Source organism: Gorilla gorilla, chromosome 14, assembly GCF_029281585.2.
Source record: "Gorilla gorilla gorilla isolate KB3781 chromosome 14, NHGRI_mGorGor1-v2.1_pri, whole genome shotgun sequence".
Lineage (NCBI taxonomy): Eukaryota > Metazoa > Chordata > Mammalia > Primates > Hominidae > Gorilla > Gorilla gorilla.
Window position 1 is genome coordinate 128,570,260 of NC_073238.2, and position 274,741 is coordinate 128,845,000.

Here is a 274,741-nt window from a genome sequence, read left to right on the forward strand (position 1 = left end):
AGTTCTGGAGCTCTGATACTGCCTGCCCCTGCCTGTTTGCTCCCCACCCAGAGAGCACCAGCCTCCTCTCAGGGGCTCAGTGTGCGTGGCCCCGTAATGGTCACAGCTCCACATGCAATGAGCTTCGGTGCCTCTGTTCCCGCGGGGCTGCAGTGTCTGACGGTGGCGGTGCACGTGTCTCATGCCCACCTGCCTGCAGGGCGGCCCTGCTCCCTGTGGTCAGCCTCGGCCTCTGGCTCTGCAGGGCTGAGCTGGGATGAGGGAAGGCATCCAGGGCTATTCTTGCCTGCCTGGTGCTGCTGCACGTGGCTCGGTGCCCTCCGGGCAGATGTCTCTATGGACTCTTCATCTGGGCCCTCTGTTGTGGGCAGTCTTGGGGTTTCAGGCCCCTGAATCTGGGCAAATACTCTCTCCTCAGCGGAGACGACCCCCTGCTGCCCTCCCTGGGCTCTCTCTCGGTGCTGCCTGGACCAGCAACGCCCCGCTCTGCTGCCCAGGCAGCCGTCTGGCCGGTCTGGGTTTGTAATCTCCCTGGGGGTCAGCAAAGGGTGGGACTGCACATCAAGAGGCCCAGGCATCTGGGCATCTGGCTGCAGTGAGGCAGGCATAGGCACACCCTCTGCAGAGAAGCTCTCAGCTTCAATCCTCTTATCCTCAATGTGGGCCACGGCCAGGGCTCCTCAGAAGCCCATGGGAATCCCTGCAAGGTGGCTTTGTCTCATCCGCGGAGGTGGCTGATGCGATCGGCTCATGCTGGGGCCAAAAACATGGCAAGAAACGTCCCACTGTCAACCTCCCGGGCAAGCGTGTGCACCTGCAGCTCAGGGCCAGCCCACCGCACTGCCTTAGTCACACTGCAGCCGGGGGAGCCACAGGCTGCCAGCAGGCTGAGGAACAATGCCGTGTGACCTTTCCTTTTGTAAAAAACAAAAACTGCAATTTTTATTCAAATAAAAAAAGGGTAAAAATAAAAGTTAATAAGGAAGAGTGAGTCCCTGGATTGTGATATGATTTCCAACTCACATACTTTCCTTCAGAATTACACACAGGTGCACACATGCACACACACACACACCTCTACACACATACGTGCATGCGACATGCCTTCATTTTCATCTCCATATAGCTGGCAGATGTCAACATTGTCGGTCAGGGCTGAGTCCCCAGGGCCTGCACTTGCTCACGCGTCCTCCTTGTTGCAGTGAGCACCGGGAACTTCACCCACATTCACACTGGCTCAGGGCTGTCCTGAGGGAGCTGCCTGCTTTCCCTCTGCCTCTGGCCTCCTCCCCTGGAGGAGAAACGGCTGGAGCTGCAGGCACCTCTCGCGTCCCTTCTGTGCTGCAGTGGTGCTGGGCACTCCCATGAGGGCTGGCAGAGGGAAGGAAGCCAGGGCTTCCCAGGAGAGACCGTGGAGCTCAGCATGGATGCATGAGAGGCCGTGGAGCTCAGCGTGGATGCAGAAGAGGCCATGGAGCTCAGCGTGGATGCATGAGGGGCCGTGGAGCTCAGCGTGGATGCGTGAGAGGCCGTGGAGCTCAGCGTGGATGCGTGAGAGGCCGTGGAGCTCAGCGTGGATGCGTGAGAGGCCGTGGAGCTCAGCGTGGATGCGTGAGAGGCTGTGGAGCTTAGCATGGATGTGCCTATGGGGCCAGCTGGCCTCTGGGGAGGGCCGTGCCAGAGACAGCCTTGCAGGAAATTTGGGGCCGGTTCTGATAACTCCAGCAAGGGCTGCAGGCTCAGCACTTCTTATTTTATTCCTTTACTCAACTATTTATGATATTGTCAGAGTGGTGGTTCTTTCTTTTTTCCTGTCTGCGGTCTGTGGGTTTGCTGAGTGTGGAATTACCTCAACGTGAGCTCCACCACAGTAAGTCCTCGAAAAGCTGGCAGTCTCTGGCTGGGGCCGGTTGTGTTTTGTTTTACAATGGGGGTCTGTCCCCTCTGTGAATGTTTAGACAAGTAAATGGGCCTCAATTGCAAATAAAATGTACAGATTACAGGCATTATGCCAGTCAATGGAAGAGCAGTTTTGAAAGAAAACCTCAATCTGATAACATGAAATTACAAATAAATATGAGATTGATTCTCAGTTTCTATCTAGGCAATTTAAAATGGAGATAAGAAGCCTTGATTTGATTTTTAAAAAACCAAGCCCCAATCCCCCAATTACAGTAGTGAAATGTTCTTCCAAGTTCAACCTTTTTATTTGCAAGACAAATGAGCTGAAGGCTGAATGTTACCAAGGGTGAGGCATTGTGCTGGGGTTTGAGGGCGACAGCATGGAGAGCGATGTACCTGGCATTCTCCCGCTGGCATGGGTGGGATGGCTCGCTGAGCCTCAGCTCTCGGTCCCTGGCATTCTTCGGCTGGCCTTGTGGGGGCGACTGGCTGAGCCTCAGCTCTTGTCCTGTCACGTGGGTCCCAGGAGCCCCACTGCCACCCCGGCCTGTCAGTATCCAATATGCACTGTGTGCTTGGAGGCGAACTGTCCAGCGGGTCTGGTTTCACAGCTGTGAAGGGCGTGGCTCTCTCCCTGCAGTGGGGTGATGCAGAGGCTGCTGCACTCTGCACTTTAGAAAAATGCCGCCTAGAACAGGAGGTGCTGGTGAGCCGCCGTTGCCCAGCTCAGGGCTGCGAGAGGGTGGGCTTCAGGCTTCCCGGGGGGTGTAATTCTGCCTTTCCTGCTGGGAGCCCTGAAGAGGTCCCCGGTCACATGGTGACAGAGGCGTTCTAGCAAAGTGCAAGGAGTGTGTTTAATTTTTAAAAATTCATATCTCTGGGGGCACCTCCTGTCTCCTTCCTGCCCTCACCCCACACCCTGTACAGACAGGCGGGGCGGCCCCTCCCGCTCCCTCATGGCTCGGCTTACATTATTCATCCCCTGCTCCATTTCATGGGCATTTTATTACAGGAAGGGTCATGTTTTGCTGCCAGCACTACTGACCCCTGAGAGCTGAGAGCCAGGCCACGTGCACACACGGGTGCCTCAGCAACGACTCCCACCTGAGCTGGGGCCAGGATGCGGAGGCTCTGAACAAACGGGAGGAACTGAGCTTCACGGTTCATGTAATTGCCACCTTCTTAGAGCCCACGTCATTGTATGAGTCTTGTTGACTCACATCTGCTCAAGCCAATGGGTATTCCCAGCAGTCAGGCCCCCGTGGGTCCCCCGTGTCCTCTGCCTGGGGGCCGTGGTGGGTATGGGTAAGAGAAGACCAGGCGTCCCCGTGGCCCTGGCCCAGCAGGTGCTGGTCTGAGTTTGGCAGTTTGGCCTGTATGGTCCTCCTGCGGCTTTTGTTCAGGGAGTGCCTCCTGTGAGAACTGGGGCGAAGGTCCCTGCCCTCAACGAGCTTCTTTTGAACTCAGTGTGCCTCGGCCACCACACCCCCAATTCCTCCTGCCCCGCTTTTATGCAAAAAAGCCACAGCTTTTGACTCTTAGAGCTCCACGGGAGGCCCATTCCCTTGGCAGGCCCCAGCAGCTCCTTCCCCCAACAGGGCTGTGTGGTTGGGGAGGCCCCTCTCCTCAGGTGGAATCAGGCCTAATCGCCTGCCCTGATGGCCCTATCGGGTGAGTCTGGAATCATCCTGATCATTTTTCTGGAGGCTGCATGTACCTTCTTCCTCTGCTTCCTCCCCCGTTCCAGTGGGGGCCAGTAGAATCTGGGGCTCTAGGGAGGGGTCCGTGTGGGAGCTCCAGGCAGGTCTTTCTGTTTTGGTTTCTCCAAAGTCTGAACCCTAAGGAGGAAGAAGCAGGGAAACAGGAAGAAAGGGGATTCACAGGCCTGCGCAGAAAACTAGGAAGGGCTTCCCTCGGGAGGACGGGACGGAGAAAGGGTGGCAGAGCTGGAGCAGGCGATCTCAGCAGCTCCCCAGCCAGGCCTCGCTGCAGACTTGGGGGTGCAAGCACCGGACCACACAGCACGCCCACCCTCACTGTGGCTGGAAGATCAGAGGCATGCTGGCCGTGAAAGGCTGCCTGAGCCCCACAGTGGACACTGTGGCAAGTGTGGACCAATGGCCGATGTCTCAGCCCCACCCACTCCGGCCACCACGACACTGCACAGCCTGGACCCAGGCCAGTCCCTGTGTGAGCGTGTGTGCTTGGTGGCGTGTGTGCAGGCCTTGTGTGTGTGAGCATGTGCACTCTCAGTAGTGCGTGTGTGAGCGTGTGCATATGTGTGGGGGCGCCTGTGTGTGTGAGGGAGGCCCACGAGGTTAGCAGGCAGACGGGGGTGGGGGTGAGAGGAGAGGCACTGTGCCCTAAGACCAGCCTTGGGAGGGTGGGAGGAGAGGCGCTGTGCCCTGGTGTCTGGGGCCTGGGCCCGCCCTCCTGGAGCTTGGGGTGCATACTGGGCGGGTTCTGGGACAGGGCGTCTTCCTGGTACTCATGCTGGAGAATCTACTGTGGGCCGCAGAAGGAAGAGGAGCTGCGATGAGGTGTTGCCAGGGCCAGGATTAGGGTTAAGGTTAGGGTTTGCCCCAGAGCCTCCTGGAATTCTGCCCACTCAGCACCATCTTCCAAGGCCTGACAAATGCAGCCTCTGCCTGGAACCACTGTGGACCCCCAGGGAGTGGCTCACCAGCTGCTCCTCTCCGCCCCCCGGGGAGTGGCTTCACCTGCTGCTTCCCCAACCTCGGGGAGTGGCTCACCTGCTGCTCCTGTCCGCACCCCGGAGAGTGGTTTCACCTGCTGCTCCCCCCACTCCAGGGAATGGCTCACCTACTGCTCCCCTCCACCGGGAGTGGTTTCACTTGCTGCTCCTCTTTGCCCGCCCCCAGGAGTGGTTTCACCCACTGCTCCCCCCCGAAGGGAGTGGTTCACCCACTGCTCCTCCCGCTTGCCTGGGAGTGGTTTCACCAACTGCTCCTTCTCCCCCAAGGGAGTGGTTTCACCTGCTGCTCCTCCGCATCACCCCAACCTCACCCGCTGCTCACCCCCACCACCCCCTGCAGGCCTGGCTACTTAGAGAACCACCTGGGGAGCTTCAAACATCCACCCCCTCCAGAGACTGATGTGCGGGGTCCGGCCGGCCTGTGTCCTGAGTATCTGGGTCCTTAGCAGCCCCTGGGGGACCCTCAGGCGAGGCCACGGTTGACAACCCCCTGCCTGATGTGTTGATCGGTCAGTGAGCTCCTGGTCTGCACACGGGCCGGCCACATCCTGGACTTCCCCGTGAATTCTCCAGCAGGGCAGCTGTGTGGTGGGATGCTGTCACCGCTGTCTGCTTTGTCTCATTATCGTCTGTTCTGTTTCTCTTGCTTCTTACTTTAACTATGGATTCTTACAGGGCAGAACTGCACGAGTCATCTTTGCACCTTGTCTAGTGTCCTGCACGTAAGGAAATCCAATACATGTGTGTTGACTGAGTGAAAGATTAACTTAAAAGTGTACATACAGATAAATGCATGCTTTCCCGTTTGGAAGATGTGGTTATGTTTTGAATCAGACTTACCTGGTTTATATCTTGTTTCTCCCATTAGCCAGCTATTTGACATTGAAAAAAGTTACTGAATTCTGCGTGATTCTGTTTCATCATCTGTGAAATGGGCGCCACACGGCAAGGCTGGGATGAGGCAGAAAGTGAAAGTGGCAGCCACAGCGTGAGGCATACAGTAGGCGCTCCATCCACGCTCATCCCATCTCCCAAACCAGCCACAGCGTGAGGCATACAGTAGGTGCTCCATCCACGCTCATCCCGTCTCCCAGACCAGCCACAGCGTGAGGTGCACAGTAGCTGCTCCATCCATGCTCATCCCGTCTCCCACACCCCGATTTGCCCGAAGCCTTCTGAAGGGTGTGGGAAACTTTCAGGAGTCTCTGTTGTTTCTGGGGCAACATCGGGGCTGTGAAAGGAAAATAAAATCTGGGGACTCCAATTCACTGCCAAAGGAACCCTTAAAGCTGGAAGCTGAGCCCTGTGAGGAGAGGCCTTTCCTTGTGTTCCTGAGCAGGGAGCTGCCCAGCAAAGGCTCAGCGTCTCCACCGGCAGCTGCTCTGCGTTCCCCTGGCCTAGTGCAAAGTCCGACTTTCTGAGCCCAGGACAAATGCATCATTCACCATTGTCCTGCCTGTTCCTTTCTCCTGCAATGCATGGGTTCAGTCACGCAACCAAACCTCCCTCTTTCCCCTCCAGCCTGCATTTCCCCTTTAAAATATTGAAACCCTCAAAATCATCTTTGGAGAAAGTCACAGAGCTCTCTCCCAAGTGTGCCCTTAACCTTGGCAAATGAACTTCTCAATGGATTGAGGCCTGTCTCTCATGCTTTCTGGTTTACAGGGCCCATGTTCATGTGGAGAAAGTCAAGGTAGGAAACCTCAGGGCACTTTCATTTTCCTCTAGGCAGGAAGGAATCTGGAATTGGGAAGGACAGCAGGCATTTTTTCTAGCGGTTCTAGCGAATTATCTTCTTACTGTCAATAACAATTTATCCAGTCGCTCTAACTATCTGGCGGAAGACAGATTTCCTCATCTAATTGCCTCTTGGAAGAGCTAAAGTAAATTAAATTTAAAAAAATACCCTGATCCCAGGTGACCGCCCCTGCCGAGCTGATCTGGGATTGCAGGAGAGGCGCTGTGGGCCACTAGCTTGGGGCCTGGGGCAGGAGCGGTTCCAGTGGCCGGATCCTAGCCAGCGTCCCTGCCCTGCAGTTAAGCACACGGGCTTTGGGGGTCCGTCCTGGGCCACAACAACCAACCTCCCAGAGCCTCAGTTTCTCGCCTTTGAAGGGGGACCGTGCTGGGATTGTTCAGGGATGGCTTTGGTTTCTGTTACTGAGGCTAAGGCCCGAGGTCCCGGCTCTTAACAGGTTTTGCTCATGTAGCCCTCAAAGAATTTTCAGAAATGTGCCATGTCAACTTTGCATCTAAAATACTTTTGGTTTAGTTGGAAAGGGCATCATTTCTGGCGACGCAGCAACGTACTCACATGCCGTTTAATGCATTTCCCACAGAACGGGGATCCACAGACGAGGTCCTTTCATCTCGGGGCTCGTGGCAACACGGGCCGTGTGCGTGAGCCTGGTCGGTGCCTGGGTCTGCCCCGGCTCTGCCACTGCCTGCTGTGTGACCCTGGGTTGCTCACACCACTGCCCGGAGCCTTGGCTTCCTTATCTTACACGGCAGTGGTGACAGCCCCTGACGCAAGGCTGTGGCGAGTTTGAACGTGGTGCCTGGAGCAAGGCTTGGCCGGAGTTCACCAAACAGACGAAGGCGACCTGGCTGGGGAGCCAGTCAAAGCGGTTGGCAGAACCGATCTGGCTTCTGTCAGAATTGTTAGGACATCGGGAGGTGTCCAGTGACGACCCCTCCCTCTGGGTTCTCCGGCCCTGGCGGCTGGGCATGGATGAGGAGAAGGCTGGGCCCTGTGTGAATCCTCTGGGCACAGAATCCGCCAGGCACAGATTCCGCTGGGCACAGAATCTGCCAGACACAGAATCTGCCAGGCACAGACTCAGCGATTCTCCCCTGGAGCCCGGCCTTGCCCCATGCTGTGACTGCTTCTGTGTTTGGGGCCCGAGGGTCACGCAGGGAGAGCTGCACCTCAGGAAGGCTGGGCTGGGGATGGGGTTGGCTCCTCTTGGTGGCGGTCGGGTGGGAAGGGGACGCAGTGGACCTGGGGCCCTGGACTCACCCAGATCTACTGTGGGAGAGATTGCATCTGGAAATCAGGGGTCTGGAAGTGATTCCCTTAGGCAATTGCACCACCTGGAAAATCTTGGTACGCCCCCAGCATGGAGGTGTCCAAGACGCCGGGACCCTCAAGGTACTGTTGTGCGTCAAAGCCTAACACACACACGCTTATCCCATTACAGCTCTGGGGGCCCAAGTCTAAAACGGGGCTCACAGGGCTAAGAGGGATGTGTGAGCAGGGCCACACTGCCTCTCCTGGCTCAGGCAAGAGTCAGCACCTCTGGCTTGCAGCCCTGCCGCCTCCCTGACGCTGTCCTGCCATCATGTGGCCTCAGTGTCGTCTCTGGTCAAACCTCCCTCCGCCTCCCTCCCTGGGGACCTCTTGGTTACATTCTGTTATCACTTGGACAGTCCCAGATCAGTCCCCGCCTCAAGGCCCTGACCCTAATCCCATCTGCAAAGTCACTGTCTCCGTAGCAGGTCAGGTGCCCAGGGACAGACACGAGATCCTGAGTGTGCTGGGATCTTCACTCAGCCAGGCACCCCCTCAAGCGAGGGACTGAGGAAGGAGTAGTAAAGGCCACCCAGCCACGCGCATAACCACGTTTCTCCCGTAAGATCGCGGTGCTGTGCTTTTACTGTGCCATTTCCAAGCTTGGATGTGTTTACATGCACAAATGCTTACTACAGCTCCTCCAGGGATCGGCGCAGGCACCTGCAGCACAGGTGTGCAGCCAGGGCCACACCGTGAAGCCTGGGCAGGCAGTGGGCCCTGCCCTCCAGCCGTGTGAGTCGCTGCGATGCTTGCACAGCGAGGGGAGCACAGCGAGGGGAGCACAGCCATAGGAGCACAGCCACGGGAGCACCTCAGGACGCCTCCCTCAGCCATTGCTGTCCTTAGGCTTCTGTGGGAAGAGACTTAGGGTGTTGGTTCGCACCCTGGGCCCTGTTCTATCCCATTCCTGAGGGCCCAGGGACAGGGCTGTTCCCACGTCCGAGGAAAGCAGCTTCCAGTGGAGCAACGGAGGGGCCTGTCCCTGGGAGGGGCTCAGCCAGGCCGCAGGGATCTCACGAGGAGGCCTGGGATGAGGACACTGTCACCTTCCTCCGCCCCTTCATCTCCTGCTGTTGCCTGACTCTGTGGGTGCCCACGGGGCAGGCTCCGGGCCACTCCGGAGCGCAGGGCGGGTGGAGGAGGAAGGGTGTGGGGGCAGGTGGCGGGAACCACACAGGCCTCAGTGGAGCCGGTGCCTTCATCTCAGAGGTCCTCACGGCAGCACTGTTGCCCCGGGAGGTGTCTGGGGACATGTGTGGGGGTCAGGGTCTTGCCACAGGGCAGGGGCACCATTGGTGTTCGCTGCGGGGCTGGGAGGCTGAGCCTACACCTGGGCACAGTCCTGCAGACCTAGCACCCATGAGCCACGGCCGCCTCGCCTGCCCTCATGCTGGCCTCAGGCACCCCTCACAGGTTGACGCACCTGGCTCACTGTCCCCAGCACCACACTCCTCGGGGATGGCTGCGGCTGGCGTGGGTACTCTCTGCAGCTGTGCTGACCCCACAGTGGGGTTGGCTTTGTGGGAGTCGAGCCCCAAGTACGTCATCAAGGGCTTCCATGCCCTGGGCTATGTTGCTGCTGGTGGGACTGAGCCCTTGCTCAGACTCTGGGAAGAGCCACTTCAGGCCTCACCCCTGAGACAGCCCAGAGGCTGGAGTGGCCTCTCCCCACCAGATCTGTGCAGGTCTGTGCCCCAGGGGCCCCGCTCACCCAGGAACAGGGTGGCTGACTCCCTGCACCCCTGGGGGCCCCGTGAGGTGCTTCCTTCGAGGGTCATGGGGTGGAGTGGGCAGAACACGGCTCCCAGGCGCAGGCCCGTGTGCCTCCCTCCAGCCCCCAAGTGCTCCTGGAAGTTTTCCCGGGGTCTCCACACGTCTATTTATGTCTGGCTTGTTTGAAACAGGACCCAGCAGGGCTGTGTCCGGCACCTTGTTTATCTGCCCAGACTCTTCGGGCTGTGCATTTGTTGAAGCGTTGGCATCATTTGTTCCACAGAACAGCAGTTCTTCACGTGTGGTCCTTGGGGTGTTTTCAGGGGGGTCTCCAAGACCAGCACAGTCATCTCGGGCCCCTTGCCTTTTTCTCTGTGTTGACATTCGCGGCAATGGCAGAGGGCTGATGGTGGGACACCTGCTGGTGCCTGGGCCCAGATCAAGGTGGCTTTGAGCTCGTGAGGCTTCTCGCCACCATCGCCAGCAGCATTCGGCAGTGACGTTCCTTGTGATGGAGCTGGAGGTTTGCGCACAGTGCTTTGTGTGTGCCATGTGGGCGTCTGGCAGCCAAGCTGAACCAAGCTCCTTTATTCTTGCAACACCAGTTTCCATGGAACAAACAGCGAACAGCCCTGCATACCCAGGCTTGGGTGTTTTCCTGAAAACAAACAAGTAAGCCCATCCCTGTAAGGAAAACAGCTGGGAGTATCTGGCACCAATGATAGAATGTTGAGCTTTCAAGTGACAAGAGGAATTTTTGAAAACTTGTTTCTTGCATTGTGAGTGTGACAGCTTCCGAATAATTCTCCACATGACCAGCGTGTGATTCCTCAAAATCATGCACAGGTAAAAGACCCATTCAAAGACCAAGGGGGGCCAGTGGGTTTTCATGAACAAAACTCACGCTCAATGAATGCAGAAAGTTGTCTCCGCACACAAGCGTTTATGTGTTTGTGAATGTGTCTCTGTGTACGTGTGTGTGCATGCGTGTGTGTGCACGTGTGTGCGCATGTCTGTGTGTGGTGTGAGTGCATGTGCACGTGTGTGTGCATGTGTTTGTGTCTGTGTGTGCATGTTTGTGCAGTGTGGTGTATTGCGTGTCTGTGTGCATGCATGCATGTGTGTGTGTGTGACTGCGTGTGTGTGCGTGTGTGCACGTGTATGTCCATATTTGTGTCTGTGTGTGCATGTGTATGTGAGTGCGTCTGTGTCTCTGTGTGGTGTGTGTACATGTGTGCATGCATGTTTGCACGTGCATGTGTGCATATCTGCATGTGTGCATATATGTGCACGTGTGTATGCACATGTTTGGGTGTGTCTGTACGTGAGTGCATGCCTGTGGTGTGTGTACATGTGTGCGTGCATGTTTGCATATGTACGCATGTGCACGTGTGTGCATATACGTGTGCATATATGCATGTATGTACACATGTTTGTGTGTGCATGTTTGTGTGTGCATGTGTGATTGCATGACTGGTGTGTGTACATGTGTGTGCATGTACATGCGTGCATATCTGTGTGTGCATGTATGTGCACCTGTGTATGTCCATGTTTGTGTGTGTGCATGTCTGTGAGTGCATGTCTGTGGTGTGAGTACGTGTGCATGCATTTGTGCGTGTGCACATGTGTGTGCATGTGTGTGTGTGCATGTGTGTGCATGGGCACGTCTGTCTCTGTGGTGTGAGTGCATGTGTGTGCATGGGCATGTCTGTGTCTCTGTGGTGTGTGTGCATGTGTGTGTGCATGTCTGTGAGTGTGCATATGTCTGTGTCTCTGAGTGGTGTGTGCACACGTGAATCCTCCTTGATGCTAGCTGCTCTTACCAGAGCCAGTTCTTGTGGGGAAGCTGAGTGCTCTGTAACTCCCGTGTCTCAGCTCCCTTGAGTGGCCCCTAGAGGCAGACGTGGGAGGAATGCCGCAGCCTCGGGGAACCAGGTCTGGCATTCTTGGTGCTGGTCCCAGGGTCCCGAGGCCTGCTTTCCACAGTCACGCTGTAGAGACAGCTCCTTGTGGAGACGCCTTCTGTGTGCAGGCACGAGGTTTCTCCCCTGCCCCAGGCTTCGGTGCGGAGTGTCTAGGGGGACAGAGCCACCAGATGTGAACGCTGTGCTAGTCACTCTCTCTGGTCTCTCCCTTGGCGTGGCCAGACTCCCTGGTGCATCTGGACATCGTGGCGGGCAACTGCCATTTACAGACACGGGAGGACGTTTCGCATGACCCGCCTTCTGTGTGTTTTCCCACTCTTTGCAAACCCATTGCTTTTCAGCTCGGAGAGTTGCTTTCCAGTTGTGCCGGCTCCGTGGCTGAGGAGGCGGTTTCTTTCGGGTTCTGCCGGCTCTGTGGCTGAGGAGGCGGTTTAAGGTCTTTTCTGTGCTGATGTTTTAGCTTTACTGAGATTTTGTTGCTTATCACACAATTCACCACTGAAGTGTCCTGGGCTGATCTGATGCCGATGGCCTCCGAGTCAAATGCTCTCTAAAGGAAATTCTCAGAAGATCTCCGGGGAAAAGCACACATAATTTACAGAATTAGAAAGCAAAGGATTTATAAGACATCACAAGGAATTCAGTTACCAGTTAGGACTGGTCACCTCCAAACTTAGGTACAAAGAACTTATTTACTTCTTCCAAGGAAATTTATTTGGGGGATTTTTTATGTGGTCTCAAGAGGGCAGTTCTTGGCCATGATGATGATGTCAGTGGCCGAAGCTGCATTCTGGCAACTCCAGATCCTGGGTGACTTTGCCTAGCTCTGCCCGGCCTGGTGTTGCAGGAAATACGCTAATTCCAGGCACGGAAGCTGGGAGTGCATCCGGTCTAGGGAGACTTTGCCTTTCTAAGAGGCTCTCAGTGCTGTTGATAGTGCACATTCGACCTTTGAGACTTGGAGAAATCAGATTGCAGAAATGATGCAGAGCACCTGAGCAGAACCAATCTGGCGTGAGACACACACACACACACACACAATCAGGCGCACCCACCCACACATATACACACAGGTACTCACACAGTCACGTGCACCCATCCACATACGTGCAGTCATGCACACACAGTCCTGCACACAGACCTACACATACACATGCACGCACACAGACATGCACACACACAGTAGGGGCCCTAAGCAGGCGTCCTTAGCCTTTCTGCTCTGAGCTCTGCAGCATCAGAACCTGCTGCCATAACTGAGCCAAGTGAACTCCTGAAGCAGGAGCATCCCCGGGCGTGGCAGGGGAGCGCCCACCACCAAGACTCTGCTGCTGTGCTCGGGGGCAGTTGTGCCTTTTCTGTTTTTCTTTCTTTCTATATTTCCAGGAAATCATGACATTAAAAATGACTTTTTCTTATGACGAATATTCATTGTAGGATATTTAGTGAAAATTCACACAATAAAAACTGTGATTCGTTTGTGCTCTCCAATTTTCTGGGTTTCCTTGCATTTTTCTGGCAGCTTCTATTCTCTCTGGGTGCCTCCGATGCACACATCGCAGATCCCAGGATGATCTTCCTGCCTGGTACGGCTGCCTCCTCCACGCCACCCCTCATTACCTGTGGTCTAGGAAGACTTCAGCAGTTCCCTTTCCAAGCTGCCCAAATAGCTGCGAAATATCTGCTGAAGTAAGAGGAAAAGGTTCGTTATCTTTATTATCGCTTGTTCACCTTCCAGCCTCCCTGTAGTGAGGGTCCTGTCCTGACACAGTGATCCCTGTGGCAAATTCTATTTTCCCCGAATGACCACATCACCTTTCTATTTCCCACACACAGGGAGAAGCTCTTCCTTCTTCCTTTGAATTTTGTCACCAGGCTGCTGAAGAGAAGGCGGCAGAGGTGACACAGCGTGAAGCTGAGGCTGGGTTGCAGAAGGTGCCACAGACTCCACCCGGCTCTTTCTCTTGCCCAACGTTCCTGGGAGTCCAGCCCCCATGTCATGAGGAAGCCCACGTCACCTGGAGAGGTTACAGGCACAGCCACAGTCAGCCACGCGCCAGTCCTGGGAGCCACCCTAGCTAACCCTGAGTGGAGCAGAGGCAGGGTGTCCACTCCTGGCCTTGCCCAAATTTCAACTCCAACTAAATAAATGTGGTTTTTTAAGCCACTGAGTTATGGGGTCATTTGTCCCACAGTTGTAGTAACCGGAATGACCTCCAAGGACCTGTCCCACTGTAAAGATTGGCAATCCTGTGACTTCTGTCTCCTGGACTCCTCCCAAGCCTGAATCCCTTCCCGGACGCTCACAGGTCGCAGCGTATCTTGGGTAACCCCATCCACTGCCCCCATCAAGCCAGCCCCCGGCCTGTCTCCTGTTTCCCGGAGCTTGCTCAGAGATAACAGATTCATCCGATCCTCCAGGAAGGGCCCAAGCGGCCTGGCTCCCTGCCCTCCAGCTCTTAGCTCTGTGTGTCTCTCCTTGCGGGAGCCCTCCCTGCGACACCTCCCGCTGCCTCTCAGCGCTGAGCTTAACACGGTGGCATCACCTGGGAGGGCTCAGTCTTACTGTCTCTTCTCCATCAGCCTCTGAGCTCCATCAGGGCCCCAGGTAAGTGATCACTCCTGTGCTTCCACAGCCCAGCGCCAAGCCCAGCCCTGCTCTGGGCCTGGACAATGCTCAGGACAGGACAGTGTGGGAGTCAGCCCCTGGCCCTGACCCTGGCTCTCGGAGCCAGCGCTGTTGCTTCCCTACCTCACTGGATGTTGCAGGAATGGGTTAGAGATCTGAGGACCACGGAGAGTTAGGGGTGAGGGGAGGATGAACCAGTCATGGGGACCCCCGGTATCTCTGAGTGAGTAGAGAAGGAAGGTGGTGCTGGCGGGAAGGAAGGACAGGTGCTGGCTGTGGGTTCCAGCCACTTCCGAGGTGCAGGCCTGGGGAGAGGAGGCAGGTGGGGCCTGCTCAGGGAGCCCCTGAAGAAGTTCAGAGTTGGCTGTGCTCCAGTTGGCCCCTGCACATTCCCCATGCCAGGCAGGCGCTTTTTCTCCTCTTTAAAAAGGCATTCCCTGAGCCTGGTGGAATGAGGCAAACATGGAAATCCCTGGGCTGCTCTCAGTGGTGGAAGAGGTTGGGCACCCTGGCGGCTTAGGGTGGGACTTGGCCTGCAGAGCCGAGCAGGTGCCCTTTTTCCTCCTTTTCTTTTCCTTTTGTCCATTTAATTTTTAAAATGTAACAGACTGTGGCCGGGCACAGTAGCTCTCGCCTGTAATCCCAGCACTTCGGGAGGCCCAGACGGGAGGATCACTTGAGCCCAGGGGTTTGACATCAGCCTGGGCAACATGAGGAAACCCCATCTCTACAAAAAGTATAAACCGTAGCTGGGTGTTGCAGCACACGCCTGTGGTCCCAGCTACTTGGGAGGCTGAGGTGAGAGGATCGCTTGAGCCTGGGAGGTGGAGACTGCAGTAAGCTATGATCATGCCACTGCACTCCAGCCTGGGCCACAGAGCCACAGCATGTCTCAAAAAACAAAAAAGTGACAGACTGCAAACAAAGGCACACCTGGGTAGAGGATGCACAGGAGCTCCTTGCACTATCCCTGCAAACCACCTTTAGGTTTGAAAATAGATAAAAATAAAAAGTTACAAAAAAGTAATCATCTGTTTCAAACATCCAGAAAAGTATAGAGAATAATATAACATCCCTGTCCACACCATCTAGCCTTAATGGTATCTCAACATTCCCCCTTTTTTTCCAAGTCTTTTAACTTTTTTAAAGAAAGAAGATTTCACAAATAAGAGTTTAAGCCCCTAGACATAGTTCCAAAGCTGTTCAGCTTGTCCACCCAGACAGAGAATCACAGTTCTGGATGAAGCATGCACTCTCCCCCAGCATGTTCTCCTACTTTACTTACACAGTATCCATGTATCTGCACACATGACTCACAGTGTCCATGTATCTGCACACACGAGATGGTATCCATGTATCTACACACATGACTCATGGTGTCCATGTATCTGCACACACGAGACGGTGTCCATGTATCTGCACACGAGACTCACGTCTGTGTATCTGCACACATGACTCATGGTGTCCGTGTATCTGCACACATGACTCACGGTGTCCATGTATCTGCACACATGACTCACAGTGTCCATGTATCTGCACACATGACTCACGGTGTCCGTGTATCTGCACACATGACTCACGGTGTCCGTGTATCTGCACACATGACTCACGGTGTCCATGTATCTGCACACGCATGACTCACGGTGTCCATGTATCTGCACACGAGACTCACGTCCGTGTATCTGCACACATGACTCAACGTGTCCGTGTATCTGCACACATGACTCACGGTGTCCGTGTATCTGCACACAGGACTCACGGCATCCGTGTATCTGCACACAGGACTCACGGTGTCCGTGTATCTGCAAACATGACTCATGGTGTCTGTGTAATCACCTCCTACTGTTTCATCATATCCTATAACCAGTTTCTCAGCTTCCATTCTGCTATCCTACAACTACTCTCCAGTAATCCTATGTGTAGGACCCTCCAATAACCCCCACATCACTCGGAGCAAAGGCCAGAGGCCCTGCAGCTCACCCCTGACGTCCTCCACCTGGTCCCCACAAGCCTCTGGCACCCTGGTCTCCTTGCTGCTCCCCCTGGGCCTGGATGGCTCCACCCCAGGGCCTTTGCATGGAGGTTCCTTTTTCTCAGACCCTCTGCCCCAGATGTCTGGGTGAGCAACCACCTCCACACCCTCAAGCTTGGTCTTCAACATCACCTGTCAACAAGCTCTCTTTTCACTACTTAAAAACCACAGCTCGCTCCCTCTCCCACACTATACTTTCTATTTTGTTTCTTTACCTCTCTTTCCTTTTTCTGTGGCCTGCATTAACTGGCTGTGTATGTATGTATGTGTGTATGTGTGTGTGTATGTATAAGTGTGTATGTATGTGCATGTGTGTGTGCATGTATAAGTGTGCATGTGTATGTATGTGCATGTGTGTATGCATGCGTGCATGCGTGCATGTGTGTATGCATATGTGCATATGTGCATGTATGCACGTATAAGTGTGTATGTGTATGCATGTGCGTATGTATGTGCATGTATGTATGCACACATGCATGCATGTGTGTATATATATGCGTGTGTGTATGTATGTGTGTGTGTATGCATGTGTGTATGTCTGCATGTGTGTATGTGTATATGTGTGTGTGTATTCCATAGCATGTTGCCCTCTGACATGCTGTGCATTTTTCTTGTTTATTGTATTATTATTCATGGCCTCACTTCCCCACCAGGATCCTTGTTTACGTTGCTCATTGATACATCCCAAGTACCTGGAACAGTGTCTGGTATATCGCGGATGTTTAGTAAGTCTTGAGAGGCTCACTGAGAGAACAGTGTTAATTTTCATGGTTTAAAACTTTATATAAATGGTACCATACTCGCTGCCGTACTTGCTGTCGTACTCGCTGCCGTACTGTGCACTTGCATTTTTGCTCCACGTTCCGTTTTTGGCATTTATCCACATTGATCCATGTAGCTCTCATTTATTTTAACTGCCATGTGGTATTTCGCTGTATATGCCCATTTCTTTATCGCTTCTCCCCGTGTTGGATATTCAGGGTGTGTCCGGTGCTTTGGACACACAGTGTTGTGAAGAATATTCTGTATGCATCTTCTAGCACATGCATACTTCTTGTGGTAGTTTCTCTCTCACAGTGGATGGCCTATTAGAATGACTAGGGAATTCTTAGCTATTAGTTTGTTCCCAGAAGTTCTGGTTCCATTGATCTGGTCTGGGTTCAGTGCTGCAGAAATGTTTTTTCTTTTAAAGACATTCCTGGATTACTTTAACGACAGCCGGGGTTGAGAACCACGGCTCCTGGCTCGAAGGAGCAGATCTATGTTTGTGTTCCTGGGCATATCTAGAAAGAGACATGCTTTCTTTCTGGCTTGTCATCTACTTGCTTCAATTTTCCTAAAGGTTGCTTTCAAAGTGGTGGCACCATGCGTGATCCCAGCGGTGAATGCAGATTCCCACGTTTTCATTAACATTCTTTAAGTTGTTTGACCCTTGGGGTTTTCTGATAGGATGAGGGTGAAACGCATCCTCTTGTTCCCACAGCGTTCCCCTAATTCCAGGGGCTGAGTTTATTGATCGTTCAAGCATCTTCTTTTGTGACGGGGCTGCTGATGTCCTTGACTCAAAGATGTTAAAAATACATTTAGAAGGATCTTTATTTTTTCCTGCTGCTGTACGAGGCACCCTTTCTGGCCCCGTGTTTCCTTGCCCTTCTTTCCAGCAGCAGATTTTACTCAGAACAACTTCAGTGCTGTGGACACAAAAACGCAGGCCTTGGAGAGGCGGGTCAGCCCTGCCTCGGGGCTGCTGAGTGAGGTGCCAGATGCGTTTGTTCCTCATTTACTCATTCCTCGCAGACTGGGTCGTAACACCATGTACCACCCTCTGAACCCAGAGATCAAGGGCTGGCTGGCCCTGTAGCCCCAAGGAGCTCCGTCACCGGCTAATGGGGAGGCGAACCCGTGGTGACCCACCCAGCGGCACTGCCAAGGGCTGAGCGTGGCGCCAGCGGCGGGAGGCCCGGGGTCACCGTCCCAGGCCGGGGCTCCGACCCCGACTCCGCAGGGTCCTCTCCAGGCACCTTCCATCTGGGGTCTGGCTTCCACTCCCGGCCGCGGCGTCCCGATTTCCAGAAACCAGGCGGCCGCTGGAGGGGGTGGAGGGGAGAAGGGGGAGCGGGGGCAGCGGGGGAGGGAGGAGAAGAAACGCTCGAGAAGGGAGAGTAGAGCGAGGAAGGACGCGAGGCGGGCGGAGCGCGGGGAGGTGCAGGGGGCGGGGAAGGGGCGGCGCCGCGAGGGCGGCTCCTGGCGGCGGGACTGTGGCTGTGGCCCCGGGAGAGCCGGGTGGGGCCTCGGGATGCAGCCGCCGGTGCCCGGGACCCTGGGCCTGCTGGACCCCGCAGGTGAGCGCGGGGCTGGGGGCTCATCTCGGCTCCTGCGGGGGAGCGTGGGGACCCCGGGGCTGGGAGTACAGGTCCCCGGCCGGCCCGGGCGGAACCTGTGCAGAGACGCGGCCCGGGGTCTGGTCCCTCCGCCTCCTTCGAGCTCTGTCTTTGGAACACTTTGCATTTCGCACTGGGGTAGGGCGTTCGTCCTACCGGTTCGTTCATTCATTCTCTTTCTCTCTCTCTGTCTCTCTGTCTCTGTCTCTCTCGCTCTTTCTGTCTCTGCCTCCTCAGTCTTTGCCCTTCTCTGACTCTGTGTCCGTTCCTCTTGGCCTCTCTCTCCCTGTTATGTTTTATTATGAGGAACAGGCGCCCCAAAGTGCGCTCCTTCCCCATCTCTTCCGTTTATTCCAACCTACACAATTTTCCGGGAAAACTTCGTTTGGAAGAGCGAGGTAGCCTTTTCCTGTTGGAACGTGCAGAGGCGCTCACAGAACTGGACAGTGTTGCTTGGTTTCAGCTCGCCCCTCTCTCGTGTTCCTCCCCGGTGTGTTCACGGAATCTCCAATTCTTCCACTTCCCGGATCAAGCCCGCTGCAGCCTCGGAGCCAGGCAAACGCTGGGAAAACAGGAAACCTGTTGCGTGTTCACCAGTTCGCAAGCCGGGCTCGGGGGCTCTGCTGGGAAGTGGCCAGGACTGGAAGGATGCCGGGTGTTTTCCTGAGGGGGAGAGGGCTGGGCAGATTTCAAAACAAAAGAGAAACAGAGTTCCCTAGAAAGTGAAGCTCTGACGGCTGGAGGGAGGGATGGAGTGGTGTCTAGGGGGCTCTGCCGCTCCCTCAGAAATAATCCAACACAAACTTCTGGGGATTAACCTCACAACCCTTTTACTGCGGCATCGTTCGGAACCGGACGAATTACTGTTACTTAAAATAATCAAATAATTTGGCTTCTTTCTAAAAGAAACCGCTATATGCCTTCCAATCTAAAGCAAAATGCTCTATGGTCAAATGTATTAATGTGGATTAGTCTATTGGTGTTTAATAATGATGACTATTATTATTTATTAACTAGTTTTATCATTATTAGAATGCCTTAATGTTTAAAAATAGCATCTGACTTAGATTTTCTTCTGACAAAGAACTTTAAACCTTAGAACAATACTTGGAGCTGGTCTTTTTAGTATATGAAACATTGGTGTATCTGGGTAGGGTTATGGGTCTTTTTGTTTGGAGCTGGTCTTTTACTAAAATGTATAAAGCATTGGTGTGTCGGGGTGGATTATGGTCTTTCTGCTTTGGGGTATCTGGGGGTGGATTATGGTCTTTCTGCTTTGGGGTATCTGGGGGTGGGTTATGGTCTTTCTGCTTTGGGGTATCTGGGGGTGGATTATGGTCTTTCTGCTTTGGGGTATCTGGGGCTGGGTTATGGTCTTTCTGCTTTGGGGTATCTGGGGGTGGATTATGGTCTTTCTGCTTTGGTGTGTCTGGGGGTGGGTTATGGTCTTTCTGCTTTGGTGTGTCTGGAGGTAGATTGTGGGTTTTTCTGCTTTGGGGTATCTGGGGGTGGACTATAGTCTTTCTGCTTTGGGGTACCTGGGGGTAGGATTATGGGTTTTTCTGCTTTGCCCTTCTTTGTTCACTACCCTGGGCATGTGTAAAATCAGGACGAAAGAGGAATTGATGGCTGAGTGATTACAGTTTTACCTGGGATTGTTACTTGGACACCATGACTGGTGTCCCCACATGATTAAATGGAACTCACTCTTCTTTATGGGCGTTCCAGGTTCGGCTGGCAGGAAGGCCGGATCTTAGAACCCTTCCAAGCAGTGCCACCTCCCATGCTTTGTGACATTCCCCTTCCTGGCTCTGTGGAGTAGAGGAAGTGGGTCTGAGGGGCAGGGAGAGCCTGACCTCCAGCCTCGCGTGTCTTCCAGGTAGGACCTGGCGTGGGCACAGGCTCCTGTGTTTCAGCTCCTCCAGCTAAGGCTGGGGAAGGAGCCAGGAAGGGGAGAGCAGGTCGGGTGGGAGAAGTGGGGGCTGGTGGGGAGTGACAAGGTGATATTCTGAGATATCCTAGATGGGCTGCACCTGGGGAAGACTAGAATTAGAAAAATCAGCGCACTTGATAGCAGAGAGGTAGCTGTTGGCCCATTCAGCTTCACATCTCAGAACTCCTCCTTGCAACTCCAGTGGGAGAAATGCTGGTTAAGAATAACTGCTATGCCATCTTAAAGTTCACACCACCCTGATGATTAGCACATGCATTACATTTACAAAAACCTATATGAGAGCCGACGTATCATGTCTCACTGGACGCTTATCACAATCTCAAGAGGTGGGTGAGCAGGTGGTTCTCATGATTTCCATCCTACAGGTCAGGAGACTGAAGTGCCTTCATTCATTCCGTACCAGGAGATGAGTGTCTATGTCGGATCAGGAGACGGAAGTCCCTTCATTCATTCCGTACCAGGAGATGAGTGTCTATGTTGGATCAGGAGACGGAAGTCCCTTCATTCATTCCGTACCAGGAGATGAGTGTCTATGTCAGATCAGGAGACGGAAGTCCCTTCATTCATTCCGTACTAGGAGATGAGTGTCTATGTCAGATCAGGAGACGGAAGTCCCTTCATTCATTCCGTACCAGGAGATGTGTCTATGTCAGATCAGGAGACGGTAGTCCCTTCATTCATTCCGTACCAGGAGATGAGTGTCTATGTCGGATCAGGAGACGGAAGTCCCTTCATTCATTCCGTACCAGGAGATGAGTGTCTATGTCAGATCAGGAGACGGTAGTCCCTTCATTCATTCCGTACTAGGAGATGAGTGTCTATGTCAGATCAGGAGACGGAAGTCCCTTCATTCATTCTGTACCAGGAGATGTGTCTATGTCCTCATCTGAGCCCCGGGAACCGGCGACAAACAAGAGACAGAGCTCTTGGCTCTCACAGGGTTCTCTTCTCCCAGGCTCAGGGAGATTAAATGGCCGCCCAAGACCACACAATGGGTCTGGACAGACCCAGAATGGTTTGGGTCCAGTCCCTGTAAGCTGCCTCTGCAATAGAAACCTATTGGTAGATATTTTAATTAATAGTTGGGGCACTTAGGAGCACTTTAATTTTCACAGTGCGTGTAATAACAGTATTTCCGGGACAGGAAAAATCAAGGAAATTATTCAGGCGATTTTAATTATCTTTCTTCTAAGTGAAAGCCCCTTTCTCTTGAAAATCTGACCTTATAATTATCTATTATGCTAATTATAAAGATATCCCACCTTCTTTTCTTGAGTTTATTTTTTTGTCTCATTTTTATGCTGTGTCATGTATTTATAAAATGTATTTAAGGTTGGGAGTCTTCTTTTTGTTATCTCTATTATATCTGGAGTCAAAATATCACCATTGTGTAATTGAATGAGATGATTTGCAACCATTGCTCCCAGTGCCCCATGTAAGTTCTGCTGTCTTTCTAGACTTGTATTAATCTAGGAATCTGTGATAGGAATGCTGATAAAAGGGTGGCTCATACCTTCTGCTTTTTATTTTGTAGCAGATGGGGGGGAAGTTAGACTCAGGAAAGAGGGGTAAACATAGCAAAGTTAGGTTGAAAACGGTTTGTAGGAGGATTTACCTGGTTTCAGAGGAGACGTGTCTAACTCTTCGCATAGTAATTAACAAGTCAGCATGTTACCGATGGACTTGACAAGGGCAGTTAGCCCAGTGGGTCTTGCTGGGCCCCCACTCTTCATGCCAAGGAACCGAACAGAGCTTCCAGCTTTAAGAACCAGAATCCAGTCACAGGGTTCCTGACAGACGGACGCCCACAGGAGGCTGGGACAGGAGCCCCACGGAAGGTTCTACCTGTGGGTCGAAGCAGACGCTGAGTCATCTGGTTAACTATTTTGAGCATAATATTATATGCATGCAGTGCGTTTAATTAAGAAAAATCGCACAACAAAATCCTTTGAGAAGGACAGCATTTGTCTGATAATTTTCTCAAATACTTAGTCCCATAAAATTTAGTTTTAGAAATTGTATTGCTCTTAAAATACATTTAAACAGTCAAAAGATTGGAATGGGAGCCTAAGGAAAAGCAGGAAAGGCTGAAGCGGGAATTGCGTGAGTTGAAGGCACCTGGCATTTGGCTGCATTGGCAGGTGTTACATGGAGGCTGGTGAGGGCCACCTGGAGCCTCTGGTCATGATCAAATGAGATAAGGAAGTTAGGCTGCTCTGAAAATCGACACACAGCCCAATCCCTAGATGGTGTTATTATCATTAATATGATTATTTTGTGTAATTCCACAATAGCTGTTTCATTAACTTCCAAAATGTGGAATTGCATATATTTTTAAATTTTGTGTCCATTTTTAAAAAGTTTACCTACCTTTCTAAAACGAATCAACCAGAACAGAGTTTCACCCACGGGAGGTGCCTGCCTTCCTCTTGCCCACTTGCTCCCAGCGTGGCTTTGCCGTTTCTCACCTCGACTTCCCGACAGAGACCCGGGATCTGTCGCCATCGCTCCTGTCTCTCGGGCAAACGACCGTGAATATATAACCTTTCAGGTTTTTAACAAATTGCAAGATTTCAGTGAAAAAATTACTATAAAGCATTGTGGTCCTAATTTAAGAAAAAAATGTTTTAAAAAGTACATAGTGCATTGAAAGAAGACCATAAGATTTTATACCTACTTGTTAATTTGGGTTACCATGAATTTTATTTTCCCTTTTGCATTTTTCAGTACTTTATGAGTGTTCTATAAAAAATCACTTTGCTCTTCTGAGCAGCGTAAAAATCACACTTTCCAACATATACCCACTGTCTCCCTTTTCCTTGTAAGAATGTCGTTATCATCTTCCCAACCTTTTCCAGTCCAACGAGGGTTGGCTTTTAGTTCAGAAATACCATGAGAGACACGGGGAAGAACTGTACGAGTTAGACGTGGGGAGGAGGAAGGAAGCCTGAGGCTGAGAAGCCAGGGACTGAGAGGCAGAGCTGGAGGAGGCCTCGGGCCGTGTGTTCCGGCTGGCAGGTGCGGCGCCCATCCCCTCATGCAGGGCAGGTGTCTGGTGCCTGGGCCTCGGTCACTTGAGGGGAGTGTCCTCCCCATCCAAAGACAAGAAAGGACGTGCTCCATGCACACGGGAAGGCAGGTGTGGCCTGGGGTGGGATGGGCCGGGGCGTGGGTGTGGGACACGGGGGCACGGGTTGGGGCTGGGGGAGCACAACTTTAACAGACACTGGGTGATGGATGTGTAGGTGCCAGGTCCTGGGCCGCCAGTGTGGCCTTGGGGCTCCTGGTGCTGTGCCAGCCCCTGCACCCACCTGCTTGTCACCCCTCTAGGCTTATTCAGCGTGACCCCTGCAGAAGCTGCCTTGGGGACCCGGAGGGCGCAGGTGTGGCCCTGGCTGCAGGGACCCCGAACCCCAGGGCATGTTCCTGAGGCTGGGTGTGGGGATTGCTCCCTGGCCCGCACCGGGCTGCAGCCTCTGGTGTCTCAGGAGGGTGGCTTTCAGAAGGAGGGCCTCACTCCACACTGGTGGTGCTGGGCTGAGGGTGCACTGTGCCATCACCAGGCCCCCCAGGGAAGGCTCTGCCCTCTGCCCGCTGCCTGTGGGTGACACATCCGGAGCACCCTGTCCCCAGCCCTGCTTAAGTTTTCTCCACTGAACTTGGCCTTTTCCAATGCCTGCAGCGTGTGCCTCTGTCTGGCGTCCCCTCTGCCTCTCACACGTGAGGATGCTCTGCAGGGGCAGGGGTGAAGGGGTGACTGTGGAGAGCACAGGGGTGAGTGTGGCTACTATACTCAGTGTGTCTATGCAGCAACATTTAAGAGAGGCCTTCAGGGAGTGCTGGGAGTGTCTAGCTGGAGACAGCAGGTGCAAAGGCCCTGTGGATGCCGCAACAAGCCTGCCTCTAAGGAGGCAGGAGATGGGGCAACCAGGGAGAGGCTGAAACCACTGCCTGTGGCCTGGAGTATAACACCAAGGACAGTGCCACTGGCCGCCTCGGTGCAGCGGGTCCAAGACGGGGGCAGCCTGGCTGGCTGGTGGGAGCCGATGGTTTATTACGTTGGCGAATGGAATGATCTGGTCCCCTCCAAGGTGGAAGGTAAAAAGCTATTTAGGATGAGATTCTTGGGACAAGTGTATCTTTGCAAGGGTCAAGAGGCAGGCAGGGTGGCTGTGCCGGGGGCTGTGCTGAGTCCAAGAGGGCCTTGAAGGAAGGCCGTGACCAAGGCCACACCCTTGCTGGGTCAGCTGGATAAAAACGGCTCTCTCAGATCAGCAGAGCAATTCTGCATCTGCACATTGATTTATAGTTTTGTGAAACTCATTTCTGAGGATGTAACAATCCCTTCCTTGGGTGTGATAACCTTGCCTTGCCATTGAGCTCTGCTGATGGGATTGCAGAAGCGTAAATCTTCAGATGCGGACCTTCTAGGGTGTGGACAATGTCTGCATGGCCGTCCTCGCTGCCGGTGGCTCTCCAGTGTGCGGTCGGTCTGCTTTCCCTGCACACATGCACTTACACATGTGCACACACACAAATGTTGATTTTCAAACTCTTGGAGTAGGAAGACCTTACCATGGTTTTTTAAATCCCCTATTTTGTTTGGAGTCACACAGGGATCAAGATGATTCAGTTTTCAAAAAATAAAACAAAGCAAAACAGATGGCACAGCTGGACGGCTGCTGTGTGCGTTCCTCTCTCCCTGCCCCTCCCCTGGTGGCAGCCCCCTCCCCCTCTGGGTGTGGCTGGGATAGGTGGGTAGAGAGGGTGTGTCTGTGAGCGAATGGTGATGATAAAACAGTAAACAAAAGATGCTCTTGTCCTCCTGGGGACACCAGGGGGAGAAAGTCAGATAGAGGAAGAGGCAGCCAATAGGAAGGAGTCCTTTCTAGTTTGCTTTCTTGAGTTCTGTGACAGTTAGAATTAGGTTTGGCCGCAAATACCAGGCTATCCAGTATAGTTGCTTATGGTCCAGAGATTTTATTCTGTTATCTAATGGAGGTTGGGGGTGGTCCCCTGAGGTGGGCCTGGAGGCAGGAGGGGATAGTGCATCCCAGGACCCCTGGGTAATGGAGCACGGCCCAGAGCCTGCTGGCCTGATGCCCTCCTGAGCCTGAGCCCTCACTGACAGGTCCTCGCCTTCCTCCCCACAGAAGGGCTTTCGAGGAGGAAGAAGACATCGCTCTGGTTTGTGGGGTCTCTGCTGCTGGTGTCCGTCCTCATAGTGACCGTCGGGCTGGCTGCCACCACCAGGACGGAGAATGTGACCGTAGGGGGCTACTACCCGGGGATCATTGTGAGTGCGCCGGGTGGGCGGCCTGGGCCGGGGAGGGCAGGGTGGTGTGTGGCTCTCTCAGGGTGGAGTACACGCCAGCTCACAGGGCTGGGGCTGAAGGTGGGGAGGCTTCGATCAGTGCCTGTGGTCGGCAGGGTTACGGCCCCCACAGACATGCACATCCCAATCCCCAGGACCTGGGACAGTGGCAGGTCCAAGGCAGAGGGGAATTGGGGTTGAGGTCCAAGTTGACCTTAAAATAGGGCCAGGTGCCCTCCATTGTCTGGGTTGGCCCAATGTGGTCACAGGGTGACCAGAGGGCAGGAGGGGGGCCAGAGCCCGGCAACAGGAAATGTCCAAGGTGGAGGAGGGGCCAGGAGCCCAGGATGTCCAAAAAGGCCGGACAGAGCCTCCCCAAGCGTCCTGGAAGGATTTTACCCTGAGGGACCAGGTCGACCACCATAGCCCATGGAAGGGGAAAGTAACTTTAAACGATTCCTACCAAGAAGCCGTGGGTCAAAGATGGTATTAGTGACGTGATCGTGTGGGAACGGCCAGAAGGTGGTGGTGCTGACCTCATCCACCCGTCAGGCCAGATTTTGGACAGTAAGGCGGCGAGGTAAATTGATGGTAACCTAATTGGCAAGAATTGGTCACCCAGATTCAAAAGTATCAAGGTTTTTTGAACTATGAAATTACATCCTCTGTCGTTAGTAAAAGAATTCTCCTAAGTGCCTGCATTCTGCACAGTGAACCTCTGTCGGAGTGGCTTGGATCAGCTGCGATGCCCTTCACATGCCCCAGAGCCTGGTTGCTACGTCATAAAGTGCTAAAGCAAGATTTTAAAATGCGGCTTCTTCAATCTCATTACTCTCACCTAAAGTACTACCAAGATTGGTAATAATATTGATGACAATCAGCAAAGATGAAAAATTTTTGGCTCTCAGTATTTAGAAATATTTTACAAATATTGTTTATTTCACCATTATATTTTCCTTTGTTTATATCTTAGGGTGTGCCTTAGACATCTACACTATCTACCTGTGTATAGTTTATGAATAAACATATACAAATAGTATCTGTGCAGAAAAAGCTTTATCAGTAAAATTGCAAGAGGCCAATGGTGTGGGGACCTTGGCCTCATGTGAGGGGCTTTTCTGCTTCCTGGGCAGAAAGGGGAGCCCAGAGGGCAAGTGGCTGTGAGGAGGGACCTCCAAGTGATTTGCGAAACATCAAGATCAGCCTTGAGTGGTTGTTTTTTTTGGTTTGTCCTCAAGCTTATTTAAGAGCTCCCTCAAAATAACATAATGAAAAACATCAATGGCTAATGCTCAAGCTATGCTCTGTAAAGAATCTACCTTCTGGGCAATGAATTAGTGCTGTGCTGACCAGATTGAAATGACCTGTAGTACAGACCGTTCTGAAAGCAAACTAGGGAGACGACAAATAAAAGCAGCTTCAAGGAAACGTGGCTAAGAGTCACTTCTGTGGAGACTTTCTGCCAAGGTAGAGACTTAAAAAGCTGATCTCAGAAGAAGCGGCCAGAACGTGAAAACATCTCAACATTTTCAAGAAAGGTGTGGTTTTTTTCAAATCCCCAAAAAATAAAACGTAGTGAAACAGATGTATTTTAATACATGTATATCGAAGTGAAATGTTGATATTTCTGACCTGTGGAGTTGAACTGCAGTATTTTGAAGCTCAGCACGTGAAGAAATATCCCTGTTATCCCTGGAGAATTCTCAAACCATTGGTGAGAGCCACATGTGTGCGTGTCTATCACCACAGACGCACAGACAATTACAGAAAAGGCAAAACTATTTACATAAAGAAGTCCGGTTTCCAGTGCATTAAACTTGACACCACGGCCCCAGCAACTCCAAGGCTGTGCTGGGTGGGCCACCCCTTCCAACAGACACTCACTGGGAAGTGCGACCGGCCCGGCGCACCTGCGTGCGAGCAAGAGCCGTCTTAGGCCTCGGCACGATCGCTGGCAGCTCCAGGTTGGCTGCTCTGAGCCAGATTTTCGGTGGGTGTTGCTGAAATGCATGTTCTTCATACTGATTTTAAAAATTCCTCTGCCAGGTGGGCGTCACCTGCCAGGACGGGCCCTGGGTGGAGGGTGCGGATGCCCGGCCGGTGGCCTCTGTTCTAAGACAACACAGTCGCATGTCTATTTCCCGACATCCCGGTATCATTTTCTGCCCAGAGCTGGGGCTTCCTCTGGAGCAAGAGGGCTCCGTCGGACCCCTGGTGGCCTGTGCTGCAGCCCGGGGCCCCCTCTGTGCCTGGCCCAGGTGCCCTTTCCCCACACCTGGCACCTCCCTGCTAACGGTCTGCCCTGCTCACTCTCCCGAAGCAGCAGCCCTCAGAGTTAGGCCGTCTGAGCAGGGGTCACAGGTGGCCCTGGTGCCTGGCAACCCTTCTTTTGAAACACGGCTGTAGTTCCCTAATACCTTACCCAGGAGCCATGCTCAGGGGCATCTCAGACCCGGAGAAGACGGGACAGATGGTGGTGCTTGGTGGCCCTGGGTCCCCGAAAAGATGTTGTCTCTGGGGGAGGAGTGGGAACTTCTCTTACCCCAGAGTCACAAGCCAAACAGCTGCATCATTAAAAACCTCTGAGCAGAGAAGACAGGACAGGTGACGTTGCAGAGACGCCTGCCCAAAGCCAGCAGACGCACCTGCTGCTCAGTGGTTGAGGTTCTTGAGGTAGGGATGTCTGGCCTTCGTCCCTGGATAAAATGCCTTTGAGGGCGGGATTATTTGCTTTAAATGTCAGTGTTAAGCTTCCAGGCACGTTAATGAGTGTTTCTCTCTCGTTCTTCCTTTGGTTTTAGCTCGGCTTTGGATCTTTCTTAGGAATTATTGGCATCAACTTGGTGGAGAATAGAAGGCAAATGGTAAGAAAGTACATGGGGTGGTGGGGAGCATGAGTCCCTCATCAGGGGATGGTACAGCTGCACTGGGGCTCTGAGAAGAGTCAGCCCTGCCTCCCCAGCACATTGGTGTCTACAGGACCAGCTCTGAGGTTCCCGGGCTGTGGCCTGCACAGTCCTGGATACAGGGTTCAGCAAGTACCATTCACACCTTAGTCTAAGCGAGCATGGCCCTGGGTTGCTGGTGCATCAACCTCACATGGTGTGCAACCACCAACGGTGAGGCCTGGGAAGCTCAGAGAATGTATGAAGTTTGGGAGGGGGGTGGCAAATTAAATTAAGTCCTAGTGTGTAAAGTTCAGGCAAAAACATGTGCATAAGCCTCTCTTCCTTTTGAACCAGTGGCTCTAGAGTCTTGTTTTCCGTCTGAGTTTGGTTAATGTTTATCTTGCCCAGACTAAGAGGAGAGGTAAAGACATAAAACCAGGAGGAAGCCCCTGGTTCACATGGCAGCAATGCAGAGTGAAATCTAGACACTGCCTGTCCATGATGTTCGTGGCTGTATGCACGGCAACAGCGATCAGGTTCAGCTGGAAGTCTGTTTTGTTGATGCACTGTTTTGGGGACTGTAACTTTAAAAACAAAAACTGGCTAATTTTGTCAGTTCATGGTGGCAGCCAGGATTGAATTTTAAGAGCAGGGTTTAGAGGGGAGGTGGTTGGGCCATTTCTGCCTCATCTCCCAGTTGTTGCCTCAGAGCAGGCTGGAGTTCTCAGCTCTTCCCTGCACCGGCTGTCATGTTACTGTATCATCCAGTGTGCAAATGACCTATGTCGGGCCCCCAACCCCTGCCTGTTCCCAGTTCCCAGGCCGAGAGGGAGGGTGAGATGGCTGGGCCGCGGTGTATGCCCTCGGAACCCCGTGTGTTAGTCTGTTTTCACACTGCTGATAAAGACGTACCCAAGACTGGGCAGTTTACAAAAGAAAGAGGTTTAATTGAACTCACAGTTCCATGTGGCTGGGGAAGCCTCACGATCACGGCGGAAGGTAAGGAGGAGCAAGTCCTGTCTTACGTGGATGGCAGCAGGCAAAGACAGAGCCTGTGCAGGGAAACTCCCCCTTGTAATAACCATCAGATCTTGTGAGACTTACTCACTAACATGAGAACAGCACGGGAAAGACCTGCCCCCATGATTCAACTGCCTCCCACCAGGTCCCTCCCACAACACATGAGGATCCAAGATGAGATTTGGGTGAGGACACAGCCAAACCATATCAGCCCGCATGGGACCCAGCAAACTCCCACTGCTGCCCAGGAAACTGACCCTTGGGCAGATGGAGCCTGACCGTGTGAGGGTGGGAGGTCCCTGGAGGGTTGGGGGGTGGCTGCAAAGACACTGGGATTCTGGTGGAGCAAAGTGCTCTGTTCTGCATATTAGAGACAGTGTGCACTGCAGGGTGAGCTGCCGTTCTTGGCTAGCAGTTGCAAAGAGGTGGAGAGATAGGCCCGGCATTTCCTCTCCCACCCACCCCCTGTTGTTGGCTCCCGAGGGTGGGCGTCACAGCTGACCAGGGTGGGCAAAGGCCTCACACACACCAGTCACAGAATGGTGTTGGAAACAGAGGCCACCTTTGGGAGCCAGCATGCCCCCATGATGGTCTCTAGACAGCATCTCTTCAGAGTCTGGAGCTGCTTGGTGCCTGCAGGGAGGTGGGTGGGCCTGAGGATGGAAGGCCTCCTGAAGACTTTTCCATAAGATTTCCCCAAAGAGGCAGAAGCTGGGTGTGAAGCTGGGCTTTGGCGATGCACAGGATGGGTGGACAGTGTGGGTCTGTTTTTCTTTCCTTTTAAAAAAATGGCTTTAATGAGATATAGTCCACATTCCATATAACTCACCCATTTAAAGCACACGATTCAATGGTTTTTAGTGTATTCGCAGATATGTGAACCATCAGCACAGCCAGTGTTAAAACATGAATCACATCAGCAAGAAACCCACACCCTTCTCTTAGCACCCTACCTACCCAGCCTAAGCAACCAGGAATCAACTTCCTGTCTCTGTAGATTCCTACTCTAGGCTTGCCTGCGGAGGGAGTAATGTGTGATATGTGTTCTCTGTAGATTCCTACTCTGGGCTTGTGTGTGGAGGGAGTAACGTGTTATATGCAGTCTCTGTGTCTGATGTCTGGGCTTGCGTGCGGAGGGAGTAACGTGTTATGTGCGGTCTCTGTGTCTGATGTCTGGGCTTGCGTGCGGAGGGAGTAACGTGTTATGTGCGGTCTCTGTGTCTGGTGTCTGGGCTTGTGTGTGGAGGGAGTAACGTGTTATATGCGGTCTCTGTGTCTGGTGTCTGGCACTGCGCATGGTGTCTTTAAGCTTCCTTCGAATTTCCTTGCTTTCTATGGCTGAATAATAATCCACTCTATGGGCCGGACATGGTGGCTCATGCCTGTAATCCTAGCACTTTGGGAGGCCAAGGTGGGCGGATCACGAGTTCAGGAGTTCAAGACCAGCCTGACCAACATGGTGAAACCCTGTCTGTACTAAAAATACAAAATTAGCCGGGCATGGTGGCACATGCCTATAATCCCAGCTACTCAGGAGGCTGAGGCAGGAGAATCACTTGAACCTGGGAGGCAGAGGTTGCGGTGAGCCGAGATTGAGCCATTGCACTCCAGCCTGGGTGACTGAGCAAGACTCTGTCTCAAATAATAATAATAACAATGATGATAATAATAATAATCCACTGTATGGATGGGCCACACTTATCCATACACCAGTTGATGGACATTACAGCTGTTTACAGACTTTGGCTATTGTGAATAATGCTGCTGTGAACATTTGTACATAGGTTTCTGTGTGAAAATGCATTTACATTTCTTTTGGGCATGTACCTAGGAGTGGAATTGCTGGGTCATACAGTAATGCTGTTTAATAGTTTGAGGAACTGCCAGACTGTTTTCCAAAGTGGCTGCCCCATGTTACATTCCCACAGACAGGCATGAGGGCTCCAGTTTCTCCACTCCCTCACCAGCACTTGTCACTGACTGTTTGATTCTAGCCATCTAATGTGTGTTAAGTGGTATCTCATCGTGGTTTTGATTGCATTTCCCTGATGATTAGTGATGTCGAGCATCTCTTCATGTGCCTATTGGCCATTTGCATATGTTTTTGGAGAAATGTCTGTTCATTTCCTTTGCTCATTTTTACATTGGGCTGCCTTTTCCTGTTGAGTCATCAGAGTCATTTATGTATTCTAGATACAAATCGCTTCTCAGATATGTGATTTGCAAATATTTCCTCACATTCTGTACATTGCCTTTTCACTTTCTTAATGGTGTCCTTTGAGGCACAAAAGTTTTTAATTTTGATGAACTCTATTTTTTCTTTTGTTGTTCATGCTTTTGGTGTCATATCTAAGAATGTTTTACAAATCTAAGGACATGAAGATTTACCCCTAGATTTTTCTAGAAGAGTTTTATAGTTTTAACTCTTCCATCTTGGTCTGTGATCCACTTTGAGTTAACTTTTGTGTATGGTATGATGTAGGAGTTATTATAGTTTTAACTCTTCCATCTGGTTCTGTGATCCACCTTGAGTTAACTTTCTTCATGGTGTGAGGTAGGGACCCATGTTCATGCATTTACGGACATCCAGTTGTCCAAGCACCATTTGCTGAAAAGACTGTTCTTTTCTCATTGAATGGTCTTGGCACCCTTGTTGAAAATTAATTGGCCATACATATATGGTTTATTTGTGGACTTTTAATTCTGTTCTTTTAATCTATATGTCTTTGCTTGTGCCGGTACCACAGTCTTGATTACTGTAGCTTTAGAGTGAGTTTGAAATAAGGGCTTGTGAGTCTTCCAGCTTTGTTCTTTTTCAGGATTACTTTGGCAATTCTGAATCCCTTGCAATTCCATATGAATTTTAGAATCAACTGGTCAATTTCTACAAGGAAGCCAGCTGGGATTCTGGTAGGGATGTGCTGAATCTGTAGCTCAGTGTAGGGAGTGTTACCATCTTAATGTTAAGTATCCCAATCCATGAACATGGAATGTTTTCCCAGTTATTTAGACCTTCTTTAGTTTTTAAAACAATGTTTTGTAGTTCTTAGAGTATAAGTTTTGTATCGAATTTACTTATTTTTCAGTATTTATCAAATGAAGTACTTACCAAATTAAATTTATTCTTAGGTACTTTATTCTTTTTGAGGCTATTTTGAGTGGAATTGTCTTCTTAATTTAACTTCTGGGTTGTCCATTGCAAGTGTTTAGAAATACAGTTGACTTTGTATGTTGATCTAATATCTGCAACCCTGTGGAACTCATTTCTTTGTTCTAGTAGTTCTTTAAAAAATGGATTCCTCAGGATTTTTTATCTACTAGAGCATGTCAAATAGAAACACTTTTGCTTCTTCCTTTCCAATCTGGATGCGTGGGGACCATTTCTATGGCTTCGGTAAAAACACATGGGTACTGGAATGACAGGATAAAGACCCAAGAGTGACGGCCACTGCCAGAGCCGTGTGGTGTTCACCTGTCCACGGGCTTCCCTCACCTGGGTGAGGAGGGCACCTGGATGCCCCAGACCAGAGCCTCTGAGGGGTTGTCTGTGATGCCTGTGCAAGCTCATTTCTGCCTTTTCAGGAGAGGCATTCTTCTGGGCTGATGTTGTATGGTGAACCCATATTTCACAATCTCACATTAATTTAATACTTGTGGTAGCTGGAACCTGGCTGTCCGTGAGTGCTGCGTGATCGTAGGAAACTTACTGAAGCATTTCAGCCTCAGTTTCTTCATTTGCATGGTGGCTGGGAACATTTGAGCCAATGCACATGAGAATGTCTTGTTCATGACAGGTTTCGAGAAAGTGGTGGTCATTGTTATACACTGGTTTTAAGTGCATAGATGTCAGAACATTCAAGTTATTTCAAAAGGCAGCAAGGCAGGCTGTCAACGTCAGCTACAGAGAGAACGAGTGTATTTCCAATGCATCCAGACACACATGAACACTTTTTTCTCGATTTATTTTTATTTTAAATTTTTACCATAGAAAACTTTAAGCACATACAAGGGTGGAGAAAATCGCATAATGAACCCTCCGTGCCCCCCACCCAACTCCATCACTTGTCCTGTTCACCCCCCGCCTAATTCTTCTCTTCTTTTGTTGTTTAGAAGCAAATGCCAGACATGGCATCATTTCATTTATAAAGATTTCACTCTGTTCACTTAAGGGATGAAATCTGATCATTAGGAATGGCTTCGCCATTATCCCTACCCATTATCATGTTAGTCTCCGGTGACATCTGAAGAATGCCCCAAATCACATCAGCTTTAGATATTTTTCCACTGCTGAATGAGTTACTGTTTGCTCCTCACCCAAACAGACATATGAATCATTTATTTCAGGAAGAGCTCTGTAACCTGGCACAGTCCCATAGGCCCCACAGGGATGGGAAAGGGAAGGGCATAAAACAGTGTTAACTGACAATTCTCCTGTGCCCCACGTATGTGCACACACAGAGACACACACGATACACTCCACACAGTACAAAACACATGCATGCCACACACCACACACACACAACACACATGACACACACACCACACAATACACACCACATATACCACACACCACACACACTATACACAACACACACCACACATAAGACACACACACCACACATGACACACACACCACACAATACACACCACATACACTACACGACACCACACACACTACACACACCACACACCACACACAACACACAATACACAATACACGCTCCACACAATACACTCCACACACCACATCCAACACACACTCCACACACAACACACAATGCACACCACATACACCACACACAACGCACACCACACACAAGACACAATATACAACACACACTCCACACAATACACTACTCACACCACACACACTGCACACAACACACGACACACACCACACAATGCACATCACACACACCACACACCACACACTCCACACAATACACAACACACACCACACATGACACACATCGCACACACAACACACCACACACCACACACACCACACACTCCACACACACCACATACACCACACACAGCACACAACACACACAACACACAATACACAACACACACTCCACACAATACACTACACACACCACATATATGACACACACACTACACAATGCACACCACATACACTACACAAACCACACACCACACACACCACACATACTATACACACCACACACAGAAGTGTTTGGTCTGGACTGAGCCCGTTTTCTCCATTCCTCTAAGTGCTGGAGGGTGAGGTCTCGGCCGCCTTCCTTGCGCCCTGCTTAGCTTCTGCTCAGGGCCTCGCTGTCGTGGGAGCCCCATCAGCCTTCCTGGGGCGTCAGGCCCTGCACCTTCTCCTGTGGAAGCTGTGAGGGTCTCCGCCCCTTTGGGTGGGGCTGGTGGAGAGTGGTTTCTGGGATCCCTGGATGGCAGTGTTGGGTGGCTCTGCGGGTCACCGGTGAGGACACTGTGAGCTGCCCAGGGCAAGAGCCCGTGCCAAGGCCCCACGGCCCCGAGTAGGTCCCACAAGGGCCGGGTGTTCTGGAGGACAGGCGTTGAGTGGGCCCCATCCACTTGCCATCCAACCCTGGATCCCACGACCTCACCCACAGTGGGGGAATAACTAAGGGAGTGGAGCACAGGCGGAGCATGGGCACAGGCGGCCACACTCGCTGGGCACCCAGCTCGGGGTTGGTCCTGCCGGGCCCACAGCCTCACCACCGAGGCCTCTTTCCCTGAAGCTTGTGTGGCCCTGATGAGGCCCCAGCTCTCCGTGCCTGTCAAGCACTGGGGGGTGTTTCTCTGAGGCCGGTGGCCCCGCATCCCCGCCCAGGGACCATGGGACCCCTGCGGCCCCACAGGTGGCTTGAGTCAGACTTTCCCAGGTGCACGTGGCCTGTGGCATCGGCAGGTCTCTGTGTGCAGCCATGTGCGGCCTGTGAGCTGAGGCTGAGTCTTCCGGGCCGCTCCTCCTGGACTGTGGTGGGACCTGCCCAGGACACCAGTCCACACCTCCTCCATGCAAACGCCTCAGGCCACACCTGCAGGGGACGGGGTGAAGTTCAAAGAGGACCCTGTCTCATCCCCCACTCTCTGCTCAAAGACACTGCCACCTGAACCCTCCAGACTTGGGTTAATTTTGGGAGAAGGGTGGGCACTGGCACAAGGGTGGGTGAGTGGAGCGACTTGGGGGCCGCCCGCCCTGCCTTCTTTTCTGGCTGCCTGGGCATCTGCCACAGAAACTAGGTCTAGTTACAGGAAAATCAACCAAGTCCCAGGTTTTAGGCCCCTGAGCTTGGAGGCCTGTGGGATCGTGCACCTGCCACTCAGGGGCCGACTTGGCGGCTCTGGTTTCTTAAACGCACCTCTTTTCTGTGGGTGGCACCTGCTTCCTGTCGTCCTCCCGACAGCCACGTCGAGCCCAGACAGGCTGGAGCCGGATCCCCACCCTGCTGCTGTCCGAGCTGTGAGCTGTACACGTGACCCCGCCTCAGAGCTGCTGGCAGCGTCCCACGGCCACAGTGGGGCCCTAGCAGGCCCTCGCCTCAGGACGCCTGCTTTTTTCTGCTGTCTGAGCAGCCTTGCCTCCCTGGGCACGCCTGGTTAGCAGGGGCTGGAGTGCAGCCTCCCGGACACGTGGGGCCGAGTGTGACACTCAGAGGGGTCGCTGACCTGGAGCTTCCCGACACGGTGGGCACAGGCGACCTGTTCCCACCTTGGTTTTCCCTTGGTTGTCTCCCATCCTGATGCGTGAGCCGGTGGCGCTGACGCCCTGGTGAGCAGGAAAAGCTCCTCCTCGTTCTGCAGCAGAGCCACACCCCATGCTGAGCATCCCTGACGCCCACCCACAGGTCCCAGGAGCCAACGCCTATGGATGCATTGGTTACGAGGTAGAGCTTTGCCTAGGGTCACAGGTGCTTGGGCTGTCTGCTTGTAAAGTGCCCTGTCTGAAACCAACACCTGGAATTTCTATTTTTGCTGCCACAGAAGCTGCATCCACATCAGCTTGTTTGGAAAATCCAACTCATTTTCTGGCTGGGTCCAAATATCTGCATATTTTTGGACAGGGCCCTGGAATTTCTAATGGAAAGCCACAGCCAGATCTGTTTCTGTGGCCACTCCGCAGGGAGTTACATGTCACCGGAGCCTCGGCGTCTGTTGGAAGATGTGGTGCACTTTGGGGATCTCTGTCTCCCTCTAGCTCTGTCTCCCTCTCTATCTCTCTGTCTCTGTCTCCCTCTCTATCTCTCTGCCTCTCTTTACACCAGCACATCTGGATTTGAACCCAGACCCAGCCTCTTGCCAGCTGTGTGACCTGGGCGGGGCCAACAGTGCCTGTCAAGCCTGGTGGAGTGTCTGCCCGTTCCCAGTGCAGGGCTGGACAGTGGCGGAGGCTGCCAGCTCTACCCGCTGACTGTGCACCCCAGACTGCTGTGGGGCCGAGGAGAGGCGCGGTGGCCCCGGCTGTGTCTCTGGGAGCAGTTCCCCCAGCGCTGTGCTGACTCCAGACTCAGCCCAGAAGGCAGGGACTGCGGTATGTGGGATGCACGTGCTTCAGCACCTAGAACAGCTCCCCCCCGGGTCCACCAGGCTTTGCTGAAAGGAGGATGGTCTTGGGAAGGGAATCCCCAGGGTCCCTGCACCAGGTCCCTTGTCCTAAGGAGGGGGATGAGCCGTCTCCCTAGGTCATGGGGGGAGCGAGGGCGGCGCTTCCTGCCACTGCCTTTGCCCTGTGCAGCCTGGGCGGCCTCAGACAGAGCCTTCCTGGGTGGGTGCTGTGGCTCTGCCTACCCCTGAGTGCCTCCTCCTTGGCTGACCCTGTCATTCACCACCTGAAACCATTGCTAACAATAACCAATCCAGGTGGTGCCGGGCAGGGCTGCGTGGTCTCTGGGGGTTTCCTGGACGACTGTGGACCGGTCAGGGCTGGCCAGGGTCACAGAGAGGAGCCCACAGCTGCCTGTGCCAGGGTGGAGGGCCTGAGGGGGTGGACAGCACAAGGCTAGTCCTGAGCTTGTCAGGAGACGTGGATGGAATGCATTCCTGTAGAGGAAGGCTCGGAACAAGCTGCCCTCCAGCAGGATCAGTGCAGGACAGGCATGTTCCTGTCTGGCAGAACCCTGCAGTATAAAAAGCCGGCTGAACAGGAATCAGGTGATTTTGGACAGGGGTGGAGATGTGAGGGATGGAAAGGGGATCTTTAGCTTCAGTATGTCATCTCCCAGCAAGATGAGAGTCTGAACCTGTGGTGTAGCTGGGTCTGCGACAAGCAATGGTATCAGCTGCTGTAACGATGTGATGATGATCACCTGTGGTGCCATGGCGTCTTCTCCCAGGTGAGTCTCGATTTCACCTGCTGTAATGATATGACGATGATCACCTGTGGTACTGTGGCGTCTTCTCCCGGGTGAGTCTCGATTTCACCTGCTGTAATGATACGACGATGATCATCTGTGGTGCCATGGCGTCTTCTCCCGGGTGAGTCTCGATTTCACCTGCTGTAATGATATGACGCCATGGCATCTTCTCCTGGGTGAGTCTCGATTTCATCTGCTGTAATGATATGACGATGGTCACCTGTGGTACTGTGGCATCTTCTCCCGGGTGAGTCCCGATTTCACCTGCTGTAATGATATGACGATGGTCACCTGTGGTACTGTGGCATCTTCTCCCGGGTGAGTCCCGATTTCACCTGCTGTAATGATATGACGATGATCACCTGTGGTACCATGGCATCTTCTCCCAGGTGAGTCCCGATTTCACCTGCTGTAATGATATGACGATGATCATCTGTGGTGCCATGGCGTCTTCTTCCGGGTGAGTCTCGATTTCACCTGCTGTAATGATATGACGATGATCACCTGTGGTGCCATGGCGTCTTCTCCTGGGTGAGTCTCGATTTCATCTGCTGTAATGATATGACGATGGTCACCTGTGGTACTGTGGCATCTTCTCCTGGGTGAGTCCGGATTTCACTCAACTGCCTCACTAACCTGACATTAGGTTTTTGTTGATCTTTTTCTAGCCTGGGCAGGGCCTCCACTGACCCATAGAGAAACACCCACAAATGCTCACTCCTGGCCACTGGCTGTAAGAGTTGAAGAAAGAAGAAACATGAAAAGCAGCTCAATAGTCAAAAACAGGTTTATTTTGGAGAATAAACCCTAGAGGGGCTTCGGGCCGATTTAGGTCTGGAGTGTTCTCTCTTACAGACTAAAGGTATTTAAGGATTTAGGAAGTGGAGCTTGTCGCAGGTTCAGAGTGTTTTTGGGTGGAGGGAGTTTTATGGCAGGGTTGGAAGGTTTCGGGTCAGAGGGGAGTTTATCTTGGGGTCGGCATGTTTCTGGTCAAAGGTGTCATTTGTGGTTTATGGTCACGCTGATATTAGACATTAGGTTGATGTTTTTGGGCTGGATTTTGGGGGTTTTTAATCAAGGGGAACTTAAAATGGTGGTGTTTGTCCAAGATGGCGATGTTCCTGCTCTGTCAATCCAGACCCTGTAGTTGAAAAGGACGAGGGGTGATGTGTTCTTTCTGGCTACTTCCTGCTGAGAGAGAGTGGTCCTTACGGGGCACCGAATGCGGCACTGGACTTTTGGGGGCTTAGAGGCAGCATCTGCTGATACATCTAGGAGTGGAAGAGGTGGATTTGTTCCCGGAAGCACTCTCTGTTTTGGGGGTGTAGAGGGAGCATCTGCTGATACATCTAGGGGTGGAAGAGGTGCATTTGTTCCCGGAAGCACTGTCTGTTTTGGGGGTGTAGAGGGAGCGTCTGCTGATACATCTAGGAGTGGAAGAGGTGGGTTTGTTCCCGGAAGCGCTCTCTGTTTGGGGGCGTAGAGGGAGCGTCTGCTGATACATCTCGTCTTCAGCTTACGGGGCTTTAAGAAAGCACAGCTTAGGTTTCAGTGATTTCCAGTTAGAAAAGTGGGGAAAAAGGAAAAATTGAAAACATTATTTTGGAGACTCGTAGCCAGAAAAATTAGAATTTAATCTAAACTGTAGAAAATAATAACAATTGAAAAACATCAGACAAGACTGGAATTTAACAACAGGTGTGCTATAGTTTTTGAAACAATTTTCTCTCTCCAGTTTTCCATTTTTATTAAAAGACACATGGTAGGACTGGTTTACTTTATTATACTTGGCTTAATTATTTGTATACAGTGCAGCAAGAATAATTATTTTTCACATAGGCCTTTTAAATTGTCTTTGATGGAACTTTGTTTTATAGAAGGAATCTGAGATAAGACTTTTTAAAGCTGAGCCCAGCCATGGAATTGTACCATTAAATACCTATGAGTTGGGTGAATTCCTCTCCTGTTGAGGTTCCTGGCCTGTCAGAAAGTGACATTCTTTACTTACCCCAGATCAGAACCCCTGTGCAGGGACTGTGTACACAGAATAGGAGGCCAGTTTCCAAGGCCTTTCTTGGCTTCATAAGTCAAGTTTGATTCCTTAAAGGAAAGCACACCATTCCAACCAAAGTCTTGGTAAAATAACCAGTTTCTCCAATTGTGTCCTGTTACAAAAGAAAACAGATTCTTATTGCACTTATGCAAATCACTATATTGCCATAACTTAAGAATAGTCACAAATACTTTCCAAATTCTGGAGAAAATCAGGTAGAGAGGAACAAATAAGCTCCAAATTTTGCTCATGGGAGTATACTAAATTGTTAAAAGCTGTCAGTAGCTCGCAAGACGTTTCCTTGACTCTGAAAAGCAAAACAAAGGATTAGCAACATTTTAAGCAAAATGTCAAAATGATCACTCCAATCTCCTGTTGGTTCAGTTCATGTAGTTAATTCCTGTCCTGCCTGATATTAATGAACATTTTAGCTCTTCAAGAGTCCTGAACATTTTTCCTCTATTCTGATGTCACAGCCTTCAAAGTTATCAGAAACCTGCATTGAAGAGCACCTGGTAAAGCTTTATAGCTGATTATAAAACCACCTTCTAAACAGGACCAAAACAAGACGACAATTGCCAATGGATGACAAAATGTTTTAGGGTGGCCATAGTTAAAGACACAATTGACAAGGAAATCTGTTACCTTGTGGCACTCAATAATTTTAACGTAACAATGATAATTATTGCTGATAATGTACACTAAAATATATCAGAATTATAGAAGTATCCCATAACTTTGGAACACATACCAATAACATATTTATACAAACACAGCCCAAAGAAAGCCAAACACCATTGCATATTTGACAATGCTTCCTGTATAATTTTTATACCAAATAAGCCGAATTTCACCTTTACATTAGTGTACTATTAATGTTAAACCCCATTCTTAATAAAACTTTATAGACCTATTTACCCAATTTTAATGTTTGATCATAAGGTAAGATTTTTATAGACCTTTTATAACTCCTTACAATTTTTGTTAAAGAGCAGGCTAGTGCTCTAAGAGAAACCCATTGTGCTTTTATTTTAATGCTTAATTTGCAGAAAAACTGGAGGATACCCCTTTAACTTTAGCCAATATGTTTACAAATAGAATTTCCCTTACAATCAACCATTCACAACTTGCTTAAACCTTCATTTTTATTTTATCCAACTTAAAACAACCCTTTAACCTTTTAATCTAGGCAAAAATTCACATTCCCGTGCCCCCTTATAATCTTTTTACCAAAAGTATATTTTGCTTTCCTTACACACCTTGCATGTAAACTGTTTCTTCAATAGTCTTAAATACATGTAACACTGTTAACTCTTAGCAACCTTCACTTTTGGTGAAGACCTTGGTAAGTTTGGGATTTTAAATGATGTACTAGGTGTGAAGCCTGGGACTTAGACAGAAGTGCACACAAGGTCTGATTCATTCCAGCATCAAACTCCGTGTGTCCCAGGCCTTACCTAGATATAAAGCAGGCAAGTTGTACAGCTAAGAGTCATAGTGGCATTTTATAAAGCATTTAGGAGGCCTAATCACCTTTAAATTCTACATCATTTCTTGCATAAATTCCCTTGTATAAATTCTTTTATGACTACGCAGACAAGCTACCACATGCCTTGACTTCCTGACTTGTCCTAAACATCCCTGTCTTCAAACAACCAGTTATTTTACTTTAGGACAAAAATTTACCGTAGAAGATCCTTTCTTATATAAATTCTCTTTTCTTTAATACCTTTTTGCATAGCTAGGGGGCATGGCTAATTTCTTATATCCCCAGGCCTTATCTAGAATTTAACACTCCAAAATAAATTGAACAATTTTTAAGTCAAAGAACCAGTTTATGATCTAAAAGCATTTAATAAACCTAATATTTGACCTGCATAATTTAGACCAACTGTTTACATTTTTGAAGATATTTTTATTTTACCAACAGTCTTTACAACTTTTTAGTTTTGTAACTTTCTTTATATCTCTCTTATTTCCTGGTTTCTTTTACCTTGTTTTATATAAAACCTTTAAATAAGCTTTGAATTAGACACAAATTATTTAACCTTTAAAAAGGATACAATTTTTAGAAAGAATGCTTTCCTACAATATATTTTTATTGGAAAAACCTAAATAATGAAATAGCTGTAGTTTAATTTAATATAACTTTAGATTCCAAATGATGACAAGTTTGTTTACAAATATTTGTCCCATTACATTTATCTAATTATTTTAATCACTTGCCTAGATCATTTACGAAAACTGTGGTAATCATTTAAAGTTATGAAACTGCCATTGCACAATTATGACTGAGACAGTGAAAACGATCTGAACTGACTCCGTCTTGCTTCTGACCTACGGATACCGTCCCAGTTACCCTGGGTTCCGTGGACTCACTGGACATGGGGGCGCAGGATCCGGGCACCCTCAGTCCTCCGTCGTCAGCGCCGGCAGTGATGAGATTTCCTCCTGTGATGGTCGGGGTGGGGGGGCTTCATTATGAGCCCCACCTGAACGGGGAAGGTGTCCTTGTTGGGAGCCGTCCATTTTCCAGTGTCCCCAGAGACCACAGGTTGGGCACAGTTTGGTGGGGGCAGGGGTTTAGGACAAGCCTTTGCCCAGTGTCCAGCGTTGCCACATCAGAAACAGACTCCCAGAGAGGTGGGGGACTTTTCTTTCGGGTTATCAGGAGGCTTTTTGTGGAGCTGACTTTTGGACAGCAGAGGTGAGCATCTGGTATTTATATGGAGACGTTTGTCTTTTTGAATTCTTTTTTCCTCGTTTGTGTTGTTAAAGACATGGAAGGCTGCATTTAGGAGGTCCCACTGAGATGTCTGGGGACCCTCCTCTAATTTTTGTAATTTTTTCTGGATGTCTTGGTGGATTGGGAAACAAATTGGAGGGGGAGAAAAGTTTGACCTTCTCTAGATTCTGGGTCCAAATTGGTATATTTTAGCATCACTTCAGTGAGGTGTGGTAAGAAAAGGGCAGGATTTTCCTGGGGCTCTTATGTAATTTCTCTGAGTTTTTCATAATTAGCTGCCTTATGGGCATTTTTGTCCATGCCTGCGAGGGGACAGGTGATCATGTGGTTTCTTTGCCTGAAGCCAGTGTCTCCCTGTTGGTAAGTCCAATCTGGATCTCTACGGGGCCTGCATCGTTAGCCACTGGGTTTTATATTAGGGTTTGATTATGGAGTTTATCTGCGTCGGCCTCAGCTGAATGCCATACTCTCCTTTTCATCAGGAGTGAGGGTGGAGTTAGAATTATATCAATGTCACGCCAAGTTAAAGTAAAGGATTGGGCTATGTGCAGGAATTCCCTGTGATAATGAGAGGGATTTTCAGAGAAAGATTCCAGGTGCTGTTGGATCTGTGACAAGTCAGACGTGGAGAGAATCAGACGTGGAGAAAGGACCATGAACGCAAGCAGTGCCTTCAACCCCAGCTACTTCCTGGAGAGGGAGAATGGCAGAGGTGGCTTGACTGGCTGGGGTAGTTTCTCAATGGGTGACTGGTGGAGGAGGATGGGTGGAGTTTGGGGCTAAAGGCTTGGGGGTAGGAGGGGCCAACAGGGTGGAGGATTTGGTCTGGGTGAGGAGCAGATGCAGAGGGTCGAGAGTACAGAGGGGGTTCATCTGCAGGGTCAGAAGGGGTTTCGGAGGAAGGGATTTCGGAGGAAGGGAAGACCTGGGGAGGGTTTTCTTTAAGAAGAAGGATTTCATGAGGGGTGCAAGCGTGACATAGGCAGGGCTGAAGAAAGCCTGAATATAGGGAACCTCTTGTCATTTGCTGCTCCTGGTTATAAAGTTGTCAAGGTCCCTGAGAATTTGAAAGTCAAAGATGCTGTTTTTGGGCCATTGGCTGTCGTTATCTAGTTTGAATTGGGCCAGGCCGTGTTACCATAAAAAACTAAACGCTTTGGCTTTAGGCTCCCCTGTAAGCCAAGTTTGGTGAGGTTGTGAAGGAGACAGCCGAGCGGGGAGGGTGTAGGGATGTGGGATTGTTGAGCACCCATGTGAGCTGGTAAGAGGAGGCCGAGGGTGTCTGTTTTTGTTCTAGGTGTCTCCAGAAGAAAGACAGAGACCCAGATTCCTGTTTATAAAGAGGACAATTAACCTGAGAAGAGACTGGGAGTTCCCAAGATTTTCCCCAGCTTAATCCCACTGGTCCTCTGAGGACCAGGACAGCAGATCTGACTTTCCTGGGTACCATGAGAAAGCCAGGGGAGGGCAGATCTTACCAGTCAGCTGGATTTGTGTCTGGTGTTGGATGTTCCAGTTGGAATTGGCAAAGCGCCTCCCAGACTGGAGCCATGTGAGGAAGACAGAGAGAGAGAGAGAAGGAGAAGAAGAGGAAGAAGAAGAAGAAGGAGGAGGAGGAGGAGGAGGAGGAGGAGGGAGGAGGAGGAGAAGGAGAGAAGGGTTGGAGAGTGAAATGCCGATTGTGAGCAGTTGGAGGTGGATTTCTGAGACCTGAGGATTTTGAGAGCCCACTGGGGAGTAGCCCCGGCCCAAGCCTCACAGTTCCCTTCGGGTCAGTTGTCCTCCTTATGCAAATTGCTCGGAAAGTAAAGTGAGAGAAAAGACAAGGCAGGTGGCCAGAGGCCCTCAGGATCTAGGAATTAGCCTGGGACGAGCTGCCACTGCCCACGGCTTCCTGGGTTGCAAGAGAGCCTCTGGCCCCAACACCTGTCCTAAGTTTTGGCACCAAATGTAAGAGTTAAAGAGGAAAGAAACATGAAAAGTGGCTCAACCATCAAAGAGAGGTTTATTTTGGAGAATAAACCTGAGAGGGGCTTCTGGTGAATTTAGGTCAGGAGTGTTCTCTCTTATATAAGAGTATTTAAGGGTTTAGGAAGCGGGGAGCTTATTGCAGGAGCAGAATGTTTCTGGGTGGAGGAGAGTTTTATTGCAGGGTTGGAATGTTTCTGGTCGGAGGTGTCATTTGTGGTTTATGGTCATGCTGACATTAGTCAGTAAATTGATGTTTCTGGGGCTGGATTTAGGCAGTTTTTAGTCAAAGGGAACTTAAAATGGCGGTGTTTGTCCAAGATGGTGATGCCTCTGCTCTGTCACTGGCAAAGTGCCCAGGCTGAGAGTCATTTCCTGAAGTTCACTGCCCTGCACACAGGCACTGGCTTTGCCTTCTGATTTCCACCTGCACTTCTAATACCATGACAGAGGTTGCCCTCCAGGCAAAACACTGCAGGGCAGAGAGGGAGGCTTGCAGGGTTCCCTCACCCCCAGCTGTGGTTTCTGACTCAGCTGGCACTAGGGTCTCATGTTTGCTCCTCGTCCTACCTCTCCTGCTGTTGTCTTTAGCAAACGCATGAGCAAAGAGAGGTCCTAGACCACTGACAGAGAAATAGACCCACCGGAGGAGAGAGGCTGGAAAGCTGAAAAGTTCAATTAAAGAAACTTCTAAGTCAGCAGAAATTTAGAAATTCAGTCTCCCCAACATGAGCTTTCCCTGGTTTTGAAACCTTTAGGTCACTGGTCAGGGTCAGAAGTAGGAACGGTTGCCGCTGGGCTTGGAGACCCCACTCTGGACGTGACTGTGGGTGCTGGACGTCCCCAGGCCTCCCTGTCCTCGTCTCGATGAAGGGATGATAGGGTTGCCCTCAGGGGCTCAGGAGAGGCAGGAAAAACACCTGGGATGGTGGCTTGATGTACTCACACATCCCTGTGTCTTCTCGGACACTCCCGGAGCCAGGTGCTTCTCGGAGTGTTTTGGATTTTAGGGAACGTGGGGATGGGCCAGACCGTTTGATTCCTCCAGTGGAGTCTGAGGCAGCCTCCCACTTCCTGTTTCCAAAGCAAAGCACATGAACATTCACGCAACATGGGGTAAATGCAGGCTGTGCGTGGACTTCTTCAGACCAGGGCATGCTTTGCTGTAAAATGAATTCAAGCATCAAACCGTGAGGGCTCTGGACTTCGGGATTCTAGCCAGAGAACCATGGGCCACCATCATCACCATCCCCACTGTCATCACAGTCTTTACTATCCCCACTGTCACCATTGTCACCATTGTCACCATCCCTACTGTCATCACTGTCATTGCCATCGTCACCATCCTGTCATCACTGTCATCGCCATTGTCACCATCCTCACTGTCATTGCCATTGTCACCTTCCCCACTGTCATCACCATCCCCATCACCATCACTGTCGTCACTGTAATTACCGTCTTCACTGTCATCACCGTCACCATCGTCACCATCTCCACTGTCATCACTGTCATCACCCTCGTCACCATCATCACTGTTGTCATCACCATCACTGTCACCATCATCAGTGTCATCACCATCACTGTTGTCACCATCATCACCATCACCATCATCACCATTGTCACCACCGTCATCACCATTGTCACCATCGTCACCATCATCGTCATCACCATCATCACTGTTGTCACCATCACCGTCATCACTGTTGTCACCACCATCACCATCATCACTGTCATCACCATCACCGTCATCACTGTCGTCACCAGCAGCAGCTGCTTCCTCTCTGCTGGGGAGTGAATTTCCTCCCTGGCATCCACATCAGAGAGCAGGCAGAGGAGTCATCGGAAGAAACCTTTACGATGGATTTCTCATTTCTTGGTTTGGGCTGGTGGTGTTGGAGATCATCTGTAGTGGCCTCTCATTCACTGAGAAGGAGGCCACGTCTTGGTTTTTGAGGGGGAGTGAGCCCTGTCCCAGGCTCACTAGTTACACATGTGACATGCACGGGGCATGCCTTCACACAGGAGACCACATTACCCGCAGCAATGGCAGGGCATGCCTTCACACAGGAGACCACATTACTCCTGGCAATGGGCCCCATAAGGCACTTCTGAGAGGTTCTAGTTGTTTGTTGTTTCATACCTGGACCTGACACTTTAATGAACAGAACATGTGAAAATATGTCATAATTAAATAATTTTAAAATTTTGTCTCTAATAGAGAAAACTTACAGTAGGCCTCGTGCAAACCTGCTAGCTCCACAATCAGTCACGTGCACGCGCAGGGGTGTTGGTGGAAGAGCTACATTGGGCATCTTCCAGAGCCAACGGTCTGGATTTTAATTTGGTTGCTCTCCTTTATCACTTATTTATTAGCATTTGAAAAACATGTATTCTAGACTAAAATAATGCCTGATTGGTTTAAGTTGAAAAACAGTTTTTAAATGTTCTAAGAATTTCTTCAGTGTGTGGGGAAGGCTTAAAAGGACAGAGGCTGCCTGTTGCTGACCTGAGTGGTGCGGCTTCTCTTCTCCGTTTGCTCACAGAAACCGATGATAGGTGAAATGAGCAGGTCAAAGTTCAGGGTCTTTGGAGGGTGTGGATGGTGTGAGTGTAGGGTGTAGACAGTGGCGACCATGTGGGGAGCCCCTGAGTTTTGTGGTTCTGGGACACCCGCATGGCAGGTGTGCAGGTCAGACGTGAAGAAGGGAAGCTGGAGACAAAATTGTTAATGAGCTGAAATTGTACATGGCTTAGAACTGTGAGCAAGGACCTGCTTGTGAAGTGAATTAGGTTGTGCCTGGGAAAGCAGTGGGGAGGGGAGTGTGAGAGCCGCGAATGTGTCAAATGCTCATGGTGAATCACGTCAGCTGGGGCTGAGGGTGACCCCTGGATTGATGGCAGGCAGGGCATGGTGACCTTGGGAGGGGCAGATTTGGGCTTGGTGACCCAGGAAGGAGGAACCAGCTGCAGGTGCCGTCCACTCTCTCCAGGAGGTTTACTCTAAAGGAAGCGAGGTGGAGGAGAGGGCATGGACGGGGAGGAGGTGTCGAGAAGACATCTGTGGTTAAGATGGGATGGGCAGCTCCAGGTGTCGGCCAGGGGCACCATGCTGCAGAGGGGAAGGCGGAGGGAGTGGGGATGGGCAGAGGGGAAGGCGGAGGGGGTGGGGATGGGCAGAGGGGAAGGCAGAGGGGGTGGGGATGGGCAGAGGGGAAGGCGGAGGGGGTGGGGATGGGCAGAGGGGAAGGCGGAGGGGGTGGGGATGGGCAGAGGGGAAGGCGGAGGGGGTGGGGATGGGCAGAGGGGAAGGCGGAGGGGGTGGGGATGGGCAGAGGGGAAGGCGGAGGGGGTGGGGATGGGCAGAGGGGAAGGCGGAGGGGGTGGGGATGGGCAGAGGGGAAGGCGGAGGGGGTGGGGATGGGCAGAGGGGAAGGCGGAGGGGGTGGGGATGGGCAGAGGGGAAGGCGGAGGGGGTGGGGATGGGCAGAGGGGAAGGCGGAGGGGGTGGGGATGGGCAGAGGGGAAGGCGGAGGGGGTGGGGATGGGCAGAGGGGAAGGCGGAGGGGGTGGGGATGGGCAGAGGGGAAGGCGGAGGGAGTGGGGATGGGCAGCAGAGGCTGCATCAGGTGCCTCTCCCAGGTGGAGCTGCTGCCCTGGGTGGGGGCTCAGGGGTCGCACTGCCTGCGTGGCCTGGCACTGGTGCAGCAGAGGCTCCTCTCTGCCCTCGGCTGGTGGCTCCCTGTCTCCTCCTGCCACACGTGGCCATCCTAGTGCTGGATTTATGGCGTACACAGCCATCTTAGCCGTCATCGTGTGGGTGATAACAGACCTGTGAGATGGAAGCGGCTGCTCTTGCCCATCCGGGCCCTGCCTCTGTGCCGTCATCAGCACGGTGTCACCGTGTGGCCGCCCTCCACTCGTTTGTCTCTGGACACTCGACCTGTGTACTCCGCTCGCGCTTCTGGCCCTCACCATCGCCGTCACCTCCTGCCTGGGCCCTGCCGCTGCCCTCACCCCAGCCAGAGTTCTGGGAAACCCCAGGGCAGCTGGCTCCCCTCCCACTGACCACTGCACCTGGGGGCCGCGCCTCCCTCCCTCCCTCCTGCCCCACTCATCCTGCCTCGTGGAGGCCACCGACCGACTGCCCTGGTGCTCCTTAGACCCACATGCTGTGCTGTGGGGCCTTTGCAGGTGCTGCTGGGTGGCCTGGGCAGGGTCTCCACCTTGTTGAGTCTCTGCTCGAATGTCCCAGACCACAGAGACCCAGCCGCCCTCTTGAGGTAGCCGCACCCGGGCCACTCTCCCTCCCCACCTTATCCGCTTCCTTCTTTTCCTCTGATCACCACGACCTTATGCTCAGTGTGGGTTTTTTTTTTAAATCTACTTTCTTCTGTTGGAATGTAAACTCTGAGAGCAGAGGCATTTGAAGGTGACCTTTGCTCAAGAGAAGATGCCCCAACAGAATGCAATGAGATCTTCACAGCCTTCAGTCCAGATCCCTGTGGCTGCAGTGCAGGGACAGAGTTTCTCCTGGCAGTGGCCATAGACATGCACAGTCCTCATGGGCTATGGAGAGCGGGTTGCTTGTGTCTGTGGAGAATTGATTTGGTTCCTGCTATGCACGTTCTAGGTCACAAAAAATTTATCTGAACAAGAGTTAACAATGCCTGGAGAAAAGTCGTGACAGAGCCACGCAGCCCAGGGGGATGTGGGCTGTTCCCTGAGGCAGCTCTCGTGAGGCTGGTTCTGGCAGTGACTTGCGGACTTAGCCAGAGGAGCTGGAGGAGGCCATTCCCAATGTCTTTCCCAACACCACTGCTGGACTCGGGTTGAAGCACCATGAGAAGCTCTTGGCATTTTCATGTTTCTGGCTGTCCTAGTGCTGACTGCCCAGGCACATGGACATCCTAACACTGAACTGACCGTGCACACGGACATCCTAGCACTGAACTGACCAGGCACGTGGACATCCTAGCCCTGGACTGACCGTGTACATAGACATCCTAATGCTGAACTGACCGTGTACATGGACATCCTAGCTCTGGACTGACCGGACACGTGGACATCCTAGCGCTGGACTGACTGGACATGTGGACATCCTCGCACTGAACTGACCAGACACGTGGACATCCTAGCTCTGGACTGACCAGACACGTAGACATCCTAGCGCTGGACTGACCGGGCACGTGGACATCCTAGCACTGAACTTGCTGCGCGTGGCCACACTCTCGCTGAATTTCGCTGAATTTTACCTTTCACACTGAAAGAGCGGGAGGAAGGACAGCCAGGCAGAGCTGGGACGTTTGCGGGGACGTTGGCAGGGTGGGAAGCGTTATGCGTGACCAGGTTCGAATGTGTTTGTGAAACATGGGTGGTGGAAGGTAGACCCTGCAGTTTTTAGGGATGCTCTAACAATTCTGTGTTTCTGTGAAGTTTCGGGTGAAATTGGGTGGGGGTGAAATATGAACACCTCTCAACGGTCTGGGCCTGGGTCCTGCCCAGGGCTGGGTTGCAGCGGGTTCCCGGCTCCATGGCATTCATGAGGGGTTACTGGGTTGGAAGGTGAACATCCAGGGCCAGCACATCCTGGCAGAGTCTCTGCTGCACGCATTTATGGTGAGAGACTCAGCAGAGCCTGGATGAGTCACCTGCCACCCACTTCTGAAAGTGGCCGGGGCATCTAGCGGGTGGCACCTGCCGGCCGCCGAGCTGGACAGGGACGCTGGATCCTCCTGGGTTGGCTTCGGCTCCCACTAGGCAGATGTGGGCTTCCTAACATTGGGCAGCCCCAATGAATCTGGGGGACCACACTGGTCACAGACCCCTCAGGGATCTGAGGGAGCGACGTCATGTGGACAGATGTCCCCTTGGGGACACCAGTGGCTCTGAGGGTGATGGGCTCAACCAGGAGCAGGGAAGGGGTGCTTGTGCTGCTGAGCTGAGGCGCTGTCTGAGCGAAAGATGTTTAGAGCCCCAAGTCCTTACAGCCGCACCTGCAAAATGCAAACTGTGATGATGACGTCACAGTTGTGCCGATTAGAAGGATGGGCCGAGCGAAAGAACTTTGGAAGCTTTAAAGTGATTTTATTCATCTTTAAGTCTTTTTTCCTTCTGCCTCTTTGGTTGGGAATTGTGCCCAACAGAAACTGTGGGAGTTCTTAAGGAGAGTGCGCAGTGGTGACGGGACCACGGCCCCTCTGTGTCCTTGCATCTATTGCTGGAAGCATGTCTGCAGGCACGATGGGATGTGACGCCGCTCTCCCTGCAATGCTAGAGCGAGGCGCGCAGCCCCCGATCCAGGCCGGCACCCACGAGAAGGGTGCACTGCGGGGCAGGAACATCCCCTGGAACTCCGGGAGGCCCCAGAGCTGGGGACGCGGCCCCGCTGGAGTCCGGCTTTCATCTTCCTCTGGGAAGGTGGAGGGGCTTGGCCCCGACTGGGAAACCTCGAATGTTGCCCTCTGAGCCGTCTGTGTGTGTTTTTATGTATTTGTTCAAACAGTTACATTTTTAATGTATTTTACGTATTTATCTAACTGAACGTAGGAAATTTCAGTTAGGTGTAATTTCTGCCCGCTGTTTTTACACAGCTCTGCATAATAATCATTTTACTTGTATGCAGCAGTTTCACCAGGAAAATGGGAAGGTGAAGGAAGTCTCTTGCCTTCGGCCACACAACCTTGGCATTGGCGAGCTTCTGACAGTAACAAGGTGGCTGCAGCTCACCCCCAGCCCTGAACATCGTGGCCTCTGCCCCACCTCAGTGGGCCCCAGTCCCACCGACGTGCAGCCCCCAGCGCCTTCCCCGTCTCCCCTTGAGGAAATTCTGTTTATTCTTCCAGGACTAGTTCAGGCCTTCCTTCTTTCTCAGGGTGCAGTGAGGCCTTCCTTGTGTGTACACCCAGAGCCCTGGCTTATGCTTTGCTATGGTGGCCGTCAGACAGGGTCAGCTGTTCAAGGGGGAACCTCCCTCATCTGTCTGTTCCTCCAGCACACTGGGCAGCTACACCATGCGATGGGCTCCGTCATTTAGCCAGTCGAACCAGAGCAATTAGGCAGAAGAGGAGATTTTTAAATTGCCACAGCCTGTAGAAAGTCCAAATAGAAATAAGCTTTTGGTTCAGACCCAGGCTAATGCAGCCATGGTTTTCTGCACAGCTTCCTTCTGGGAGCACCTCAACTTTCTTTTAGGCAATCGATGATAAAATGCCAGAAATGTGAGACGCGGGAAGGGCAGGGAAGCGCCTGTTTTGCTCATGTCTGCGCCTGCAGCACCGGGCTGCGTATCCTGTGGGGACGCCGGAGCGTCCGTGACACTTATGAATAAGTCAGTGAGCCCAGCACCTCCCTTTCCAGAGGGGGGACCAAGGACCACTAGGGGCAAGTCCAGCCCAGCAGTTCAGAGAACGCTCTGGAAGGACTCAGCTTGCCAGCTCTGCTCTGCTCTGCCTGGGGAGGTGGAGGGGGGATGCGAGGGTAAGGGCTCCGGTCCAAGGCCACCCCGAGAACCCTTGTGCTGCCCTTGGGTCTGGTGGCCACGTCCCCCTCCGCCCCCTCGCACAGCCACTGGGAGCTAGAGCTCAGGGGTGTCGGCCAGCTGCATACTAACTGCCCGGACTTTGTTCAGACCTGCCTCTTCTCGTAAACCTAAAGTATGTATTTTGGAAGGGCACGTGCTTGATGTCTGAGCTCTTAGAATGTCTCGTCTGATCTGCTGTGGTGGAAAGTTACCTTAGAAGAAGAAAGGTGCCAGCAGGTGGGAGAACCATCTCTCTGTAACTCACGCAGGGACCGTGCCGGTCTGGGACCCACCCGAGGACGCACTGACTTCTGTGGACTCGCTCTCCGGCCCGCTGCCCCAGCCCTGCCGCCTCATCACTCACATTTAATGCAAGGTGGCATCGGTGACTGCCAAGCGTGGGTTCACCAGGAAGCCCCCAATTGACAGCTCTTCCTCTGCTGAAGGATAAAAACACCCAGATTCGCAGTGAGGGTGCCCACTGTTTAAAAAAGAAGCTGCACTTTCCTCCGCAAAAGGGCTTGGCCAGCAGCGTGGTGCGCCCTGGACCGGCTCTGATGGGGCTTCCAGGGAGGACCCCCAGCGGGCCTGTGGTGTGGAGGGTCAGAAGGAGAGGGAGGAGCAGGCGGCCACCACTGGTCCATGGCCTGAAAGGTTTGGGCCTGCCAGCCACCACCCCCCGCCTTCTGCTGCTGTGGGGCCTGCTGGGAACGCGTCCCACCTGCGAATCCAGCGGGTAGCATTAGAGCCGTGGCAGATGGGCTGGATTTGGCTTCTCTTTGGGTTGCGGGTGACGATAGGTGTGCAGCCTGGGGCAGAGATGGACACACAGGGCCACGCTGACATCGGGGGAAGAGGCCACGGCAGTTCCACGTGAGGGTCACGGTCGATGGAACTCCTCCCTCCACATACTTGGCTCCCCAGGGAGAAGGAAGGTCGGGGTGCCTCTGCCGGGCGTCGTTGCAAGCGTGAGGAGGAGACCACTCTGCTCGGTCGGCTCTGCTCTGACGAGAGCTTTGTGGTCTGGACGAGCACCCACGCTCGTGCCTGGTGCGCAGGACAGGTCCGAACAGACTCAGGCTTCCCCTGTCCCTGTGTAGCACCACGGTGCCAGAGCCGCAGGCCCTCCCTCTGCTGTCACCGATGGGTTCTGCTTGTCACTGGGACCTCTTTCCCGAGCCGACAACTCATCCATCGGGACGGAACCAAGCGAGATGCCAACTCGGGGCCACAGTTCTCAGTGGCCATTCAGGAGGGTCTGCTCTGCCCAGTGTGGTACCAAGCCAGGCACCGAGAAAAGAATGACAGCACCCGCCCTCTGGTCAGGGGTCCACGGGGATGGAGACTCCCTGCTAGTTTTTAGGGTTAGGGCAGGGCACCCAGCTTTATAGCAGAGTTTGTAGTGGCAAGAAATTGCCAACTGTTTATCCATCAGAGTGCACTGGTTAACTAACGCACTATAAACCATTCCTGGCTCCAAGCTCCAAGACCATTAGGTAGGAAAAGCAGGTTGTGCAACAGTGTGTGAAGCTGATCCGATGACTGTAAAGGCCTGTGTCAAGTGTGCACATGTGTGTGCGTGTGATGAGCACACATTAGGGTTGGGCACACGGCCTGCCGTCCGGGGTTGCTTCTCAGAGGCGCGTGCCGAGGGCCCGGGGATGGCAACGCCCTTCCGTGCAGAAGGCGCCTGGGTGGGTCTTGCGGAATAGACGCGTGAGGACGACCCGCAGGGTGGAGTCCGGCCTGGCCAGGGCTGGAAGTCATGGGACGAAAGGTAGAGGTGAGAAGAGGCAGTTCTGTGAAAGAAGCCCCAGCCTCGAGCTGGGACTTTGAATTGGTTTGCGTTTGAAAACCAGGGTTGGTAAAAGTTGGGCACCCACACCTCTTCTTCCCTTGCAGCTGGTGGCAGCGATCGTGTTTATCAGTTTTGGCGTGGTGGCCGCCTTCTGCTGTGCCATCGTGGACGGCGTATTTGCAGCACAGCACATTGTGAGTACATTGTCATTGTGTGCACGGTCGCTTTCTGGGGCTGAAAGAGTCGACGTGAAAAAAGTTCAATTTCATTTTGCAGATCTCAGCTCAGACGGCTTCACAGTCAGTCTCCACGCTGGGGGTTGCCAGTGACTGTCTCTCCTCTCAGCAAGTCTCATTTCCTACACAACGAACTTCCCTCTCCACACAGACTACACACACCACACAACACACAGAGCACACAGCACACACCACACAACACACAGAGCACACAGCACACACACCACAACAGAGCACACAGCACATAACACACAGAGCACACAGCACACACACCACAACAGAGCACATAGCACACACCACACAGAGTACACACCTCACACACCACACAGAGCACACACCTCACACACCACACAGAGCACACAGAGCACACACCACACAGACCACACACCACACAAAGCACACAGAGCACACAGCACACAGAGTAAACACCTCACACACCACACAGAGCACACACCTCACACACCACACAGAGCACACACCTCACACACCACACAGAGCACACACCACACACACCAGAGTACACACCGCACACACCACACAGAACACACACCACACATACCACACAGCACACATACCACACAGAGTACACACCGCACACACCACACAGAGCACACACCACACAGAGTACACACCGCACACACCACGCAGAGCACACACCACACACACCAGAGTACACACCGCACACACCACACAGAACACACACCACACATACCACACAGCACACACACCAGAGTACACACTCCACACACCACACAGAGCACACACCACACATACCACACAGCACACACACCACACAGAGTACACACCGTACACACCACCACACAGAGCACACACCACACACACATACACACCACACCACACTCTTTTCACCTCTAAATGAACAGGTTTTCTCTAAAATCGCAGGCCGAGGAATCGTTTCTGTGTCCTCCTGAGGTGCGTCCTCAGCCTCCGGTGGGCTGCGCCATCCCCCCTCCTCCCTGGCTGGGCTCCTGGGTGGGCTCTCACCATCTGGGCAGCAGCTGGTCCCCGGGAGCAGCCGAGTTGCTTGTCATGAACTCTCAGACCAAACCTGTGATTGTTTCTCCCTCTTTTTCCATAAATCACACTGAAAGGCACTGAAGGTTGGTGTTAGGCCTTTGTCTGCCCCAACGGTTTCATTATATGAAGGCAAGTGTGGGAGCACATTCACAAAACACACGTGCGTGCACACGCAGGCACACACCACGGCTCACACGCACACGCACACACACACACACTCCCACGGAGGTGCGTCACGGGAGCTTTCTCAGCGGGTGGCTGGGTGACTTGCTATTCTACAGCTTCCAGATGGTGGTTTCCACTGTGCTCCAGGCGCCCGTGGCCATGGCCCCGCTGAGGAGCAGGGTCCAGTCTCTGACCGCAGTCGGGGGTGTCCCCAGGCTCCAGACCTCGGGCGCCTGTCCACTCTGGAGGGCCACGCGGGGCATGCATCTAGGCAGGCGTGGGAGCCTCTTGGTTAGAAACAAAGCAGGGCCCCTGGCCGGGGCCTCCCAGGGCTGACTTTAGGACGAATGCACAGACAGCACTCACTGGAGCTCAGATGCCATCGAGGAAAATGTGGCACTGCCTCGTGTGCTGCTGAGGAAGAAGACAGACGGTGAATTACAGCTCTAAGGGCGTCATATGGGGAGGTGCGTGCCTTCCAACTGTTGAGAGAGGCCGAGGACACCGTGCTGCTAGGCCTCTGTCCCCATGGGGTTTGGGCACACCGCCCTCCCTCCCAGCAGGAGCCTCTGTCCGTGGGGTTGGGGTGCACTGCCCTCTCTCCAGGAAGGAGCCTCTGTCCCCTTGGGCTACTCATTGTTACCTGTGGTCTCATGTCTGTCCCCTCAGGGGAAGATAAACACCCAGAGACAGAGACTTGTGTCTGCTTCCTCCATTGCTGTGTCACCTAGAACTCATCCGGCCATAATAGTACTTCACCAGTGGGGGCCCAAAGGACCGATGAGTGATTCTCATTCTCATCTGTTGCAGTGTTACTAGTGGTTTCTAATACTTTTCTTTGTTCAGAACTAGGAGCCTTTGAGAAATACTAATAAAACTAAACGTGGGCAATGCGACCCTAGCTTATTTGCAGGTGATGCAGTTTTGTGGCATTTTAGTTTTGGTACTTCCTGCTGTCCTCTACCATAGCAATTATAAGCACTTTGCAATGGTCAGTTTATGGGTCTGTCTTCTTCACTAGTCTATAAATCCCTTAAGGGCAAGAACTGTGTCTTGTTATCCTTACCATTTGGCACTGTGTCTGCTCCATGAATGTTGCAGATGGTCGGATGGATTGATAGTTGGATAGGGCCACAAATGGGTGTATGGCTGAATGGTTGGATGGATGGATAGAAGGATGGATAATGGGTGGATGACAGAGGAATGGATGGATGGGTGGATGTGGATGAATGGAAGTATGGATGATGGATGGATGGATAGAAGGATGGATGATGGATGGATGGATGGATGTGGATGAATGGAAGGATGGGTGATGGATGTGGATGGATAGAAGGATGGATGATGGATGGATAGATAGGAGGATGGATAACGGATGATGGATGGATGGTGGACAGATGGAAGGATGGAAGTATGGATGACAGATGGGTGAATGGATGGATGTGGATGAATAGAAGGATGGATAATGGATGGATGATGGATGATAGATGGATGGACAAAAGGATGGATGACAGATGAATGGATGGGTGGATGTGGATGAATCGAAGGATGGATAATGGATGGATGATGGATGGATGGTTGGATGATGGTTGGATGGATGGATGTGGATGAATGGAAGGATGGATGATGGATGTGGATGGATAGAAGGATGGATGATGGATGGATACATAGAAGGATGGATAATGGATTATGGATGGATGGATGGAAGGATGGATGACAGATGGGTGGATGGATGGATGTGGATGAATGGAAGGATGGATAATGGATGATGGGTGGATGGATGGAAGGATGGATGGATACATGGATGGATGGATGGATGGATGGAAGGATGGATGACAGATGGGTGGATGGATGGATGTGGATGAATGGAAGGATGGATGATGGATGCATGATGGATGAATGAATAGATAGATGTGGAGGATGGAAGGAAGAATGGGTGGATGCACAGATGATTGATTGGATGGATGGTTGGGTGGGTGGGTGGATGATTGGATGGTTGGAGGGATGAGTTTATTAGTCTGAAATCCTTCTTGCTACCTTCCTAGTAGAAGAGACAATATTTTCTTTTATGAAACGATGCAGGAGCCTAACACCTGTGATGTGGGGTGGTAGGGATGCCCCTCAAAAGGCCAAGCACCTGTCTCCCTTCTGCTGCCCTTGTTGACTGATGGAGAATATGCATGGCCCGAGGTACCCTCCCATGGGGCTTTCTGCTGTCTGGCCTCCTGGATGCAGCAGCCCAGCTGCTCTGCAGGGAGCGTGGAGTCTCCCATCTTATGTTCTCTGTCTGGGAGGCTCAAGTTGGTGTTGGCCTTGGTCCTTGAGGCCCTGAGCCTGAGACCCACAGGCCTGAAATTGCCTCTGGCCTCTCCCTCCTGGAGGCACCTGTTTTATTCCATCTGTGTTTATCTGTTTCTCTAGGAACCGAGGCCCCTCACCACGGGAAGATGCCAGTTTTACTCCAGTGGGGTGGGGTACTTGTACGACGTCTATCAGACAGAGGTGAGCAGGAGCACTGAGATTCACGTGAGTTTTGCTCAGCTAACCCCGCCGACCCCACGCGGTTTTTCCCTGCACACAGGCGTGGTCTGAATATTTTGATTCTAATAGTTCCTGGGGGTCTCCCCTGCAGCTGGTGAACCGTTGATGCCCCCTGTGTTTGGGGCCTTGACATTTCGATGTGCTGTATTTCACTCTGGAGTCAGAGTTCCGGACTTGCTTCATTAAATCACAACAGTCTCAGTTTCATGTGTCCAGTTCTGTATGGCTCTTCCAATTAGCATTTTTCTAACTTAATTATTGCAATAAGAAGCAAGGATAATACATTTACAGTGTCTGAGAAACTTCTGGATTTCCCTGAGCCACCGACAGCGGCAGTGTGACCTCATTTCTCTTTCCAGGTGAGTGAGATGCGGGGAGTAATGACCCGCGGGCGGCCGCCGCCTTCGCCAGGACCGTCGGAGGGCACAGCTCTGTGACGGCGCTCTCTGTGTGTCTCGCGCCTGCCCTGTGTGGATTCCTGGCTTTAACTAAACGCAGCCTCTCATCCTTAGCACGGGTGTCAGAGGAGGAGGAGCTGGAGGCCGTCTCAGTGGCCAGCACCTGCCAGCTTGTCTGGGACTCTCCAGCAGCTGCTGGGAGGCGTCGTGTGTGTGTGTGTTTGTGTGTGTGTGTGTCGGGGGGGGTGGGCAGGAGGTGTCCCGTGTGTGTGTAGGGGGGAGGCGTCCTGTATGTGTGTGTGGGGGGGGGAGTAGGCGGGAGGCATGCCATGTGTGTATGTTGGGGGGAGGCATCCTGTGTGTGTGTGTGTGTGTGTGTGTGTGGAGGTGTCCTGTGTGTGTGTGTCAGGGGAGGCGTCCTCTGTGTGTGTGTGTGTGTGTGTGGAGGTGTCCTGTGTGTGTGTGTCAGGGGAGGCGTCCTCTGTGTGTGTGTGTGTGTGTGGAGGTGTCCTGTGTGTGTGTGTCAGGGGAGGCGTCCTCTGTGTGTGTGTGTGTGTGTGTGTGCGTGTGTTGGGGGTGTCCCCTGGCCAGGGCTTTCAAGGTTGTCACACGGAGGTGGCAGGTGTCTCTTCCGAGGCTGCCAGTGCTCAAGCCTGGGGGGAGAGCGCCCTGGGACGGGGCCTGTTCTGCCGCCCTCCGGGCTCTCAGGCTTCTGTGCACCCCAGGCCGAAGGCCTCCTGGGCTCTGTCCTTCTGCCCACGCACCCTGATATTTCCCTCTGCTCCTGGGATCATGGAGAAGCAAGGCCTCTCCTCCAAGCCCCGATTATCCGGCCTCTGGGACCAGCCTGTGCCCCTGACCCCTCCTGCAGGAAGGGTCCTGGCCCCCGAGCCCCCAAGCCTCTGTGTCTGGAGTCGGGGGAAAGTCAGGAGGGGCAGCTGCTTGGCTGGGCCTCAGTGGCCGCTCCCAGCTCCCACGAGGCAGCCCTGCCGTTGGTGGGGTGGGTGAGGTGGTGGGCACCGGCGTGTGACCTGACAAGGCCTCTCTGCCCCAGGTCACCTGTCACTCCCTGGACGGCAAGTGCCAGCTGAAGGTGAGAAGCAACACCTGTTACTGCTGTGACCTCTATGCCTGCGGGAGGTGAGGAGCGCCAGGGACCCCCATATCTACACCTGCGGGAGGTGAGGGGCACCGGGGACCCCTATATCTACACCTGCAGGAGGTGAAGGGCACTGGGGACCCCCGTATCTACACCTGTGGGAGGTGAGGGGCGCCGGGGACCCCCGTATCTACACCTGCGGGAGGTGAGGGGCGCTGGGGACCCCTGTATGCGCCTGCAGGGGTGAGGCTTCCATCCTTCCGCTCCCGACATCACCCCCCAACACCCCTGCACCTACATCGTCTCCTTTACTCCTTAGATGTTTACATGAGGAAAGGACATTGAGTCCATTTCACAGATGAAAAGACAGAGGCTCTGAAAGGTTGATCTGCCCAAGAGGACACAGCCCATGTGTGTCTGGCGAGAGTTTAAACCTGGCCTGGCCTCTGAGGCCCCAGGCATGGCCCCCTCTTGGGACAGGGGCCCGTGACCCCGACGGCCTTCCCATCCTGGCGTGAAGACAGAGATGGCTCAGCCGGGGCCCAGACACCCGTCCTGCCAGGCCATTGAGGCGGAGGGGCGGGCCCGCCAGGCCCAGTTGCCGCTCTTTGCCACTGTGGGCCCCAGGTGGGGAGCCTCACAGGCCAATCCCGTCAGACATGGGTTTGATCTCCCAGAGCAGCGCAGGGACGGGCGTTGACTGGGCTCCAGCCCTGATTTCCTCCCCCAGCCCTGCAGGGCTCAGGTCCAGAGAACACAAGTTTAACTTGCGGGTGGTCACTTGCCTCGTGTGGTGACACCGTGGTGCCCTCTCTGTGCAGCACAGAGCCCTCGCCTGCCTACTATGAGTTCATCGGCGTCAGCGGCTGCCAGGACGTGCTGCACCTGTACCGCCTGCTCTGGGCCTCTGCGGTTCTGAACGTCCTGGGCCTGTTCCTGGGCATCATCACCGCCGCCGTCCTGGGGGCCTTCAAGGACATGGTGAGGCCCCTCGGTGGGACCTCCACTGCTCACTGGGAGCCGGGGCTCCGGGTCCATTTCCCCGGGGTGGGCTGGGGGTCCTCCAGCCCTCACTTTACAAATGGGGCACTGAAGCCCATGCGTCTGTCAGCAGGGTGTCAGGGTGACAGCTGGAGTGCACCGACTCACCTCGGGGCCGTCCTGTCCCAAGCCTGTCACAAGAATCACCTGATTTAATCCTTGCCTCCCCGCTGAGGTGGGCACAGCCGTCCCCAAGAAACAATGTTCAGCTCCAAGAGGGAGGCCCAGCCCTTGTGCACTAAGCTCCCATCATTAGCAACTGCCTGGGGCTTCAGATGGGCAGGTCTGGGCTGGGGCTGGGCTGATGCCTTAGCAAACCCCAGAGGCGAGACCCATACAGCCAGGATTGGCCTTGGCAGGAGGAGGGAGGGAAGGGGCCCCTCGCGGGAGGTGGGCTGGACCCATCCTGGAAAGGCCGGCCCTCGCGCCCGGGAAACCACAGGGAAATCACTGGCCCGGGCCGGCTGTCCTCTCCCTTCTCCCTCCTCTGCCCTCTCCTGGCGCCTGTTTCAAACCAGATGTTCTCGTGGTGTGCGGCCAGCAAACCCCGCCCCCTGAACTTGCAGAGAAGCTGTAAGGGATGGGCAGCCAGGAGTGAGGGAGCCCCAACCCCCAGAATATCCAAACAGCAGCCCAGGGACGAGGGGCGCCCCCTCTTGCACCCACATGAGGAGGCCTGGCAGCACCAGGCAGACGCACAGCCTGCAGGCCAGACCCAGCCCAGCGCGGCAGCAAAAACACTCCTGAGCGGCTTCTCCATGCCCTATTCGTCCCAGAGACTGTCCATGACTAAAAATTAGCTCAGCTTGGAACCCTCCTGCCATCTGCTTCTCAGCTCCTCCTTTTCTCAACACTTTTGTGCTTCCAGACAAAACTGGTGAAGCTGAGAGTGACCCTGGCATCCCGAGGTCCAGCCCTCTGGCTCCCCACCCAGTGGCCCCCCAAGCCCCACCCTGGGCCCCCAGATGCCCGCACACCAACACAAGACAGGCACCTCCCTTGGGAGGTCCTTGCTCTGCAGTGACAGCCAGCCGGCCCCTGTGGTGGGAGCAGGAGTCTGGGGTTGGGAAGGGTCTCTGCCGGGATCTTGCGGGCTCCAGGAGCGGGCTCCAGGCGCCTTTGGCGTCTCCTCAGTGCAAGCTTCTCTGCCTCGGCAGCTCAGTGTCTCCTCTCAGCAGCCGTCCTAGGAGGAACTGCAGCCGGATTGTAGACAGGACACAGAAACGCTTGTCTGGTGCAGGCGCCATGCTCGCCACACAGGCCCGGGGTGTCCAGGGTTTTCCGGAAGGGGCTCGTGTGTGCATTAAAGCCCTTGATAAAATGCTGGAGTGCAGGATCGGGAGCAGGAGATACCTCCAGGGCCAGCCCACAATGCAGAGCCACACCGGCTCCAGGAAGTCTTCCTCGAACCCAAAGCTCAGGGGTGCAGAGCAAGGAGAGGGCTTGCTAACCTTCACACCCACCAAGCAGGCCCTCTTGTGAGTTTAACTGATTTTGCCATTTAAACATTTTGTTAAGGAATGAAGATGCTTCCTTCATCCCTTAACATTCCAAGCTGGACGTGCCCTTCAGAGACGAGGGCAAATTACTTGTGACGGGTACATGGGAGGCACTTAACATGCCGGCAAGGGCAGGCGGCCGAGCCAGCCTCTCAGGGGCCTCCTCCGCGTGTGACTCCGTGGCCCCCGTGTTCTCTGGTTTCTGTGCACTTGCCCCGGCCCCATCCTCAGGCCACCCCCAGCTCAGAGGCCTCCCCACCCCTCTACCTGTCAGAGCTGCAAATCTCCTGCCCCTCCCTCACGGAGCATGACCCTCCATGCCCATCCACCTCCCAGGCCCACCTCGGCTGCCCCCCTGCTCTCTGCAGGGTCTGTGGCAGAAGCACGGCCTCCTGCACATGTGGACCAAGGACCAGCTGCCCAGAAGGCCCTGCCCCTTCCCACCTTCCAGTGCCCACTGGGCAGGGGGCTCCCTCCCAGCCCCAGGGGTGCGGGCAGCACCGTTGTCTCCTTGAGGACACTTCAGGCCTGGGGTCATCACCCTGTCCCGGGGTTGTCACCGTATCCCGGGGTTGTCACCGTGTCCCCGGGTCATCACCCTGTCCCGGGGTTGTCACCATGTCCCAGGGTTGTCACCCTGTCCCGGGGTTGTCACCCTATCCCGGGGTTGTCACCGTGTCCCGGGGTCATCACCCTGTCCCGGGGTTGTCACCGTGTCCCGGGGTTGTCACCGTATCCCAGGGTTGTCACCGTATCCCTGGGTCGTCACCCTGTCCCGGGGTTGTCACCGTATCCCGGGGTTGTCACCCTATCCCGGGGTTGTCACCGTGTCCCCGGGTCGTCACCCTGTCCCGGGGTTGTCATCATGTCCCGGGGTTGTCACCCTATCCCAGGGTTGTCACCGTGTTCCCGGGTCATCACCGTGGCCAGCCCCTCGCAGCAGCTCCGGCCTGGCTTCCCCGCCTTTGCCATCTTCCCCTGGCTTCCCTCCAGGGTGCTGCTGAACCTGGGGGTGGGGGCTGGGGAAATTGGAGGGGCACCTGTGTGAAGGTGGGGAGGGAGGCGAAGCCCGGGTGCCCTCGGCCCAGTCCCCCCGTTTCTGGCCCGGGGAAGCCCTGAAGCTTGTGTGAGCCATGGGCCCCTCCCTCTGTAGGGGATGAGGCCGGCCGGGGCCTGAGTTGGAGCCAGCACCTTCTTTGGAGAATTTTAACTGCCTGAGTGAGTCAGTGAAAGTGTGGACGGGAGCTCAGGAGACTTTGGTTTTGTTCGCATTCCCCAGAAACCCTATGCTGGTTGGGGCACAGGCTTGGGGAAGCGAGAGCCATCAGCCCGGCGCTAAGAGGACCCTCCCCACCTGCACCCTTCTGTGCCGAAAAAGCAGACTCTGGGGCCCGGAGAGAAGGAAACCAGTGCTTTTTTTTTTCCCCCCAAAAAATCAAAAAAGTAAAAGAGAGCCCAAGCCAAGCGGTCACCCAGTGTGACTAGCAGGTGGCGGGGCCCTGGGACCAAGATGTAGAGAACCTGAGTGTAAAGCTATGCCAGGCCGGGGTTAGCTCCAGCCTGGGTATAAACGCACGCCAGGCCGGGGTTAGCTCCAGCCTGGGTATAAACGCACGCCGGGCCGGGGTTAGCTCCAGCCTGGGTATAAACGCACGCCGGGCCGGGGTTAGTTCCAGCCTGAGAGTCGGGGGTCGGGGGTGCTGGGCTTTCTAGGAAGGCTGGACAGCCCCTCCCTCCACTAGGGGGTACACGCCGACCGCCCGTCTCCTCTCCATGGCAGGTGCCTCTGTCCCAGCTGGCCTATGGCCCAGCCGTCCCACCACAGACCCTCTACAACCCCGCCCAGCAGATCCTGGCCTACGCAGGCTTCCGTCTGACGCCCGAGCCTGTCCCGACCTGCTCGTCCTACCCTCTGCCCCTTCAGGTAGGGCCAGCATCACCTGCTGGAGTCGGACGTGCTGGTCACAGGCAGTGGGATGGACAGGACGGGGCTGGGGTCGGAGGGGATGAGGTCTTGCAGCCGCCTCACCTTCTGGATTAGGGATGGGAGGTGGGGGGCAGTGACAACCCGGCCGTCAGGGCACAACCTCCCTGCAAGTATGGCCGGGGACCGCGCCAGGTGGCCCTGGTGACCCGCCACCATGCTCTGCCGGCAGCTGGCTCTTCTGACCCCGGGGCTGGCCCCGCACAGGCCTGGGCGGCTCCGCGCTGCGGTGGTGGAAGCTCCTGCGTCTGTCTGCTGGTGGACATCCTGTGGGCATGGCCAGGTTATTTAGGTGGGGCCATATGGATCTGCCAAAATCCAACCCCATTTTACCCACAGACGTGGAGACATCATAGGGTTCATCCTGACATGATGCTATTGACCTTGGAGATGACGGAGGGAGAGGCCATGGTGGGGGGCGAGCAGGACAGTGGCCCCTGCCTGCCTGTCCGATTTCCACTCCTGGGCATGACCGCTTTCTGTGCCACGAAGCTCTGTGCTGTGCCCATGGGTGAAACAGACCGGGCCACGTTTCTTACCTCGGCACTGCAGGCATTCAGGGCTGGCCAACCGCCGTGCTGGGGCACCCTAAGTGCTGAGGGTGCTGGCGGGCCCTGGCCTCTGCCTGCGGCATATCAGAGCCACCGGTGTGACAACCCAAACTCTCCGGACGTGTCCCGTGTCTCCTGCCTGGACGTGCCGCGTGCCCCCGGGGACACAGTTGAGAACCCTGGTCCTGATAAACGTGGGCTTCCTTTCTGGGTGGGAGGCACTGCCCACATGCCCAGCTGACTGGCAGGTCCTTTTGCGCGAGTTAACAGCAGCCTCTGCAGAGAGAGCTGTGTCAGGCCCAGCCCAGCGAAGCTGCAGATTAAAGCAGGCACCGTGATGTGTTTCTGTGCGGGGAAGGGCAGGGTGAATGTGGGGAGTCGTGAGTTCTGAAGTCACGCATGACACAGGTCTTCAGATATTCCACAAGAGGACCCTCTCCTGACACATGACGTTGGCAGGAAGAGACCTTCCTTAGAGGGACATCCGGGGGAGGCCTGTGCACACTCTGCCCTCACGTCCAGGACAGAGAGGGCTCAGGTTTGAGTGGGGCCCGAGAGCCACGACTTTCTCAGCTTACCCTGGGGACCTGCACCGGGGACCCCGAGGAGGGAGCAGGAACCGGCACTCATGGAGATGGTGCTCCTGGGGGTCCCTGGGGTCCAGGGGCCTGTGGGGCTGCTGGGGGTCCCTGGCGTCCAGGGCCTGCTTGGGTCAGCCACCTTCAGCCATGCCCGGGACACAGCAGCTGTTGGGCTCAGTGGAGATGACCAGGGCCTGACAACATCTCCTCGTGGAGGGATCCCTGCACCTCATACCTCAGTCTCCCCTCTCACTTTGAATATAAAGCTGGGGCCCTGCTCCCTGGGAACACAAGGCCCCTGCTGGAGGTCTGGCCTGGAAACATCTTTTCCATTTCTGTGACGGGGGAAGATGTGGTCCCCAGGGTCAGATGGCGGGAGCTTTTGCCAGCAACCCTGCAGTGGTCACTCCTGCAGGCAGGCGCGTCTGCATGGTGCCACAGGCAGCTTCATCCTTCCCCAAGCCTCCTGCCCCTGTCCCAGGGACGTCCCCATCATGGCAGGGACCGTGCCCCCAGGGCCACAGCCCTGTCCTGGGGGCTTCTCTCTGGCCTCCTGGTCTCCCGTGGGAAGTTTGCCAAGCCCAGAACTGGAGGCCCGCAGGGTTAGAAGGAGGAGGCCCGCAGGGGTGGGAGGAGGAGGCCCGCAGGGGTGGGAGGAGGAGGCCCGCAGGGGTAGGAGGAGGAGGCCCGCAGGGGTAGGAGGAGGAGGCCCGCAGGGGTGGAAGGAGGAGGCCCGCAGGGTTAGGAGGAGGAGGCCCGCAGGGTTAGAAGGAGGAGGCCCGCAGGGGTGGAAGGAGGAGGCCCGCAGGGGTAGGAGGAGGAGGCCCGCAGGGGTGGAAGGAGGAGGCCCGCAGGGTTAGAAGGAGGAGGCCCGCAGGGGTAGGAGGAGGAGGAGGCCCGCAGGGGTAGGAGGAGGAGGAGGCCCGCAGGGGTAGGAGGAGGAGGAGGCCCTCAGGGGTAGGAGGAGGAGGCCCGCAGGGGTGGAAGGAGGAGGCCCGCAGGGGTGGAAGGAGGAGGCCCGCAGGGGTAGGAGGAGGAGGCCTGCAGGGGTGGAATGAGGAGGCCCGCAGGGGTAGGAGGAGGAGGCCTGCAGGGGTGGAAGGAGGAGGCCCGCAGGGTTAGGAGGAGGAGGCCCGCAGGGTTAGAAGGAGGAGGCCCGCAGGGGTGGAAGGAGGAGGCCCGCAGGGGTGGAATGAGGAGGCCCGCAGGGGTAGGAGGAGGAGGCCCGCAGGGGTGGAATGAGGAGGCCCGCAGGGGTAGGAGGAGGAGGCCTGCAGGGGTGGAAGGAGGAGGCCCGCAGGGTTAGGAGGAGGAGGCCCGCAGGGTTAGAAGGAGGAGGCCCGCAGGGGTGGAAGGAGGAGGCCCGCAGGGGTAGGAGGAGGAGGCCTGCAGGGGTGGAAGGAGGAGGCCCGCAGGGTTAGGAGGAGGAGGCCCGCAGGGTTAGAAGGAGGAGGCCCGCAGGGGTGGAAGGAGGAGGCCCGCAGGGGTAGGAGGAGGAGGCCCGCAGGGGTGGAAGGAGGAGGCCCGCAGGGTTAGAAGGAGGAGGCCCGCAGGGGTGGAAGGAGGAGGCCCGCAGGGGTGGAATGAGGAGGCCCACAGGGGTAGGAGGAGGAGGCCCGCAGGGGTGGAAGGAGGAGGCCCGCAGGGTTAGGAGGAGGAGGCCCGCAGGGTTAGAAGGAGGAGGCCCGCAGGGGTGGAAGGAGGAGGCCCGCAGGGGTAGGAGGAGGAGGCCCGCAGGGGTGGAAGGAGGAGGCCCGCAGGGTTAGAAGGAGGAGGCCCGCAGGGGTAGGAGGAGGAGGAGGCCCGCAGGGGTAGAAGGAGGAGGCCTGCAGGGGCAGAGGTATCTCCAGGGACGCTGGGCCTGCAGGTGCTCCCCAAGCGGCTCTGCACACACACAGACTTGGAATCGCATGGGTGCCAAGAACGTGCAGCCCAGAGCATAGCCTCGGTGGCCCATGCTGTCTTCCATCCTCAACCTCAGCCGCTGCCCCTCGGGGCCCCAGAGGAGAGACAACACGTGGTTCCATCAGCCCCTTCCTCTTGTCTGGCTCTAGGGCTGGTTTGGGCCGCCCTGGTGCTGGGGCCCGGCTGTCTGAAGCTCTGGCTGTGAGGGGCCCGGCTTCTCCAAGTTTGCATTCTGACTTGGGACCTTGGAGAGAGGCTTTGTGGAGGGAGGGGCTGGTGACTCCCTCAGGCAGGTGTGTCCTCCCTGCCTGTGAGCCCCACGGAGGTGTAAGATGTGGGGGCGATCCTCCCTGTCACACGCGGGCTTACGGGATGTGGGGGTGGACCTTCCCGTCACACGTGGGCTTACGGGATATGGGGGGGCGGTCCTCCCCATCACATGCGGGTTTATGGGATATGGGGGGGTGGTCCTCCCCGTCACACGAGGGCTTATGGGATGTGGGGGGGTGGTCCTCCCCCTCACAAGTGGGCTTACGGGATGTGGGGGGCGGTCCTCCCCATCACACGAGGGCTTACGGGATGTGAGGGGCGGTCCTCCCCATCACACGAGGGCTTACGGGATGTGGGGGGCGGTCCTCCCCATCACACGAGGGCTTACGGGATGTGGGGGGTGGTCCTCCCCATCACATGAGGGCTTATGGGATGTGGGGGGCAGTCCTCCCCATCACACGCAGGCTTATGGGATGTGGGGGGCGGTCCTCCCCGTCACATGCGGGCTTACGAGATGTGGGGGGGTGGTCCTCCCCATCACACGAGGGCTTATGGGATGTGGGGGGCGGTCCTCCCCATCACACGAGGGCTTATGGGATGTGGGGGGCAGTCCTCCCCATCACACGCAGGCTTATGGGATGTGGGGGGCGGTCCTCCCCGTCACATGCGGGCTTACGAGATGTGGGGGGGTGGTCCTCCCCATCACACGAGGGCTTATGGGATGTGGGGGGCAGTCCTCCCCATCACACGCGGGCTTACGGGATGTGGGGGGGTGGTCCTCCCCGTCACACGAGGGCTTATGGGATGTGAGGCGCGGTCCTCCCCATCACACGAGGGCTTATGGGATGTGGGGGGCGGTCCTCCCCATTACACGCGGGCTTAAGGGATGTGGGGGGCGCAGGGGCAGATCCACTTCATCCCCATGGTGCTCCATCCTCATCCACCCTGGGGCTCTGGGTTTACACAAAGGGTGGATGTTCCCCTCTTCCTCTGGGGAGGCCTGGGGCCCTCAGATGGCCCAGCCAGCCTTTGTGCCAGGCCAGCGTGTGTGGGAGCTTAATATACGCACGCTGATAATTGGATTTCAGAGATTGCAAATCAGATGAGGCTCATGTGCTCCTCAGAAGAACAACAGAGGAGGGGCCCTGCTTCCACAGAAATGGAGAGAAAATATTCAGGGTGTTCCATGGAAGTCGTTAGCAGCAGAAAATACTCCCACTTGAGACAGTGGGGGATGGGGAACAGTGACTTGGTGGGGGAGGTTTTGAGCGGTTAATAAAAAGGACAATTTAAAGAGATCACCTTCCTTGCACCCAGCAGCTTTGCCAGGCATGAAGTGCAGGGGAGGACGTGGCGTCACAGCAGAAGATGAGTTCCTGCCCCGTTACTAAGAAACATGCCCTCCCTTCCCCTATGAGATTACCCGTGGGCAGGGCTTGTCCCTAGGGGGACCCTGTCCATTCAGTGGTTAACCCCGTGGTCCCAGGGTTTACTCTGTGGTTCCTGGGGGTTTATTCCATGGTTCCTGGCGGTTTACTCCATGTTCCTGGGGGTTTACTTTGTGGTCCTGGGGGGTTTACTGCATGGTTCCTGGGGTGTTTACTCCGTGGTTCCTGGGAGTTTACGCCATGGTTTCAGGGGGATTTATTCCGTGGTTCCTGGGTGGTTACTCTGTGGTTCCTGGGGGTTTGTTCTGTGGTTCCTGGGGGTTTACTCCGTGGTTCTTTGGGGTTTAACTCTGTGGTTTCTGGGGGTGTAACTCTGTGGTTCCTTGGGGGGGGGGGTACTCCATGTTTCCTGGGGGTTTACTCCGTGGTTCCTGGGGGTTTACTCTGTGGTTCTTGGGGATTTATGCTGTGGTTCCTGGGGGTTTGCTCCATGGTTCCTGGGGGTTTACTCTGTGGTTCTTGGGGATTTATGCTGTGGTTTCTAGGGGTTTACCTCTGTGGTTCCTGGGGAGATTACTCTGGTTCCTGGGGCTTTACTCCATGGTTCCTTGGGGTTTACTCTGTGGTTTTTGGGGGGGGGGGTTATGCTGTGTTTCCTGGGGGTTTATTCTGTGGTTCCTGGGGGTTTAACTCTGTGGTTTCTGGGGGGGGGGGGGAGGTTACTCTCTGGTTCCTGGGGGTTTACTCCATGGTCCTGGGGGTTTAACTCTGTGGTTTCTGGCAGGGGGGTTACTCTGTGGTTCCTGGGAGTTTACTCCATGGTTCCTGGGGTTTACTCTCTGGTTCCTAGGGGTTTAACTCTGTGGTTCCTGGGGGGAAGGGTTACTTTGTGGTTCCTGGGGGTTTACTCCGTGGTTCCTGAGAGTTTACTCCGTGGTTCCTGGGGGTTTGCTTCGTGGTTCATGGGGGTTTACTCCATGGTTCCTGGGGGTTTAACTCTGTGGTTTCTGGCGGGGGGTGGGGTTACTCTGTGGTTCCTGGGGGTTACTCTATGGTCCTGGGGGTTTACTCCATGGTTCTTGGGGATTTATGCTGTGGTTCCTGGGAGTTTACTCTGTGGTTCCTGGGGTTTACTCCATGGTCCTGGGGGTTTACTCCATGGTTCCTGGGGGTTTAATTCTATGGTTCCTGGGGAGGTTACTCTGCGGTTCCTGGGGCTTTACTCCATGGTTCCTCGGGGTTTACTCTGTGGTTTTTTGGGGGAGGTTACTCTGTGGTTCCTGGGGTTTACTCTGTGGTTCCTGGGGGTTTAACTCTGTGGTTCCTGGGGGTTTACTCTGTGGTTCCTGGGGGTTTACTCCATGGTTCCCGGGGGTTTAACTCTGTGGTTCCTGGGGTTTAACTCTGTGGTTCCTGGGGGGAGGGGTTACTCTGTGGTTCCTGGGGGGAGGGGTTACTCTGTGGTTCCTGGGGGGGAGGGGTTTACTCCGTGGTTCCTGAGTTTTACTCCGTGGTCCTGGTGGTTCACTCGGTGGTTCCTAGGGAGTTACTCCATGGGGTTCTGGGGTTTGCCCCTTAGTTTCCTTAACTGCTCATCTGCTGTGAAGAAGAGTGGGTGCTACAGAGTTGGAAGTTGGGAGCTCCAAGCAGACTTGAGAGAATGTTCCCTAGTGTCTCACTCTGTCGCCTGTGGCCAGAAACCTGTGTGAGTTTCGGGGGAAGAAAGAAATGAGGTTGGCAGGTGTCCCTGAACCACTGGATCCCATGAGCCTGGGCTGTCAACCTCAACATTGCAGTCCCTCTGAGGAAGGGCCCCATTCTCAGCCTTACCTACACCTGTGCAGAAATTCTGCTGTCAGGATCCAGAGGTCCTGCTAGCTCCCAGGGCGTCTGCAGTGCAGAGCTCTCCAGGGAGAGGCTCAGACAGGCAGCTGGCTTCTCTGGGGATGCTGAACACGCAGGCTCAGACAGGCAGCTGGCTTCTCATGGGACCCTGCAGGCTGGGGCAAGAGGAGCACAGAGCACATCTGGTAGCTTGGAGTTTGAAAAACTCTTCCTGTGTTATTTCTTAGAAGGAGTTTGTTTGCTTTATTTATTTAAAATTTGATTAGAAATTCCCCCTCGAATTTAAGGGGAAAAAAAGAAAAGAATTAAGATGTGTGTTAGCCGTTGGAGAAAAACTAGAATGTATCAATTTAAAATCTGTGCCGTTCTTCGCTTTTCTGGTCTCAGAATTACTTGAGTGCGTCTATGTGTGTTAGTCAGGGCTCTCTAGGGAAGCAGAGCCTATGGGAGAATACAGGTACCTACATATGAAGACAGAGATCAATCCATCGATTCTGAATGACTGGCTGGCGACTGTGGGCTGCAGGTGCACAACCACAGGGAGGGGGCAGGCTGGAGGCAAGGGAGGGTGACGCTGCCCCTGGAGTGCCTAGGCCACTGGGGCAGAGTCCACTTCTCCTGGGGACCACAGCCTCTTTCCTTAACGCCTTCAGTGGAGAGGAGTGGCCGTCCGTGTCCAGGGGCTGAGGCACTGTACGCAAGGGTGTCAATCACACCTGAAGATGCCTCCACGGCAACACCCAGACGCGTGTGTGAGCCGCTGAGTCAGCCACGGTGACACTGAACCAGCCACACGCTGCTGGACGTGTGGACGCGTGGGGTTCATACGTGGGGCCTTTCCTAAATATGAAGAGTTGGGTGAGCCCAGGGGCCCCGGGCCTGGTGGACCCTGACTGTCGGTTTTGGAGTCAGGTCAGAGGCTTGCTGGCTGTGAGGAAGTGGGATGTGGTCTGAGCACACCCTTCCTGGGGCGTCCACCCCCCGCCCCATGCAGCTGTGGAGGCCAAGGTTGTGCCAGTGAGGCCCCGGCCACCCTCTCCTGTTCTGCCCAGGGCTGGGGCTGCTCCTTCTGGTGGCCCTGGGTCTGTGGGGTGGGGGCCCGTGAGAGTGGTCCTGGGTCTGCGGTGGGGGAGTGAGGCGTAAGAGTGGCCCTGGCTCTGCGAGGGGAGGAGGGCGTAAGGGTGGCCCTGGGTCTCCGGGGGAGGGGAGGGCGTAAGGGTGGCCCTGGGTCTCCGGGGGAGGGGAGGGGCGTGAGAGTGGCCCTGGGTCTGTGGGAGCCCGTGTGAATAGCCCTGAGTCTGCGGGGGGCCCTGTGTGAGTGGCCCTGGGTTGGCGGGGTGGGTGGGGAGCGTGTGAGTGGCCCTGGTACATGTCAGGCTTCCCTGTGGTCCGGCACGGGGTGGTCTCACCTGCTAACCCAGGGCCCTCTCTGTTTATTGCAGCCCTGCAGCCGCTTCCCAGTTGCGCCCTCCTCTGCCCTGGCTTCGTCTGAGGACCTGCAGCCCCCATCTCCAAGCACCTCTGGCTCTGGGCTTCCCGGCCAGGCTCCGCCGTGCTACGCACCCACCTACTTTCCCCCGGGGGAGAAGCCACCCCCCTACGCACCCTGATAGAGGTGTGGAGTAAAAGATAATTTGTTTGTTTAAAAAAAAAAAAAAAAGGCAGCCTCTAGAAATCCCGCTTCTGTGGCCAACCTCCTAGAGAACCCAGGAGAACGTTCCAGAAGTCTGTCCCCTCCTTTCCTCCCTGGGCACACTGGTGAGGGAGGCTGGAACCAGGCAGGGAGTGGGGCCCTCCAGACCCAGGCTGGTGACACCTTGGCTCGGGCTCTGCTCACAACAAATGGCGCTGAAAGTTCCCACCCGGCCTCCTCCTCTGAGAGCAATTGTTCTGGTGTTTTCACATCCCTTAATTAATTAGCTATTATTATGATTTTGCAAAGAGGGTGTGGCCCCGGCCTCCCTGCCTGTGTGTTCTTGTTTGTGGACATGTGTTGTGCGTTACACGTTCATGTGTGCATCTGTGTCCTGGAGAAGGGCAGGGCAGAAGCCACCCGCCCCTCGTGCTGTGCTCCTGACGTATGCCAGGAAGGGAAGGACGCTTCGGCTCCAACGCCCAGCGCTGTGTCTAACCGCCTGTGAGTTGTTAGAATCCGGGGGCCCGGTTGTCTTTCCCAGCCCCGGATGCAAATCTGCCTGGGCCACTGGCACGAGGGTCTTCCCCTGAGCTGTCTCCCAGCTACGGCGCCTGGGCTTCCGCTGTCCTTCTGCGGCTTCTCCCTCACCGCACCGTGTCTCAGGACCCCCGGCCGCTGGGATAGTGGGGGACGGTGTTTCGGGGTCCTTTGGCTCAGGGTCTGGGGCCGCAGCACTCCCTGTGGAAACCAGCTTAGCTCCCCGCGGGCCCAGCATGCACCTGCCAGGCACACCTGGGGAGACAGGTGAGCACGCCTGGGAAACGGCAGGTCCCGGGTGGGTCACAGGCCCCGGATGGGTCACAGGACAGGTCTCAGGTGGGTCACAGGTCCTGAGTGGGTCACAGGTCCCGGGTGGGTCACAGGCCCCAGGTGGGTCACAGGACAGGTCCCGGGTGGGTCACAGGTCCCGAGTGAGTCACAGTTCCCGGGTGGGTCACAGGACAGGTCCCGGGTGGGTCACAGGTCCTGAGTGGGTCACAGGCATCCTGGGTGGGTCACAGGCCCCGGGTGAGTCACAGGTCCCAGGTTGGTCACAGGCCCCAGGTTGGTCACAGGTCCTGAGTGGGTCACAGATCCCGGGTGGGCCACAGGTCCCGGGTGGGTCACAGGTGTCCCAGTGACAGGAGTTCAGGATGCGCCACCCCAAAGTAGCCGAAGTCTCTTGAAAAGTGTTGGATGTTGGGAGAGGCTTTCTCTGAACTCCTGAAGTCAGATCTTCAGGGAACCAGGGACTCCCAGGGCAGGAGGGCGGGCGAGAGGTGATCCCATTGCTCCCCCACGCGCCACAAGACACCGAGTCGCCGTCTCTGCTCTGTGGGCCGCTCACGGTTCCCCAGTCACTCCCTCTCCCCTCGGAAGCTGGCGCCCCCAGGCCTCACCGCTCTCAGGGCCTCATGTCCCTCCCTGCAAAGCCCCCCGTGCCTACGATAAACAAGTACCGCTCTTCTCCCGAGTGGGTCTGAGGTCTCCAGCTTACTTCATGGAACAGCACCCGCCTGGGAGGTGGAGCGGGGACTTTCTCCCCTGCCCAGTCCTGGATCTGGGAGAAAAAAGATAAGGTGGAGGGGAGCCACACTCGTGCAGACACAGCCTCCTGCCCCCTCCGCTGCCCGGGAGCCTCCCTCTGCCCGACGGAGCGTCTCATCCTGTGTCCAGCGCTCCTGGACAGAAGGCCCACAGCGCACATCCACACATGAACGGTGGCTGGCTGGGCCCAGGGGCGCCAACGGGCCTCTGAAAGGCCTGCAGCCAGCTCTGGTCTGTGAACCCGCCACTGCTTGTCATTTTTATCTTATAAAATCCAGCCTCACGAGCTTGCTGTCCAGGAGAATGTGGTCTTGGCCTCTCAGGGCTGACTGGCCTTGAACCAGTCCGGGAGGTGGGGCACGAGCCAGAGGTGCGGCGTCCTGTCTGGAAATCACCGCCCGGTTCCTCCAGGTCTGTGGGTGCCTGGCTCCGAGTAAGAAGCTGAACAAGCAGCAGAGACCAAGAGGTTTCTGGAGCGCCGGGAGATGCACTCACGAGCGCCTGTGGGGGAAGAAGTGTGCCACGGATTTCCCGAGTCCCCAAGGCTCTCACTTTACCTCAGGGAAGGCTCTATGGGCGCCGATGGTGCCGTGGTCTTGTGTGGGCAGTTCCTGGGCACCCCGGAGCTTGGGCTGTGCCCCCGAAGCTGCCTGGTGCAGGCCCCAGCGCCTCTTGGTGTCCTAGGGGTGCGAACAGCAGAGAAGCTGAACTGCAGGTCTGGGCAGGGAGTCTCTGCCCCCTGGAGCTCTGGCCAGCAAAGTCACAGGAATAACCCTCCTTCCCCTCATGTCAGCCCTCGGTCGCAGGGTGCGGTGTGGGGGCATCAGAGTGCTTCCCCGAGGCTGCACTCACCAGCTTTCCCCAAACACAACATCGATCTTTCCTGACTTTTAATCTTGTCTAGAGTCAAAAGCTGTTCAAAAATATTCAACTCCAAGGTCAACAGTTTTGTTCTTGCCACAAAAATGTCCTTATCCTTTATCCCGGCCACAAAGAATGTGAACAATTTGACTCAAGGTTCGTGGTGGCTGGAGGGTCCCCCAGGTCCCAGGGCAGCTCCCACCTGGCGCAGGGCTCCGGCCAATGCCTGGCCTGCAGTGTGGGCGGCGGCTGCTCTCGAGGTGCACCTGTCTCATGTGGACGGAGCCTGTCTGGGGCCACCAAGCTCTGCCAGCCTGAGTCACGGTCTGATGAACCCCCTCTCTGGGCTCCGCTGGGGCCTTCTCATCCCAGCCTCCTCTGCAGGGATGGGCTCCCAATCCCGCCCTCGCTTGGTTCCCACGCACAGCCGAGGTCAGTGAGACCCTGAAGGCCGTGGGAGAGGGGGTGGAGGGGATGGTGGGGCAGGGGGTGCTGGGGGGTTTGGGGGTGCTGTGGCCCCGGGGCAGGGGGTGCTGGGGGGTTTGGGGGTGCTGTGGCCCCACCTGCACTCCCTGCCTCACTGGGACAGCACAGGAGACAGGCTTCTCCTGCAGCTCAGAGGTGGGGGCCTAGTGCAGCTGCAGGTTGTGCCTGAGGAGGGCAGGGTCAGAGCATTGCCCTGGGTAGGGGTCCGTTGAGACTGGCCCCACCTTATTAGCTTGGGACCTTGGGTTACAGGGAGTCTCCTCCTGCCTCAGTTTCTACATTTCACACAGCAGCACTGCTCACAAGAGCTCCCAAGCAGAGGCAACTACTGAGTGGGGGAGGGACACAGTCCGTCCACATGGGGCCACCGGCCACGGAGAGAGGAAGGGACATGGGTGACGGTCCGTCCACATGGGGCCACCGGCCACAAAGAGAGGAAGGGACATGGGTGACGGTCCGTCCACATGGGGCCACCGGCCACAAAGAGAGGAAGGGACATGGGTGACGGTCCGTCCACATGGGGCCACCGGCCACAAAGAGAGGAAGGGACATGGGTGACGGTCCGTCCACATGGGGCCACCGGCCACAAAGAGAGGAAGGGACATGGGTGACGGTCCGTCCACATGGGGCCACCGGCCACAAAGAGAGGAAGGGACATGGGTGACGGTCCGTCCACATGGGGCCACCGGCCACAAAGAGAGGAAGGGACATGGGTGACGGTCCGTCCACATGGGGCCACCGGCCACAAAGAGAGGAAGGGACATGGGTGACGGTCCGTCCACATGGGGCCACCGGCCACAAAGAGAGGAAGGGACATGGGTGACGGTCCGTCCACATGGGGCCACCGGCCACAAAGAGAGGAAGGGACATGGGTGACGGTCCGTCCACATGGGGCCACCGGCCACAAAGAGAGGAAGGGACATGGGTGACGGTCCGTCCACATGGGGCCACCGGCCACAAAGAGAGGAAGGGACATGGGTGACGGTCCGTCCACATGGGGCCAACGGCCACAAAGAGAGGAAGGGACATGGGTGACGGTCCGTCCACATGGGGCCAACGGCCACAAAGAGAGGAAGGGACATGGGTGACGGTCCGTCCACATGGGGCCAACGGCCACAAAGAGAGGAAGGGACATGGGTGACGGTCCGTCCACATGGGGCCAACGGCCACAAAGAGAGGAAGGGACATGTGTGACGGTCCGTCCACATGGGGTCACCGGCCACGGAGAGAGGAAGGGATATGGGTGATATGGTTTTGCTGTGTCCCCACCCAAATCTCAACTTGAATTGTATTTCCCAGAATTCCTGCACGTTGTGGGAGGGACCCAGCGGGAGGTAATTGAATCATGGTGGCTGGTCTTTCCCATGCTATTCTCGTGATAGTGAGTAAGTCTCACGAGATCTGACCAGTTGATCAGGATTTCCGCTTTTGCTTCTTCCTCATTTTCTCTTGCTCCTGCCGTGTAAGAAGTGCCTTTTGCCTCCCACTGTGATTCTGAGGCCTCCCCAAGCATGTGCAATTGTAAGTCCAGTTAAACCTCTTTTTTTCCCAGTCTCAGGTATGTCCTTATTAGCAGTGTGAAAACAGAATACTACAGTGGTCCATCCACACGCGGGTCTCACCCAGCCACGGAGAGGGAGAGGACACGGTCCGCCCACACAGGGTCACGCGGCCACAGAGAGGGAGAGGACGTGGCCCATCCACACGCGGGTCACCCAGCCACAGAGAGGAAGGAAGCTCTAACGGGTGCTGGGGTGAGGCTGTAACACACAGTGCTCAGGGAAGGACACCAGACGTGAAGACTGTGTTCTGTTTATATGCAGTGTCCAGAGAAGGCGTGTCCACAGACAGAGGCTGACTGGGAAAGGAGGTGCAGTCACTGCTCATGGACACGGGTTCTTTTCGGGGAGCCAAGCGTGTTCGCAGCGTGTTCTGGATGGGGAGAGGTGCAGTTACTGCTCAGGGACACAGGTTCTTTTCCGGGAGACAAGCGTGTTCGCAGTGTGTTCTGGATGGGGAGAGGTGCAGTCACTGCTCAGGGACACGGGTTCTTTTCGGGGAGACAAGCGTGTTCGCAGCGTGTTCTGGATGGGGAGAGGTGCAGTCACTGCTCAGGGACACGGGTTCTTTTCGGGGAGGCAAATGTGTTCTAAGCGTGTTCTGGATGGGGGAGAGGTGCAGTCATTGGTCAGGGATACGAGTTCTTTTCGGGGAGGCAAGTGTGTTCTAAGCGTGTTCTGGATGGGGGAGAGGTGCAGTTACTGGTCAGGGATACGAGTTCTTTTCGGGGAGGCAAGTGTGTTCTAAGCGTGTTCTGGATAGGGAGGGAGGTGCAGTCACTGGTCAGGGACATGGTTTCTTTTCAGGGAGGCAAGCGTGTTCTAAGCATGTTCTGGATGGGGGAGAGGTGCAGTCACTGGTCAGGGACATGGGTTCTTGTGGGAAGAGGAGTGTCCAGGAGCCAGATGGAGGTGATCGGTGGACGGCCCTGTGGATGGACTGACCACCAACCCATGCTCTGCACTCATGAGGCGTGGCTATTGCTGTGTGAATCACATCTCCATGGAAACGGGAGTGGGAGAAATGGGCCCCAAGGATGTTGTGAAGATGGCCTTATGGGGCTGCACTAGTGACTTGGACAGTGCTGGCCACCGGCCCTGCTCAGTGAACAAGAGCCATGGTCATCACCCTCGCCACACAGAGCAGCTCCTCCTGCAGACTTGGGGACCCCGTGGCCACCAGGCCCCGCAGTGGGAGCAGAGATGCCTCCGAAACTCTGGAGACCCACAGAGGCAGAGGAGGATTCCACGAGGGCGGGGCCGTGAGCAGATCCTCAGACGGCGCCACGCGCCACTTCCTTTTCTGTTTCCTAGACCTTTTAACTGATGGAATTCAGTAAGCAGAAAACGTGCTTGAAACAAGGGCACCATGGAGCAGACCCTCCCCCTCTCCCCTCGCAGAGACCTTGACCCTGGGGCAGGTGACCCTTCTTGCTTTGCAGGCAGGGGCTGTGGCTGGAGCTTCTCCTACAAACCGGCTGTGCTGGGATTAGCCCGGCTGTACATTTGCTTTATGCTTCCGTTGGCATTTAAAAACCTGATGTTCATATTTTCTGTATTACGTGAAGTAGGACGAAACGTTCCTTTTTGCTTAGAACAGTTTTCCACAGAGGTGCCCGGGCCCAGGGGACAGTGGCCAACCTCTGGAGACATTTTGTGTTGTCATGAGGCTAAGTGTCCAGGAGGGGGCGCTGGTGCATCTGCTGTGCACAGGACGCGGCCACATCAAAGGACCCCACCTGCAAAACACATGCCAAACCTCCTTCCTCCTCCCCAGCCCAGAGTCAGGGCTGTCCCCCCTCCCTCCAGGGGACATATCCCTCCTCCCTCCAGGGGACACATGCCCCCTCCCTCCAGGGGACACATGCCCCCTCCCTCCAGGGGACACATCCCTCCTCCCTCCAGGGGATACATCCCTTCTCCCTCCAGGGGACACATCCTCCCTCCCTACAGGGGACACATCCCCCCTCCCTCCTCGGGACACATCCCCCCTCCCTCCAGGGGACACATGCCCCCTCCCTCCAGGGGACATATCCCTCCTCCCTCCAGGGGATACATCCCTTCTCCCTCCAGGGGACACATCCTCCCTCCCTCCAGGGGACACATCCCCCCTCCCTCCAGGGGACACATCCCTCCTCCCTGCATGGGACACATCTCCCCTCCCTCCAGGGGACACATCCCTCCTCCCTCCACGGGACACATCCCTCCTCCCTCCAGGGGACACATCCCTTCTCCCTCCAGGGGACACATCCCTCCTCCCTCCAGGGGACACATCCCCCCTCCCTCCAGGGGACACATCCCTTCTCCCTCCAGGGGACACATCCCCCCTCCCTCCAGGGGACACATCCCCCCTCCCTCCAGGGGACACATCCCCCCTCCCTTCAGGGGACACATCCCCCCTCCCTCCAGGGGACACATCCCCCCTCCCTCCAGGGGACACATCCCTTCTCCCTCCAGGGGACACATCCCCCCTCCCTCCAGGGGACACATCCCCCCTCCCTCCAGGGGACACATCCCCCCTCCCTTCAGGGGACACATCCCCCCTCCCTTCAGGGGACACATCCCCCCTCCCTCCAGGGGACACATCCCCCCTCCCTTCAGGGGACACATCCCTCCTCCCTCCAGGGGACACATCCCTCCTCCCTCCATGGGACACATCCCCCCTCCCTCCAGGGGGCACATCCCTCCTCCCTCCAGGGCGCACATCCCTCCTCCCTCCAGGGGACACATCCCTCCTCCCTCCCCAGGGCACCAGCACTTGCACCACGTGCTCTGTCTTCCCGTCCTCTTGCACACCCCAGACATGCCTGGTCGTGGAGGATGCCAGGTCGCCAACGTGACAGGCCTGGCTGGGCCTCTGTGTTGCAATTCCTAGCACCATTGGTTTTGCTTGTTTGGGACAGTGGTTATTATAACTTTTGGCACCCCCGGAACTCTAAGAAAACAATACTAGGAAACAGAAGTTCCTGATTCCTCTGGAGGCAGAGCAGAAACCCAGGCGGAGGGTTGTGTCCTGAGGACACTGGTGACTGTAGCCTGTGTCTGTGGGGGCCTCCCCACGTCCCTGTCCCTGAGGCTGGCCGTTGCCTGTTTTTGCTCCTGGCCATCTTGACCTCGGGAGGATGGAGGCTGGGCAGGAGCAGGCTCCCAGCCGGCCAGGGAACATTCTGGGAGAGCACTGGGGGGCACCCACCAGTGTGATCTGATGGACGCCGCGGTGCCGGGCTGGAGGCCGGGATCTGACGGACGCCGCGGTGCCGGGCTGGAGGCCGGGATCTGACGGACGCCGTGGTGCCGGGCTAGAGGCTGGGATCCCAGCGGGCGGCTGTGGCCCCTGTGGCCGTGTGAGGCCGTGCTGTGGGCAGTGCAGGGCTCTCCTGGGGCCCAGGGGGCTGTGTTCCACGGGCTTCTTGGAGTTCTGGTCCGCTGGCTCTGGCATCGTCGGGGTCAGACGAGTTGGCCTGCTTAGCGAGCCGTCAGCATCCACGCCGGGGCCTCCCAGAACTGGGCTTCTGTGCTGATGGCCAGATCCGAGCTCTGGGCCCGACCATCCTCAGCCCAAACAGCACCTGGACATCCCGGAGCCAGCGTGGAGGCCTGGGCTGCGGGTCCCCGACCGTGTGAGCAGCCAGTGGCCACCTGTCCCGGCCCGAGTGGAGAAAGCGCATCTGCCTGCGGAAGGTCCACGTGCTGCCGGGCGAGGCTGGCGAGAGCCGTCACACACACGCGGGGCCGCTGGCGGCAGATGGACGTTTCCGAAGGGAGCCGGCAGGAGCCTGACGTCTGCCCTCTGAGGCCAGGGCCTCCCCTGTCAGTATTTTCTCACGGTACCGAAGCGAAAGTTGCCTGCAATACCTCTTAGACTAGGTTGAAGTCCTGAATTCAGGCTGCAGCCCTGAATCAACAGAACTTCTGCCCAGATGCTGCCAAGATTTTGGGAAGAACAAGAGGCCCTTGCCCGGCGTGTCCAGAGCAAGTGGCATCATGCCCACGATGGCGCAGGGTCATGGGATGTGGCCCGAGGAGCCCATAACTGGCACCGGTCAACAAGAGCCCCAGAGACACAGGATGGGTCTGCCAGGGACCCTCAGGGACCACCAGGGCCTGGAGGCTCCAGCGTAGATGAGCTGGGCGGCTCTGGACGGCAGGGGATGGGGCCCCCTGTGCATGGCCCCTGGCAAGGTGCCTGGCTGGCCGTCCATCCATGGGGTGAGCTCGGCCCAGGCGGGCAGGGTCCCTCCAGGTGGGCATGAGTGTTGCTGGCTCCCGAGCCTTGGAGAAGCTCTGCCCATTCCACAGCCGTCAGGCCGGGGGCCAGAGGGAAGCCGCTCCTTCCCGGCCCGGGGCTGCCCCTCAGGAGCCCACTCGGCCGATGCCACCTTGTCAGTCCAGCCAGCGGGGCCTCCCGTGTGGCCTTCAAAGCCACAGGCCTCTTTCTAGAAACCTCTTTGCAGTTCATTTGTGGCGATTTATCCCTGGACGGGTTCTCGGGGATTCTATCCTTCTTCTCCACCCGACTTTTCTCTAGGTCAAGTGCTGACCCCAGCCAGGCAGAGGCAAAGACGCCCCAACGCACAGCCTGTCCTGCCCGGTGGGCGCAGCTCCGGGACTGACTGGTGGGAGGTGGGGCTGCTCCGAGCTGCCCCGTGTCTCACTCCTCCCCAGGGAGCTCCGAGCACGGGTGAGGGTTTGGTCTTAAAGTGGAATCCCAGTTTGGGCCTCAGATGCTGAAACCCTCCCTGATCCCCCGTGTGGCCCCTGCAGTGACCGCATCCACCCTGGGGACCCATGTTTGGCCCAGACAGAGGCTCGAGCACAGGCGGCCACGTCCCACGGGAGCGTCAAGCCACGAGTCTTGGTCATCCCCTTGGGACCAAGGAGAAGCAGTGACTCTGTGGCCCCCACCAGCTGTGTCTCCGACATCCTTCCAGGAGGCAGGCGGGGTCCCCACCAGCTGCGACTCCGACATCCTTCCAGGAGGCAGGCGGGGTCCCGACTGCATTTCAGGCACCTGCCTGGCCACGTTCCGGCTGCCCTGACCTTCCCTGCAGACTTGTGGCCTGCTGGGGTCAGAGAGCACCAGTGACCGCTCCACCCCTTGCAGACAAGGAAGCTGAGGCTGAGGGACATGGGGACCCTGCCAGTGGGGACGCGGGAAGCAGGGCTGGCTTTGCTCCTGGCAAGCTCTACCCCAGACCGACACAGAGAAAGCAGTTTCCCTTTCTCAACAGAACACACTTGAGGCCCGGAAGCAAGTGGATCTGTGCAGGAGGGTGGGGATGGGAATGGCACAGGGGTGCAGGCGCTACCTCGGTGTCTTCCGGCCCTCGGTCCCAGCTCGGGGTCCCTCCCAGGCTAGCTCAGAGGCCACTGCCCCAGCAGCCTGCGTTTGTGTGCCAAGCCCTCACCGTGCCCTCCTCACTCAGCAATGACTGGCTGCCTGTGGTGGGGGCTGAGCAGGGCTTTCTCCGCATTTACAGAACAAGTAAACTGAGGCTCCAGCCCCTGCCGCCACTACCAGAGGAGTCAGAGGCTCCTGGGGAGCAGACCGTGGCCACCCAACCAGGCTGGGAGCAGAAAAGAGGGATCTTTGGAGCGGCTGAGCGTGCGGCCTGGAGCCCTGGCAGCCCCGCTCATCCCAAACGCTGCTACGTGTGGAGAACCCCGCGGGGAGCAGATGACGGCCAACACGGTGTTACAAAGCTTTCTGTAAATATTTTATTTTCCATATTTTAGAGTCAGAAAGAAGCGCTTGGTAATAAAAATAATAGAGAATTATTTTCTTCGAGCCCACTCTGCCCTGCGCCAGCCTCCCCGTGCCCGGGCCCACGGCTGAGTGCGCAGCGTCAGGGGCCCCAAGTCCATCTCACTATTTACAGATATGATACAGGCCGGGACGGTCACAGAGGAAAGCCCGGCTCTCAGCATGGCCCCACGTGGTGAGGAGACCCCAGGCTCCTCCCGGCTGTTTCGGACAGAGACTGAGAAGCCTGCGCGTCCCGTGGGGGCCTAGGCTGCGGCGGGCTCCACGGGGGGGCAGGAGTGGGCCGTGATGTCGCTGTGCTTGTACGCCGCCTCGTCCAGGTCCAGCGGCCTCCGGTTGACCTCCAGTGTCATGCAGCCGCGGTAGAATGCGGTGACTGGCGCTGAAGTCACCGGCACATCTGGGCCGCGGGGAGAGAACAAACATATCTTAGCAGGCCCAGCCTGGGTCCCAGGGCTCGCCACGTGGCCGGCCCCTGCCTGGCCCCCCCACCCCCGGCAGCGCTTGTGGCCAGCCCTGGGTTCCCTCTGAAAGGGCAGGATTTCCCTTTCTTCTCTAACTTCTCTGTCCCCGTTCATTCGGCTGCAGACCCGGCAGACAAGCAGGAGGCATCTGCCAGCCTGGGCTCTGCAGACGCCAGCCCTCCCCCGCTGGGAGCACAGACAGTCCCATCGGTTAAACGTGATCTTCTTCTGTGCCCAGTGAGTCATTCAGGCTGCAGGCCTCTTGGCTCGCTCTCATCCTCTTCAAAGCTCTGTTTATTAAAACTAAGTGGAGTCTGTGTCTGGCAGCCAAGACAGAAATCCTGCCGTTTGCCGCAAGTGAAAACCTGCGGGCAGCCGAGGACTTGCCGGCTCCCACGTGCCTTTCCGCTGACCCTCCCAGCTCACGGCAAGGACATCCCCAGTCCCAGCCTCTGTGCTGTGAAGCCCATGGGACATGGCGGGACGCCCTGCTGGACATGGGAGGGGCTGGCGGTCACTCTGTTCGCTGCTAACAGCTGTGGTGACAGCCGCGGGTCCCAACTGCAGCCTGGCCCGAGGTCTGCCCAGCCCTCTCCCCCGGGGCTGGTCTGATGGGTGTGGACGAATGCTCCCTGAAGATGCAGGTTCGTGGGGCCTGACTCAGGCCAATGCCGGCCCCCGTACGTGTTTCTCAGCCTCAGCCAATGACCTGACCGGCACCGAGACACCATAATGGCCACTAACGACCCACCTGGACTTCTCCTTCCTCTTAAAACACAAGTCCTCTTCCGCATTCACTACCAGAAACGCCAGCCTGTCCAGGTTAGATCTGGGGTGACCAAGCTGGGCCTCCCTGGAGCTCTTCACCCGGGTTGAGCGGAGCAGGGAGCACCTACCTGGCAGGCCGCCGGCAAAGGTGAGCACGGGGCTCCGCAGGTGCCTCTCGAGCACGGCCAGCCTCTCCTGCAGCTGCGCGGCGCTCACCTCGCTCTGGCCCCTGGTGCCGTCCACCTCCAGGGTGGCCTCACCGTCCCTCAGCGAGACGGTGACCACGTGCTCTTGGCCATCGCACACCTTGATCTCCATTAGGGCCAAGGCCACGTGCTCCACGGCCAGGACCACCAGCTGCAGGAGACCGAGGTGTGGTCAGGGCCTGCCGGCCGCCCCTACATGAGCTGTTAGGTCCAAGCTGGTCCTCACAGCTGCTGGCCACCCCTATGCCGCATGCCTGTCTCCGTCCAGGGTTCCCTGCAGCCCTGGGTCCAGATGCTCGCTGACTGTGGATGACACCCCCACCCCACCTGGGGCTCAGCTTCTCTGCACGTAAAGCCAGGGGCCAGCCTGGGAGGCTGTAGGGGAACAAGTGTGGCCCCCAGGTTGGGTGTGAGAGGGTCAACCCCAGCCCCAGGCACCAGGCACACACAGGACCGAGGCTGCACTTGACCAGGAACTGGGGTGGCCCTGATGGGGACCCAGGACCCAGCCCTGCGGTGGTGGCCTCCCAGCCCGGTGGGCACTCACGCTGGCACCGTAGCCCAGCAGCCCAGGGGTCAGCTGTTGCTACATAACAGCAGCTGTTTATTCCAGATGCTGAGATTGAGTCTGGCCCTGGTAACGAGCATTTGCATGAACCAAGCCTGTCACTGTCGTATCCCAGCAAGCGGGAGGGCTCTGTGGCCCCGGGGTGGGCAGACTTGGAGAACGTGAGCCTCTCTGGTTTGACCCATGTCTCCCTCCTTAGCACACGAGCGAGAGAATAAAACCTGTTTCTGTCACCTCTTGATTGTTCTGTGGGGAAAACAGCATGAGTCCCCCAGCCCAGGACAGCTGACTCATTGTGAGGACCGGGGGTTGGGGGACCTTGTCCAAGGGGCAGCTGCACTCAGCTCCACCCGGTGTCCCCCAGGGAAAGACGCTGTTGGGGGCACCGGCCAAGGTCACAGATCCGACTTTTCCAGGGAAATTGGAAAACTGAGTTTGTTGCTGAAATCATCTGACTTAAACACGAGAGACTAATTCAGATTGCTGTGAGCCACCATCTGCCCAACCGAACAGGGGAAAAGCTCCCGCACTGTGGGCCGAGTGTGGCTCGCAGGCGCCGGCCCCCTCAGCTGTGTGGCGGTGACCTGGTGTCCAAACAACCCCCGCAGCCCGAAGGGTGGCCCACGCCGGGCTTGGCTCATCAGACCTCTGGTCAGAGGCTTTGGGGGTCCCTGGGGATCCCACTGCGGGCCCCCTTCGTCCCCTGCCAGGGAGTGCGGCCCACGTACCCGTGGGTCGAGCCGGTCAGGACGCCCTGGGTGGCGGAGGCCCTACCTGCTTCTTGAGTTTCTTCGTGGAGTGATAGTCGACCAGGGCCACAGAGAGAGGCACGGCACGGAGGTCGGGGACCCAGAGCGCGAACAGCACACCTGTGTCTGCGGCTGGGCGGATGTGAGCCACGACTTCTATTTCCCAGGCTGATTCAGTCCCGACATCCAGAGGGGTCCGCACTGCAATGGAAGCGGTGCATTATAGGGTGGTATGCACGGTGGAGAGGCCACAGTGAGGTTGGAGCAGGGCCACGACAGATGCAGTCCCAGCCGCGGTGGGAAGCTGTGCAGACAGCCCCGGATCTGGGACGTGATGGAAAACTCAACAGACTGGTTCAGATCTTGGCCCGGAGCCCAGAGGCACCAGGGACCCCCAGGCTGTTTCTCCCTGGCCACACCAGTACCCCACTTCTAAATGCCCTGTAGGTGACCACCAGGCCACACAGACCTGTCTGAGGGGCCACAGGCTGTGCACCATGGGACGCAGGCCTGTCCCTGCCTCCCTCCGATGTCCTCTTGTTTCAGGAGCGCCTGGCAGCTCCTTCCTCAGAGCGTGCGTGGCCTCGTGCCTCGCGTCTCACCTGCAGCTTTCAGGTAGCAGCACAGGGCCCAGTGTGGGCCGAGAGTTTAAGACAGCATGCGGACAGGAGCCGTCATAAGCACAGTGGTCTGGGGTCTGAGCTGTCAGGAGCACGCGCGGTCTGGGGTCTGAGCTGTCAGGAGCACCGCGGTCTGGGGTCTGAGCTGTCAGGAGCACGCGCGGTCTGGGGTCTGAGCTGTCAGGAGCACCTGCGGTCTGGGGTCTGAGCTGTCAGGAGCACGCGCGGTCTGGGGTCTGAGCTGTCAGGAGCACGCGCGGTCTGGGGTCTGAGCTGTCAGGAGCACGCGCGGTCTGGGGTCTGAGCTGTCAGGAGCACGCGCGGTCTGGGGTCTGAGCTGTCAGGAGCACGCGCGGTCTGGGGTCTGAGCTGTCAGGAGCACGCGCGGTCTGGGGTCTGAGCTGTCAGGAGCACGCGCGGTCTGGGGTCTGAGCTGTCAGGAGCACGCGCGGTCTGGGGTCTGAGCTGTCAGGAGCACCTGCGGTCTGGGGTCTGAGCTGTCAGGAGCACCTGCGGTCTGGGGTCTGAGCTGTCAGGAGCATGCACGGTCTGGGGTCTGAGCTGTCAGGAGCACGCGCGGTCTGGGATCTGAGCTGTCAGGAGCACGTGCGGTCTGGGGTCTGAGCTGTTAGGAACATGTGTGGTCTCCCAGGGAGAATACCACGGCATATCCTCTCCACGCTGAGCCCTCCGTGGACTAAGAAGCCAGAAGAAAAAACTTCCGCCCTGTTTTCAGTGTTTCTATCTCACCCAGAATTCCAAAGTCCTGATAAAGAAGCTGTTTTAGGAAAAAGGACCCCAAATCACTGTGTGTACAGACTTGTGATCGGGCGCCTCGCACTGCAGGCTGAGGTTGGGGTCAGAGTGAATTGTGCTGGTTTCCCTGTCTCTTTCCCACGGGGCTATGTGCGCCTCAAACCCACATCGCCTGTCCTGCCTGTCCCTAGCTGGTACCCGCCACATCAGTTCTCAACAACCATTTATGGCACTGAAACACACAAAATCAGAAAAAGTAACAAAAATATTGCAACAGAATCAAAAAGTAACAACAAAAATTCTCCTGTTTGCTGGTCTTCCCATAACCTGTGAAGGGAGAGATGATGGTGTTCTTTAAAATGGAAGCTCCCAGCCGGGCGCGGTGGCTCATGCCTGTAATCCTAGCAATTTGGGAGGCTGAGGTGGGTGGATCACCTAAGGTCGGGAGTTCGAGACCAGCCTGACCAACATGCAGAAACCCCATCTCTACTAAAAATGCAAAATTAGCTGGGTGTGGTGGCGCATGCCTGTAATCCCAGCTACTCGGGAGGCTGAGGCAGGAGAATCGCTTGAACCTGGGAGGCGGAGGTTGTGGTGTGAACCTGGGAGGTGGAGCCGAGATCGTGCCATTGTACTCCAGCGTGGGCAACAAGGGCGAAACTCCGTCTCAAAAAAAAAAAAAAAGGAAGCTCCTGACAGGAGGCTAGGCACATGTTGGCCATCGGGGCTTCACAAGGGCACCGGCCTCTGCTCTCCTCTCCCCGGGAAGGTTTCCCGGCTCCACGTGGCCCCTTGCATGGAGGCCGCACAGACCTGGAGATCTGCAAGCCTGAGCCCAGCAGAGTCGCTGCAGAGTGAGCCAGGCCAGTACTACCATTCCCAGCAAGTCTCCTCTGTCTTGTAAGAGACGTTACTGGTATAGTTTGAGATTCACTGGAAATGCATGGAGCTGTAACTGCTTCTGTCCGGATAGACCAAAACGGGCCGGCAGACGCGGCCGGCAGTCACTGGAAATGGCCCCTGTGATGCCTGCATAAGGTTACCCCTGAGAAATGTGTATGACATTAAGTGGAAAAAGGATTTGAGCATTTCATATGACATGATTTCGTGTCAAACATTATGATGATGCTCTAGATTTGTAAGTCCAAAAATCAAGACTGAGGGAGAACGCGTGTGCACAGTCAGCCCGGCCAGTGGCAGACGGCGCTTTTCTCAGATGCCTTTCCTGACACGGTCACGCTTTTGACACCCAGGGGGAGACGGTGACACTGGATCTGGCTCAGGATGGGGCAGAACCCTCCCCTTTGCTCCACGTGGATCCCCTTGAACTTGGGGTTCCCGCTGGGTGCTTGAGGGCCGGCAGCCCTGAGATCTGACGGAGGGGGCACTGCCTGCCTTCTGTGTGTGGGGGCTTCACCATAAACAGCTCGGTGTTCAAGAATAGGGCAGGGCTGTGGTGCCCCAGTGGGGTGGGAATGTGAGGCAGGGTGGGGCCAAGCAGTAACACTATCCTCACAGCAGCCCCCCAAGCCTGCACCGGGGAGGGCGGCAGCATGGCGTTGCAGGACTGGGCCAGCAGCTCACATCCACCCTGTCCTCCCTTTTTCAGGCCTAGGTTCACTGTCCCCCAGGCAGCTTCACTGCTGTTTTTAGACACCTCCCATTGTAGCTGTCTCACCGGATCATCGGTGACCGCAGTGTCCACCATGTTACTGAGAGCTTCCCTGTGCCCCGGACGAGTCCTAAGGCTGTGCTGTCTCTGGACTTTCTGCAAAGGACCCTGTAAGGCTCCCAGCCTCCCCGGCCTCGCAGGCACCTTCTCTCCCTGGCCTCCCAGCGCCAGCCTCGGCCTCGCAGGCACCTTCTCTCCCCAGCCTCCCGGCACCGGCCTCGCAGGCACCTTCTCTCCCCGGCCTCCCAGCCTCGGCCTCGCAGGCACCTTCTCTCCCCGGCCTCCCAGCGCCAGCCTCGGCCTCGCAGGCACCTTCTCTCCCCGGCCTCCCGGCACCGGCCTCGCAGGCACCTTCTCTCCCCGGCCTCCCAGCCTCGGCCTCGCAGGCACCTTCTCTCCCCGGCCTCCCAGCGCCAGCCTCGGCCTCGCAGGCACCTTCTCTCCCCGGCCTCCCGGCACCGGCCTCGCAGGCACCTTCTCTCTCCGGCCTCCCAGCGCCGGCCTCGCAGGCACCTTCTCTCCCCGGCCTCCTGGCACTGGCCTCCCAGGCACCTTCTCGGCACATCTCTCTCATTTCTTCTTCACTGGCTGACTCTGAACTGGCAGCCTCTGCCCGCACCTCCGCCCACCCCGCCCTGCCCTGGAACCGAAGGAGCCTCAGCTTGTCCTGACGCTGCCATCTGAGGCCGTCTGCTTGCTTTCAGTGTATGCCTGTCTGAAGGTGCAGCCACAGCCACCCCAACGGTAAGAGCCAAGACTTACTGTAGTCCAGGCTGTAGAAGGCGAAGCCACTCCCGGGGTAGAAAGAGCCTCTCTCCGTCACCGAGAAGCACTGCATCCTCGTGTTCACTTTCACCGTTTCCTGGATGGTGGTGTCTTCTCCGTTCAGCCAGTTCCAGCTCCTCATGCAGCCATCCAGACGAGGGTTTATCTGGAAAGGCAGAGAAATCTCCGTGGCTTCCTGGGAGTGAGAAGCCCCATGCCGGATGCCCCAGTCCCATCGGTGGTGGCCATTTCACAGAAGGTTTCTTCACTTTACACAACGACTCACTGCAGAATACCTATTTCCACCGGTGTATGCTCAAGAACTAAAGGTTCATTTTAAAGCTAGGAAAGGACTGAAAAGGCCAAGTGGGTCTAAGGTGGAAGAGTATGGATTGTTCAACCACCCAACACCCACGGGAATTATTCAATATTCAATATGGCTGTGGGCAAATCAGGGCAACCCCCTTATCCGTGAAACGAGGAGGGTCCAGCCAGGCAAAGTCCCAGCACCAGGCAGTCTGCGGGCCTGGGAAGCAGGTGCCCCTCACAACACCGAAGGTCCCGGCACCAGGCAGTCTGCGGGCCTGGGGAGCAGGGGCCCCCTCACAACACCGAAGGTCCCGGCACCAGGCAGTCTGTGGGCCTGGGGAGCAGGGGCCCCCTCACAACACTGAAGGGGTGGCTTCAGCACAGGCACTGCCGACACTCAGCACCCAAAGACACGAAGACATGCGTGCCTTTCTCCTGCCTGGTGTGGAAGTGAAAATACCCAGGATGAAGGCTTAGACATCAGCGCGTGGGGGCTGGAGACACAGGTCGGGGGCACGGGCGTGTGCTGTGCTGAAGGGGAGAGAGGGCGGGACCTGGAGGAATGGCCCCCACTGACCGCCCACCATGGCTGTCTTCCCCTTATGAGACTCACGGCAGAGTTACAAAACCCAAAATGTTCTTGGAAATTGTCCAAAAAAGTTTACTGTTCTGTTAAAGAATAATTTCGGCCGGGCGCGGTGGCTCACGCCTGTAATCCCAGCACTTTGGGAGGCCAAGGTGGGCAGTTCACGAGGTCAGAAGATCGAGACCACAGTGAAACCCCGTCTCTATTAAAAATACAAAAAAATTAGCCGGGCGTGGTGGCGGGCGCCTGTAGTCCCAGCTGCTTGGGAGGCTGAGGCAGGAGAATGGCGTGAACCTGGGAGGCAGAGCTTGCAGTGAGCCAAGATTGCGCCACTGCACTCCAGCCTGGGCAACAGAGCAAGACTCCGTCTCAAAAAAAAAATAATAATTTAATTGTGTCTTATCTCCATTGAAAAATAGACAACTTTATTATCAATTCAGATGAAAACTTAGGTCTCATAAAAAGAGATGGTAAAATTAATGACATAGCTGTACAGTGACTTTGTCAAACTCTAGGAAACCTTTCCTTCCTCTAGGTCCTCCCCACACCTGGTTAATGGTAAACACAGGGCAGGGTGTGACTGAGGCTTCCTGACACCGTTCCTGGGATCCCAGCACACAGCGCGTCTACACAGGGACAGGTACAGTACTCACAGGCTGCACGAGGTCCTTCTCATGGAAGGGAATACCTCCCACGGTGAGGTTCAGATGATACAGTCCTCGCTCCGGTTGGAACAAGTCCCCGGCCACCGCGATTTTCATGACAGCGTCCCTGTTGACCTTGATGACCAGATTCCGTGCCAGCTCCTCAACAGAGATCTGAAGAGAGGCAGCGCCATGAGAAAAGATGGGAGTGCACGTTCTGAAGGGGCTCCCAACTGCAGAAAAACCACACTCATCCTCTCCTGAGCCAAGAGGGTCCCGACCTCGGGGAGGCCACCTGATCCTCACCTGGGCCAAGAGGGTCCCAATCTCAGGGAGGCCACCTGATCCTCACCCGGGCCAAGAGGGTCCCAATCTCAGGGAGGCCACCTGATCCTCACCTGGGCCAAGAGGGACCTGACCTCAGGGAGACCACCTGATCCTCACCTGAGCCAAGAGGGTCCCAATCTCAGGGAGGTCACCTGATCCTCACCTGGACCAAGAGGGTCCCGACCTCGGGGAGGCCACCTGATCCTCACCTGGGCCAAGAGGGTCCCAGTCTCAGGGAGACCACCTGATCCTCCCCTGAGCTAAGAGGGTCCCAATCTCAGGGAGGCCACCTGATCCTCACCTGGGCCAAGAGGGTCCCAATCTCAGGGAGACCACCTGATCCTCACCTGGACCAAGAGGGACCTGACCTCAGGGAGACCACCCGATCCTCACCTGGCCCAAGAGGGACCTGACCTCAGGGAGACCACCTGATCCTCACCTGAGCCAAGAGGGTCCCAATCTCAGGGAGGCCACCTGATCCTCACCTGGGCCAAGAGGGACCTGACCTCAGGGAGACCATCTGATCCTCACCTGGGCCAAGAGGGTCCCAATCTCAGGGAGGCCACCTGATCCTCACCTGGGCCAAGAGGGTCCCAATCTCAGGGAGGCCACCTGATCCTCACCTGGGCCAAGAGGGTCCCAATCTCAGGGAGACCACCTGATCCTCACCTGGGCCAAGAGGGTCCCAATCTCAGGGAGGCCACCGGATCTTCACCTGGGCCAAGAGGGTCCCAATCTCAGGGAGACCACCTGATCCTCACCTGGGCCAAGAGGGTCCCAATCTCAGGGAGGCCACCTGATCCTCACCTGGGCCAAGAGGGTCCCAATCTCAGGGAGGCCACCTGATCCTCCCCTGAGCCAAGAGGGTCCCAATCTCAGGGAGACCACCTGATCCTCACCTGGGCCAAGAGGGACCTGACCTCAGGGAGTCCACCTGATCCTCACCTGGGCCAAGAGGGTCCCAATCTCAGGGAGGCCACCTGATCCTCACCTGGGCCAAGAGGGTCCCGACCTCGGGGAGGCCACCTGATCCTCACCTGGGCCAAGAGGTTCCCAACCTCAAGGAGACCACCTGATCCTCACCTGGGCCAAGAGGGTCCTAATCTCAGGGAGTCCACCTGATCCTCCCCTGAGCCAAGAGGGTCCCAATCTCAGGGAGACCACCTGATCCTCACCTGGGCCAAGAGGGTCTCAATCTCAGGGAGGCCACCTGATCCTCACCTGGTCAAGAGGGACCTGACCTCAGGGAGACCATCTGATCCTCACCTGGGCCAAGAGGGTCCCAATCTCAGGGAGTCCACCTGATCCTCCCCTGAGCCAAGAGGGTCCCAATCTCAGGGAGACCACCTGATCCTCACCTGGGCCAAGAGGGTCCCAATCTCAGGGAGACCACCCGATCCTCACCTGGGCCAGGAGGGTCCCAATCTCAGGGAGGCCACCTGATCCTCACCTGGGCCAAGAGGGTCCCAATCTCAGGGAGTCCACCTGATCCTCCCCTGAGCCAAGAGGGTCCCAATCTCAGGGAGTCCACCTGATCCTCCCCTGAGCCAAGAGGGTCCTAATCTCAGGGAGACCACCTGATCCTCCCCTGAGCCAAGAGGGTCCCAATCTCAGGGAGACCACCTGATCCTCCCCTGGGCCAAGAGGGTCCCAATCTCAGGGAGACCACCTGATCCTCACCTGGACCAAGAGGGTCCCAATCTCAGGGAGACCACCTGATCCTCACCTGGGCCAAGAGGGTCCCAATCTCAGGGAGACCACCTGATCCTCACCTGGGCCAAGAGGGACCTGACCTCAGGGAGTCCACCTGATCCTCACCTGGGCCAAGAGGGTCCCAATCTCAGGGAGACCACCTGATCCTCACCTGGGCCAAGAGGGTCCCAATCTCAGGGAGACCACCTGATCCTCACCTGGGCCAAGAGGGACCGGACCTCAGGGAGACCACCTGATCTTCACCTGAGCCAAGAGGGTCCCGACCTCAAGGAGACCACCTGATCCTCACCTGGGCCAGGAGGGTCCCAATCTCAGGGAGGCCACCTGATCCTCACCTGGGCCAAGAGGGACCTGACCTCAGGGAGACCACCTGATCCTCACCTGAGCCAAGAGGGTCCCAATCTCAGGGAGGTCACCTGATCCTCACCTGGACCAAGAGGGTCCCGACCTCGGGGAGGCCACCTGATCCTCACCTGGGCCAAGAGGGTCCCAGTCTCAGGGAGACCACCTGATCCTCCCCTGAGCTAAGAGGGTCCCAATCTCAGGGAGGCCACCTGATCCTCACCTGGGCCAAGAGGGTCCCAATCTCAGGGAGACCACCTGATCCTCACCTGGACCAAGAGGGACCTGACCTCAGGGAGACCACCCGATCCTCACCTGGCCCAAGAGGGACCTGACCTCAGGGAGACCACCTGATCCTCACCTGAGCCAAGAGGGTCCCAATCTCAGGGAGGCCACCTGATCCTCACCTGGGCCAAGAGGGACCTGACCTCAGGGAGACCATCTGATCCTCACCTGGGCCAAGAGGGTCCCAATCTCAGGGAGGCCACCTGATCCTCACCTGGGCCAAGAGGGTCCCAATCTCAGGGAGGCCACCTGATCCTCACCTGGGCCAAGAGGGTCCCAATCTCAGGGAGGCCACCTGATCCTCACCTGGGCCAAGAGGGTCCCAATCTCAGGGAGGCCACCGGATCTTCACCTGGGCCAAGAGGGTCCCAATCTCAGGGAGACCACCTGATCCTCACCTGGGCCAAGAGGGTCCCAATCTCAGGGAGGCCACCTGATCCTCACCTGGGCCAAGAGGGTCCCAATCTCAGGGAGGCCACCTGATCCTCCCCTGAGCCAAGAGGGTCCCAATCTCAGGGAGACCACCTGATCCTCACCTGGGCCAAGAGGGACCTGACCTCAGGGAGTCCACCTGATCCTCACCTGGGCCAAGAGGGTCCCAATCTCAGGGAGGCCACCTGATCCTCACCTGGGCCAAGAGGGTCCCGACCTCGGGGAGGCCACCTGATCCTCACCTGGGCCAAGAGGTTCCCAACCTCAAGGAGACCACCTGATCCTCACCTGGGCCAAGAGGGTCCTAATCTCAGGGAGTCCACCTGATCCTCCCCTGAGCCAAGAGGGTCCCAATCTCAGGGAGACCACCTGATCCTCACCTGGGCCAAGAGGGTCTCAATCTCAGGGAGGCCACCTGATCCTCACCTGGTCAAGAGGGACCTGACCTCAGGGAGACCATCTGATCCTCACCTGGGCCAAGAGGGTCCCAATCTCAGGGAGTCCACCTGATCCTCCCCTGAGCCAAGAGGGTCCCAATCTCAGGGAGACCACCTGATCCTCACCTGGGCCAAGAGGGTCCCAATCTCAGGGAGACCACCCGATCCTCACCTGGGCCAGGAGGGTCCCAATCTCAGGGAGGCCACCTGATCCTCACCTGGGCCAAGAGGGTCCCAATCTCAGGGAGTCCACCTGATCCTCCCCTGAGCCAAGAGGGTCCCAATCTCAGGGAGTCCACCTGATCCTCCCCTGAGCCAAGAGGGTCCCAATCTCAGGGAGACCACCTGATCCTCCCCTGAGCCAAGAGGGTCCCAATCTCAGGGAGACCACCTGATCCTCCCCTGGGCCAAGAGGGTCCCAATCTCAGGGAGACCACCTGATCCTCACCTGGACCAAGAGGGTCCCAATCTCAGGGAGACCACCTGATCCTCACCTGGGCCAAGAGGGTCCCAATCTCAGGGAGACCACCTGATCCTCACCTGGGCCAAGAGGGACCTGACCTCAGGGAGTCCACCTGATCCTCACCTGGGCCAAGAGGGTCCCAATCTCAGGGAGACCACCTGATCCTCACCTGGGCCAAGAGGGTCCCAATCTCAGGGAGACCACCTGATCCTCACCTGGGCCAAGAGGGACCTGACCTCAGGGAGACCACCTGATCTTCACCTGAGCCAAGAGGGTCCCGACCTCAAGGAGACCACCTGATCCTCACCTGGGCCAGGAGGGTCCCAATCTCAGGGAGGCCACCTGATCCTCACCTGGGCCAAGAGGGACCTGACCTCAGGGAGACCACCTGATCCTCACCTGAGCCAAGAGGGTCCCAATCTCAGGGAGGTCACCTGATCCTCACCTGGACCAAGAGGGTCCCGACCTCGGGGAGGCCACCTGATCCTCACCTGGGCCAAGAGGGTCCCAGTCTCAGGGAGACCACCTGATCCTCCCCTGAGCTAAGAGGGTCCCAATCTCAGGGAGGCCACCTGATCCTCACCTGGGCCAAGAGGGTCCCAATCTCAGGGAGACCACCTGATCCTCACCTGGACCAAGAGGGACCTGACCTCAGGGAGACCACCCGATCCTCACCTGGCCCAAGAGGGACCTGACCTCAGGGAGACCACCTGATCCTCACCTGGGCCAAGAGGGACCTGACCTCAGGGAGTCCACCTGATCCTCACCTGGGCCAAGAGGGTCCCAACCTCAGGGAGACCACCTGATCCACACCTGAGCCAAGAGGGTCCCAATCTCAGGGAGACCACCTGATCCTCACCTGAGCCAAGAGGGACCTGACCTCAGGGAGTCCACCTGATCCTCACCTGGGCCAAGAGGGTCCCAACCTCAGAGAGTCCATGCTCATCATCTGGGCCAGGAGGGCCCTCGATGCATCAATGTGGTCACCAAAACCTTTCCTCATAGAAAACCTATAAAGTCGAACGCTAGATATGCTATATTCCTGAGCTTGAGAAAAATATCCTTCTTCCTGTGTGAAAACACCTTTCAGGTATTTGGGTTTGAACTGAGTCACAAAAACATGGTACAAATTCGGGTCAGCTGGGTTTGGGGAGCAGCTAGAGAGGGTGGAATTGGGGAGGGGTCCTCATGAGGTACCCCTGATGGGGAAGGGCCTGTCTTGGTGGGGTGCTGCGGACGCTGTGAGTCACTGGGCGGGACTACACTGCAACACCGCTCCCCCAGGTGACCCCGCCTCAGGCCACCTGCCCTGGGCCCCTCCTCCCCGTGGCTCCATCCCCTGCAACACCACTCCCCCCCAGGTGACCTCGCCTCAGGCCACCTGCCCTGGGCCCCTCCTCCCCGTGGCTCCATCCCCTGCAACACCGCTCCCTCCAGGTGACCCCACCTCAGGCCACCTGCCCTGGGCCCCTCCTCCCCGTGGCTCCATCCCCTGCAACACTGCTCCCCCCAGGCGACCTCGCCTTGGGCCACCTGCCCCGGGCCCCTCATCCCCATGGCTCCATCCCTGAAACTGCTTCTGCTTCCTTTGCTTTCTGTAGCTTTGCTGAGAACAGCCTCCTGCTCTTGGAGATGCTGCTCCTTTAAGGGGTTGGGAAAAATGGAGCGAGGCATTGCTTTGCAGGATGGAAATACAAGTCTACAGTGTTTCATCTGCAGGGACCAGGGTGAATTTTTCCACTTCATCTTCACTTCTGAAGGGCAAGATGTGCTTTCCACCTTTCTTCCCAACGTTTCCTTCTGCAAGCCCAGTATGGTGAGGGAGGCCCAGCGCTGTGGGCGGGAGCCTGGTTGCTTACAGGCCCTCTCGCTCCACGGATGGGGATGTGGGGTGGGCGCGTTTTACCGCTGCCCACAGCTGCCCAAGTGCAGGTCTGCCCAGGACCCCTCAGGTTGCCCATGGGGCTGGGGTCCAGGTGGTCAGGACGTCTCTGGCAAGGGGCAGCTCCTGTGAGGTCACCTGGACCCTTGGCATGCATGGCCGCACTGACCAGCAGGCCCTGGGAGCCAGGGCTCAGGGACAGCAGCATCCACACCGTCCTACAGGGAAGGGTGGGTGGGCGGCGCCTGGCCTGGCCATGGCCAGGGAGACACGTATAGCAGGAGCTCTGGGCTGTGGTGCAGGTTCAGTGGCGGCTTCCTCCCCTGGTGGGGCACCCTGCGTGTAGCGCCAAGCAGCCCTGGCTTCTGTTCCCCACTCCGCTCAGGATAAACAGCATGGCCTCCAGACACAGCCCAGGGTCCCCTGGGGCTGAGAACCACGGGTTCTCACCTGAGCCAGGGTGACCAAACTCAGGGTTGGTCACCTGAGCCAGGGTGACCAAACTCAGGGAGACCAAACTCACAGGTTACACTCAAGGCCCCTTTCTGAGGGAGCCAGGCTGATACGTGATGAAATAGCAGAGAGGCCTAGAGCACCACAGTGAGCCCCCAGAACATGAACTAAACAGGGCAGGGGTCCCCGTCCCCCAGAGCATGAACTAAACAGGGCGGGGTCCCCGTCCCCCAGAGCATGAACTGAACGGGGCAGGGGTCCCCATCCCCTGGAGCATGAACTGAACGGGGCAGGGGTCCCCGTCCCCCGGAGCATGAACTGAACGGGGCAGGGGTCCCCGTCTCCCGGAGCATGAACTGAACGGGGCAGGGGTCCCCGTCCCCCGGAGCATGAACTGAACGGGGCAGGGGTCCCCGTCCCCCGGAGCATGAACTGAACGGGGCAGAGGTCCCCGTCTCCCGGAGCATGAACTGAACGGGGCAGGGGTCCCCGTCCCCCGGAGCATGAACTGAACGGGGCAGGGGTCCCCGTCCCCCGGAGCATGAACTGAACGGGGCAGGGGTCCCCGTCCCCCGGAGCATGAACTGAACGGGGCAGGGGTCCCCGTCCCCCGGAGCATGAACTGAACGGGGCAGGGGTCCCCGTCCCCCGGAGCATGAACTGAACGGGGCAGGGGTCCCCGTCCCCCGGAGCATGAACTGAACGGGGCAGGGGTCCCCGTCTCCCGGAGCATGAACTGAACGGGGCAGGGGTCCCCGTCTCCCGGAGCATGAACTGAACGGGGCAGGGGTCCCCGTCCTGCCCGCACGCAGCAGGTGCAGGCCCCAGAGCTCATCTCCTAACGGTTGCATGAGCGAGTGACAGCTGGGTCTGGCTCAGGGAGAACCCCGTGAGGCCTGGAAGGGGCGGCTGCCGCACACTCACTGTCTGCCACATGCCATGGTTGATGACCGGGCCGCTGCTGGTGACACGGCCGACACCGTTGTAGCGCAGCTGCAGCTCCAGCCGGCCAGCTCTCAGGGCCAGCACGATCCAGGTGCTGTCCTGGTGGCCTCCGGCGAAGAGGAGGATGCCCTCGGGGTCAAAGGTCCGGAAGTCAAACTCAGCTACGAGCCTGGGCACCCACAGGAGAAGAGTCAGCACTGGGCACAGGCAGATGCCCGGCCCCTCCCTGCTGGCCGAGCCCTGGCCCGGGCCCTGTGAAGCCAGCGTCTCGGCCATTCTAAGTTGTGTTGCCTCCTGTGGACACCTCCTCACCTGGTGGGCTGCAGCCTCTTGAAGCGCAGTCGGATCACGGGGGTCCCACTGAACATCCGGCCCAGGTACAAGGACTTCACACTCTTGGCCACGCTGAAGGGCACGCACGGCAAGATGTCCTGCCACGGACGGGGGCCACGCCGGTCGGGGATGCGGCCTTCACTCCTGCTCCCCTGAGCCCCATGCCCCGGCCGCGCAGCGGGTCCACTGTCCCTCCCGTGCCTCGGGAGTGGCCACCCCGCCTCTAGCTGCTGAGACCCCAGAGGCTGTCACACCTGCCCCACTGGGACTCCCAGGTGAAGGGCGGGCTTGCAGCAGCCGCTTCCCACAGGGCTTCTCGGGGGTCCCCGTCATCTCCTTCCCTGCTCATTTCCCTTGACCCTTTATTTTTAAATTATGAAATATTTCAAGCATACAAAAATTACAGAGAATCATTAAAAAGTATACACTATTATGAAACAAATATGGATGCCTTGAAGATGGCTGTTCTGGAAAGTTCCCTGTTCTGGGCTGTGGTTTCTCCACGCTGCCCGAAGGGGGACAGAACCAAAGCCGGTGTGAGCTGACACCCCTGGAAGATGGAGGGGCTGGGGCTGAGCCAGGCCTGCCCTGCCCACCGTAGGCAGCCAGGGTGAGCTGGACACCTCGCAGGGGTCCGACACCCTCTGCATGAGTACATGAGGCAGCGAGGCAAAGAACCTCAAGGCGAGGGCTGGCTGGAAGCCCTGAACGTCGCAGCCCAGACCCAAGAGCCCCATGGCTGCATCCCAGGTCTGCGACTCCGAGAAGCTGTCCTGGTGACTCTTTTCACCTGTGGTTTTGCTTTTTAAATAAATGCTCACTCTCATCAACCCCCAGGCACAGGCCCAGGGTGAACAGGAAAGACAAGGGCCGCCCTGCCCAGAAACGTCCACATGTGGGTACTGCATTCCTACCGGTGTGACAGGTCGGTGTGACAGGCACTGGTGTGACAGGTCAGTGTGACAGGCACCAGTGTGACAGGCACCGGTGTGACAGGTCGGTGTGACGGGCACCGGTGTGACAGGTTGGTGTGACAGGTTGGTGTGACAGATAGTGGTGTGACAGGTCGGTGTGACAGGTCGGTGTGACAGGCACCGGTGTGACAGGTCGGTGTGACAGATACTGGTGTGACAGGTCGGTGTGACAGGCACCGGTGTGACAGGTCGGTGTGACAGGCACCGGTGTGACAGGTCGGTGTGACAGATACCGGTGTGACAGGTCGGTGTGACAGGCACCGGTGTGACAGGTCGGTGTGACAGGTCGGTGTGACAGGCACCGGTGTGACAGGTCGGTGTGACAGGCACCGGTGTGACAGGTCGGTGTGACAGATACTGGTGTGATAGGTCGGTGTGACAGGCACCGGTGTGACAGGTCGGTGTGACAGGTCGGTGTGACAGGCACTGGTGTGACAGGTCGGTGTGACAGATACTGGTGTGACAGGTTGGTGTGACAGACTGGTGTGACAGGGTGTGACAGACACCAGTGTGATAGGTTGGTGTGACAGGTCGGTGTGACAGGCACCGGTGTGACAGGTCGGTGTGACAGGCACCGGTGTGACAGGTCAGTGTGAGACACCGGTGTGACAAGTCAGTGTGACAGGCAGTGGTGTGACAGGCAGTGGTGTGACAGGCACCGGTGTGACAGGTCGGTGTGACAGGCCCCGGTGTGACATGTAGGTCATGCTGTGATAGGCACTGGTGTGACAAGTCGGTTTGACAGGCACCGGTGTGACAGGTCGGTGTGACAGACACCAGTGTGACAGGTCGGTGTGACAGGCACCGGTGTGACAAGTCGGTTTGACAGGCACCGGTGTGACAGGTCGGTCACGTTGGCTCCCTGGCACACGGCAGAGTGGGGACCGTGCCCCCGTGAGTGTCACACTGGGGTCCACACCAGGCTGATCCACTGTGAGTTGGGAGTTGCCATAGAGACTATAAATACAACCAAACATCTTCCAGGGAACAGAAGCGTTTCTCATCCCAAACCTCCACATGGCCCTGGAGATCCCCAACACCTTAGCAAAGGCCAGGTCTTCACGGAAGTGTTTCTCCCGAAAGCCCCCACCGGCGAGGGCCCCCGGAACCACCATGAAGGGCCCGCGGGGCCAGGGGCTGCCTACCTCACAGGTGTCCATGTCCTGGGACAGCTTGAGGCCCCCACGCCCGTCACAGTGGCAGGTGTAGCTCCCTGGGGAGTTCACGCAGACCTGCTCACAGCGGCCCTGCAGACACTCGTCCACATCTGCCAGCCAGAGGGAAGCGGCGGTGAGCGCGGGAGGCCTCTACGCTGTCCCGCCGCGGGATCACACCGCGATTGCTCAAACCACACACAAGGTGCGCTCAAGGAATTACATGCAGATTCTAACGGGGGCGGCTTGGGGGTCGCGTACCCCACTGGAAAGCTAGGTTGCACCCTCGGCCTGCTCCTGCCCGGGCTCTTTCTTGAGGGAATAAAAGTGTCGCAGGTGTCCCAGGAGGGTGCTCCCAACGAGCCAGACCCACCCCCGCTGCCGGGCTGGTGTGGAAGGCAGGTCTGGGAAGCACAGGGTCTGGGCTCTGCAGTGAGGTGTCCCCCGGAGCACAGAGGGGCCGACAGCTGTGGTGGGAAATGGAGGTCAGTGCAGGCAGCCTGGGCTTCCCCACCCTCTCTGTCTGCCTACTCAGCCCCACTTTTCCCATCACTGGGGGCACGGCCCCTCTTAGAGGCTCTACGGCCAACAGGGCCCCCCCATGGCGGCTGGAAAGAGAGAACAGTAGAGGGAGGCTTGCTGCTCCCCGTCCCTTTGGGGAGAGGCCCCGTCTATGCAGGTGGAGAAGGGTACACACGTGTGTACATGCGGTGTATATGCATGTGTGCAGTTCGTTCATGTGCACAAGGGGCATGGGTGCCTGTGTGTGCTCACGTGTGTGCGGGCATGGTGGTAGAACAGGCCATTACCAGGCTGATAGAAACAGGGAGAAAGAGACTTTCTTTCACCAGAAGCACCTGGTTGTTAGCAACCGGCTCAGGCAGTGACTGGCACCCGTGTCTAGACTTGGGCGTCAGAGAAAGAGAGGGTGACCGCGTGGCGTGGGTACCTCGGCAAGCCTTCTCCTGGGAGCTGTACGCAAAGCCCTCGTCACAGAGGCAGGAGTAGGAGCCAGGCAGGTTCTTGCAGCGCGCCTCCCCGCAGGCCTCCGAGTCTGCGCACTCGTCTATGTCTGCAAGCAAAAAAAAAACCGGCCAACCGCAGCACAGCGGCATGTCAGACGGGGCTGGGGCAGGCGGCTGCAGGGACTGGCCAGGGCACCACCCGGACGTCGCACCCAGACTCTGTGGGGCGCCCTGGCCCCATTTCCCTGCCCTCCTCCCCTGACCGGGCAGCTCCCGGGGTGTTGGGGCACGCTTCTGATCAAGGCCCGGCTGGGAAGGCTGATTTCAGCCCAGCAGATGGAGAGCTGGGAAGGGCCCTGCTTGGTCGAGGGGTGGGGGGCGGCGGTGCACGCTGTGCTGTTCCATTTAAATGACGGTGCTACAGGACACGGGGCAGTAAAAAGTAACCCCCTGGGGGCATTTGAAACTAAAACCCCACCCCCAAAGAGAAGCATTTACTGGTTTCAATCAATTTTCACTACGGGGTTAAACCACAATCCTAAGACTCGAGCATCTAATGTGGGACAGAGGCTGTTTACGGCCAAGCACCCTGGGGTAGGAGGGGCAACTCTGAAATGAAGAGCCCTTTAGTCACCAGAGGAGAGCAAAGACAGGGGCACGGAGAAAGGTGGGGGAGGAGGAGGGGGAGGAGGAGGGGGAGTAGGATGGGGAGGAGGAAGGGGGGGAGGGGAAGGAGGAAGAGGAGGAGGAGGAGGGGAAGAAGGGGGAGGGGAGGAGGGGGAGGAGGAGGGGGTAGGGAGAGGATGGAGAGGAGGGGGAGGAGGAGGAGGGGGAGGAGAAGGGGGAGGGGGAGAAGGGGGATGGGGAGGAGAATGGGGAAGGGAAGGAGGAGGAGGGAGGGGGAGGAGGAAGGAGGGGGAGGAGAAGCAGGGAGGAAGAGGAGAAGGTGAGGGAGGGGGTGGGGAGGGGGGAGGGAGGGGGTGGGGAGGGGTGGGGGAGGAGGAGGAGAGGGGAAATAAGGATGGGGGAGGAGGAGGGGGAAAAAGAGGAGGGGGAATGAGGAAGAAGAGGGGAATGAGGAGGAGGAGGGGGAGGAAGAAGATGGGGAGGAAGATGAGGAGGGGGAGTGGGGGGAGAAGGAGGGGGAGTGGGGGGAGGAGGAGGGGGAGTGGGGGGAGGAGGAGGAGGAGTGGGGGGAGGAGGAGGGTGAGTGGGGGGAGGAGGAGGGGGAGTGGGGGGAGGAGGAGGGGGAGTGGGGGGAGGAGGAGGGGGAGGGGGAGTGGGGGGGAGGAGGAGGAAGATGGGGAGGAGGGGGAGTGGGGGGGAGGAGGAGGAAGATGGGGAGGAGGGGGAGTGGGGGGAGGAGGAGGGGGAGTGGGGGGAGGAGGAAGGGGAGTGGGGGGAGGAGGAAGGGGAGTGGGGGGAGGAGGAGGGTGAGTGGGGAGGAGGAGGAAGATGGGGAGGAGGGGGAGTGGGGGGGAGGAGGAGGAAGATGGGGAGGAGGGGGAGTGGGGGGAGGAGGAGGGGGAGTGGGGGAGGAGGAGGGGGAGTGGGGGGAGGAGGAGGGGGAGTGGGGGGGAGGAGGAGGAAGATGGGGAGGAGGAGGAGAGGACGGGAATGCCTCTGTCACTGTGGGCAGTAACTGTGAGCCTAGACTTTGCCGGGAGTGCCCGACCGGTGCAGGGACCCATGGGAGATGCTTTAGATGTCATCTCTCAGGATCGGCCTAGTCTTCACCTCTCTTTAAACCTGGGGTGCTGCTGTCTTCCAGGTCAGGGATAGAGCAGTGATGGGAGGGGCTCTGTCCTCAACGGGGAAATGGGTTTATGTGTTAAGATGGGAATCACGTCATCTGCACACAGGACTAACTCCTGGGTGGTCAGGGAAGGGAACCACCAAAGTGGACACAAATAGCAGCTGCCTTTTGAAATCGGGGGATGGGGTGTGACCCCTCCTGTCTGGTCAGATTCACTCTCCAGCTCCTGGGGCTGTTTCTCCCTGAGCAACTGTCTGTCCTGTCCACGCAGTTCGGTGTCCTAGACAGTCAGCAGCAGCGCTAAGAACTATGCCAGAAACTCTCAGGGACACGCCTGGGCATGTCCAGATACAACGTGGGGAGGGAGGAGGAAGGTGCTCCCCCTGCAAAGTGGCAAAGGGCCAGTGGCAGCAGCAGCACCTGGAACAGCGTCGGGGACGCGCACATTCACAGTGACTTTCTGGGGTGTCCTGGGGCTCCCCAGCTCTGGCCCTGGGCTGAGGGAACCCCAGACTGAAATATGAAAGGAAGTGGGGAGGGCAGGGCTATATTTAGGGGACAGAGGGAGACCAACAATGGGGTGCTTCTGGGGATGCTGGGGAGAGTGGACGGCGGGGGGACCCTAGCCTGGAGCCCTGACCCACAAGCTCACTACACAAGTGCCTGGAGCACTTCCAGGCTCTGTGAGGCTCTGGGGAATGGACGAGGCCCTACAGCCAGCAGTGTGGCCTCATGGGCTGGGCCAGCCCCCTGAGTCCTGGCCCTCAGATGCCGGGTGAGTCATCCTGGTGTGGTGCCGAGCAGCTCCCTGTGCTGCGGCTGGCCTGGGCTTGTGTAGTCTCTGCAGGATGCCCCATCCCATCCAGAACCACAGGAACCCAGCCAGCAGCAGCCGCTTGCAGAAGAGCAGACATGACCAAAAATAGAAGGTGGGGAGAGGAGAGAGGAGAGAGGCCTCACCCCAGGGCCTTACCTTGGCAGGTCCTGCCATCAGAGGAGAGCTCGAAGCCGCTGTGGCAGGAACAGTGGAAGCTGCCCGGCTTGTTGTGGCAGATCTGGAGGCAGCCCCCGTTCTCCTGGCTGCATTCGTTGACATCTGGGAACAAGCACGGGCCTGAAGGGGAGCCCAAGGGTGCACAACCCCTGGCTACGGTAGGAAGAGATCCCAGAGGTGCACAGCCCAGCCCTGGAGCAGGGAGGGAGCCCAGAGGTACACAGCCCAGCCCTGGAGCAGAGAGAGATCCCAGAGGTGCACAGCCCAGCCCTGGAGCAGGGAGGGAGACCAGGGGTGCACAGCCCAGCCCCGGAGCAGGAGGAAGGGACCCCGGGGGTGCACAGCCCAGCCCTGGAGCAGGGAGGGAGCCCAGGGGTGCACAGCCCAGCCCCGGAGCAGGAGGAAGGGACCCCGGGGTTGCACAGCCCAGCCCTGGAGCAGGGAGGGAGCCCGGGGGTGCACAGCCCAGTCCCGGAGCAGGAGGAAGGGACCCCGGGGGTGCACAGCCCAGCCCTGGAGCAGGGAGGGAGCCGGGGGGTGCACAGCCCAGCACTGGAGCAGGAGGAAGGGACCCCAGGTGTGCACAGCCCAGCCCCGGAGCAGAGAGAGATCCTAAAGGTGCACAGCCCAGCCCTGGAGCAGGGAGGGAGCCCAGGGGTGCACAGCCCAGCCCTGGAGCAGGAGGAAGGGACCCCGGGGGTGCACAGCCCAGCCCTGGAGCAGGGAGAGAGCCTGGGAGTGCACAGCCCAGCCCCCGAGCAGAGAGAGATCCTGGAGGTGCACAGCCCAGCCCTGGAGCAGAGAGGGACCCCAGGGCTTGGACCTCACACCCCCCTCAGCAGCCCTACTGTTTCATGGCCCCTGGTCCTGGCCTTGCGTGTGGAGGTAGATGGTGGGAGGGCAAAGGGGATCCCCAGCTGTGGTCTCAGCCTGGGGAGCTGCTGGCAGTCACAGCCCACAGGGCTCAGCTCCCTGGATGCCCATGTGCTTGCAGGAGGAGGCTGCAGGCCAGGAGTGACCTCTGGGTGCCGAGGACAGACAAGGCCAGGCCAGAGCTGGCCACTCCTTAGCAAAGCCCTCCCAGGCCACCTGTGGGGTGGGACTTGCCAAAGGGGACAGGCTGGCCTGCTGGGCTCTCCACTATGGGTCTCCACCAGGCCCTGGAGCTATTCTTCCTCCAGGGTCTTCACTGACACCACAGGTCTGCACTCAAGGATGGTCAGAGGTGAAATTTCCCCCCCGCCTTTCAATCAGTGGGTGCTGAGGAATCACTTGGTGTTTCCTTTCCTTCCAGCCCTGCTCCCAGAAAGGAGACCGCAGCTCCTCCCAATTCTCCTGGGGCTCCAGGATACCTCAGGGCTGCAGCCTCCTTGGGGCTGTCGGAGAGCAGCCTGAGGATGGCCGTGCCCTGGAGTGGGAGTGAGGAGCGGGGATCAGGGCAGGGCCGGAGATGGAGGGAGACCCCGCCTTTGTCTTCAGCCTCACGTACCTTTGTCGCAGAGCCGGCCCCCCCAGCCAGCTTTACACAGGCAGAAGAAGTTGCCCATGAGGTCCTGGCAGGCTTGGGTCCCCTTCCTATCGCAGGGGTTGGGCGTGCACTGGTCAGGCAGGTCTGATTGGGGACACAAAGCGGAAAATCATGTTCAGCTGCCCCCCCGCACCCAACGCAGCTGAGATCGGGGCGGCTGTGGGGTCTCGGGTCCAGTCCGGAGGAGCTCTGAGGGGCGCAGGCTGAGGCAGGCCCCGGGCACCCGAGCCCTCTGTGCTGGCCTAGGGCTGATAGAATAGGCTGGCGGGCCCTGGGGCCGGCTCCAGGAAAACTCAGATCAACTGGGAGGGAGTGCCAGCAGGCCTGGACGTGAGGTGGGAAGGGCCGAGGGCAAAGGAGCAGGAACTGCCTGGCGTGAGGCCTGGGAGCTCAGACCTCCCAGGGAGTAGGCACACAGAACCCCCAGCTGACCTGGGGGCTTCCAGGCAGACTCGGAACATTCTGCCTTCCCTGGCCAGCCCTAGCCCATCTCTGGTGAACTCTCCCTGCTGGGTGTGGCGGGGAGGACCCCAGGCCCAGGCTGCACTGCCAGAGGGGTCCCCCAGGAAGCCCCCCTCTTTCTGCTTAGCTGCCCCCCTCTCCACGTGTCTTGATGGCTTTAGGCCAGGTGTGTTCTGCCCTTTCTCAGGGTGGTCACCTGGGCTCAGCTCCTGCAGGGCCAGAGGTCAGGGGAACGGGTGAGGGCCTGAGGGTGGAAACCCATGCCAGTGCAGCTGCTTCCCAAGCAGTCCCCCATCCGAGAAGCTGCTCACAAACACGTTCATATGAGGAGCTGCTCACAAACACGCTTCCAGGACACGGACCCAAACCACGTCCCAGAGGCAGGCAGGGAAGCCCCCGACAGTGCAGTTACGCAAGCCTGAGCCCCGGGAAGTTGGCAGAAAGAACGACAATTACACCCGGAGCTCAAAGAATCCTTTCATGGCTGCTGGCTGAGCAGAAGCAGCTCGGGGCTGGGCATGGCAGTGCTCAGGGGCACGGTCCACACTCAGCTCAGCCCCACATGAGGACTCAGCCACGCTCAGCTTAGCCACACAGGGCTCCGTGGGGAACCCTCGGTAGGGCCCCCCTGCTGGCTGAGAGAGGGCTCCTTTCCATTGATTCCACACAAGTTCAATAAGGACCAGTCCCTGGGAAAAGTGCAGGCCGGGCCAGCAGGGCCCTAGGGCACTGGGCCAGCATTGTCCTAAGGGGTCAGCCCTGGTGGGGGCACGTCGAGTCTTCAGTGCATGGGCTCTCACTGCCAGTGTGTCGCTTCCGTTCCTGAGGCTCCCAAGGTGACATTTCCCACCAGGTCTGTAGAATGTGGCATTTCCACCAGAGGGTCTGGGCTCGGCTGTCAGTGCAGGAGCCACTTCACTCCCCACCTGGCCGGGGTCAGGGGTGCCCGGTGCCAGGGTGAGCGGCGGGCGGGTCTGTGGTTCACAAAGCTGAGTTCCTCCAGCTCATCCAGGGCATACAGTCACTGCCTGTGGCCGGCACAGACACAGCCCCTGTCCTCCTAGGCGGGTCCGGGCACCGAGCTCACCAGAGGCCCCGGCTACGAGTCCCAGGCTTCTTGGGGAAGCTGCCCAACCACACTGGCTTCTTTCCGCGACGCTTCGCCGTATGCCCCACGGCGTTTCCTCCGTATGCCTCACAGTTTGCTCCGTACACCCGAGTTTCCTCCGTATGCCCCAGTTTCCTCCCAACGCCCCACAGTTTCCTCCATACACCTCAGTTTCCTCCGCATGCCCCAGTTTCCTCCATACGCCTCAATTTCCTCCATACGCCCCACAGTTTCCTCCCAACGCCCCACAGTTTCCTCCCAACGCCCCAGTTTCCTCCTTACACCTCAGTTTCCTCCATATGTCCGTTTCTTCCATACGCCCCAGTTTCCTCCATACACCTCAATTTCCTCCATACGCTTCAATTTCCTCCGTACGCCCCACAGTTTCCTCCATACGCCCCAGTTTCCTCCGTACGCCTCAGTTTCCTCCGTATGCCCGTTTCCTCCATACGCCCCCATTTCCTCCATACGCCCCCATTTCCTCCATACGCCCCACAGTTTCCTCTATACGCCCCACAGTTTCCTCCATACCCCTCAATTTCCTCTGTACGCCTCAGTTTCCTCCATACGCCCCAGCTTCCTCCATATGCCTGTTTCCTCCATACACCTCAGTTTCCTCCGTACGCCCCAGTTTCCTCCGCACGCCTCACAGTTTCCTCCATACGCCCCAGCTTCCTCCATACGCCTCAGTTTCCTCCATACACCTGTTTCCTCCATATGCCTCACAGTTTCCTCCGTACGCCCCAGCTTCCTCCATATGCCTCAATTTCCTCTGTATGCTTCAGTTTCCTCCATACGCCTCAGTTTCCTCTGTCTGCCTCACAGTTTCCTCTATAAGCCTCAGTTTCCTCAGTATACCCCACAGTTTCCTCCCTACACCTCCAGTTTGCTTGTTTTGCACAAATGACTGACAACAGAACACTTGTGGGTGTGGACGGAGCTCGCGTCTCGAAGTGTTTCTAAGATGCTATTTTCAGCAGGTCACTATAAATGCTTTCTACTCTGAAGCACACAGGGGCTGGGGCTGGCCTTCGGAGTTACGAGGAAACGAGGACCAGGACCAGGGATTCTGCATCAGCACATCCACCAGGAGCCGGCCGGGGCCCCATCCCTGACACTGCTGTCGCCCCGCCGTACCTGGGTGCTGTGTCCGCGGGGCGTCTGGAGACGTCGACGTGGTCATAGCAGGGCCTGGAACGGGGAGGTCTGGCCTGGACTAGAGAAATGAGGGGCGCATCCGCTTCTCCACCCTGGCCTCAGATGAAGAGGCTCTGGGGGCAGGAGGGAGTCAGACACGTGCAGGGCAGGCGGCCTGTGCAGGGCCCAACCCTCCGGCACCAGAACCTGACCTCCTCAGAGGCCCCCACCGTGGAGGGATGTCTGGGGGATGCTGTGCGCTGCCGCTACGATGTTTGGTTAGAGATTAAAGCCATTTCAGAAGTGGACACCTGCCCATGTGATGCAAAGGGCTGGGAACCCGGTCTTGACTTTGCCTGGAACGCCTTTCGGAAAGACCTCTGTCCCTGAGGCTGAGGGACAGTGCCTGCTCCTGCCAGGTGCCCAGATCTTAAGCGGTCCCCAGTCTCATGCCGCCTGCCCCGGGGCCTCCCCCAACTCATTTGTTTATTTCCCTATTGGGAATGTATTGATACCTCTAGGATGCAAGGACGGAACCACACCTGAGGGGTGGACAGTCAGCCGGTGCCCAGCAAATATCTGTGGAATTTCCTCCACACAACAGGGAAAGCAATGGAGACAAAAACCTCTGCAGGCCCCCGAGGGCACCCACTTCCCTGACCCCGCCCACCTCCCTGATCCCCGCCCACCTCCCTGACCCCCATCCCGCAAGCTGGGCCTAGGGTATCGGTGGCCTGGCTGGTCATGCCCTGGGCGCCAGCGCCTGCGGAGAGTTCAGGAGGTGAAGGGTTTATCTCAGCTTGGCCCATGACTGCGTTGAAGGACAGGAGGGAGCGGCTGTGGCTGTGGCTGGAATCTGAAGCCGGTGCGGGCGGCCAGGGCCTTTCCCTGGGTAGTGACCAGCGAGGACCAGAGCCCTGTCTGCCCGAGGGAAGGGTGAGGGGACACTCCCCGTGGCGGGGGTGGGATCCTGGTAGCCAGGGCTCAGTGACCGCTGCCTGGGCCACCGCCTGTGGGGACCTGACCTTCCTGGGGAAACCCATGGGTCAAAGGAGCCGAGAAATCCAAGCACCAAGTGGCCGCTAGGGCAGGACGGGCGTGTTCGCAGTGGAGAAGCTGGATGTGTCCGTGGGAAAGGAAAGAAATGGAAGCAGAAGCTCTTCAGGGGCACCTGGGAACGCAGCCTACACTCTTCCCAGGCCTCCTCCCTCCGTCCACTGTGCCGCCTGGGTCCTGGGACACCCTGAGGGCCACAGACTCTCATGCAAGGCCCGCTGGGGGCCTGCTTGTCTGGGGCTGAATTTGGACTTTATGGGGCTATGGCTTTAATTTCACAATGACCGATAACCAGTGAACTGAAGCCAGGACAGCACCGTGAGCACCAAGTCAGAGAATTTTCATGAGGGAACCGATGAACAGGAACAGAGTGTGAGGCTGCCCCAGCCGCATCCTCCGGGAGGCGCCTTCCCAAGGGAGTGCAAGGCTGCCTGCTGTGGCCAGGCCACCAAAGCACCTTCTTCACCGCCAGGCATCTTTTGAGGCACGCGAACATCAGAGGCCCCAGCCACGTGCTCTGGAGGAGAAGCTGAGAGACCCAGGCCACAGGCAGGGCAGCCTCTGAGGGCCGGCTCAGGGTGAGTGGCCGGAGCTTCTGGCCTGGGGCAGGTGGACCCGTTAGAAACTGCATGTGTTGCCTCTGGCACCAGCTACAGCAAGAGATTCTCTTCCTATCACACAGGGAACAAACTCAAGGATCTTGACCGTGCCCTCCTCTCCCCAGCTGGCCGCACTTGGGGATGCTGATACCACAAAGGAAACAATAAACCAAAACAAGATAACTCTACTGGGCGGCGGGAACAGAAAGGAACATGTAGCAATCACTCCTCTTCATCCACGCAAGGAAGCGAGGCGATGCCTTGAAAAGGACGGCCTTCTTTGCTGCAAATAGCCAGAAGTGAACTGAGCAAAGGAAGCACGGGATGCACAGGAAGAAAAGTGCTCCAAGGGACGGACAGGACGGTGCCGGGGTTAGGAAAGCGCAACGCTGTTCAGACACAGTCTCCGATATATGAATGGCAAGCCCAGTTAAAAATATCTAAAGGGCTTTTTTAGGTTTTTAATAATATTTTTAAGGTTTAGTTTTATTAAAAAATAAGCAAGACAACCAGAAAAAAGACTGAGGAGGGCATAGGAGACCCACCCACGTGCATGAGGCCGAGTCTAAAGCTGCGGCCACGGCCTGTGGAAACCCGGCAGAAAATCTCCCAAATACCCAGCATATGAGGACGGCAGCAGGGGAGGCACTGGGGTGAGAGAGACTCAAATGTGTGGTGTTGGCAGCAGGGGAGGCACTGGGGTGAGACACACTCAAATGTGTGGTGTGGCAGCAGGGGAGGCACTGGGGTGAGACAGACTCAAATGTGTGGTGTTGGGACAGCAGGGGAGGCACTGGGGTGAGACACACTCAAATGTGTGGTGTGGCAGCAGGGGAGGCACTGGGGTGAGACACACTCAAATGTGTGGTGTTGGGGCAGCAGGGGAGGCACTGGGGTGAGACAGACTCAAATGTGTGGTGTTGGCAGCAGGAGAGGCACTGGGGTGAGACACACTCAAATGTGTGGTGTGGCAGCAGGGGAGGCACTGGGGTGAGACACACTCAAATGTGTGGTGTTGGGGCAGCAGGGGAGGCACTGGGGTGAGAGAGACTCAAATGTGTGGTGTTGGCAGCAGGGGAGGCACTGGGGTGAGACACACTCAAATGTGTGGTGTGGCAGCAGGGGAGGCACTGGGGTGAGACAGACTCAAATGTGTGGTGTTGGGACAGCAGGGGAGGCACTGGGGTGAGACACACTCAAATGTGTGGTGTTGGGGCAGCAGGGGAGGCACTGGGGTGAGACACACTCAAATATGTGGTGTTGGGGCAGGAACTGAGCCTGCAGTCTAGATCCCCACCTCATCCATCACGTCAAAAGAAATTACAGGCGGGTCACAGATGAAAACACCTAACAGCAGGTAACTGTTTTGCAATCTTGGGGAGAAGCCTCAAGCCCAGGAACTAAGAGACTATAACAAGTGTGAATACAGAATTTAAAAGAAGAGATTGGTTTAGCAATCACTAAGATAAAACACGCATGGCAGGATCTGCTTGTCTCCTCTGAGCGCGCAGGAGCCTCTGCCCCAAATGCAGACATTGGGCCCTACGTGGCACCTGGCTACTGTGCATGGTTGCAGGTCAGGGCAGGCCAGGCCACAGGGCAGGGCCACCCTCCCATTCCCATGTTTACACTGAGCATTTCCTCTGCCTGTGGCTCTTGGGCTGGGGTCTGTGATACAAGTCCGGGAGGCCAGAGACACCCACGGACAGCGCGTGGGGCTTGGGGAGCGGGACTGAGCCACCTCTGACTCCTTCTGCTGACTGGGATCCAGCTCCAAAGCCATGCCTGGGAAGAGACTCCTGCCTCTCCCAGGATGACTCCGTCCCGCCACGCCTCCGCTCTCGGCGCCCACGGGGACTCACCAAGGTGGGCTTTCATCTAAGACTAGACACAGGTGACGCCAGCGGACCACAGACCCAGTGCGAGGGGAGCTGTGTGGGTTGTGCTGCAGGTATGTTAAAATTCATACAGGACATCCAAAACAATCAATCTTATTGCATGATAATTTTAAAATAATAAAAAAGACTTGTGGCAAGCTGAAAAAATTTTTGATAACTTTACTACCAATGGCTAATTTGCAAACTCCTACAAATTGAGAAAAACAGGCAAAAAATATAAACAACAGTTTATAGGAAAAGAAATACACAGTTTTTAAACCTATGAAGCACAGCTTTACTCATTAGTTAAACAACAACAAAAAAAAAAACCTGAAATGACTGATGTCATTTCTCACCTCTTACATTGGAAGAGATCAAAAGTTTAAAAAAACAGTTCATTCACCCCTGCAGGGGCGGAGGCTAAGGCTGGCTCTGGGATAATTTGGCAGTATCTGTATCCAAAGGAAACATGAGGACTGCCTCTGCGATTCCATCCTTGGGAACGCATCCCGCAGACACTCAGACGTGTGGGAGGCAACAGGTGCATGAGGATGTCGCACCAGTTTTGTTTATAATGATGGAAATTGGAAATAACCTGGACATCAGCCAACATGCATGGGCTAAGCTCGCATGATGCACCGGCTGGAAATGCCAGCGTGAAGGTGAGACACGCTAAGAGAGGGTCTCCTGTGCAGACAGAGTTGCAGAGGCACGGGACAGACCGCGTGCGCTAAGCCGCCACGCGTGTGAAGAGCGGAAGGCCGCTCACACATGTTCACACGTCTAAGCACAAGATTCTTGGAACTGTAACTACGGTGGTGTCTGGACGACTCAGAGGCGGGGATGGGCTTTCACATCACACCCTGTGAAACATTTACATTTTGTTCCATGTGCATTTATTGCCTATTGCTAAAAACGTCAAAATTTACTTGTTTAAAAAAGAAAGTTTGGCGAAAAGGGAGCAGGCCTCGGCAAGGGACCACAGCTCCTTAAAAAACAGAACTATTCAGGGCCCTCCACAAACCACAGCCAAGCCTAAAGCCGCCCAAACCCACAGTGCTCCCAGGAAGGCGCAAAGGAGGCCGACTTACTTTGCACGCAGGTGGCGAAGCCTGAGTTTTTGGTGTACGGAGACCCATACTTGTTGATGCAGTCTGCAGGAAGAAAGGGAACGGATGTCAGTCATCCTTATGAGACCGGATGGACTGCAGAGCCTCCGCTTCTGAGAAGCTCTGGAGAGGCAGTTACTCTGCTTACCTGGGGTGCTATCATCCTCCAGAAACAATGCCGCTTAGCTGGTGTTAATACAAAACATTTTAGCCCCAACCCCGACAAACAGGAAACCGCCTCCACCAACTCAGCGGAGTTGTGCATCCCAGTCGCTAAGTGCGTAAAGCACCGCCCGCCGTTTCGAGGGGGTTCCTCCTGCCGTATGGGAGAATCACCGGGAATGCTCACTAAGTTCCTGACGGTACTCGGAAAGCTAAACTTCATTTTCCAGTCGACCCCCGTTGGGAAACGCTGTGCTTAACTGGAAAGCCACTCTGCTTTGGAGAAAGCCCCTCCATGCTCTCTGGCTGGCTGGACACAGCTTGACAGCAGACATCCCGCTAGGGCGGCGGGGGGAGGCGAGGCCTGGCACATGCACATCCAGGGATGACCCGAAACGTGAGATTGTGCAGAACGGTGTGGGACCTCTCGACCTGGCCCTTCAGCGGGTTACTGTTGCTTATCCAGGCGCAGAAAGGCATGGATGAACAGCGGAAGGCCTCCTGTGGGTGTGCTGTGGACAGCTGGCCACCCCCTGCTTCAGAACTCAGTCCTCGCTGGTGCCTGGGCTTTCTGGGACAGTGCCAGACCCACTGTGTTTGTTCCAGATATGGACCCGGGGAAGGACCCTTTAAGAGGACATTTACTAAAATGCACTTTGCAACACTAAAAAGGAAGACCCTGGAATACATTTCTCTCCTTCTAAGTGAAATGCACTCAAAGAGCTCTAAGATGGTGTCAGTTTAACAGGCTGACCCGGGGTCTCTGGGTTTCACTTTCTTGCTGTCCTCCCTTCCCAAGTATACAGTGGGGGTCTCCAGAGGCTGCCCCACATGCACCAGCTGCTCTGATGGCTGAGATAACGTCTGTGCATTCCCGTTCTTCAAATTAAACAGAAACACTATTCGGTGTTTTCGGTTTTAATTAAGAATACGGTAAATATCAGTCAATACAGCCCACATGAACATGGACCCCTTTGGGGTCCTCAATGACTTCAGAAGTGATTAGTGCTGAGATCGGAAAACCGGAGGACAGAATCAATTACACGTCCTGACAAGGAGCTGAGCCTGGCATCAACTCAGAGAAGGGGTTTGCAGATAACAGCATTCACCTGAGGTTCCACTAACACGGAATAAAGCTGTGGTATAAAATAAACAGAGAAACTTGTGTTTCTGACCTGCATGTTCCGGACAGTTCCACGTGCACCATGTGATTAAGAATCTTCCTTCCAAGAGTTACGTGGTGAGGAGATTCCTCCAACATGAAACACGCACCCCCAACTATGCCTCTACGACAACCAGAGTAGAGAAGTAATTGAGACTTACCTAAGTATCTTGGGTAAAAATAATCCTGTGGAAAAAGAAAAAGAAAAGGCAAGCATTGACCGGCACACTACGAGGGTCTCCGAACAACATAAGCATCAGCTGGTTCATCAGAGGCTGCTCTCGGGGCAGCCGGAGGGCCGCCCCACCCGGGGAACTGAGGGGAAGTGACCGGGGCACGACTGCTGTGAGACCAACAAGCAAAGGCAGGGCCATTTCCAGCTGCGTAGGAAGCGCTACCCGGTGTGTCCAGGGGAGAGGCCTGCCCAGGAGGACAAGAATGCTTCCAAGTAAAACCCCACTCTTAGTTCCCTGTTGACATAATGGTCTCTAAAACCCAAAGACCTTAGTTCCCTGTTGACACAAAGGTCTCTCAAAACCCCAGACCTTTCTTTTGGCACACGGGCATTGATTTGCACTTATAGTATTGGTGAAACAAAATTGGTACTGGATGAGGATGGAGGCTGTAATGAAGGCTCTTCTTATCCATGAAAGCACACTGACGAGGTCCACATTCGACACAAGTGAGCTGTCGAGTCCTGGAACCACCTGCCTGTCACTTGGCCAGCAGAGGCCGGCCGGAGACTTCTTCAGGATCCTTTTGCCATGGCCCACAGATTCTAGGGCCATAGCCTGGTTAAAGCAGCCTCCAATCTCCAGCTTAGGGTCAACCATGCCAGCAGTTTGGCCCTAAATGCTCTAAACCAAGAGACCACAGTCATGGCAGAATAGTCCCAGCGGCCTCTCCATGCTGGGTATGAGTCAGCATTTTTACACTATTTTATGAAATCCTCACAAATAACACCCAGGAAAGTCTTTTTAATCCCATTATCAGGAATGCGGAAACCCGGCTTCAGGATGGTTGTGGGATTCACCTGGGGGCATGAAGGTCAGGATTAGCAGGCGCTGGTAGCATTTTGCAGAGTAGCAGACAGAGGCGGTACCCAGCGTCATCTGCAATGCGCCTCTGGCTTCATGCGCTGGCTCTGCACAGCCTTTCTGCCTCCTTCCCACCTCTCTCCCACACTTGCTGGCCTTGCCACACCTTTTGTGGGAAGAGCCTGGAGGCCCCGCCCCAGCCTTGCCAACACCCTCCTGAGGCCTGCTTGGATGTGTTTTCACAAAGTTGTGTTCTAGGGAAGATGGGATGCTCTTAAACTCTTACTCCCTTAAGAGAAAGGAACGGTCAGGGTGAGCTGGTGTTCAGCTCATGTGTCTGTTGGGAGGGCGGCCGCCCTGAAGGTCAGGAGGGCTGCAGACCTGGAACACACACCCTCATGCCTGCCCTCATTTCTCTCACTTCCAATTTTAGTCATGGGTTGGCAAACTCCAAGAAAAGGCAAGAACAGCCATACCAAGTGAGCCTTGGTGGAGTCCTGGAGCAACACGAGGTGGCACCAGGTTTCTAGGCTTGGAAGGAGAAGGGAAGTGATGGGGCTTTGTCTCAAAGCAGGAGGCTCTGGCTCTGAAATAAAAGACTTGCGAGGGATGCAAAAGGTGTCCTTTCAGGTTTAGAAGCCAGGGATTGAAAACAACTAAGAACTAGTGAGCAAACGGCCTAACTATACACAAATGCTTGCATTACCACAGCTTTACAGCAAGTGTGTTCTATTTTTCAAAATCAAGACTAGTCATACTACTTAATGTGTAATCTGTATTAATACCACGTTTTATTGTTGCAAAAAGGCATTATTCATGGAAAAACTATGCCAATCTCCTCTCAGTTCGCCACACCTATGGGAATGGGGTTTCTGAAACCACAGGGTTATAACCCTGGGCACTGTATCCTAATTTGCATGTTTGATTATTTGAGACAGTAATGGAGGCAGAAAGCATATGCTAATTCCACCGGCAAACTAGGGGAAAGATGGTTAAACCACGAGCAAGAGAAAAGCTAAGATGAATAAACCTAAAAACGCTATACACTCCTGAGAGAAAGAAAAAGAGACATTTCACATTTTCCTGAGAACATTCTGGTACACACTCCCAAGAAAGAAAGACATTTCACGTTGTCCTGAGAACATTCTGGTATACACTCCTGAGATAAAGACATTTCACGTTGTCCTGAGAACATTCTAGCCAAAGATGTAAGACCCAGAAATGGCTTTGAGTAAAGGCACCCAGATAAGCTCCCTGACCTGCAGAACCAAACACAGAGCACTTTGTTCTCAAAACCCTCCCACCCCTGTCTGCACTACAGCTTGTTCAGGTCCATAAACCTTGGCCTGAAGCCCTGCATTAGCCAACTCTCCAGAGCAGCACCCCCAGGAGTCCCCATGGAGCAGAGGCCACCACTCAGGAGGCCGAGATTTAGAACCAGGAGCTCCTTACGTACACGCTGACTCTCTTTCTTCTCAACCTAGGAAGAGCAAGACCTGTGGTAATGGGTTGGCCTGCTGGGGTTAGGTGAGGGCAACAGGGGGAAGAAGCTGGGATTCCCAGGCTGGAAATGGCGCCATTTGGCCCCTGGAAATCCTTTCCCCGGGGATCTGCTTCTGTTTTATTTGAACAGCTACAGATAAAAATAAGTGAGCAAACCCCAAGCCACTGCACTGTTAGCTGAAGCTTCAAGAGGAAAAAGACAACATCTACCTGCCCAGCACCGAGCCTGGTGCTGACTGTCCCCCAGAGGCCTCAGGAGCCGTCACTGAACACATGGATGGATGACAGATGGACAGTGGATGAGTGCGTGAAAGAATGGATGGGTGAATAAATGAGTGGATGGGCAGATGGATGCATGAATGAGTGGGTGGATGGATGGATGAGTGAATGGATGAATGACTGAACAGATGGACTGATAGATGGATGGATGGATAGATGCATGTATGGATAAATGCACAGATGAATGAATGAATGGATGGATGAGTGAATCGGGAGATAGATTAGTGAGTAGGATGGATGAGTGAGCAGACAGATGCATGGATGGATAAGTGAGTGGATGGGTGAATAAACAGATGAATGAATGAATGAATCAGTGGATGAATGAGTGAATGGGAATGAATGAATGGATGAGTGGATAGAGATGGATGAATGAACAAATGAATGAGTGGATGGGTGAGTGGGTGGATGAAAGAATGAATGAGTGGATGGATGAGTAAATGAATGGAGATGGATGGATAAATGAATGAGGATGGACGGATGACTGAGTGGGTGAATGAATAAATGCGTAGATAGATGGGTGAGTGGATGGATGGATGAATGAATAAAACAATGAGTGAATAGATGGATGAGTGAGTGTATGAATGAATGAGTGAGTGGGTGGATGAGTGAGTGTATGAATGAATGAGTGAGTGGGTGGATGGGTGAGTGAACGGATGAATGAATGAAAGAATGAGTGAGTGGGTAGATGAGTGAGTACATGAATGGATGAGTGGGTGGATAGGTGAATGGATGGACAGATGAATGAATGAATGAGTGGGTGAATGAGAGTGAGTAGATAGATGAATACATGAATGAATGAATAGGTGGGTGGGTGAATGGATGAGTGAATGGGTGGGTGAGTGAGTGGATAGATGAGTGAATGAATCAGTGGGTGAATGGGTGACTGGATGGAGATGGATGAATAAATGAAGGAATGAGTGGATGGATGGATGAGCGAGTGCATGGATAGTTGAATGAATGGGTGGGTGGATGGGTGAATGAATGAATCAGTGGGCAAGTGCAAGGTCCTGCAGTTTTCACTCCCACAGAGCACTGAATGCTCAGTTTCACTTAAATCATAGATAAGTACTCGGAAGAAAAGTCAAAATCAATGCTCCCAGTCTGTTTCTTTTAATAATATGGAAGTGTTTGTGCTGTAATTCCTCAAGTTTACAAACCCCCACGTGATTTTAAAACTTACATCCTTGTTATTAACTGACATCAGCCAAACCCACTCTTCTAGGTGACAATCGTGGTGCCCACTGCACGAAGGATGCAGCCATTAGGTCTCTCGGAGGTTTGTGTGCTTTGCTGTTCCTGGCAGGGACGACTTGGAGGGCAGCAGCTTCCTGGTCAGTGCAGGGCCCCGTCCCTGGGTGAAGCAGGGCAAGTGCTCGGCCCATGCTCCCGAGGCTCTGGCGCAACTGTGAGTGGCCCAGGATGGCCATGAATGCAGCCCAACATAAATTCGTAAACTTTCTTAAAACATGAGCTTTAGGCACAGACCTTCTTTTTAGCTCATCAGCTACTGTTAGTGTTAATTTTATGTGTGGCCCAAGACAGTTCTTCTTCCAATGTGGCCCACGGAAGCCAAAAGATTGGACGTCCCCGTGCTGGGGGTTCCAGGGCTGGTCGAGGCTGGGAGCCCCGTCTGCAGAAGGTCCCGGTGTGAACAACAGAGTCGGTGCCTCCTCTGACGCCTCCCTGACTGTGCCCGTTGCCCTTCGGTTTCGTAAGCATGGAGGAAACTGAACCTGAAGCAGCTTGGAGGGAGCTGAGCCCCAGGACAGGAGCCTGGTCTGGCTGGGGTCTAACATGAGGCCCCAAATTTGTTATAAAACTACAGAAAGTGTCTGATGAGTAGATGCCGCCTCCGGACCCTGGCATCCGCCTCTGCTGCCTTTGCTGTGCTCAGGAGGGCAGTGGGTGCCGACAGAATCCATGGGAATTGGTGCAGTGTCACAAAGACCCAAGCCCACCTCCGCCCCTGCCCTGCCCACCACCAGACCCAGGTCTCCCCCGCTCAAAGCCACCCACAGGGCAAAGGTCAAGCATGGCAGGGAGCTGCACACAGGGTTCCCAGGATGGGTCGGCCTCGGGGACCAGGCTGTAGCCTGGCCACCCATGCGGCAACCCTACCAGCAGGGCACTGCGGTTCTCACGCCCCAACCCCCAAATGGCCTTTAACCTGGTGACAGGCTTCCTCACCCAGAGCTGTGGTTCAGAACAAGGTGGGGTGACCTCCCCACGCCACCGCAGGAATCAGGCAGCACCCAGCACGTGAAGAGACCCTCCAAGGGGCGGGGGGGACTCTTCCCCTAGGCCTGCTCTGGGGCCCCTGCCTACCTGCCTGCAGCTTGGTGAGGGTTTCCAGTGGTCTCTCGATCCAACTAGACCCTGGGAGGGCCCATTCACTTTTTAAAAATGGCCAAAACCTCCATGCGGTGATGGCACACAACACAGCGCGTTAACAAGACAGGAAACACTTTTGGGCCCAAAGTACACTGAACTGGAAGCACCTCACGCAGCCTAAAGTCAGCTTGGAAGGTTCCAGAACATTTCCTAAACACCTTCATCTCTGAATACACTTTAACTCCTTGGGTCCCAGCAAGGTCTCTGCCTGGTGGTGAGGGGCAGCCAGGGGATTAAGGGCACGGCCCGACCTGACACTCACTCATCCTTGGGCCACAGTCCCCTCAGAGCTGCAGTGAGGATCAGAGGTCAGTGAACGTGGAGAACCTTCTGCAAACACCCGATGTCAGTCCTGCATAAATCTTTTTGTGTGAGTTTCATCTGCATTCATACAGCAAATAGTGGTTATTTTTCAGAGTGTGCTAAGAATGTATTACTCTCTTTAGCAAATAACAGCCATAAATTTTGTTTCCAAAAATCTTTATCTTACTTGACAAGTGGGTGGAGACTGCTGAGCACAGGGACTCTGTTTATCAACACCATAACTTTCTCTGATATTTTCCATGGGAAATGGTCACAAGAATTCACTAACCCTTTGACCATAGTGCTGTCTTCCAAGAACTTGACTTCTACGAGAAAACTCAGAGTAACGCCCACAGGAACTGCCCTTGGGGAGCCTTCCTTTCTCAGCATTTGCAGAGTCTCTGAAGAGCCGCCGTCTTACAGACCCTTGGCCTGGCAGCCCGGCTCTATTCACGTTCTTCTAGCTTGGGAAGTGCAAAATCCTTTCCTTCCTTCCGAATTCGTTTCCTAAGTCTTCACACCCGCAGCAGCCTGCTCTAGCCCTGAGCAAAGTGGAAGTGCTGATCCCACTGCCCACAGGAGGCAGTGCATGGCCCCCAGCCCAGAGGACCCCAGGCTGACCTGGAGGGAGACAGGCCCCAGGAAAGCACAGTCAGTACACCCGGCGTGCCCATCTGCACCCAGGGTCAGCGGTGACAGGTGCCTCTGCCCTCCTCCAAGCTCACACCCAGGTGCGCCCTCCCTTGCTGGGAGCCCTCTTCCTGGGAGCTCATCCTGGGTGTGACTGCCCGGTCAGATGTGGATGCTGGGAAAGGCCTCTGCAGCTGACTGCACAGCTGTGAGCACCCTCCATGCCTCACAGCACCGACGTGGTGCCTGACCCGGTGGGTAACCAAGCTCTTCTCACAGAAGCCCCGAGACACACATCAGTGTCTCTCATGGGCTTCATGGCAAACGAGACAGAGGAGCTCGAGTGGCTTCCAGCAGCTGCACGGCGGTAACGCCGAGACTCGCCCCGCATGGCAGTGACGCCGAGACTCGCCCCGCACGGAAGTCATGCTGAGACTCAACCCTGCACGGCAGTAATGCTGAGACTCACTCTGCCCGTCTCTGCCCCAAACACAGAGCATGCTCCCGACAGCCCCCAGCAGGGTGTCCCGTGGTGCACAACATTCAGCATGTGAGCGTGGACGCAGGGAAGGAACAGAGCTGCAGCCCCCACAGGCCCTGGGCCAGCACAGGCTCTCATCGAGGAAGGCCCGCTGTCTTTCAGGGCAAGCCCCACTGAGGGCTGCCTGCTTTGAAGTGCAGAGCAGTGACTGTCTCTGGCCATTTGGCAGCATCCTTGCGGGCCCTGAGAGAAGCCAGTCAGGAAGCCACACAGCTGTCGGATGGGAGGGATGCTGGCCACAAGAAACACTACAAGGAGAGAGGCCCAGGACACGCCACTGTTTGCACGTGGTGGGCAGAAGGGAGCCTGGGAAAGTGCTGACTAAAGACAGGCCAGTCTGCGGGGGAGCAGAGGGCGGGGAGGAGGAAGGAAGAGGGTTCCTCCGTGCCCACCCCGGCCCCGGTGGCATCGCTGTCCTGGGAGCAGCCTCGTGCCCGCAACAGCTGCCGTGGAGAGGAAGTGGGATGTCTCACTGCAAATGCTTTGGGAAAAACAAGACAGTGTACTTTGTGATCATATAAAACAGCACAATAAAACAGTCGTGGGCACAGGGCCAGTGATTCTGCAGTTAGAGCCGTGTGGACTCGGTCCCCACCTCCGGTGAGGGCGTCTCCTGCACACGGCACCCACGCTTCAGGTTGCACACACGTGCCTTGGACCCAAGTTCACCTTTGGAGGTGTCAATCCCTCCAAGAAAATGTGCTAACCTTGGAGTTTGGGGCCTAGGCTTCCATCAGAGTCTTCCCCACAGAAAGCGAACCGGGACTGGTCCCTCAATAAGCTACCGGCCTCTGGGACTGGTCCCTCAATAAGCTACCGGCCTCTGGGACTGGTCCCTCAATAAGCTACCGGCCTCTGGGACTGGTCCCTCAATAAGCTACCGGCCTCTGGGACTGGTCCCTCAATAAGCTACCGGCCTCTGTTCACAGCAGCACAGGATGAGGACGCCTGGGTCTTGCCAGCCACCACGTTCTATGATCCCAGGACAAACATGATTGCAAAGTTCGTGTGTGTTCCCGGCTTACAAATGGGGAGGTTTATTTACGGCCTCTCCGGATCCACGGGGAGCTGCTCCATGGGACGCTGGACAGCTCAGTTCCCTTGAAAGGATGGCTGCACCATCGAGCATGACTCAACCCAAAGATCCAACCCACAGGGGCCTGGCAGGGACAGCTGTGCTCGGGACGCCGGTGTGCCACTGCCGCTTCTGCGCCGGGAGTCACGCCCCGGCCTCTCCCACTGGGCTCCCAGCCCGAGCTCTGCCCAGCTGGTGTAAGGACAGTAAAGGCAACCAGATGCCCTGACTGCGACCACCACCAACAGTCGCCAAGAGTGCACACAAGCAGAAATCACAGATGCCCCGGCAGCTGCCTGAGGGACAGGCTTCTCCTCCGGCTTTATGCAAGTTGAGCTGGTCTTCGGCCAGACGACCAAGCTCAGGCCCCAAATTCACCTGGGTTGCTCTGAGGTCTGGTGAGACTTAAAGGTCACTTGGACTCCTCCAGTGGCCGGGACACATGTCTCTCTAGTGGACTGGTTGCCTTCCGTGTTGTGAGGACCGGTCAGGCCTGCAGGTTGGTGCCTTCCTCTGGCCTCACTGAGCAGCAACACTCAAGTTCAAACACAAAGCCACCATTTATGGTGGAGCCATGGGCTCTGTAGCCCAGCATGACGCACCTGGCAGACCATGTTCCCGAGACTAATGCTCGGAGCCACTGACACACACCCAGCTCCCCGCAGCCGCCCTGTGCTTTATGCGCCCACACCAGCACCACTCGGCCCTCACATGGGTGCCAGTATGCTCACAGTCACCTACACACAGAGGAGCACACAGTGGGGCCGGGGGTGCTGCCGCGTCCTGCTCTCCCCCAGTCCCAGCGAGCACAGGAGTTAATGACAGAGTGTGGGGCTCAAATGCCCAGGACACACTGTAGCCCTCCACAGCCTCTCAGGGCCTCAGTTTCCACATCTGTAAAATGGCTCAGTGACAGCTGTTACACAGTTGTCGTGAGGATGTAACAACTTCACACATGGAGACCCTGAGAACAGCACTCTCAGGAGGACCCGTGCACGATTCATCTTTCAGACTAACAGACAAGCTGAGCGACGGACGAGCTAAGCGATGGATCTGAGAACGGGAGTGACCAGGAAGGGAACAGTTTCATCATCTGCTGCTGCTATTCAATTGTCAGGGTTGAAATAAATGGAAAGCCGGCCTGCCCGTAAACACTGTCATGTGTTTCCCACAAGTGTAAAAAGGAAGTCAACAGTATCTTCCAGGTGTGGTGGAGACAGTCCAGACACATCCAAAGCCCACTGTGCCTCCCTGAGAGCTCCCGCGTCCGGGCTGCCCTCATTTGGAGTGGGCAGGAATGCCACACTGCAGCCCTCTCTGCTTCTGCAGGGACGGTCAACTTAGCAATTCAGAAAAGAAACAATGTTGACTCAGAGAGTGGCCTTACTGTACTGTGGACAGTTGGTCCTGGATGGGAGCCAGTCCCAGCCCGGCCGAATGTTTGGCCTTTGTATGCTGAGAATCCGGCCACTGCAGTGACCGGCCCAGGCTCTCTGAGGGCTGGCTGGGTCAAGCTGTGTGTTTTCCATGGAGCCCCAAGTTCCAAGGGGAGGGCGTCACAAAACTGGGTCTAGCAGGTTTGTGGACAGATGTGGAGAAAATGTGTTTTCTTATCATAGGCACTAACACTGGAAGGAAAAAAATTTCACCTATAATTTGAAAACGGAGCCCCAGAAAATTAGTAGAACATTAACAAGGCCCAATGCACTTTACTATTTCTTTTGAATATTATACTTTTAATCAACACCCATCAGTCAGAGCAGACAGTGCCTCTGTCAGAGTGAAATGCAAAACTGATACTGTTCTTAACTTATTCCACTTCCAGCTCCCCTTTAAAATTTATTTTAAAACTTTTAAAATGAACCTTTCACTTGGTCAGGGTCAAAATTTACAAGGCGTACACACCAGGTTTGCAATGAAATCACTGGAATATAAAAACCATGGAAGAGTCCAGAGCATTTCCAACATCAAATACGAAACCCTTAAACAATCAGCTTTGCATTGGAGAAACAGCTCTCAATTTTAACCTTAGAAAACAGGGGAAAATGAAGCATGAGGAAACCTGGATGCCTGTCAATCGCTCTGGGGTAAAGCCATAACCTGGGAAGTGCTCAGCATGCCCCAGCTAGCAAGCTTAACGCCCCTTTACTCAGAATCTCAAGAAAGAAGCCATAAGCACTTGCTTCCTAAAAGGGTGTTTTGTTCCTAAATAACAAAGGGAGACGTTCAGCGTTTCTCAAAACGTCTTTAATTAGAGTTTTCCACAGATGCGAAGCTCTCCGGCTCGGGTGAGGGTGTCGTGTGCAGGGCCTGGCACTCGGCTGCCTCTGAGAAAGCCCCGGAGGAGCCTGGCACCAAGTGCCTGCAGACGCCCGGGTGAAAACAAGCATCTGCACAGGTGCGGGCACAGGAGAGGGCTGCGGAGCCAGCACGGAAGACGGCCTCAGAGGAGGCCAGGCCAGGGTCCACCTGCAGGCCTCAGGATGGGCCCAGGAGGAAAGGCCTTGGCCACAGGGCTCCAGCCCCTCAGGCAGGGGGCTCTGGGAGTGGAGAGACCCCGGGGGTCTGAGGAAGCTGGGGCCACAGAGCCCCTGGACCTTGTGTCACTTTTTAGTGATCCTGATGCAGCTGTCAGTGGTCTTCTGACCCCAAAGTTGTAGAAAGAGAAAAGTGTGTGAGAGGGTGCACATGTGTCTGTGTCTGCATGCATGTGGCTGGGCATCCATGTGTGCCTGTGTGTGTATATGTGTCTATGTGACTGTGTGTACATGTGTGCATATTATGCATGTGTGTACATGTCTGTCAGTGTATGACTGTGTACGTATGTCTATGTGAATGTGTGCATGTATGTGTACATGTCTGCTAGTATGTGCCTTTGTGCATGTCTGTGTGTGCCTATGTATGCATGTCTGTGTGTGTGACTGTGTGCATGTACATCTATGTGAATGTGTGCATGTATGTGTACATGTCTGTTAGTATATGTGTGCCTTGTATGTGCATGTCTGGACAGTGTGTGACTGTGTGTACGTATGTCTATGTGAATGTGTGCATGTATGTGTACATGTGTTAGTATGTGTGTGCCTGTGTATGTGTGTGCATGTCTGTCAGTGTGTGTACGTATGTCTATGTGAATGTGTGCATACATATGTACATGTCTGTTAGTATGTGTGTGCCTGTGTGTGTGCATGTATATCTGTGTCTATGGGAACATATGTACATGTGTGCATGTGTCTAGGTAGGTGCGTGTGTGTCCGTGCACACCTGTATCCATGAGTCACCACCTATCTGTGCGGGTGTCCATGTGTGAATGTGTGTGCATGTGCACATGTATTTGTGTGCATGTGTCTGTGTGTGGGAGTGTGCTGCAGCCTCTGTCAAGGCAGGGCAGGGGAGGTCTCAGCCTGGCCATCACCTTCCCCACCAGGCGCCCCCACATTGTACAGCCCTCTCCTCCAACAGGGACCTCCCTTTAGGCCATCCCAACATCTGGGCCTGTGTCCCAGCCAAGTGGCTGTCCCCAAGTGGGGACTCAGAGGGGTTTTCATTTCCATAAAGGGTACCCCTTCCCCAGCTGTTCGCAAAGAATCCACAAGGTCAGGGAAAAGATGCTTGGAGGGCACATGCCGTTCAGGATGAGCCAGCAAGTTTGAAAACGGATGCACCAACATCCCATGCGGAGAATTCCTCACCACCAGCAGTGGGGAGAAGAGAGAGACTGGGACAGAGAGAGAAACACAGAGGGAGACAAAGAAAGAGATGGGGGAAGGGAAACCTGGCCTCGGAGCACAGGCCTGGCCACATGTCGTGCAGGTACGGGTACAGGTGCAGGTTGCTAATACAGGCCAACCCTCAGGGAAGGCCACCAGCCCTTGGTGAATATTGTGCTTTGTATCTCAGATAAAGCCAGGTGATGGGATCAGGAACCACAGCCTGGATGATTTTCCGGCAGGCAGGCTGGGGATCAAAGTGCACAAACAGGCTCCCAGGCAGGCACCGGAGGACCTAGGCGGTAGGGCTGGGCTGGGATAAGTCTCTAGTCTCGGATCATTTCTGGAATCAAGGGGTGATTATGGAGACTTTAGCAGGCCCTGGAACCTGATGGCCTTCAAGGATTTAGTAAAAAGTCACTGGGCCTGGGAAGCTTTAGCAGAGACACCGTGGGGAGTTACCCAGTCTTCTCTGAATTAGAAACTCGGGCAAGGAACCCAGCAGGGAGAGGCAAGGCCAGGGAGGGAGAATAACAATATAAAAAGGAAAACAAGATAAGGAGAAGGTCTGGGCAGTGGAGAGCAAGGAGGCATGTGGGGGTGGCCCAGCCTGGAGGAATGTCGGGGGAGGGGCACAGCTCCAGCAGAGAGGGCTGGGGAGGTGGGAGGAGTGTCCCCTCCAGCAGAACAGGGCTTGAAACCAGCAGAGCGGGCTGGGGAGGTGGGAGGAGTGTCCCCTCCAGCAGAACAGGGCTTGAAACCACAGGTGTGTGGTGAGGGCCAGAGCCTGGGAGGGGTGCTGGGCTTAGTATCCGCCTGCTGGAAGGTGGGGGTCTGCAGAGCAGGCACTTCCCTCACAACCAGGAAGCAGCCCCAGCTTGGGGCAGTGGGACACGCTTCAGGCAGGTTAGCAGGTGGCCAGGTGGGCACAGCGGTTAGCACACAAGTGAGCTTGGAGCCTGGGAGGGGTGCTGGGCTTAGTATCTGCCTGCTGGAAGGGCTGCACAGCGGGTGCTTCTGGGAAGAAGGCGCAACCAGGAAGATGCCCCAGCGAGGGGCAGTGGGACACACTTTGGGCAGGTTAGCAGTTTAGCAGGTGGACATGAAGGTGAGCACACTGGAGAGCTGGCCCCAGCTGTCCCTTCCCTCCCTCGTAGAAGCCTGCCCAGGGCAAACAGCCAGGGCTGGGTGGGTGCTTGTTAACTAACGGCGGCCAGGCACTTCCCACATCCTAAAACGGCAGGGGGCTGGGACCACCTTCCCTACAACCACCCGTGGAGGACCACACATCAGGACCCTGGGCCTGGGGAGGCCAGGGACCCAACGATGCTCTGACAGTCACCATGGCCAGGTCCTCGTCACCTCTTGAGCTCAGGCCACAGCCCTTTTCCTCAATCAGCCTCACTGCACAAAATGTAAAGTGAGCAACATTTCAAAGACAAGGAGCCCCTGGCCTTTGACAGGGAGAAGTTCATGGATGATTTTCATGCATTGGCAGGAAGTTGTGCTTGGACGGTCCCCTCGGGCCGGGGGTCTTCCAAGAGTGTGGCAGAGGATGCAGTGGAGACTAGGGTCCCGGGAGGGGTGGGCCTGGTGTGCTGGAGCCGGCTGGGACTCAAGCCAGCCTCTGGACCCTGCCCCTGCCCCTGCCCCAACCAGGCTGTCCCCAGCATCCACCTGCCAGCAGGAACCGGAAACAGAAACAGAAACAGACAGCAAGCTAATGGCCAGATCCAAAAACCAGAGGGAAAGCGGGTTGTTATCATTTGGCGTGGGGGCTGGGAAGGAGGGCAGAACTCTGGGAACTGAGATGACGCTGAAAAGAAGCCGACAGAGGCTGCTGGGGCCAGGCTGTGAGAGGACGGGAGGGATGCCTCCCGGGCACCAAAGCCACTCAGCCACATGCAGGAGGGTGAGGAGATGAACATGCCAGCACAGAAACCATGTGATGCAACCGCAGTTGTATTAAAGCGATGGGGTCCTGAGTGCTGTTTTCATTTTCTTATCTTCATTTCACACCTTTGTAAATAAAGTTATTAAATTAAAATTGGAAAACCAGGTAGGGGACTGACTTGGGAAGAACAGCACAGTACGTCCAGGCAGCGTCCAGTCTGATTGACATGGGCCCTGCAGGTCCTGGAGGACAGCGAGGAGGGGCTGCGGCCGGGCCTTGCAGGGCTGCGCGGAGCGGGTACTGTGGGGTGGGGGTGACCCTGCTGCCCTCAACTCCCATCACCAGCACGCCCCATGCCACAGTCCCTGTGCACGCAGAATGTTCCGGGTGAGGACACTGTTGGAGGACACTGCACCAGCCACACGACCAACCCCACAGCTGGGCGGCGACTCCGAGCGACCAGGGCACACAGGCCCACCTGCCTCAGCCAGCAGCACAGGCCAGGATTCATCATTAAAGAAACGGGAAAGCAGAGAGGCCGGGGAGAGCGACCAAGCTAGGCTGCGCTGAAGGAGGGCACGGGCCTGTGGGGCTGTGGGCAGCCCCCGGGCAACAGCCCCAGGTGCGTCATCTCTGCAGGGATGAGCTATGTCCACAAGTGCACAGTGGCCATCTGACAGACTCAGAGCTTTCAGAAAGGCAGATCTAAGAGGGGTCAAGTCAACCACTAGAAATGTAAGCGGAAACAGGCCTCCATGGTTCATCCAGAACCACTCTTTCATCTCGGGTGACATTTATTCCACCCCAGGAGAATTCTTTAAAAGGAACATTCCAGCAGAACGGAAAACTTCGCTATGAAATCACCCTGACTTCAGGGCGGGAGGGACATCAACGGGAATCCACACCTTCTCGGACTTTCCAAAGTCACCCGCTCCCGAGCCCGCAGGATAGAGTGGCCAGGCCGTCCTCACACGGCGGCTCCTGCGGGAGGCGGCCCCGGGCGCCCCGCCTTCTCCAAGGACATTCCTAACCGAGGTGCCGGGGCCAGCACCGTCGGGCTCCTGAAAGCACCCGCTGCCTCTAGGAGAGCACCTGGCAGAAAGGGGCCGCGGAGCCGCCCTCCCCTCCCGCATGCGGCCCCGCTCGATTCCTGGAATCTTATTTTTGGACCTGCTGCCGCAAGCAGTTCCCGCCCTCGGCCCTTTCAATTCCTCTTTCGGGAGGGGACTGCTCTCCACCCCTCTCAGGAGGACGAGGCGCGGCCCGGGGGTTCCTCACCTCCAGCCCAGCAGAGGCAGGGCCGCGGGGAAGCGGTTTGGGTTTTAACCATTGTGTTTCTCTCGCACTTTGGAAACGGACTCCCGGCTTCCCCGCGGGGAGGCGTCTGACAGCGAGCGTTTCCCGGACAGCCCCGCAGCGTCTCACCGGCCTGCGCGGGGATCCTGGGGTCGCCGGGGGATGGGCGTGGGGGACGCGGGGCGGGCCGGGGCTCCTGGGACCCTGAGGCCAGGCCTCGCCGGGCGGAGCCGGGGGGCGGCAGCAGCGCTGCCTCTCGGGAGGGGTTGGAGGAGCGCGGGCGCCAGGGGTTCCCCCGCATCCCGCCCGCCGGCTGCTCACCGTCTCGGGGTCGTTCTCGAATACCTCCCGCGCCTCCTCGCGGCTGCACAGCTCCTCCACGCACTCCCTCTCCAGGTGGCCCTGCTTGGCCTCCTCGAAGACCTGAAAGGCGCGGCGCTGCCTGGGCCGCAGGAACTGCGTGGCCTCGCGCGCCGGCAACAGCGCGGCTGCCCGGAGGGAGAGAGGGGGACGCGTCAAGCCGCGCCCGGAGCCTCCTCCCGCCGCCCGGGGACGGGGTCTCGGGCCCGCGGGACTCACCAAGCGCGCACTCCGCGGCCAGCAGCAGCAACAGCAGCAGCTGCGGCGCGCGGCGCAGGGCGGCGGGCCCGGGCGAGAGCGAAGGGGCCATGGCGGGCCGGGGACGCGCGGTCAGAGCGCCCGGGAGACCGAGGCGAGCCGCGGGCGCCGCGGGGCGGAGGCTCCGGTCATCCCGTCCTGGCGGCCCTGAAGGTCACATCGCGGCGGCGGCGGCGGCGGCGGCTGCGGCACCTCAAGCGCTCGGTCTGGGCGTGTTCGGGCGGCTGCGCGCGGGGAGGCGGCGGGGGCGGGACCAGCGCGCGGGCGGGGCGCGGGTTCCCGGGAGGATCCGGGCGCGGGGAAAGCGGAGCGTCCGGGGCGCGGCGGGACTCGAGTGTTTCGGAAAAGGAGCGTCTCCCCAGGCGGTGGTTGTCTTCACTAGCGATGGGGTAAAAGGAGAACGCGATACCTGGTTCAACTTGAGAAGGTACATTTTGACCATATTCCAGGTGTCATGTGAAGATTTAAGCCTCTTTCCAACCCCCACTCCCCCCGAATCTACTGCATCCTTTTTGGAGTCTTCATTCTTAGGCACATTTTGTCAAGACTTAAAACCTACCAAAGAAAAGATACACTGAGGTCAGATCCAATCCCACTGGGGGCCAGCGAATGAAATGCGACCGTTTCCTTTTGTAATCTCTGTTTTTCATAATGATGACATTAAAAATCTTGAGGTTTCCCAGTAGATATTTAACCTGAAAGCAACATTGTGCTTGTCTTCAGAGACCAAGACTTTCTGGCTCTTGTCTTGGAATATTTCGCAAAGTCATAGGCAAAACACACACAAACAAACAGAACCAAAACACAGCAGACCACTCACGGGGGACCGAACCAGGCAGTTAGCCCAGCATCCCCCTGCTGCGGGAGGAGGGAGCTTGGATACTCCTCTCTGGAGAATCCTGCTCTGGAAATCCCCACACCCCAAAATGCAATGTAGAGGGGCAGTGAGTCAGCACCCCACCCCAAATGGATGGCCGTTCTGCTCAGCAGGCTCAACGCTTAGATCCCCAGATCCAGTTTCTTTGCTTTCTGTGATTGGAAGAATGGAATAGGATTGCTGCTAGAAATCTTTGAGGTCACTGGTTTGAAAGTGGGATTATGAGCATGAATTTTTGTTTGTTTGTTTGTTTGTTTTCAGACGGAGTCTCGCTCTGTTGCCCAGGCTGGGGTGCAGTGGCGTGATCTCTGCTCACTGCAAGCTCCGCCTCCCAGGTTCACGCCATTCTCCTGCCTCAGCCTCCCGAGTAGCTGGGACCACAGGCGCCCGCCACCACGCCTGGCTAATTTTTTTTATTTTTAGTAGAGACGGGGTTTCACCGTGTTAGCCAGGATGATCTCGATCTCCTGACCTCGTGATCCGCCCGCCTCGGCCTCCCAAAGTGCTGGGATTACAGGTGTGAGCCACCGCGCCTGGCCGAGCATGAATATGTTAATTTAAGCAAATGAATGTCCCTGGGAATGATCTTCAAAGAGAATTAAAGTGGAATAGAGAAGTCATCTGTCTGCACCTGTGTCTGAACCAGAATGACGAGGCACTTCCATGTCAGCTAGTTACTGGAGCAGGCGGAGTAGGGAGTACCCCTGGGCTTCTGCCCCGAAACCACCACGGCTACTTCAAAACAATATTACATTAATTTTCCTGCTTGTTCTTGAGAAGCACTGGTTTCAAAAATTGGATGGGGTGATACATGTTTTAATCAGTATTTACAAGGCTCCTTAATCACTTCATCAGACAAACAATTCATTGAGCACCTACTATGTGCCAGGCAGTGTAATTCATTGAGCACCTACTGTGTGCCAGGCAGTGTCTGAGGCACTTCTAGCCATTATTTCCTAAGGGTTCCAGCAGCCCATGGATAAACTTCAAAGAGTGTAAGCTCCTAAAAATTGTTCGTATTTTCTGCATATTTTTGTAGTTTTGGAGAAGAGAGTTCATGGAGTTCTTGCCATTCTCAGAATTATTTGATCCCTTTAGGAATGAGCATCTCTAGCCTCTGCCTGTTCATCTGGGACAATCTGCACCTGGGCGTGGGCCAGCTGCTTCAGATCAGTAGGTATCAGAATGAACTCAGTTGGATGGGGCAGTTCAGGACCCCTGGCCTCCTTTTAGTCTGGACCCCACTCTCATTCCTCATATTCTCAATTCACTCTTTCTACTGAGTTACTATCCTAGTAATGACAATGCCTCCTATCATCTAGAGACTTGGTTTGATACAATGCATTCACATACAACTGCTCGTTTTGATTTCTATAACTGGGGAATACAGAAAGCAAATATGCGGTGCAATGGAGGATGTCTCCATTACCCCAGATAACTCCAAAATCCTTCACCTAGTTACCAGTGCAGGAAATTCGTTCGAAGGCAGAAATGGAAAATGAATAAGAAACAATTTGGATGTGTTCCAAAAATGGAGAGTTGTCAGGCACTATATTATACAACCTGAAATATCAATGGTGAAGTAGACAGTTCACCTCCACAGGGGGCAGGAGGTTGGACCCAGGGCAATGGATGTTTTATATGGATGGTTAACCGGTCTGTGGCCATGAGGTGGAAAGCTGTGTACACCTGTGAAGCCATCATCGCAATCAAGTTAGGGAACATATCCGTCACCCAAAAAAGTGTTCTCATGCCCTTTGGTAATTCCTCCCTCCTAAATGTCCCCACCCTACCCCACATCCCAGTTTCTATGCAAAAACCGCTGACCAACTTTCTATCACTATAGATTCGTTTGTATTTTCTAGACTTTTATATAAAAAGAATTATACTGTATGTACACTTTTTTGTCTGTTTTTTTCACGTAACATATTTATTTTCAGAATCATCTATCTTGCTGCAGGTGTATTCCTTTTTATTGCTCAGTAGTATTCCACTGTATGGATATAACACAATTTGTTTATCATTCACCTGTTGAGGGACATCATACTTGCTTCTAAATTTTTACTATCACAAATAAAGCTGCTGTAGGCATTCATGTGTGTGTCCATCGTGTGGACATTGTGTGCACATGTGCTTCCATTTCTCTTGGGGAGATATCTAGGAGCAGAGTGTCTGGATCCCATAGTAGGTATTTGTTTAACTTTTTAAACTGTTTTTCAAAGTGGTTATACTGTTTTTCATTTTCACCATCAATGCATGAGGATCCCAGTTGCTCCACATCCCCACCCATACTTTCTGTGGTCACTTTAAAAATTTTTAAAAATTTTTTTAAAAAAATTTTTAGCCGCCCCATCCGGGAGGGAGGTGGGGGGTCAGCCCCCCGCCCGGCCAGCCGCCCCGTTTGGGAGGTGAGGGGCGCCTCTGCCCGGCTGCCCCTACTGGGAAGTGAGGAGCCCCTCTGCCCGGCCGCCACCCCGTCTGGGAGGTGTACCCAACAGCTCATTGAGAACGGGCCATGATGACAATGGCGGTTTTGGGGAATAGAAAGGGGGGAAAGGTGGGGAAAAGATTGAGAAATCGGATGGTTGTCTGTAGAAAGAGGTAGACATGGGAGACTTTTCATTTTGTTCTGTACTAAGAAAAATTCTTCTGCCTTGGGATCCTGTTGATCTGTGACCCTACCCCCAACCCTGTGCTCTCTGAAACATGTGCTGTATCCACTCAGGGTTGAATGGATTAAGGGCGGTGCAAGATGTGCTTTGTTAAACAGATGCTTGAAGGCAGCATGCTCGTTAAGAGTCATCACCACTCCCTAATCTCAAGTACCCAGGGACACAAACACTGCGGAAGGCCGCAGGGTCCTCTGCCTAGGAAAACCAGAGACCTTTGTTCACTTGTTTATCTGCTGACCTTCCCTCCACTATTGTCCTGTGACCCTGCCAAATCCCCCTCTGCGAGAAACACCCAAGAATGATCAATAAAAAAATAAAAATTAAAGAATAAAAATAAAAATAAAAATAAAAAAAAAGAAACCCTACACTCCACTGGAAAAAAAAATTTTACTCACTCTAATATGTATATAATGGTATTTCATTGTAGTTTAAATTTGCATTTTTCAAATAACTGGTGATGTTGAACAAATTTTATTGTACTTATTGCCATCCAGGTATCTTCTTTGGTGAAATGTCTGTTTCAGTTTTACTTTCTTTTCCTTTACTTGGTGATATGGTTTGGCTGTGTCCCCACCCAAATCTCATCTTGACTTCCCACGTGTTATGGGAAGGACCTGGTGAGAGGTAATTGAATCATGGGGGCAAGTCTTTCCCATGCTGTTGTCATGATAGTGAATAAGTCTTACAAGATCTGATGGTTTTAAAAAGAGGAATTCCCCTGCACAAGCTCTCTGTCTTTGCTTTCTGCCATCTGTGTAAGATGTGACTTGCTCCTCCTTACCTTCTGCCATGATTGTGAGGCTTCCCCAGCCACGTGGAACTGTGAGTCCAGTTAAACCTCTTTCCTTTGTAAACTGCCCAGTCTCAGGTATGTCTTTATCGGCAGCGTGAAAATTGACTAATACACTTGGGATGTTTGGTTTTCCAATTGTTGAGCTGTTTGTTGAGTTTTAAGAGTTCTATAACTATTCTAGAAGCAAGTCCATTATCAGATGTGTGGTTTGCAAATATTTATTTCCAGTCTGCGGCTTGTCTTTTCATTCTATTAAATGTGTCTTTAGCCAGGCATGGTAGTGGGTGCCTGTAGCTTCAGCTACTTGAGAGGCTGAGGCAGGAGGATTTCTTGAGCCCAGGAGTTTAAGCCTGGTCTGCACAATAGAGCAAGACTCTGTCTCCAAGATAAAAAGAAATTAAAGTGTCTTTCAAAGATCAGAATTCTTAATTTTGAAGTGCAGCTTATTTTCTTTAATGGATTCTGCTTTTGGTGTCACATTTGCCTAACTCAAGGTCACAAAGATTTTATTACAGAAGTTCTGTAGATTTCAGTTTTACATTTAAGATGGTGATCCATTTTGAATGAGTTTTTATAAATGCTGAAGTATGAAACAAAGTGTGTATCTGTATGTATGTGCCTAGGGAAATGCAATCATCCCAGCACTGTTAAAAAGACTATTCTTTCTCCACTGACTTGCCTTTGCACCTTTGTCAATAACCAATTGATAATATATGTGCAAATCTATTTGTAGACTCTGTTCTGTCCCATTTATTTGTTTGTCTCTTTTTAAAGTTAATACCACACTGTCTTGACTATAGTAGATTCATAACAAGAATTGAAGTCAGGTAATGTAAATACTCAGGTAGTGTAAATACTCAAACGTTCTTCTTTCTCAAAGTGTGCAGTTGTTTGGTTATTCTGTTTTCTTTGCATCTACATATGAATATTAGAATCAGCTGGTCATTCTTTACAAAAAGCCTGCCAAGATTTTAATTGAGATTGCATTAAATCTATAGGTCAATTTTTAGACAATGAACAGTTTGACAATATTGAGGCTTCTGATATGTGAACGCGGTATATCTTTCATTTATTTAAGTCTTCTTAAATTATCTCCACAGTCTTTCATAGTATTCAATGTACAGGCCTGATATATATGTTATTAGATTTGTTTCTAAATATTTCACTTTCTTTGTCCTATTGTAAATGGCATTATTTATTTATTTATTTATTTATTGAGACAAGATCTCACTCTGTCACTGAGGCTGCAGTGCAGTGACGCAATCTCAGCCCACTGCAACCTCTGCCCCCCAGACTCAAGGGATCCTGCCACGTAGCTGGGACTACAGGCATGCGCCACCATGCCTGGCTAATTTTTTGTTTTTGTAGAGATGGGCTTTTGCCGTATTGTTCAGGCTGGTCTTGAATTCCTGGCCTCAAGCAATCCACCCCCCTTAGCTTCCCAAACTGCTGGGATGACAAGTGTGAGCCACTACACCTGGCCTTTGGCATTGTTTTTGGTTTCAATCTAATTGTTTAAACATTTGATTTTTGTGTCTTTATCTTGTATCACACAACTTTGCTTAATTCAATTATTCTGATTTTTTTGTAGCTTCAGTAGAATTTTTCTTACATAGATAATCATGCTGTTTGTAAATATAGACACTTTTACTTCCTCCTTTCAAATCTGGGTGCTATTTAATTCTTTTCTGTCTGATTGCACTGCCTAATAACCTCCCATGCAATGTTGACTAGAAATGGAGACAGTGTGTACCCTTGTGTTGTTCCTGATCCTATGTGAAAATAATCCAGTCTTTCACCATTAAATATAATGTTAGCTGTAGGCTTTTCATAGATTCTCTTTATCAGGTTGAGGAAGTTCTCTTCTATTTCTAGCTTCCTGCAAATTATGTTTTAAAAATTAGGAATGTGTATTAAATATTATCAAAGTTTTCTTCTGCATCTATTCCATTGAGATGATCATATGGTTTTTTTATTCATTAATATGTGAATTATCTTGATTGATTTTTGAATGTTAAATCAATCTTGTGTCCCTGAAATAACCCTAACCCCACTTGGTCATGATATATCATAGTTTTAAATTATTGATGAATTCAATTTGCAAAAACACGTTAAGAATATTTACATTGATGTTTATGAGGGTACTGATCTGTTGTTTTCTTTCTTTGTCTGGTTTGATATCTGAGAAATGTTGGCCTTATAGAATTGTTAAGTGTTTCTTCCTCTTTAATTTTACCGAAGTGTTTGTGTAGAATTGGTCTTATTTCTTCCTTAGATGATTGGCAAAAATCACAATGATGCCATCAGGACCTATAGTTTTCTTTGTGGGGAGGTTTTTACCTATAAATTTAATTTCTTTAATATATATTCTTTAAGGCTGGGTACGGTGGCTCACGCCTGTAATCCTAGCACTTTGGGAGGCCGAGGTGGGTGGATCACTTGAGGTCAGGAGTTTGAAACCAGCCTGGCCAACATGGTGAAACCCTGTCTCTACTAAAAATACAAAAAAATTAGCCAGGCGTGGTGGCGGGCGCCTGTAATCCCAGCTACTTGGGAGGCTGAGGCAGGAGAATTGCTTGAACCCCGGAGGTGGAGGTTGCAGTGAGCTGAGATTGTGCCACTGCACTCCAGCCTGGGTGACAGAGTAAGACTCTGTTTCTATATATACTTTAATAGATAGTCTATTTCTTTTTTATTGGCTTTGGTAATTTGTTTTTTTGGGGAAGTTTTCCCATTGTATCTAAGTTGTTTACTGTGCTAACATAAAGCTGCTCATAATAGTTTCTCAACACTCTTTGTTGTTGTTGTTTGAGACAGTCTCGCTCTGTCACCCAGGCTGGAGTGCAGTGGAGTGATCTTGGCTCACTGCAATCTCTGCCTCCCGGCTTCAAGCAATTCTCCCGCCTCAGCCTCCTGAGTAGCTGGGACTACAGGTGTGTGCCACTACAGCTGGCTAATTTTTGTATTTTTAGTAGAGACGAGGTTTCACCATGTTAGCCAGGCTGGTCTCGAACTCCTGACCTCAAGTGATTCACCCGTCTTAGCCTCCCAAAGTGCTGGGATTACAGGCATGAGCCACCGCGGCTAGCCCCTCAGTACTCTTTGAATCTCTGTAGATCTGTATTAATGACACCTCTCTTGATAGTGACAATTTGTCTTTTTTATTTATTTTTTGTCATGGTCATTCTGGCTGGAGATTCAACAAGTTTATTGATCTCAAATAACTAGCTTTTGGGTTTATTGATTTTTCTCTATTTTCTCTATTATTTGTCATTTTCTGTTTTCTCATTATACAATTTTTATAATGTTCTTTCTTCTGCCCACAGAAGAAAAATGAAATAAAAATGAAATAAAGTGTGTTTCATTTGCTCTTCTTTATTCAGTCTCTTAAGTAGAAAGCTGAGGTCATTTATTCGAGATCTTACTTCTTTTCTAATGTAGATGTTTATGCTAGAAATTTTCCTTAAAGCCGTGCTTTAGCTGTATCCTACACATTTTAAATCCCACACTTAAGTGAGTCATTTCCATTCAGTTCAGAATATTTTATAATTTTCCTTTTGATATCTTCATTGACCCATGGGTTATTTAGAACTGTGTTATTTAGTTTCCAACAATTTGTGAAGTTTCTAGATATCTTTGTGGTTATCAATGTATAATTTGGCTTTATTGTGGAAAGAGAACATACTGTATATGACTTGAATTCTTTTTAATTTATTGAAACTTGTTTTGTGGCCAGAAGATGGTACATCTTGGTAAACGTCCTGTGTGTTCTAAAAAAGAATGTTTATTCAGCTCCTATTGGATGGAATGCTCTATAAATGTCAACCAGGTCAAGTTGGATGATAGTCTTGTTCAAGTCTACCATATCCTTGCTCATTTTCTGCCTTCTTATTCTATCAGTTATTAAGAATGGACTGCTGAAATCTCCATCTAGAATTTGGATTTGTCTATTTCTCCTTACAATTCAAGTTTTGCTTCATGTATTTTGAAACTTTTTTACTTGGTGCATAAATATTTAAATTACGTACTCCTGAGTAATTGATCCCTTTATCATAATGAGATATAATATTCTTTGCTCTAAAATCTATTTGTCTGATTGTTAAAATAACCATGCCAGCTTTCTTTTGATTAGTGTTTGCATTATATATATATATATATATATATATAATTTTTAAAATTCTTTTTCCTTTATTCTATTTTTGTCTTCATGTTTAAGGTAGGTTTCTTGTAGGTAGCATGTAACTGAGTCTTCCTTTTTTAAATCCAACCTGATATTTGCCTTTTAATTGGGTTATTAGATCATTTTCATTCAATATACTTATTAAAATGATTTGGTCTAAACCTACTACCTTGTTATTTGTTTTCTATTACTCCCATTTGTTGTTTCCTTTCCTTTATTTTATTTTATTTTTTACCTTCTTTTGGATTAACCAAATTTTTTATGATAGAATTTTCTCCCTTGTTGGCTTATTAACTGCAGTTGTTTGTTGTGTTATTTTGGTGTTGCTGTGTGATTTTTATTATACAGCTTTAACTCATTAGAGTCACCTGTTCACTTGCAGCAGTCTGCTTCTATTTCTCTCCTCTCTTTATGTTGTTGTTTTCTTGCATTTTACTTCTATATGTGTCATAAACCTTACAATACAGAGTACTATTGTTTGCTTTAAACAATGTTTTTAAAATATTTAAATGATGAGAAAAAAATATTTACTCATATCTTTATCATTTCCAGCACTGCTATTTCTTTGAGTAGATGCAGACGCAATCTGGTATCTTTTTTTTTTTTTTTTTGTCTGCCTCAGTAAAAACCTTTAAAATGTTCTTGAGCGTATGTGTGTTGGTGACACATTCTTTCAGTTTTTGTATGTCTTTAAAAGTCATTTTTTTTGAAGGATCTTTTTTACTGCAAATAGAATTCTAGATGGACAGTTTCCCCTGTGCCTTTTAATTTCAAAGACATTGCCCTCCCGTATTTTAGCGTATATTGTCTCCAACAGAAATCGGCAATCATTCTTTTCTTTGTTCATCTGTACATAATGTCTTTTTCCTCTGGCTGCTTTTAAGATTTTCTCTTTATCGCTAATTTCAAGAAACTTTATCACATTGTGCCCTGTAGTTTCTCTCAGGTTTCTTGTGCTTGGGGTTCATTGAGATTCTTGGATTTGTGGGTTTCTAACTTTTATATTTGGAAAATTTTGGGGTATTATTTCCTCAAATATTGTTTTCTGTCCCCAAGATGCTCTCCTTATTTAGGGAACTCCAGGTACACATACAGATGGCTGCTTGGAGTTTTCCCAGAGCTCACTAAGGCTATTCTGTTTTCATTGTTTAGTCTTTCCCCCTCTGCATGGGTTTGATTTTAGTTAGCTTCTATTCTATTACTATGCCTTCAAGTTCCCTATTCTTTTGCAATGTCATATCTGCTGTTAATTCTATCCAGTATATCCTTCATCTCAGACAATTTATTTTTTATCTCTAAAGTCTTGCTTTTAGGCATTGTTAGGGCAAAACCAGAGCCGCAGGGAGTCAGGGCAAAAGCTGCCACTCCAGGCAAAGCCTTTGTGAGCACTCACCCTAATGTCCTGTGGATAATGAGATTTTCCACGCTGAGGGATGGAAACGGGAACTATTCCGGACCTGTGAGAGCTGCGGGATTGGTCCCTCTACTCCTTTCAGGTGGTTCTTTTTTTTTTTTTAGAGACAGAGTCTTGCTCTGTCACCCAGGCTGGAGTGCAGTGGCCCGATCTCGACTCACTGCAACCTCCGCCTCCCGGGTTCTAGGAATTCTTCTGCCTCAGCCTCCTGAGTAGCTGGGATTACAGGCACATGCCGCCATGCCTGGCTAACTTTTTGTATTTTAGTAGAGACGGGGTTTCACTGTGTTGCCCAGGCTGGTCTCGAACTCCTGAGCTCAGGCAATCCACCTGCCTCGGCCTCCCAAAGTGCTAGGATTACAGGCATGAGTCACCGCACCCGGCCCAGATGGGTCTTTCTCTGGCCTTGGGTCGTTTCTTCTCAAGGGTGTGGTGATTTAGCTGGAAACTAGAGAGGATCTTCTGCCAATCTCCAAAGTCCTTTTTCTGTGAGGCTCTCTCTTCTCTCATGCCCCTCCCCGTGCCCTGCTGCCTCAGCCTCCTGGTCACCTGGCTCTGCCCCCACTCGAGGGGCCATCGGGCTCTGCCTGGCTTCTCCTCTGAGTGATGTCAGAGCTCTCTCCAGGCCGTGAGCGGGCAGTCATTGGCTCACCTCCAGGCATCTGACGGGTCCTCCGGGTGTGTGACGGGCCTTGCAGGTGTGTGAGGGGCCCTCCAGTTGTGTGACAGGCCCTGCAGGTGTGAGGGGCCCTGCAGGTATATGACGGGCCCTCCAGTTGTGTGACGGGCCCTGCAGGTGTGTGAGGGGCCCTCCAGGTGTTGATGGGCCTTGCAGGTGTGTGAGGGGCCTTTCAGGTGAGTGACGGGCCCTGCAGGTGTGTGATGGGCCCTCCAGGTATATGACGGGCCCTCCAGGTGTGTGATGGGCCCTCCAGGTGTGTGAGGGGCCCTCCAGGTGTGTGATGGGCCTTGCAGGTGTGTGAGGGGCCCTCCAGGTGTGTGATGGGCCCTGCGGGTGTGTGATGGGCCCTCCGGGTGTGTGAGGGGCCCTCTAGGTGTGTGATGGGCCCTCCAGGTGTGTGAAGGGCCCTCCAGGTGTGTGATGGGCCCTCCAGGTGTGTGAGGGGCCCTCCAGGTGTGTGAGGGGCCCTGCAGGTGTGTGATGGGCCCTGCAGGTGTGTGACGGGCCCTCCAGGTGTGTGATGGGCCCTCCAGGTGTGTAAGGGGCCCTCCAGGTGTATGATAAGCCCTCCAGGTGGACGGAGTGCATTGGCCTGGAGGTTCCCTGTTTCCCATCACACAGCTCCTCACCGCTCATGGCCTTGCCTGTCGAGAGCAAGGAGGTCGAGAGTGTGTGTGTTGATGGTGATGGGTGGGAGGGGGCCGGGGTGAGGGTCTGTCTGGTAGTTTTTGGTAAAGGAGTTCTTTCCTGGGGCAGCACCCACACCGGGCCATGTGGGAACCTGAGGCACCGCTTTACCCAGGAAGCCTAGCAGAGAGAGTTTCCTGGGAGGGGGAGGTAAGTGGGGCATTTATCTCACTCCCCATTTTAGACAAGAATGGAGCAGCACAGGCCACGGAGATGAGGCATGGGCTCTGGACTGTGGCGTCAGCCGCCTGGGTGGGAATTCCAGCTCCACTTGCCACCCTCACAGTGGGGCTGGGCCCAAGCAGGTGTCGTCTGAAACCAACAACAGCTGCCTGATCCCCAAGGGAGAGACGTAGCTCCAGCCCCGTCCCAGGAGGCAGCCCGGGGTTGCCAAGCTCAGGGGGAGGCAAAGGCCACACTGGGCCCAGCTAGCATCACCTGTGGGTAGCTGAGCGAGGGTAACAGAGCTGCCTGCCCCGAGGGGCACCACGATGCGGGATTTCCACGTCTATTTGAGCAACATAATTAGCCGCTTCATCCCATTTTCTACTTCTCTGTGTCTGTAACATGGTCTGAGCTCACTCTCCAGAGAAGCACGGTCCCTCCTGTCTGACCCGGTCATGGGATTGGGGGTTGTCACTCAGAACAGCAAATGTGCATCACGCTGCAGGACCTGCTGGTTGGTCGGAAGCAACTGGAAGGTCTGGCAAAATTCTGGTCCAGTGAGGCCTCCCTTTCACAGAGATGGGAGGTGGCCATGTGGCTGGCCCTGCTGCCGCTGCCAGGGCTGCATCAGGGGCACCCGAGCAAGGCTCCTCCAGCAGGACACCAGGAGCCAGGGCCACAGCAACACCCAAGCAACCGTGTGCCCTCTTCTTGGGGTGGGAAACCAGCCAGCTCCACCTGAAATCCAGAGTGCCCAGAGCCTTGAGGCACTTGGTTCCTGACACCTAGAAGTTCAGCTCTTGGGACGTCAGGAAGTGAGGTGTTGCTTTCAAGGACAGGGAAGCCCGTACACTGGCCAGGAGCAGGAAGACGCAGCAAAGCGCAGCCCCAGATGGCTTGGCTGGATCTTTCCATGAAGCTGCTGAGGAAACAGTACTGTCCTGCCTCTGCCGCTTCTGATGACGCCCTGAGGCCAGTCCTCAGCCTGGGGCCTGGGAGTGACTTCAGGGCTGCAGAAGAAAAGAGGTGTGGATGTCACTGAGGTGTGGATGTCACTGAGGTGTGGGTGTCGCTGTGGTGTGGGTGTCGCTGTGGTGTGGGTGTCGCTGTGGTGTGGGTGTCGCTGTGGTGTGGGTGTCGCTGAGGTGTGGGTGTCGCTGTGGTGTGGGTGTCGCTGAGGTGTGGGTGTCGCTGTGGTGTGGGTGTCGCTGTGGTGTGGGTGTCGCTGTGGTGTGGGTGTCGCTGTGGTGTGGGTGTCGCTGAGGTGTGGGTGTCGCTGTGGTGTGGGTGTCGCTGAGGTGTGGGTGTCGCTGTGGTGTGGGTGTCGCTGTGGTGTGGGTGTCGCTGTGGTGTGGGTGTCGCTGAGGTGTGGGTGTCGCTGTGGTGTGGGTGTCGCTGTGGTGTGGGTGTCGCTGAGGTGTGGGTGTCGCTGTGGTGTGGGTGTCGCTGTGGTGTGGGTGTCGCTGAGGTGTGGGTGTCGCTGTGGTGTGGGTGTCGCTGAGGTGTGGGTGTCGCTGTGGTGTGGGTGTCGCTGTGGTGTGGGTGTCGCTGAGGTGTGGGTGTCGCTGTGGTGTGGGTGTCGCTGTGGTGTGGGTGTCGCTGTGGTGTGGGTGTCGCTGAGGTGTGGGTGTCGCTGTGGTGTGGGTGTCGCTGTGGTGTGGGTGTCGCTGAGGTGTGGGTGTCGCTGTGGTGTGGGTGTCGCTGAGGTGTGGGTGTCGCTGCTGCGTGGGTGTCACTGTGGCGTGGGTGTCGCTGAGGTGTGGGTGCCGCTGAGGTGTGGGTGTCACTGTTGCATGGGTGTCACTACCATGTGGGTGTTGCTGCTGTGTGGGTGTCACTGCAGTGTGGGTATCACTGAGATGTGGGTGTCATTGCCACATCGGTGTCGCTGCAGTGTCAGTGTCACTGCCGTGTGGGTGTCACTAGGTGTCATGTAGGTGCCATTGTGGTGTGGGCAGGACGTTTCCCTTCACTCTCAGAGGGACGGACCCATACCCTGAAGTCCAGATTCACATCCTGTCATGGGGACAGCCTTAATTGTCACAGTCATGCCTCATGACCTTAACTTTGTGACTCCAAGCCTTCCAGACTGAGCAAAACCAGTAAAACAAACAGACACCATGACATGTGTGGCATTTGACACAAAAGCATTGGGCTGATCTGAGGTGGGAGTTTTGCTGGACCAGGGACTCATCAAGAATGTGCCTCCTTCAGTCTGGACATGGCCTCTCTCCTGCTTTGAAACCCTTCAGGGTTTCATTTATTTTTAGTTTTTATTTTGTAATGCTCAGAGAAGTCAGTGAAGTCAGGTGGAGATAGAGGAGGTGTTCTGTGTTTCACACTCAGGCATCGACCTTGTGTGGGTAGCGTGTGGGTGGGGACTCTGAGGGTTTCGAGCCCTGAGGTGTCCTGTTTTGGGCTGGATGGGGAACTGCTCAGCTCCTTCCGCTGCATCAGGCCCAGGAAAGTGCTCTGCAAGGAGGAAGGGGCTCAGGAGGGCTGCCCGCCTCACCGTCCTCCTCCCAGGAGCCTGTGGTGAACGGGCATGAGCTCATCAGACAAGACCCAGAGCAGAGGACAGAGGGGCCGTACCAGGACCACCTGGTGGAGGGATGCTCAGCCTCGAGGAGCACCTGAATCTGGAGTCTATGTGGGGATCAAGATGGCCCACATGGGGGAGGCACAGAATCTCCTAGGAGTCCTGGTTTCCAGGATAACGGCTGCCTTCCCAGAGCCTGAGGGATATTGTGTCCTTCTGTTCTCTAGGGAAGGGCCCTTCCTGGAGGTGAGCTATAAGCAAAGTCATTTCAAGGGGGGTGCTTGGGGAGCTTTGATGTGGGGCCCCAAATGCACGTGGGTCCTAGCAATACCATTGTAAGGTAGAGGGGCCACTGCGCCTTTCCGGTGCCTGGCTCTGGCCTTAGTCAATGCCCCCGCTCTCGTGTGGAGGGGTGGCCGTGGCATGACCCCCGTACATAAGGAAAGACACAGGCTCCTCAAGCAATGAGCGGCGGTATCGGGGTTGACCTGCTAACATCATTGCCTCTGGCTGAGGAGGGGAAACCCACTTTGTACTTTATGCTTTTGTTTCTGCACCCATGGATTTTTAAGCAAAAGCATGTATTACTATCCTAACCAACATAATTTAAAATTTCCAGAAAGCCCCTTCTGAGGGGGAGACTTTTATGGAAACTCAGAGAGGCTTCCATTAGTGATGGGAGAAACAGGCCTGGCCCTCCACACGGACACGCATCCGTCACAGCCAAGGATGAAGGCCTGTGTGCCGTGTGGTTGTTTGTCTTGGGCTGTTTTTATGAGACGGAGTCTTGCTCCGTCATCCAGGCTGGAGTGCAGTGGCGTGATCTTGGCTCACTGCAAGCTCCGCCTCCCAGGTTTCACGCCATTCTCCTGCCTCAGCCTCCCGAGAAGCTGGGACTACAGGCGCCCACCACCACGCCTGGCTAATTTTTTGTATTTTTTTAGTAGAGACGGGGTTTCACTGTGTTAGCCAGGATGGTCTCGATGTCCTGACCTCGTGATCTGCCTGCCTCGTCCTCCCAATACTGGGTGAATTATCACACTTCTTTCTGACCATTCACTTTTCTGTCTTTGTAACAGCCATCAGGGTCTTTGAGAAAGTTTTATAACTTAGTTCATTGATTTGGAAAATTATGCCAATAACCAACCTTCCTAGCAAACTGTCCCTGAAGAAGACCACGACAGTTCATTTAGTTTTCACAAACAGTATTAGGAGATGACTTGGAATTTTCTGGGGAAATCATTGAATATACTTCTGAGCGCAAACCCAGTGGCACAGGGAGTCCTTGGTCGCCAGGGCTGTCATCATTTCTGGAGGAGCCGTGTTGCACCTGGGGCCACTGAGACTCAGAAGGTGAGGCCGTCTGATGGGGCTATGGGGAGAATCCCACAAAACCACCATCGCACACCCACGTTGGCCCCAGAGGTCCACTTTGTCATTTAAAGCTTACATAATAGAAATAGGGGACCCCTTGAAAACCTTTTCCTCTCTGATTTGGGAAGCTGAACTCTTTTTCATGACACCAAAGCAAACGGCTTAGCAGTCAGGTGGGGCTCTACTTTCCTCCCTCCTAGCCTGGTAGGAAAGTGCGTCCATGCGATTGGTGAATCAGAATGGGCCTTCTTCCTGCATATCATTTCTCCACTCCTTTCTTCTAATGGTGGTGCCTCAGATCTGTCCTGTGGGAGAAAGGACTTCGCGGAGCTTTGTGGGGGCTGCAGCTGAGGAGAGTGCTGGAGGCTTCAGTCGGATCTGCCTTTCTTGCTAACTCAAGAAACAGTAAAAGGTGACAGGAAGGTGGCCCCGGAACAAATGGAGTCCCGCAGTGGCCCAAGCCATGTGGAATAAACCAAATCAGTGCTGGCAGAAACTGAACCTGGATTATGAGTGCTGGCGAAAATGTAAACAAAATTATTAAAAGAAAATTGAACAAACTGCAGTTTTCATCTCCTGTTAAGTGCTAAAGTGTGCCAAGTCCAACTTGTAAACAAACTAATGAGCTTGGCTTTAATTAATGTTAAAAAAGCTGGTTCGACAGAGCCTGAAGAGGCCTATAAATATTATTTTGAAGAGTATCCAAGACACTTAGAGCAGCTGTGTGAGCCTTTAGAATTGACATAGCTATTTTAATATATGCAGAACTATTTTTAACCTTTCAGCACAGGCCAGTCAGAGTGGGAGCCCAAGGGCAGTGAAGCCGGGGTGCCCATCAGCTCCATCAGCCAGAATGCAACCTTGAAGGTCAAGGGCATTGGCGCAGCAGTGTCCTGGGGCAGTTGGAAAAGTACCACAAACCGGGGAGCTCAAAACCACAGAAATGTATCTTCTCTCAGCTCTGGAGGCCTGAAGTCCAAAATCAAGGTGCCAGCAAGGCTGTGCTCCCCCAGCAGCTGGGAGGGTCCTCCCTGCCTCCCCAGCCTCTGAAGCTCCAGATACTCCCGGGTTTGTGGATTCACAGCTTCCATCTCTGCCTCCACCACCACATGGGCTCCTGTGTCACCCTTCTTATAAGGACACAGTCACGACTTCATCCTAACTACAGTGGTCCTCGTTGTCTTCCATCTCACTTTTCTGGGTTTTAGTCACTCACGGTCAACCACGCTCCACAAATATTACATGGCTACGCTTGTGCTTTGGGGGCATTATTAAGTAAAAGAAGGGTGACCTGAACACAAGCACTGTGACACCACAGCCCATCTGGTCACTAGGATGACTGCCAAGTGGCCAATGGCAACCCAGGCTTGGATGGGATGGCTCGGAACGGCATATAACTGAACACTGAGGAATTTTCTATTTCTGGAATTTTCCATCTACATCACAATGCCTGCATCTCTCACCTCCCTTCATCTCACCACGTGGCATTTTACAGCACTTTACATCATCACAAGAAGAAGGGAAAATACAGTATAGTAAGATATGTTGAGAGCGAGAGACCACATTCACATAACTTTTATTACAGTATATTGTTATAACTATTCTATTTTATCATTGTTATTAATCTCTTATTGTGCCTCATATATAAATTAAACTTTATCATATTTCTGTACACATGGGAAAAAACACAGTGTATATAGGGTTAGGTACTATCTGAGGTTTCAGACATCCACCAGGGCCTTGGAACATTTTCCCCAGGATAAGGGGTCACTATGGTAATTAGATCTGCAATGACCTTATTTCCAAATGATGTCATATTCTGAGGTGCTGGAGACTCAGATTTTAACATGTATTTTTGGGGAACACAACCAACCCATACCTTGAGTGACAGGGTAGCAGAGCTGGGAGGGACCTCAGGGGGAAGCATCTCTGCCCTGCTTGCTCCGAAGCTGCCACCTCAGCTGTATATCTCCCCAGGGTGGCGGGGCTGGAAGTGCATTCATCTCCTGGATGCCCTGTGGTCCAGGGGCAGCTCCAGGCAGGAGCATCCAGCTACCTTTGCAGGAAGTGGCCTCACCAGAGTAGAGGTGATGGGGCGGGAGCCGAGCCTCAACACGGGGGTCCTGGTGCGCATCCCTCCACCTCCTCAGAGGAGCCCACAGCCCAGCCTCCATCACACAGCCCAGAATGTGCCCTGGAAGAGCAACAAAACCTGGAGGCTCTGGCTGGAATGACCAGGGCTACAGCGTGCATGAAAAACAGATGACCGTGTTCTGTGGCAGCCACTGCATGTGGGGGCCTCTTTGTCACAGCAGCTTATAGACTTGGCCCTGAGCAGCACAGGGCAGGGTTGAGATGTGAGTCCGGTGTCTTGGACCTCAGACTCCTATGATGCTGCGAGGCCGCTGGTGGCTGGACTGTGGGGACCCACCGCCTCTCACACATTCACTCAACAGCCCCATGTTGTGCCTCCCTTGCTGGCCATGTCTGAGGCAAGCAACCAGGGTCCCCACGGCCCTGGTGCCCTCACCCTATGGTGCCAGCTCAGCCATGTGGGTGTCTCCAGGATGCCATCGCCAGGGAGTTCACATGAGGTCAGCCCGCCAGTTGGGGCTGTGAAAGTCGGGCTTACATCCTGGCCAAAGCCTCAGAGTTGATGCTTCCTGTGTCTGTGTCTGAAAAATGAAAAAAACACAATAGGACAATGCTAATAAAAGGACCTTTAACATCTGGGGAGGAGAAGCGGCCAGGTGTTTTTTGAGTTAGAGGAAAATTACCCTAAAGGTTTTGCCACTTGTTTGACATTTTTGGGCTTGGTTCCCACAACCCAAGAGGGCCTGGCCTCCAGGCAGGGACATGTCTGTTCTAAGAGTGACTGTGTGAGAGCCCAGCCATGCCTGAAAATGGCAACAAGGTCGCCGCACACTCCCTCCACCTTCCAAAATGAAACCAGGTTCTTGGGCCAAGCAAGAAAACTGGAATGCTGGCACGGGAGGTGTTTTCGACCTGCCTGCTTATCTAAGTTTCGCATGCAGCTCCATTCATCATAGCAAGTGGTTTCCCTGCTGAACAAGGCAGGCAGGTCTGACAAACACAGTGGCTGCCAGATTCAGCAACACCGCTGATGGGTGGGGGACCATGCCTGTCTTTCCTTGTCATGGGGGAGGGACTAGTGTTTGGAGTTTGAGTGGGCTAGATGGTCCCCGAGGGCTCAGGATGGGCATCCTGGGGAAGCTCAGGGTTCCTGGGGCCTCTGTGCACACTGAGCCTTCCTCTCGAAGTCTTTGAAGTGCACTATGTGCTTCATTTGTTTAGCCCTAAACTCTTAAAGCTGGCAGGCGTGTCTAAGCGTGCTGATGGCCTCCATTTAATAGGAGAGGAGAATGAAGGCGAAGATCATCCAGATGGAAATGGAGAAGATTCTCAAACACGCGTGTCCCTCGGGCCTCTGAGACCGAAGAATCACCACAGGAAATCCCACTCTCAGGACTCTGTGTTCCTTCAGGAAGAAGCCTGCACAGGACACTGGCTGAAGCCACCACCTGTGACCCTGTGAGAGCTGGGCTGGAGGCAGCCGAGTTCACAGTGAGAGTGACCTCAGCGCAGGCACAGGGCAGGCTGCCGTCCCTCGCTGGTGCTGTTTATAGTGAGTTCCAACACGACGCGGGAGACCAGCACAATGGCCCCGTGTTCCTGCCAAGGCCAGCACCCCACCCGCTTCCTCACTGGGCTATTTTAAAACAGTTCCAGACATCATATTATTTTATCCATAAACACTTCAGAAAGTATTCTCAAAGATAAGAACCAAACACCCCACCCAACCCCAGTTCTGTATTTATGCCTAAAATAATTGATGGTGACTCCTTAATGCCACCAGATATCAGCGCCCAGGACTCCCTGGCATCCCACAGGATTTTTAAGACTCTGTTTTTTCCAACCAGGAAAAAATCCTTGGTTCTCTCCGCTTCTTCCTCTCGTGACTCGTCTTTTGTCCCGCGGTGTCCCCAGGTCTGGACTGTGCCCTGAGCTGCCGGCATCCTCCCCACACCCCCGTCTCTCCTGCAAGGGCGCGGATCCCGGCATCATCATCTGCGATTCGCGGCCAGTTTTGGCGGGAACACAACACCGGAGGGCTCTCTGCCTGCACAGAGGACCCGGGTCAGACGGCCTCTCTCGGGTGCCGCAGGCCTGGCCATCTCCCTGCACCGGTGATTCCACTGTGGGGCTTCGGAGGGAAGATGCTCCGATTTTGTGTCTCCTTTCTTCACCTGTGAGCTGTAATACTTTTCTGAAGAGGGATTTTTTCTCATCAGCTATTTGGTCATCCTGAGGTACCGCTGGTTTTTAGCATGTCCAAAGGTGACTTGGGTCATTGTTGCTATTTTTAGTATCGTTATAACTCCTGGATCTCACTGCATTTGAGGCGTTTCAACCCATTGCAGATGTTCTAACGGTCTCATCCTTGGCCGATGGTGGCCCGCGTGCGCTACCTCAGCGTCCCCATGTCCCTCACTGCCCCGCGCATGCATCCCCTCAGCGCCCCACGTCCTTCAGCACCCGCCGCATGAGTCCCCTCGGCGTCCCCCGCCTGCGTTACCTCAACACTCCCACGTCCCTCAGCGCCCCCCGCGTGCGTCCCCTCAGCACCCCGCGCGGGCGTCCCCTCAGCGCCCCCACGTCCCTCAGCGCCCCCACGTCCCTCAGCGCCCCCATATCCCTCAGCGCCCCCACGTCCCTCGGCGCCCCCACGTCCCTCAGCGCCCCCACATCCCTCAGCGCCCCCACGTCCCTCGGCGCCCCTGCATGTGTCCCTCAGCGTCCCCACGTCCCTCAGCGCCCCCACGTCCCCCAGCGACCCCGCGTGCGTCCCCTCAGTGCCCCGTCGTGCGTCCCTACGTCACTAACGGGCCCTACGTGCGTGCTCACGTCACTCGAGTCCCGCGTACGCCCCTCAGCGGCCCTGCGTGCATCCCTCAGCAACCCCACGTCCCTCAGCGCCCCCGCGTGCGTCCCCACGTCACTCAGGGGCCCTGCGTGCGTCCGCTCAGTGGCCCGGTATATGTCCCCTCAGCCGTCCAGCATGCAGGTTGTGTGGTGTTGCTTTTCGAGGTGGTTTGTGATGCGTGGTAAGGTTCCTGGTTGGGATTCTTATGGTTGAAGTGGAGTGAATGGAGTCACCAAAAAAAGGAACAGGGTCACTCTTTCTGCCTTAATAACGTTTCCCCCAAATTTTCCTGCAAGAGTGGAAGGAAGAAACGTTGAGGTGCGCTCCCCTCCCTCCACAGGGTTTCTTCCTGGACAGCGCCCCGTCTTGCCCTCACGGGAACTGGGACAGATGCGGTTGTCCCCTGACCCCCTCCTCGCGAGGCTCCAGCACCGGCTGTATGGGCGACCAGGCCGTGGCCAGGGAACACCAGGCCTGCCCCACATGGACGGGGCTGTGGAGGGGCTGGCTTCACAGCCCACGGCGGGGCCTCTGGCCAGGTTCTCCCTGCCCTGGCAGTGGCTGTGACGCTTATGCCCAGGTGGACAGCCCAGACCAGGCTCGGAGCCCCATCCCCTCCAAGGCGGGCCGGGGTGGATTCACGCCAGCGTCTCCCTTGAGGCCAGGCTCTGGCATAGGAGAGTGATTCCTCTGGGAGGTCCGGGGTCCCGAGCCCCGGGAATGCCGGCTGAGGGGCACGCGACCCCTCTTCAGGGAACCCTCATGCGCTGAGGCGGCCGCAGAGGCCTGGTGACCAGCAGGGCGCCCGATGGCGGGCGGGGGGCCAGCGCGCGGGGGCGCCAGCAGCCGGGAGGACAGCGGGGTGCTGGGTTTCTTAGGGAGGGTCTGCCTGCTCCCTGCTACCCGGCCATCCCAGGGCCCGGCCAGCACCCGCTGCTCTCTCCACCCGCCCGCCCCTGGCCCCTGCCCGCGAAGGCCTCTGCTGCTTCAGCAGGAGGCTCTGTGAGTCTCGGTGCAGCTGTGAGCTGCATTGCCCAAGTGCAGATGCCCGGCAATGTCCTCCACAGCCGTGTCCTCACTCCCAGCATCGTGGGCACATGGTCCATATTCAGTGTTTATTGAATGAAAGAAAGAATTAGCCTGACTTTGTTGTTGTTATTATTGACTTAAAACAACACAAATCTGTCGTTTTACAGTTCTGAAATGGCAGCGTTGCCCTCTAGGCTCTGTCAGGAGGCACTGGGGGGTCCATCTCTGTCTCCCTTGGTTCCTGCCCCTTAACCCATCCTCACAGCCACAGCACAGCAGTGTCCAGTCTCTGCCTCAAGTCTTTCCGTCCTTAGGAGGACCCTGCAGGTTACCTGGGCCCCACTAGGTCATCAGGAGCATCTCCCATCTCAAGATTCATCACCGAGTTCCCTATGCAGACTCCCTGGTGCGGTGTAAGCAAGCAATCCACAGGTTCCAGGGGGTGGGGTGTGGACATCAGGCATGCGTGTTCTTCCAAGCTTGCAAGTTACACAAATGTATGCCATGAGGGTTAGAGGTGAGGACATAACTCCAAAGCAGACTCCAGGTCTTCCCAGGCCACACATTCTCTTCCCATCATTAATTGGAATTGGAATTCTGTTTTTGTGCCATAGCGTATGTTTCAAAGTCACGTTCAGGTGAATCATTAAATGCTACCAACCATAGACAATAAAATAATAAAATCTAAAAGTTCATGTAAGAAGTCGCTTTTTAGAACCCCAATATTCCAGGTGCTGGGGTTGCTTCTATTGTTCTTACTCAGAAGCAGTCTTTGCTTCAATATGTTTTTCTTATCTGAGGAATTTGAGCCCTTTAAAAATATCAGGCCCTGGGAGACATTAAAACGAGACCACTGGCTGCACGCAGTGGCTCATGCCTGTAATCCCAGCACTTTGGGAGGCCAAGGCAGGTAGATCACAAGGTCAGGAGTTGAAGACCAGCCTGACCAATATGGTGAAACCCCGTCTCTCCTAAAAATACAAAAATTAGCCGGGCATAGTGGCAGGTACCTGTAGTCCCAGCTACTTGGGAGGCTGAGGCAGGAGAACTGCTTGAACCCAGGAGGTGGAGGTTGCAGTGAGCTGAGATCGTGCCACTGCACTCCAGACTGGGCAACAGAACAAGACTCCGTTTCAAAAAAAAAAAAAAAACAAGACCGCAGCCACTTCCCACTCCCCCTTGAGCTGTGGGTTCATCTCTTGGAACAGTGCAAATGAACCCCACAATGCTGCATGCTGGACCCCATAACCCATGCCCACAGCTCAACAATGTGTAGCTCATCACTAAGCAGTGTTACTTCTGTAAACCAATGATATATTTTTTAACTGTAATTATTAGGTAAAATTAACACTACTTTACAATTATATATATCACTTTACATTTTACAAAGTTATTAAGTAGACATTCATTTTGATGCCCTGAAGTAAATTTAACTTCTTTGCCCTCCCTTCTCCCCTCCATCAAGAACAGAGTGAGGAATACTTAGTTAGGAAAGGCAAAATAAATGCATCAGTCTGTACAGAACCACAAAGAATAAATGGGAGGAAGGCAGGACCTTGAAGAGGCCACAGGGACCTCAAGGAAGGAGAAAACCAGAACGTTAAACACGAGGAAAGCCCAGGGGTCACGGGAGCGTTAGGCACCATACGGAGCAGGCTGTGTTCATGACATAAAAGGAGGGACACACAGCATAAATTTCACATTCTAAAATAATATGAAAAGACCATAACTGAAGAGCTGAAGTTGAACTTTGTGGTTTCTCAGAACACAAGTAGATGATGACCACCAACCATGGTTTCTAAATGAACTGGGTTCAAAATGTATCTGGTGGCAACAGAGGGCTTCTTTGGACCCTGGCATTAGAAACATAACAAAGGTAATTCGAGGAGCTGCTATTTCACACGGTGGTGGCATCCCGGGGAGCTTCTATTCCATGAGTCAAGTTCAATATCTCACCACCGTGGAAAAGGAGTTTCCAAGCAGGAACGAGAAGTATCACTGGGAAGCCGATATTTGGGCCATCCTTGGAGATCCCTGCTGTGAGGACGGCAGGTGTTCCTCCAGTGAAAGCACTAAACTGGGTGTGACTCAGGGCCGGGTGGGAATTCACACATGTATCTGGTTGATGGCAAGGCGGAGACGTGTGCCCCCGTGAGTCCTGTTCCATGTTGGTCTGCATGAATGGAGGCTCTGCAGACAGACCCTCGGACTGCATCTCCAAAGACTGAACCTGGACCCTGGGGGGTCCTGCTGCCTCCTGGTATTTCAAGGACGATGACCATCACGAGGGGAAAGGCGGGCCTGGCCACCGTCCTGTCACTGACACACTTGCTCCTGGTAAGAATTCCTGATGAACAACTTGGTGTCAGGCCAGTCCCTGAACCCCCTTTTTGCCTTTGAAAACCTGCTTGCAACAAAGGGCCCAGGGGGCACTCCCCAAGGCAAGCGGGGCATACGTTGGGGAAAGTCATCCTCAGCTCAGTGCAAATAAATCACATTAGTTTTGCCTCAGTTTCTTCCTTTAGTTTGGTAACAGAAAAATTGAGCAGTAAGTACAGTGTCTCCATGTGTTCCCTCCCCACCACAACAGTTTTCCCTAAGAGCTTGCAGGCTGGGCTTGGTGGCTCACACCTATAATCCCAACACTTTGGGAGGCTGAGGTGGGAGGATGACTGGAGGCCAGCAGTTTGAGACCAGCCTGGGCAACAAAGTGAGACCCCATCTCTACAAAAAAAAAAAAAAAAAAAAAAAATTATCTGGCGTGGTGCGTGCCTGTACTCCCAGCTACTTGGGAAGTTGATTGCTTGAGCCCAGGAGGTCGAGGCTGCAGTGAGCTAAGATCACACCACTGCACTCCAGCCTGGGTGACAGAGTGAGACCCTGTCTCTAAAACAATAATAATAAACAAATGACAGCTTGCATGAGTGTGACCCATTTGTTACAATAGGTGAAGCTACACTGAGACATTACTGTCACCCAAACTCCATGGTCTGCACTACACCCACTCTGTGTTGGATGGATATGTCACGGCTGTGTCCACCACTCTAGCATTGCAGCCGCCTCAGTGCTTTAAACTCATCTGTGCTCCCAATTCACCCCTCCCTCCTCCCTCACCCCTGGCAACCACTCCTCTCTTACTGTCTCCATAGTTTTGCTTTTCCCAAAATATCATATGGTTGGAATCACAGAGTGTGCAACCATTTCGGATTGGCTCCTTTTACTTAGCAAACACAGCTACAGTTCCTTCATGTCTTTTCTGGGCTTGGCAGCGCATTTTGTTTTGTCACTGGCTAGTATTCCATTGTCTGGGTGAACCAGTTTGCTTATCCATTCACCCATGAAAGGTCATCTGGTTGCTTCCAAGTTTGGCAATTATGAATAAAGCTGCTATAAACATTTGTGTGCACATTTTTGTGTGGTTTTGAACTCATTTGGGTAATCTCTTGGAGCATAATTTCTGGGTTGTATGGCATGATCTTGTGATGTACATTTGGTCCTTTTCCCATTTCCCAGACATACAGCTCCTAAAGCCTTGGAATCTGTGGAGTGACAAACATCTTTTGTGTGCAAATGAGATGACTGGGGGCTGGGGATGCCTGGACAGCCTCAGGATGGAGCAGGTCACCAGAGGAACCAGCCATGTGCATAGAGGGTTGGAACTTGTGGTCCCATCCCCAACCTCTAGGGAGGGGAGAAGGCTGAAGGTCAAGTTGATCACCAGTGGACAGTGATTTAACAAATCATGCCTACATGATAGCCTCCATAAAAACCCAAAAGGACAGAGTTCAGAGAGCTTCTGGTTGGTGAGTACATGGAGGTCCCTGGAGTGGTGCCCACAGAAAGTGTGGAAGCTCTGCACCCCTTCCCACGCGCCTCTCCCGGTGCATCTCTTCCAAATGGCTATTCATTTACATCCTTTTATCATGCGTGAGTGAACATAAGTAAAGTGTTTCCCTGAGTTCTGTGAGCGATTCTAGCAAGTAATCTAACACAAGGAGGGCCATGAGAACCCCGCATTAATAGCCAGAAGGTTGGAAGCACTGGTGAAATGACCTGGGACTTGCAATTGGCATTGGAAATAAGGGCCATCTTGTGAGGCAAATACCTCAACCTGCAGCATCTGTGCTAACTTTAGTTAGTGTCAGAATTAAATTGAATTATGGGGCACTCTGTTGGTGTGCACTGGAGAATTGCTTGATGTGAAACCACTGTTGCAAAATTGTGACAGTGAGAGAAATCTAACATTGTTGACTCCATCTTGCTTCTGACCTCCAAGCTGTCCTTGGTCATTTCTGGGTGTAGGCCAAGCTAACTTCAGGAGGAATTATAGATCCACTTGAAAGCAAGGATAATAATAGTCCCTCCCTAAAACTAACTCCCTCCTTGCTCAAGGACTGAAAACTGCCTTTGTAAGACTATTGAAAGCTACAAGAATAGGATTATGGGAGGAACTGAAATCTGCTGAGATGTAGGCATGCTTTCTATAACCCCTTACTGCTCAGGAGTCATGTGAGCAGAGGTCACAAGACTTGTGTCTTTACCAATTACTTCTATAGATCGGGGTCCCCAACAGGTACTACTCCATGGCCTGTTAAAAACCAGGAGGCACAGCAGGAGGTGAGAGGCAGGCGAGCAAGCATTACCGCCTGAGCCCTGCCTCCTGTCAGATCAGCGGTGTCATTAGATTCTCATAGGAGTGCAAACCCTATTGTGAACTGCGCATGAGAGGGATCTAGGGTTGTGAGCTCCTTATGAGAATCCAATGCCTGATGATCTGAGGTGGAATAGTTTCATCCCAACACCTTCCCCCACACCGTCTGGTCTGTGGAAGAATTGTCTTCCACAAAACCTGTCTCTGGTGCCAAAAAGTTTGGAGACCACTGCTATAGATGACATCATTACTGTAGAACCTAAGATTGGTTTTTGAGATGTTTTTAGATTGACCCCACCTGGACTCCTGTCTCATGACTAGGCTGGTCCTGTGGCCCCACCCAGAGGCTGACTCAGCACATGAGGACTGTTTTCCACACTCCTGTGATTTCGTCCCCAACCACTTAGCAGCACCCATTCCATAACCCCCTGTCCACCTAATTGTCCATAAAAACCCTAGCCTCTAAGCCTTTGGAGAGACTGATTTAAGGGATAGCTCCAGTTCTCCCGTGTGGGCCGGCCTCACATCAATTAAACTCTTTTCTCTACTACAATGCCATGGTCTCATGAATAGATTTTGTCTGTATGGCAGGCAGGAAGAACCCGTCAGGCAATTACAGGTGTGTGGAGAAAGCCCCTCCACATTTTGAGGACCAGAAGTGTTCTGTGTTGACAGTATAGCAGGAGAAGAAAGTTTGGTTTGTTTTCATTATATATATGTGGTAAAGGTTGCTTAGTTTTATAAGAAACTGCCAAATGTTTTCCAAAGCAGTTGCAACATTTTGCACTCCCACCAGCAATGAACAAGAGCTTCTGTTGCTCCTAATCTTTCCTAGCATTTGGTGTTCATATTTTATACTTTAGCCATTCTAATGGGTGTGTAGTAGTAGCTCATTGTGGTGTTTGTTTGTTTGTGTTTGTTTGAGATGGAGTTTGCTGTGTCATTCAGGTTGGAGTGTAGTGGCATGATCATGGCTGACCACAGACCCAATCTCCTGGGCTCAAGCAATCCTCCCACCTCAGCCTCCTAAGTAGCCAGGACCACAGGTGTGTGCCACCATGCCCAGCTAATTTTTAAATTTTTTGGTAGATGGTGTCTCACTATGTTGCCAAGGCTGGTCTTGAGTTCATTGCCTCAAGCAATCTCCTGCCTTGGCCTCCTTTAGCACTGGGATTACAAGAGTGAGCCATGGGCCTGGCCTCACTGCTGTTTTAATTTGTAATTCTCAAATGACATATGATGTGCAGCATCTTTTCATGGGCATAATTGCCATCTGTATATTTTCTTTGGTGAGGTGTCTGTTCAGATCTTTGGCCCACTTTTTAACTGGGTTGTTTTTTTTCCTATTGTCAAATTTTAAGAGTCTTTTGTACATTTTAAGTTCCATTCCTTTATCAGGTATGTGTTTTGTAAATATTTGCTTCTAGTCTGTGGCTTGTCCTTTCATTCTCTCAACAATGTCTTTAACAGAGCAGTTTTTAATTTTGATGGAGTCCAGCTTATCAATTCTTTCTTTTATGGATTGTAAACCAAAAATAAAATCCTAAGCCCCCCAACTGACTGAACAGACCCCCTATTGGCCAATAGGATCCCAGAGAAACCTGAAAAACTAAATTCCAGGCCATGATGGGAAGAGAGGTCAGACACCCCTCATTATAACCCCTCCCTGTTGGGGTTTAGGCACAGCTAACTAACATTTACATTAAAATAGAGATCATGAAACTGACAGAGAAGACTCTGTGGCAGTAAGATACCAAATTCCAAGCGACTCTGGCATAGCATCACATGACAGATAGCAAACCCTGAAGAAAATGAAAATATTTTATCCCATGGTATATTTCTTTGACATATTTGTAAATGGCCCTGCAAAGCCACCTTTTGTAGGGGAAATTCACATCTGTAGAGAATCTCCATTAATACAGCCAGGCCTTCCCCAGATCTAGGAGAGATTAACTGAAACTCTGACAACTTTCAAGGTCCAAAAAGGGACCTTTACCATCCATTCTCTCTGAAGCCTGCTATCTGGAGGCTTCATCTACGTAACAAGAACCTTGGCTTCCACAACCCCTCTTATCTTAACTCAAGCATTTCTTTCTACTGACTTCAAGTCTTCAGACAAAGCTTAACTCTTTCAACCAATTGCCAAACAGAAAATCTTTGAATTCACTTATGACCTATAAGCCCCTGCTTCACAATGTTTCACCTCTCTGGGATCAATCAATATATACCTTCCGAGTATTGTTTTATGCCTTTGCTTATAATTTCTGTCTCCCTAAAACATATAAAACCAAACCGTAACCTGACCACCTCAGACACACTTTCTCAGGACCTCTTAAGACTGTTCCCCAGGCCATGGTCACTCACATTGGCTCAGAATAATCCTTTTAAAATATTTTGCAGAGTTTAGTTTTGTCATCAACAGGATCATGCCTTTGGTGTTGTATCTAAAAAGTTATTGCCATACCCAAGGTCATCTAGAGTTTCTCCTATGTTATCTTCTAGGGGTTTTATAGTTTTACATTTTACATTTAGGTCTATGATCCATTTTGAATAAATTTTTAGTGAAAAGTGTAGAATCTGTATCTAATTTCACTTTTTAAACTTTGCATGTGGATATCCAATTGTTCCAGCACCATTTGTTGAAAAGACTATCATTTCTCATTTGAATTGTCTTCGTTTCTTTTCAAACATCAGTTGGCTATATTTGTGTGGGTCTTTTTCTGGACTTTCTATTCTGCTCCAATGATCCATTTGTCTATTATTTCAACAGCACCACATAGTCTTGATTACCATAGCTGTATAGTAAGTCTTGAAGTCAGGTAGTATCAGTTCTGTGACTTTGTTTTTCTTCAGTATTGTATTGGCTATTCTGGGTCATTTGCCTTTCTACATAAACTTTAAAATCAGTTTCCTGGTATTCACAAAATAACTTGCTGGAATTTTGAATGGAATATATTGACTCTATAGCAAGTTGGGAAGAACTGGCATCTTGACAATACTGAGTCTTCCTATCCATGAACATGGAATAGTTCTCCATTTTCTTGGATTTTAAAAATTTATTTCATTAAAGTTTTGTAGTTTTCCTTATACAGATCTTATGCATATTTTGTTAGATTGCACCTACATATTTTTCTTTTTTTAACTTGGGGCTAATGTAAATGGTTTTTTTTTAATTTTAAATTTCAGTTGTTCATTGCTCATATGTTGGAAAGCAATTGATATTTTATTTATAGTCCTTGGATCCTGCAATCTTCTTATAGTCACTTATTAGTTTAAGGAGGAGTTTTAAAATTGTTGATTCTTGGGCATTTTCTATCTGAACAATCATGTCATCTGCAAACAAAGAAAATTTTATGTCTTCTATCCTAATCTGCATACATTTTATTTACTTTTCTTGTCTTATTGCATTTTAATATGATGTTGAATAGGAGCAAGTGAAAAGAAACATCTCTGCCCTTTCCTAATGTTGGGGGAAAAATGTCTAGTTTCTCACCATTAAGTATGACATTAACTGTAGGTTTCTGTAGATATTCTTAGTCAAATTGAGGGAGTTCTCTATTCCTAGTTTTTTGAAAGTCTGTATCATGAATGGGTGTTGGATTTTTGTCAAATGTTTTTTATCCATCTACTGATATGATCATATGATTTTTCTTCTTTAGCCTGTTGATGTGATTAATTTCACTACTAATTTTGGATGTTGAACCAGCCTTGTGTAAGTGGAATAAAGCCCATTTGATCATGGTGCAGAATTCTTTTTATACATTGTTGAATTTAATTTGCTAATATTTTGTTGAGAACTGTTGCATCTATGTTCATGAGAGATATTGATCCTTAGTTTCCCTTTCTTGTACTGTCTTTGATTTTGATATTAGAATAATGCTGGCCTTATAGAATGAATTAGGAAGTATTCTCTCTGTTTCTGTTTTCTGGAGCAGATGGTAGAAAACTGGTATAATTTCTTCCTTAAATGTTTGGTAGAATTCACCAGTAAGCCTTTCTGGTCTTGGTGTTTTGTCTTTGGGAAGATTATCAGTTATCAATCCAATTTCTATAATAAATATGTCTATTAAGATAATCTATTTCTCCTTGTGTGAGTTTTGGTAGATTGTGTCTTTCAAGTAACTAGTCAGTTTCATCTAGGTATCAAATTTCTGGGCATAGAGTTGTTCATTATATTCATGTATTATCCTTTTAATGTCCACAGGATCTATAGTGATGTCCCTCTATCATTTCTGATGTTAGAGGTTTGTGTCTTCTCTTTTTTTTTCTTGACTAGTCTGACTAAAGGTTTATCAATTTTATTAATGTTTTTAAAGAACCAAATTTTGATTTCATTGATTTTCTTTATTGTTTTTCTGTTTTCAATTTCATTGATTTCTGCTCTGATTTTTATTATTTTTTTCTGCTTACTTTACATTTGATTTGCTCTTCTTTTTCTAGTTTCTTAAGATGGAATTTTAAGTTATTTACTTTAGATGTTTATTCTTTTCCAATATATTCATCCAATGCTGTAAATTTCCCTCTAAGCTCTGTTTTCACTGATTCTCACAAATTTTGATAGGTTTCATTTTCATTTTCATTTAGTTCAAAATACTTTTTAATTTCTCTTGAGGTTTCTTTGACCCACATGTCAGGCTGATTCTTTTCTTATCAGCTCACTGATGAACCCATTAAACACACTCTTCACTTCTGTTACAGTGTTTATAATTTCTTGCATTTCCTTTTTACACTTTCTTTGCATTTCGATTTTACCCATTCATTTTTTAATATTGTTCACTTTTTCTATTATTAAAGCCCTTAGCACATTAATCATAGTTATTTTAAATTCCTGATCTGATAATTCCTAAATTTCTACCATATCTGAGCTGGTTCTGATGCTCATTTTCTGTCTTCTGACAGTATTTTTTGCCTTTTGGCACGCCTTGTAATTTTTTCTTGAAATCTGGACATGATGTGTTAGACCGAAGGAGCTGAGGTAAACAGACCTTCAGCCTTTGCTGTGAGGTTTTTGTTTATCTGGCTTTCTTTCTTGTCATATTGCACCAACCATGCCCTCTAGGACAATGGTGGAAAGAAATGGTTAGAATGGTCAATCTTGCCTTGTTTCCTATCTTAAGAGGAAACTGATATTTCATGTTCACTCTAGGTTTTTAAGAATGTTCTTTATCAGTATGAGATAATTTCCTTCCATTTCAAGCTTCCTGGGTTTTTTCTTTAATCATTAATGGTTGTTGATTTTCAAATGTTTGTTATACATCTGTTGATGATTAGAATTAATCCTTTATTTTCTAATCATATAAATTGCATAAATTGACTTTTTTTTTTTTTTTTTTGAGATGGAGTCTGGCTCTGTTGCCCAGGCTGGAGTGCAGTAGAGTGATCTCGGCTCACTGCAAGCTCTGCCTCCCGGGTTCACGCCATTCTCCTGCCTCAGCCTCCCAAGCAGCTGGGACTACAGGTGCCTGTCACCACACCTAGCTAATTTTTTGTATTTTTAGTAGAGACGGGGTTTTGCCGTGTTAGCCAGGATGGTCTTGATCTCCTGACCTTGTGATCCACCAGCCTCAGCCTCCCAAAGTGCTGGGATTACAGGCGTGAGCCACCATGCCTAGCCATAAATTGACTTTTTAAAAATTAAACTTTACTTTGAAGTATATGTAGATTCACACACAGAAGTAACACAGAAATCCTGTGTCCTCTTCACCCAGCCTCCCCCAATGTCAACTCACAAAGCTACAGAGCAACATCACAATCAGGACACAAACATTAGTGCAGTTGAAGCACAGGACATTTCCATCACCACAAGAACTCCAGTGTTTGCCGGCTTCTATCACACTCCAGTGCTTTCAAGCAGGTTTTTCCCCCCATATTTTACCTAAAGTTTATAGCTGTTACCTGTGGAAAGGTTGGTTCAGTGGGGGCTATTCTGCCATTACCAAAAGTTGGGTCCTGTTCTCTACTTTTTAATCGGTAAGCATGCTTTGTAGTTATGGAAATCAACTCTTTGTAAGTGAATTGAAAACTCCCAGCCCCCCAGTTTTTCTTTTATTTGCCATGTTTTTTTCCCACAAAGAGTTTAAAAGTGTAAACATATTTTATTAGCTTTGTTTTTTGCAGTGCCTTCTGAATTTTTTATCCAGAGAGGTGTTAAGATTTTCCTGAGTGGTCTTCTTCATTCTAAGATTATAAAAATATGCACCTTTGCTTTCTATTACTTTCTGTCTTTCTTTTCCTTTTCTTTGTCCTGCCCTCCTTTTCTCTTTCTTTCCCTCTTTTTTTTTTCCAGCCATGAGTATTTATCAAGTGCCTATGATGCAAGAAAGAGAGATGGTCCCTGGTCTCACAGAGCTTATATCTTCACGACTCTGGGATCTGGCTAGATTTAGAAATAATTGCAGCAAGAACTTGTCTGTGTACCCATCAGCAGCACTGTGTAAAGCACATTTTTCACATTATCAGTCACTGTTACAGTGAAATTGTTAAGTAAGTAAAAATTATCCTTAAAATCTGTAGTCATAGAGATGACGTGGTATATAATGTCCAGCAAATGCACATTTATGGCTTGATTCCTCGCATATCTGAGGGGTCTCCCTGGGATAATAGTTGCTATTTAGAATTGCCATCTTTCCTACTTTTGGGTGGAGTGGTTTTCCAGTTGAGTGTTCTTAAGATAAGCATTACTGAAAGGAAAGATAGCAGAAAGAATTTTTTCTTGGTTTCCCTCTTCATAGATGCCAGTGCTCCTGGATCAGAGCAGAGCCTCCTGCTCACGCACTACTTCTGTGAGCCAGTGGCGACCACAGAGGGAGTGCCCTCTTTCTTCTTTCACATTTAAATCTTTTTTTAAAAAAACTTATTAAATTTAATTTTAATTTGTGTGTGTGTGTGTGTGTGTGTGACCAGGTCTTGCTGTGTCACTCAAGCTGGAGTGCAGTGGTACAATCATAGCTCACCCCTGGCTCAAATTCTTGGGCTCAAGTAATCTTCTCACTTCAGCCTCCTGAGTAGCTTGGACTACAGGCATGCACCACCATGCCCAGTGAAATTTTTAATTTTTTAATTTTTTTTCTCTACAGCCCAGAATTTTTTATTTCTTTTTTTTGTAGAGACTCACCAGGTTGCCCAAGCTGGGGCACCAGGGTCTCACCAGGTTGCCCAAGCTGGTCTCAAACTCCTGGCCTCAAGCAATCCTCCTGCCTCAGTCTCCCAAAGTTCTGGGATTACAGGTATGGGCCATTGTGCCCAGCCTACATTTAAATCTTTGATCCTCTGAAGTGTATTTTAATACATGCGATAAAGAGTAGAGAGGAGGAATTTTGTTTTAGCAAAATGGATAACTAATTGTCCTAATATCATTTATTGAAAAATTTATCATTTAAATATTTTATTTTGAATCCGCTGTATTAACCCTTAAGTTGCCATACCCTCTTCACAGATAGGGTATCTGAGAATAAGTTAAACATGCTCTTTGAGGTCACACCCCTGGAAACTTGAAACACCAGAATTCAAACTAAGTCTATAGACTCCACAGCTCACTTTTTGCCCCTTCCCATTATAAACCACCTTGTCTAGTGCCAGAGCTCAAAAGAGGCCATGGGAACCCACTCATCTGCAGCCTCCTGAGAGACTGTGATTTGGAAAAGTTAAGGGCCCACCTGAGATTACCCAACAGCACAAGATATCATTAGTCTCTTTGTCTAGTGCTGCCTTCCAGGAGAACTTGTTTTTAGAGAATGTCCTTGTGCTGCTAAAATAACTAAACTCCCTTAGATGATTCAAAACATCTCAGCCTACAGCAAACTGGGCTTCATTTTGCACTAATAAGGTTCTATTGTTAGTTTCAGAATCATATATTGCTATTTGAGATGCACCAATTGGCTTTAGATGGGAAAGGGTTATAAGAAATCGGAAGGTTTGTGCTGCAAAGAGGGAGAGTGAGAGTTGGCATGTGGCTGGTACATTCCTTCCTTTTATGCTACCCTTTTGTGGTGGGGAAAGTATGCTTTGCAGAGAGGTGAGAAGGAGGAAAAGCAGTTGGCTTTGGCAGATGGACCAGGAGTGCTGCTCCCAACTGGGGCCCACAGGGCAGGAGCCCTCACATTCCACAGAGGAAGGTCAGCAGGAAATACTGACATCATGTCCATGTCTATGAACGGCTGGAATGCTCTGTGGTTCCTGACCCATGTGAAAAATATGTGAGGTTGAAATGGGGAGATGCCCACTGCCATGAGCCATGTCTGCCAACATCCAGGTTTCCACCATCGGCTTCTCTTCAGAGCCCTGAGAGAGCAGCCCTGCAGACACTGTTCATGGACACTGACTGTGGCAAGAGGTGGCGACAGACCCTTGAGCTTAGTGGTCTATAGCTGGTAGGATTGATGATGGGGTAACGTGGGATTGATAGGGCGAGTAACATGGCATTAATAGTGGATTCTCTGTGGGGTGGCTGGGGGCATATCATGGGCCTGGTGGTTGTCACAGCTCTGCTCTTGTCTTACTGTCTGCATGGTAGAGCTTGGCTAAAGCCAAAGGACACCCTGGGCCTATCTCCATTGCCCTAAAGGAGAAGGCAGGGCAGGTTCGTTAGTCACAGCTGCTTCACCTGTTCTCTGTTCTCTCTGCTCTCAGGCTATGGACAGTGCTGGGCCCACAGAAAAAGGTCCCTGACCTTGTAGACCAAGGCTTTGCAACCTATCTGTGGGGAATAATATGTTTTATTAATTTTCAATGTGGACAGAGATTTTAACACCCCCTTCCAGTACTTGTGATGTGGTTTGGACACCACGTCTCTTCGCCCACCACTCACCAGGATGGGACCAGACAGCCTCAGCCCTCCATCTGAGATAATACCCCAAGCAGGGAACCTCTTGGGAAAAGGCAGAGTTGCTATGCCAAATAAATCACATGTCCATTTAGTAATAAACCAACACAAATAGCACAAGTGGATTTTTGTGGCGTTTCCAAAGGTGAGCCTGTCTGTCCAGTGAAGCTGAGGAATCTGGACTGAGAGGACCCAGACTGCAGTCTGACCTCCAGCACCTTAGGCAGCCAGTGTTTCCAGTGCTGCAGCCACAGCTGAGTGGAAAACAGTTTACCAGACTTTAATGATGTTCACAAAACAACCACAGCCCTGGGCATGTTGTGTGCTCTTTGTAAATTAACTCACATAATCCTCACGACAACCTTCTAAGATGGGCACTGTTGCCTTCATCTCACCACGTTGGATGGCACAGTCACCAAGTTCCTGACCTCCTCTTCTCTACTGGTTTATTCGCAGGCCGGAAAAGAGGCATAAACTTGGAGAACCCAAGACCCCGGCCTGGCGTGCAGCCCCAGCAGCCAGACCAGCCTTGGGCAACAGCGTGCGACGTTCAGCTGTCTGCGTCTTCAGTGCTCCCATTCCATCGCAACTGAGTGAGGGATTTGGGAGGTAAAACAGGCAAATAATGAAATACACAAATCTTCATTGTGCAATTTTGATCAGTTGCTTCTCCTATGCAACCCTCACCCCAATAGAGACACAGCCTCTCATCGGAACGCTCCTGCACACCCTTCTCAGCAACCCCCACCACCTGCCCCCCACTCCCGACCAGAGCAGCCACCATCCTGGTGTCTCCCATCAGAGGGAAGTGTGGTCTCCCGACCAGAGCAGCCACCGTCCTGGTGTCTCCCATCAGAGGGAAGTGTGGTCTCCCGACCAGAGCAGTCACCGTCCTGGTGTCTCCCATCAGAGGGAAGTGTGGTCTCCCGACCAGAGCAGCCACCGTCCTGGTGTCTCCCATCAGAGGTAAGTGTGGTCTCCCAACCAGAGCAGCCACCGTCCTGATGTCTCCCATCAGAGGTAAGTGGGGTCTGTTTTTGAAAGTCACCGACACGAAACCATGCAGAATGTACTTTTTGTGTCTGAGATTCACTCACCTCCTTGTGCAGAACCTTGAAGTCCTCGTGAAGAAATGTGGCCCCGTTAGTGTCCTGCACCTTTTCTCCCCTCACGGATTGTTAGAAGCCAGGTGCTGTGCTATGCCTGCTAGGGCCAGTATTTGACAAATTCCCTGCTTCGCTAAAGAGGAGGGGTTGTGTCTGGAAGTGACAGGCCCGGTGACAGGCCCACTGTCTGTCCTGGAGGGCCAGACCCTTCGTGCCAGTGAGTGCGGGCCTTGCCCACCGTTGTGTGTGCGGCCCTAGACACACTTGCAGAACTGGCCCCAATAGGGAGTTTAGAGAGAGGATTGCACAGGCGAGTGGATGAATGAGTGACATTTCGGAAGCTGAGGTTTGTAGCTGCTGCCTGCAATCTGTTCTGAAGTCCAGCAGCAGCAAAGGGGTGGGGAGGGGGTCAGGCTCACCTGAGACAGGAAGGTGGGTTCCCCCAGGCAGAGGCTTGGCAGAGGGAATCATTGTTGGGACATCTCTAAAAATAAGTGACAGAAAGTTCAGAGTTCTCTCACGCAGTCTAGAAACACAGATTCTTACTGCACAGATTTTTCTTTAAAGTGAAGCAGGAATTTCAATGCTCTGAACTGACACCAGCAAACCAAGGCAGTTCTGGCTCATCCAAGGGTTGGGGTTCTTATTTCAAACTCGAGAGGCCTGGACTAAGATGCATCATCACTAACCAGGCTCCAACAAGGCAGAAACGCCGCTTTATCAAAACCACCGCAGGCTGGAGAGAGATGAGAGCTGCCTTGCCAAGGCTGGGACCGCCAGCAGAGGCACACTCAGCTTCCAGGTGGGGCCCGCCAGCTGGGGGCTGGCCCTGAAGATCACAGACTCCCAGACCGAGGGGGCGGGAAGGTCGTCTCATCCAGTGGGGGCCCCTGTCCAGCCTTTTCTCCTGCTCTGTAGAACCTGTGGGGTCATTTCAGGAAACAAAATATACAAAGCTATCCAGCCTCAAAGCCATAAGTAACTAAGTAACTGAAAAATTAGACCCAAGCTTCCAGAACAACGGTGCAGAACATCCTCCCACTCCCTTGGGTTGGGAGCTCCTAAAGGCGTTTCTTATTCCTCTCTGTTCTTCTGTCACGACCAGGGCTGAGCGTGCGTTCGAGCTTCTCCTGCATCATGACCAGGGTGCTCCGGGACACCTTGTCCACATCTGTGTCCACCAGTCCTGCTCAGAATCTCCCCAGGGGTTTTCCACGATGCCCATCCAGGCGTCACCCTCACTCTAGGCCAGGAGGAGACGCCATGCCCTGAGGATTCAGCCTCTTCTTCTTCATCCCTCCCAGCACCCAGTGTGTTGGGTGCACACAGTAGGTGCCCCATAAGTATCATAAGACCACAATGTGTTGGGTGCACACAGGTACCCCATAAGTGTCGGAAGACCACAGTGCTCCTAGTGTCCTGCTCCTAAACACTGCACTACTCACTATGCAACATGGTTTGCACAGCTCTTCAAGGGAGAAAAACAAACTTCTCAGAACTCTCCAACAAAATACAAATGTTTTGGTATTGAATATATTGTATTTAACTCAAAGCATTGGATGCTGTCAGGCTGGCCAGGTGATATTTATGAAGAGTCTTACAGGCATTTGTTGTCCCAACATTCTACTTCTGGGAATTTATCCAAGGGAAATAATTCAAAATGCAGAAAAACTGTGGCCAAAAATATTCATTGTAGTATAGCATTATTAGTCCTAGTGAAAAATGTACATCAACCAAATGTCTAATAGGGAGGTTATTAAGTGGTTGTGGTAAATTCTCTGAATGTATGGTCATGGAGAAAGAGAGAATAACATTCATCAAGAATTAATAACATTCCATCCATGAGTTATGATAAAGTAATCTGTGATAATTCTGTTCTAAAAGATATAAAATTATATATATGACATATAAGCCCAACGATTTTTTTCCTTGAACTACAATATAAGAGTTCTTAAGGGAAATATGGCAAAATGTTCAAGGATGGTTTGTGGTTTCTCTGGGTGATGGGACTCTAGGTGATTTCTTTTACATTTTTTTTCCTATCATGAGTGTATTACAATGGAAACTTCCAACGGGACGCCGGCCCCACCCTGTGTGCTGGTTTCTACGGCTCCCTGTCATGTCCTCCGCACCCTCTCCTCTCCCCTGAATACAGTTCCTAGAGACCTTGAGTCCACAGCCCTGGGGCTCTGCACACTGCGGGTCCGGTGGTGTCTCCAGTGCTGTGTGGATGACTTCCCCGCGTGTTTCCCCCTCTACACAGTTGAGGAACAGAGAAGATCTCCACTTGCCAACGGACACAGCGCTAGTGAAGCCAATTATTGCTACATCCACTGATAAAGTTCGGGGGGAATTAAATTTTTTGGTCCATGGATGCAAATCGCCTCCAGGCACCTTTACTGTCTCAGTGCTCTCCTCAGGAGGCTGCTGTTGGTGGCCAGGGATTTTGCCATAGCAAAGTTCTCACAGATTCCCAAACAATAGCACTTAGCTGTCTGCCTCTCTGGCAGGAGGATGGACATTCGCAGCTTTGGACTCACTTTCTTCCAAATATGAACACTTTCAAAGACAGGGATCTGCCAATGACTTTACCAGGAGGGCCTTGCCGGAGCTGTCACCACTGTGGCATGCAAGAAAGCAAGAGTCCTCCAGGAAGCCGGCCAAGAGGCGCCTTCTCTTAGGCCAAACATGGGCAACATGAGAATAAGAATACACAAAATCAGGAGAACTAACAGGAGGCTGTGAGGAACTCCCCCCAAATAATGAGGAAGCTGGAGAATAAGACCAGCCTGGTCCAACTAATGGCTGTTCCGTTGGAGGCACAGGAGTGCAGAGGCAGCGAGGCCTGCAGAAGACCCCTCGCTGCGCTGGGTGGCAACTCCAGTGAAAAGCTGCTAATCAAACACATCTGAATTCACACTGTTTTAAAAATAAGTCTGTAAAGGCAAAACAGGTTAATAGTATTTTGACACTAAGCTTGTAGTTATAACAGATACTTTAAAAGGTCAATCCCAGTTACCACGGTGACTGCAGCTCAGGCACCGCAGAAGTGCGTGAAGATGAGAGTGAGGGAGCCGCAGCCCGGAAGGGTGGGTCCCAAAGTCTCACTGGCTGATAGGGTTTGGCTGTGTCCCCACCCAAATCTCACCTTGAATTGTAGGTTCCATAATCCCCACGTGTTGTGGGAGGGACCTGGTGGGAGGTAATTGAATTATAGGGGCGGGTTTCTCCCGTGCTGTTGTTGTGATAGTGAATAAGTCTCACAAAATCCGATGGTTATATAAAGGGCAGTTCCCCTGCACACACTCTGTCACCTGCCGCCCTGTAAGATGTGTCTTTGCTCCTCCTTTGCCTTCCATCATGATTGTGAGGCCTCCCCAGCCGTGTGGAACTGTGAGTCCATTAAACCTCTTTTTCTTTATAAATTACTCAGTCTCGTTTAGGTCTTTCTTAGCAGTGTGAGAATGGACTAATACACTGGCAAATACCAGGGACAACTGTGGTGGTTGTAACAAGAAGGATGACAGTCTCTGCCTACTGAGCACACTGTGTGCCGGATGCTGCAGCTCATGTGGGCAGAGAGGCCTCACTCAGTCTCACAGCGACCCCATGAGGCAGGTGTCAATGCCTCAAGCTACAAATAAACCGAGGCTTGAGAAGAATCAGTGACCTGTAGGAGATCACGCAGTTAATAAGCAATCAGGGCCGTGTTTGCAACCCAGACAGAACTTTCAAGCCCTTATCAGCAACATGGAAATAAATAACTCAAAGGTTAATTCCAGAAAGTTTCCTTACTCAGGGCGCATCTTGGCATTGATTTCACATGCAGCAAGCCTCATCCCAAGCAATGCTAAAAGGTTTCATCACCCCAGACCCATCCCCAGGCATCTGCTTGTCAGGCTTTAAGGTGATAAAGAAAGAGGAACGATCATAAAAACACCCATGATGAAATACAAGGGGGCTATCTAACTATTTTGGAATTAATCCCCTAGACTTTTGGAATGAGGATACATTGAGGAAAAGGTTATGGCAAGTTTGAGTCTGTCACCAACCTGCATCCGAGCCCCAGTGGCCCTTCAGGTAACAAATCAAAGGCCTGTGTCCTGGTTCTTGCCCCTGCAGTCCTGGCCAACACTTTCTCTTAAGCGGCACCCGCTGACCGGGTGCCTGGCAGCCTCCTCACCTTCCCTCTTCACTTGCTACATCTGGTCCTTCAACAAGGCAGGAGTCCTGCGTCTACAGGCTTCTCCAGGAGCAATCTCTCTGTCAGGCTAATTAAACGGCAGCTACTCCCCAGGACACTCCTGGAATCCTTGCTGGATCGTGGAAGCTCCAGGCAACCACAAGACCAGAATCTTTCCGTCACAGTTTAAGCCAGAGGTAGGGTCCCAGCAGGGGCCACTTGACCTTGCAGGAAAGCTCCCACATCCTACCCACGGGATGTTCTGGACCCCACTTCTGTTGTTGAGGTGAGGCTTTATTTTATTTCAAAAGTGTAGTACTTAGAAAAAAGTCAAGATAGTTGTATCTAGGAAGTAAAGATTCGTTTAATAAATTATTCAAAACTTCAGCGTATCCTATTGCAATAATACTGAAACCAACTAAGAGAAAGGATGACGATACCCACCAAAGGGAAGTTAAGACCATCTTCTTAAGTAAATCAGAACCGGTGCCTGCACAGAATGCGCTGCTAAAAGAGATTTAAAAGCAATGAAAACACGCAGATACGAGCTGCCGTGTTTGTAATGTGCAGCCCAAGTGCGATTTCATATGACAGTTTCCCAAATTTCACCCTTCTGTGTGCAGATTTCAAAGTTTTGACATATCCATGTGCTCTGAATTATTGTCTACCTAGGGCATCTTCAATAGACTCATTAAATACATTTAAATGTAAAATATGTTTACATTTAAATACATTTAAATACATCTGTGTGAGATTGCAGGTCCATTGTGCTGCCTGTTTTTTTCTACAGCACACTAAAATAAATTAGTAACTATTTTAAAAAATATCCATCCAGGTACCACCTAGAGCTCTGTCATATCCCCTCTGATCATCACCCACTGGCACTGGGTGTGGCACCTTCCCCATGGGAACATGGCAGGACAACCCAGGAGGAGTCAGAGGACAGTGGGGGTCAGAACAGAGTGGGCAGCGCTGTGCCCAGCCCCCCGCCGGACGGCAGTGTCCTGAAATGTCAGCATGCTGGCATTTTATCCTACTCCTTTTATTAGGGAGCCTGAAATTTAAAAACATAGGCAGGCCCCGCTTATCAACACAGGTAATTTCCTACCTCGAGTGCATTCTCACTGAAGCAGGCCTTCCTATGATGTGTCCTAGGGAGACGGGCGCCACAGTTTGGGTTAACACTGAAAAACGTAAGAACAGTATAAAGATTTGAGTAGTAACCAAGATGGCACTCTTTAAACTTCAAACAATGTTTTTACAATTAATTTTTTTCTAATTATAAAAGTTATCCATGTAGATTGCAGACCATTTGAAAAATACAGGAAAACACAAAGAAGGAAATAAAATTTATGCAGAGATAACCACTACTATGAAGTGGGCACTGAGTTCCATTAGGAAAAATTCCTAGCGGAGGAATTAGGGAATCAAATATTGAGTTTTCCTGTCAAGGGTGGTGCCAAGCTCTTCTGGTTGGCCACACATAGCCCACGTGCCAGGCCAGCCTGCACCCTCCATCCCTCCACACACATCCAGAGCCAGGGGCCCAGGTGGCCTCTCCCACAGCTAAGGCTCAGCAGAGCCAAGGGTGGCTGCCAGGCCCGCTGGTGCCCTCTGCATGCATCTCTGCCTCTTGGGAATGGGCCAGGACTGCAGAGTGGGAGAGCGCTCAGGAAGGCTTGGTGGAGACAAGCTGGCAAAGTGTTTTTTAATGCTACAAAACCAAATATATGCAAGAAAGCTGTAAAAATTGGAGGAAGATGACATTCAAAGGGATTCTGCCCTCAGATCACCATGACAGCAGCTTTAATTCTTGCCTTAATTTAAGGAAATAAAGCTTAAAACCATGAGTGATGAATTATAAGATTTTTAAAATTTCTTTTCTTTTTGCCAGGAAAAAACAAATTCAAAGAGCAGACCTCACAGAGATGTTCTCACAAGAATCAAATCAATTCAGACTCATATATTTTAAGTTAAAAGGAAGCATTTGAGATGTATATCATTGTCAATTTCCTGCTTTACCTGATTTTTTCACTTATTTGAAAATATTTCAACAAATAAAAGGGCTCCTAAGTGTTCAGCATGTTTCTGCATCTAGTCACATGCTTTTTCATATCCCTTAGTTGAGTTTTATATTTCTGTTTGCTTTACAAACGTGTACATGGTGGGTTTTATATTTTTATGCTCTCAGACTTACCAGTCCTCCCATCTCTGGTTTCTGCCTTTGGTATCATGCTGACATCTCTCAACTGACCCAATTTTTTCTTATAGTTCCTTACAAAATTTGTTGTTTCTTCAATATAAGTTTTGTACTCATCTCTTGGCCTAACGAGTTCTGGGTATTTAAGATGCTGGGTTGTTATTTCGAACAGGCTCCCCCTCACTCTTGCTTGCGAGGTGGTTATTGCTAGCATCTGGGAATGCTATTGGATTTCTATATTGATTTTACTCACCATCATTGTAATTTCCTCTCTTAATTTTACTAACTTTGAGTCCATCCTTTGGGGTGTTTGGGAAAGTTTTGTGGCTTGAAGTTCTGACTCTGGAATCAGCCAGACCTGCGTTTGCATTCCAGGAGTAGCATCTGCAAGATGTAAGCCTTGGGCAGGTCCCGATTCTCTGCAAAATGTGTGTGGAATGAGACCGAGTGGCTGAAAAATGTATACAGGGCCTGGCACAAAGAGACGCTTGGATGTGTCGTCTGCAGGTGGTGATAGTTTCTTTTTCTTTCTTTCAAATACTGCACACTGTTTATTTGCTGATTGCTCTTGCTGCACTGGTAGAGCTTCTAGAGAACCTGTGGCTACAGACGGTCTCCTGCTGCAGCCCTGAGCTGGAGAAGCCACCTGTTTTTGGGCTGAGGGTGCAGGTGTTTCACGTTCAGGGTCAGGAGGCTCCTCTCAATTTGTGCATAGTGCAGACGTCCCTGTGGTCTTCTTTGATAGATTTGGGGAGCCTGAGTTGCTTCTGTGGCTGAAGAAGTTCTCAAGTCCCGGTAGGAGGAAGCCAGGGAGCCTTTCGGTGCTGCGTGGATTGGATATGCCATTAAATACCTTACAGGGACTGCGCTTGGCTGAAGTCCAGGTGGTTTCTGGGACAGCTGGGCTTAGGGCAGGGTCCTGTCGGGCTCCCTGGGTGTCAGCGGCACCTGCCCCTGCAGGTGCTGCTCTTTCAGCCTCCCCACCCCCACTTCTGCTCCCACCGGGAGGATCTGCTGGTCTGGTGGGGCCCAGGAATGCAGAAGACTTTCCTCCTCCTCCCCCACCTTCCTTCTCTCTTGGTTATCTCTAAGTCTAAAGGGTTGTGGAAATGTGTTGGGCAAAAACAGATGGGAAGCCTCCAGGGAGAGGCAGCCTGTCTTCAGCAGGGAGATTTATGGCTTTCGATGTACAGCCAGGAGGGTGAATAAAAGCTGGCATGTAGAACACATTCAAGTGCGTTTTCCACTGACTTTAAAAAGCAAAAACATGTTAAGGAAGTTTCCTTTTATTTCTGGTTATCAGTAATTATTTTTCAGGTAAGGTTGCTAAATTATATCATTGCCTTTTCAGCAATAATGATGAAAACCAAAGGATTTCCTCTTTTTGACCTACTTCCCTTTCTGATGTGATGAATTAGTGTTTTAAATGTATAATATGTATAAATATGGCTATATTTTCTAATATTGAACCAATCTTGCAATCTTAAGATAAACACAGACAGGTCTTATGTATTATTATTTTACTATGTGGTTAGATGTGATTTGCTAAAAATTTGATTAGAAATTTCTTTTTAAGTTTTTAAGATCAACTTTATTGAAGTATAATTCATGTATAATAAACCCTTTGGAGTGTCCAATTCAATGACCCACCACAACCAAGATACAGAATGACCGAGCCCTCCCTCCAGACTCTGCAGATCCTCTGCAGCTAGGGCCCCTTGGCCCCGCACTTGGAGCCGCTGATATGCTGTCACTGTGTGTTTGTTTGAATTTTTTGCATTACATATACTGCGTTCTGATTATCCACCTTCTGTTGATGAACATTTAGGTGGCTTCCAGTTTTTGGCTTTCCACTTCTCCTGGATCAACACCTACAAGGGGAATGGCTGCATCATATGATAGGTGGAAACTTTCAAACTGTCTTCCAAAATCGTGCCATGTGCTGGCTTTTCTGGTTGCTCCACATCCTCACTAATACCAGCTACGGTCAGTCTTTTTCATTTCACCCTTTCTAGTGGATTTGTACTGGAGTCTCTTTGTGGTTTTAATTTGCATTTTCCTGATACGCTTATTCAACACCCATATATCTTTTATGTCTGTCTAAATCATTTGCCCACTCTTTTGTTGGGTCATTCGCCATCTTCTCATTGATGCATAAGAGTTATTTATCTTGGACACAGGTTTAGATATATGTATTGCAAATATTTTCTCTATTCTATGATTTGCTTTATTGTTCCCTTAATGGTATCTTTCCCAAAGCAAAAATTTTAAATTTACCAAGTTTTTCTTTAATGGTGTATGGTCTTTTGTATCATAGCTAAGAAATATTTGCCTGCTTTGAGACTTTCTTCTAGAAGTTCTACAGTTTTTGGTTTTACATTTAGGGCTATGATTCATTTTGAGTTAATTTTGATGTATAATGACAATTTTGATGTATAATAACAATCATCAATATCAATCAATGTTCATTTTTTCAGCCAGGCACAGTGGCTCACACCTGTAATCCCAGCACTTTGGGCAGATCGCTTTAGGTCAGGAATTCGAGAACAGCCTGGCCAACGTGGTGAAACCCCATCTCTACTAAAAATACAAAAATTAGCTGGGTGTGGTGGCAGGTGCCTGTAATCCCAGCTACTTGGGAGGCTGAGGTAGGAGAATTGCTTGAACCTGGGAGGTGGAGGTTGCAGTGAGCTGAGAACACACCACTGCACTCCAGCCTGGCAACAGAGTGAGACTCCGTCTCAAAAAAAACAAACAAAAAACAAAAAACAAAGGATTTTTATATCAATAAAGGACATTGGTCTATGGTTTTCTTTTTTGTTATTGTCTTTACCTGGTTTTGGTATTAATATTTTGTAAAATGAGTTGGAAAGTGTTCTTTCCTCTTCTATTTTCTAAAGGAGATTGGGTGGAATTATAAATTCTTCAAACATTTGGTAGAATTCTCCAATAAAACCATCTGGGCCTGGAGATTTCACTTTTGGCAATTTTTAAATTACAAATTCAATTTTCTAAATAGTTGTAAAACTATTCAAATGATCTATTTCATATTGGATGTGTTGTCGGTTTTTTTTTTAAATGAATTGGTCAATTTCATCTAAGTAGTCATATTTACATAGAATTGTTTGCAGTATTCCTTTAATATCCTTTGATGTCTGCAGGGTCTTTAGTATGGTCCCTGTTCATTTCTAATATTGATAATTTATGCCTTCTCTCTTTTTGGCCAGTCTTGCTACAGATTTGTCTATTTTATTGATCTTTTTAAAGAAAAAGTTACTTGTTTCCTTGATTTTTCTCTTTTGTTGTTCTTTTTTCAACTTTGTGGATTTCTGCTCTTATCCTTATTATTTCTTTCTTTCTGCTATTTTGGGTAAAATATTATTTTGCTTTTCTTTTTCTAGGCTCTGGAGGTGGGAGCTTAGATTACTGATTTGAAACTTTTCTCTTTGCTAATATAGGTATTTAGTATTATAAATTTCCCTGTCAGTACTGCATTAGGTATATCACTTAAATTTTGATTTATATTTTTATTGTCATTCAGTTTAGTGCATTGATTTTCTTTGACTTCCTCTGTCACCCATGGATTCTTTAGAATAGTACTGCTTAGTTTTCAAGCATCTGGACATCTTGTTATCTTTCTGTTATTGATTTCTAACTTGATTCTATTGTGGTCAGAGAACACATTCTCTGTTTAAAATTCTTTTTAAGTCTGTTGAGATTCGTTTTATGGCCCAGGATATGGTCTATCTTAGTATACATTCCATTGGCATTTGGAAACAGCATATATTCTGGTGTTGTTGAGTGGGTGTTCTGTAAATGTTGATTAGATTCTATTTGTTGATGGTGTTATTGGGTTCTATGTTCTTGCTGATTTTCTGTCTAGTTATTTTATCAATTATAGAGAAAAGCATGTTGAAGTCTCCAACTATAATTGTAGATTTGTCTATTTCTCCTTTATGTTCTATTAATTTTTGCCTCACATACTTTGTATATCACTATTAGGAGCATACATTTCTAGAGTTCATTCCTATGTCTTTTCGGTGGATTGACCCTTTTGTCATTATACAATGTCCCTCTCTGTCTCTGGCAATTTTCTTTGTTCTGTCGTCTATTTTATCTGATGTACTATAATCACTTCTGCTTCTTTTTTGCTTAATGTTTACGTGATAAACTTTATTCCATTCTTTAACTTTCAACTCATCTATATTGTTATGTCTGAAGTCAGTTTCTTGTAACTAACACATAGTTAGGTCACAGTTTTTAATCCATTCCACAAATGTTTGTCTTTAATTAATGCAGTTAGACCATTTACATTTGATGTAATTATTGATATTTTAGGGCCTAAGTCTGACATTTTTTTTTGTTTTCTGTTTGTTCTGTTTTTCAGTGCTCTTTTTTCCTTTCCTGTCTTCCCATGAGTTACTTGAACAATTTTTATAACTCCATTTCGATTTGTCTGTAGTGTTTTTAAGTATATCTCTTTATATTAGTTTTTAATGATTGGTCTAGATATTACATTTATATAAATAGCTTATCACTGTATACTTGTATCATCATTTTACCATTTTGAGTAAAGTATAGAAACTTCACCTCCCTTTATATCTTTTTTATCTGTTATCTATGATATAATTGTCATAAGTATCTCCTCCAGATATATTAATATTTAGAGCTACAGTGGTTTAATTTTTGCTTCATCAAATATAATTTAGAAAATTTGAGAGGAGAAAAAAGGCATATTATATATATCCATACTTTTGCTACCTTGTTCTTCCTTCCTGATATTCCAAGTTTTCCTCTTTGATCATTTTCTTTCTGTGTAGGGAAGCCCCTTTAGCCATTGTTTTTGGATGGATATGCCGGTGACAAATGTTCTTAGTTTTCTTTCAGTTAAGAATGTCTCAATTTTCCCTTTCAATCCTGAAGATTATTTTTGCTGAATACAGACTTTTGTGTTGGCAGTTTTGTGTGCTACTTCCTTCTAGCCTCCACGGTTTCTGGTGAGAAATCTGTTGCCATTTCAATTGCTTTTCCCTATGGGTAAAATGTCATTTCTCTCTGTGTCTTTACTTTCCAGAAGTTTGACTACGATGTGTCTTGGTATGAATTTTTTTGAATGTATCCTGTTTGGAGTTTTTTCAGCCTCTCATATTTGTAGGTTTATGTCTTTTGCCAAATTTATTAAGTTTTCAGTCATTTTATTTTTGGTATTTTTCCAGCTCCATCTTCTTTCTCCTCTCCTTCTGAGATTTTGATGACACGAATTCAGATCTTTTGTTATAGCCCCAGAAGTCCCTGAGGTTCTGTTCATGTTTTTTCCAGTCTATTTTCTCTCTGTTGTTCAGATTGGGTAATTTTTATTGTACTTCTGTTTCGCTGATTCTTTCCACTGTTTCTTCAATTTTGCTGTGGAGCCAACCCATTGAGGTTATTTATAAGTAAGGACTTACTACTGCCGTTGTGTTGCTTGTTTTCTGGTTGTCTCGTAACTCCTCTCCTCCTCTCTTTCTTTGTTACTGTCATCCTTTGTGGTTAAGTGATTTTCTTTGGTAGTATGTTTTAATTCATTGCTTTTTATTTTTAGTGTATCTATTATAGGATTTTGCATTATGATTACTGAGGCTTACAAAAACACTTTATAGACATTTTGAAGAGATGACAACTATCGTAGATCTGTTTGCTTTTTAAATCATTTTTCTCTCTCTTTAATTTATATGGTGTTTATCAATCTCTTTAAGTTTACTACTATTTTCCTCTATTAAACCTGAGCTTTTTATTTCAAATATTGTATTGTTTAGTTTTAAAATTCCATTTGGTTCTGTTTAATATTTTATATTTTCCTGCTTAGATTTTTTTATATTTTCATTCATCATAAGCATACCTTTACTTCACTGAGCACAGTCACAATAGCTGTTTTAAAGTACTTGTCTGGTAACTCCAACAGTCTTTTCATCTCAATATTGGAAACTAAAAGTTGTCATTTCTTTTGAAGATAGGTAATATTTTTCTTGGTCTTCATATGTCAAATAATTTTGGATTTTATCCCAAATATAAATTTTATGTGTAGTGGCTCTGGATTCTATTTCTCCAGGAGGTGTTGATAATTTTTGCTTTAGCAGGCAATCACCTTCCTCAAGAGAGGAAGTTTCTAAACCAAGGTGAGTGGTCTGCAGAGCAAAATCAAGGCAGGCAGACCTCCTCCATCCAAGAGGGCTCTTGGCTTCACTTAGGAGAGATTCACACACACACCGACAGTGGAGGAAGCATTGATCAGGAGATAATTCACACATGAGCCTACAGTGGAGGAGGCATTGATCAGGAGAGATTCACACATGAGCCGACAGTCGAGGAGGCATTGATCAGGAGTGATTCACACATGAGCCAACAGTGGAGGAAGCGTTGATCAGGAGAGATTCACACGTGAGCCGACAGTGGAGGAGGCGTTGATCAGGAGAGATTCACACGTGAGCCGACGGTGGAGGAAGCGTTGATCAGGAGATGATTCACACATGAGCCAACAGTGGAGGAAGCATTGATCAGGAGATGATTCACACGTGAGCCGACAGTGGAGGAGGCATTGATCAGGAGTGATTCACACATGAGCCAACAGTGGAGGAGGCGTTGATCAGGAGAGATTCACGCCTGAGCCGACGGTGGAGGAAGCGTTGATCAGGAGAGATTCACACGTGAGCCGACAGTGGAGGAAGCGTTGATCAGGAGAGATTCACACAGAATCAGACAGTGGAAGAAGCATTGATTAGGGCGACAGGGCACAGCCAAAGGCTGCTGCACGGACAGAGCAGGGCTGTCCACAGGAAAAGGGGCCCCCTCAGATTGCTGGCTGGCTGTTTATACCTCCACCTAATTACACGTAAATGAGGGGTGGGTTATTCACGAACCTTCTGGAAAGTGGTGTGGAGGTCATGTGGTCCTGGTAACACAGGCTGCTTCCTTTTCAGTGACCAGCATCATTTGGCGCAGCCCCCAGAGTCTCATGACAACTACCTTGTTCTGCTCAAGAGCCCTGTATGGTCCCCTCTTCTGTGGATGGAAACTGAGGCACAGCAATGACAGCATCAACGGAGCCACGCTGCTCCTGGCTGTGCTCTGCAGGAGCCTCCACTTGGGGGCAGAGGACAAACAGCCCCACACTTGGAAGCACAGCTCGGGAGCAGCAGCTGAGTTGCGCTGTGAGGAGATGCCAGGCGGCTGTTTATCCATCGGCTGCTTGCAAGTGATGGGGCCGGGTTTACCCTCCTTTCCTGCCCATGATTTGGGCTCTTGGCAAATCAAAGGTTTAAAGATATCAGCTCTTGGAACCACAAAGTAAACACAGCATATCTTCCTAATTCCTTTCACCACGCGGTGCACAGTTTTATGTGCTAATTGTGTTTACTGGAAGAACTCATGACTGGTTCAAACAAATTCTTATTGTGGAAAAAACATCTCCCCTGCCGTCAGCTGCTGGTACTGGTGGGATAGGAGTGCAGCACGGAGCACAGAGGCTGGAGCTGGGTCAAACCGGGAGGCAAGAGTGCAGGTGCACTGCTCCTGAGCTCAGCAGGCCCCCCGGCATCTGCTGTGTGTAGAGGGGCTGACCATAGATCACTGCTTATTGTGGTTCTGTTTAAGAGTCCTCCCTGGCAGGATCCCTGCTCCTTAAAAGCACAGTGCAGAGCATCTTAGCTCCGATGCACCAAGCATGCCCCAGCTGTGCCTCAGCGAGGAGGGTGAGCTCTGGGCCAAGACCCCCTCTCCTGGTCCGGGACGCCTGAGCGCTTGTGACTCGGGATGACTGACAAAGTCCCTGGCCAGGTTTGTTCTTCCCAGGCTGTCCCAGTGGCTTCTGAATTTTTGGCCCATGTCTTGGGTGTAGAAACTACAAGAGAATTTTAGTAGAGCAGTGTGTTGTTGGCAAGCAAGTTAGATCATCCCACTGAGCTTCTGTGACTTTCCTTTTTGCAGTTATGGTTCCAAACCAGAGTTTCCCTAGGAAATAAACACGGAGGGGCTGAAAGGACCTGGGGCCATTGGGGGTGGATGGTCATATCCAGGGTACTTGATGCCAGTGCCAACTGTTCCCTGCACGCTTCCACGTCCACGCCAACATTGCAAGGCTATGTCAAGGACTGGAACAGCTACAGTGATGACACACCTGAGGTGAACACAACTCCAGCAGCATCCTGGCCCCTCATGGGGCAAGTGCACGTGGAATCTGGAAACTTCACAGCTGAGCCTGCAAAGGTGCTCATGGCGCGCAGAAGTGTTTCTGGGTAGGTAAAGCACAGGCTAATCGCAGGTTCAGTGACCCGACAGTGCATTTAGGACAGTGACACTAGATGGGACGACCAAGCTCTGTGAGTTACACAATGGGGTGAGTTACACAATGATGGGGTGAGTTACACAATGATGGGGTGAGTTACACAATGATGATGGGGTGAGTAACACAATGGGGTGAGTTACACAGTGGCGAGTTACACAATGATGGGGTGAGTTACACAATGATGGGGTGACTTACATAATGGGGTGAGTTACAAAATGGGGTGAGTTACACAATGATGGAGTGAGTTACACAAAGAGGTGAGTTACACAATGGGGTGAGTTACAGAGAGGCGAGTTACACAATGATGGGGTGAGTTACACAGTGATGGAGTGAGTTACACAATGGAGTGAGTTACACAATTGGGTGAGTTACACAGTGAGGTGAGTTACACAATGATGGGGTGAGTTACACAATGATGGGGTGAGTTACACAATGGTGGGGTGAGTTACACAATGGTGGGGTGAGTTACACGATGGGGTGAGTTACACAATGATGGGTGAGTACACAGTGGGGTGATTTGCACAGTGGGGTGAGTTACGCAGTGGGGTGAATTACGCAGTGGGGTGAGTTACACAGTGAGGTGAGTTACACAATGATGGGGTGAGTTACACAGTGATGGGGTGAGTTACACAATGATGGGGTGAGTTACACGATGGGGTGAGTTACATAATGATGGGTGAGTACACAGTGGGGTGATTTGCACAGTGGGGTGAGTTACACAGTGGGGTGAATTACGCAGTGGGGTGAGTTACACAGTGGGGTGATTTGCACAGTGGGGTGAGTTACACAATGGGGTGAGCTACACAATGGGGTGAGCTGCACAATGATGGGGTGAGTTACACAATGATGGGGTGAGTTACACGATGGGGTGAGTTACATAATGATGGGTGAGTACACAGTGGGGTGATTTGCACAGTGGGGTGAGTTACGCAGTGGGGTGAATTACGCAGTGGGGTGAGTTACACAGTGGGGTGATTTGCACAGTGGGGTGAGTTACACAATGGGGTGAGCTACACAATGGGGTGAGCTGCACAATGATGGGGTGAGTTACACAATGATGGGGTGAGTTACACAGTGGAGTGAGTTACACAGTGGGGTGAGTTACACAGTGGGGTGATTTGCACCGTGGGGTGAGTTACACAATGATGGGGTGACACAGTGGGGTGATTTGCACAGTGGGGTGAGTTACACAGTGGGGTGAGTTACACAATGGGGTGAGTTACACAGTGGGGTGAGTTGCACAGTCAGGTGTTACACGGTGGGGTGAGTTGCACACTGAAGGCTTCAGGCTCGCTCCACCTTGCTCTCCCCCAACAGATCCAGTGGTAGGAAGTCATTTCAAGCAGCTTGTGAACATTCAAAGAAGCAGCTCAGGATCATCCTGCTGCTTCTGAGAGGTAAGCTGGACAGATTACTGCCTCTGACATGGGGGAGGAGAGAAAACTCCTGAATTTTGGTGCCCCCAGATATATCGTGGATCAAGAGGTCGGTATTATTCCATGCTTCTTCCCACTGTGAAACAAAATGAGACGTCTAGCGGGAGCCTCGCGTTGCCAGTGAAGTCAACCCAGATGTGCAGGCATGAAAAAAAAATAGCTGGAAAATCTGCCCAGGAGACCAGGGACAGCCAGGAGACACAACGCCAGGGCCGGGGCGCTCCCAGCAGGGCTGGCCTCACGTTGCCACCAGTGTGGAGGGTCCCCAGTGGGGCATGCGGGACACGCCCCGGAGGCCCGTCGGGAGGTCAGGCAGTCCCACAGGGGAAGCAGCTCAGCCCAGTGAAGAGGCCGTCCACACTCTCAGAGGAGCCTACCACGTAAGGCACTGGGAGTTGAATGACCCTGAGGGCCACAAGGCTGGGAGAAGATTCGGAGCTCGCACTCTTTGTCCATAGCCATAGCTGGCTGTGTGGGATTCAAATGGAAAACAGAGGGTTCCAGAAACCATGGTGACCACAGACAGCCCTTGCCTCTGCAGGGTACATCAGGGCTCAGAATGTGCTGTCCCCCTTATCAATCATCACCGAGACCTCAGCAGAATGGGAGGGCCCCGCAGAGACAGTAGGCGGGGGCCAGGCCTTGGCAATGCTGCACACGGACCGGACCCCAGTCGTCCTGCCATGGCCATGCCCATCTTGGCTGAGGCCACCGAGGTCTGGAGAAGGTCCTCACTTGCTCAAGGACACACGGCGGGTAGACTGGCTAGATTCATGCTCAAAAGTGTTTCCTGCCTCTCCCTGGGGCCCCTTGATGTCAGGTTTGGGTGACGCTTTCGCCAATGTCCTGGCTGAGCAGATGCCTCAGGGGCTATCATGTGGTTCCACCATGTCCCCATCCTCCAGCCCACAGAGCCTCCCATGAGAGGCATCCTTCAGCCTGGGTCCCAGAACTGAGAAGCCATGGAGCAGAGCTCCAGCCGACCATCACGTGCCTGTAGCGTGAGTGAGAAGCACACGCTGTCGCTGGAAGCCCAAGAGGCAGGAGTCCATTTGTTCCTGCAGTGCAGCCCAGCTCAAGCTGACTGATCCCAAGTCAGGCTCAAGCCTGCCTGCCCAGCCCCAGAGCCACCACTTCTGCCCCACAACCCTGCCTCTCGGGGTGACAGGAAAGGCAGTTCTTACGCATCGTAGAGAGGAGGCGGGTGCAGTCGCTGCAGTAAACAGGAGCTGATAAGAGCCAGTGGGACTGAAGAGCTGCCTGCTGGGGAGCGGCTCTGTGGAATTCCACCCCGGGCACGGTGGGCACACGTGTCACTCTTGGCAGGTGTGGACACTAATGAGACTTCGGGTACAGTTACCTGCTGGGGCCTAGACATTCTGTGTGGCAGTGGGGGCACCCGGGGCAGTGCCTCACCCCGACACCGGGCTAGCAGAGACCGGTGGACCCCTCTCTTCCCCAGAGTGGGCCCATCAGGATGCCCAAAGCTCCCAGCTGGTGGTCACTGATTTCGCACTTTGACCCGTCCTCAAAACATGAGGTCTCTGTGAAAGCACAGACACCTTGAGAGTCCCAGCATATGGGTGTGTGGCTGATCTCCCTTCCCTCCTGGCAGGAAACCCAGAGCCCTGAGCAGCTGTCACCCAAGATGGTGGCCCCAGAGCCACCTGGCCAGGCTCCCCACTTTTTCCTGAGCTGGACTCTCATGGCTGGTAACAGCCCAGGGTACCCCTCCAGCTCTGCCCTCCCAAATCTGGCTGCCCCCAGGTGTTCCCCATGTCCAGCCCTGTGATGGGGAGTGCAGAGCGAGGCTTGGAGGGTGGGCGGGGAGCAGGTTCTGATCTCAACTCTTCCGTGCTCTGGGTGAGCAAGGCGGCTGCCTAAGGTCCCAAGGACAAAGGCCCACAGCGACGGTCAGGATCGTTGAGGAGAACGCCTGGAAAGTGCTTGTTGAGTTCTCTGTCTATAGTAGGTGCTCGGTAAACGTCAAAGATTTCCCAAATATTTGTATTGCTGCCAAGCTGAAGCATTTAGAAATGCATCAGTTTCATCTCCTCTTTGTGGTTGGACTTGGGCCCAGAAGCTGGCCCCCAAAGTGGCTTCACTTGTAGGACCAAGTATGAGCCCAGCCCAGCCCACAGCTGCCCCGCAGCCCTGCGACCCATTGGGTTATAAGGTGGAGGTCTCGGAGCTTCTGCTAGGAGCCCCCACCAGCCTCTGAGTCAACCAGAGGCCCCGGCGGCTGACCCCCTACAGCCCCCGGGGCCACAGCCCGAAGTGTGGGTTGAAGGGCCCTCGGCGGAAGCCTGGCCTGCAAGCACGGGCATCCAAGCTTCTACATCAAAGTGATCCCATGCCAGGAGCAGATGTGACTGCTTCCTCAAACCAGGAAAACCTGTCTAAAATTCCGCATGTCACTGCGGGCCTTCCTCTTCCGCCCTCCATCGTCCAGCAGGTGTCGGGCCCCAGGCTGGAGGCCACGTGCCAGGCTGGCAGGATTTGTCCACTGTGAAGCTCGACACCCCCGTAGGCCCTGTGCTGCCCGCCCAGATCCCCCTGCCTCAGGATGCCCTCCACACCCTCCGAATTCCCAGCCGCTGCTCTGGGGCCTGCACAGAGGGCTTGGGCCCAGCACCTGGAAGCTCCAAAGAGGCAAATGGGGTCATGTCCAGGTAAACCTCAAGATGTGGCTCTGAGGAGTTTCCTTTTATGGGTTTTACTGCTTTTTAAAAACACTCCTTATTTTCGAAATAGAATGTGACGCCCCACCCTCACCCTGTCCAGGAGGCCCAGCCAGCGCCTCTTCTGTGCCCCTAAACACCTCTGAGAACTCCAGGCACCAGCATTAATATCCTGGAGCCCTGGAGCCCCGGACCCCCTGAGTGTGCCAGATTCTGAGTGTGCCAGGCCTGAGTGTGTGCCAGGCCCCAAGTGTGCTGTGCCCTGTGTGTGCCAGGCCCCAAGTGTGCCATGCACTGTGTTGTGCCCCCAGTGTGCCAGGCACTGAGTGTGCCAGACCCCGAGTGTGCCGTGCCCTGTGTGTGTCATGCCCTAAGTGTGCTGTGCCCTGAGTGTGCCAGACCCTGAGTGTGCTGGACCCTGTGTGTGCCAGGCCCTGAGTGTGCCAGACCCTGAGTGTGCCGGACCCTGAGTGTGCTGGGCCTGTGTGTGGCAGGCACCGTGTGTGCTGGACCCTGTGTGTGCCAGGCCCTGAGTGTGCCATGCCCTGAGTGTGCTGGGCCTGTGTGTGCCAGACCGTGTGTGTGCCAGGCCCTGAGTGTGCTGGGCCCCATGTGTGCTGGGCCTGTGTGTGCCAGACCGTGTGTGTGCCAGGCCCCATGTGTGCTGGGCCCTGAGTATGTCAGGCCCTACAGGCAGCGCCTGCAGATGGAGCTCACAGAGAGGCTAGAGGGGGAAATCTGCTTAAAGTCTTGTCTGCTCTCTTCATCCTTCAGTGGATGTGGAATTTAATCTGGCAGATACTTACGTGGCTGCTGGATGGTATAACTGTACAAGGTCCACCCCAGTGAGGAGGGAGCTGTGAGGCGTGGTGGGAATGGAGGATGGGGGCTGTGGCCTACTGGGCTCCCTGTGTCCACCCCACATCCACCCAGTAACTCATAAGCCACAAATAGATGTGCCTTGATCTACTTAATGCCTCGTTGCTAGATAGTTGGATTGTCTCCTGTTATGCATTTGCCACCCAGAGCCTCATCATTCCTCCTGTCATTACTTTCTAGTGGGAGAGTGGGTCAAAGGTGTGAACTCCTGTATTCACCCCTAGGTTTTGTCAGATCGCTTCCGAGGCTGCCCTCTTTGCCGTGGCTGCTGAGTGCAGAGCTGGGCATCTGAGTGGACAGAGTGGTGCTCCGCTTCCTTGCATCTCCCGGGCCATGCATGGTGACCTGTGCCCACTGCATCACTCCTGTGTGCCCTGTGCATGTGACCGTGTCTTTCCCGTGTATTCAGTGCTGCTTCATGTGTGAGTTTCTCTGTGTTTCAAACCCCAACTACAGTGATTTTACAGATGAACCTTAATAGATGTGAAATCTATAAGTAGCTATTAATCTTTGTGTCATATTTACTGCAAATATTTCCCCCACTCCACTAGCTTCCAGTTCTGCTTTGTGGTTTGTGAGTGACCAGTGCATCCAGTTCCTGCTGCAGCAGCTGCAATGTGCACTGTCCTGCAGGAAGCCCTCGGGGTAGGGCCTGGGGGCTGTGGGAAGCTCAGCAACAAGGTAAGGGAATGGGCAGCTTTGTTTTATTTATTTATTTATTTTTACTATTTAATTATCTCACTTTATTACACTTTAATTAAAATATCGATCTTTACGCAATACACTTGAACTGTGGAATAAAGCAGGACCAGATGTGGACCCTGGAGCTGACAGTCACTTGCCTCCCACCCAGCCACGTCCTAATTCTCTTTTTGCAAAAGCAACTACTTATCCCTGTTAAAGCTGTTCCTTCTGGTCATGACTATTTTATCACAAAATCATATGCCTCTATTTTTGTTGCTTGACTTATCCATTTTAGACATTATCTGTTTATTTCCTGCTGGACAGGCATTTTAGCTCCATCTCCCCTACTTCCACATCCACACTATAATTATATCTCTATTTTTAGTTAAATCCATAGTTAGTATTTACATTTTCATGACTAAGTAAATATTGCTTATGACTGAGCCAAACAAAGCATGATGGTTATTTTTCATTCCATCAACAGCTTCTCCCTGCCCTTCGCCCACCCTGATAGTTTTGACTTTTTTTCTCACAACACATTCTCATGTGTGTTCATAGTCTCCCGACTATCTTCTATCTGCCTTCACCCCCAGTGCTCCATTATGCCAGGAGGTCTCCTCAGAATGAGCCCCATGTGCAGCCTACATTGTGCTACTCTCTCAGATCCAGTGTGCAGCTCTCCTCCTGGGACTTCCCTCCACAACTTTTCTCAGTTGAATCCACTATTTGTTGGATCCCAGGTCTTCCTCTTTATTTTCTCCTTCCTTTTGCTGGAGCACATCCTCAAGTAACTTTCTAAAATAAGTTTAAACAGGTAAATGTTTTGGAAGGTTGAATGCCAGAAAACATCTTTATTCTACCTTCATACTTGACTCATAATATTGCTGGAACCAATTTCTAAGTTCAAAATCATTTTTCAGGAGCTAGGAATTGAACTCAACCTATCTAATTCCAAAATTAGGGTTATTTTATTTGACACGGTCTCTGGCTAGGAAGCAAGCACAACAGCTCCACCGTTATTGTCAAGTTACTGAAAGCAACCCTTTGACAGCAGCCGCAGATCCACAGCCATACAGAATTTTCCTTTTTAAACAAGTTGTTCACCATTAGGATGCTCTGATTTCTCCATTTGTAAAATGAAGATTCTCTGTCAACTTTTGGTTTTAGTTTTTGGTCTGGCATATTTGGTAAGCTACAAGTGATCTTTGGCTGAAAATCAGTCATGTGTGGCGGGTCGTTTCACCAGGTGCCCTGCACCCAGAGATCTAGGGCCCTCAATCGTCCTTCAGTTGCTGTCAGTGCAAGGGCAGTCTCACCCAACCCTCCACAGGGAAGGGCAACTGCCACGCGCCTCTGAGAGCAGGGATGCAGCAAGCGCTGACTCTGGGCTTACAGGGGTCCCGCCCATAACAGCGCACCACAGACCAGGGCTCACCCCACAAACATTTTTCTCGCTCAGTCCTGGAGGCGGAAAGGCCAGCATCAGGGTGCCAGCATGGCTGGCGTCTGGTGAGGCTCTCTTCCTGGTTTGCAGACCGTTGCCATGGTATTGTGATAATAACAAAATATAGATTTGGTCTTCGTCCCAGATTCCCGACACCAGAGCTTCTAAGAGCCCTGGAACCTCTTGAGTGATGAGCGTGTCTTTTGTGTGCTGACGAGAGGACAGAGCTGGTGACCGTCGGGCAGCTTCAGGAAGGGACTGCTCCCCAGAAAGACCAAGGCAGGACTTATAGGTGAGGACTTTCAGATCCACCCCAACCTCCAGGAAGCGGGAGGGGAGAGAGGACAGGAGCTGAAGATGGAACTGATTACCGATGGCCAAGAATTTAATCCATTTTTCTGTTAATGAAAAACCAAACTCTGTAAAATATTTTAAAGAGGTTTATTGGGACCCCTAATACGGTGACCACAGCTTGGAGAAAAAAAAAAAACCCAAGAAGCCTAGAGTGAGTGTTCCTGAGGTGGCTGGATTACAGTCTGGCTTCATGCACTTTAGGGGACAGGTGTTACAGGTGGACGAGATATATATTGGCTCAGCTGGAACACGCGGGATATCTGGAAGCAGGACTTATCGGTTATAGGTGGATTCAGAGAGTCTTCAGTTTGCGGCTGGTTAAAGGAGCAAAGCTTTATCTAAAACCTAGAGTCAGCGATGAGGACGTCTGCACCCGAAACATGGGGCAGGGGTGACTAACAGGGTGCGTGACTTGACTTAACCCTCGTCTGACATGGTCTTGGGTCCTGTTTGTAACTGGGGCTCTTATTGCCACGGTCAGTTCTGTCAGCCTTCTGATCTCTGTTTTTACATTAATGCCTAAATTCCAAAAGGAGTGGGAACAGCCAGGCGTCCAATCTCCCTTCCTGTTGCGGCCGGGAACTGTTTTCCAGGTTTCTCTGGGGTCCCTTTGGCCAAGAGGGGGTCCATGTAGTCACTGGGGGCCTTAGGACGTTATTTTTGGTGCCTATGTTGGGGCTCAGAAGATCATACTCCAAAATGAGGGCCCCAGCAGCAGCCTCCGAAGCAAGTTTCTGTCTGAGCTTCTCCCATCCTCTGTGTCTCAGTACCACTCTCACTCAAGGTGCCATAGAAATGGGAATCCTTCTTCCCCACAGTGGGTCCTAGAAACCAGAACCCCTTTCCCCAAAGCCAGCCATACAACCAAAAACTAGGGCTCTAATTTTCCCTGTGCCTCTGTGTGTACAAACTGGCCATAAAGAAATGGTCTGACCTACCTGGCTTGGCTGTAGCTCCTAAGACCCCCATTCCAGAGAGGGTCCCACCCACACCCAGAAGGAGAGGGTGCTGCTCAGAGAGGCCAAGGAGAATCCAGACACACAGACCAGGCTGGCTTTCCCCACTCAGTCCATTAGCATCAGATCGAGCTAAGCCTCCAATCCTATTTCTACATGCCTGCCCATACTTCATTGAACCTAAGCATAAAAATGAGCTATTTTTCTGAAGAGTCCCTTGCATACACATTAATTTGTGTGCGTTTTCTCCAGTTAATCTGCTTTTTGTGAGTTGACTTTTCAGCTTACCTTTGTAAGGCTGAGGGAAAAGCTCTCCCTTGGCCCCACACCTACATAATGGAACCTCCATGATGTACACATAATTTAGGATGTCTATCCTAAATGATGGGGTTCCAAAAACTCCCAGGGTGGTGAATTCATCCAGATACCAGGAGGGAGGACGGTGCACTGCAACCCAGGTTGTTAGTCTCAGAATTGATTGGAATTCCAGGACATCCAGTTGGCGTCCAAGGAGTTGGAAAACTGGGTGGTGTGGGAAATAAAAACCTGATAGGTTTGGGATCATGAGAGAAAGAGACACCCTTTAGCCACCTTCTCTGTTTCCTCATGAGAAAAGAAAGTCATGTTTATCTGAGGACTGTGAATCCTTTTAAATTATCAGGCCCAAGGTGTTAAGGTGAGGCAGCCGTCATGTCCTATTCCCCCCTGCCTACTCAAGCTGTGTATTCATCTCTGGAAACTGCTTGCTGTTGCCACAAGAGGCTATAAGTTAATCGAACAATGCTACACTGGACACTGTAACCACACCCTATAGCTTAACAATATATAGCCCATCAATAGCTTATTTTTTTTGAGACGGAGTCTTGCTCTGTCACCCAGGCTGCAGTGCAGTGGTGTGGTCTCAGCTTACTACAACCTCTGCCTCCTGGATTCAAGCGAGTCTCATGCCTCAGCCTCCAGCATAGCTGGGATTACAGGCACACGCCACCACACCCGGATAATTTTTTGTATTTTTAGTAGAGATGGGGTTTCACCATGTTGGCCAGGCTGGTCTCAAATTCCTCACCTCAAATGATCCGCCTACCTTGGCCTCCCAAAGTGCTGGGATTACAGGTGTGACAACGCTCAGCCTAGCTTATGTTATTTTAATGTAAATTCTTGGTAAACAACTTGGGACCTGCCTCTTCTCCCCAGAGTCCTGGATAACCCTCTCTGCCCTGTCTCCTTCCCACCTACCGCCCTGAAGGCTGCTTCCGCCTCTGCCCAGACTGCAGATGCTCCCAGGTTGTGTCCTCTGCTGGCCTCTTCTCTCCAGCCCTCTCTCATGGCAGTCCCACCTGACAACTCCCGTGGCCTCCTGGGTGTCCTGCAAAGGCCTTGTCACTGGTGTCACTCCTCCAGGCTTCAGATAATTCCAGATACACAAGCGCTCTCCCAACAAGCCATATTCTCACCTCTGCAAAGCATTTCCAAGCATCTCCGTTTCCTCTGCATAAGCGACACGGCCCAGCCACCTGAGCCCTCGTTGCCATCCACCGCTGGGCATCAGCTTCCACTCCCGTCTTTCTCGTGTCCTCTGGTCCAGCCCCTGGTGAGCTCCAGACAAGCACCGCCTACTGGGCCTCTGGTCTTTACCTGTTCTGTTCCCTCTGCCTGGAGTTTTTTTAAGTAGAAAAACGCGAGAATCTGGAGTGGGAATGTAAAATGGTGTGGCTGCTGCAGAAAACACTTTGGTGGTTCCTGAAAAAGTTTAGGCATACACTTAGCATGGGACTCAGCATTTACCTCTTAAGCACACACCCCATGGAAACAAAACCTGTTCCCTTGGAAACACGCACACAGACGCTCATAGCTATGTCCTTCCTAACAGCTGGAAGGCGGATGTTGGGAACAGGCCCCCCAAAATCTGGCCATAAACTGGCCCCAAAACTGGCCATAAACAAAATCTCTGCAGCACTGTAACATGCTCATGATGGTCATGACGCCCACGCTGGAAGGTTGTGGGTTTACCGGAATGAGGGCAAGGAATGCCTGGCCCACCCAGGGCGGAAAACCGCTTAAAGACATTCTTAATCCACAAACAATAGCATGAGCGATCTGTGCCTTAAGGGCATGCTCCTGCTGCAGGTAACCAGCCAAACCCATCCCTTTAATTCCAGCCCATCCCTTTATTTCCCATAAAGAATGCCTTTAATCTATAATCTATAGAAACAATGCTTATCACTGGCTTGCTGTCAATAAATATGTGGGTAAATCTCTGTTCAAGGCTCTCAGCTCTGAAGGCTGTCAGCCCCGATTTCCCACTCCACACCTCTGTATTTCTGTGTGTGTCTTTAATTCCTCTAGCGCCACTGGGTTAGGGTCTCCCTGACCGAGCTGGTCTCGGCAGGTGGAGACGACCAGGTGTCCACCGCAGGTGAAGGGATTAACAAATGGTGCCCGGTCCCTGGGGTGGGATATTATGCATCTGTGAACAGAAGTGAGACACTGATACACTGAGGGGACTCAGGGGCCACCGCTGGGATGAGGCTTGGAAATGTGGCTTCCACCGAAAGAAGTGAGACACAAACGTTCGCACACCGCGTGATTCCTTTTATATGAAATATCCAAAACGGACAAATCCATAGAGACAGAAAGCAGATCTGTGGTTTCCAGAGGATGGGGAAGGAATGAGGAGTGATTACTTAATGGGGATGAGCTGTTGTTCTGGAGGGATGAAAGTGTTCTGAAACTGGAGAAGCAGAGGTTGCACAACGTTGTGAATCCAGCAAATGCTGCCGAAGTATATGCTTCAAGATGGCTGCTAAGTGAATTTCACTCCATAAAAGGTGTGTTTTAGAGGGTTATGCCCATGAGTGAGCCTACCTATTCATGTGCAGTGTCACATTACTGAGACGATTCTGTTTAGAGCAAAGCCACCTACCTCCCACGTCCCTTTCCAGCCTGTCTTCTTAGCCACCTGCCTCCCACATCCTTCTCCAGCTTTGTCTCCTTGCATGCAGCCCTCTCAGGGCTTTTGAGGCCTAGAGGCCAAGGGTGCTGGGAGGTCCCACTTTGCACCCTCTCCCGAGAGCTTTGAGGGGCACCTGCCACCTCTAGCTGTGCCTTCTCTGTGCCCTTCAGCTGTGGAGTGAGGTCAGATCTTGGCTCTGGGGCCACCACCAGCTGTTTCAGGCTTGCAAAGTTCTGTCCGACAAAATACAGCTCTGCTTCCCTGTGGGGGGAAGCATTGGCCCCAACAGGCCTTCTTCACCAACGGATACCGCAGTCCCTTGAGTGGAGCCCTGGACTCAGGGAGCTCTGGTCAGTGAAACTCTTAGCGAGGGGCTAAGAGAATGGGCACCTTCATATGTGGGACAGGCTGCTCGCTGGGGACGCTGCCACCAGGCCTGTGAGGCAGCCGGCAAAGTTCCACGTGCTGCAGCTGGGGCTGCTCTGGACGGCCAATCCAGGCACCTCCCCCCTCTCCACCCTCCTTTCCGTCCTCAGGTTTGCATTTCTTAGGTCTGGCACTTCAACTGCAAAGTACAAGTCCTGGGCTATCTCCTCCTGCTCTGCTGAAGGCCACGTCGATGCTTGGAAGGTAGGGTCAGCCCAGTCCCTTGCTCCACATGCCCAACTACACTGATGGAGCGACCATCTACACAGGGATCCTACGGTGGGGAGTGAGCCTTGCCGGCCCGATGCATGGCAGTGGTTCCTGCTCCAATAAGACCAAGAATAATTAATAACTGTGACTAAGGTTTGGCTGCATCTGAATTCACCAGCGTTTCCAGCTCCTGAGGCCATGTGCGGTGTCACCTCACTCCTGGCAGACAGACTCCCACTCGGAGGACGATTTTTCATAGCCAGGGTCGCTCTGTGGACCTTGGATGGACCAACGTGCTTTCCATGTCCAACTTTGTCAAGATCCGGGGAAGATTCTCCAGCAAGTCTCTTGGAAACATGTGCATGTGGCCCCGGGCGACGTGAGGGGTGCAGTCTGCCTGCGTTATGCAACGCTCAGGCCAGTTTTCCCTGAGAGAGGAATGCTGCCGATCCTCTGCGGTAACCCACAAAACTCCACGGAGATGCTTGGAAGGAAAAGCATCGCGTCCTCCAGATGTTTTGAAATGTTCAAGTATTTAAAAGGGAAATGGAATTTCTGTTTATCCTTTTAAGCGACAATTATTCATTGCGTCTTCCTGGCCACAGCTCATTCAGCACTACTGCAGATCCGGCCAGACCCCCAGGAGCCCCGGCCCCTGCACAGCCAAGGCCAAGAAGCTCCCATCGTGGAGGGGGGCGCATTCCGGACCTGTGAGGCCCGGGGTTCGTTTTTATGCCTCCTTAAAGGGATGAGCCAGAGAAGAAAGTCTTCGCAAAGCCTTTGCCCCAGGAGGGGCGGGGCTGTGCAGGGCACCTGTGGAGGCCGTGGCCGGGAAGGTGGGGAGGCTCACACACAGGCCAGAGGCTTCCCTGGAAACTGACGCCCTAAGGCAGGTCCAGCTCCTGGATGGTCGCCGGTGAAGAAACGCCAGGCCCAAGGGTCCTGGGAGAGAGAGGGGAACAGCACCCAGGAGGAGGTGCAGGTTCCCAGGGACTGCAAGGGCCGCCGCCACCCTCCCACGCCCCACGAGTGTGGGGATCTCGGGACTCGCTGCATCACCAGTCAGCCCAGGGCAGGCTGTTGACCCTCCCTTGGCCTCAGTTTCCTCATCTGTAAAATGGAAAAAGAAGCATGTCCACCTCACCAGTGGTCACAGTCACAGGTGCTCACGTGGAGAAGGATTGATGCGTCCTCCTGAGTGCTGCCTTGTCACGCTATAAACCAGGAGGCCTGGCTCTCTGCCTCCCGGGAAGATCTGTTTCTAATCCTGCTCTGGGTCTGCATGGCTCCGTGGCCTCAGAGGCTGACACCGAGTGTGGTGTCCCTGGGTCACCGTGCTCCTTGGTTTGGTCCAGCAGGAGAAAGGGCAGCCTGCCAAGGAGAAGGCTGTGAGCTTGGCAGGGGAGAACTTAGGCGCTGTGCCTTTGGGAGGCTGGGATTTAGGTCACGGCTGGGAAGCTAAGTCCTGACTGCACTGGCCAGAACCAATGGGCTCCAGTAGCCGGATGTTCTGCCAAGTCAGGAGGTAATAACCGCCACGGCCTGGGAGAGAAGCTGGCACAGCCGTGGGCCCCTGCCCTGCGGTCTGGCCTCGCAGGTCCCCAGGCCGTGTACAGACACTGTGCAGCAGGGAAGCAGAGGCAGCCGTGGGGAGCAACCCTGTTCCTCAGTGCTACATGCCTACTCTCCCTGAGCCGATGTCTGGAAGACAGTAAAGGAGACCTGAGGCAGTGCTGCCCCTCCTTCCGTCTGCCACCTCCTCAGGGCTGGCCCAGGCCCCGCAGAGCAGGTGGTGGTGGCTGCTGGTGGTAAAGCCCGTCCATCCAGAGCCTCGTTCTGCTCCCAAACCACCCACATCCCGCTGCACATGTGGCAGCTTCAGGAGCCTGGCGGGGCTAAGAGGAGATGACAGACCCCAGCAAGGACACGCTCGGCTTCTTGGGGACCGAGTCATTGCCTGTTGCTTCTCCTGGGGGCCTCGACTGTCCGAGTGTGTTCAGGCACACGGTGCCCTGTCCGTTTCCCAGGCACTTGGGCCAAGGCTGGACAGGGAGGTGCCATGTGGGACGAAAGCCCAGGCTGTGCAGTGCTGGTCACCGGGAGTGACCATGGGTGAAGTCGTGCTGTGAGTGACTGCCTGTTATCACTGACCACGCAGGGCCATCCTGGGTGACCCGCTGTGCCACAAGCAACTGGTTCACATTGGAGCCCCCCTCTGGAGCCCCGGGCAACCCGCTGCCAGTGGGCCTTTCTCCTGAGGCCCCTGGAGTCCCGGAGCATCCCGTGAGTCCATCTGCCATACCTGTGATTGCCACGTGGGCCCAGCGCCCTCCAGTGGAAAAGCTGCATTCAGTTCTGCCCGAGGATCCCAGGCCTACGACACTGTCCTCAGGCCGCCAGGGAGCAGGAGGCTGTGGGGATCTGCGTTCTTGCCAGGCCTGGGAGCAGCAGCCAAAAAGTGGACTTACGTGGACAAAATGTTGGGCCAGGGAGGAGCCCTAGGCCCTGGACGGATGTCTCTGGTGCTTTTATGCCACGTGCATTTCTGCAGATTTGATGCCCGGGAGCCAGCACTGGGCTGTGGCCATGGTGGTGAGGCAGCCTTGGGTCTGCACGAGGCTCGGAGGCCTCCAGGAACCTCCCAGGAATGTGACTGTGCCTGGAGAGAAGCGCCATCTGCACGGCGCAGTCCAGATGCTTCTCTCCTACAAGCCCATCATCAAACACACAGCTGCCCAGACTTCAGCAGGATTTGTGCACAAGAAACGCAAAGGCACAGTCCATTGGGTGAGGCAGAGTGGAGGAGCACTGAGGCGGGGGCGCAGGAGCACTGAGGCTGAGCTGTCTCTAGTGATCTCTCAAGCCTCAGTGCAGTGGCCACAGGGCAAGGTGCCTCCTGGTGTGTCCTCGCCTCCAAATCAGGCTGCTCCACTTCCCAGGTCAGAGTCCTGGGGGGATGTGTTGACCCTGAGCCCCCACGAGCATCCAATCCAGCAGAGCCGGAAGGACCCAAGAACCTGCATTCCTCATGACTCCCATCATGCTTCCGGTCCAGGAGCCACCATCCAGACGACACTCCCATTCATCCCCTGGCCACGGAAGCTGAAGCCTTGGTTTCCCCACCTGTAAAGTGGGAGTATCAACATCACCCACATCAGAGGGCCTGGATTAGATGCGGTGATGCCCGTGGACTTTAGCAGCCCTGGCCCTCCAGGGGCCCTCCCAGGGAGCTGAGGCCTGGGTGGTCCTGGCGGCTGCTCCTTCTCCAGGCCGAAGACAGGAAGGTCTCTTGGGCTGACCTCAGGCAAGAGGCGGGGTGGGTCACAGCCTCCAGGGCCAGGCTGGGGCCTCCACAGAAAGCCCATGGGTGGTGAGAGGGATCCGGCTGGGGTGACTGAGGGTTGCTGGGTGAAGCAGGGGTAGATGAGGGAGGGACCCGGGGTTCTTGTGTTCACGTGTGTATTTGCCCCGTGTTTCTGCTGACATGCCACATGTGTGCAACAAACAGGCTTGGCGAACCATCCCCACCACCCAGACCGAGACACCAGATGTGACTGGCACCCCAGGGTTCCCTCCCGGCCCCCAGAGGTAACCCCAATGCTGGTTTACCACAGAGGACTCATTCTGCCTGTTTTAGGGTTTTGAGTAAATGAAACCCAACAGCGTGCAGTCTTTTTGCCTGGCTTCCCTTTAACCACGTCTGAGAGGCTCACTTTGCGGTTGCTTCTGTGGCTCCTGGACAGTTTCCCTTGTGCGGACACAACTCAGTGAGAGCACCCCTTCTTCCATTTGTAGACTTTCCAAATAGTCCAGGCGAGAGAGGCTCAGGTCTTGAGTTCAGGGAGGGGCAATGCACAAGCAGACGCCGAGTGGAAGGGAGTACACCCCTCCCTTGGCGGGGAGGCCCTCGGGCTGGTGGGGATGAGTGCCCCTCAGACGGCACCTGCGGGTGACAGGGTGTGACATTCTGCTGTTTCTCAGAAGTAACTCGCAAGCAGCATGGGGGTTCCTAGTGTGTTTCACAGACTCTCACCAAATGTTAGGGTTCACTCCTTGTCCTACAGCTTAAACACACCAAAAGTGAGAAAATTACGAGATAACATTTCCCTCAGAGACCCATATTCTGTGTTAAAGCATTCTTCCTTCTACCTAAATCCATCTCTTTACGGTCAGATGTCATTGGTTGTGGTATTTTGTCCATTTTCAGCTTTGTTTAGATTTTTTTGACATGCAATTAAATGCCCATATTTAAGACGTACGGTTTGATAAGTTTTGACATTCTGCTGCACCCACAGAGCCATGACCACAATCGAGACCATGGACATCCCCTCCCCCAGGCTGGCCCCTGCCCCGTCCCCCCACCCTCCTGCTCCTCTGACGACACTGACCTTTCTGTCACTGTAGATTAATTCATTTCTGTCCTGGGTAACACAGTGTGTATACTCTTATTGTCTGACATTTTTCTCACAGTGTAATTATTTTGAGATTCATCCAACAATTCATCCTTTCAATGCTGGGGAGCACTAGTTGCATGGGTGTATCATAATTGGTTCATCCACTGACCCGTGGAGGACATTCAGGTTGTTTTGGATTTTGGTGATTACAGACAAGGTTGTTGTGAACATTTATGACACAGTCTTTCTGTGGACGTTCCCAGAACAGACATGTCTGGGTCATATGGTGACTCTGTGTAGCTTTTTAAGAAATGGCCGAACCGTTCCCTGTGGTTCTTGTGTTACGATCCTGCCAACATGCTGCGCGCTCCAGTTGCCCCACATCCTCGCCAGCCCTTGGCAGGGCCACTTTTGAACATGTTAGCCATGCTGGTGGGTTTGTAGGCACCTCTCATACTGGTCTTCGTTTGCACTTCCCTAAGGACTAAATGGTTGTCAGCATCATCTTGCGTGCTTCTGGCTGTTAATATAGCTTCTTTGGTGAAATATCCATTCAAATATTTTGCCTACTTTTTAATTGAATTGTTTTGTCTCATTATTGTGTTGAAAGGCTTCTTGACATGTTTTAGAAAAAAGTCCTTTTTGAACATCGTTTGCAAATAATTTCTCCAGCTTGGCAGCTTGCCTCTTTATAGTGTCTCTTAAAGGGCAAAAGTTTTAAATTAATAAAATTTAGCTTATTGGTTTTTTCATGTAGTTTGAACTTTTTGTGTTCTATTTAAAAAACCTTTCCCAAACTAAAGGTCACCATGATTTTATCTTATCTTCTTCCTACAAGTTTTACTGTTTTAGTTCACACATTTAGATTTATGACCTATTACAATTTTTTTTTTTTTGAGATGGAGTCTCGCTCTGTCAGCCACACTGGAGAGCAGTGGCATGGTCTTGGCTCTCTGCAACCTCCACTTCCCAGGTTCAATTGATTTTCATGCCTCAGTCTCCTGAGTAGCTGGGATTACAAGCACATGCCACCATGCCCAGAAAATTTTTGTATTTTTAGTAGAAACAGAGTTTCACCATGTTGCCCAGGCTGGTCTTGAACTCCTGACCTCAAATGATCCACCTGCCTCAGCTTCCCAAAGTGCCGGGATTACAGGTGTGAGCCACTGCATCCGGCCCAAAGTTAATTTTTGTATGTGGTGTGAGGTAAGGGTTTTGAGGATTTGTACTTGTTTTATTTTGTTGCTTATGGGTGTCCAAATGACCCAGCATTCCTTGTGGAAAAGGTTATTCTCTCCCTGTTGAATTGCCTCAGCACATTTATCAAAAGTCAATTGGCCATAAATGAGTAGTGGCCACAGATGAGTAGGTCTGGGTGTTGTTCTGTCCCATTGACCTATTTATCTGTTATAATGATTATATTGACTGTCTTGATTAAAATCAAGTAATATAAATTCTTCAACTCTGTTCTTTTTTATGCTTGCTTTGGTTACTCCAAGCCCTGTGCATTTCTGTATAAACCTTAGAATTAGCTTTACCAATTTCTACAAAAATCCTGCTGGGATTTTGATTGGGATTGTGTTGATTCTGGAGATCAATTTGGGGAGAGTTGGCATCTTCCATGAACACGCTATGGCTCCATTTATTTAGGCCTTTTTTCATTCCTCTCATTGATGTTTCTCAGTTCTCAGTATATAGGACTTGTAAATCTTTTGTCAAGTTTATTTCTAAGTCCTCAGTAATTTTAGCTTTGCGTTTTGAGCTAATTATAGCTTCAGAAAAAGTTGCAGAATAGTACAGAGAGGTCCCACATTCCATTCCTCAGCTTCCTACAATGCAGCGCTTTGCAGAGCTACAACAAATTCTTAAAACCAGGAAACTGATACGGGCACCATGCAAGTCACTGGACGACGGAGCTCATTTGGACATCCTAGGTTTCCGTGTGTTCGTTTTATTCTGGGTACGACTCCGTGTGGAGATTCTGCGATGTGTGGCCACGTATGTGGATTTCTGTAAGCACAACCACATTGGAGATGCATGACCGTCCATCCCCACAGGTGTGAGGTGTGCCCCGCGGGGCCCTTCTCTAACCCACAGCACCCACCGGCGTCACTCATCCTTACAAGAGTGTTATGGGAACGGAGTGCGGAATGCGGCCTTTGAGATGGTTTTCTCCCAGAGTCTGTTTCTCTCCGTTGCTGAGCATGTTGTGTGGTGTGGAGGCACCACGATGCGTTGGACACTCACCTGTTGACAGACGCTGGGGCTGTTCCCAGGTTTTCGCTGTTCCAAATAAAGCTGCTATGATTGTTTGTGTGACTATACATTTTAATTTCTCTGCGATAAATGCCCAGGAGTACAATCGCTGGGTCATAATGGCAGGTATGTGTTTGACTTTTTATGAAACTACCAGACACACAGGATGGATGGAGATGAGTCAGATGCATGGGCAAGGGTGTGGGACCAAAATTAGAAGAAGGGGCCTTGTAATTTTCCTTTTAAAAATCACTTTCAAATAAAGGAAATAGACCCACGCATACATGGTAAATTACTTTTCAACCAAGGTGCCAAGACAACTCAATGGGAAAAGAAAGATTGTGTGTGCTGTGGGCTAATTGGCTACGGTGAATCGAACTGCCCTCCAAACAGTGGACTCTGGGCAAGTGCTCGAGGCCTGCCTTTCAGTGGTGATCCTCACCACGCCATCTGGGCCCCACTGCTGGGCTCCACACATACACACTGGAAAACCAGACCTGCGCGTGTCGCTGCGGAGATGTGCTGTGAGCCACCCTGATGGGGTCACACAGGAACTCCGCCAGCACCTCTAACGGGCCCCACTTGGTAGGTGCCCCAGTTATGGTCTCCAGAATCCAGCCAGGAGGGAATGTAGTCTGAAGAGAAGCAAGTTCTAAACAGGCTCTGGGAAGGGGCTGTCCTTGCGCCCGGAGTGAGGATGAGGTATTGGCCCTGTAGGGAGCTGACCGGCTATGGGGAAATATTTTTGAGGAAATCCTGGCCTTCTTCCCTTCCATTCCCACTGGCTCAAAGGAGCCAAGGCATTCCTCCCTCTTCTGGGCAAGTTCTCCATTTTGCTTCCGACATTAGAAGCCACTTCAGACCCTTCCTCCCAGCACAGCCCGAGGAGGGGAAACAGTTTCCTGGCCAGTGGCGAGAGGGCCTGGGCTGGCCGCCTTCCTGAGGCCTCAGCCTCGCTGGGATGGGGCTTGGTCCCTGCGGCTGCGGCAGTGACTCGGCCCCTGGCGCCCTTCAGCTCCTCAGGGAGAGGGGGAAAACAGCTCTGGAAAGCCACTGGGAGGGGCGACTGCAGAGGTTAGGGGCCCCTGGCCCTGACCGCTGCTTCTCCAGCAAGCCTGGCCCCCTTGTGCTATTAACCAAGAAATGCTTGGCCTGTTTGCTTCCCGCTGTGAAGTGCTGGCCCTGGTGGAAGCCAGGACAAACAGAGCCCGGGGTAGCTGCTGCGGGGCTGAGCTGGGCTGAGCCAAGTCCTGATTCTACCAACCCTGGCTTTTGTGGGATTTCAAATTGTCCTCTTAAATATCTCGCAGAAAGCAAAAATTCCTCCTCTTTAATGAGGAAAGGGATTGGTAGAAGGGTCTCCTGACATCTCCCTGGAAGGGCCAAACTGGCAGCCACTGGCAACACCACTCGGGTTACCCACGGCAACCATTGTTTTGGGGTAAACTGTATACGTGCCCTTAGGGTGGGAGTTTTCCTGCCGGGAATGCATTTTCATTTTTACACCGTACTTTTCTCTGCTCCCAGCCCACCAGCCACCGGCAAAATATATCTCCCAGATTAGGGTGCTTTAAAAGAGAAATAAACAGCCCTGTGCCTCCAGGGGCCATGCTTGGGCCTAGTGTCAGCTAAAAAATAGCAGCTTTATGAATCGTGATCACATACAAGCCTTGTGCCATGTGAAATGGACACAGTCACACTGGATATCATTTTAAAATGTAGAGTTGTTTAGCACTGAGTTGATGAAAAGACGGCAGGATTCCATTAAGTTCAAAGTTCTCTAGCATTGGACAGAAAAGCCATCTACATGTAACCGATTTTCATCAAGTTCAGGGGCTCAAAGATGGAGGTGGAAAAGACAGACCTCAATGAAGAGCCGGAGAAACTCAGGAGTCAACTGAGTGATCAGCCCAGGTGAGTGTGGCTGCTTGGAGTCTCTGGGTGAGCAAGTAACTGCCAGCGGCTTCTTCTTACTCAAGGCCCGGATAGAGCCCATTCATCCAGGCAACATCCATGAGTGTTGATAGAACATTCATCCAAGTTCTAAATGGGCTCTGGGAAGGGGCCGTCCTTGCGCCCAGAGTGAGGATGCGGTATTGGCCCCGTGGGGAGCTGACTGGCTATGGGGAAATATTTTTGAGGAAATCCTGGCCTTCTTCCCTTCCGTTCCCACTGGCTCAAAGGAGCCAAGGCATTCCTCCCTCTTCCGGGCAAGTCCTCCACTTTGCTTCCAACATTACAAGCCACTTCAGACCCTTCCTCCCAGCACAGCCCGAGGAGGGGGGAAACCGTTTCCTGGCCAGTGGCGAGAGCTGCGATAGAGAAACAGTTTTACACACGCAGAGCCGGCTAAACAGGAGACTAGAGTTTTATTGTTACTCACATCAGCCTCCCTGAAAATGCAGAGGCCAGGGTCTCTCAAGGCTAGTTTAGGGGAAGAGAGTGGGGTGGGTAGGCAAGGGTGCTTGCTGCTGACTGGTTGGGGGTGCAGTCGTCGGGGTGTGGGAAATGGTCCTTGTGCCCCGAGTCGCTTCTGGGTGGCACCAGGGAGGCTGACCGGTCCAGGTGGGGAAATCAGTTGTCAGACTTGCAAAAAACCTGAAAAGACATCTCAAAGGCCAGTCTTAGGTTCCACCGTAGTGACGTTATCTGCGGGAGTAGTTGGGAAGTTGCATATTTGTGAGCTCCAGAATAAAGGGGGGTAATCCTTTGTGTCTCCATTTTAGCAGAATTCGGGCTCCTCTCGTCCTCGTAGCCTAGTGGTCTCTCAGTAGCTTTACAAAGGCTGTTGAGTTTTGCGGAAGGGTTATTATCATTTAAGCTATAAACTAAATGTCTCCCAGAGTTAGCTTGGCCCAAGTCCAGGAATAATTAAGGGCAGTTTGAAGGCTAAAGGCAAGATGGGAGTTGGTTACATCGGGTCTCTTTCACGGCCATAATTTTTCCACTGTTACAATTTTTGCAAAGGTGGGTTCATGCCCGTGGCATCCCCGGTCCGAGGCTACAGGACTCTCCTCCCAGGGATCCAAGTGACTGTGCAGTGACCGTGGTCATGCCACAGCCAGCAGCCAGAGTGCAGTCCACATCGTGGCCACGTACGGCTCCTACAATCTCAAGCTTGCCGAGAAGGCAGCCGTAAACCCGCACAGGTTAGAGTCCTTTCCCTTGGTTATGGTAACAATCATTAGCACTGGGGTCTTTCCGAATCCAGATGCAGCCACGACCTCTTCTCACAGACAGCTGCGGCTGAGATGAACATCTCAGTAGCGTTGTAAACCAAAAGGCGTCTGAGATAAGGCTCAGTCAATTTAGGAAGTTTATTTTGCCAAAGTTCAGGACGCACCTGTGACACAGCCTCCGGAGGTCCTGACAACATGCCTGAGGTGGTCGGCGCAGAGTTTGGTTTTACATATTTTAGGGAGACATGAGACATCAACATACATCGGATGAACGCTGGTTCCGTCCGGAAAGGCGGGACAGCTGGAAGCAGGGAGGAGGCTTCCGGGTCATAGGTAGATAAGAGACAAACGGTTGCACTCCTCTGAGTTTCTGATTAGCCTTTTACGGAATGCACAATTTACAGGAATGGTCACTCGTGCCTGAGTCTGGCTCAGTGAAACAAGAGGGCAGAGGAAGCGATCAGCTGTGTGCGTTTGTCTCACGGGAGCAGTGGGGTGACTTTGAGTTCTGTCTGTCCTTTGTCCACAAGGAATTTCTCTGTGGGCAAATTGTGAGGCAGGCGTGTAGCTTTTTAAAATCTTTATAGTTCCCTTACTCAGGAATAGAATGGGAGGTAGGTTTGCCTGGCGCAGTTCCCAGCTGGACTTTTCTCTTAGGCTCAGCGATCTGGGGTCCCGAGAATGATTTTCCTTTCAAAAGATGAACATGCAGCTCAAAGGGGGAGTGGGACGTGGTTGCTGCCTCAACTGAACGCCTCTCTGGACCCAATAATTAAAAGGACTTGCTCCTCAGATAAAAGTGCTTTTCTTTTCTCAATAGTGAGTCTATGAGGTTCCTATCTGCTGCTTTAACAAATTACCACAAACCTAGTGGCTTCCAACAGCTCAAATGTATTATCTTACAGTCCTGGAGGGGAAGGGCTGGCAGGAGCCTGGTGGAGAAGCCACTGCTTTCTTTTCTCAGCCTCCAGAGACCGCAGAGGCCTTGGCCCACGGCCCATCTTCAAACTCAGCATCTTCAAATTGCTCTCTTTGACCCGCCCACCTGCCTCTAAGGAGCCCAGACCTTACGCTGGGTCCAGCAGCCTCTCCATCCTCCCTAAACTCCAGGAGCACCCACCGAATAATCCAAGGCTATCTCCTGACTTGGGATTCCTAACCTAGTTCCCCCTGCAAGGTTGCCCTGTTCGAGGGTCCTGGGGGTTCAGCCTCCGACGTCTTTGGGAGGGGCCCTTGCTGTGCCCACCACTGTGAGTCGCTCCCTTCCACACGTCCACCGGGAACTTTCCATTCCAGAAACACTGCACCAGCTTTAGCTTCTCTCAACACACAGCTCTTTCCTGTCTCCAGGTTTTGCTCAAACTTCCCACTGCCCAGCACGTCCTTCCAAACAGCCTTCACTCACTCTCAGTCCCTATGGAAAACTCAGCCTGGGCCTCATGCCCAGGAAGCCTCCTGGCCCCAGGAGGCTCAGGCCCTGCCGTGCACACCACAGCACCTGCGGCCTCCCTGGGAACCCGGCCACCCCCACCCCAGGCCCACGTTTCCTCAGCCAGCTCCTCCCACGATCCCTTCCAAGCTGGCATTCCAGACCTGCCAGGTGCCTTTCACCCTGTTGTAAACTCCGGGAGGGCAGAATTCAGGTCGGACTCATCTCTGTGGCCTCAGTGGAACTTGCTCAGCTCAGGGTCAGGGACAACAGCGTCCGGCTTCTTCTCACTCCTTCAGGTCCCGGCCCTTTGCAGATAGGCTTGGCTGCCTGACACGTTCCAGCCAAGGGCTGCGGCTGGCTCCTTCCCCGCCCCGGTGATGCCAGAAGCCACATGTTCTGGAGTGTGGAGCTGCAAGATGCAGGCAACCCAGAGCCAGAAGGGGACCACCCGATGGGGAGGACGGAGACCACCCAACGGGGAACACGGGGATCACCCAACTGGGAAGATGGGGGCCACCTGGATGGGGGGGAAGGGGACCACCCGATGGGGAGGACGGAGACCACCCAACGGGGAACACGGGGATCACCCAACTGGGAAGATGGGGGCCACCTGGATGGGGGGGACGGGGACCACGTTGATGGGGAGGACAGAGACCACGTGGATGGGAAAGATGGGGACCACGTGGATGGGGAGGACGGCACCACTCAGCCTGGTTCACACCTTTTGCAATAAGCAGCCGCCTCCTCCTGGGCTTTGGGCTGAAGGGTGACCTGCTCCAGGTTCTTAGCCGTGAAATGGGCACAGACCCGTTTCTCACCCCTGACAGGGAGGCTGTCCAGCCCTGGAGACGTTGTCACTCAGGCTCCCAGTGGCCTCCTGTGCGCTGTGTATCCTGGGCCAGGGCACTGACCTCTCTGGGCCCAGCGCCATCTCCTGCTGACAGGGCTGATGACAGTACTCCTCAGGAGGGCTGGGAAGGCCAAAGGGATCATCCCATGTGCTTCTAAGTCAAACACGATTCGGCGTGAAAAACACTGCCCTGGGTCATCAGGAAACCGGGCGCCAGGCAGGATGAAAGGAGGTGCTGCTGGCCTCATCTGAGGCAGAGCCTCCTCTCTGTCATGTGCGTGGGCTCTGACGCAGGGGGACCAGGATGCCCGGGTGGCAGCCATGATCAGGGGAGGCATTCGGGCCACCTCAGGGGCCCCAAGAGGCTGCCTGCCTGCCTGGCCCTGCCCACGCGGCCAAAGTCCACCCCAGGGGCAGGGGCTGCGCCTCGGCCCCAGATGCACCGTCAGCCGCATTTGGCTCCTCTTACTACTGAAGAGGGGAAGGAAGAGTGTGCAGCAGGGGCCTGGGCCGTTTCCCGGGAAGCAAAGAGCAGGAGGCCAGAGCCAGGTGGGCTCCCCTAGCCCCGGCGGTGCTGCCACCAAGCCCCCCACCCCCAGATGAGCCAGCCTGCAGCACACACTGGCAGGGCGGATGCCAGCCGAGTATTCCCAGGGGAAGCACTTTCCCTATGCCACCCAGACAGAAGAAGCAGGTGCTGGTTTCCTGTGGGGCTCTGCGTGAGGATGGGCGTCTGGGACCCTGGTCTCCTCTGGGACTCCATGTGTGAGGCTGGGCGTTCGGGACCCTGGTCTCCTCTGGGACTCCATGTGTGAGGCTGGGCGTTCAAGACCCTGGTCTCTGGGACTCCATGTGTGAGGCTGGGCGTTCGAGACCCTGGTCTCTGGAACTCCATGTGTGAGGCTGGCGTTCGAGACCCTGATCTCCTCTGGGACTCCGTGGGTGAGGCTGGGCGTTCGAGACCCTGGTCTCCTCTAGAACTCCATGTGTGAGGCTGGGCATCTGAGACCCAGGAACATGCTGGGAACAGGAACTGTTGACGTCGTTTCCCAGGCTGGGCTGCTGCTGTTTCTCTGCCTGTCAGATGGAGACACAGCTCCAGCCTCGCAGGTGGCCTTCAGCACAGCACGCCAGGCACCCTGGGTGCCGCCCCCACTCTCCCCACCCAGAAGGCAGCTGCGCAGGGTCCCTGGCCTGGAGGACCCGCCTGGACCTGCCCAGCGCCCTGGACGAGGTCTGCCCTGGGCCTCCGCATGTCACCTGTCCTCTGAGCAGTTCCTGCCACTGCTTTCCTCTCACTGCCTTCCTCTCCCCTTAGCACTTTACCTCCAAATGGGCTGTCCTTGCAGGCGGCTGACTCATTGCTCCTCTGGGGCAGGGAAGTTTGCAATGAGCTGAAGTCCTGTGGAGCCCAGAGCAGGAGGCTCACCCCCAGATTTAATTTATTAAAAAGTAAGAGCTTGTGAAGGACACAGGGGCCAACATGAAGAGCTACCAAAGGCCGATCACGGTGGCATGAGCAACAAAACGCACAGAGGCCGTGCTGATTGCAAACCACAGAATCCACTACTGTCGTCACTGACCTGCACTTTTCACAAACCACAGAATACAATAGACGCATATGAGTTCTGCTGCTGTCGCCACTGGCCGGGTCAACACGCAGCCTGGGAGGAGGGACCCACTGCTCTTCCTTGCAGGAGAACCTCGATGGATAAATGCCTGAGGAAACGGGGAAACAGAAAATCACCACGCGGCAAAGTCCACGGAACTGATTGCCGCCGCCAAGACCCCCATGGATGCCAAAATCAGAGAAGTTCCAGGAGAATCAGGATTTGGTCTCCCAGTGTCTCCAGGACGATTATCCACTACAGAGGAAGGACGGCGATTTGACCAGGAGACTCGGCAGACACCACCTGGACCTGTAGTTGGACACATCAGCTCAGGAGCCACTGAGAGACAGCCTTACCTCCACAGGATGCTTGCCAAATGGGCTTGACTTCATACAGTCCTGAGAACACGAGACAGCAAAATCCATGCCCAGCCCCCAGGACAAGGATGGCCAGAGCTGACGCGGGCACGGGCGACCAGGGGACCGGGTGTCTGGATGCAGTGAGGGAGGATGAGGGAGACAGCAGGGCGCAGTGGGAACCTCTGGGCCAGCGGGCTCCAGGCAGCGGAGGCGGCCTGTTGGTGATCAGTCAGCCAGTTACTGTGCCCTTTACCTTGAGGATGGGACACAGGTCCTCTGACGTCTCCTTGGACTCCCTGATGCCTCTGAGAAAGGCACAGCGCCCCAGTGCCCGCCGGAGGTGGGGTGGGAGCCAGGTGGGAGCAGTCAGCGCCCCTCACGAGCACTGCGGATGGCCGGCGGCCATGGCTCTCTAAGGCCCGCTTGGTGGATGCTGAGCCCTGCCCTCAGGGAGCGCTGGCCCCTCGGGTCCCTGGGCCCTGACAGTCCCACTGAGGCTCGGCTCCATTTCTGCAAATGGCTGCCTCCCACAGGAGGGCTGGGGGAGAGCTCCGGGCCGGGGTCAGACAGCAGCGTTGGCTCCTGTCAACAAAGAGTCAAACTCTGTAAAATGTGAGATGAGATTCATTCTGAGCCCAAGACAAGTGACCATGGGCCATGACCCAGCCCTCAGGAGGGCCTGAGGACATGTGTCCAGGGTGGTCAGAGAGTAGCTTGCTTTTATGCATTTTAGGGAGAATGAGACTTCAGGCAATACATTTAAGAAATATGCTGGTTCGGCTCAGAAAGGCAGGGCAATGCAAAGCAGTCAGGAGAACAGAACTCTCAGGTTATAGGAAGATTTAAAAACTTCCCGGTGGACAATTGGTTACATTTATCTAAAGACCTGGGATCAATAATAGAAAGGAAGGCCTGAGTTCAGATCCAGGATCCTGGAAACCCAGGTTCTTATTTGTGGAGGAGGCCTTCAGGCAGCAGCTTCAGAGGGCTGTGAAATGTTTCTCATCAGACTTCAGGTCTGTGTGGACGTTAATGCTGGAAAGGTAGAACCAGGCATGTCTGACCCCCGTTCCCGTCATGGCTGGAAACCGCCTCTCGGGTTACATTTTAAGAGGGCTCTGGTGAGGTGGAGGTCCACTCAGATGGTTGGGAACCTTAGTGTTTTATTTTTGGCTTACGCTTTGTTGGTGGGTGATGACAAGTGTCAGGCATGGCCCCTTGCAACGTGAGGGAAGGCAGCAGGGCCTGTGGCCAGGGCTGGTGGGAGCCCTACCAGATATTCCATGGAAACACCTGGCGGAGGAGACTCTCAGCAAATGCCCGCAGTCCCTGCACCCGGCTGGCACATCTCCACGAGTGCGCCTCCTCCACACACTCATCATGGGCGGGTTTGGTCATCACTGACGGGCTGCTCTGCCTCTCCTCTCCTCTCCTCTGGCTCGGGACCTTCAGCGTCCCGACAGGAAGGAATGCGGTACAAGTGCATCCCAAGACGCACGCTGCAGGTCACCCCAAGGCCTCACAGACCCCAGTCACCCCGGGATGGATCCCGCCCCAGGTTGTGACCTTGCTCCCCTCCTGCTGGAAACCTTCTCCAGACACAAGCCCCTCGGGCGGCAGGGCTCATCTTCTCCTGGAGGCTGCCTTCCCCTCCCCTGCTGCTCCAGACCCCTCCAGGTCACCTGGAGATGGATGCAGAGAAGCTGCCCAGCTCCCCATGTCCAGGGTCACCTCACTGCCGGGACCCCCTCCAGTGGGCTTGCACCCCCCCACCACCCCATTCTGATCCCGGCTCTTCGGAGGCCATCCTGCTGCCTGCCAGGACCAGGTGCCAGGGCAGGTTGCTGCTGGATGGGCTTCCTTGCTGGGTTACCTGTTCCGATGGGGAGAAAGGTCCTCCTTACACCGCACTGACAATGGCCTTGGAAATGTTCCCCTTGTGGCCCTGTAGGTGTGTGATGGGCCCTCCAGGTGTGTGACAAGTCCTCCAGGTGTGTGACGGGCCCTCCAGGTGTGTGACAAGTCCTCCAGGTGTGTGACGGGCCCTCCAGGTGTGTGACAAGTCCTCCAGGTGTGTGACAAGTCCTCCAGGTGTGACAAGCCCTCCAGGTGTGTGATGAGTCCTGTAGGTGTGTGACAAGCCCTCCAGGTGTGTGACAAGTCCTCCAGGTGATGGGCCCTCCAGGTGTGTGACAAGTCCTCCAGGTGTGTGACGGGCCGTCCAGGTGTGTGACAAGTCCTCCAGGTGTGACAAGCCCTCCAGGTGTGTGATGAGTCCTGCAGGTGTGTGACCGGCCCTCCAGGTGTGTGATGAGTCCTGCAGGTGTGTGACGGGCCCTCCAGGTGTGTGACAAGTCCTCCAGGTGTGTGACAAGTCCTCCAGGTGTGTGACGGGCCCTCCAGGTGTGTGACAAGTCCTCCAGGTGTGTGATGGGCCCTCCAGGTGTGTGACAAGTCCTCCAGGTGTGTGACGGGCCCTCCAGGTGTGTGACAAGTCCTCCAGGTGTGTGATGGATCCTCCAGGTGTGTGACAAGTCCTCCAGGTGTGTGATGGATCCTCCAGGTGTGACAAGCCCTCCAGGTGTGTGATGAGTCCTCCAGGTGTGTGATGGGCCCTCCAGGTGTGTGACAAGTCCTCCAGGTGTGTGATGGGCCCTCCAGGTGTGTGACAAGTCCTCCAGGTGTGTGATGGGCCCTCCAGGTGTGTGACAAGTCCTCCAGGTGTGTGATGGGCCCTCCAGGTGTGTGACAAATCCTCCAGGTGTGTGATGGGCCCTCCAGGTGTGTGACAAGTCCTCCAGGTGTGTGATGGGCCCTCCAGGTGTGACAAGTCCTCCAGGTGTGTGATGGGCCCTCCAGGTGTGTGACAAGTCCTCCAGGTGTGTGATGGGCCCTCTAGGTGTGTGACAAGTCCTCCAGGTGTGTGATGGATCCTCCAGGTGTGTGACAAGTCCTCCAGGTGTGTGATGGATCCTCCAGGTGTGACAAGCCCTCCAGGTGTGTGATGAGTCCTCCAGGTGTGTGATGGGCCCTCCAGGTGTGTGACAAGTCCTCCAGGTGTGTGATGGGCCCTCCAGGTGTGTGACAAATCCTCCAGGTGTGTGATGGGCCCTCCAGGTGTGTGACAAGTCCTCCAGGTGTGTGATGGGCCCTCCAGGTGTGTGACAAATCCTCCAGGTGTGTGATGGGCCCTCCAGGTGTGTGACAAGTCCTCCAGGTGTGTGATGGGCCCTCCAGGTGTGACAAGTCCTCCAGGTGTGTGATGGGCCCTCCAGGTGTGTGACAAGTCCTCCAGGTGTGTGATGGGCCCTCCAGGTGTGTGACAAGTCCTCCAGGTGTGTGATGGATCCTCCAGGTGTGTGACAAGTCCTCCAGGTGTGTGATGGATCCTCCAGGTGTGTGACAAGTCCTCCAGGTGTGTGACAAGTCCTCCAGGTGTGTGATGGGCACTCCAGGTGTGTGACAAGTCCTCCAGGTGTGTGATGGGCCCTCCAGGTGTGTGACAAGTCCTCCAGGTGTGTGATGGGCCCTCCAGGTGTGTGAAGGACCCTCCAGGTGTGGGTCAGGCTCTCCAGTTGAGCGTGGGCCGTTCCGGGTTTGATGGGCCCTCGGATGTGTGATGGGGCCTCTTCCCGGGAACAGCAGGCAGGTTACTTTGTGCCCTCTCCCAGGCCACACCACATGGCTTGTGGTCCACTGAAACCATCAGGTCTTCTCCCAGCACTTTAAGAGGCCGAGACAGGTGGATCACGAGGTCAGGAGATAGAGACCATCCTGGCTAACGTGGAGAAACCCTGTCTCTACTAAAAATACAAAAAACTAGTCAGGCGTGGTGGCGGGCGCCTGTAGTCCCAGCTACTCAGGAGGCTGAGGCAGGAGAATGGCGTGAACCCTGGAGGCAGAGATTGCAGTGAGCCGAGATTGCGCCACTGCACTCCAGCCTGGGCAACAGAGCGAGAATCTGTCTCAAAAAAAAAAAAAAAAAAAAAAGAAAGAGAAAGAAAGAAAGAAACCATCAAGTCTTCATCTGAGCTACTCCCAAGTCAAGGCCCTTAATACTGTGCTCTAGTAAACGAAAATGTAGCTCATTTTGTTCCTCCCTTGGGAGGTGTCGAATCGTCAGTCTGTTTCTCTACATATTGACCCTTTTGTTCAGATTGTGACAAGACCTGGCCATTGCCAGTCTTATCCAGGCCATGTGACAGGAGGTCAGCCAGGGGAACCACCTTGAGGTCAGTGCATGTTTAGAGTCCAGTGCTCTGTGGCCTGGAGTGCAGGGCAGTAAACCCACTGCCGCCCGTTCACCAGGATTTAGGGTCCAGTTCACTGCACTGTGGGCTGGAGTGCAGGGCAGTAAACCCCCCGCTGCCCGTTCACCAGGATTTAGGGTCCAGTTCACTGCAGTGTGGGCTGGAGTGCAGGGCAGTAAACCCACCGCTGCCCGTTCACCAGGATTTAGGGTCCAGTTCACTGCACTGTGGGCTGGAGTGCAGGGCAGTAAACTCACCGCTGCCCGTTCACCAGGATTTAGGGTCCAGTTCACTGCACTGTGGGCTGGAGTGCAGGGCAGTAAACTCACCGCTGCCCGTTCACCAGGATTTAGGGTCCAGTTCACTGCAGTGTGGGCTGGAGTGCAGGGCAGTAAACCCACCGCTGCCCGTTCACCAGGATTTAGGGTCCAGTTCACTGCACTGTGGGCTGGAGTGCAGGGCAGTAAACCCACCGCTGCCCGTTCACCAGGATTTAGGGTCCAGTTCACTGCAGTGTGGGCTGGAGTGCAGGGCAGTAAACCCACCGCTGCCCGTTCACCAGGATTTAGGGTCCAGTTCACTGCAGTGGGGGCTGGAGTGCAGGGCAGTAAACTCACCGCTGCCCGTTCACCAGGATTTAGGGTCCAGTTCACTGCACTGTGGGCTGGAGTGCAGGGCAGTAAACCCACCGCTGCCTGCTCACCGTAAGTGCCGCATTTAAAACGCTAACTGAATTGGCGTTCATTGCTGACACATTTTTATTGCTATTGTACGAGGTATCAGTGCACAACGGGTTTGGATTGGTGACGGCTTTATTTGCACCTCGCTGTGTCAAGCTCCCCAGCGGAGACCCTCACCTAGCACTGTACTCCCCACCGGCCAATTGGACCAACGTCGTGTGGAGGCAGAACTGGATGAAAGCTCATCTTGAGAAGCACACGCACCCTCTAACTCACGTAACACGACCTATGTGGCATGTGGTTGGAACAGGGTTTCCCAGGACCCTGGGGGGGACCAGTCCCCCTCTGTGGTGGGGCATCCTGGGAACTGAAGGGTGTCCTGCAGGCTCTGCACGTGGCACACAGGAATGCCAGCCACACACACACTTGACACACAATGCTGGTGCAGGAGGACCCAGGCCAGGAGGCTGTGTGGGTGAGTCAGCTGGGTGAGGTAGTTACACGGGTTGGGTAGTCAGCTGGGTGAGGTGGTCAGATGGGTCAGGTCCTCAGCTGGGTGAGGTGGTCAGCTGTGTCAGGTAGTATCTAGGCCAGCACAAATATCCCAGTGTGCTGTGGGTGGCAGCTGTTGGTCCAGGGAGGACCCCAGGGTGAAAGGAGGGCACTGGGGTGGGAGCAGAACAGGGCCGCAGAGGATGGAGAGCCTGTCCCTGTGCCCTGTGGCATCATCAGGCCGCACTGGCTGTTGGCATCCAGGCCGTTGGGTCTCCTGGGTCCTCCCCTCCACCCTGGAACAGTAGAGGGGTCCGAAGCCTGGTCTGACTGCTCGCTGGCCGGGGAGGAAACCTGCGCCCGGCAGCTCTCTGAGGGTCTCACAGTTGGGGAACAGCAAAGCCACAGCAGAGCCGGGGCTCCTAGCTGCCCTTTGGAGCCCCACAGGGGCGATAGGAGAGGAAGGCCTGGCACCCTTGGGGCCGACCGGCAGGTGCGTGGGCCGAAGGCACCTGTGGTTACTGCCGGGGCTGTCTCTTCCCTCTCTCTGGCTGTGGCCAGCACTGCAGGCCAAGATGCTCTGGGAGAGAGGGGCCAGCCACAGACCCGGGGGCTGTCGTCAGCCTGGCAGCACTACAGAAGGTGAGGTGGAGCGGGAAGCCTGAAGATTCCTGAAGGGGCCTTTGGCCCTGGAAAAGGCACATCAGAGCTCCGTGCTTGGAGGAAATGCTGTATATAAAATTTGGTCCCTCAATGCTGCTGGAATCTTCCACACCGTGGCTCCAGGACAAACGTGGGGGCAGGTTACTTATGGGGAAGGGGGTTGGGGGAGGCTGGAGCAACTGGGAGTAAAATATGGGCTGCTGCCGGGGCAGGAGGGTGGACCAACCTCAAAGGGCCCAAAAGACCCAGAACCCGCTCCAGATAGGCAGGGCAGCCAGGAGTAGGTCACTGCTGCCGTCTGCTGTCGGAAGCAGGAGTTTCATTCTGCCCACGTGGCCTCCAAGTTCCAGCAGAAGACAGCTCCTCAGGAAGCAGGGAGCTCAGGGCCTGATGGGGCCATTAGGCCTTTTTATTTACCTGAAATGATGGCCCAAGGCTGGGTGAGGCTTCACAGATGTGAGAAGCAGCTGGCATCATAGTGGGTGGAGCGGGGAGCTGGCAGCAAGGCTTGGTTGGTTCTTGGCCCCACCTGCGCAGCTTCTGTGGCCCCGGGTGTCCATTTCCACCTCCCGAGATTCCTTGGGCCCAGGCCTGTAGTGGACACAAGCAGGCCCCTGGACACACAGCCAAGCAGATGCGAAGCCGTGTGGACAAGGAGCCCAGGAAGCACACAGGCTGACCCCGTGACACTTCCCCCCAGACACTCTCTCAGGGGTCCACACCCACCATGGCCCATCAGCCAGGCCGTTGGGAGGATGACAGCATATCCATGGGACTGGGGGTCAGCAGTGCTTTCCTGACCCCTCCTCCATGATTCTGGCCTGCCGGGCACTGACTGCCCTCTCTAGGAACCCATGTCCAGCCAGGATGCTGCCCCAGCGCCCATCAGGGCCATGGAGCGGGGCTCAGGCTGACCCATGAAAAGCCCACGTCCTGCCACAGGGACTCGGGGGACTTCTCTTATCATTCCCAAGAGATGGTGTGGAGTTCTCAAAAACCTGCCTGAGCACACATTTATATCTGGCAATTTTTAAAAAAACTAACTACTGAGGAGTCACATAGACATGACTTAGCATGAAAGGAACCAGCCCCAGAAGAGCCCACAGCACCTGTTCAAGACCAGGCAAAACTAGCAGAAGGGACCAACGTCTGCCTGGCACCTGCCTCCTGGGACTGAAGCCCAGTGACTGGGGAGGCACAAAGAGGAAACTTCTATTTATTGTTCTTGACATCAAAAATGTTAAATTACTTGAGTGGCTTTGACCAAAACAAGTGGTGGACATATACTCGGAAAGCTACATGAAAAAGTTAATCAGGAGGCCCTGGGCTGAGGTGGCTTCAGTGCCTGGGACCCTGTGTGAGCACACCGAAGCCCACTGGGAACTGGGCCACGAAACTGACGCTGCCCAGAAACTGCCAAACTAGCCTCTCACCAGGGACTTCCTTTTAACCAGATGTCTTGTCTTTGTCCTGCTTCTGCAGACACTTAGAAAAGAGCTCCTCCCCTCAACCTCGGTGGAGCGCTGAACCTCACGCTGAACCTCACACATTCTGGTACTGCTCAGTTCATGAATTGCTGAACGCTCCAACAGACCCCTTTGAATCTCAGTGTGCATGAGCTTATCACCTAAAACTACAAAACGCTACTGAGATAAATCGAAGGAGACCTGAATAAATTAAGAGATTTGCATTGTGGTATAATAAAAAATACATCTGGTCTTTGTCCCCTGTTCCAGGGACAGAACTCCTTAAATCTTTGGAATTTCCTGATAGGGGTGTCTGATTTCATAACAACCCTTTTTCACCACATTTGTTTACCCTAATGAGGTGACTCTTGGGAGACCCCAAGGTAGCTTTAGGGTGGGAGTTTGTTGCCAGAGGAACCAACCATGTAATTAGAGAGGAACTTCCAGCCCCCCTCACCCCCTCCACTCCTGGGAGGGGCCAGAGATTGAGTTTGTGTTCAATCACCAATGACCAATGACTTAATCAATCATACCTGTGTAATGAGGCCTAGATAAAAACTTTTGGGCATCAGGGTTGGGGAGCCCCCAGGCTGGGGAGCCCCCACGGTGCTCAGAGAGCAGTGCCCACCTCCCCACTCTCTTCACTGGGCTGTTCATGGGTTTCCTTCATAATAAGCGTGATCGTACGTAAAGCACTTTCCTGAGCCCTGGGAGGTGTTCTAGTGAATCTGAGGGGATGTAAAGTTCCCCAAATCTGCAGTTGTCAGCAGTGAGTTTGGGTTGCCTGGGTACCCACGTACGGCTGTCATCAGAAGTAGGGGCAGAGTCTTGTGGGACAGAGCCCTTCACCTTCAGGGTCTGTGATACTCCAGGTCGTCAGTGTCAGAAGAGTGTGTGACTCCCCAAAACAGGAAGGGCCTTTGAGATGAAGACGATTAAGAAGAAACGCGTCCAGGAGTGCTCTCCGGATTCCTCTTTTTGCCTAAAGTAGGGCATAGATTTACAAAGACAAAGGGCATTCTGTCCCCTCCTGCAGGGAGAATGAAGGCTAAGCCCTGAAGACAGTGTCAGGCCCTCACACCCGCAGATGCCCCGACAAGCTGTGCTCCCAGCCTCTGCCAGTCCTGTGCCTGGCCCCAAGCTGCCCACAGAGGGACCTCGGTGCTCCCATCTGTGGAGTGGGGTCATCACTCATGTCTCAGGCACCTTGGTGCTCCCATTGCCCCCTGCCTTGGGGACCTTGGTGCTCCCATCTGTAGAGTGGGGTCATCACTCTTGCCTGAGGGACCTCAATGCACCCATCTGTAGAGTGGGGTCCCCACCCCCTGCCTCGGGCACCTCGGTGCTCCCACCTGTAGGGTGGGGTCCCCACCCCCTGCCTCGGGCACCTCGGTGCTCCCACCTGTAGGGTGGGGTCCCCACCCCCTGCCTCGGGCACCTCGGTGCTCCCACCTGTAGGGTGGGGTCCCCACCCCCTGCCTCGGGCACCTCGGTGCTCCCACCTGTAGGGTGGGGTCCCCACCCCCTGCCTCGGGCACCTCGGTGCTCCCACCTGTAGGGTGGGGTCCCCACCCCCTGCCTCGGGCACCTCGGTGCTCCCACCTGTAGGGTGGGGTCCCCACCCCCTGCCTCGGGCACCTGGGTGCTCCCACCTGTAGGGTGGGGTCTCCACCCCCTGCCTCGGGCACCTCGGTGCTCCCACCTGTAGGGTGGGGTCCCCACCCCCTGCCTCGGGCACCTGGGTGCTCCCACCTGTAGGGTGGGGTCCCCACCCCCTGCCTCGGGCACCTGGGTGCTCCCACCTGTAGGGTGGGGTCCCCACCCCCTGCCTCGGGCACCTGGGTGCTCCCACCTGTAGGGTGGGGTCGTCACCCCCTGCCTCGGGCACCTGGGTGCTCCCACCTGTAGGGTGGGGTCGTCACCCCCTGCCTCGGGCACCTGGGTGCTCCCACCTGTAGGGTGGGGTCGTCACCCCCTGCCTCGGGCACCTGGGTGCTCCCACCTGTAGGGTGGGGTCCTCACCCCCTGCCTCGGGCACCTCGGTGCTCCCACCTGTAGAGAGGGGTCGTCACCCCCTGCCTCGGGCACCTCGGTGCTCCCACCTGTAGAGTGGGGTCCCCACCCCCTGCCTCGGGCACCTCGGTGCTCCCATCTGTAGGGTGGGGTCCCCACCCCCTGCCTCGGGCATCGGTGCTCCCATCTGTAGGGTGGGGTCCTCACCCCTGCCTCGGGCACCTCGGTGCTCCCACCTGTAGGGTGGGGTCCTCACCCCCTGCCTGTCCGTCAAGGTGTTCAGGGCCAGGAGGGCTGTGTCCTGCCTCTCCCCAGAGTGGCCTAGCTTCTGTCCCTGAGGAGTCGCTTTCACTTTGCCCTTTTCAGACCTGGACACAGCATTGCCACACGGAGAGTTGACCTCCCAGCCCAGACCAGCCCAGGTGCCTCTGCCCCTGTGTGCACCAGGGCTGGCCCCGCCTCTCCTGCAGGGCCCTGGGCAGCTTTCTCCCACAGCTGGGTCTGGGGTTCAGCAGGAGCCGGCGCCCAGTGGAGACACGGGAGAGACTCCCTCCCGCTCCAGGACACGGGAGTCCTGCCGTCTCTGGTGAACCCTGCACCCACCATGGCCTTCAGAACCAGAGCCACAGAGAAGACCCTGTCTCCCGGCAGGGCCACCCTTCCCCGGGGCCCCGGGATGTCCGTGGCGCTGGCGAGGCTTGGGAAGGCCGGGCGTTCAGAGGAACTCGGGATGTCCACGGCTGAGGGTTTTGTGGGGTCACGTGGGAAGGACACGGGGGAATTTCCACACCATTCACAGCACAGGGTTTCCCATGGGGGCTCTCTAGGCTGAGGCCTGTGGGGCCCTCACGGGCGTGTGGTCCTGGTGTGGGGAGGCCCAGCCTCTATGAGGTGATCATCATAAGAGACGTAGTGACAGCCCTGTCCCCCTCCAGCGAATGCTCAGCTGGGGAGGAGGTATGGAAATCCTTGCTTGTATCTCGGTGTCCGTGGTTTCCAGGACGGAAGCAGGCAGCCTGAGCCCTGAGCACCGGGGCTCCCACGGGGTGGTGCTGTTGGCCAGGGAGGAAAGAAGGGCAAGGTCGTCCCTGCGGGCCGGGCTGGAGCCGGGCGGGGCCTTTGCTTGCGGAGGGCGCCCGAGGTCCCTTCGTGGACTGCGTGTGGATGGAACTGCTTTGGCCTCGGCTCTGCCCGGCCACACAGTGCCAGCACCACTCCCCACCCCCACCAACAGCACTGCCCACTCGGGGGAGATCCCGGCCGGGTTTCCAGACCTCTAGACTGAAAGGCATAGAGGGGCCCAGCCAGGCCCGGGTCCCAGCGCCTGCCCCAAGGCTGCACTCGCTCCCCGCCCCCCACGCCCTGCTCCCCAAGCCTCCTCCAGGCCCCAGCGCCTGCCCCAAGGCTGCACTCATCCCCCTGCTCCTCCTCCAGGCCCCACCGTAGTCACTCACAGGCGTCGCCAGGCCATGGCGCTGCGGCCCTCCCATTTCAAAGTGGTCGCCTTTTGTGAAACTCCACGTAGAGATGTGCTGAACTCGACTGTCTACGACGCCCAGAGGGAACGGGGCTCCAAGAGGCTGGGGACTGGCGGCACCTGCTGCTCTGTGTTCAGCACTCCGGACAGGGCCTGGCAGGGGCCAGCAGGGATCCCTGGACGGCTCGGGGGCCGCTCGGGATAAAATGAAGCTAAGAAGGTAAAAAGCTGCAGTGCAATGCGACCCCACTCTCGTAAGACAATCTATGCCTCTCCGTATATGGCACCATCTGTATGCACACGGATTGAATACATGTTCCCGCGTGTGGGCATCTAAACCCAGACAGAGAAAACCCTGGAAAGAACACACGATCGTTCCGACAGCCCCCAAGGAACCAGAACGTTGAACTGAGACTCGCCCTTTCCCACATCACCTGCAGTGAAAACACAGAACACTTGGCAGGGGTGGGGGTGACACGGCAGGGAAGGGGCGGCCAGTGGCACGGACACAGGTGTTTGGGGCCTGGCAGGGACACAGCCAAGGTGCAGCTGGCGTGGCTGGAGGAACTGCGCCGGCTCAGGGTCTGTGCTGCTGTGTGGTGGCCGCTCCCGCCTGCTCAGGGCCGCTGTATGGCGGCCCCTCGGCCTGCTCAGGGCTGGTGGGTGGCTGCCCCTCCGCCTGCCCAGGGCCGCTGTGTGGTGGCTGCTCCCGCTTGCTCAGGGCTGCTGTGTGGCTGTCCCTCCGCCTGCTCAGGGCTGCTGTGTGGCCGCCGCTCCCACCTGCCCAGGGCTGGTGGGTGGCTGCCCCTCCGCCTGCCCAGGACTGCTGTGTGGCCGCCGCTCCCACCTGCCCAGGGCTGCTGTGTGGCGGCCCCTCCGCCTGCCCAGGGCTGCTGTGTGGCCGCCGCTCCCACCTGCTCAGGGCTGGGTTCCAAGGGGGCCACCTCGGAGGTGCAGGCACCATGTGGGGCTGGGCCATCTACCCCAGCCTGGGAGGGCTCTGACAGCCTCGCTCACTTACTGGAGTCTGCACAGGTCAGGGGCCAGTGGGGACTGAGGATAAAACTAAGGCAGGCTGGGCCTGGGGCAACAGGGGCCACCACCCCAGGACCACTGGCCAGCCCTAGAAAGCCCAGGCGGCATCTGTGCCCCGTGGGACTGAAGGCCAAGGGCAGCGTCCTTCTAGGGGGAGCCTGGGCTTCCACCCCTCCCTGGATGTCACCGCAGCTGATTTGCTGAGCTCAGGGCTGTGCATCTGCAGGGGGTTCCTGCCCTGGGCCCCTGCCTGGTCCACTCCATCGACCCCAGTGCTGCTGCCTGAGCCTCTCAGCCCAACGGGCCAGGCAGCAGCAGGAACACGCTCGTGCTGGGCGGGGTGGCGGGGCGGCGGGGCAGAGGCAGCTCCCGGCCTCAGCAGCATCAACCACGTGGCAGGAGCTGCTCTCCGGCTCTGCGGCGCGTAGACCTGTTTCCTCAGGGATGTCTCCTGCTCCCCACAGTCTCCAAAGCCCAGCCTCATCCCCTCCACTAAGATGGGGCTTGGCCTCACCGCTGACCATCCTGGACGCTGACTGCCACTGCCAGGACCCTCTGAGCTCAGCGCCCACTGAGCCCTTCCCCAGACCCCCGGCCTGGCACAAGGCAGCCCCATTCCTTGGGTGTGTGGCTGCTGAGTGCCCTGAACAGCTCGCTCGGGACCTGCCCGCTTCTCTGATGGGAGTTGGGGCCCAAGCCAGGTGGCCACTCACATCCCACAGGGCGTGTGCCTGCGCCACGGAAATCTCCCTGAGGTAGGAAGGTGTGAGCCAGGCCTGGCTGCCCTGGAGTGCCCAGAATCTAGGCTCAGAGGAGCAGCACGTGGAACTTTACCCCCCGTGGCAACAATCACCTCTCCGGGGTCCCAGGAGTCAGCCCTTCCCACCCCAGCACTGGCCCTGATCAGCTCTTCCCCCGGACGCTGTGACCCCACCCCACCAGACGGTGAAGGAGGAACAGAATTACCCTGGGTTTCAGGAAATCAGCTCAGAGCCCAACAGAAGGCAAAGGCGCGTCTGACTCTGGAAGGCTCACATTCTAAGAGCTAAAGCCACTGCCAAGCTCCTGTGTCTGCAGAGCCATGGGACCTCCCTGTCCTAGAGGCGGCTGCCGCCAACATACCCAGAATGAGGCCAGCCACACGCGGCGACAGGACGAATACATGGGTGGACAGACTCATGCCGATGCTTGCTCTGTGGGGGAGGCTGCTGGGAGCCACCCGGCAGAGCTGCCGCCTCCTGCCCCACCAAGGGGACAAACCAACCGTATTTCCGGAAGCTTCTCTGGGTGCCTTTCTGGTTGGCACAGTTGGAGGCCGCAACTGAGTCACACCCAACTGCCTGGCAGCCGGTCCAGGACAGCCTGTCCAGGGCCCATTTCCGGTTGTCTGGGAAATGATGACTCTGGGGCCGATGGGCACTTATCTTTTGTGGTGTCTTTCAGTCAAGGGTGGGTGTTGGCTTTGGGGGGTCCCCTTTCTCTCTTCAGCCTGGATGGTGCCCCACTTTGATCAGAGCAAACTACCCAGGGGGACAAGCTCTGTGTGGCGTGTGGCTCCCTGAAAAGGGCCCCTCCCTCCCTCCCTGGCTGAGTGATGGGCAGAGCTCACCCTCTGGGAGCCTCTGCCTTATCATGTGCACCACAGGGACGACCCCCATGTGTCTCCACTGGAATAGACAGTGCACACAGCATCTCCGCCTGTGGCCTCTGACTGCCTTAGAGACACCCGGATCAGAGATGCTGCAGGTCACCTGCCCGTGCCCTCCTGTGCACATGTGTGGTATATACGAGCATGTATGTGTTGTGTACATATGAATATGCACGTGTGCATGTCTGAACGAGAGAGCTCTGGGTGGATTCTGGTGAAACTCGTCTTACAGGCATGTCCTGGAGCCCCCAACACCCCTAGGAAGACTCCCTCTCCTCCTCTGAGTGGGGAGCATGTGGCTTCCCTCCAGGGACAGATCCTAGTGCCAGCACCACAGTCTCTGTTGCTCTCGCAGTCACAGCCGGGGCTCAGCTGCGTCCACCCTGCTCCTGGCTCCTGCAGGGACTTTGGTGACACAGCAGATGCTCCATCCCTGCCCTGCACCTCTCACTCCTGCCTGGTGGGGGTGCTTCCAGGAGCTGCAGCTCACACGAGGCCCACAAAGGGCTGAGCCTCCCCTGCTGTGCCCCAGGGGCCTCTGTCCCCACCCAACAAGCCACTGAGCAATAGGCCAGGGCAGGAAGGGGCTGGAGTCCTCCAGCTGGTGGAGAGGAGGAGCATCTGGTGGAGAGGAGGAGCATCTTCCCGTGCTTGTTTATTGTGTTTGTTGAAGGTCACGTCATCACTCACCCAGTGGGCAGTGGGTTTCAGGTGTGGCTCACACCTGGTGTGGTCATCGGCACCCCAGCGTTGCTCAGGGCTGGCGGGATCTTTAGCCCAAAGGCGCAGTCTGTGCTCTCGCTCCTTCCAGGCCTGGCCAGTCCCACAAGAAGAAAACAGAAACCTCAGTGCCTGGCAGAGAAGGCTCTTGGGTGGCAAGTAGGCGGCCAGATCACCCTCCGTCCCGCCTCCTGTGCCCCCAGCCCCTCCGCACCCCGTCTCCTTCCTCTTCTTCGCCAAGCTCTGAGCACCCTCTCCCGGGCGCTAGGCGCTCTCCTTCGCCCTCTTCCTGGTGGAGTACGGGATGCAGCACACCCAGCTGGTCTGCATCCTGCAGGGCGAGAAGAGGGCAGGTGGGTGAGAAAGGGTCCTGGGCCGGCACTGTGGCCACAGGCACCCCGAGAGCAGCACCCCCAACCTGAAGTGCACTGGGAGGTCTGCCCTGCACTTGCGTATGCACCCCCTTTCATCAAGCGTACTGGGGGGTCTCCCCTGTACCTGCGTATGCATCCCCTTTTATCAAGCACACTGGGGGGGGTCTCCCCTGCACCTGCATATGCATCCCCTTTTATCAAGCACACTGGGGGTCTCCCCTGCACTCTGCCTGCACCCCCTTTCATCAAGCGCACTGGGGGTCTCCCCTGCACTCTGCATGCACCCCCTTTCATCAAGCACACTGGGGGTCTCCCCTGCACTGTGCCTGCAACCCCTTTCATCAAGCACACTGGGGGTCTCCCCTGCACTCTGCCTGCACCCCCTTTCATCAAGCACACTGGGAGGTCTCCCCTGCACTCTGCCTGCACCCCGTTTCATCAAGCACACTGGGGGTCTCCCCTGCACTCTGCCTGCACCCCCTTTCATCAAGCACACTGGGAGGTCTCCCCTGCACCTCCGCATGCACCCCCTTTCATCAAGCGCACTGGGGGGTCTCCCCTGCACTCTGCCTGCACCCCCTTTCATCAAGCGCACTGGGGGGTCTCCCCTGCACTCTGCCTGCACCCCCTTTCATCAAGCACACTGGGGGTCTCCCCTGCACTCTGCCTGCACCCCCTTTCATCAAGCACACTGGGGGTCTCCCCTGCACTCCACATGCACCCCCCTTCATCAAGCACACTGGGGGTCTCCCCTGCACTCTGCCTGCACCCCCTTTCATCAAGCGCACTGGGGGGTCTCCCCTGCACTCCACATGCACCCCCTTTCATCAAGCACACTGGGGGTCTCCCCTGCACTCTGCCTGCACCCCCTTTCATCAAGCACACTGGGGCGTCTCCCCTGCACTCCACATGCACCCCCTTTCATCAAGCACACTGGGGCGTCTCCCCTGCACTCCACATGCACCCCCTTTCATCAAGCACACTGGGGGTCTCCCCTGCACTCTGCCTGCACCCCCTTTCATCAAGTGCACCAGGGGGTCTCCCCTGCACTCCGTATGCACCCCATTTCATCAAGCCCTAGGGGCTGTGGTGAGTGGCGGATGAGAAGCCCATTTTGCTGGTTTCTGCTTGAGCCCTGACTGGGAGGACATGTGGGTCTCCAGAAGGATGCCTGAAGACAAAACAGCAAAAAGCACATGGGCCCTGCCTCCATCCCCACCTGGAGCCACTATGTTCTTAAAAGATCAGTGACCTGGGTCCGTGCCTTTTCCTGCACACGACGTCTGCCGCGGTTCGTGATTACGCCTCTGTAATCTACAGCCAAACACGCCCTCGCACTCAAACCTTGATGTGATTCTGCATGCACCCAGCCCCCGCCGCCTGTCCAGGAACCGTGAACAGAAACAGGGCGTGGGGCAATGGACAGACGGCTCGCGGGCGACAGCCTCAGTGCACAGTCCTAAGACTTCCACGTAAAACAAACTGTTGAAAAGCTGGATTTTTTTTCCTTAATTGGCAATCATGGTGCCCATGAAGGGACTCCTAGCAGACTGCCCAGGGACACTGCAGGGACCTGGCACCTTGACCCCAGCACAGGCCCTTGGGGCCTCTCTGGCCCCTGCACAGCTGCACGTGGTGGGTCTCTCCTGGGGTCTCTCTGGGTCCTCTCCTGGGGCTGTGCTAGGGCTCAGACCTCCTGCTTGGCTGACAGCCCTGAGTTTCGGAGACTTTTCATTTGTTAAGGAGAAAAATTCTCCTAGTTGAAAGATACTAGGGGCCAGGTGCTGTGACTCATGCTTGTAATCCCAGCACTTGGGAGGTTGAGGCAGGTGGATCACTTGAGCTCAGGAGTTAAAGACCAGCCTGGCCAACATAGGGAGATCTCCATCTCTACTAAAATAAAGAATTAGCTGGGAGTGATGGCGCTTGTGGTCCCAGCTACTCGGGAGGCTGAGGCAGGAGAATCACTTGAGCCCAGGGGGTGGAGGTTGCAGTGAGCTGGGAACACACCACTACACTCCAGCCTGGGTGACAGAGTGAGACTCTGCCTCAAAAAAGAAAAGGAAAAGATTCTAGGAAGAATGGATGTGTGAGGCTGATTGGGTAGAATGTGTGAGGCTGTCTGATTGGCTAGGATGTGCGAGGCTGTCTGATTGGCTAGGATGTGTGAGGCTGTCTGGCCAGGTTGAGCAGGTGCTTCCCCTTTTAATCTGACTCCCAATGGGAAATGAATCATTGCAAAGTGAAACAACAGGCACTGGACAACCAACCTCCAGTCAGTGCCCAGCAGGCGTGTGACACATGGAGCCCTTCTAGATGGGAGGGGTTCATGAAAGGAGATTTAATGCAGAAATGGTCAAAAATGGTGTTCTCAAACATTAAGGCATACCAGGCTTTCTAAGGCTGTCACTGGCCCACTCTTTTGCTTATTTTAAACCAATGAGCAAATTATATCAAGGAAAATTTGGAGCTCAAATGGCAATCTGCGATGATAGAGTTAACATGTGGACTTGTCCAAGTTATCTCTCTTTTTATCCTGAAGCAAAATGACTGGCTATTTTAAAAAGAAGTGTAAGACAAAGCAGAAAGTCCAAGCATGTCAGAATAGTCTGTAAAAGTCATGATAAGGTTTATGAAAAGATAATTTTGAAAAGAATTCTGTGTGTAAGTTGGCTGTGATTAAAAGGGAATTATTTATATGTCCTTCTAAAGATTGAGCTTTGGGCCAGGCATGGTGGCTCATGCCTGTAATCCTAGCACTTTGGGAGGCCAAGGCGGGCAGATCATGAGGTCAGGAGATTGAGACCATCCTGGCTAACACGGTGAAACCTTGTCTCTACTAAAAATACAAAAAAAGAAATTAGCCAGACATGGTGGTGGGCACTTGTAGTCTCAGCTACTTGGGAGCTGGGGCAGGAGAATGGCGTGAACCCAGGAGGCGGAGCTTGCAGTGAGCTGAGATCATGCCATTGTACTACAGCCTGGGCGACAGAGCGAGACTCTGTCTCAAAAAAAAAAAAAAGATTGAGCTTTGATATTAAATATACATTAACACAAAACTAAAGATTGGTCCCCTATGTCACCACAAAGTTTCCTTAAAGTACTGGTTTGCTCTTAATGAAATTGCAAGAGGTTTTGATTTTTAACTCTGAAATCATTTCTTTTGAAACTGCTCAGGTCTACATCTCAGAAACTCAGCTTCTGCTGTCCCTTGTCACGTGTGGTTTGCAGGTCGTGTGTGGCTGCCTCAGCTCTTTCTCCCCTTAAGAAGGCCTGGGATAACAACTTTCTCCTTCAAACTTTTTGTCAAGTCCTGCAACTTTTTCCTCCAGTTCTAACTCTGCTGTTTAAGCAATGTTTTCCTTAACGGCAGCTTCAATTTATACACTTGGCTTTTCTTGCTATGTCTGAATTGTTCAACATAATCAGGCAACTTCTCATGCTGTTACCAACAGCTGTGTATTCCCCAGCTCAAGGCCCTAGTTTCCTTGTTTACTGTCCTCTGTAATCAAGTGCACACCCACAGCTCTGAAGATGCTCTTCCTGCGTCAGGCGAGTTTCCATCGGATCTGACTTCCAGGTTACCTGCATGGGCTTCCCTCAAGGAGAGGCAATCACACTGCAGGTTTTTCTGTACCTTTTGGTAACTGGCTTAAAAACCAAATATTTTATATTTTATCAAGATAATTTCTCCTTTATCTTTATTAGATTTTGATTACTTAAGACAACTGAGCTTTAAAAGGGTTATGGTTTTTACAGCAATGTAACTTCCTAAATTGCCTGTGAGGTCTTTTGATAATCACTCTGGTTAAATGAGTGACTATTATTTTTAAATGATCTGTAATTCTGTTTTGATTGTTTTGAACCTTTTGACATCTTTTGCAGGTTTCCACAGAATCAAAATCCTACATAAAGTCTTTTCAGATTAAACAATTACATTTGGTAAAACTCTATGGGTAGCATCATCAAATGATAAATGATACTAAATCTTCTTTCAGTTTTAATTGTGAGCATGTTATTGATATAAATGTTCTAAAAATTACATACATTTATATTAATATAATATCAGTCATAATTTTGATAATGTGCAATTGTAAATTATATTTGTATGGGCATGTTATCCGTGTGAATATTCTAAAGATTATCTGAAAATGTATAGAAGCAGGGCAGTCCTGATGTGACACTGTCAGTCATGATTTTGGTTGTTTTCTTACAATGTTATGTGTAATAGAAATAACTATTTTCTTGTTGGTTAGAAGCTTTCATCAAATTTTAACTGTGGCTGTTCTAAGGTTTTGCATCTGTAGTCATTGTTCTGAAGTATTCTCTAAAAACATTTATAATCAGCTCTAGTCCAAAACTGCTTTTTGTGGAAAGGACTCTAATAAATATGGGTACAAAAAGGTGGGAAATATTAAGAGCACAATTAATGACATAATATACAAAAGTGGTTCCAGTTTTGTTCACTGGTTATCCAGTTTTTTTCCAATCTGTAGTTACTGTGATGCTGTGAAGTGTGCAGTGCTCTGTGTGATCTGTGGCTACTGTGGAACTATGAAGTGTGCAGAGCTCTGCGTGATCTGTGGCCCCTCTGATGCTATGAAGTGTGCAGAGCTCTCCGTGATCTGTGGCTACTCTGGAACTATGAAGTGTGCAGAGCTCTGTGTGATCTGTGGCCCCTCTGATGCTATGAAGTGTGCAGAGCTATGCGTGATCTGTGGCCCCTCTGATGCTATGAAGTGTGCAGAGCTCTCCGTGATCTGTGGCTACTCTGGAACTATGAAGTGTGCAGAGCTCTGCGTGACGTGTGGCCCCTCTGATGCTATGAAGTGTGCAGTGCTCTCATGATCTGTGGCTACTCTGGAACTATGAAGTGTGCAGAGCTCTGCGTGATCTGTGGCTACTCTGGAACTATGAAGTGTGCAGAGCTCTGCGTGATCTGTGGCCCCTCTGATGCTATGAAGTGTGCAGAGCTCTGCGTGATCTGTGGCTACTCTGGAACTATGAAGTGTGCAGAGCTCTGCGTGATCTGTGGCCCCTCTGATGCTATGAAGTGTGCAGTGCTCTCCGTGATCTGTGGCTACTCTGGAACTATGAAGTGTGCAGAGCTCTGCGTGACGTGTGGCCCCTCTGATGCTATGAAGTGTGCAGAGCTCTCATGATCTGTGGCTACTCTGGAACTATGAAGTGTGCAGAGCTCTGCGTGATCTGTGGCTACTCTGGAACTATGAAGTGTGCAGAGCTCTGTGTGATCGGTGGCTACTCTGGAACTATGAAGTGTGCAGAGCTATGCATGATCTGTGGTCCCTCTGATGCTATGAAGTGTGCAGAGTGTGCGTGATCTGTGGCTACTCTGGAACTATGAAGTGTGCAGTGCTCTGCGTGATCTGTGGTTTCCCTGTAACAGTCCTGGGGATGTATTGTGTTGGGCAGGTACAGGAAAAGGCAACACTAGGAAAAAGAAAATCCAGATCATGCTAATTAAAAAAGAGATGGAGGCTGGGCGCGGTGGCTCACGCCTGTAATCCCAGCACATCGGGAGGCTGAGGCAGGTGGATCATGAGGTCAGGAGATCGAGACCATCCTGGCTAACACGGTGAAACCCTGGCTCTATTAAAAATACAAAAAAATCTAGCCGGGCATGATGGCTGGCGCCTGTAGTCCCAGCTACTCAGGAGGCTGAGGCAGGAGAATGGCGTGAACCTGGGAGGCGGAGCTTGCAGTAAGCCGAGATGGCGCCACTGTACTCCAGCCTGGGCAACAGAGTGAGACTCTGTTTCAAAAACAAAAAAAGAGTTGGAGCCTGCCAAAGCATTTTCCAATGAACACGCAAGTGTGCACGTGAGCTGACGCCCATTCATTACAGCCACGGCTGAGGACTCTCGGCCTTCCTGGGCAGGAGCCTCCCGGTATTGGGAAATCAGCGTTGGGTCTTGTAAATGCAACTGGATGGTGATTCAAACGGGGAATTTGTGAGATGAGGTAGCAAACCTAAGAAGCCACGTCAGCTCATTTCTGCCGGCAGCTCTCCCCACTGCACGCCGCCAGCAGCCCCACTGGGCAGGTTTTCTGGGACAGCTGAGTCAAGGGGGATGGAGGCTGAGACCAGGAGATTTCGACCCAGGATTGTCCAGCTTGGGGCAGAAAACAGCCATCGAGCTGTGTGCCGAGTGCCAAATCCATCATCAGGAAACGATGAGAAAGATAGAGCTGTACTTGGAAAATACCTGCCCATTTTAAGCCCAGACTCAGGAGTCAAAACAACCCCAATGTCCTAGTGAAAGCCGGTGTGACCTGGTTACGGTAGGAGTCAAAAGAGGCAGAGACTCTGCTGAGTTGGGGCAGAGTGCAATGTTCTCGAGGACTTTCTCTCCCTGGAGACATAAAAATCTGAAAGCAGGTAGCGCAGGTAGGGCTGTCATCATCACAGCAGCAATCCGTCAGCAAAGCCAGACCAGTCGGAGGCTGAGGCTGCAGCTCTCAAAGCTGGCCCTGGGCAAGGACGCCGCTTGGCAGGCACAGCTGCAGCCCCTGTCCTCAGCCCTCGCCCCTGTCCTCGCCCCTGTCCTCAGCCTCGCCCCTGTCCTCAGCCTCGGCCCTGTCCTCAGCCTCGCCCCTGTCCTCAGCCTCAGCCCTGTCCTCAGCCTCGGCCCCTGTCCTCAGCCACGGCCCCTGTTCTCAGCCTTGGCCCATATCCTCAGCCTCGGCCCTGTCCTCAGCCTCGGCCCCTGTCCTCAGCCACGGCCCCTGTTCTCAGCCTTGGCCCATATCCTCAGCCTCGGCCCTGTCCTCAGCCTCGGCCCCTGTCCTCAGCCACGGCCCCTGTTCTCAGCCTTGGCCCATATCCTCAGCCGCGGCCCCTATCTTCAGCCACGGCCCCTGTCCTCAGCCTCGGCCCGTCCTTAGCCACGGCCCCTGTCCTCAGCCTCAGCTGCAGCCCCTGTCCTCAGTGTCGAAAGTCAGGTGCTCCCGTGTACTTTTAAGAGGTGGAAGCTGGGGTGATTTTTAAACATTTCTCTCTGTTGTGCTATTCTACATAATTCCCGTTATTGTAAATGACTGGTTAAAATGTTAATGTAACTGTTGTTTGTTTGTTTGAGATAGAGTTTCGCTCTTTGTCACCCAGGCTGGAGTGCAGTGGTGCTATCTCGGTTCACTGCAACCTCCGCCTCCTGGGTTCAAGCAATTCTCCTGCCTCGGCCTCCCTAGTAGCTGGAACTACAGGCACCTGTCACCATGCCCAGCTAATTTTTTGTATTTTGGTAGACATAGGGTTTCACCATGTTGGCCAGGATGGTCTTGATCTCCTGACCTCATGATCTGCCCAACTCAACCTCCCAAAGTGCTGGGATTACAGGCTGAAAGAAGGTTTAGTATCATGTGACTGTTTTATAAAGCGGATAGAACAATTCATCCTTTAAAAAAATCTGTAAGAAATCAAAATACTGATAAACTGTTAATTCTGAGTGGTAGGCATTTGGACAATTGCTTTTTGTATTTTTGTGTGTTGTTTAAAATAAAACACAATAGATCCATGGGCCCCCTTCAAGGGGCCAGTGTCTTCCCTCCCCACACCCATCTTCAGGGCCTCGGGCCTCGGGGAGTCTTGGGGCTTCCCTGGACCTACACAGCGTCCAGCCTGGGGACACGGATCATCTCTTCGGAGGCTGCCTAGCCCCGGCCCCAGGGCCCGAGGCTTGTTGTGAGAGAAGCCTGCTTGGCTGTGACACCAGCTGTGTATGCACAGCTTCCACCACCTGCAGGACCCAAGTCTGCAGCTAAAGCCTAAACAGAAGTCAGTACCATGCACTTATCACCTCTCCCCCCTCCTTCCTCCCTCCTCTCCCTCCTCCTCCCCCTTCTCATCAGGGCCTTTTCCTGGCTGGCGGGTAGGAGACACGGCCTGGTTATGGGGTGGGGTGGGGAACCGTGAAGCTCGTCCCTGAGCCCTTCGAAGGTCCGATGTCCTGTTGCCTGCCCTCAGCCCCTCAGGCTCGGTAGATGCTGAGCCTCGGCAGTGCCCAGGGAGAAGGGGGGACCGCCTGGGCTCGGCTCTGCCCACCACACACAAGGCATGGTGGGCACACCAGAAACCGTGGTGGGGGGAAAGTCCTCCTACCCCCACCTAGTGTGAGCCCACAAGCATCACTCACTCGTCTTCTGACAGATCTTCCACATCCATCTGGGACGGCTTCTCTTCCTTCTTGGCATCGGTGACCACCTGTGGGTAGTGGAGACATTTAAGGGATGGGAGGTGTCAGCCGCGGGCACTGAGGCATAGCCTGTGGACCTGCTGGAGGATCAGGCTAGGGCACAGAGGCTGCCTGGGCCTGGATGACCTCCCATCAGACAGGGCTCTCTATTGACTGGACATTTCCAGTTAGGGGAACCTGACCAAGGAACTGCACCCTTGATGAGGCCTGGCTCCTGGACTGAAGACCAGGTCTGGCCTGTCAGCCCAACTGTGCCACTGGCTGGCCCTCCTTGAGTCCTTAGAACTCATGTGCCCCAAGAATAGCCTTGTTGGGGGTTAACAACCAGCTCTCTCTGTGGCTCTGAGGGCAAAAGGGAGAGAAGGTAGAGTCTGGAAAATAACTGACCCCCAGGAAGGAGCTTAAACTTGCCAAGAAAGAACTTCAAGAAACTTCCAGAATGATGACTGTTCACTACAGCAAAGACATGGAGGAACACACCCCAGATGTTAGCATTGGAAGTGCCCAGACAGGTCATTAAGTCAGCCTCTTCTTCTTACAGATAAGGATAATGATTATGGTGGTGATAATGTTGATGGTGATGACGATGGTGATGATGATGATGATTATAATGGTGGTGATGATGATGGTGACTATACTGGTGATGGTGGTGATGATGGTGATGATGATGGTGACAATGATGATGGTGATGATGATGGTGACAATGGTGATGGTGATGGTGATTATAATGGTGGTGATGATGGCGAAGGTGATGATGGTGATAACAGTGATGGCGATAATGGTGATGGTGATGATGCTGGTGATGGTGACGATGATGATTATGATGGTGATGATGATGGTGATAATGGTGATGGTGATGATGGTGACAATGGTGATGGTGATGGTAATTATAATGGTGGTGATGATGATGGTGAAGGTGATGATGGTGATAATGGTGATGGTGATGATGATGGTGATGGTGTTGATGATGGTGGTGATGATGGTGATGATGGTGGTAATGGTGATGGTGATGATGGTGATGATGATGGTGATGGTGATGATGGTGATGATGATGGTGACAATGATGATGATGATTATGATGGTGATAATGATGGTGATAATGGTGATGGTGATGATGATGGTGATGGTGATTATAATGGTGGTGATGATGGTGAAGGTGATGGTGATAATGGTGATGGTGATAATGGTGATGGTGATGATGATGGTGATGGTGGTGATGGTGATGATGATGGTGGTGATGATGATGGTGACTATACTGGTGATGGTGGTGATGATGGTGATGATGATGGTGACAATGATGATGGTGATTATAATGGTGATGATGATGGTGACAATGATGATGGGGATGGTGATTATAATGGTGATGATGGTGATGGTGAAGGTGATGATGGTGATAATGGTGATGGTGATGATGATGGTGATGATGGTGATGATGATGATGGTGGTAATGGTGATGGTGATGGTGGTGATGATGGTGATGATAGTGGTAATGGTGATGGTGATGGTGGTGATGATGGTGATGATGATGGTGGTGGTAATGGTGATGGTGATGGTGATGATGGTAATGGTGACAATGATGATGATGATTATGATGGTGATGGTGATGATGGTGACAATGATGATGGTGATGGCGATTATAATGGTGGTGATGATGGTGAAGGTGATGATGGTGATAATGGTGATGGTGATAATGGTGATGGTGATGATGATGGTGGTGATGATGGTGATGATGATGGTGGTAATGGTGATGGTGATGGTGATGATGATGATGGTGATGGTGACAATGATGATTATGATGGTGATGATGATGATGGTGACAATGATGATGGTGATGGCGATTATAATGGTGGTGATGATGGTGAAGGTGATGATGGTGATAATGGTGATGGTGATGATGATGGTGATGGTGGTGATGATGGTGATGATGATGGTGGTAATGGTGATGGTGATGGTGGTGATGATGGTGATGATAGTGGTAATGGTGATGGTGATGGTGGTGATGATGGTGATGATGATGATGGTGGTAATGGTGATGGTGATGGTGATGATGATGATGGTAATGGTGACAATGATGATGATGATTATGATGGTGATGGTGATGATGGTGACAATGATGATGGTGATGGCGATTATAATGGTGGTGATGATGGTGAAGGTGATGATGGTGATAATGGTGATGGTGATAATGGTGATGGTGATAATGGTGATGGTGATGATGATGGTGATGGTGGTGATGATGGTGATGATGATGGTGGTAATGGTGATGGTGATGGTGATGATGATGATGGTGATGGTGACAATGATGATGATTATGATGGTGATGATGATGATGGTGATAATGGTGATGGTGATGACGATGGTGATGGTGATGATGGTGATTATAATGGTGGTGATGATGGTGACAGTGATACTGGTGATGATGATGGTGGTGATGATGGTCATGATAGTGATGGTGATGATGATGCTGGTGATGGGAATGATGGTGGTGATGTGATGATGGTGATATTAATGATGGTGATGATGATGATGGTGATGATGGTGATTATAATGGTGGTGATGATGACAATGGTGACGGTGATAGTGGTGATGGTGATGATGGTGACGGTGATGATGGCGGTGATGATGGTCATGATGATGGTGATAATGGTGGTGATGATGGGGATAGCGATAGTGGTGATGGTGATGATGATGGTGACAGTGATAGTGGTGATGATGGTCATGACAGTGATGGTTATGATGATGCTGGTGATGGGAATGATGGTGGTGATGTGATAATGATGGTGATGATGATGATGGTGATGATGATGATGATGATGTGATAATGATGGTGATGGTATTAATGGTGATGACGGTGGTGATGATTATAATGGTGATGATGGTGATTATAATGGTGGTGATGATGGTGAAGGTGATGATGGTAATAATGGTGATGGTAATAGTGACGATGATGGTGATAGTGATAGTGGTGATGGTGATGATGATGGTGACAGTGATGATGGTCATGATAGTGATGTTGATGATGATGCTGCTGATGGGAATGATGGTGGTGATGTGATAATGATGGGGATATTAATGATGATGGTGATAATGTTTATGGGGATGATGTTGCTGGTGGTGTTGATGATGATGGTTGTGATATAATGATGGTGTTGATGGTGATGATAGTAATGGTGGTGATGATGATGATGATACCCCATGATGATGATGATAAGCTTTCCTGGGTGTGAGGCACTGCTCTGAGAACTTTCCCAGACAACCCTGGAATGCGGGTACTAATATGATTCCTACTTTATAGAGGAGACAACTGAGGCACAGGGAAGTATGATGAGTTGTTTTGAGCATTTACTGACAGAACCACACACCCACCAAAGCCCAGTCTCTGAGCTTCCAGGCCTGTGCCCTTTTCACCATCCCAACATGATCCCCCACAAGAGGTTCTGAGGACCCATGGGCACCTTGAAGGTTAACCCAGGCCCCAGAGTCTCTGATAGTGCTGAAGTGTGCGTGAGTTGGAGTGTGTGAGGGTAAGGAAGAGGCTAGACCAATCCTCAACACCAGGGAGCTCTCCTGGAGCTGCTGGCCCCAGGTCTCTGCCTCCCCGTCCAACACATGGCTATTGTGGGGCAAGTTCCCAGAAAAGCCTCCCAGGCTGGCCCTGCCAGGCAGCACAGGTGCTTTCCTGGTGGCTTTGGCTCTGCTTGTCTTGGGGGTTTCCATTTTTACCTCCTCAGCATGGTCTCCCAGATCAGTCTCCACAAACACAGATGCTTTCTGCGAATGGAAACCACAGAGGTGTGGATGGCAGGCTTGGGTGAGCTGGAGAGGAACGTTGATTCCCTGGGAGGAACAGTGGCTCCTGGCCCTTGGGGCAGCCGGGGCAGACCCTGGTGATGACCATCAGGCCCCCAGATCCTGGGAATGCTGAACGAGGGCTCCTGGGACGCTGGGCAGAGCTGACGGCAGTATGGACTGTAAGGTGTCCATGGCCAGCTCTGGCAGTAGAGATGTAGGAGGGATATGGCTTTCTCACCCCTCCCTACTCACCTCCCGTCAGGGCCCTGAGACCCCAGAGGGTCTCCTCCAACCTTACCCTCTGAGAACTGGGGCCTCCAGGAGATGGGGCAATGCCCAGATCTTGGGGAGCCCGGCTGCTCCCACCCCAGCCCTGCTCGACAAGGCAGCACTCCTACCCCAAAGCCTGCCTGTGGGCCACACTCCGCATCAAGGAGCAGGAGACCCCCAAGGGATGTGAACAGCTTCAGCGGCTCAGGGTTTTGCTGTCCCAAGGCCTCCAACGGGGCACCCGGGCCAGCCCAGAACGTGTGTCTGATGGGGGCATTTGAGTCAACTCCAAGGGCAGTGTTTGTGGGTGGGTGAAGGACTTCCCAAGAGCCCTGGAATGAAACCAAGGCCCGCCTGGCAAGCAGCGTGTCTGGCTGTGTTACTGTCCCCAACACACAGCTTGGAGGGAGAACAAAAGCCACTTTCCTTCATACGGTGCCATGTGAGAACCCCCACAGCACGATGTGTCCCTGGACAACACATCAAGCCTGGGGCTCTGGGTGTTTTCTGGGCCAAGGTCAAGCTGAGGGCACCTCCTCTCAGGGCCTCATACACCTTTAGTGACTGCACGTTTAGCAAGCGGGGGTCAGGCTGCCCTGGCATCGGGTAAAGAGTCTCAGAGCTTGGCCCCAAGCCTCTCTAGGGTAGCAGGGGCCCAGTCCAGCTTCACAGCCTGGCGCCTGCTGAGCTGACCCCCAGGCCACCGTCCCGGGCAGGTCCGGGCTCTGGCAGAACTCCTGCCTGGACAGGCCTCCCTTCTCACTTCTATTAGTAAAGGGAAAAGCTCTTGCCTCTTTTTCCTGAAGGTCATTTAGCTTTATGGACTCTGCCTCCTGTTCCTGTAAGACCAAAGAGGTTAAGTGAAGGCCGGGCTCCAAGGCAAGAGGAAAAAATGCACCGCTCCTCAGCGTGGCCCAACCTTGGCCTCCTGCAAGCCTCCGTCTGCGTGCTTGCCTTCCTGCGCCTCCTGCATGCTGGCCTCCAAGTTGCTCTTCTCCCTCTCTGGGTCTCGTTTTCCACTCTCATGACCCAGCTTCCCAAGGGTGCTGAAGCTTTCCTTCTTGTCTTGTGCTAGGTTTTCCTGACTGCGGGAGGAGCAGGGAAAGTGGTTTGGAAGAGACGGCAGACAGCTGCGGGCAGCTCCTGGTCTCCTCCGGGGCTGTCTCCCTGGGCTCGAGGCTGATGCCCCTGGGGTCTGGTGGGCACCTATGAGGGGCCCTGACCCAGCACAGAGTTCTGGCTCTGAAGGGCCCCCCAGCCTGGCCCTCCTGGCTCCCTCTGCTGGCCCATCTTGGCTGGAAAACTTACCCTGTACTGCCAGGGTCTGGACTGGGATTACAGCCAACCTGGGCTTATTTCGGAAAGCAGGGTCTAACCTTGCTCAAAGAACCAAAATCTGATGAGAAGATGCAGCCACCCTGTGGCAGATCCACAGCTCACTCCACGGGGATACCAAATGGGCCATGCTGGCCAGTAGCCTGGGGGGTCCACGGTTGGCCCTGCTGTTACTCACACCAACCTCGTGACCCCTTCTGTGGTCTGCTATGGTGTGTGGCCAGGGGCAAGAGGAATGCAACAGGCAGTGAGGATGACAGGGGCTCCGCCACCATCTGCAATGGCGTTGACTTGGCCAAGGGTATTGACTGACTTGGCCAACGTGAGCAGACGCTTTCAGCTGTGCCACCCTAAAGGTGTGTGGTCTTCCCAGCTCAACTGCCCTCACCAAAGCCATCAGCTTCCCTGAGCTCTACAGAGTGGGAGGCTCCAGACGCCTCACACATCCTGTCTAACACATGAACACTCACTCTCACCAACTGATTGCACCTTTGGCCACTTCGGCGGCCAGACACCTTCCTTGGTCTCCACTCAATGGGAGCCATTTGTAAATAAGGGGGACTTGGCCCGTGCCTTGTCCATGGTGTTGGTAAATCGACTTTGTTAGATCTGAGACAAATTTTTGAGGAATTCAATGACTTTTAAGTCTTCTTTGATGGCAGGAGGGTGAGTGAGTAGGAGAACCGGAGCTGGGTTAGAACGGGACGCGAGGTGCAGGGAGGCAAGAACTCGGCGGTACGAAGTGGGGATGTGCTGTCCAGGGCCCCACGCCCTCTCCCTAAAGGAGCACTCGAGTTGTTTACATCTAGGGTGGGCCCAGCAGTCCACTAGTGAGACGATGCCTCCATCCCCAGAGGGCCATGGGGTGTCTACTGAGAGGGATGCAGCTGTGTGACCCTCAGGCCAGGGCCCAAGTCCTGAGGACACCACCCTGCTACAGGTGGGCCCTGTTCCCATGCTGAATTCCTCTCAAAATAAGGAGGATTTCCCAGCCCTCCCATCCAGGCCCTGGGCGGGGTCTTCTCAGGACCCAGGGCTCCCTCTGTCCCCTTCTAAGTGTCTACCTTGATGCCCGGGTGCCACTCCCACACCCCACCCTCTCCTGTGTCCGCCTCACTTTTCCCAGCTCCACCTTCACAAAGGCCAGTGTCGGACAGGCTGCTTACCAGCTGGCATCTTCCGCGTTACTGCTTGGGTCTTTCCCTTGATCTTCGGACTCTGGGGAGGAAGGACAGAGCCATCAGCACCATTACACGGCAGCTACCAGAGCTCAGGACCTGCCCCAAGCCGCCCACAGCCACCCACAGCAGAGCTCAACTCTCAGCCATGGCTACGGCTAACTTGAGTTTCTCCCCGAACTGTGCCCATGCCCGGCCCTCCGGTATTTGCTATCGGCACTTTCCACAGCCTGGTGCCAGGGCCTTGGGCCTGGCTCAGCCCCAGCAGCTCAGCCCACACCTGGGCTCCACCTTCTCCCTGCAGGACTCAGGGTGAGGCATGGCCAGCCACCTTACAGTAAACACATGAGGCTCTGGGACCTCTTGAAACTCCTCTTTGTCCTAGCACAGCTGGCTGGAGGTAGCTGAGCGGGAGGGTGGAAGAAGCCCACAAGACCTGCCCATGCCGGCAACTACCCCCCACCCAGGCTTCCTCTCACGGACAGGTGGGACTTGAAACCCCACTTGGCTTGTCCAGGAAAATCCACCAATCCCCAGGGTCTCTGGGCTCCCCGAGAGGCATTGCGGGATGTTTCTAGCAGTCTTTTTTCGGGACCACTTTATGTCTCGTGAGGATCTTTACCTTGATGTGAGAGAGGACAGGGGCCCGGGAACATCAACTCGGGTGAGCGGTGTTCTGGTGCTCCCGGCAGGAACCCAAGCCTGGCTGTTGGCCACCGGCTTGCACCGAGCACACACTGCTCCCTGGCACACTTGGCTAAAGGTGTTGACTGACTTGGCCAACGTGAAACACTCCATTCTAGTTAAACACTGAGTTCTCCGTTTCCAGGAGCTTGCAAACCAGCACAGCCTTGTGAGGAAGCCACGTGGCAGAGGATTCTCCAAACCCTAGGTGCTCAGGAGAGCCTTGGAGTGAGCGGATTCCAGATCCCACAGGGTCTCCAGCCGCATCGGAGCCGGGAATGTCTGCGGAGACCCTGGCTTCCTGCAGCTACTCCCTCTTCCCACAACACCCCCTTGGCCCGGGATTCAAATACAACAGGGATGATTCCAAAGCTTTAAATGGTGCTTGTGATGGAAGAGGACACACCTCCTCCCAGAGCTCGGCAGAGTCACATGGGCCACTCCAGGCAGGTCACTCAGCTCAGCCCACAGGCCCAAGGGGCAGCTGGGGAATGGGGCTCTTCCAGGGAAATGAGACCAATGGCCGACCACGAGGGGCTGCCCCCAACAGAGAAGCCAAGAGTGGGGCCCAGAGGTGGAGCGCAGAGCCTTTGCGGAATCAACAGGCGTCCAGGGTGCATGTGGGCTCAAGGCAGGGCCTCAGTGGGTCTGGAACCCAGCGGATTCTCACTCTGCTCTTGCCGGCCTCTCTGGGCTGCCCTCCGTGAGCGCCTGTCTCCTGTGCTCCGCATGGCCCAGGCCCAGACACACCCCACTGGTGCCCCCGTGAAGTCGGCCACCCCACGTCTCCCGCATCCCGGAGGCCTCCCTGTGATGTGGACGCGGCGTCTCACACATCCAGGCACCTGTGGGTGCACGTGGCACTGGGCATGTCATGGAGCCCACCAAGTCTGCGAGGGGTGAGGAGCTGAGTCCCTGAAGAAACCAAGGCCACGTCGGACTCTACCAGTGGTCAGCAAGGCCCGGCCCTTCTCCTCGGGTCACAGGGCTGGAAATGCCTCCTGCTCTTCTCCGGCAGAATCTCAGTTGTCTGGGGGCAGCCACAAAGCTCCAGGGAGGATGCGCTCCTGGGCCGTGGTCTCGGACCCTGAGGGTGCTGGTGCCTGGGGAAGGCTGCGCAGGGTGGACATCTTTGCCAGACAGGACAAGCGGCCACACAGAAGCCCGGCCTCCCTGCTGCAGCACCTCCCATCGTGCAGTTTTGGGCAAATCCAGCAGGTGTTGAGGGAAATGTCAGCCACGATGGGGCTCAATCCCTCCCTCCATCTGACCCCGGCCTCTAAGTCCACACCGCGGTGGCACCGGGCGGCATTATTGGAGACCCGCTCCCCGCCCGACCCCGGCCTCTAAGTCCACACTGCGGTGGCACCGGGCGGCGTTATTGGAGACCCGCTCCCCGCCCTGACCCCGGCCTCTAAGTCCACACTGCGGTGGCACCGGGTGGCATTATTGGAGACCCGCTCCCTGCCCCGACTTAAATTCCCGCTAAGCAGCCTTGGCGTAACTTATTCTTTTGAGAACTTTGCACGTCTTGAGGGAACCCCATGGGGAGGGAGGTAGGATGCAGCCTCCTAACTACTCACGCCCCCCAAACAGCACATATTTGGATTTTTAAACTCAGAGAAGAACACATATTTTTACATCACCTCTTAAAATTGTCCCCAGGGCTTGAGCAAGCAAACCCCGAGTCCTACTGGGCTGTTTCACTCCCACGGACCCGTGGACACCTTTGCGAAGGGGAGGTGGAGCTGCCGAGGCCGCGGGAGGGGAGGGGAGCGCCAGCTCGCAGCTCCGTGTCAGCCCCTCAGCCCTGTGCTCTGGGCCAGTATTCAAGGTGTGAGGAGGTGACTCCAGCAGCATCCCCAGGCCTACATCACCGTCCATTCGGCACACCTGGAAACATCTCAGAGTGGCGAGTGTGGACCGACACAGGGGCAGCCTACACGTTTCGCGGTTTAGAAGCCAACTGTGTCAAACACCAGCTACGCAGGTTCCTTGCTGGTGGGTGAGGCCCAGGGCTCCTGGCAGGGACCCAGGCCCTCACCAGGGCCTCCTTGCAAACAGGGCGCCTGGCTATGATCCTCCCTTCAGGCATCGGCTGGCTTCGGGGGCCCATGAGGGTCCCAGGCCTGCCCTCCTCTCACCCCTCCTGCCCTTGGCTGTGCCCAGCTGGAGCCCCCACAGCTCCGCCCCAGCAGCACAAGGCCTTCCCAGCAGCCCTGGATGGGTTACGGGTGTGGACCTGGAGTGGTCCCCACTTCCGCCCTTAGCATTCCAAGCACAGGGCAGCGGGAGGCAGGAGGCCCGGCCCGGTCCCTGCTGCCTGTGGAAGGAAAATGAATCTTGGGCCCCGAATCACTGAGCTAAGGGGAGGAGTAAGGCTGGGAATATGTCAGACAAACCTGCCTCCCATCCTCTTCCTAAACAAGAGCTGCAGAGATAAACGGCCACAGGCCTCCCTCATCATTCACCCATGAGGAAATTCCCTGTGAGCCTCAAGATCTCTGCCCTAAGCAGTTTTGTGGAGTTTCACGCTGGGAATGCACATGGACAGCTGACCGTCACAGGCGCAGGACAGGGACAGAGATCACGGTCCTCCCTCTGCTCACCTGAGACAAGTGTCCAACAGCTCCCTCTGGGCTGCTTATGAAAAACTGCAGTCACTGAGCCGGACGAGGATACAAGTGACTCTCCCTCTAGTCCCCTCACGTGTAAATTGTGTGTTCAGTGAAAGGCTGATCGAGACCCAAAGCATGCAGCCCTGTGTCTCCTCTACCTACGACCTGGAAGCCCCTCCTGCTTCAGGCTGTCCCTTTCCGGACAGAACCGACATACCCCTCACAGGTGCTGATTGATGCCCCACGCCCCCCTAAAATGTATGACGCCAGGCTGTGCCCCGCCTTGGACACACGTCGTTGGACCTCCTGGGGCTGTCTCGGTGCATCCCTAACCTTGGGAACTTTCTAGAATTTTCTAACTGGGCTGGGCTCTGACGCAGGTACTTTGGGTTCAGTGCCTGGTGGGACAGCCGCGCCGTCCACCCGCTCCCCGCGGCCCCACAGCCCCTACCCAGCTCCTTGTGAGGCTTCCTAGGGCGGCTGGGAGGGTCCTCCTCGGGCTGCAGGCCTCCCAGACTCCTGCTTCGCCGAAGTTCAGAGGCCTCACTGGCCGCCTTGAGGTGCCCAAGGGCCACTCCTGAGGGCAGGGCCCTGGGGCCGGGCCGGTGCCTCCTGTGTGTGGTCCCCGTGTCCTTCTCCATCCTCCAGCCCAGCCTCGGCTTGAGCACAAGGCTGCCACCCTCACACCCAGCCGTCCCGCAGGGAGTAGTCAGGAGGGGCTGGGAGTGCGTTGCCATGGGTCTGCTGTGACATCACTGTAAGGTCAGAGGCCAAAGATCGGCTGGTCCCTGGCAGCACAGCGTGGCTTTCCCGCAGGCCGGGGCTGGGGCGGGTTCTGCATCTTCCCTTCTTCTTTCCCGCAGGCTGGGGCTGGGGCGGGTTCTGTGTCTTCCCTTCTTTCCCGCAGGCCGGGGTTGGGGCGGGTTCTGTGTCTTCCCTTCTTCTTTCCCGCAGGCCGGGGCTGGGGCGGGTTCTGTGCCTTCCCTTCTTCTTTTCCGCAGGCCGGGGTTGGGGCGGGTTCTGCGTTTTCACATCTCTGTTCTCTCCACCAGAGAGGGCAGGGAACTGGCACCAGGCCCTAACAGGGCCTGCAGATGAGACACCGGTCTCCCACTGTGACAAGGTATTTGAATCTTTCTCTCCCTATCGGGGCAAATGGGACACAGATCAACTCAGGAAGACAAAGGCAGCCCCTGCAGGCAGTGGTGGGGTGCAAATGCTGCCGGCCCAGCGCCTCTCCCCACCCACACGGCGCCAGGACGAAACCCTGCTGTGGCCGGGGCTCCGGCGAGGCCTTTCCGGGCCGACGGTGTGAACTGCACAGGTCAGCGTGGGTTTGCTGGCACTCCCAGGCAGGCGGCTTAAACAGCGGGAGCTCATTCCCTCCGGTGCCGGGGGCAAGGTGTCTCGCAGCGCTGGTTACCCGAGGCCTCTCTCCTTGGCGCGAAGATGACGTATTCCATGTCCTCACGTGGTCGTCCTGTGTGCTGCGTCCTTGTCTCCCCTTCTCATGAGGACGCTGGTCACACTGGGTCAGGGCCACTCGTATGGCCTCGCTTTACCTTGACAATCTCTACAGTTCCACGCCCAAGTGCAGCCACACCCTGAGGTCCTGAGGGTCACGGGGTCACAGCTCCAGCATGAGGATTTGCCGGGACAGAGTTCAGCCTGTACTGAGCCGAACAGAAAATCCCCAGCACGCCGTCTCCTCCAGCCTCCAGACCATGGTAGGTGGGGAGGCAACATTTTACCTCTTGGGGTTTTTTGGTCGGGCCTGATAATTAAAATCAGCAGATGAGCTGGAAAAAGGCACATGCACTCCAGCACGGTCTGTGTGGCCGGGAATGGCCTTTCCTTCCCGAAAGAGGAGGTAACACCCCATGGGGAAGACGCTCTCCAGAGCCAGAAGAAAGCAGCGTTCTTATCCTTGTGGATGGCTGTTTCAGCTCAAAACAACCCTTACAACAGTGTGGCTTATTTGGGCGGCCCCTTCTGCCCCTTTACAGGCACCTCGCGAGCTGGCGCCCCTGCCCCCACCCCCGCCCCCAGGACCCGTTTCCTGCGCCCGGGGCTCCTTAGCCAGGGGGAAGCAGGTGTGACCCCCAGGCTGCAGGCTCCCCTCCTTCTGATCTCTTCTTTTGAAGAGCCCACAGCCTCTCAGCACCCAGGAGGCCTCAGCTCTCTGGGCAAGTGGTGGATTCAGGGTGGGGGCCTTGGCCTCACACACGCTCTGGCACTGCCTGGCCTCCTGGGACGGTTCCTCAGAGGCACCTGCTTTGGACACTCTGATGTCGGGAGCCCCGCAGATGCTGCCAGGATGGGAGAGGAGGCCGCTGTCTCTCTCCAACAAGTGCTGGGTCGTCTGGAGCAACAAGGGCAAATGGGCGTCACTGGGGTCTCCACAAAGCCACCTGCAGTCTCTTGGTGGGTGTATTAGACAGTTTCCATGCTGCTGATAAAGACATACCCGAGACTGGGTAATTTATAAAGAAGAGGTTGAATGGATTCAGTTCCACATGGCTGGGGAGGCCCTGTGATCATGGTGGAAGGTTAAAGGCACGTCTTACATGGCAGCAGCAGGAGAGAATGAGACCAAGCAAAAGGAGAAACCCTCATAAAACTTTCACATCGGATCTCGTGGGACTTATTCACCACCACGAGAACAGTATGGGGGAACCGCCCCATGATTCAATCACCTCCCACCAAGTCCCGCCCACCACACAGATTCAATCACCTCCCACTGGGTCCCGCCCACCACACAGATTCAATCACCTCCCACCACACAGATTCAATCACCACCCACCACACAGACTCAATCACCTCCCACCACACAGATTCAATCACCACCCACCACACAGATTCAATCACCACCCACCACAAAGACTCAATCACCTCCCACCACACAGATTCAATCACCACCCACCACACAGACTCAATCACCTCCCACCACACAGATTCAATCACCACCCACCACACAGATTCAGTCACCTCCCACCACACAGATTCAATCACCTCCCACCAAGTCCCGCCCACCACACAGATTCAATCACCTCCCACCAAGTCCCGCCCACCACACAGATTCAATCACCTTCCACTGGGTCCCGCCCACCACACAGATTCAATCACCTCCCACCGGTCCTGCTCACCACACAGATTCAATCATCTCCCACCACACAGATTCAATCACCTCCCACCACACAGATTCAGTCACCTCCCACCACACAGATTCAATGACCTCCCACCGGTCCTGTCCACCACACAGATTCAATCATCTCCCACTGGGTCCCGCCCACCACACAGATTCAATCACCTCCCACTGGGTTCCGCCCACCACACAGATTCAATCACCTCCCACTGGGTCCCGCCTACCACACAGATTCAATCACCTCCCACTGGGTCCCGCCCACCACACAGATTCAATCACCTCCCACTGGGTCCCGCCCACCACACAGATTCAATCACCTCCCACTGGGTCCCGCCCACCGCACAGATTCAATCACCTCCCACTGGGTCCCGCCCACCACACAGATTCAATCACCTCCCACTGGGTCCCGCCCACCGCACAGATTCAATCACCTCCCACTGGGTCCCGCCCACCACACAGATTCAATGACCTCCCACCGGGTCCCGCCCACCGCACAGATTCAATCACCTCCCACCACACAGATTCAATCACCTCCCACTGGGTCCCGCCCACCACACAGATTCAATCACCTCCCACCGGGTTCCGCCCACCACACAGATTCAATCACCTCCCACCGGGTCCCGCCCACCACACAGATTCAATCACCTCCCACTGGGTCCCGCCCACCACACAGATTCAATCACCTCCCACCGGGTCCCGCCCACCACACAGATTCAATCACCTCCCACTGGGTCCCGCCCACCACACAGATTCAATCACCTCCCACCGGTCCTGCTCACCACACAGATTCAATCATCTCCCACCACACAGATTCAATCACCTCCCACTACACAGATTCAGTCACCTCCCACCACACAGATTGAATCATCTCCCACTGGGTGCCACCCACCACACAGATTCAATCACCTCCCACTGGGTCCCGCCCACCACACAGATTCAATCACCTCCCACTGGGTCCCGCCCACCACACAGATTCAATCACCTCCCACTGGGTCCCGCCCACCACACAGATTCAATCACCTCCCACTGGGTCCCGCCCACCGCACAGATTCAATCACCTCCCACTGGGTCCCGCCCACCACACAGATTCAATCACCTCCCACTGGGTCCCGCCCACCACACAGATTCAATCACCTCCCACTGGGTCCCGCCCACCACACAGATTCAATCACCTCCCACTGGGTCCCGCCCACCGCACAGATTCAATCACCTCCCACTGGGTCCCGCCCACCACAAATGGGAATTATGGGAACTGCAACTGAAGATGAGGTTTGGGTGGGGACACAGCCAAACCATATCAGTGGGAGACGCGCAGGGGCTTCCCGCCCCCATACACTCCCACCTGCCACTGCCCTGTAGGACTCTCCTGGCTGTTCCAGAAGGGGCTTCCATTCTCCACGTTCCCTGGGGCCTTGTCCTCCTTGCCCTTCTACTTCCTCTTGGAGGGGCTGACCTTGGCCCTCCTGGGCTGACCCCAGCACAGCTGTGCCCAGAGTGTGAACAGAGCCCCCTGGCTCCCGACACTGCCTGAAGCCCTGCCGGGAAGTGTGGCTCCAGGAGGACGGGCTGGCCTCCCGGGGAGGATGCCCCCACCTGCAAGGGTTTGTCCACCATCCACAGCCACTCCCGGACTGGGGCAGACCCCACACCTCAGCATGGACTAAGGAGGCTGGCCAGGCTGAACCAAGCCTCACCCTTCCCTGGGAGAAAGGCCTGGGTTGGTGTCCCCAAAGCCACACCTCCTCATTTTTCTCATACCAGAGCTGACTCACAATAGAATTACCAAAAAAGAGGAATTCAAATGGAGCAAGGAAAGGAATAAAGAAATGAGGCAACGTATCATGGAGTCTTCACCCAGAGCCCCCCTTAACCCTCTCCTGCCTGGAGGGACAGCAGCCACCTGCCTAGAGGCGCAGTCCATTCTCTTCTCCCAGGGCCTCCAAGTGGCCTCACCCTCCGCATTCCTGGAGATGGCAGCCCGTGGTGGTCTGTCTGCCCAGCACTCCTTGAGTGGACACCATTTCTAGCCGCACCTCATGGCCCTTGGCAGCACTCAGCCCTTAGCACTGCATGGCCCACACCTTTCCTGAGGGTATCACAGGGCCGGACTCTCACCCGAGGCACCACAGGTGAATGCCACTGTCAGAGCAGCGCTGCCCATCACCAGAGATGTCAACTGTCACCAGTGATGTCACCTGTCATCAGGGCGGTGCCACCTGTCAGAGCAGCGCTGCCCATCACGAGGCGTCAACTGTCACCAGCGATGTCACCTGTCAGAACAGCGCTGCCTGTCACCAGAGATGTGACTTGGCATCAGCAATGTGACCTGTCATCAGGGCAGTGCCACCTGTCAGAGCAGCATCGCCCATCACCAGGGACGTCACTTGGCATCGGCAATGTCATCCTGCTCCCCAGGTGCCACCCTCCTTCCTGTACCCCCCACCCCTAATGCCCACGTGTGCAATTCCCAGTGGGTACCATGGAAAACCAAGCCAGTCCTCAGAAAGAATAAAACATCTGTTTTAATTGGCCAGTAAAATACATTGCAAATCATTAGTATTTTATAAACAGAAACATTAAGTTATAAATCCATGTTAAAAATTGCAGCTCAGTGCAGCCCCAACAGCTGTGTGTCCAAAAGTCTATTTTTACAACATTTTCCTCCAGTATTTTTGTGACAACAAAGTTCCTATCTGCCATCTAGATCAAGAGCCTGAACTACAGTATTTTCAAACAAGAACCGGGAGCAGTCGGTACAAGGATACGTCGTGCTGTGTATTTAAACGGCGCTTCCCACACACCTGCCGTCTGCACCCCGGGAGGACGCCCTTTGGGAAAGGCCTCCTCGGCAGTGTGAGGTCTGGAGGGGTCTGCCTGGACCCCATTTTTAGGATGCTCCCCTCCCCAATAAAACAGCAGCCCCCGCCCCTGCCCTGCACAGCATCTGGGGGTTCATAACACAGGTGCAATACTGACCATGGGCCCTGGAGGGACGTCTGCACCCCGAAGCCCCTGTACCTCAAACTCAGAGTTTCTTCCCTTCTTTGATTTTCTGGAGGACCTGCAGCTGGCCTTCCTGAGACAGGCTCCATTCCTGTTCCATTTGCCTTCCCGGCAGCCTTCCCTTTAGTGGGTATAGGTTTTGACGTTCTGAGTTACTTTGTATCAAAGAGCTAATTAAAAATGGTCCTTCAAAAACATAAAGAAAAACAGCTTGAAAAATGTACATTTCTATTTTTAAAATCTTCAAACTTCCACGGGGGGTGGCAAATGTTAATTCTGATTTTAAACCGCATTCGAGAGCAAAACGATGTAGGCTCCAACTGTGGGCTCCGCAGACGCCTGGAGAAGCTGGAGCTCACACCTTTCCCTCCAAGGGACTCCGTGGACAGAACCCGCATCCCCCAGGCACCAGGGACATCCTCAGACCGGGATTTCTGTGTAGTTCTGCACCTCCCAGCCATAACACTGACCCCTCAGCCAGGAATCAAACGAACCTGGAAAGTGGAACAGGGAGGCCGCCTCCCATGGCCGCCTGGGTGGCAGGCACAGTGGGAGAGTAATGCTCTGAACCTCCCAATGTGATGAAGCCGAAAGCCAAGGCGGGGCCAGCAGGCCTCCCGGGCACAGAGCCACAGAGCCCAGCGTCACACGCACCGTGCACGCAAGACAGACGTGCACGAGCCTGACGCACACACGGCCGGAGGTGCATGTCACAGTCGACTAGACGGGCCGTGGCTCCCTGAGGCTGGCTGTGGTGTGGCTAGGGCACAGCCCACACTTCCTGATCCTTCAGCTGATCCCCAGATCCCCACAAACAAGGAGCAAAAAGCACAGAATCAAATGGCGACACGTTCCACAAGGCCAGGTGGGCTTTCTGCGGAGGGCGTGGCGGTGGTGGCAGGGGTTCTGGGAGAGGGACACCCCAGCGCCACTTGTCTATGGGCCGGGACGGCGTGCATCTCACTTTGCTGGCTCTGCGCTCTTCCTTCTCTTCTCCCTCCCAAAGGCTGCGGCTTTGCATGGGCAGCTTGCTGGCGCCACTGGGCGCGTCCCGCAGACTTTAAATGGAATGAGTGGAGGTCTCGGACTGCTGCCGGATGTAGTTCTGGAAGCTCTTGTCTCCGATGGGGTGCTCCCTGAAAAGGGGGATGGGAGAGGGAATGAGGCACAGACCCCGTTGCCTGGTGCTCACCCGTGGCTGCGGGAGCTTTTCCTGTTCCTAAATGTGACACACTCACACTGCAATCCACACAAAAAATAGAGGAGCCAAAGGAACCACAGTGCCCCCGGAAGCACCCACGGTGACTCTGGTGTGTGTGCACAGGTGGGTCAGGCGTGCAAGTACATGTGCACGTGTGCTCTCCCTGTGGCACGTGTGTAGCGCATATACATGTGCAGATGTGGAATATGTAGAGTGTATGGCACGTGTGCAGAATGTGCACATCTGCACTGCAAAGAGTGTGCTCATGTGTGGGGAGCATGAGCTCCAGGGACACAGATCTGTCCCAGTGCTGGGACACTCAGCAGGCGTGGGCACCTCCTCCCCACATGCACACCTCCCTCATACCATGTGTGTGCACCTCCTGCCATGTGTGTTCACTACCTCCATGTGTGTGCACCTCCTCCCACGTGCCTACCACCTCCATGTGTGCATCTCCTCCCACGTGTGCATCTCCTCCCACGTGTGTGCACCTCCTCCCATGTGTGTGCACCCCTCCGTGTGTGCACCTCCCACGTGTGCACCTGTGTGTGCACCTCTGTGTGCCTCCTGTGTGTGCATCTCCTCCCATGTGTGTGCACCACCTCCTCCCACGTGTGTGCACCCCTCCCACGTGTGTGCACCTCCTCCGTGTGTACCTCCTGCCACGTGTGTGCACACCTCCTCCGTGTGTGCACCTCCTCCCACGTGTGTGCACCACCTCCTCCCATGTGTGTGCACCTCCTGCCGTGTGTGCGCCTCCTCCATGTGTGCCTTCTCCGTGTGTGCACCTCCTCCCACGTGTGCACCTTCTGCCATGTATGTGCACCTCCTCCGTGTGTGCCTTCTCCCACGTGTGTGCACCTCCTGCCATGTGTGTGCGCCTCCTCCATGTGTGTGCCTCCTCCCACATGTGTGCACCACCTCCTCCCACGTGTTCACCTCCTCCCACGTGTGTGCACCTCCTGCCGTGTGTGCACCTCCTGCCATGTGTGTGCACCTCCACCCATGTGTGTGCGCCTCCTCCGTGTGTGCGCCTCCTCCGTGTGTGTGCCTCCTCCCACGTGTGTGCACCACCTCCTCCCACGTGTTCACCTCCTCCCACGTGTGTGCACCTCCTGCCATGTGTGTGCATCTTGTACCATGTGTGCCTTGTGTGCGCCTTCTACTACAAGAAACAGCATCATGCTTCGCGCATTTTCAACCTGCTGGCTTTTGGCCATGAGGTTGATGGACCTGCTGATATCAATGAGTCAACATATTTGGAAGGCAAATGGGGCTGTCTCCCCAGAAGGGTGTCGAGAGGGATCTGATATGATGATGTCAGAGGTGAAGTCACAGCACTCAGGAGGTGTTGCAGGCTCAGTCCCCTGAGCAACTCGGTCCAAGTCCGGGCCACAGGGACCTGTCACTCTCCTGGAGCCTCACCACTGCCCTTCCCAGACCAGACCCGCATGGTGGAAGGAAGGAGGGGTTAAGAAGGAAGGAAGGGAAGGAGGGAGAAGGAGAAGGGTGGAGGAGGAGAGAGGGAGGATCAAAGGGAGGGAGGACCAAAGAGAGGAGTGAGCAGGAGGATGGAAGTGAGGAGGAGGCTGTACAGCTACACAGGGCTCTAGGGCTTACCCGCCCCTGAACAAACCTGTGTGGTGGCTTCTGCCATGGTGGACCTGGGTACCCACTGGATGGAGAGAGTGACACAGACACATCTGCTCACTCCAGGCTGAGAGCCAGCCTAGCACTTTACATAGTTTAAGTCAATCTTCCAGCAACTCATGAGGGTCTTACAACCCTCTGTTCCATGGAGTGACGGGGAGTGGAGCTTAGCTAAGCGCCACGTAGCCTGCAGCTGGTGACTAGGCTGAACGTACTCAACCTCGCCACACCTGCCTCATGAGACAAGAGTGGGTTTCGTCCAGAGCTGGCCCTGCTCCCGGGTACCATGGGTGGCCTGGAGAGATGGCAGAGGGTGTGCCACTCAACCAAGGCAGAACAAGACCTGGGCCTAGAGACTGCCAGAGCACGTGACACCAGCATAGCAGAGAGGCTGGGAGGCAGCAGGCCAGGGAGGCACCCCGGACGCTGGCTGAGGGCCTGGAGAGCAAGGGCAGCACCTGCTCCGAAGGAGGGACCAGCAGCGCCGGGCCACGTCCACTGACCACCGCCAGGTGCCAGCCCGGTGCAAGTGGGACTCTCCTCCCCGGCGGACACCTGAGCACAGACGGCCCCACCCGGGAGTTCCCTGCAGCCCCACCCCCACTGCAATCTCCCGCCCACTACACTGGCCGTCCAGGGCAGGCACGGGAGTGGCACTCACTGGCTTCCATATTTCGTCTTCTTGAACTTGTCCCTCTTATACTGGGCGTGCTCCTGCTCCAAAGCCCCAACCCCAGCGATGACTTGCTTTAGCGTCTTGTAGGTCTCCTGGGGGTCGTCAATGACGAACGTCGAATACTCCTCCTGCTCCGGGCCGTCATACACAGATTTGCTCCCACAGGCCTCTGTGGAGGGCGGAGGGGTCAGCGCAGGGCAGGAGCCCAGGCCACCGGCCCCATCTCCACACAGCTGCGTCGCTGCAGGCCCCACCCATGGTACACATCCTTCTAACGCAAGCTCCTCCAGAAAGGGCTGACCACCACTCGTAAACGCAGACGGAGATAGAAACCATTCCCGCAGGTAGGCGAGTTGTGCCCACGCTGAGCCCAGGGAAAGCCCACTGGGAGCTGGATGCTGAGCAACCTCATTCACCTCTGAGGTTTCTGCTGCCCCCAGCTCCCAGCCTTGTCTCCAATCAGCCATTCTCACAGGGGGATGTGCACATCTCTGCACGCCCCACCAGCCCGCCCAGCCAGAACCAGGAGGAGAGACACCTGCAGCTGGACGCTGGGCTGGCTCATGGGCCCTGGGGCAGCCCTGAAGTCAGCTGAGGGGGTGAGCACGATGGGGTTCAGCACATTTCACACCCAGCTGCCACTGAGCATGTCCAGCCAGGACAGGCCTAGCCCAGGGCTGGCCGAGCACAGGGCGGACACCAGTCTGTGCCGCAGCTTCTGAAGACCACTGCCCCGGACCCCACCTGCGCACCGGGGCCACCTTCCTAATCAGACCACATCACTCCTGCTGAAGGCCATTCTGGGGCCTCGCCCCCAGTGGACAGCCATGGAACCCTTGAGCCAGGGCAGGGCCCTGCGCCACCTGAGTCCAAACACCTGAACCAGGTACACGTCTCTGCCTCACTGCTCACAGCGCCTGGGCACGCACTCCCAGAGCCAGCACCGACGCCCTGCAGCTGTGCTCATCTGGATGGAATGAATGTTTGTGCCCCCAAATCTGTGGGTTGAAATCCTAACTCTCAAGGGATGGCATCAGGAGATGAGGCCTTTGGGAGGTGACAAGGTGTGAGGGTGGAACCCTTGTGCAGGGGATGGGCGCCCCTATAGAAGACACCAAGGAAGCTGGCTTGCCTCTTCCACATGTGAGGACACAATGAGACACTGGCGGGCTGTAGCCCAGAAGAGGGCCCGCAGTTAAACCAGCGCTGCTACGCCCCGATCTCAAGCTTCTCAGGCCTTCACTCTGGGAAGTGAATTCCTGCTGTCTGTAACCACCCAGCCTATGGTACAATTTTTACGGCAGCCCAAACTCACCAAGAAGTTGGTACTGAGAAGTGGCTGCTGCTGTAACAAGTACCTTCAAATGTGGACTGGCTTTGGAACTGGGTGCTGGGCGAAGGCTGAAGGGGTTTGGGGGTGCAGTGTGGAAAAGGCGTGGCTGCCGTGAATGCCCTTGAAGGACAATGCTGGGGGCTCGGGAGAGGAGAGCTGCAGAGAAGTCCTGTCTTAGGGGATATCTAAGTAACCCTGAACAGAATGGTGGCATGAGCATGGGTGGCAAGGCTGTTCTAACAACATCTCAGACAGAAAGGAGGGCCATGCTACTGGACCGTGGAGAAACAGCCATCCTCGTGACAAAGTGGACCTGTGTTCATGCCCTCGTGTTCTGGGAGGGTGGAACTCGCGAGTGATGACATCAGACACGTAATTGAGGAGATTTCTAAGCAAAATGCTGTGGGAGCGGCTTGGTTCCTCCTGACCGCTGACAGCAAAATGGGGGAAGAGAGATGATTTGAAGGTGGAATTGTTGAGCAAAAAGGAACCAGAACTCAAAGGTTGGTTAAGTTAAAAGATTTGAGAATTAAAATTCCAGCCTACCCATATCTGAAAAAAAATGAGAAAGCATGTTTGGAAGAGACCATTAAGCAAGTGGCTGTGTGGCTATCTGATAAGGAGACAAGTGTGGGGCTGAGCCTTGGACTTGACCAACCATCTCAGCAACAGCTGGGAGCAGAGAAGGAACTGCACCAGCAGAGGCACTGCCAGAAGAAACCAGGAAACAGAGAAAACAGGATGAAATGAAGGCAGGCTGCGGTGTCTTAAGCCCTGCAAGCCGGGCCACAGAGCTATTCAGCTGTGAACATGTGCCATTCTTCAAGACGAGGGAAGAAGGACCCTGAAGCGGGTAGGGCCATCAGAGTGCCACTCTCACCCAGAAGGAGTCCATGGACCATGTGTCAGATGCAAAATTCTCAGCTGGAATATTGATTAAAAAATAAAACTGGCAATAACTAGAAAAAAAATCACAATAAGGAATCTGTCCACCCAGCCATCACTCACCCATCCGTCCACCCACCCATCTGTCCATCTACCCATTACTCACCCATCCGTCCCTCCACCCATCACTCGCCCATCCATCCATCCACCCATGGCTCACCCATCTGTTGATCCACCCATCATCACTCACTCCTCGGTCCATCCACCTATCACTCACCCATCTGTCCATCCACCCATCTACCCATCCATCTGTCAATCCACCCATCACTTGTCCATCTATCCATCCACCCATCACTTACCCATCGGTCCATCCACCCATCACTCACCCATCCGTCCATCCACCCATGACTAACCCATCTGTCAATCCACCCATCACTCACCCATCTGTACATCCACCCATCTACCCATCCATCTGTCCATGCACCCATGACTCACCCATCTGTCCATCCAGCCATCACTCACCACTTGGTCCATCCATCCATCACTTGCCCATCTGTCCATCTACCCATCACTCACCACTTGGTCCATCCATCCATCACTCACCCATCCGTCCATCCACCCACTACTCACCCATCCATCCATCCACCCATCACTCACCCATCCATCCATCCACCCATCACTCACTGCTCAGTCCGTCCATCCATCACTCACCCCTTGGTCCATGAACCTAACACTCACCCATCTGTCCATCCACCCATCACTCAACCATCTGTTAATCCACCCATCACTCGTCCTTTGCTCCATCCACCCATCACTCACCCATTGGTCCATTCGCCCATCACTCACCCATCCGTCCATCCACCCATTACTCACCCATCCATCCATCCATCCACCCATCACTCACCCTTTGGTCCATGAACCTAACACTCACCCATCTGTCCATCCACCCATCACCCTGTCCATACACCCATCACTCACCCATCGGCCCATCCACCCATCACTCACCCATCTGTCCATCCACCCATCACTCGCCCATCTGTCCATCCACCCATCACTCACCCATCGGCCCATCCACCCATCACTCACCCATCTGTCAGTCCACCCATCACTCACCCATCTGTCCATCACCATCACTCACCCATCTGTCCATCCACCCATCACCCTGTCCATACACCCATCACTCACCCATCCATCCATCCACCCATTACTCACCCATCCATCCATCCATCCACCCATCACTCACCCTTTGGTCCATGAACCTAACACTCACCCATCTGTCCATCCACCCATCACTCAACCGTCTGTTAATCCACCCATCACTCGTCCATTGCTCCATCCACCCATCACTCACCCATCTGTCAGTCCACCCATCACTCGCCCATCTGTCCATCCACCCATCACCCTGTCCATACACCCATCACTCACCCATCGGCCCATCCACCCATCACTCACCCATCTGTCAGTCCACCCATCACTCACCCATCTGTCCATCACCATCACTCACCCATCTGCCCATCCACCCATCACTCAACCCTCAGTCCATCCTCTCATCACTCACCCTGTCCTCCACCCATCACTCACCCATCTGTTCATCCACCCGTCTACCCATCCATCCATCCACCCATCTCTCACCCATCTGTCCATCCACCCATCACTCACCATTTGGTCCATCCACCCATCACTCACCCATCCATCCATCCACCCATTACTCACCCATCTGTTCATCCACCCATCACTCACCCATCCTTCCATCCACCCATCTCTCACCCATCCGTCCATCCACCCGTCACTCACCCATGCTTCCATCCACCCATCACTCATCCATCCGTCCATCCACCATCACTCACCCATCCTTCCATCCACCCATCTCTCACCCATCCGTCCATCCACCCGTCACTCACCCATCCGTCCATCCACCATCACTCACCCATCTGTTCATCCACCCATCACTCACCCATCCTTCCATCCACCCATCTCTCACCATCTGTCCATCCACCCATCACTCACCCATCCGTCCATCCACCATCACTCACCCATCCGTCCATCCACCATCACTCACCCATCCGTCCATCCACCCATCTCTCACCCATCCGTCCATCCACCCGTCACTCACCCATCCATCCATCCACCATCACTCACCCATGCTTCCATCCACCCATCACTCATCCATCCGTCCATCCACCATCACTCACCCATCCTTCCATCCACCCATCTCTCACCCATCCGTCCATCCACCCGTCACTCACCCATCCGTCCATCCACCATCACTCACCCATGCTTCCATCCACCCATCACTCATCCATCTGTCTATCCACCCATCACTCACCCCTCAGTCCATCCTCTCATCACTCACCCTGTCCATCCATCCATCACTCACCCATCTGTACATCCACCCATCTACCCATCCATCCATCCATCCACCCACCCATCACTCACCCATCCTTCCATCCACCAATCTCTCACCCAACCGTCCATCCGCCCATCACTCACTCATTTTTCCATCCACCCATCTACCCACCCACTCAGCTGCCTGCCCTGCCATCTGTCCAGCACACCCATCCAGGTGCTAGGCACTTCCTCTGTGCCAGGCCCAGGAAGGTCACTGCATATGGAAGCTGAGGAGACGGGAGATGGTTGTGACTTTGGTGACACAGGTGAGCCCAGGTGATGTGGTTTGGATTTGTGTCCCCACTCAAATCTCAGGTCAGACTGTAATCCCTAGTGTTGGAGGAGGGGCCTGGAGGAAGGAGAGGGGATCATGGGGACAGACTTCCCCATTGCTGTTCTCGTGATAGTGAGTTCTCACGAGGTCTGGTTGTTTGGACGTGTGTGGAATCTCCCCCCATCTCTCTCTCTTGCTCCTGCATGTAGGAGGTGCCTCCTTCCTTCCTCTTTGCCCTCCCACCATGATGGAAAGTTTCCTGAGGCCTCCCCAACCATGCTTCCTGTACAGCCTGCAGAACTGTGAGTCAATCAATCTTCTTTTCTTTATAAATTACCCAGCCTCAGGTAGCTCTTTATAGCAACATGAGAACTAATACACCAGGCTACGGGGATGGTGAGGTTGGGAAGCGCCTGGGGGAAGACACGTCCAAGGTAAACAGGGTCTGCCAGCCTGATGGGCAAGGGTGCTCCCAGCAGAGGAAGAGCTGGAGCTGTGGTGCGGGGTGCACGGCCTAGGAGGAGCTGAGCAAGGTTGGACAGTGGTGCACGGAGCAAGCTGATCATGGAGGGCCTGGTCAGCATCTTTCAGAACCTGGGTCTTGTGTGTGATGACCTCACCCTCTCCGAGGCTCCCTGACTCTGGCTTCTGCTGTGTTGGTTCCTGCTATGAGAGGGCTGGGAAGAGGCTGGCTGATGCCAGACCCACTGTCTTGGCCACCCTGAGGCCTTGTGCCATCTGCACACTATCCAGGGACCTCAGACCCAGGCACAGCACCTGGCACACTTGCTGGGGGAGAAGACACTGTGGTGGGTGGTGGCCCATGAGTGTGTACATGTGTGGTTGTCTGTGCATGTGTGTGCATGCCTGCACATGGGCCTGCACATGTGAGCGTGTTGTGTTCAACTGCACATGTGTGCAGGTATTGATGCCTTGCCTGTCTGCACACACGTACCCGTGTGTTCATTTCACACAGGTATTGCTGGGAACATGTGTGTACATGGCTATGCATACATGTGTAAGTGCCTGTGTGTTAGTGTAGGCCTGGAACCCACGTACACCCAGGGCATGTGGGGCTGGAGAACAGGCGTGGCCAAGCTCACAGATGGGCAGCTGCACGGACACTCAGGCAGGACTCATGTGTTTCCAGGCCAAGGCACACTTGACACTTCTGGGTTAAATCAGGGGAATGAAAAGAAGAAAATCTAACAGGCATAACTCCAGGCACATTCCGCTCTATTTCCATTCTGAGTGGGACTCAAGGGCCCTGTCATATGATCTCCAAGAGCAGATCTGAGTTCTACCAGACACTGGCATAGAAACAAACGCAGCTGCTTCGCCCCCGTGGGCTCTTCTTGTCTCTGCCTCTCCTGAATCACAGACCTCAAACCACTGTCCCCATGTGGTCTAATTGGGCTTATCTGGATTGCTATTTCAATTCTGTAAAGCAATTCAATGTCACAGATAATGATACTGCATATAGATTTGAAACACACGGTGTGCCTGGCACTGTTTCAAATATATATGCAGTATCATTATCTGTGACAATGAATTGCTTTACAGAATTAGATGGCATGTGTGCACCCACATATATGCATGCTCACACACGTGCCCAAAGACATGCATGCATACTCACACGTGCCCTCACATTTCCACACATGCACAAATTCATGCATGCTCATGTGTCCACACAAATGCTCACAAATGTACCCACACATTCACACTCATACATGTCGTGTCCACACATTCACACATGCTCACACACATCCACACATTCATGCACTCACACGTGTCCACACATTCACACATGCTCACACATGTTCACATTCACATGTCCATGCTCATACATGTCATGTCCACACATTCACACACGCTCACACATGTCCACATTCACATGCTCACACATGCCTACACATATGCACACATCTGTGTCCACACACATGCAAGCACACTCACATATGTGTCCACACACATGCACTTATCCCTCTGGAAAACACAAAGGAATGAAAAAATAGGTCCTCTAAAGAAATCTGGCAGTACAGAGGTTACAAGTTAAATTCCATCCAAAAATTATCTGTAGAACCTATTATCAAGGTAATTGTCCCCCAAATAGCTGCCTGCCCTGCAAAAAGCTTTTCGCATCCATCTGTGCTACAAAGACAACTACATGTAGCCCACACTACACCAGAGGCTCAGACCACAGGTTTTCACCCCACAGCATGCTCCTGCGGCCGGGGCCTCGCCAGCCATCCCCTCGCTGCACAGATCTGTGTGCCTGGCAGACTCACCCTGCATCTTCTCCAGCTTGCTCATGTACAAGTTGAAGAGGGAGTAGATACGCTCCGTCTCACGGTCCCCATCAATGTCCAGCTGGATGTTGGCTGGGAGGCCGCTGTCCAGACACAGCAAGAACAGAAAGATAAAAACACTTATTTAAACGATGCTTTTAATAATGACATTCATTTTTAAAATGTCACTGAAGAAAGACAACGATTGTGTTGGAAGTGAAACTCGACACGATTGATTTGCTGTCCGTCTGTACACAGCCAGTGTGTTGGCTTGCTGAGCAAGGCTGACGGCATCCACAGCAGCACGGACAGCAGTGTCACCAGGCCGCAAACCGGAACTAACTAGCAACCTCTGCTTCAGTTACCATTGGCCTATTTGGACACGTGGCAAAAGATCCTTGCTGTTCAGTATTTAAAATGTGCTTATCATTTGTACTAACTGACCTTTCCTAAAATCACGCAGTACTGAGTTATGTCTTGTTTAAATCTATTCCTACTCCAGAATCTTATCAATACATAAGAAATTTAGGAAAACTAGGTGCTAAAATCCCCAGTGTAATATATAATACTTGTACATTTTTAGTATCATACAGAACTCAATTCCCAGGAACTATGAACACTCCAGACCTCATGTGGTTTATTCCTTCAGTCATTTCAAACACGGAAGGAGGCTGTGTGCTTATTTCCCTGCTCATTCTATGTCTGCTTCTCCTATGTTCACACCAGCGCAAGTCAGGCTGGAGCGCGGTGGCACGATCTCAGCTCACTGAAACCTACGCTTTCTGGGTTTAAGCGATTCTCTTGCCTCAGCCTCCCGAGTAGCTGGGATTATAGGCGCACACCTCCACGCCGGCTAATTTTTGTATTTTTAGTAGAGATGGGGTTTCACCATGTTGGCCAGGCTGGTCTTGAACTCCTGAGCTCAGGTGATCCACCCGCCTCGACCTCCCAAAGTGCTAGGATTACAGGCGTGAGCCACTGAGCCCTTACAAACAAAGTAAGTAAATCTTACTTTGTTTTATTATGAAAAACCTCCAAAGCCGGGTGTGGTGGCTCACACCTGTAGTCCCCACACTTTTGGGAGGCCGAGGCAGGTGGATCATCTGAAGTCAGGAGTTCAAGAACATCCTGGCCAACATGGTGAGACCCTGTCTCTACTAAAAATACAAAAATTAGCCAGGTGTGGTGGCGCACACCTATAATCCCAGCTACCTGGGAGGCTGAGGCAGGAGAATCGCTTGAACCTGGAAGGTGGAGGTTGCAGTGAGCCAAAATCACACCACTGCACTCCAGCCTGGGCAACAGAGCGAGACTCTGTCTAAAAAAAAAAAAAAAAAAAGAAAAGAAAATCTACATTGTACAGAAGCACGTCTTTGATGGCTTCAGACAAAGTGGCCTCACGGTTAATTTCACATTTGCACTCAGGTGCAACCAACAGGGAGGGCCTGATAGGAACGCGCGGGGCTGTTATTTTTAGCAAAATGCTGCCTTGTGCAGAACGTGTGAAATATGCTCTTTAATTTAGTAAATACTTTTTAAAAGGCAGAAATGCTTATTATAGCTAAAACAATTCTTAAATCATAAAATTTCTGAAACGTCTGTAATTTTTTCCATACTGATTAGAAATTGTTTCCAACTTATTTTTGTTTGAAGTGTGACAGTTTTTCCCTTTTCTTCCCAACTTCTCTTGTAAAAAAGAAGTGGGTTTCTGCGGATGAACTGATCAGACGTCCAATATTGTATGAGTAGCTCAGTATTTGGATACTTCGTCATTTGTTTTATTAGGTAATTGATAAAATGGTGTCATTTATTCATGTTCAACCATATATTTATGCTGTCTGGGGATGGGTGGTTATAGCTCTGTGTGAGAAATAATTTGTCAGTCTTCAACAGCTTGTAAAAACTTCGCAGTGAGAGCTTAAACATCTAAATAAATAATGAAATGCATTTATCATAAAAAAAAAGAAGAAGAAAGAAGATGAAGTGACCAACATTAAAACACATCCCTGGCCAGTCAGGGAGTTCATGTGCGTAATCCCAGCACTTTCGGAGGCTGAGGCAGAAGGATCGCTTGAGCCCAGGAGTTTGAGCAACACCACCCTGGGCAACATGGGGAGACCCTCACAGTGAGACCCGGCAACATAGTGAGACCCCGTCTCTACAAAAAACCAAAATTTAATGAGCTGGGCTGGTGGCATCAGCCTGTAATCCCAGCTACTTGGGAGGGTGAAGTGGGAGGATTGCTTGAGCCCAGAAGTTTGAGACCAGTCTGGGCAACGTGGTGAAACCCCGTTTCTACAAAAAACCTTAAAACAATTAGCCTGGAATGGTGGAGCACACCTGTAGTCCCAGGTACCTGGGAGGCTGAGGTGGGAGGATGGCTTGAGCCTAGGAGGTCGAGGCTGTAGTGAGCTGAGATTGCACCACTGTACTCCAGCCCGGGTGACAGAACGAGATCCCGTCTCAAAAACATAAAACTAAAAAAGCATCCCCGAACTGGGAGAACTGAGGCTGGCTGTGGGTGTGCGGGATAGGGGAGGCTCCCGAGCTGTCCGGCCTCAGCGGCTGGAGCCTCTTGGGACCCACAGATCTGCCAAGGCAGTGAGCAAACTCGGCAGACGTGTTCTCATGGAGAGAAACGGCCTGGAAGGAAGCCTCCTGGGACTGTGTTCCCTGCACGGTCGGCTGCGGGTGGGGACAGGCCAGGTTTCCTCTCCTCGCCAGGCTGCAATGCTTCCCGCTGTCCCGGCATGCGAGGACATGGGAGAGCGCTGGCCTCTCCTGGGGGATTCTGGGGCGGTGGCCACGCATGCCTGAGCAGCAGCCAGGCCCTCTTCCTGAGCTTCAGCCTCTGTGTCCACGAAGCGGGATCTAAGGTCCCAGCTCTGAGGCCGTGGAAGGATTAAACGGTGGCCCCGCATGGAGCACGGCTCATCCCCTGCAGGGCCCTCATGCGAGAGCACCACGTGGCCATGACAACAGCGAGGTGCATCTCACGGAGCATAACCAGGGGGACCGCCGGGCACCGAGGCCTCCTCCTAGGACCGGCAGATATGACCCAAGCCTCTGTGCAACTGCCAGAGGCCTGGCTGATGGCGGGGGCCCGGCTGATGGGGGGAGGCCGGCTGACGGGGGGCCCGGCTGATGGGGAGGCCCGGCTGATGGGGGGCCCGGCTGATGGGGGGGGGGGCCCGGCTGATGGGGGGGCCTGGCTGACGGGGGGCCCGGCTGATGGGGGGGCCCGGCTGATGGGGGGGCCTGGAAGACAATGGGCTGCTGCGTCACGTGGAATCAAGGTGGGTGTCCTGGGCCAGACGAAGCTTTCAGGGAGGGGCTTGCTCCCAGGCTCCTCCTAGAGAAGCAGGATGGCCACGGCTTGGGGAGTCCCCCTTCACCCTGACCTCCCGCTCCCCCGGGGCAGGGCCTCAGGAAGACCCTCGAAGGCCTGTGGCACCCTGGAGTCTGCGCAGAGCCTTCCAGAGGCTGGGCCCCAGATGCTCCCTCGGGGGAGGCCCCCTCGGGTGGGAGGCTCCTGGGAGGAGGCGAGGGCAGCCCTGTTTATGTGCAGCTTACAGGCAGGCATGCACTGTCTGCTGGTCCCTCCCTACTCAACCCCTTGGCCACATTTCCTGCACAGTGCACGAGCTGGGCGCCGAGGCACAGACCTACCCAGTGCAGGGCGAGCAGCCCGGAGCCGAGTCCGATGGCGCCCTACAGCACAGCCAGTGGCCGCTCAGGTAGGCGGACGGGTGGTAGACGGTGAGGCGCTTCTGGTTGCACTGGCTCACTTTGGTGAGAATGTCAATCCAGTCCTTGGCCTCCACGCAGTTGTTGGCCTGGATGTACAGCGCACGCTCTGGCTGGATGACCTGGAACATCTGAGGACACAGGTGGGCTCAGGACAGCGCACATGAGGTCTCGTGGCTGAGCACGTGCAAGAGTCCACCAGGCACCTGGCCGTCCTCGCCGGAGCCGTAAGAGGGGACACTGAGGGTGCACAGGCCCAAAAGTCCCAGAGCTCTAAGCCCCAGAAGAGGCCAAGGCCAGGGGGTGCACGGAGCTCTCTGCCACCCTAAAACCTGACAGCTGGGGCCGTGGGGAATGGAGGTGAGAATTGGTGCAGCTGGAGATGTGGCCAGGTGGCCAGGACCAGCTTGGCCAAGGCCCTTTATGTGCTGGAGCCTTGGAGGTCTCCATTCAAAAGACAAAAGAGGGGCCCCGTGGCCTCCCCACGAGGCCCTCCTGCAGCCGACTGCAGGTGTCCCATCCACGTGGCGCTCGTGCTGTGTCAGCCCAGGTGGCCTGGCCTGCTCAGCTCCTTCCCCAACTGACCAGCCCAGGATTCTTCCTCCTCCTCCCAGCTGGGGTTAGGGGGCTGCTTCCTCTTGAAGCGTCTCGGGGCAGCAACAACCTTTACCATTTATTACTCATTCAACAAACATGACTGAGCACCAGCACTCTCCTAGGTCCCGGAGACAAAGCCTGGCATAGAGTTTCTACTGAACCTGCAGCCACCAAGAAAGACTAAACGAGGGCAGGTGTCAGCAGGAGCCGGAAGTGAGCAGTCCTGGTGCTGCAGTCGGGGTTGACTCAAAGTTAGTTAAGCAGGGGGTGGGGGCAAAGGGTGTCAAAGGCAGAAGAAATGGGAGGCACAAAGGTCCTGGGGCAGGTGGGACAGGGGTCCTGTGATTGGAGGGATGGGGGTCCCAGGGTGATTGGAGGAACAGGTCTCCCGGGGCAGGAGTGACAGAAGCCTTAGGATTAGAGGGACGGGGGTCCTGGGGCAGGGGGGACAGATATCCTAGGATTGGAGGTCAGAAGCTCCCAGAAGGAGCCGGCTCTGTTGCACACGGAAGACAGGTTTTCTGAGTAGGAGACTGACTGGGGGTTGGGAGGGCTCTCATGTGGGACTTGCCCTTAAGTCAGGAGTCAGGGGGACAGTGGCCTTCTCTAGGGGACGGGCCTTCTGCACTCATCTGGGGAGGATTTGGGCTCCAGGTTTCTGGTGAACAGCTGAGGTCTTATTTACAGAGGCCAGGAGCCTCCCGCCTTGCACCCGGCGCATGTGTACAGGTCTTGGACTGGACGCCCCCGTGCATGGCTGTGATCCCCCATGGAGGGCGTCCTGGCCATCATCCCAGGCTCGGCCCTGCCACCAGGAGCAGCCTTCAGAAAGGTCTCCCCGGCTGGTGACAGCCTGGCCTGGTAGTGGCCTCAGGGGAATCGGGCTCTGAGGAAGTCAGTGGGAATGAACAGCTGGGAACAGGCGGCTGAAACTAGGGAATTATTGGGAATCTACGTGAAGGGCTGGAGGTGCTTCCAGGACATGTCCACACTACTTCCTTTGAGGGATGGTCTCAGGGCCAGGTCCCGGCCATCCCCCTCAGTCAGCAGGCATTGAGCCCACACCCTCCTCTTCCCATCTCTTCCTCTTCCCAACCCTCCTCTTCCCAGCCCTCCTCTTCCCACGCCCTCCTCTTCCCACACCCTCCTCTTCAAATTACTCTCCAAACTTATGCCTTTTGCAGGATCTGTCTGGACTGCCTGTGAATAACATGCTAGTAAAATTCCGCCAATGGTAAAGAACGTGCGTCAACTTTGGCACGAGGCCCAGGGACTGTGCCTTCCCTGCAACTGTTCTATGACCCTCATGCTGCAGTCGGGGCACAGGAGGTTTGTCCCAGCCAGCATGTGTCAGGGTACGGGGTCAGCCTCAGGATGGCACGGACGGCGGGGTCACTGGCTGAAGGGGCACTGAGTCACCAGGGAGAACGTGGCCAGCAGCCGACTCTTGGAGGCCACCACACAATGGTGATGCCACGGACACCTCTAGGGGATTCCTGCCAAAAATACATCATCAGAACCTGCCACGTCAGCACATCCGACAAACCCACAGGGAGGGACGTCCAGAAAACCGAAGGCCTGCACGCCTCAAAGATGCCAAGGCCACCACACACAAAGAAAGGCTGGGAGTGTCCAGTCGGCCAGACAGAGGGGGCAGCAGAATGCAGCGCAGACTGGATCCAGAGGGGAAGGAACCACAGCCGGAGGAACGGGACCAGACAGCGGCAAACTCGAATGTGGTCGCGCCGGCGACGCGCGATGGTGGCTGCTGTGGTTTGGGGGACTGCACGGTGGGAAACACACTCGGAAGTGTTGATACGTTCAGAAAAGCATGGGCGGGACCGTGGAGGGAGAAGGAACGAGTGTGACTGGGGAATGAGGCCACGCGTGGGTCCGAACGAGTGTGACTGGGGAACGAGGCCACGCGTGGGTCCGGGTCAAGCATGACCGGGGAACGAGGCCACGCGTGGGTCCGGATCAAGCGTGACCGGGGAACGAGGCCACGCGTGGGTCCGGGTCAAGCGTGACTGGGGAATGAGGCCACGTGTGGGTCCGGGTCAAGCGTGACCGGGGAACGAGGCGACATGTGGGTCCGGGTCAAGCATGACCGGGGAACGAGGCCACGCGTGGGTCCGGGTCAAGCGTGACCGGGGAACGAGGCCACACGTGGGTCCGGGTCAAGCGTGACCGGGGAATGAGGCCACGCGTGGGTCCGGGTCAAGCGTGACCGGGGAACGAGGCCACGTGTGGGTCCGGGTCAAGCGTGACCGGGGAACGAGGCCACGTGTGGGTCCGGGTCAAGCGTGACCGGGGAACGAGGCCACGCGTGGGTCTGGGTCAAGGGTGTGTGGAAAGTACTTGTTCTACTCGTGCAACTTCTATAAATTCAAAATTATATCAAAATAAAAAAGCTTCCAAAAGGAATTCCAGACGGTCCCAAGCCTGCCTCTGGGATGTCTTTGACAAAGGGCCCCTTGACCTTGGGGACCCTGCGGGGGATGCCACCTGAAGCAGCTCAGGCCCCACCTTCTGGCAGGTTCCACCCCACCCCGGTGTTCCCGGGCACAGAGAGTGTGGCTGCTTTGATGTGAGATTCCAACACAAACTCACCAGCACCTGGTGAACAACCCGAGCAACACAGAGACTCTGAGAAGCCTGGAGTGCAGTGGGTGGGGAAGGGTGAGCCCAGGGCCAGGCACAGGAAGAGAGCAGAGAAAACCTGGCCAGGCCTCAACCCTAAAGAGAGGCTTGGGGGCCCCACACTCACGTTTTTCATTTTGAAAGACTCCTCCTCCAGCTTCTCCACTGCCAAGATGTTCTCGATGGGAATGCTGTAGAGAGGCTGGTCCCCTGCAGCAGAGATGGACTGTCGGCGGGTGCGGGCCCCGCTGTCCTGGCTGGGGTCCAGGTGGGGCTGAGGGGTCTCTGCTGGGGGGTCTCTGCCAGGAGGGTCTCTGCTGGGCGGTCTCTGTTGGGGTGGTCTCTGCTGGGGGGGGTCTCTTTCGGGGGGGGTCTCTGCTGGGGGTCTCTGCTGGGGTGCCCTGGGCCGGAGGAGGTGCCCCATGTTCATCTCCTTGGGGGTGATGGCTGAATCACTGACAGGCTGCAGGTGCGGGGGCTGAGGAAGCCTGGGACCCACCCGGCCCTGCCATGCACCCAGGCTGGGCCCAATCCTCGCATCCTCACAGCTGCCGTGGCCTCAGGCTCTGTCCCCAGAACATGTTCCCGTTCTGGGACATGAACATGGGAGAAACTGCTCGATATTTCCTAATCTAGATCTGAGCCAGCAGATCTGACAGCGAGGGGCAGGAGGCAGCGGGAAGCCCCGTCCACCTCGGCGGAGCGGCACCCTGGCCGTGACGAGGCGACCAGAGGAGGAAGGGACATGGACGTAAAAGCACCTTACTGATGCGGTCAGCTCTGCGTTTACTGGTTCTCTGGGGAAGCAGATTTCCCTCACGTTCCAGCAGCAGGTCTGAAAGACCCCTTCAGGGATCTTTGAGGGGAGAGCCGGAAGCAGAGTGCTCTGGGTCACCGTGGCCCCGGGCTCTGCCCGCAGCACTGAATCCTTCCTCCCCTCAGCTCTCCCCCTGAAAAGCAGACTCAGTCCCAGGGCCCAGCACGCTCCAGCAAGAGCCAGGGAAAGCGACCTTGCTCCTTACCTTTGCTTTTGTGGTAGGTAAATTCATGGTTGGTCAAGCGAAACCATCTCTTCTTGAAATTCTTCATCCCAAAGCGCTTCCGTCCTTGGGCCCTCTTGATCATGAACCTGTGTGAAGAGCACACAGGGCCGGGGTCCGGGCCTCAGCTGCCTCCCTGCACAGGTGCAAAACCACACCCCCCACTTTCTGCGTTCTGAGACCTGAGGCAGGCAGTGGATTTTCAATATCTTATCACTTTACTCCAAGTGATGAGATTAAAATTGGAAGGCAATGCCTCTCCTTTGAAAAGTTGAGCGCTGACTGCTTTGAGTCACCAGTTGGTGATGGCACCAGGTTTTAGGAGATCTCCAACCCTCCCGCCTCCCACACTAAACTTTCAACAGTGGTGCTGCCACTGGAAATGCCAACGCGATGCTTCCACGGCGGACCTGCGGCCGTGGGCTCAGGGGTCAGGGAGGGCAGCGGACGCCCACACAACATGGAGGACCCGCGGCCGCGGGCTCGGGGTCAGGGCGGGCAGTGGACGCTCACACACGGAGGACCTGCGGCCGCGGGCTCGGGGTCAGAGCGGGCAGCAGACGCCCACACTCGGAGGACCTGCAGCCACAGGCTTGGGGCCGGGGCAGGCAGCAGACGCCCACAAAACCCACACCTGTGTTGTGTAGGAGTCACACACCGGCGCCTCTGCCAGACCAAACCTGCCCCCCTCAGGGCCAGCCCTGCTGTGGTAGAAGGCGCCACTGGGCCACGTCCTCAGGAAACGTGGGGAGCAGGAGACAGGATGGCCACCGAGGATGCAAGGCCTCAGCGAGGAGGACCTCAAGCCTTGCCCTGGGCAGGGTCCTCGAACGCCCTCCCGGCATCCCAGGGCCCTCTGAGGCTCGGCCTTCATCGCCGGGCAGGGGTCCCTGACCAGAACCGGTGGCCGAGCTGAAGGAGAAGAAAGTGGCCAGACAGAGTGACTGGAGGACAGAGGTGGAAGCTGAGGACGAGAAGCCAAGCTCGAGAGACAGAGTGGGGAGGTGGGCGGGGGAGACGCACCTCGACAAGCACACTCAGAAATCGGAATGAGGGGCTTTGAATAGCAACACAGCCAGATGTGGCCAGAGAGCTGTGGACGCACACCGGAGGGTGCGGAAGCCGCTGGGAGCTGTTCAAGAGAGAAAAGGGCGGGGCCGCTGGGAGCCACCAGGACAGCGCAGTTCACAACCAGTGGATGCAGAACGCCATTCATTCCAGGGATTCACAGGAAGGAAGTCAGCCCAGGAGGCTGTTGAGAACCAGCAGGACCCAGTGGGATGCGCAGGGCGGGGCCTACACAGACAGGGGTTGGGGGGGTACTGGGAGCTCCATGAGGTGCCGGCCTCCTTGAGGGCAACAGGGCGCCTCTGAGAAGACTGTGGACCATGTAGCAGTTAGATTTGAGTAGCAGTCTTGTTATAAATGTTTTCGGCTTTAGGATTTTTTTAAGAACCCCAACTTTCTGAGGGCCTTCAGTGGATGAGGCTGCATGTGAATTTTATGTGCAGGTTTCCAGGTTGAGGCAGCGCTGAGTGGAGAGAAGCCAGTGGCTCCTCACTGCACAGCTCTGGTCTGGGCGCCTGGCTCTCCAGGAGTCAGTTTTCTAACCGGGACCATCGCACGTGTGGGACGGGGAGGCAGGAGCCACGGCTAAGCCGGAAGCCTCAGGCTGAAAGCAGCTCGGCCCCGCGCAGCCACGGCCAACTCAACTCAGCAAACACACGCTGCGCTGCAGAGGCCCCGTCCCTGGTCCTGTGTCCCAGTGGGTGAGGACACACACAGCCCTGAGAGACGGCAGAGGTGTGGGAGCATCTCAGCACAGGGTGAGCCCTCAGGAAACATGGTCGTCACCACCCCCACACATGGACGAACATGGCAAGACACACTTGGCACCAAGGGCTGAGATGGCAGAACCGAGGCCCCAGGATGGCCCACCCTTGCACAACCGAGGGTGGCCCTGGGTTTGGGGATGTGACAGAGCTGAGGTGCCGGAGGAGAGGCTGATCCAGGGGCTGGAAACTCGAGGAGGGCCTGATGGACCAAAACCTTGGTGTGAGTCGCAGGTGGTGCAGCTGCTGGAAGGAGCTGGTGGAGCCTCAGCTGCGTCCAGGGCACCTGGGAGGCGCCTGTCCTTGAACCTGTATCTACAGCAGCTTCTCGGCATCAGGTACACAAGCCCTGAGTGTCCTGTGTTGCTTTAGGGATTACAGGATGAATATCTGTTGCTTTGAAAGCTGTGAATTTATGAAATGTAGAAAGTAAAAAGTTTCCTCTTCAAAGTTTCCCTTCTTGTTAAAGAATAAATCATAAGTGTTAGAAATAATAGTTTCTTTTAAAGACTAACTTCCTTCAAGCCTCCTTGCTTTGTGCTAATAACTCTTTGTTAAGCTCTATCCTGTGTAGCTGTTGGACGTGCCCACAGGCTCGTAATATATTCTGTGTCCTTGTACCTTAACCAAGGTATTTGTGTTAGACATACTCATAGGCATGTCCCAGCTCACAGCCTATGCTCCTTCCTTATTTAAACATATTATTATTTTTCTACCTATTTAAAGAAGTTGTAAATTATGAGCCAATCAGGTCTTAATTTAGATTGTGGGGTCCGGCTCCAGGCAGTGGGGACAGGACACGACAATAGGAACCTCGTGCGTAAGGAATAAATATTCTGGCGTCTCTCTATTCTGTGTGTGCCCTCACCATTATTCCTTCTGCGAGGGACACCCTTTCTGCAGAAAGTAAAAATTGCCTCGCTGAAAGAACTTTTTGTCTAAATGCTAATTTTTCCTTATGGCACCGAAGAACAAACATTTTGTATTTCTAACATGAAATGTGTGTATTGCAAATGTTATTGGTTAATATATGATTAAGTTAAATGAAGGTGATTTTAAGAAAAATAGCAATGTAAGTAATGCCACTGGGGTATGGTCCACCGGTGACCCAGAGATGATCCAGGTTTCAGCAGATGGCTCTAACAGAGTATCCACAAAAATAGACAAATGGGACTTAATTAAACTAAACAGCTTCTGCACAGCAAAATAAATAACCAACAGAGCCAACAGACGACCTGCAGAATGGGAGGATATTTGCAAAGTACGGATCCAACAGGGGACTAACAGCCACAATTTAGAAGGAACTCAACTTAACAAAAAAAATAAAAAAAAAAAAAAAACATTTAAAAGTGGCCAAAGGACAGGGAAATAGACATTTTTCAGAAGACAAATGGCCAACAAGCATACGATATAAAGCCCAGCGTGGCTCATCACCTGAGGAATGAGAACTAGAGCTGCCTGTGACCCCACCTCACGCCAGGCAGAATGAAACCGCCTGCGACCCCAGCTCATGCCAGGCAGAAGGAAGCCACCTGTGACTCCAGCTCACGCCAGGCAGAACGGAGCCGCCTGAACCCAGCTCACGCCGGGCAGAATGGCTGTGATCAAATAAAACATGGAAAAATGACAGACGCTGTCAGAGCTGTGGAGGACGTGAGCGCTTGCACGCTGTGGGGAATGGAAATTAGCGCTTAAGGAAACCCACGGAGATTTCTCAAGGAGCTAAAGGCAGAGCCGCCATTCGATCCAGCAATCCCACACCGGGCCCCACCCAAAGGAAGAGCAATTACCAAAAAGACACCTGCATGAGTACGTTTACCACTGAACCACTCACAACAGCAAAGACACGGAATCCACGTGTCCACCAATGGACGACTGGATAAAGAAAACGTGGCATAAATACACCATGACATGCTACTCCACCATCAAGAAGAAGGAAATCTTATGTTTTCCAGCAACGTGAATGGAACTAGAGGTTGTTATCTTAAGGGAGACGACTCAGAGACGAAAAGCCAAATGCCCCATGTTCTCACTGGTCCATAGGAGATAAACATGGAGGGGCGGGGCGCTCTGGGACACGTATTCAGAATCACAGACTGAGGCCTCGGAAGGGTGGAGGCGGGAGCGGGAGAGGAATGAGAAATTACTCAGTGGGCACAAAGTGCCCGTTCAGGTGACGGTTTCACGAGAAGCCTCATCCAATACAACTGCACTTGTGCCCGACATGTTGGCAAACACATAAAAAATACAGGAACGTGGGCCACGCCAGGCAGAGCAAAGCCCCGAGTGGGAGTGGGAGTGGGAGTGGGAGCCGGGCCACAGGACGGGGTTGGTGGAAACGGGCAGACGCGTCAGTTATGTAAGGAAGGGCGATGGGCTCTGATGCTCCAGGGGCCTCTGGGTGGAAGTCGAGGGAGGACAGGCCTGTGTCAGAAACACAGGGTGGCTGTAGGACACAGACATCCCCTCCAAGGTCACCGAGAAGGCGGCAGAGGGGTCCCAGGCTGAAGGCGCAGGGGCCAGACTCCCAGGGCCGTCCCCTCTGACTCTGGTTCCCTGACCAAAGAGCCCTCGGGAGCCTGGAGGGAAGGCCGGCCCCGAGTGCGGGTGTGGACAAAACGGCCAGTGGTACAGAAATCACAAGGCTGCTGGCCAGCAAGGGAGGAGGCTGCCCCCAACTAGGGAATCTTCTGGAATGTGCTGGGTGCTCTGGGGACTGGAAGCCCCCATCCCTTTCTCCCCTCCAGCCCTGCCGGACGCCACCTTACCCTTCTCCCCTTCTGCCCTGCCGGACACCACCTTACCCTTCTCCCCTCCTGCCCTGCCGGATGCCACCTTACCCTTCTCCCCTCCTGCCCTGCCGGATGCCACCTTACCCTTCTCCCCTCCGGCCCTGCCGGACACCACATTACCCTTTCTCCCCTCCTGCCCTGCCGGACGCCACCTTACCCTTCTCCCCTCCTGCCCTGCCGGATGCCACCTTACCCTTCTCCCCTTCTGCCCTGCCGGATGCCACCTTACCCTTCTCCCCCCTCCTGCCCTGCCGGACGCCACCTTACCCTTTCTCCCCTCCTGCCCTGCCGGATGCCACCTTACCCTTCTCCCCTCCTGCCCTGCCGGACGCCACCTTACCCTTCTCCCCCCTCCTGCCCTGCTGGACACCACCTTACCCTTCTCCCCTTCTGCCCTGCCGGATGCCACCTTACCCTTCTCCCCTCCTGCCCTGCCGGATGCCACCTTACCCTTCTCCCCTCCTGCCCTGCCGGACGCCACCTTACCCTTCTCCCCTCCTGCCCTGCCGGACGCCACCTTACCCTCCTTACCCTTCTTTAAGCATGATGGGCTGCTCAACACTCTTGGGGTCTCTTCTCCCCGAGGACGAAATCAGATCCAAGAACTAAAGCGGGAAGAAATCAGGTCACCGGGAGGAAGCCACACACCTGATGTGCACGGCTCTCTGTATAACAACAGCGTCGGTGGCTACTGCCTCCTTTGTAATACCAGTGGAGACAGAATCTGGGCAAGTGAGTCCTTCCCCGAGGGCTGTGGGGCCTCTGCTCCCCACTGTGCCACCCCAGCCCCGGCACTGCCACGGAGATCTCAGGTGAGAGGCCGGGCTCAGGCGACACCTGGGGATCAACCTGCATCTCCAGAGGCCACCCAGGGGTGACTCTAAGCGGGGAATCTGGGTCCCGGTAGTGAGGAAGCTCAGGCGTCCCTGACTGTGGGGAGGAGCAGAGCCCTGGGGCCTGGATGTTCCCCACGCACCGTGTTCCTGACTGTGGGGAGGAGCAGAGCCGTGCGGTCTGGAGGTTCCCCACACACACTGCATTCCTGACTGTGGGGAGGAGCAGAGCCCTGCGGTCTGGATGTTCCCCATGCACCGCGTTCCCGACTGTGGGGAAGAGCAGAGCCCTGCGGTCTGGATGTTCCCCACGCACCGCATTCCTGACTGTGGGGAAGAGCAGAGCCCTGTGGTCTGGATGTTCCCCACGCACCGCGTTCCCGACTGTGGGGAAGAGCAGAGCCCTGCGGTCTGGATGTTCCCCACGCACCGCATTCCTGACTGTGGGGAAGAGCAGAGCCCTGTGGTCTGGACGTTCCCCACGCACCGCGTTCCTGACACTGAGTCTGCAGCCCCAGGGCTCCACAACTGCAGCCTGGAGTGAGTCCGGCCACCACACACACTGAGGTGGGACGCGCCCTCATTCGGGGGGCTCAGACACAGAACAAGATGGGCGAGGGCCCCGTTTTGGCCCCAAAAGCAGTCACGCCAAAGAGTTTACCAACTGCGGGAGAAGGAGGTGTCCCAGGACTCACGACAGGGCTGTCTGGGCAGCGCTGTGAATGCACCGAACGCCTTTATTGTTTAAAATCGCTAATGGCCAAGTCTGTGTCATGTGGGTTCTATCTCAATTTTAAAAGAGAACTCTGTCTCCTGGGCACAGCACGGGCGGTCGGAGGGTGAGTCGATACTTACATTCTTCACCGCATCAGCATATTTCTGCTCATTGAAGAATTCATAAAATGTAGCCATGTAGGACTCCTTAAAACTCGCCTAAAATGAAATGGAGATCACTTGAGGACAGCCCGAAGTACCTCGGCTCACGGCCCAAATCTGAAAAAGCTAGAGGCAGGAACTGTTCAAGCCTAAATACGATAAACAGGTGAAGAACCCGGTGTTACCGGGCAAGTGAGAGCCCGCAGGGCTGCCCGGAGGACGAATCACATAAATCGCTCAGGCGCCAACGAAGACCATCAGACCTGCCAGTGCCCGTGAGGTCTCCAAGCACCCTTTGGCATCAGTGACTCCGTCCCGGCCCCAGGCTGTCCCTCACACCTGGGTCCCAGGTTCATGAAGAGGTACGTTGGGGCCCAGATGTGGCTGCCTGGGAACCTGCAGTCATAGGCCAGGGTCCCAGAGCCCCCACGCCCATCTCTCGCCCGTGGGGCATAAGGGCCGCTCTGAGGTGGGAAGAGGGGGCAGGGACCTCCATCACATGTGGAAGTGGAGGCACCCAGGGATTCGGGGGGCCTTTGCAGCCACCATTCCTGAGGCTCGACCCCAAGTTCCTGTTGTTTCCACACTGAGGTCACTGCACAGTTCCCTGGCTGTGAAATGAGGTGGGTTTGGTGCAGACCTCAGAGGAGGCACAAGTGCCTGTTATGGAGTTTCCAGTCCACAGCGCAGGGCCTGGCTGGTGGAAAAGAGCGGTCGGCGCACCTCGGCCTGCCTGCTAGTGTGGCACATCTTTTACTCACTCGGACTCAGAGAAACCCAACGTTTGCCCCAAGCGGGCTGCTCCTCCAGTGGGGGCCTCTGCTCCCCAAAGCCCTCATTTCTACCTGGGCCCCACCAAGAACAGGGAACCAGGAAGCCTGGGCATCTGTGCACCACGGCCCAGCCCTCTCCAGACGGAGCCCCGAGGGGGCCCGAAGGCATCAAACTGCCCTGGCCGGGCCCCTGCAGAGACAGCCTTGGGCCTCACCACGAGCGCTGCCCCCGGGACGCCTCAAACGTCAGCTCTGACCCCCTCAAACACACAAGGTGCTCTTAGGGGGAAATGGGGCAGATGCCTGAGGGACTCCCGACCTGGTGGCACCAGATCCAGTCTGAAGGGACGAGGATGGAGGACGGAGGTTCATATCCGCTGGGAGAGAGGGGCCCTGGGAGGAGGGTGCCGCGTGGGGAGGGGAGCGCCACGTTGGGAGGAGGCGGCTGCGTGGGGAGGGAAGTGGGGAGGAGGGGGCCGCGTGGGGAGGAGGTGCAGCATGGGGAGGAGGTGCAGCATGGGGAGGAGGGGGGCCATGTGAGGAGGAGGGGGCCGTGTGGGGAGGAGGGGGCCGCGTGGGGAGGAGGGGGCCGCGTGGGGAGGAGGGGGCCGCGTGGGGAGGAGGGGGCCGTGTGGGGAGGAGGGGAAGGCATGGGGAGGAGGGAGCCGCATGGGGAGGAGAGGGCCGCGAGGGGAGGAGGGGGCTGCGTGACGAGGAGCCTCCAGCACCGCAACGCCCAGGAGGCTCCAGGTTAGGCCATCTGCCTGGCCTGTTCGGCCGCTTCCCACACCTGACAGGTCAGATGCTGCTCCTGCCACGGGGCCAGCGACGAGCCACAGGCTCCCGAAAAAGGCAAGGGATTCACTTTAGGAGGGGAGAGGTGAGTGGGACGGGGACGCTCAGGTCCTGGGTTTCAAGAGAGGATGTGGTGCCGGCTTTGATTCTTGATCTGTATCTTACGACTCTCTCAAATGTGGGAGGTTTTTCACGTGTATTTTCTGAAGAGAGAAAAGAATCAGTTGTCCCTAAAAAGAGAAAATGAAGAAGAGGGACTCACAGATTTGGACTTGGACAGGCTGCCGAGGGTCTGAACGGTCTTGGAGATCAATGTCAGCGTCCTGGACGTCTGGGGGTCCTGGGGAGGCGGGAGCAAGAAAGGTCTATGTCAGCTTCACAGAAATGCTGTGACTGCCCCAGATCGAGGGGAAGAAATGCAGGAGTCACCTCAGAGCTGCTGTGGCTTGTGCATGAGCTACGGAGAAACAGGGGTAGCGGCGCAGATGGGACTGGAGGGGGTGGGCGTCCCACAGTCTCAGGAGCTGCTGAGACCATCCCGCAGGCAACATCCGACGGCACCGCGGTGACCCACCCTCTCGGCCCAGTGTGCAGGGTGCATCTCAAAGTCGAAAGCATCAGGAGGGGTCATGGCTCTGGGGCGCTGAGTCTCGGGGTGCTAAGTCTCCTGGCCCTGCCTGGGGCTCATCTCAGCCTTCACAGGGTTTGAAGGTTCAACTCAGAAGTGCTGGGGGCCGGGCTTGGTGGCTCACACCTGTAATCCCAGCACTTCAGGAGGCCGAGGCAGGTAGATCACTTGAGGTCAGGAGTTCGAGACCAGCCTGGCCAACATGGTAAAACCCCATCTCTAATAAAAATACAAAATTAGCTGGGCGTGGTGGCGCACGTCTGTAATCCAAGCTACTAGGGAGGCTGACGCACAAGAATTGCTTGAACCCAGGAGGCAGAGGTTGCAGTGAGCCAAGATGGTACCACCGCACTCCAGCCTGGTGACAGAGCAAGACTCCATCTCAAAAAAAAAGAAGTGCTGGGGAACGGGCCATCCCTCACGTCCCCTCGCCCTGGCCATCTCCTTCCAGCTCTGCCACCCGCACGTGCAACACAGTCACCCCAGATCCCTGTACCCTGAGAGCTGCGGCCCCAGCAACCACATTGGGGCCTGGAGAAAATCAGTGCTGAATAGGAATCTGTTGACTCAATACACGGATGATACGCCGACCATCAATACTCCATACGTGATGGGCAGGGGAGGAGAGCAGGGCGGTGAGCAGCAGCTAAAACCCCGGCCAAACCGCCCACTGCTTTTGTGACATTGTCTCGACTCCCCCAGAATGTACACAGCTTAAATAGGTCGGTGAACCACCTGCAACGAGGATGTTCCAGGACCCAGCGCATCCACCAGCACTCTGCACGCACCGTCCACACACTCCACACACACTCCACACGCACTCCCCATTCCACACACCTTCCACACTCCCCATGCACTCCACACTCCCCAGGCACCGTCCACACACTCCACACACACTCCACACGCACTCCCCATTCCACACACCTTCCACACTCCCCATGCACTCCACACTCCCCACGCACCGTGCACACACTCCACACGCACTCCCCATTCCACACACCTTCCACACTCCCCATGCACTCCACACTCCCCACGCACCGTGCACACACTCCACACACACTCCCCATTCCACACACCTTCCACACTCCCCATGCACTCCACACTCCCCACGCACCATCCACACACTCCACACACACTCCACACACACTCCCCATTCCACACACCTTCCACACTCCCCATGCACTCCACACTCCCCACGCACCGTCCACACACTCCACACACACTCCACACGCACTCCCCATTCCACACACCTTCCACACTCCCCATGCATTCCACACTCCCCAGGCACCGTCCACACACTCCACACGCACTCCCCATTCCACACACCTTCCACACTCCCCATGCACTCCACACTCCCCACGCACCGTGCACACACTCCACACACACTCCCCATTCCACACACCTTCCACACTCCCCATGCACTCCACACTCCCCACGCACCATCCACACACTCCACACACACTCCACACACACTCCCCATTCCACACACCTTCCACACTCCCCATGCACTCCACACTCCCCACGCACCATCCACACACTCCACACACACTCCACACACACTCCCCATTCCACACACCTTCCACACTCCCCACGCACTCCACACTCCCCACGCACCGTCCACACACTCCACACACACTCCCCATTCCACACACCTTCCACACTCCCCATGCACCGTCCACACACTCCACACACACTCCACACGCACTCCCCATTCCACACACCTTCCACACTCCCCACGCACCGTCCACACACTCCACACGTACTCCCCATTCCACACACCTTCCACACTCCCCATGCACTCCACACTCCCCACACACCGTCCACACACTCCACACACACTCCCCATTCCACACACCTTCCACACTCCCCACGCACTCCACACTCCCCACGCACCGTCCACACACTCCACACACACTCCACACGCACTCCCCATTCCACACACCTTCCACACTCCCCATGCACTCCACACTCCCCACGCACTCCACACTCCCCACGCACCGTCCACACACTCCACACACACTCCACACGCACTCCCCATTCCACACACCTTCCACACTCCCCATGCACTCCACACTCCCCACGCACCGTCCACACACTCCACACACACTCCCCATTCCACACACCTTCCACACTCCCCACGCACTCCACACTCCCCACGCACTCCACACTCCCCACGCACCGTCCACGCACTCCACACGCACTCCCCATTCCACACACCTTCCACACTCCCCATGCACTCCACACTCC

The 274,741-nt window shown here is 54.0% G+C and overlaps 5 protein-coding genes and 7 long non-coding RNA genes across 23 annotated transcripts in view; 6 read left to right on the forward strand and 6 right to left on the reverse strand.

The window, feature by feature from the left end:
- Positions 1-9,398: 9,398 nt before the first annotated feature.
- Positions 9,399-10,295, reverse strand: LOC101153160 (uncharacterized). The gene has a single exon (XM_004065215.4). It carries the CDS (start codon positions 10,293-10,295, stop codon positions 9,399-9,401), a length of 897 nt encoding a protein of 298 aa, XP_004065263.2.
- Positions 10,296-18,213: 7,918 nt separating this feature from the next.
- TMEM255B (transmembrane protein 255B) lies at positions 18,214-82,261 on the forward strand. Of its 6 annotated transcripts, none has more exons than XR_008671013.2 (10): positions 18,230-18,329; positions 25,476-25,618; positions 28,438-28,500; positions 54,087-54,176; positions 57,840-57,944; positions 59,412-59,497; positions 60,278-60,437; positions 63,777-63,920; positions 71,174-71,378; positions 71,963-72,087. XR_008671013.2 is itself a non-coding variant. In XM_063697606.1 (10 exons), the coding sequence occupies exons 1-9, from the start codon at positions 18,284-18,286 to the stop codon at positions 72,128-72,130; spliced, it is 1,005 nt and encodes a 334-aa protein (XP_063553676.1). In that variant the 5' UTR covers positions 18,233-18,283; the 3' UTR covers positions 72,131-72,135; positions 82,130-82,261. The 6 variants fall into 6 exon arrangements, 5 of the variants coding, with proteins under 5 accessions (XP_055216248.1, XP_055216249.1, XP_055216251.1 ...); XM_063697606.1 differs by lacking the exon at positions 71,174-71,378 and adding an exon at positions 82,130-82,261 and having other exon boundaries at positions 18,233-18,329; positions 71,963-72,135; XM_055360273.2 differs by lacking the exon at positions 71,174-71,378 and having other exon boundaries at positions 18,214-18,329; positions 71,963-72,461.
- An 83-nt stretch (positions 82,262-82,344) lies between these two features.
- On the reverse strand, positions 82,345-129,711 carry GAS6 (growth arrest specific 6). Of its 2 annotated transcripts, XM_055360277.2 has the most exons (15): positions 129,411-129,711; positions 129,153-129,319; positions 114,337-114,361; positions 112,834-112,896; positions 105,465-105,587; positions 103,955-104,077; positions 101,210-101,332; positions 100,252-100,373; positions 98,112-98,230; positions 97,779-97,968; positions 90,530-90,694; positions 88,979-89,147; positions 85,194-85,369; positions 83,774-84,002; positions 82,345-82,813 (listed from the first exon to the last, which is right to left on the reverse strand). In XM_055360277.2, exons 1-15 carry the CDS (start codon positions 129,499-129,501, stop codon positions 82,659-82,661), a joined length of 2,040 nt encoding a protein of 679 aa, XP_055216252.1. In that variant the 5' UTR covers positions 129,502-129,711; the 3' UTR covers positions 82,345-82,658. The 2 variants fall into 2 exon arrangements, with proteins under 2 accessions (XP_055216252.1, XP_063553675.1); XM_063697605.1 differs by having other exon boundaries at positions 82,345-84,002; positions 129,411-129,678.
- Positions 115,017-129,146, reverse strand: LOC134757029 (uncharacterized). Its single transcript, XR_010130641.1, has 2 exons — positions 128,814-129,146; positions 115,017-127,660 (listed from the first exon to the last, which is right to left on the reverse strand). It is a non-coding gene; the product is annotated as an uncharacterized lncRNA (long non-coding RNA).
- Positions 129,712-129,715: 4 nt separating the features above from the next.
- Positions 129,716-132,421, forward strand: LOC129526344 (uncharacterized). Its single transcript, XR_008671014.2, has 2 exons — positions 129,716-129,876; positions 130,588-132,421. It is a non-coding gene; the product is annotated as an uncharacterized lncRNA (long non-coding RNA).
- A 12,225-nt stretch (positions 132,422-144,646) lies between these two features.
- Positions 144,647-149,506, reverse strand: LOC134757027 (uncharacterized). The gene is made up of 3 exons (XR_010130639.1): positions 149,430-149,506; positions 147,363-147,507; positions 144,647-145,348 (listed from the first exon to the last, which is right to left on the reverse strand). It is a non-coding gene; the product is annotated as an uncharacterized lncRNA (long non-coding RNA).
- A 4,862-nt stretch (positions 149,507-154,368) lies between these two features.
- On the forward strand, positions 154,369-168,810 carry LOC134757028 (uncharacterized). Its single transcript, XR_010130640.1, has 3 exons — positions 154,369-154,609; positions 164,735-165,244; positions 166,490-168,810. It is a non-coding gene; the product is annotated as an uncharacterized lncRNA (long non-coding RNA).
- Positions 168,811-179,528: 10,718 nt separating this feature from the next.
- LOC101142601 (uncharacterized) lies at positions 179,529-185,853 on the forward strand. The gene is made up of 5 exons (XR_004067082.3): positions 179,529-180,037; positions 181,405-181,484; positions 183,976-184,195; positions 185,308-185,505; positions 185,635-185,853. It is a non-coding gene; the product is annotated as an uncharacterized lncRNA (long non-coding RNA).
- A 14,427-nt stretch (positions 185,854-200,280) lies between these two features.
- On the forward strand, positions 200,281-202,704 carry LOC129526346 (uncharacterized). Its single transcript, XR_008671016.2, has 3 exons — positions 200,281-200,674; positions 201,728-201,909; positions 202,597-202,704. It is a non-coding gene; the product is annotated as an uncharacterized lncRNA (long non-coding RNA).
- Positions 202,705-220,539: 17,835 nt separating this feature from the next.
- Positions 220,540-239,832, reverse strand: C14H13orf46 (chromosome 14 C13orf46 homolog). Of its 2 annotated transcripts, XM_031001412.3 has the most exons (8): positions 239,550-239,830; positions 235,785-235,836; positions 234,203-234,368; positions 234,075-234,122; positions 232,945-232,992; positions 229,162-229,229; positions 220,849-220,965; positions 220,540-220,727 (listed from the first exon to the last, which is right to left on the reverse strand). In XM_031001412.3, the coding sequence occupies exons 1-7, from the start codon at positions 239,737-239,739 to the stop codon at positions 220,899-220,901; spliced, it is 639 nt and encodes a 212-aa protein (XP_030857272.3). In that variant the 5' UTR covers positions 239,740-239,830; the 3' UTR covers positions 220,540-220,727; positions 220,849-220,898. The 2 variants fall into 2 exon arrangements, with proteins under 2 accessions (XP_030857272.3, XP_055216275.2); XM_055360300.2 differs by lacking the exon at positions 232,945-232,992 and having other exon boundaries at positions 239,550-239,832.
- Positions 239,833-240,039: 207 nt separating this feature from the next.
- Positions 240,040-244,736, forward strand: LOC129526226 (uncharacterized). The gene is made up of 3 exons (XR_010130643.1): positions 240,040-240,221; positions 240,678-240,825; positions 244,005-244,736. It is a non-coding gene; the product is annotated as an uncharacterized lncRNA (long non-coding RNA).
- Positions 244,737-244,747: 11 nt separating this feature from the next.
- The window catches only part of RASA3 (RAS p21 protein activator 3), a 155,063-nt gene continuing 125,069 nt past the window's right edge, over positions 244,748-274,741 (reverse strand). For all 5 annotated transcript variants that reach the window (XM_055360280.2, XM_055360282.2, XM_063697607.1 and 2 more), the window contains 9 exons: positions 272,129-272,206; positions 270,278-270,355; positions 269,121-269,194; positions 263,948-264,054; positions 263,053-263,135; positions 259,611-259,819; positions 255,942-256,045; positions 248,759-248,942; positions 244,748-246,382 (listed from right to left, as the gene is read on the reverse strand). In XM_055360280.2, the coding sequence (XP_055216255.1) occupies positions 246,307-246,382; positions 248,759-248,942; positions 255,942-256,045; positions 259,611-259,819; positions 263,053-263,135; positions 263,948-264,054; positions 269,121-269,194; positions 270,278-270,355; positions 272,129-272,206 (993 nt within the window). In that variant the 3' untranslated portion in view covers positions 244,748-246,306. The remainder of the gene's footprint in view (positions 246,383-248,758; positions 248,943-255,941; positions 256,046-259,610; positions 259,820-263,052; positions 263,136-263,947; positions 264,055-269,120; positions 269,195-270,277; positions 270,356-272,128; positions 272,207-274,741) is intronic.

Excerpts from the sequence above, each read along its gene's own strand:
- LOC101153160 (XM_004065215.4), bottom strand. The coding sequence starts at position 10,295 with ATGAAAACCCACTGGCCCCCCTTGGTCTTTGAATGGGTCTTTTACCTG.
- C14H13orf46 (XM_031001412.3), bottom strand. The coding sequence starts at position 239,739 with ATGGAGAAGGACACGGGGACCACACACAGGAGGCACCGGCCCGGCCCC. Across the intron at positions 235,837-239,549 it reads GAAGCCTCACAAGGAGCTGG|AGTCCGAAGATCAAGGGAAA; the intron begins GTAGGGGCTGTG and ends CTTCCTCCCCAG. Across the intron at positions 234,123-234,202 it reads GAGGCTTGCAGGAGGCCAAG|GAACAGGAGGCAGAGTCCAT; the intron begins GTTGGGCCACGC and ends TTGGTCTTACAG.
- TMEM255B (XM_055360273.2), top strand. The coding sequence starts at position 18,284 with ATGCAGCCGCCGGTGCCCGGGACCCTGGGCCTGCTGGACCCCGCAG. Across the intron at positions 59,498-60,277 it reads GACCTCTATGCCTGCGGGAG|CACAGAGCCCTCGCCTGCCT; the intron begins GTGAGGAGCGCC and ends CTCTCTGTGCAG. Across the intron at positions 63,921-71,962 it reads CCTACCCTCTGCCCCTTCAG|CCCTGCAGCCGCTTCCCAGT; the intron begins GTAGGGCCAGCA and ends TGTTTATTGCAG.
- GAS6 (XM_063697605.1), bottom strand. The coding sequence starts at position 129,501 with ATGGCCCCTTCGCTCTCGCCCGGGCCCGCCGCCCTGCGCCGCGCGCCG. Across the intron at positions 90,695-97,778 it reads ACCATGGCATGTGGCAGACA|ATCTCTGTTGAGGAGCTGGC; the intron begins GTGAGTGTGCGG and ends GCCTCTCTTCAG. Across the intron at positions 84,003-85,193 it reads CGAAGAAACTCAAGAAGCAG|CTGGTGGTCCTGGCCGTGGA; the intron begins GTAGGGCCTCCG and ends GGTCTCCTGCAG.